The sequence below is a fragment of the Daphnia carinata genome, chromosome 5 (genome assembly GCF_022539665.2).
Source record: "Daphnia carinata strain CSIRO-1 chromosome 5, CSIRO_AGI_Dcar_HiC_V3, whole genome shotgun sequence".
Taxonomy (NCBI): Eukaryota; Metazoa; Arthropoda; class Branchiopoda; order Diplostraca; family Daphniidae; genus Daphnia; species Daphnia carinata.
The window spans coordinates 689,045-960,810 of record NC_081335.1 but is presented as its reverse complement, the minus strand read 5'-3'; the positions used below and the strand labels follow the sequence as shown (position 1 = coordinate 960,810).

The 271,766-nt window shown below is 40.9% G+C and overlaps 32 protein-coding genes and 5 long non-coding RNA genes across 48 annotated transcripts in view; 17 read left to right on the top strand and 20 right to left on the bottom strand.

Annotated features, from left to right (window-relative positions):
• LOC130696302 (glutamate-gated chloride channel-like) overlaps positions 1-21,596 on the bottom strand; it is a 33,000-nt gene extending 11,404 nt beyond the window's left edge. Inside the window, exons 1-3 of the mRNA XM_059495413.1 lie at positions 21,009-21,596; positions 20,483-20,706; positions 149-243 (exon numbers count right to left, since the gene is read on the bottom strand). Coding sequence (XP_059351396.1) covers positions 149-234 — 86 coding nt within the window. The 5' untranslated portion in view covers positions 235-243; positions 20,483-20,706; positions 21,009-21,596. The remainder of the gene's footprint in view (positions 1-148; positions 244-20,482; positions 20,707-21,008) is intronic.
• Positions 21,597-24,771: 3,175 nt separating this feature from the next.
• On the top strand, positions 24,772-39,584 carry LOC130696304 (glutamate-gated chloride channel-like). Of its 2 annotated transcripts, none has more exons than XM_059495386.1 (12): positions 24,772-24,928; positions 27,845-28,049; positions 32,198-32,298; positions 32,606-32,736; positions 32,802-32,869; positions 33,284-33,353; positions 35,150-35,303; positions 35,703-35,785; positions 36,685-36,819; positions 37,171-37,400; positions 38,365-38,568; positions 39,083-39,584. In XM_059495386.1, exons 3-12 carry the CDS (start codon positions 32,231-32,233, stop codon positions 39,317-39,319), a joined length of 1,380 nt encoding a protein of 459 aa, XP_059351369.1. In that variant the 5' UTR covers positions 24,772-24,928; positions 27,845-28,049; positions 32,198-32,230; the 3' UTR covers positions 39,320-39,584. The 2 variants fall into 2 exon arrangements, with proteins under 2 accessions (XP_059351369.1, XP_057375379.1); XM_057519396.2 differs by lacking the exon at positions 24,772-24,928 and adding an exon at positions 25,614-25,838.
• Positions 39,585-39,620: 36 nt separating this feature from the next.
• On the bottom strand, positions 39,621-53,765 carry LOC130696243 (intermembrane lipid transfer protein Vps13-like). Of its 3 annotated transcripts, XM_057519326.2 has the most exons (24): positions 53,601-53,765; positions 53,410-53,533; positions 53,236-53,322; positions 52,985-53,179; positions 52,073-52,923; positions 51,537-52,005; positions 51,239-51,472; positions 50,684-51,034; positions 50,508-50,616; positions 49,691-50,445; positions 46,737-49,531; positions 46,253-46,677; positions 45,803-45,932; positions 45,506-45,730; positions 45,192-45,407; positions 45,028-45,075; positions 44,852-44,905; positions 42,566-44,195; positions 42,279-42,497; positions 41,600-42,215; positions 40,605-40,719; positions 40,268-40,399; positions 39,962-40,120; positions 39,621-39,874 (listed from the first exon to the last, which is right to left on the bottom strand). In XM_057519326.2, the coding sequence occupies exons 2-24, from the start codon at positions 53,507-53,509 to the stop codon at positions 39,836-39,838; spliced, it is 9,954 nt and encodes a 3,317-aa protein (XP_057375309.1). In that variant the 5' UTR covers positions 53,510-53,533; positions 53,601-53,765; the 3' UTR covers positions 39,621-39,835. The 3 variants fall into 3 exon arrangements, with proteins under 3 accessions (XP_057375309.1, XP_059351367.1, XP_059351368.1); XM_059495384.1 differs by lacking the exon at positions 44,852-44,905 and having other exon boundaries at positions 53,601-53,764; XM_059495385.1 differs by lacking the exons at positions 44,852-44,905; positions 45,028-45,075 and having other exon boundaries at positions 53,601-53,763.
• A 425-nt stretch (positions 53,766-54,190) lies between these two features.
• LOC130696297 (uncharacterized) lies at positions 54,191-68,012 on the top strand. The gene is made up of 10 exons (XM_057519389.2): positions 54,191-54,715; positions 58,274-58,339; positions 58,404-59,796; positions 59,871-60,185; positions 60,945-61,106; positions 62,815-62,987; positions 63,271-63,459; positions 63,530-63,727; positions 63,809-66,242; positions 66,303-68,012. Exons 3-10 carry the CDS (start codon positions 58,423-58,425, stop codon positions 66,522-66,524), a joined length of 5,067 nt encoding a protein of 1,688 aa, XP_057375372.1. The 5' UTR covers positions 54,191-54,715; positions 58,274-58,339; positions 58,404-58,422; the 3' UTR covers positions 66,525-68,012.
• A 107-nt stretch (positions 68,013-68,119) lies between these two features.
• On the top strand, positions 68,120-68,980 carry LOC130696293 (uncharacterized). The gene is made up of 3 exons (XM_057519384.2): positions 68,120-68,248; positions 68,307-68,457; positions 68,532-68,980. Exons 2-3 carry the CDS (start codon positions 68,307-68,309, stop codon positions 68,816-68,818), a joined length of 438 nt encoding a protein of 145 aa, XP_057375367.1. The 5' UTR covers positions 68,120-68,248; the 3' UTR covers positions 68,819-68,980.
• Positions 68,981-69,258: 278 nt separating this feature from the next.
• On the top strand, positions 69,259-71,066 carry LOC130696285 (uncharacterized). Of its 2 annotated transcripts, XM_059495383.1 has the most exons (6): positions 69,259-69,384; positions 69,918-70,151; positions 70,271-70,407; positions 70,473-70,573; positions 70,635-70,756; positions 70,823-71,064. In XM_059495383.1, exons 2-6 carry the CDS (start codon positions 69,928-69,930, stop codon positions 70,863-70,865), a joined length of 627 nt encoding a protein of 208 aa, XP_059351366.1. In that variant the 5' UTR covers positions 69,259-69,384; positions 69,918-69,927; the 3' UTR covers positions 70,866-71,064. The 2 variants fall into 2 exon arrangements, with proteins under 2 accessions (XP_059351366.1, XP_057375359.1); XM_057519376.2 differs by lacking the exon at positions 69,259-69,384 and having other exon boundaries at positions 70,823-71,066.
• A 664-nt stretch (positions 71,067-71,730) lies between these two features.
• Positions 71,731-74,277, top strand: LOC130696281 (acidic leucine-rich nuclear phosphoprotein 32 family member A-like). The gene is made up of 8 exons (XM_057519372.2): positions 71,731-71,891; positions 72,562-72,705; positions 72,767-72,886; positions 72,946-73,058; positions 73,123-73,217; positions 73,276-73,370; positions 73,437-73,533; positions 73,597-74,277. The coding sequence occupies exons 1-8, from the start codon at positions 71,844-71,846 to the stop codon at positions 73,635-73,637; spliced, it is 753 nt and encodes a 250-aa protein (XP_057375355.1). The 5' UTR covers positions 71,731-71,843; the 3' UTR covers positions 73,638-74,277.
• Positions 74,278-74,450: 173 nt separating this feature from the next.
• Positions 74,451-76,119, top strand: LOC130696309 (uncharacterized). Its single transcript, XR_009002595.2, has 5 exons — positions 74,451-74,563; positions 74,617-74,885; positions 74,956-75,139; positions 75,202-75,548; positions 75,620-76,119. It is a non-coding gene; the product is annotated as an uncharacterized LOC130696309 (long non-coding RNA).
• Positions 76,120-78,388: 2,269 nt separating this feature from the next.
• On the bottom strand, positions 78,389-79,270 carry LOC130696310 (uncharacterized). The gene is made up of 4 exons (XR_009002596.1): positions 79,158-79,270; positions 78,836-79,104; positions 78,582-78,765; positions 78,389-78,519 (listed from the first exon to the last, which is right to left on the bottom strand). It is a non-coding gene; the product is annotated as an uncharacterized LOC130696310 (long non-coding RNA).
• Positions 79,271-80,419: 1,149 nt separating this feature from the next.
• Positions 80,420-81,992, bottom strand: LOC130696306 (uncharacterized). Its single transcript, XR_009002592.2, has 2 exons — positions 80,869-81,992; positions 80,420-80,791 (listed from the first exon to the last, which is right to left on the bottom strand). It is a non-coding gene; the product is annotated as an uncharacterized LOC130696306 (long non-coding RNA).
• A 4,414-nt stretch (positions 81,993-86,406) lies between these two features.
• LOC130696270 (uncharacterized) lies at positions 86,407-105,071 on the bottom strand. Its single transcript, XM_057519359.2, has 8 exons — positions 104,829-105,071; positions 96,421-96,552; positions 96,286-96,348; positions 94,885-95,029; positions 89,341-89,549; positions 87,803-88,062; positions 87,266-87,726; positions 86,407-86,742 (listed from the first exon to the last, which is right to left on the bottom strand). Exons 1-8 carry the CDS (start codon positions 104,997-104,999, stop codon positions 86,729-86,731), a joined length of 1,455 nt encoding a protein of 484 aa, XP_057375342.1. The 5' UTR covers positions 105,000-105,071; the 3' UTR covers positions 86,407-86,728.
• A 7,283-nt stretch (positions 105,072-112,354) lies between these two features.
• Positions 112,355-118,459, bottom strand: LOC130696256 (angiopoietin-4-like). The gene is made up of 10 exons (XM_057519345.2): positions 118,023-118,459; positions 117,836-117,949; positions 116,432-117,773; positions 115,012-115,136; positions 114,751-114,837; positions 113,379-113,505; positions 113,155-113,204; positions 112,957-112,982; positions 112,801-112,878; positions 112,355-112,730 (listed from the first exon to the last, which is right to left on the bottom strand). The coding sequence occupies exons 1-10, from the start codon at positions 118,238-118,240 to the stop codon at positions 112,603-112,605; spliced, it is 2,295 nt and encodes a 764-aa protein (XP_057375328.1). The 5' UTR covers positions 118,241-118,459; the 3' UTR covers positions 112,355-112,602.
• Positions 118,460-121,604: 3,145 nt separating this feature from the next.
• On the top strand, positions 121,605-124,440 carry LOC130696261 (sialin-like). Its single transcript, XM_057519350.2, has 11 exons — positions 121,605-121,886; positions 121,959-122,242; positions 122,428-122,552; positions 122,628-122,736; positions 122,841-123,024; positions 123,097-123,230; positions 123,296-123,445; positions 123,511-123,643; positions 123,704-123,876; positions 123,952-124,023; positions 124,091-124,440. The coding sequence occupies exons 1-11, from the start codon at positions 121,808-121,810 to the stop codon at positions 124,283-124,285; spliced, it is 1,638 nt and encodes a 545-aa protein (XP_057375333.1). The 5' UTR covers positions 121,605-121,807; the 3' UTR covers positions 124,286-124,440.
• A 1,044-nt stretch (positions 124,441-125,484) lies between these two features.
• LOC130696299 (mothers against decapentaplegic homolog 4-like) lies at positions 125,485-128,719 on the top strand. Of its 3 annotated transcripts, none has more exons than XM_059495499.1 (11): positions 125,485-125,723; positions 125,815-125,961; positions 126,024-126,128; positions 126,198-126,372; positions 126,431-126,709; positions 126,781-126,963; positions 127,034-127,321; positions 127,373-127,497; positions 127,563-127,699; positions 127,777-128,215; positions 128,277-128,719. In XM_059495499.1, the coding sequence occupies exons 2-11, from the start codon at positions 125,830-125,832 to the stop codon at positions 128,355-128,357; spliced, it is 1,944 nt and encodes a 647-aa protein (XP_059351482.1). In that variant the 5' UTR covers positions 125,485-125,723; positions 125,815-125,829; the 3' UTR covers positions 128,358-128,719. The 3 variants fall into 3 exon arrangements, with proteins under 3 accessions (XP_059351482.1, XP_057375375.1, XP_059351481.1); XM_057519392.2 differs by having other exon boundaries at positions 125,486-125,702; positions 127,382-127,497; XM_059495498.1 differs by having other exon boundaries at positions 125,486-125,702.
• A 105-nt stretch (positions 128,720-128,824) lies between these two features.
• On the top strand, positions 128,825-130,386 carry LOC130696277 (single-strand selective monofunctional uracil DNA glycosylase-like). The gene is made up of 4 exons (XM_057519366.2): positions 128,825-129,277; positions 129,438-129,701; positions 129,777-129,926; positions 129,989-130,386. Exons 1-4 carry the CDS (start codon positions 128,924-128,926, stop codon positions 130,121-130,123), a joined length of 903 nt encoding a protein of 300 aa, XP_057375349.1. The 5' UTR covers positions 128,825-128,923; the 3' UTR covers positions 130,124-130,386.
• A 1,249-nt stretch (positions 130,387-131,635) lies between these two features.
• LOC130696275 (glycerol-3-phosphate dehydrogenase [NAD(+)], cytoplasmic-like) lies at positions 131,636-134,424 on the top strand. Of its 3 annotated transcripts, XM_057519363.2 has the most exons (9): positions 131,636-131,784; positions 131,892-132,011; positions 132,335-132,515; positions 132,582-132,722; positions 132,787-133,041; positions 133,104-133,334; positions 133,448-133,554; positions 133,616-133,708; positions 134,095-134,424. In XM_057519363.2, exons 2-9 carry the CDS (start codon positions 131,968-131,970, stop codon positions 134,117-134,119), a joined length of 1,077 nt encoding a protein of 358 aa, XP_057375346.1. In that variant the 5' UTR covers positions 131,636-131,784; positions 131,892-131,967; the 3' UTR covers positions 134,120-134,424. The 3 variants fall into 3 exon arrangements, with proteins under 3 accessions (XP_057375346.1, XP_059351298.1, XP_059351297.1); XM_059495314.1 differs by lacking the exon at positions 131,636-131,784 and having other exon boundaries at positions 131,837-132,011; XM_059495315.1 differs by lacking the exons at positions 131,636-131,784; positions 133,616-133,708; positions 134,095-134,424 and having other exon boundaries at positions 131,836-132,011; positions 133,404-133,543.
• A 7-nt stretch (positions 134,425-134,431) lies between these two features.
• Positions 134,432-142,360, top strand: LOC130696259 (coronin-2B-like). Of its 2 annotated transcripts, none has more exons than XM_057519348.1 (8): positions 134,432-134,510; positions 138,417-138,471; positions 138,556-139,750; positions 139,866-139,999; positions 140,324-140,521; positions 141,303-141,407; positions 141,472-141,627; positions 141,719-142,360. In XM_057519348.1, exons 1-8 carry the CDS (start codon positions 134,437-134,439, stop codon positions 141,857-141,859), a joined length of 2,058 nt encoding a protein of 685 aa, XP_057375331.1. In that variant the 5' UTR covers positions 134,432-134,436; the 3' UTR covers positions 141,860-142,360. The 2 variants fall into 2 exon arrangements, with proteins under 2 accessions (XP_057375331.1, XP_059351296.1); XM_059495313.1 differs by lacking the exon at positions 134,432-134,510 and adding an exon at positions 136,015-136,367.
• A 1,349-nt stretch (positions 142,361-143,709) lies between these two features.
• Positions 143,710-144,744, bottom strand: LOC130696290 (adhesive plaque matrix protein-like). Of its 2 annotated transcripts, none has more exons than XM_057519382.2 (4): positions 144,591-144,744; positions 144,396-144,504; positions 144,236-144,313; positions 143,710-144,143 (listed from the first exon to the last, which is right to left on the bottom strand). In XM_057519382.2, the coding sequence occupies exons 1-4, from the start codon at positions 144,603-144,605 to the stop codon at positions 143,836-143,838; spliced, it is 510 nt and encodes a 169-aa protein (XP_057375365.1). In that variant the 5' UTR covers positions 144,606-144,744; the 3' UTR covers positions 143,710-143,835. The 2 variants fall into 2 exon arrangements, with proteins under 2 accessions (XP_057375365.1, XP_059351214.1); XM_059495231.1 differs by having other exon boundaries at positions 144,278-144,313.
• A 5,403-nt stretch (positions 144,745-150,147) lies between these two features.
• On the bottom strand, positions 150,148-151,194 carry LOC130696311 (uncharacterized). Its single transcript, XR_009002597.2, has 3 exons — positions 151,023-151,194; positions 150,615-150,960; positions 150,148-150,544 (listed from the first exon to the last, which is right to left on the bottom strand). It is a non-coding gene; the product is annotated as an uncharacterized LOC130696311 (long non-coding RNA).
• Positions 151,195-152,639: 1,445 nt separating this feature from the next.
• On the top strand, positions 152,640-153,551 carry LOC130696288 (uncharacterized). The gene is made up of 4 exons (XM_057519380.2): positions 152,640-152,885; positions 152,947-153,146; positions 153,209-153,308; positions 153,364-153,551. The coding sequence occupies exons 1-4, from the start codon at positions 152,704-152,706 to the stop codon at positions 153,434-153,436; spliced, it is 555 nt and encodes a 184-aa protein (XP_057375363.1). The 5' UTR covers positions 152,640-152,703; the 3' UTR covers positions 153,437-153,551.
• Positions 153,552-153,624: 73 nt separating this feature from the next.
• Positions 153,625-155,149, bottom strand: LOC130696276 (DDRGK domain-containing protein 1-like). Its single transcript, XM_057519364.2, has 6 exons — positions 155,047-155,149; positions 154,846-154,989; positions 154,481-154,785; positions 154,335-154,424; positions 153,967-154,072; positions 153,625-153,910 (listed from the first exon to the last, which is right to left on the bottom strand). Exons 1-6 carry the CDS (start codon positions 155,135-155,137, stop codon positions 153,720-153,722), a joined length of 927 nt encoding a protein of 308 aa, XP_057375347.1. The 5' UTR covers positions 155,138-155,149; the 3' UTR covers positions 153,625-153,719.
• Positions 155,150-155,824: 675 nt separating this feature from the next.
• LOC130696286 (deubiquitinase DESI2-like) lies at positions 155,825-156,906 on the bottom strand. Its single transcript, XM_057519378.2, has 5 exons — positions 156,643-156,906; positions 156,495-156,567; positions 156,327-156,420; positions 156,103-156,244; positions 155,825-156,030 (listed from the first exon to the last, which is right to left on the bottom strand). Exons 1-5 carry the CDS (start codon positions 156,772-156,774, stop codon positions 155,863-155,865), a joined length of 609 nt encoding a protein of 202 aa, XP_057375361.1. The 5' UTR covers positions 156,775-156,906; the 3' UTR covers positions 155,825-155,862.
• A 500-nt stretch (positions 156,907-157,406) lies between these two features.
• Positions 157,407-159,276, bottom strand: LOC130696265 (uncharacterized). Its single transcript, XM_057519353.2, has 5 exons — positions 159,121-159,276; positions 158,942-159,055; positions 157,995-158,875; positions 157,835-157,919; positions 157,407-157,756 (listed from the first exon to the last, which is right to left on the bottom strand). The coding sequence occupies exons 1-5, from the start codon at positions 159,214-159,216 to the stop codon at positions 157,451-157,453; spliced, it is 1,482 nt and encodes a 493-aa protein (XP_057375336.1). The 5' UTR covers positions 159,217-159,276; the 3' UTR covers positions 157,407-157,450.
• A 288-nt stretch (positions 159,277-159,564) lies between these two features.
• Positions 159,565-162,543, bottom strand: LOC130696258 (heat shock protein 75 kDa, mitochondrial-like). The gene is made up of 13 exons (XM_057519347.2): positions 162,296-162,543; positions 162,146-162,228; positions 161,935-162,084; positions 161,804-161,875; positions 161,568-161,737; positions 161,405-161,514; positions 161,259-161,332; positions 160,851-161,197; positions 160,642-160,789; positions 160,418-160,580; positions 160,186-160,344; positions 159,897-160,128; positions 159,565-159,813 (listed from the first exon to the last, which is right to left on the bottom strand). The coding sequence occupies exons 1-13, from the start codon at positions 162,486-162,488 to the stop codon at positions 159,639-159,641; spliced, it is 2,076 nt and encodes a 691-aa protein (XP_057375330.1). The 5' UTR covers positions 162,489-162,543; the 3' UTR covers positions 159,565-159,638.
• Positions 162,544-163,612: 1,069 nt separating this feature from the next.
• LOC130696248 (mediator of RNA polymerase II transcription subunit 12-like) lies at positions 163,613-173,313 on the bottom strand. The gene is made up of 8 exons (XM_057519334.2): positions 172,759-173,313; positions 171,071-171,541; positions 169,463-169,753; positions 167,869-169,347; positions 166,453-166,845; positions 165,938-166,388; positions 165,470-165,855; positions 163,613-165,408 (listed from the first exon to the last, which is right to left on the bottom strand). Exons 2-8 carry the CDS (start codon positions 171,401-171,403, stop codon positions 164,803-164,805), a joined length of 3,939 nt encoding a protein of 1,312 aa, XP_057375317.1. The 5' UTR covers positions 171,404-171,541; positions 172,759-173,313; the 3' UTR covers positions 163,613-164,802.
• A 1,173-nt stretch (positions 173,314-174,486) lies between these two features.
• LOC130696257 (glutamine-dependent NAD(+) synthetase-like) lies at positions 174,487-178,004 on the top strand. The gene is made up of 11 exons (XM_057519346.2): positions 174,487-174,837; positions 174,917-175,029; positions 175,099-175,183; positions 175,251-175,396; positions 175,501-175,750; positions 175,814-176,052; positions 176,123-176,407; positions 176,477-177,062; positions 177,123-177,287; positions 177,645-177,711; positions 177,837-178,004. Exons 1-11 carry the CDS (start codon positions 174,634-174,636, stop codon positions 177,863-177,865), a joined length of 2,169 nt encoding a protein of 722 aa, XP_057375329.1. The 5' UTR covers positions 174,487-174,633; the 3' UTR covers positions 177,866-178,004.
• LOC130696252 (gem-associated protein 5-like) lies at positions 177,935-181,900 on the bottom strand. Its single transcript, XM_057519340.2, has 10 exons — positions 181,580-181,900; positions 181,391-181,515; positions 181,092-181,329; positions 180,988-181,028; positions 180,636-180,920; positions 180,230-180,584; positions 179,628-180,164; positions 179,400-179,548; positions 178,659-179,332; positions 177,935-178,597 (listed from the first exon to the last, which is right to left on the bottom strand). Exons 1-10 carry the CDS (start codon positions 181,779-181,781, stop codon positions 178,018-178,020), a joined length of 3,186 nt encoding a protein of 1,061 aa, XP_057375323.1. The 5' UTR covers positions 181,782-181,900; the 3' UTR covers positions 177,935-178,017.
• A 479-nt stretch (positions 181,901-182,379) lies between these two features.
• On the top strand, positions 182,380-183,449 carry LOC130696282 (CD63 antigen-like). Its single transcript, XM_057519373.2, has 5 exons — positions 182,380-182,502; positions 182,610-182,789; positions 182,854-183,024; positions 183,083-183,208; positions 183,274-183,449. The coding sequence occupies exons 1-5, from the start codon at positions 182,437-182,439 to the stop codon at positions 183,421-183,423; spliced, it is 693 nt and encodes a 230-aa protein (XP_057375356.1). The 5' UTR covers positions 182,380-182,436; the 3' UTR covers positions 183,424-183,449.
• A 30-nt stretch (positions 183,450-183,479) lies between these two features.
• Positions 183,480-193,178, bottom strand: LOC130696245 (E3 SUMO-protein ligase RanBP2-like). The gene is made up of 13 exons (XM_057519327.2): positions 192,939-193,178; positions 190,867-192,733; positions 190,189-190,799; positions 188,898-190,100; positions 187,483-188,832; positions 186,055-187,424; positions 185,780-185,987; positions 185,670-185,715; positions 185,251-185,606; positions 184,882-185,162; positions 184,223-184,823; positions 184,039-184,164; positions 183,480-183,961 (listed from the first exon to the last, which is right to left on the bottom strand). The coding sequence occupies exons 1-13, from the start codon at positions 193,008-193,010 to the stop codon at positions 183,851-183,853; spliced, it is 8,202 nt and encodes a 2,733-aa protein (XP_057375310.1). The 5' UTR covers positions 193,011-193,178; the 3' UTR covers positions 183,480-183,850.
• Positions 193,179-193,888: 710 nt separating this feature from the next.
• On the bottom strand, positions 193,889-199,083 carry LOC130696246 (uncharacterized). The gene is made up of 6 exons (XM_057519328.2): positions 198,827-199,083; positions 198,620-198,754; positions 197,753-198,562; positions 197,260-197,691; positions 196,891-197,192; positions 193,889-196,828 (listed from the first exon to the last, which is right to left on the bottom strand). The coding sequence occupies exons 1-6, from the start codon at positions 198,983-198,985 to the stop codon at positions 193,927-193,929; spliced, it is 4,740 nt and encodes a 1,579-aa protein (XP_057375311.1). The 5' UTR covers positions 198,986-199,083; the 3' UTR covers positions 193,889-193,926.
• Positions 199,084-199,776: 693 nt separating this feature from the next.
• LOC130696307 (uncharacterized) lies at positions 199,777-200,538 on the top strand. The gene is made up of 3 exons (XR_009002593.2): positions 199,777-200,056; positions 200,123-200,220; positions 200,313-200,538. It is a non-coding gene; the product is annotated as an uncharacterized LOC130696307 (long non-coding RNA).
• A 42-nt stretch (positions 200,539-200,580) lies between these two features.
• LOC130696300 (fasciclin-1-like) lies at positions 200,581-210,926 on the bottom strand. 2 transcript variants are annotated; one of them, XM_057519393.2, is made up of 13 exons: positions 210,343-210,926; positions 207,121-207,259; positions 206,506-206,684; positions 206,077-206,207; positions 205,916-206,012; positions 205,348-205,531; positions 205,122-205,282; positions 203,166-203,420; positions 202,859-203,070; positions 202,612-202,798; positions 202,411-202,546; positions 202,288-202,311; positions 200,581-202,114 (listed from the first exon to the last, which is right to left on the bottom strand). In XM_057519393.2, exons 1-13 carry the CDS (start codon positions 210,484-210,486, stop codon positions 201,903-201,905), a joined length of 2,061 nt encoding a protein of 686 aa, XP_057375376.1. In that variant the 5' UTR covers positions 210,487-210,926; the 3' UTR covers positions 200,581-201,902. The 2 variants fall into 2 exon arrangements, with proteins under 2 accessions (XP_057375376.1, XP_059351295.1); XM_059495312.1 differs by lacking the exon at positions 202,288-202,311 and having other exon boundaries at positions 210,343-210,922.
• A 1,738-nt stretch (positions 210,927-212,664) lies between these two features.
• LOC130696868 (uncharacterized) lies at positions 212,665-214,215 on the bottom strand. Its single transcript, XM_057519995.2, has 5 exons — positions 214,107-214,215; positions 213,988-214,029; positions 213,743-213,828; positions 213,097-213,305; positions 212,665-212,962 (listed from the first exon to the last, which is right to left on the bottom strand). The coding sequence occupies exons 3-5, from the start codon at positions 213,795-213,797 to the stop codon at positions 212,885-212,887; spliced, it is 342 nt and encodes a 113-aa protein (XP_057375978.1). The 5' UTR covers positions 213,798-213,828; positions 213,988-214,029; positions 214,107-214,215; the 3' UTR covers positions 212,665-212,884.
• A 307-nt stretch (positions 214,216-214,522) lies between these two features.
• Positions 214,523-238,904, bottom strand: LOC130696369 (protein timeless homolog). Its single transcript, XM_057519456.2, has 15 exons — positions 238,722-238,904; positions 238,276-238,610; positions 238,079-238,213; positions 237,362-238,015; positions 236,719-237,278; positions 236,416-236,594; positions 227,470-227,541; positions 222,951-223,017; positions 217,755-217,965; positions 217,459-217,601; positions 217,228-217,316; positions 215,969-216,184; positions 215,506-215,904; positions 215,204-215,394; positions 214,523-215,091 (listed from the first exon to the last, which is right to left on the bottom strand). The coding sequence occupies exons 1-15, from the start codon at positions 238,816-238,818 to the stop codon at positions 214,735-214,737; spliced, it is 3,705 nt and encodes a 1,234-aa protein (XP_057375439.1). The 5' UTR covers positions 238,819-238,904; the 3' UTR covers positions 214,523-214,734.
• LOC130696373 (insulin-like growth factor-binding protein complex acid labile subunit) lies at positions 229,057-236,677 on the top strand. The gene is made up of 7 exons (XM_057519460.2): positions 229,057-230,395; positions 230,680-230,832; positions 231,761-231,864; positions 231,992-232,125; positions 234,043-234,373; positions 235,314-235,506; positions 235,598-236,677. The coding sequence occupies exons 1-7, from the start codon at positions 229,865-229,867 to the stop codon at positions 236,048-236,050; spliced, it is 1,899 nt and encodes a 632-aa protein (XP_057375443.1). The 5' UTR covers positions 229,057-229,864; the 3' UTR covers positions 236,051-236,677.
• Positions 238,905-245,244: 6,340 nt separating the features above from the next.
• On the top strand, positions 245,245-247,011 carry LOC130696376 (tRNA modification GTPase GTPBP3, mitochondrial-like). Its single transcript, XM_057519463.2, has 5 exons — positions 245,245-245,390; positions 245,448-245,747; positions 245,807-246,193; positions 246,254-246,541; positions 246,601-247,011. The coding sequence occupies exons 1-5, from the start codon at positions 245,273-245,275 to the stop codon at positions 246,996-246,998; spliced, it is 1,491 nt and encodes a 496-aa protein (XP_057375446.1). The 5' UTR covers positions 245,245-245,272; the 3' UTR covers positions 246,999-247,011.
• Positions 246,967-271,485, bottom strand: LOC130696372 (semaphorin-2A-like). Its single transcript, XM_057519459.2, has 13 exons — positions 271,344-271,485; positions 261,067-261,154; positions 259,242-259,293; positions 258,228-258,290; positions 256,266-256,373; positions 251,156-251,426; positions 250,840-251,070; positions 249,951-250,364; positions 249,737-249,864; positions 249,485-249,636; positions 249,122-249,313; positions 248,805-249,048; positions 246,967-248,718 (listed from the first exon to the last, which is right to left on the bottom strand). Exons 1-13 carry the CDS (start codon positions 271,444-271,446, stop codon positions 248,629-248,631), a joined length of 2,136 nt encoding a protein of 711 aa, XP_057375442.1. The 5' UTR covers positions 271,447-271,485; the 3' UTR covers positions 246,967-248,628.
• Positions 271,486-271,766: the final 281 nt, after the last annotated feature.

The following is a 271,766-nucleotide window of genomic DNA, read 5'->3' as shown; positions in this document are numbered from 1 at the left end:
TCCTTTCTTCGCTATTGATCAGAACTTCGTCGTTTCCGCGCGGTGCGTCGTGCGGCCGGATGGGAAAACGAGAAGGGATCAGCAAAAGAAGGAAAAGAAAAAAAAAAAAAATTCCCCCCCCCCCCCCTCCTGTTTCTTTGATACTTACACAGTCGACAAGGACAGGAAGAGGATGATGATCCAGAGCAGAAGCGGAGGCGATGAAGAAACTGGATGGTACGATGCTGTTCCCATGGTAGTTGCCTACAGCCAATAAACAATTGGCCGATCATAAAAGAAAGAAAAAAAAAAGAGAGAGCTAAAGAAAAAAAAAGAATCCCGGATGGAATCAATGATACATCACAAGGTAAAAAGAAAAGAAACGAATAGAGACGAGATGGCAGCAGTGATGCGGAAGAAGAAAACTAAAAACGAAAGAATACGGAAAAAAAGGGATGATAGAAAGCGGAGGCAATAGGAAGCGATTAGAGATAAATCAGCGAGATGATCCGGATCCAACGAGCCCGTTACACACAAAAAAGAAGGAGGGGAGAAACCCACGAGTGGTAGACTCCTATAAACACGCACAATATGCCGTGTGTGGATTCTTATAGTTTTGCGAGTAGCAGCTTTAAATCATCCTTTTTCGCTATGCCATCCGCTTGTGGGGATGATGGCGTATAAGGAGGACTCTTAACATCGTTTCGCTCTCGACTGGAACAGCTGGTGCGTCCGTACAAAGCGCCGGCTGTATTTTAGAGAAATGGCATATGTGCAACATTTGTACTGTACAATCTATGCACGAAAGACAATAACGCGGTGGCAGCGGTAAACAATGTTTTGTTTGCTCTGTCGTTTGAACTTTGAATCGCGTCCCTTACGTTTGCGAACCTTTCATGTTTGATTGGATGCGCAAAGCTAATGCATAGATTGCTTTCTTTTTAAAAGGTAATGGCTCCGATCCCATGGATCCAATGCGCGGGCGTAGCACTTTGTCATCGTTCAGGTTTTTAAAGCGAACTTTTCGCACGTGATTCAAGAACAACGGTAACAAGATTTTCTAGGCTTCCATCGTTGCCAGTTTTGAACTGATTGCAAAAAAAAATGAAATGAAGGGAAGCCAACGCCTTTCTATCGCTGGCGGAAATCGAAATGTCAATGAAGCACAAACTCCATTTCCCGTTTGGAAATTGAAAGTCAATTGACCTATCCTTTTTTTTTCCTTCGCCAAAGTGGCAAACGACTATCAACATTTTACTTGATAAACTTGTCCGGTTCACACTTGAAGTGTGCAGTAAGAGGTACGCATTGTGTGTTAATGATAGGGGGGGTTGGAGGGCGTTAGGAGAAGATCAATACACGGTTCTTGAATATATATAGTCGGATTGAAACAAGAGGATGGTTTAAGATGGGGCCTCAATATGGTTGACAGTCTATACGTTGAGTTGTGTGTGTGTAACAAATCTCGAAGAGGCAAGCGGATGGGTTTTGTCTGCAACTGTGTGAATTATATTGGCCAGCTTGTTGATGGTCATGGAATGGGGGGGCGGATTGAATCCATTTTCTCTTGCGAAGTGGGCGCGGCCGACGACAGCATAGAGGAGGAGTAAGAAAATGGTGAAAAGCTGATGTCAGACTTTTCAAACTTAATTCCAAAGAATCATCGAGAAAACCTCTAAAAGACTTTTGCCATTCTGCTTGAAAAAAAAAAAAATAATAATAAGAAACTAAAGGCATTTATGAGCAAAGATCTTCTTTCTTGTCTCAATTCTTTTTTTTTTTTTTGTTCTCAAAGAAGAAAATCTCCGTCGAGTTTGAACAGTCGTCGGTGCAGAGTTTAATTGGCGCGGGACCCGACTCCAGCCGTCTGCTTTCGCTTTGCCAGCTATTTCTCTCGCGGGGTGTATCTCTTACGCATCCATCGCTGCGTAACGAGACGTGGGATTTTCACTCTGTCGAGGGCCAACTTTACTCCGCACAAAACTTCTGTTGCCACCGTCTTCGTCTCTCTCGACAGGGATGAGGCATTTTCAATGAAATGTTTTTTTTTCTCCTTTTTTTTTTTTTTTGTTCCGTCCTCCATTTGAAAAAATCGTGAATTCCGAGCGCATTCTACTTGCCCTTGAAAATCTGCGCGTGGGAAAATCTAATTGAAATTCAACGAGTGTGAAAATCCGTTTGATTACGTGTGTAGTAGTCACAGTCGTTGCAGTTCGTTTTCTTTTTTGTTTCCCTGCTCCAATTTGAAAGGTTTACTTCAACGACAGTGACCGCACGCAAGCGAACGTTTTAAGTCGCCTAACTGAAATAATATATCGCGTTGTAGATCTTTTCTTCGTAGAGCTAAGCCATTTATAACGGCGTGAGATGCTACGGAATCGAATATCTTCTAGAAAAAAGAAAAAAAAAGGCCTACGGTTAGATCCGTTGAACCACTGCCCGCGTTCGGAATACGTAATGAACTAACGGCTATACCGGAGAGGCCACGTAGCTTCTCACTTAGAGTTTCGGCTAGCCTTGTTACCGTGCTCTACGAATTGTTAACTTCAGTCTCCGTTTTCCTAAATGCCGCTAATATATGGAAAGATAAAGACTCTGTGATTGAATCGGATAAAAAACCAAAGTTTATCAAACAAACCTTCAATTCAGTTGTATGCGCTGGGTATTGCGCGTACGTAATGCACGTTGTAGCCGTTCTTATTTCACTATGATGTCAATTCCATAAGAAAATAAAGGCCATTCATGCATAATGCCCTGTACGTATGGCTCGATGGGGGATGAACTTTCGAACGGCCAATTGGGCGTTACGATATAGCCGCAGCCTTTCGATTTCTTATGCCAACAATCAAGTAAAATACCCAGCATCGTACAATCAACTTATTACTCGCGTAATTTACGATACCTCTTTCCCAACCCCACATTCATTTGTTATGAGAAGCAATCTTTATTCTATTGATTTATTTCTCCACCCTTTCAAGGGAGCCTTTAGAAAAAGGGTAAAAATAAGAACGAAGGATAAGAAAAAAAAAATGCTTCTCTGTATATAACATGGAGGGGCTATATATTAAAACAGAAATGGGACCTATGCCATCGGATCACCTTCAGCGCGCTCCGTCGAGCTTCTCCCTTATTTCACGTTATGTATGCTTCAACGGCCGCGTTTCTCATTTTGCGATACGAATAGAATAGAAAAAAGAAAGGGAAAGAGAAATGGAGAGCACGAGTTGTTTTGATATATTAAAAAAAAAACAGCCGAAGGGGGGTCACAGCTGAAGGAAAAGAATAATATTTTTTTTCTTTTTTTTTTTTTTAAGAGATATGATGACGGATATATATATGTATATATAACGACGACAATAATTAGACGTGAAAGCTTTCAGGGAATTAGCCGGACGTAGTACACGATGCAAGGAAATCTGCAGTTCATGCGAATTGATAATAACGACGTTCTTGCGCGTCGATACACTCATTTGATTTGGTCATGTCGCTGTGCACACATTTATCCTCTGAAATTGTTGCAATAATAATTATTGCTTGAAAAAAAAACAACTAAACAAACAGAGAGTAGCCGGAACAATGTCGTAAATTCGTTTCCCTTTCATTTGTCATTTAAAGCGAAGCCACACACACACAACCCAAAGTGGATAAGAAGCTAGAAACAGAGTCCTTCGGATGGCCAAACGTTCCATCCAGTTGATTAGGTATGGCCTATACATAGAATCCCTCAGTCCATCTCTGTCTTACTATTGTGTGATATTAACGTGATTGGATGCGATGGCCAGCAACAAAAAAAAATTCTATTGCAGCGGTTTTGCCACAAAGAAAGAACACGAGATTTAAAGACAGCAAAGCTGGCTAAGCATCAGCGGAGTAGCTCATGCTAACAATAGAGAAAAATAGCATCATCATTATTCTTTTGTTGAATCGCTTGTAAGGTATCCTACCAAAAAGATTTTGGGGGTAAAACAACATCGTTTGTGTGCTGGACTTAGCCATGCGGGCAAAGTACACACAAGCTACCGCTGCCGCACTTGCCAATCTATTTGTCTAGACTTGTCTGAATTCGAATGTGGTCGGAACGCTGCAACGCTGCATTCGAGTTTTGCACGAATGCCGTGTTATAAATGCATGAGCTGGCAAAGTAAACTAGACGAGCTAATGCTGTCTCCCAACTTGGGATTTCATTAATTGCACAGAAAACTTGGGCAACATTTTTTTTTATTGCTTTACATTGACTCTGTGGAAAGTCGGTCGCACGTTTTTTTCAAACGTAACGGGGTCACAAAAATTCGGCATCAACTTTGTTTTTTGACGTGAAAATGTATGCAAAGGTTTTTTTTTTTACAGTTTTGAATGACGCATTTACGTTTTGTGAACGAACAAAGAGCTCCGACAAAGTCCACAGCTAGTTTGGGGATGTTGAATCGGGGCCAATTTGAGTCGTGATATACGGTGGTCGTGATTGCAGATAACAAGAAGCCGTTCGTGTCTGGGTATTAAGGTAAAAGAGCGAATTGGGACACAGGCCCGGTTCCTGCTAATTTGGGACAAAAAACATACATTTCGTCGCATCACGAATGGTATACTGATAGGGGTTCTATTGGGACATCTTATAGGCGAATTATAAACTAAAAGGGGGGTTACGCAATTTATCAAAAGGGCAAAATTTAAAACATAACAATATTCGAGAAAACGGTAATTGAAATCTGTGCGTTTTGCTTGCGGGCGAAAAACCTAAACAGCGTACGATTTGTTAGCTGACACCTGGACGGCACAGGAAATTTCTAAGGTAAAATTGAAGAAACCCATTAAATAATTATATCAAACAGTAGAGCAAGTTAAGTTCTACAGATTAAGTACAAGTCTGTCCCATTAAATGCTAGTATTATTCTAATATTACAAACCAGAAAAAACCCCCATTCCTGCTAATTTGGGACAGCCGACGCTAATTTAGGACACAGATATTTTCGAAAAAAAAAAAAAAACTTTTTTTCAATATTTTTACATCAATCGACGCAGAATTCAAAAATAAATCGATTGATGTAGGATATTTATCCGTTTTTTGAATCATTTTCATAGAAATAACGCAAAAATACTTTAGGGACTTAGAATCTAGTCTGGGTTCATCCACGCAGCTTTTTTAAAAAATTAATTTACATTCTTTCACTTTTTTTTTCGTAACTTCAAAGCCAATAAACTTTTTATATTTTTAAAGGTAATTCCGTATTTTTTATTTCATTTTACCAGTGACTAAACGAGAAATTTTTCGGAAACTGTTGTCCCTTATTGGGACACAAGTTTATTTGTAGTTTTTTTCAGAAATTTCAGTGGTTTTTCACGCTTTTCATGTTCCTTTTACTTGTCGTAGAAGAAATTTGTTAATAAGTCATTGGTTTTAAGTAAAAATAAAAAAAAACTGTTTTGTTGTTCTCGTCATAGTCCCATTTGATTGTGCTTTAAGCGAAAGCGCTAATTCTGGACACTGTTTTCGAAGGGCGTGGGGTGGCGGTAATTTTCATATTTTATCTTACGACATGGCACAGTGGATGAATGCCTGGATGGTGAGACGGAGGTCTGAGGTTCAATTCTCAGCAGCTCAAATATAATCTTGTGTTTAATTAATACATTCGATGTATTTATAGGGACGATAGACGATATCTGCCTATCATGTCAAATAAAATCCCCAAAAAGTAATATTTTTGTCTGCATTTTGGGGTAACATTTAAATAGTATTTATAAATAGAAGTTTTATCATCAGAAGTTTGGTAGCTCAGAGGTAAAGCATTAGACTCATGATAATAAGGACTGCAGTTCAATGCCAGATAGAAGTTAAAACTGAATAGCTATTTTGCAGAACGCTAGGAAACTATCATACAGCAGTAAACATATAGTGACGAAGTAAAAAATTCTTAATGAGTTTTCTTTTTTCTGCAATTTTTCTTACAAACTGCGATTCAACAATATCGCACGAAATGTGAAAAAATCAAGAATGATGTAAAACAACAACGAAAAACAACAACAGCCATGTAGGGAAAATTTATATGAATCTATTAATCGCAATGTTTGTTGATATTGCGTTAGTTGAATATGTCTTTAGTGATTTCAAAATATCTCACACATAGGGAAAAATTGCAAATCGATTTAATTGAACTTTGCATGTTGTGCACTGTCGGTATAGAACCATACCATTTGGTGTTAGCAATCCAACGTCTTACCACTACGCCATGGCTAATAAATTTTTTTGAAAAGCATAATATGTCACTTAGTATGTAGTCTGCTGTCCCAAATTAGCGTCACGGGGGCTTATGTAAAAAACATAAGAATTGCAATGACTAATTAGATTAATATTATCACATGATTTTCATGATAAATTCAACTGCCATGTAGAGGAAAGCTTATCGATTCTATCGATACCAGTGTTTGTTGATATTGCGTTAGCTCAAGGCGTCATTGAAGATTTAAAAGAATCTCACAAAATGTGATAAAAAGTGAAAAATTTAGGCAAAAGTAAATTTTGATTTTCTACAACTGGAGTTGAACCATGATTCTTCAGGTTGGCAATCCAACGTCTTACGACTATGCCACCCTTGACATATTGTAACAGAAAACTATAATAAGTCATTTAGTATGTAGTGTGCTGTCCCAAATTAGCGTCATGGGAGCTTATGCAAAAAACACAAGACTTGCAATCACCGATTAGATGAATATTATAACATGATTTTCACAAAATATTCGACAACCATGGAGAGAAAACTTCAACGAATCCATTGATCCTAATATTTTTATATTGTGTTAGTGTAAGGTATCTTAAGTGATTTAAAAATATCTCACAAAAAATGGGAAAATTCAAAAAATGAAATAGTAGTGACTGGTCAGTATAGAACCACGATCCTATTGGTTAGCAATCCAACGTCTTACGACTATGCCATCTTGAATTAAACATTTTTCAAAAGCATAATATGTCATCTAGTATGTAGTCTGCTGTCCGAAATTAGCGTCACGGGAGCTTATGTAAAACACATAAGAATTGCAATCATCGATTAGATGCATATTTTTACATGATTTTCATATGACATTCAATAGCCATGTAGAGAAAACTTAAACGAATCAATCGATCCTAATATTGTTGATATTGCAGTGGTGTAAGGTATCTTAAGTAATTTTAAAAAATCTAACAAGAACGGGGAAAATGAGGAAAGGAGGATTAAAAAATTTAAAACAATGACTTGACAGTATAGAACCATTAACCTTTTGGTCTGGCAATCGAACGTCTTACGACTATGCCATGGTTCACACAAAGAAGTTCAAAAGCATAACATGTCTTTCTGTATGTAGGCTGCTGTCCCAAATTAGCGTCACGGGAGCTTATGGAAAATAGATAAGAATTACAATCAGCCATTAGATAAGTATTCTCACATGATTTTCATAAAATATTTAACAGCCATGTAAAGGAAACTTAAACGAATCTATTGATACCAGTATTGATGATATTGCTTTAGTATAAGGTGTACTAAGTGATTTCAAAATATCTCACCAAATGGCAAAAAATTCAAAAATAAAGAAAAAAAAACTTATATATAGTTCCCATAGAGTATAGATCCTTCAGCCTTTATGTTGGCAATCCAACATCGTACGATTATGCCATACTGAATAAAAATATCTTGAAAAGCATAACATGTGTCTTAAAACGTAGTCTGCTGTCCCAAATTAGTGTCATGGGAGCTTATGTAAAAAACATAAGAATTGCGATCACTGATTAGATAAATATTGTGACATGATTTTCACAAAATATTCAACAGCCATGCAGAGAAAACTAAAACAAATCAATTGGCACCAATATTATTGATATATCTTTAGTTTAAGGTGTTCTTAGTGATTTCAAAAATATCTCACCAAATAGGAAAATTTCAAAAACGAGAATAAAAAAATTAAATGTGGTGCCAATGCGGTATAGATCCATCAACCTTTATGTCAGTAACCCACCGTCGTACAGCTAAGCCATGGTTAACACAACTTGACAGAAAAGCCTAGCATGTCATTTAGTATGTAGTCTGCTGTCCCAAATTAGCGTCATGGGGGCTTATGTGAAAACATAAAAATTGCAATTACCGACTAGATGCATATTTTCACATGATTTTCATAAAATATTCAACAGCCTTGTAGAGAAAACTTAAACGAATCTATTGATCCTAATTTTATTGATATTGAAGTAGTGTGAGATATCTTTAGTGATTTCAAAATATCTCACAAAAAAAGGAAAAATAAGGTAATGAGGAAGACGAAAATTGAAAATAGTGTGTTGCCAGTATAGAACCATTGTGCTTCAGGGTGGCAACCGAACGTCTTACGACTACGGTATGGTTAACAAAATGTAGTTAAAAAGCATAAAATATCTTTTTGTATGTAGTCTGCTGTCCCAAATTAGCGTCATGGGGCCTTATGTGAACAACATAAAAATTGCAATCACCGATTAGATGGATATTTCCATATGATTTCTATAAAATATTCAATAGCCATGTAGAGAAAACTTAAACGAATCTATTGATCCTAATATTATTGATATTGTAGAGGTGTGAGGTATCTTTAGTGATTTTAAAAAAATCTCGCAAAAAAAGGAAAATGAGCAATTAGGAAAACGAAACTTAAAAATAGTGCGTGACAGTATCGAACCACTAACCTTTGGAATCGCAATCGAACGTCTTACGACTATGCCACGGTTAACAAAGTATTATTAAAAAGTATAACATGTGTTTTTGTATGTAGTCTGCTGTCCCAAATTAGCGTCATGGGGCCTTATGGGAAAAATATAAAAATTGCAATTACCAATTAGATGCATATTTTCACATGATTTTCATAAAATATTCAACAGCCATGTAGAGAAAACTTAAACGTATCTAATGATTATAATATTATTGATATTTTTGTAGTGCGATGTATCGTTAGTGACTTTTAAAATATCTCAAAAAAAAGGAAAAATGAGGAAAATGAAACTTAAAAATAGTTTGTGGACAGCATAGAACCATTATCCTTCAGAGTGGCAATCGAACGTCTTACGACTATGCCACGGTTAACAAGTATAATCAAAAAGCATAACGTGTCGTTTTGTTTGTAGTCTGCTGTCCCAAATTAGCGTCATGGGGCCTTATGTGAAAAACATAAAAATTGCAAATACCGATTAGATGCATATTTTCACATGATTTTCATAAAATATTTAACAGCCATGTAGAGAAAGCTTAAACGTATCTATTGATCCTAATATTATTGATATTGTAGTAGTGTGAGGTATTTTTAGTGATTTCAAAATATCTCACAAAAAAGGGAAAAATGAGGAAATGGGGAAAACGAAACTTACAAATAGTGCCTTGACTGTATAGAACCACTAACCTTAACGGTGGCAATCGAACATCTTACGACTCTGCCATGGTTCACAGAAAATAACTAAAATGCTTAACATGTCTTTTTTTATGTAGTCTGCTGTCCCAAATTAGCGTCACGGGAGCTTACGTAAAAAATATAAGAATTAAAATCACCCATTATATAAATATTTTCATATGATTTTCATAAAATATTTAACAGCCATGTAGAGGAAACTTAAACGAATCTATTTATACCAGTATTGATGATATTGCTTTAGTTTAAGATGTTCTTATTGATTTTAAAATATCTCATCAAATACGAAAAAATTCAAAAATAAGAAAATACAAGTTGTTGTATAGTTTCCATACGGTATAGAACCATTAGCCTTTTGGTTGGCAATTCAACATCTTACGATTATGCCATGGTTAGTATAAAACTATTGAAAAGCATAACATGTCTACTTGTATGTAGTCTACTGTCCCAAATTAGCGTCACGGGGGCTTATGTAAAAAATATAAGAATTTAAATCATTGGTTAGATGAATATTGTCATATGATTTTCATAAAATATTTAACAGCCCTGTGGAGAACATTTAAACGAATCTATTAATACCAAGATTTGTTGATATTGCGTTTGTTTAAAGTGTCTTTGGCGATTGTATAAAATCTCACAAAATAAGATTAAAAATTACAAGTAATAAAAAAACATTTGCACAAGAGCCCCAACTGGTATTGAACCACCAACCTTCGAGTTGGTGTTCCAACACCGTACGACTAAGCCACTGTTGATTGATAATAGAAACACAACCTACCAACGTTATTTAGTTTATTGTCTGATGTCCCAAATTAGTGCCATGGGAGCTTATGTAAAAAATATGAAAATTGCAATCACAGGTTAGATGAATATTGTAAGCTGGCTAAGGTGATGAAGTTTCTGATTTATAACCGGAATTTAGGCGAACCCAGGGAAGTAATAATAATTGGAAAAATGTTAGCTTTGGATGATTAAAATGAATTAACAATCTCTCTTGAAAAAAAAAATTTCGTATGGTTAAAAAGAGTGAGCTGAAATATATAAGCAAAGAAATACAATCAGTCACTATGTAGGGTTGAACCACCGACTTTCAAACTTGCACGCCAAAGCCTTATGACTGTGCTATGAACGTTTTGTAATTTTTGGTATACAACTTATACAAATCAATATAGTCTGCTGTCCAGATTTAGCGTCATGGGAACTTATGGGAAAATAGACTAAAATCAGTCAGCAATTAAATGAATAGTATATGTCTACGTTAGTAACAAATTTTAACGCATTGTTACGAAACAGTCGACGAACATTCTTACGGCGATATTTGGTAGGATAGGGCAAGTTAAAAACAATTTTTTTCGGTTTAAAATTTCGGACATTACGGCGTGTTTACGGGAAGTGCTTATGCTTTTTTCTCGAAAATTTGAATCACATTTATTTTTTCGTTTTTACCGTGGAACCTATAACCTATTGGCTACTTAAAGAGCGAAGTGTTTAATACAATTTTAAAAATCCATATTTTATGTTTTTGGGGTGAATTTCAATTGCAAGTTACCAGGCCTGAAAAATGAAGTCTCGTTTTGACAGCTCATTGTTTTGGTTGTTGAAACATAAATTTCGCAATATTTTTCTATTGCACCCCCTTCGGTGTCTTAAGCTATTCGATTCAGAATTAAAAACTGAATCGAATGAATAAATTAGTTTTTAAAAATAAGACTGTCCAGAATTAGTAGAAATGTCCAATGAATTAGGGTTTTTGTCCGAAATTAGCAGATCGGCTTTACACGCATTCCCCATAAGAAAGGCTGTTAGCCCAAACGCTGTCCCAATTCGCTCTTTTACCTTACGAATTTAAATGACCAAATGTTCATGTTGTCCTTTTACCCCAACAGACCCTCGAGAATTGTATAATCTTCCTCTTTTGCGAGTCTGTCACGACGTTGCGTGATGGTTCCCTTTTGTTTTTAACGACCGAATTGAAAGTGTGATTGGCCTATCTTGTAAATAACAACGGCACAACGTCTACATCTCCAATTTTATTATGTTTCATGTGGATACAGGAACTATTAGATGTCTTTTGGATGATAGGGCCCTGTGGCACAAGGGCCCTTGGCTACTTGTTGTTTCGTCCCATTACGTCAAATTTCGAGGGGCCTAATGACTGTGTCGTTTGTGTACATACGCGTATTCCTGCATCGTCTATTCGTTAATGGTTTCGTAACTTGCTCGCAATGCTAAACACGAGGCTCTAACAACACATTGAATGTGTTGCTTCGAATGGGAAACAGAACAGGGAAAAAAAACGGGCCGGAACGTAAGCTTCCGTTATAGCGTCTAGTAAGGCTTTACGAGGTGACAACATAAGACGGGTTTTTATTCATTTTTACTTCTTTTTTTTTAAATTAATTAATCTACTTTTTTTTTTTTTTTGCTTTGTTTTCTTTGATGAATATAGAACTGCCGGCTGTTTGACTTGACGTCCAACGGGTTTCCCAATCTGCTCCATCTTGAGTTTCTTTTAATATTGTCTTTGTCGGATGACTGTCTGAATGTTGTGTATCCTCTTATTATTATTTAGCATTTATTAATTATTATTAATACACATTTTCTTTTTACTTAAATGCTTTTATTTTTTTTAAGTATCAGCCTAGCGTGTCAGGCCATTGCTTTTTTGACGTTCCGTGCGTAGTTTATGTGTGCGTCGTGCGAATACATTGGCGCCTCGGATCGTGTCTTCTCCCGCCTTTCTCTGTATCCATCTGCCTATGTTTTTTTCCCCTCTTTTTCTTGATTGCCTTGTCAGCCCTCGTGAAACTCGCCTCGCACGGAATCACGTTACACTCCTTCTCTCTTTTTCCTTTTTTTCTGTCCTTTGATTTATTGATGTACATTTCCGCCGCTTGTTCGTCCCTGGACTGATCTTCGCAGTTGAGAATCCTTGCCCACTTCTCGCGCGCCCTGTTTGTGTATGTAGCCATCGTGACCGGTCGTGGAAAACGGGCCGAGGACATAGAAGAAGAGGATAAGAGAGAGAAATGTGACACGCACGAACGATTGAAAGGCGCTGGCCAATTTGAAAACGTTTCCATTTTTTTCTCTCTTTTTTTTTGGCACAAATGGCGATTGGGTCTTCTTTTTTTAACGGCGTCGTTATGGCCGTGTCACGCGGGAAATTGGCGAAAGAGTTTGACTGGCTGAAGGAGATTGAAAAATAAAATCATCAGTCATTTAATGTCTGTTTTTTTTTTTTTTTTTTATAGTCAAATTAAATTTTTTTATGGAGTGATGTGTGTATACAAAATCAATGTCATCTTCTAATATGAGCCAGCTGTCTGAGTCACGAAGGAATAAAATGGGCATTCAAGTTATATTTATTTTTTTGTATCTAGCTATCTTAATTTGTGAGTGAGAAGAGATGTCTTCTAAAATGTGAGCTACATAAAGTTTTGCTACTCAGTTTCACATGGCTAATCAAAATATAAAAATTGCTTATTTTCCTAATCAACACTGTGTCTCAGTTCTCGTATTCAAATACCATTTTAAATAGATTTTGTTTTTCATATTTAAATTTCTGTAGCTTTTGTAAGAAAAAAAAAAGGAGGAAAAAAAAAGCGGGAATGGAAACGTTTTTATACGCAAAAAAAAAGAAGGAGCTCATTATAATAGGAAACTAAAACACTTGGGTGCAAAACATGTAAATCGAAAAATATGTAAATTCCGTCTGCGTTTTTCACCTTGAACTGATCTTTTTCTTACAGAGGGAGGCGAACGATTTGAAACGAGAAAAATATTCAAATGTCAAACAAAAAAAAAAAGGAAAAACGAAAAACAAAACGTTTTACCTTACCCACCCCCCCCCTGTCCCAATTTGCATGGTTTAATAAGTTAGAGCATGCAGCAGCAAAAGCAATCGCCCCTACCCCCTTTTTTTTTTCCTTACCCTGCCCCTACTTTTGACGATCTTTTCTCGGCACGTGTTGGCCTTCAAAAGAAAAATCATGAAAAAAAAAAAAAAAAAAAAAAAAGTAAAATAAAACAAACAAAAAAAGGTCAATGCATTTCGCGTCTTTTGTGTCTGCTGATTCAGCCAAGCGCACAGAACCGTGAACAGAAACAAAATCAAGCCTTCGGGAGGAAACAGTAATCGTAATCATAACTGCATTCTAGATCGTCCTTTTTCTAGTGCAATTCTCGATGCGAATTCGGATGAGCTTTCTCCCTCACGTTTTCCCTTTTTCGTCGTGAATTTCTTCCTCTTCTTTGTCTGTGTGTGCTCCATCCATTTGGGCCTTTTCCTTTTTTCGCAGATCTTGTACAGTTTGTTTATTTTTTACGCAGCCATGACGACCTTGCATGGGGATCATCATCAATGTTGGCACGCGTTTTCATCGAGTGTGTCTCGATACGTAAAATTTATTCTTTGAATATGCGGTGGGGAGGGATTCAGTGTTTGGGAAAACGACGTGGGATTTGGCCCATCATTAGATTTTCGTTAGTAATCCTTTCGGATAACGATGGTTGTAGCGGAACAAAAATGAAGGAAATTAAACGCAGCGGCAGCCGAGACAAATGGCAGACAAAAGGATTTACTGGAAATGGGTACAACTTTTTTGTTTGGTTTTTTGTGTCTTGCACGCAGTCTTAGAATAGCTATTAATCGCACCAGATTGCACAATGCGTTTTTTTTTTGTTTTTTCTTTATCAAAATATCCATCGGAATGGATACTCCCATTTTTCCAGCCCCCCTTTCCTTCTAATAACATAGGCCTATTCTTTCCCCGTTTCTATACTTTCATTCTGCCTCGTTAGCCGAGCCAAGAACACACACACAAGAAGTTCCGGTTAGATCTACCCCCCCCCATCGTGTCTTGCACGCAACTCTTTATAGAACTTTCCACATATATATATATATATATATATATATATATATTGTCCTGATTTATTATTGTTTTTCGTCCGATCCATTCTTGTACAAAGGCACATCCTGGGATATGCGCCATTGTCGCGTGGAATTGTGTGACACACACACGCAGACGGATGCGGGATTGCGCACAAAACTTGGCGACGGCGATACGTTACACTCTATAGACTAACCCTATACATCTCAATCCATCGGTTGAAGAGGATGGAGAGCTGGACAGGCAATCGTTCCACCTTATCAGCAAAGGACCAAGTCATCAAAATATTGTGTGCGTGCGCACTGAAAGGCGTGCAGTAAATAGCGATATGTTAGGATAGACGTCTAGAAAAATGGGAAGAATGAAAAAAATCCCCTTTTTTTCTTATGGACCCCTATATTACTTATTCGCTGCTTTTTGAATTCCGATGGATGGACGGGTCGCAGTTATCGATTTCTTTTGAAGGTCGATAATATATATATTTTTGTTTCTACGGGGGATTGCAAAACGCTGAGGCAAGAAGAGACTTTAGAACTTGTGAAACTGGCCGGCGGTACGAAAGAGGATGGACATTTTCGCTCCGCCATCTGACAACACAATGGCAATAATCCAATCAAAGTCCGGATGAGATGCTACGGCACACACCCACGCCGAGCTGACGATCGATGCCAATGATGGCGATAACCACAAAGGGAAATCCATCTTCCATGTTTGCTTTCGTTTAATGTAAGTGAAGGAAAATCGCAGTGTGGGGAAGCTGTTGCTTCCCGCAATTTTCGAACGCACAAACATTTCGCGTTAACAGCGAAATACGTTGGGCGTGGGTGAACGGTGAAAAACAGAAAATGATGGGCACGCTCAACAGAGACGACGTCAATCGATGACTGTAGATGTTGCAGCTCTTTCCTGAAGATGTATCGATCACCTTGTTGCTCTCCTTCGCAGAGTGACGAGAACGATTGGGGATGGGATAAAAGAGCAAATGTGTTGGCCATAATCTAAAGTAGAAAATAACTGTACTGATGTTAAATGAAATTTTTTGAGCTTCTTTCTTCTTTTCACGGAAATGGCCTCGCCCCTTTTTCTATTGCCGTTGATGAGGCTATTTGATTCTCAGCTTTGTACGTTGTGAATGTTGAAGATGTTGAGTCTCCCTCTTTGCGCACTTGTGCACACCAGCCTGTGTTGATATGACACACAATTGGAAGTTTCTACTACACACGTCTACTGAAGATTTAAAAAAAAAAAACGCGTTCAGGTATCGATTCTTCAATTTTTTTTTTTTAATCTTGGCTTTCTACTCAGATTCCGCCGGCGGTGGATTGAAAAAAAAAAAAAGAAAAGTTAATAGATATCCTATGGAAATAACAATTCCGGCCACCAGAGCACCAGCAGTTGAATATTACATCAACGCTCTGGCTACTGCCAATGGGTTGATGGCATAAACATCATTTTTTATATACAGTTCTAAATGTTGTATATGCCCAGCTCTCTCTCTCCAATAGTTTGCCACCACCCCTTTGATGGCATTGAATCCGGATTTAGAGGCAGACGAAGTAGTTCTCTATATACGCCCGGATTTGAATCATTTATTTGGCCGCCTCTCCGTTTGTGTTAAATATTAAAAAATAAATCACGAAAAAGAGAGAGACAGAGAGAGAGAGAGAGAGAGAGGCAAGAGTGGTGTTTGCAGAACTACGGCCAGTTGTATTACAAAGGTCGCGGCTGCTGGGAATGCCAGCAATCAAAATAAAAAAGAAAGAATACGGGGGAAAATAAGGCGAAAGAGCAAAGTTTTCTCGGCGGGCCACTGCGGGACATCGTTCACCATTTGCTGAGTAATCTACCGCCCGACACTCTTTCCTACATCTATTTTGTGTTTGGCTTCTTGGATTCGCTCTCAACATCGAAAAACTTCTTCTCTGTATTACAACTGTCTATATACAAGATGATATAGCGTAGCCCCCCCCCCCCCCATTTATAGTTGTGTGCAGCAGTACTGCAGTATCAACGCGCACGATACACACACACTGTGCGGTACTGTACAACACACACAGACAGACAATCTTTCATCATTTCACGCAAGTTTTTTTTTTGTGTCGTCGTTGATTGTCTCTCTTATTCCTCTTTTTCTTTTTTTTTGGGGGGCTGGGATAGAGTTTGTCTCGTGTTTCTCTTGTGCTGTTTGCATTTGTTTATCGTTGGAGGGCCAGTTGAAAAGTGGCCTTTCATGTTAACAAGAGACTTGATGCAGGAAAAACTAGCTTAACAAAAAGGAGGGCTTCTAGAGTGTACTCTTATAATGTAGGCTATCCACCCATGTAAAGCCCAAAATAAATGAAATGCGTCCTAGTGGGAGGCTAGCCAACCGGATCAAGTGCATATAGAATGATTGCCATCGAGACGTTCCACACGTTGATAGTTTATCAATAAAAAAAAAATGACGAGAGAGAGAGAGTATGCATTTGAAACAATTCTGAATGTTTACAACATTTTTTGAATCGAGCTTCGTTCAAACTTGGGCAAATGGAATGGCCGTTTCACGTTCACACGACATCGATCCGATGGATCATTTGTTGTGTGGCGGATATAAGTAAGGATTGGAGCAAGCAAAAATGTCCTCGTTTTCCGTTGATGTTTGGCCCGTTTTTCTATTTCATTCCGATTTCTCAGGCAACCGCCATTGGCTAGAAATTTCTTTTTGCGTGTCCATCGCAGTTTTGTTAGGTGTTATTGACTATTCATGTTTGCTCTATAGTCATGTTGGGTATAGCGTTCAGAACACGAAAGGCCATTGCAATGACAAAATAAAAAAAAAACAGAAGAGGAAATACTCAGCCGAGCAAGTAGTTGACGTTTCTGACGTATTCCATATCATATCCAAAGTGCTATAAAAACCCGAGGAGATGGGCTCTGTTTCACGTTTGAATTCCTCGATTACGTATTGACTTATTGCCGACTATGTACTTTTGCTTCTCAAAAAAAAAAAAAAAATAATAAAACCTCTCGTCTACTTTTGCTTTTCATTGTCCTCGTCCCAATAGCCTTTCTGCGTTCTCTCAACATTATTTTTTTTTCTCTACTCTTTTCACAAAACTCAACATGGAAATCAGCTTTCTATTTACCATATAATAAAGCTCTACTTCGGCACTCGCGAGTGTGCACGTAATGTCGACAAAAAAAAAAAAAAATCCATATACGTCTTTCGTCATTTGGGACGACTGGCACACGGAGAAGCTTTTACACGCCGTAAGTTTCCCCTATTGCCCCCTCCCCCCTTTTATTTATATAAATATATGGCACTGCTAGTTGGTAATTAAAACGGATTGAAAGAGAGAGAGAGAGTTGGCTGAGCAACCGACGACCTTTTGTGAAGTTTAAAGCAATAAAGGAAGCGACGGATGAACAAACGGCCAAAGTCAAGAGAAAGTGATGATAAAAGGGACCCGAGAGAGAAAAAGACTGGCACTGAAAAGGACGTAATGATGAGCTCAGAGAAGCTTCTATAATTCGATATTGAACTGGTAAAACGCGGGGCTTCATTTTCAGTCGCTTGCTCACATGCGCTCGTCACGGGCTCTAATACAAGGGACGGCCAAGAAAAAAAAAAGGCAAGTGACAAGAACAAAAACACACTCGACAAAAGGACAAGAACAAAAACACACTCGACAAAAGGACAAGAAACCAATTACCGAGTTCGAAAATGAATTTTGTCGAGAGAAGAACGAACACGGAAGTTCGATTGACATGTTTTCAAACATAGTCCAAGAACAAAATACGTTTTTCTTTTTTCTTAACACCAGGAACGTGAGTTTCATATTCAAATTGATAGAACACGTGGCTGTTTCATTAACCAGTTAATTGAAATGAGGACGTTCATTTTTACGACGTCCTCAGCAGATGTTATTTTGAAAAAAAAAAAAATAAATAAAAAAAAAGGCTATGTCTAGACATACCTATTCTTTTCGGCAGATAAAAATTCGATCGTAAAAACTAATATCGTCTAAAGGAGGGGGGGGGGCGGCCGTGAGTTCCCTGTCCAAGTTGTAAAAAGTGGGCTCATGCGACACAACTTCATTCTTCCCCCGCAATGAAAGCTTTATAAGAGCGGGTGCAATTTAAATCAGTGGACTTTGTCCTACATAAAATATATACTTTCGATCGAGCGCCGAGAGCAGCGGGAGATGAGTTTTTAAAAAACAAGAGACCCACTCTTGTCCTCACGTTATCAGGACGCCAGACGGAAAAAAAACAAAAAAACAATAATGCGGGATCCGACAGCAAGACAGAGAGAGCGGGAGTGCGGCGAAGATGCACGGGAGTAATAACGCGATGTTCACTTCACGCACGGGTAAGGGGGAAAAAGCGGGCAAACATAGAAAGAGACGCAGTGCATGAGGCAGTCATAAAAAGTAAAGTCACGAGACTTGTTCATCCGTACTGCTCACACTTTTGTTACACACAAGATAGATATTAGGTTTTATTGTTTGGCTTTTCCCGCGGCCGACTTTTCCCTCCCCACAAAACTTCTCAGTTATTATTGAAATGTGGCGCTTTGTTGTTATTCACTTTGTTTGTTGTACTCTTGATTTATTTATTTTGTTTTGTTGTTTTTTTTTTGGTAACATTTCATGAAAGGATTCCTGACCTAGATCATCACCTTTTTCTTTCCTTCCCTTTGGCTTTGTGATTTTTGTTTTTCCTTATTTCATGTCCCGCATTGTCTCCGTTTGTTTGTTGTCGTTCGCACCGATTGCCCAATGCGTTCTCAAATTGATTTTGTTCCGTTCGATTTCAAACGAATCATTTGAATTTTTTAGATTGACGCAAGCTCAAACAAGGGGAATCGCTATTGCTCTTTTATTTCTTGCGTTCGACTATTTATAATTACGTATCGCTGGGAAGATCAAACAGAACGTTATTGTTTGTTTGTCTCGGTATTGTTTCCGGTCGTATTTCTTGCCAATCCCGCACAGCGTCTCGTATAACCCCCCGTGGCACTTTGTCCGCGTCGGGGCAGAAACCCGTGGCTCGGCTTCGATGATTGCTTTGCTGCACTTATTCTCACCTTGCCGCCGGCGCACACACACACACACAATACAACGCCCACCTGAATTGTTAAAATAGGTGGTGTACACAGTGACTCGTCCCTTCTCTTTATTAATTCTCACGTTTCTCTCTCTCTCTCTCTCTCCGTCTCTCTGCAGCCGTTGATTGTGAACGAGGTAATCTCAATTTTCTCTTACACGCGCGTTCATTCTAGCGGGACAATACATTGACAAAGTTCCTGTCCTCCCCTATAATCGTAGACGTCTGTTATTATATCTTCTTTATGCCTACACTTTTTTTTTCCTTCATTTTTCTGCCTGCCTCTGTCTTACACTATTTCCCCTCATTTTTTCTGGGGGGGGGTTTCTTAGAACAGCCGTTCGTAATGGCAAGTCACGCGTGCCTCTTTCGTGACTTGGAGTAGGCGGAAAAGACGGGCAGACAGTATAAAGGCTTGCATTATTCATGAATTTTTTTTTTGTCTTTTTTTTTGCGCTCTTCTCTTTAGGCCTTTCATTTCCCGAGCGTTTAGCATTATTTATCAAGAGTTAAACAATAAGGCAACTGTAGAAAAAGCAGGGACAGTTATTACGTACGCATTCAAGGCAGTACGTTTTGAAAGAGCAAAACGTGGTTACGTAACAGCAGTTTTTTTTTTGTGCTTTCTTTTTAATCGGCTCGGTTACCGAGGCTTTTATTGTACACACACACGACCTGTGCTTTCAATGTGATCAGAAGTAATGAATAATCTCTTTTCTCAAATCTCTTTTTTCTCGTTTGTTTCGAATTTCGTGACTGGCCATAAAAAAGCGAATTTTGAATGTAGCGATCGCCACACGTGCAGATTTTGATTGGGGAAAACAAAAGATTTTCTGAATCGCCAACGGTTGATGATCGAATTGAACAGAACTGGGTTGTGCAAAAGTGGGCATTGCGCTCGTTGCATAATGCTGAGGACAGAGGTATAAAATCTCAGAGTTTCGCAGGAGCTGCGCTATCAATCCAAGCGTAACAAATATCTAGCACTCGATTCGATTCAGCACCGGAGGGCATTAAAACAAAATAACATTTCCCTCTTCCTCCCCCGCCATCAGAAAGAAAAAAAAACAAAACAAATGAAAGGCGTGAAAAAAAAAAATAAATAAAAATGAGAAAAAGTTTCAAGTACTTACCGGTAGGTTTGGTGAAAGAGAGAATGATGAAGAGAAAGATTGAAGATTGACGAGATGAGGAGCCCAAGTTGACCGTACCCAAACGAATGACGTGCACCTCGCCCGTCACGAAGAATCGGCACGTCTGTAAATCAATTTCCCACAACTTTTTTTTTTTTTTTGTATTCTATTTTTGTCGGTTTGTTGCCAAGTCAATGCGGAAAGAAAAGAAACTCTATACGAGACTGGAATAAAAAAAAAAAAAAGAAAAAGAACCCCGGTTGGATGTAGATTCAAATGCGGGCATAGACGCTCGCGTTTTTGGTTACATCAAACCCAAAAGTAGATGAACCCTAAGGGGAACTACTATATCGAATAATAACAACAACACGCACGAGCAGTTATACAAGTGAGAGAGCCCCCCCCCCAAAAAAAAAAGGAAAGCAACAATAGAAGCAAAGGTCGATGACTTTATCAAAGCCAAAGAACTTTTTTTTTCTACGTGATTGGTGTGTGTGTGTGTGTGTGTGCGGATGTATATACTAACGTCAGTGATTCAGGTGAAGGCGTAGGGCATGTCGTTTTCTTTTTTCACTTTTTCCGGAGAGAGTTGGGCTTGCCAAGTTAGGGTGCGCACCACTAGTGGCAGGTTCAATACTACTCTTCTTTGCTGCAATGTAGGTGATGAGCGCGTACACGCGTTTTGCGACGATAACAAGCACGGGCAAAGTTATACGAGTTCTCGCATTGATTGTGCTGCTAGAAGCACATCGCCTGATCGAAAGTCAAACTTTACCTCGGCCTTTGCACGAAACTTGTCTCTGATTTTTGTTTGTTTTTTTCCCCGAATGTGAACAGCACAAACGCGTCTCGAAGAGACCCCCACAATTCTCTTCTTTGGCAGGTAGAACAAATGAGATGGACTGTCATCTGTTTCATCCGTTCCTCTGTCGTCAAAACAAGCAGGAAATGCACACCCAGATTTTGTATTGTTCCTTTTTTCTTGCCAGTTGTAGATAACGCGTGTGTCTTTTTTAACGTCAACGCGTATCGTTGTTGCGAAATTTGGCGCAGGTGGTCGCGCACGCGTCTGCTACGATATTCAACAAAAAAGAAGAAAAAAAAAATAACCCCCTAATAAATAATTGGATAGAAAAAAGCACTAGCTCAGACGCGGTACGTCCGCATCGAGCTCCGGCTACTGTCAGTATGTCCGTTGACCGGCGTTCGTCGTGTCGTCGTCACGGGGACCAGGGGAGGGAGGAGATTGCTTGGGTTCTCCTGCGTTGCTTTGAACAGAGAGGGAGGCAGCTTCTTGGACGGCGACGCCGCGCTACGTTCTCCCCCTCTTCTTTTTTTTTTGGCTTCATGCTGCGTCGACTGCGCCCTGGCAAACATGTAAACGTAGACGACGAAGAAAGATACTGCGCTCGGTCTTTTCCTTCTCAATTCACTCCGTTCCCCCCTACAATCTTCTGTTCTTGTCCTTTTCTATTTTCTCTCGAGCGGGAGGGGGGGGGGAGGGATCGATCATTTTTCAACCAACAAACGCCCGTCGGTTATAACACAGACAGGCTGCCGGAGAAGTGGCGCATCTTTGCCAAAGAGAGAACGGAAAACTATTAAAGGGCAATCGTAACAATGATGCCTTATTGTTTTCAGCACTTTGTGTGTGTATGTGTGTGTTCAACGTATTTGCTTGTTTTTGTTTTTTACTCTAACCGGCACTCGATTGGAGTGAAAAGAAAATGAACAGATTGAAATGATATTTAATTGGACGTCTGAACGGATGAAGTTTCGTGTTGATGGAATCACCGTCACTCTCACGTCGCATTTTTATTTTTTCTTGTTTTTTTTTTTTTTTGGAAGGGAGGGGGTTGCTGGTTTGACACTTGCGCCTCCTACCCAATGACGGCCGCCTCTGGCTAATCTAGTTTCTCGTCATTTTTTTTTTTTTAGAAAATACGGAGAGGGAAAAAAAAATCAACGACGATGACAACATCATCGCTGATGGCTTTTGTGGCTTTCACTGTCCCATTTTTCTTATTTTTTTTTTTTTCGATTTGTTTCCAGCCGTGTTTTTTGTGTGGCATCGCCAATGTAACATCTTCGTATAGATAGACAACCAGCACCGCGTTGAATCCCCCCCCCAAACCATTTTTTCGTATATAAATGATGCTCTTTTACGCGCTTCATTATATATCCCTGCGACGTCCCGACGCCCTCACGGCGACGCTGTGGCTCTTGTGTCGGCTTTTATTGATCTGATGTTGTGATGAGTCGATAAGATGCGAACCGACCTTTAGCAATAACACTTTTACAATTCACCTTCGTCTCTTTCTCAACTATCCCCGCCTTGCAAAAACAAACCTGCAATGCTTTATAGTGGTTGGAGGTGATGGTGAATGGCGTCGCCAATAAGATTTTACTTGGTGTTATTGGCAATTTGTGGGCCTATTTTTGCAGTCGTCCCAGCCTCGTTTTATTAAATATCCATGGCAAATTGAATATCTGGCCGATGCAATAAGCATTTCTCTTTCAGGCTTTTTCGATTTGTGCGTTACTAGTTGGCGAAGGCTTTTTTTTTTTTACATTCGCCACATCCGCAGACAGATCGACGAGCGAAAGGAAAATGAGATTTCTTCGTCTTGTCGATTTCCCTTTTTAGACGACCCGCTTGTTTACTCAGCCGCCGGCCAAAAGAAAAATGATTCGGGTCGAACGCAATTGAACTAGAAAGGTGCCAATGGTGTAAGAAAAAAAAAGGATAGAGAGAGGGACGCAAACGAGGAACGTATTAAGCCCCCCCCTATCCTTGACAACCCATGCCTTCCAATTTCTTATTCTCCCCCCCCCCCCATCTCATCATGTGATGATTTTGATCGAAAATATGGCGCAGAATCGTGCCGACAGCTTTTATAGATGGAAAGGAGAAAAGATTGCAGTCAGCATGATAGGAATAAACAAAAAAAAAAAAAAAAAAGAAAATGTCAAAGAAAAATATTGTATCTCGAACGACTACATAGAGCCATGACGACGGGCGGCGAGTTGCCAGCAGCGACCGATGACGACGACAGAGCTTCATCATTGCTAATATTATAACGACGCTTTTCTTGTCGGGTCGATTGCCGTGTGTTGTGAAGGGGGTGAGGGGGAGACACCCGTACCGTAGACGCACGCACATTTTTATTTTATTTTATTTTTTTGCCATCTAAGGAACACACACACACACACACACACACATGTAGTCGTGTGTTAATAGGGGTTGGGCTGATTGTAATTAGCTTTCATCTCTTCAACTTGCCCTTGACATTTAGGTCGTTACGTAAATGGTACCTTGTTTTCAGGGGAGTGGGTTTCGCTTTTCGTTTGATCCACATAATGAATGAATCATGTCTAGGGCATATAAGGTATATAGGTATATAACACCAGAGTTATTCATTTATTTGATTTATTTATTTTTTTTTTACAGGTTATATAGATGGCAATAAAATCGCTGACCGAAGCTGCTGATGTTGTTCCGTGTTGACGATTTGATTAGCGCGTTTGTGCGGATTCCGTATGTTGCCATCAGATCCATTGCACGTTTTTTTTTTCTCAAGGCTATTTTCCTCTTTTTTCTATTATGGTGCAATAGGCTCTATTCTATACAATTCCCGAACGATCGCTGCAGCAGCTATTCGACTCACGTTTGCAATACCAAATAACAACAACAACAACAAAAAAAAAGGGAGGAACAACAAAGAAACTGTACTATGTTACATAAATATAGATATTTTTCAAGGAATATGGGCCAGAAAAAATTCAATCTCAATGTAGCTTATTGATTTTTAGGATTGGGGAAAAGATATTTTCCAGACATCTTTGGAACGTGATGCCAATTGAAGAATAGATATCCCCCCCTGTAGCTTTCACGGCCTCACGTCCCTTGCTGCACTTTTTCTTTCCCACACATCTATTCTTCCACTTTATTTTCCTGCCTTTGTGTGTTTACCCGTGGTTATTGTTCCCGTTCGGGGCCGATGGGTAATGTACATGGTACTAGTCGTGACATCTATCGATGTCTACTGACTGTAGTCAATGTTGCAATCAGGCAATGTTGCACATCTAATTGTTTTTAGTTTTGCCGCGCACTTTGTAGACACTGAAACAATGCAAGCCCATACACAAACGGATAAGGTCAGTTTAGTCTTTTTGTTGGCAAGAGCCAGAGAGCACAACTGTGTACTCGTCTTACATTTTTACTTGTACGTTAAAGAAACAGATGGTTAAAAAAAAAAGAACAAAAAATGTGAACTGATCTTTGATGAACTAAACTTCGGCATGAATAGACAATTTCCCTGGTACAATTGCTTTCCAGCTTTGTTTTGTGTCGCATATCATTCTGGCCCAAACCTGTGACTCCAATGGCCGCCGTTTTCTTCCATACACTTGGTGACCAGTGTCCATGCCGCTACATCCTTCTCGGTAAATCTTTTTTACTTTTTAGTGTACCGATTTGTATCTTGTGTATACCAAAATGCCGAGGGCAATTTTTTAGAGAAACATTTTTGTTACATTATGTGGCATTTGGATTTTTGTGGTTTTCGTTGTATTAGATACGTTCTAGCTACTGAAACCAACTATTTTATTGTGCATTTTTTTTTTTACTTTTGGATCGAAAACTTCTGTCTGGTATTGATTTTTACGTGGTTTGAACAACCACGTGTCTGCCATTCTGTTGAGAGAGGTAGGGCAACATTTTTTTTTGTTACTTTTCTTTCTTTTTTCCTACAAGCTGTTGAACGTTTTCTGCCAATGGCGCTTCGACGAAACGACTGGGAAATATAAATTCATGTCAACCTTTTCAGTTCGTCCCAGAGTCAATTCTAGAATTCTCGTGCAAAGGGAAGCCAATACGAAAACGTTTGAACATGCCTTAATCCTAATTGTAAAAGGGCGCATTTACGGCTGTAAATTTTGTTGGTAGTTACGTTTTCGACCGCCAGATGGCTTAATCGCTACCAAAACCAACCACAGGAAGGTCAAAAAAAGGGGGGGAATGGAAAAAAGAGAGGCAATCACGACTGCGCCGGATCAGGATATAGCTTTGGCTGAGAGTTAGCTGGATCATTCCGCCGACAGGGGGAAGAGTTTTTGCTCGGCTATGAACTTTACGGAAAGAAATACGAAGAGATAGAGTTGAAAGCAGGACGAAGGTGGCTGTTTTCTTGCTTCACTGTTGGGTGACATCAGATTCGACTATCCTTTGATTTTTTATTTAGCCTCGTGCGGACTAACGGTTGACCACAGCAACAACGGCAGTGTCGCATAGACGGACGGTAGATCAAAAACAACTAGCGCTTTAGTGTCGGCGGACATTGCGACAATCTGTCAGGTAAATTTCTCGTTGGTTTGTTGAAAAAAAAAAAAAAATTCGCGTTCCCGTGACTCGCGACTGTTAGAAGCCGGCTGTTGATCTCTCTTTTTTTTTTTTTTTTTTTTTTTTGCCCAACCGATGCGGATTACAAAACTGACGCAGCGTAATGTGATATTAAACGTAATAGGATCTCGAAGAGAACTTGAAACTATATAGCCTTCGTGTTTGGTTTTTTTTTTTTTCGTGCAAATCGAACGCGTGTTATACGTCTGTATCTTGCATCTTCATGCATATCTCATGATCGATCCGTCCGTATGTCAGCAGTCAAATCCTTTTTTTTTTTCTCCTTTTTACAATGCTCAACAGCTTGCGGCTTTTCTACAGTTCTGGACATTCTTCCTGAAACGCCCCTACTGAATTCTGTCACCAGATTTACTAGCTAACTTATTATTACGAGTCCATCTTGATGTTGAGCTTCATCGACATTACGCTGACAGCTTCTTTAAAGGCTAAGCACGATTTTTTGGGGCGGGGTGGCAAATCAACAAGGAACGTTGATTCGTAGGGCTGACTACGTGTTTGGTTTTCTTTTTCTTTTTTCTGATTTTTGTATCTCTTTGCCTTTCTACACATTGATCTTCTTCCGTAAGCCTCGTTTTTTTATTATTATCCGGTGCAGATATAGTAGAACTCATGAAAGAGAAAGTAGAATGAGCCCAAAGTATTTTTTATTTCTAGGATCGATGCGAGAATAGAGAGCGAAAAAAAGAAAGAAGGGTAGGAATCAAAGTTCGGGGAGCTGCGCGGACAAGGAAAGCTCCCAGACAGGAGCTGTTAAAAAAAAGTTTGAAATGCACTAAAGCAAACCTAACGTGACTACTCGTTTTCACTCCACGTAGACACACTTCGCCAACAAAGATTGGGGGGGGGGGGGGGGGGGTGATGTACTAAACAGAAACTTTCTCTAACTGCAAATAGTGGTTTAAAAAAACAAAAACAAAAATGTTTGATGGATATTAAGTTGATACCGACCGACTCTGTTAGTGCCAAACATGTGCCACGAGTACGTACTTTTTTAATAGATTTTGTCAGGATTCTGTCGCTTGGTATTTTATAAATGTCATTCTCTCTTTCCATTTTCCATCAAGTGAGGAAGAAAAAAACTCGATAAAGAATGGAGTGGGATGAGGAGAAATGGAAATGATCCAATAGAAAGATTCCGACATGTTGAAAAGGGAAAAGTTGTAGACCGCGCTTCTTTTTTTTTTTTTTTTTTTTGTAGATAAAAGATATTGCTTTATAGGAGACAACATGTTTTTTTCTTGTTTCCGCTTAACGTAGTAAATATATTTTGCGCTTTTCTTTTTTTGTTTATATTTGTTATTCTTTCATGTAGTTTAATACTCTATTCGATTGTGTCCCACATACGCCGCGTCGCATCCTTTTGAATCCGGTGTCTTATTCAGCTGGGCAAAGAGGGAAAAAGGAGGAGCTATATATTGACGTAGAGGATATGAGATGTTGGGTACGCGCTAGAAATGGAATATGGTTACGGTGATAATAACACACACACACACACAGCTATCATATGGTTTAAATCCGAAAGCCTCTTTGTATTACTATGTAGTTATATACAGCATTAGTTTCTGCGGACGGGAGTTATGGCGTGAAAGGGAAAAGAAGAACTTGCGGACAAACATTTCTCTTTTGGGTCTCATTTTCGCGCTACATGTTGTGTGTTTATTCTTCGCGCTCTCTGAGTGTACACACACATTACATCTAGAACGACAAAAGCATTGTCCCTTGCTTGCTACCACGTCAGTCTTGCGAGCAAACTCGTTCTTCGATAGATTTGGAGAAATAAGAAACATATGAAGGAAAGAAGCATAAAAGAAATAATAGCCGCACGCCAGTAAAAGAGAAAATAAATATGTCTTCTTTTTTTTTTTTTTTATTATTATTATGTGTATAGTACGTGGATGCCTATGTATTTCCTACCTAATGTTGAAATGTTGTTCTATCAGCTGTTTCACAGAATCTTTCGGGACTGCGGAGCGCAGACGCGCAGCTCCCTTTTGATCCTGTGGCTTGCCTTCGTCTTCCCCGGCGAAATCTATACAGCACTCGGTTGTTCATCTCTGACAAGACGGTCGATCGGCACAAGTCCCAGCGCAGCATATCCAAACAGCCCATCTAACATATCGTCAACGACCATTGGCGCCTTCTAAGGTAGGACTGTGTTTTTAAAGATCGTGAATAAGACAAAGTATCAGTTCACATAGTCGAATAGACATTGCGCATCACGAACGGAATATTTTTCAGTGCGCGCATCAGTTATTCCTCCATGGAAAACTTCAAAGGATATTTTGCCTCGTAGGATTCAGTTGTTTATATCGAACAAAAAAAATTGCCGGCTCTTTCAATCATTTTTCTTATTGCTTTTTGCACTACCCACACACAATGCGCATCACAGCAGAATTTTTTTTTTTTTTTTTTTTACCCTCAATCTCTGCGTCCTATTGCACGGAGCTTATAGTCAATCTGAGTGACAGCGTCGGTGATGATAGCCTGCGATGGAATCCAGCCAACGAGTACGAACGAATTCTCCAGTACACGCGCCAAAAGAAGGCAAAATGCGGACTTGTTTGACCTTTTTGGTGCGTCTACTAATCTTATTCCAACTGCAGACACTCGCGACCAATCAACTGCTTTCAATGAAGACCATTGCTGAAAAGAAAAAACGTGTGATACGTTTTGGACATCTCATCTGCTTTTTCCTTTTTTTATTTTCGTTTTTCGTAATGGAGGGACGGCCACACTGTCATCAACCGATTAAAAACAAAAAGAAATCCTTTCCCTCTGAAAAGTTAATGATATTCTGCAAAGGGCGGCACGTAAACACGTATTGCTAGTGCAAAAAAGAAAGGCTTTGATCAAAGCCAAAAAAATTTGTTTTCGTCGTTTGCGGGTCTCGTTTGCCCGTGTTGAGTCTCTACCCAAATCTGGGCGATGATCATCGACGCGTCACGAGTTTTTGGATTCTCTCCACTTTCACTTTAATCTACCTCTTCTAATCTTTGGGTCGAGTAAAGTGCGAGAGAGTGTTAACAGTTGCATCGTCTCATCTTTTATTGTCTGACGTCCCCGTCTTTTTCAGAAGCGCGTCTCTTAAGAAAATTCGATGTCGATTGGGAGGTCGTCAACGATCATACCAAACTGGCATCATGAGGTTTCTGTGATTTTTTGGGGCTCCACTGCTTTTTTTTTTTTTTTATAACTTTGCCACCGTACTTAACGGAAGTGGTCGTATTCGGCTCTTTTCCTTCTTCTCGCTGATGACAATTTAGATGGCAGAGTTTTTTTGTTTGTTTTTTTATACCGGCGGGAGGGTTTTCCCGGCACAAGGATGTGCAAGCATCACAGGGACCTTGGGTATCGCGATCGATGTTTCAAAGTCGACCAATAAAGCGGATTTATGCTGCCACTTTCATCCGCTTCCGTAGCCAGTCAATCCGAATACTAGCGTTCTATCCCTATATATAGAGAGTATTCTATTTTTTTTAGGGGGGGGGGGGGATGTTTTTATTATCATCGAAGGACCTTATCCTAACGAGTTTTTTGGCTGTCACGCTGCGGTGGTTGATCTTTTCGTGATGTTGCTGACTTCGCAATTCGTCCTAGATATAGACGAGAGATAACAGTCCGTTTTTTTAATGTTGAAGGATGATGCCATATTATCCTGAGTGGGCTGGCCGTTGATCAATCAAAAGAAAATGAAAGAATTTTTGTGTCAAAGTGATTTGCTATGCCAGCGTTATGGAAAATGCCAATTTCGCTTTACGGGCTGACTACTAGATGACAACGAAATGTAATAATCTAGATAATGCTAATCTATATTTTGGGTTCGTTCGTCTAGGCTTATATTCAAAAGGATAAATGTCATTTTGATTTAACAGATCCCCCGTGTTCTTTGATTACATAATAATAATAAAAAAATTGCTGGGGGAAATGGAATTCGCTCGGTAAATTGTAAGGATCCTGAATTCTTGAAGTCGGTACAAAAATTTTTTATTCGCATTTTGTTTGCGTGGAATTTCAATGTAAAAAAAATCGATTCGAGCGTACCGTTTTGCATATTGTCAAAAGCTCTGCATTGAACACAAAAATGACATTCAATCGGTTTTACATTGCCCCAATTCGCTTTCGTGTGGTCGATATATCCAACTCTGTCCAACGACTGGCTTCCCCAGCATTTTTCTTTTCGTCCGGCTTCTTCATTATTCCTTTTTTTTTTTTTTTTTTTTACAAAGATGACGCCAACCAGGAACCTTTTTGTTCTGGCTGCTAAAGAACCAATCGGTTGAAGTAAAGGATGAACATACACACAAAAAAAAAAGTTGTTTTTGTTCTTTTCGTCAACTTCTTTTTTCAATGTACACGTAACGGTCGGCTAGAAATGAATGGACATCAATTTTTTCTTTTATCGTTGGACGGTTTTTTCATCGACTTTTGTAATGGCGATCGATGTTCGTTGATTGGGGTGCGTGAGCTATGAACCCGCTGCTCACGATACTGTCGAAACTTTTTATTGCATCGGAAGCACGCTCTGCACCAACAATCAATTCCGGGCGTACAGTAGAGACGCTGTCGGCGCTATCAGTAAACCACCATCATTTCAAATTGAAAAGTATGAAGCAGAAAAAAAAAAAAAAAAATGTACATTTACGTCGTTTCCAATCGAGAACAATCAGTCGAAATGGCGGCAAATGCCCGTAGACCATCACGAACGCTGGCCTTTTGATGATGGTGTTGTGTAACGAAGCCGCCCTCCACGGATCAACTTTCTGTCTAGCTTGCAACATCAGTAGCAGAATCTCCATTAGTGTCGACAGGCTTTATATATATAAAAAAAAAAAAAAAAAAAGAAAGGACAAAAAAATAAATTTATCTGGTAGCACTGACCTGGAACACAGTGTTGGCAAGGTGCCAAGGGCATGCTCTCTCCGTTTTTTTCGGTATTACTATACACATATACTTTTCTCGATAGCATTTTTTATTTCTTTTCCGGCCTTCTTTTTGCATCATGCAATCGGTTCCTCCTTTTCACTTCGTCTAGCAGATCCCTCCCCCTTCTCTTTCAAGTGAGGCGCGCATGGACCATTTTCAATTCTCTTGAATCTCTCAGTAGATTCCTTCCGGTTGACGGATGGCTTTTTTTCGGCAGCGCTTTTTATTATTTGCCCCGATATTATTCAATTGCTGCGTGTGTATCGCATCTCTATATACACTGCAGTGTATATTTTACATAAACATTTTCGGCTGTCGTCTACACACAAAATGACACATATCACTACTAGGGGGGGGGGGGGCTTCACACTTGGCTGTTTCTTTTATTCACTTGTATTTGTTTTCTGTAGGCAAATTTTTGATTCATTGCTTAGCGACTTTGAAGAAAAATAGCCTTTAAAAAAAAATGTTTTTCAAGAGTAAAATTGTATAAACAAACAAGTAAATGCAAACTGAACATCCTCACGTTCGCCTGCGTGGCCTCGCTGTGTTTGTATCGTGATAAAAGAAAATCGATTATTCCTTCGGGCACACACACACACACAGAAAGACAATTCAACTGTTCTTTTTTTTTTCCTCCTTATTTTTCGTTCTTTTGTTGTTTCTTGTAACGTTTTCTTCCCTATTCCCCCCCCCCCCTTTTTTCTGATGACGATGGCTGTCAACTTCCCGGAACGTCGACCAAGTTTCATCTCTTGCACGCCAATGACGTATACTTCCGCGGATGCGGAAACCAATGTTATCATTGAGCTCTGTGTTTTCTTCTTTGAATTTCTCTGGGGTTTTTTCTTTATTGTTTTTATGGGATTTGTTTATTTTTCCCTGTTTGTTCTGCGCTTGCCGCGTTGTTTTAGCTCAATTTTGCCTTGTTTTTTTTTTTCAAAGCCCCGCGTTTCTTTTAACGAATTTTCTTTATTCGTGAAGACTTAAATCGTTTAAAAGGACCATTCGCTAATTGTTTTTGACTTTTCGATAAAACGATTAACGGACTCTATTTATCCGGGTCAAGTTTTTAAGACAAAGTTTTCAAGGACTGTTGCGTTCAGCGAATCAATCTCGAGTCGATATACACTTCCGTATATCGCAAAAACTTTTGAAACTCGTAACGAGTCCTCGTTTCTTCTTGAAAAGTTTGCCTTCAAAAGAAAAGAGATCCGCCATTTCAATCTTTCTTTCGCAATTTTGCGGGATCTGTGTACGTCGTGTGAGTGGGTTGAACTTTTCTTGTACCATTTCTTTATCTAGCTGGACTTTGTGAGAAAGTTTCGATCAATGGCTGTGACGTGCTTGTTTTTAATCATGATTTCCAGGAAGAGGTGCCATAACGGCTCAGCAACGCAATAATGACAACGACAGCCTATATCCTGGCCTTGCTAGCCGTCTTGTCAACTTGTTCCTTACGACAGTCAGGGTAAGCAAATTTTCGTTTATGTTTATAGAGGTACGACCGACCTCTGAAACAATGCCGCCAAAAGCAAAGGGATCCTCCCCCTTTTTTTTTTTTTTGATTTAAAAAAAATATATTGCCCTGCAGGCCAGTAGGTCTCGGTTGTGAAAATGAAATGCCATTCACGGTTGAAAGCATTTTTCAGTTGATGTCGAGAAGGGTAGAACTCGGATCGATGATTCCATTTCCTTTTGCTTCGTTCTCTATTTCCTTTCCATCTTTTTTTTTTTTTTTTTTATATATAACTTGATGTGCGGCCTGTGGCGTGCAGAGCCAACCAACAGCAGAATGGAGCCAACAAGAAAGTCAATTTTCGTGAAAAGGAGAAACAGATTCTCGACAAAATTTTGGGGCCGGCTCACTACGATCGTCGAATTCGGCCTTCAGCTGCCAACGGCACAGGTTATTCAACACATTTCTAGATACGTCGTTATCATTCGCTTTTACATTTGCCGTTCGTTAAATAGATGGACCCACCATAGTCGACATCAACCTCATGTTTCGTGGCATATCAGACATCAGCGACAATAAAATGGTAATCCTTTTTTTTTTTTCTTATCGAACAAGACAGTTTTGATTTGTTGGGGGTCTGTAAGTTTGAAAGTACGTATCGGTTGTATTCGAATCACTTTGGCTTATTGTCTCGTGCCAGACAGCTGATGGATCTTTGGGCTCTTGAGGCCAATCGGAAAAAGAAGGCAAATTCTTTTATCCGGAAGGGATACAAGTATTTACTATCCCCATCCATTTAATTGTATCCGACGGCGTAAACACGTAAACAACAACCATTGTTTTTGTGGTCGATAATCTGACGGGCATTTTTGTTTTTCCTAAATTTATGTCCGCACCTTTTATGGTTTGACTTTGCGACTAACGGACATTAACGTCCATCTTTTTACAACTGCATCAAATCCTATTATTCTACATCATTATTTTTATTTTTCAACAGCAATTCAGTGTTATCCTGACTTTCCGAGAAGAGTGGCTCGACGACCGCCTCAAGTTTGACAATATGCAAGGTAACATAAATCTCATATTTCTATTTTATGTTGCTCGTCTAGCAATCTAAGACGCGCGCTAATGACGTCCCTAAAAAAAAAAAAAGTTGCTTTATGGAAGTGTACCTTCCGTTGCGGATGTGTTTCTCGAATCGGTGTAGTCTAGTTTCCGTTTTAATGCAGCGGGATCCTAGTCTCGAGTGAGTGGACAAGTGCCCCTCGTTCCCCTCTTTACAACAACGGGGGCCTGTGTACGCGAGGGCATATATTCCAGGTGGATCGTTCTCGATGAGGGGTGGGTAGTGCCAAATCTACCACCTTATATCGGATGCCCTATGCAGGTCTACTGCCTACCGCACATATCTGCTAGTCGAGTATTGATTAGACAAGAGAACAATTGAATCTTCTCTGCAGCAGCTCGCCCGCGGGCGGACCGTTTTCCAACGCATTTGGCCGCAGACGTTTCTTCCCCCCTCAACGAATAGTCGATGAGACGGAAAAAACGAACACGGCTCCTATTCTTTTTCATCCCCGTTAACATGTCCCTATTAGTGAGCTTTGTTGTTGGGCTTTTATAGTGCGTTTAGGCTATTTCACGGGCCGTGTTAAGCTCGTTCTCGACCTAATCCGTAAAACAAGGGAAAGATTTTCCAGCAGCTCGTGGCAGATTCTCAAATGAAATTTTTTTTTTTTTTTTCGACATCGTTAAATTTGTTTAGATTAAATTTCCTTTCGTCTGTTGTATGGTGGGCCCTTGTTTTAACCTATTTCGCTTCATTTCTTAACAATGTTTGGTGTATCTTTAGACTCCTCTTAGTTTCACTGCTGAACGCATTGTGAGATTTCAAAATATAACAAGCCGCTAGGATCCATCGATCGATAGGTCCCCAAGTTGTTGTATTTCGTAGTGTATAAACAGTGGCTTGATAACCAAACCAACTACGAAATAGGACTTGTTTTCATCATCAATCATCTCGAGTTCATCATAATTTTTTTCCCCTCCATTTCTTTCTTTTTCTGCGAGTCTCTTCATAAAGTTTGCATCGCGCCAGTACGCGAGTGTATTTACTCGTGCAATAGATTAATTAGTTTCCACCATCAAAGTTGCTTATTCAGTGAGGGAGTGCAGCGAACGCGGTAGAGTAACGCGCAGTTGAGAACAATTGAGGATAAACGTATAGACCCTGTCTGACCCCTCTCCACTTTGAAATGCTGTCCTAACTTACATTATAAATGCGAAATGTATACGGAAAAAAAAAAAAAAAGAAAAAAAGAATAGAGACAAAAGAGCAAGGAAATCCGCTGGAATTGAAACGATGGAAGTTGTTGCTCTTATTTCGTTATTCAGCGGGAAATTTATTATAAACGACCCTTCACATTAATTGTTTCGTATAGCGCAACGTTGTTTCTTTTTTTTTTCTTGATGTCTCCATATCCGCCCAAATCGTCATTCTTCAACAGGCTGTGTAAATCTGTGTGGGGTGGGGTTAGATTTATTATCGTGATTATTACGACGGACTCGGTTGTAGGATGATCTTGGGTCATAATTTAGCCTATGAATTGTTGTTTTTCTCCCCTCTCTACCGTGTTTACGTTTAGCTTATAATTCACGAGTCCGCCAAAGCGGAAAAATCTGTGGCAATGAAGTGGTTGGGGTTGGGATCACGCATTTGGAAAGGGGAATTGCAATAGACATATTAGATTCTATTCGCATTTGATTTTGAAATAAAAATTGAATAATGACGTTTATAAAAGCGATGCGATTGTTTTCTTTGCTGTAGAGTGTGTTAAACAATTGTTTTTTCGTTTGTCTTCAGGTCGGATGAAGTACCTCACACTCAACGATCCGAGCAAAGTCTGGATGCCCGACTTGTTTTTCTCCAACGAACGCGAAGGACACTTCCACAACATCATCGTGCCCAATGTCTACGTGAGAATCTTCCCACATGGATGGGTCTTGTACAGCATCCGGTAAAATGTTTGTTTCTATTAACGATTTATCCTCGGTACATTCGACTGGAAATTGCATTTAGATTTTGCGAGGGGTGCATTATGATGTGTGAAACATGAATGTGATTATATGTTTAAGACGGGCAGAAATTCGCGTGGATTCTTGACAGTTGGCAACAGAGTCTTGTTAAAATGGCTGACTGATGTATGTGATTCGCAATGTCATTGTAGAAAAATAGCTCTTTGAAATGTGTGTCATCAAATCAGAGGGGGTAAAAGAAAAATCGATACGCAAGGGCGATAAATCTAGTTGAGCACAATTCAACGGTGGGACTCCAAAAAGAAAGTGTCTAAAAGATGAACTGTTTTTCTAGTAATGGATGTTCTTTTCTAAATTTCTTGGACATTTTGTTTTCACAGAATTTCTCTGACTCTGTCGTGTCCGATGAATCTCAAACTCTTCCCGCTCGATCGGCAAACTTGTTCACTCTCTATGGGCAGCTGTAAGTTATTCATTTTCTACTTATTTATCTCGTCCGTATATGTCCTCGCAGTTATTGATTTCAACGTTATTTTCGCTAGTCTTAAGTTTTAATCTTTTCTATACTTATTCACACGAGAAGATGAACTCTTTGTTTGAATTTGTGATTACTTTTTCTAACTAGAAGAGCAACGTCTTTTTATTGCTTTTTTCGGTCCTCTCTTTTGTCTCCTTTCGCGTGAGTTCAAGTGGACAAATACGAGAAGAATGACGAAAAAAAAAAATGTAAGGGGGGAAGGTGCATGGTCTAAGACATTTCAGTTACTCTGTCACGTAGAACAGCTCAAGGGACTAGCATCATCACGTCGCAAGATAGTCTATCGTTGACTTTTTTTTTTCCCCTTCGTATCTCTGTGTGACGAAGATTGTGTTGAAACTTTTCCTTCATCTTCTCTTTTATCCTGTGTTTCCATTGTCGCATTTACGTTAGTATAAAAAGACGTTACACACACAGGGTCAATAAGTACCAAGTCTGGATATCGATTTCGGGTTAACCATTATGCCGACATTTCTTTTCGATGGTAGAATGCGGCTGGGAAGAGGCCATGGACATATTATACGATATTGCCTCTTCTTTTTCCCGTTTGCTTTGTAGCGCTTGCTCTGAATTTTTTTGGTGTTGTCTGTTAACTGGCGCTCCATTTTATTTTGCCTTATTCCATTTCCATCCTATTACTTATACAGCTGGGCACCCCAACGGGGGAATGCCTTATATAAAATTCATCCAGCCAAATGGAATAATTTTATTTTTTCATTTCTCATGTCTGAGTTTTTGCGTTCCGCTCGCAACGCATCACGTTATTCATTTAGATTGTCCCTATTTCGTTTCCTTTATCAAATCTAATTTTTGATTCTTGACAGATGGATGGACAACAGAAGATTTGGTTTTTCTGTGGCGAGCCGGCGATCCTGTGCAAGTCACCAAGAATCTTCAGCTGCCGCGGTTCGCGCTGGAGAAATTCAAAACGGACTCGTGCAACAGCAAGACCAATACAGGTTAGAAACGAATATCTAAAAACTTATCTAAAAAAGACGCAATAGACTAGTCGAATGACGTCAATGCTGTTCAACAATCTCATCGATTTGAGGGTGTTTCATCTCAGCTTCCAATCGCCTCCTCCAACTGGAGGGCAAATATTAATATCGATCGTCCCATCTTGTGGCAGTCTCATTAGCGAGTGATATTGCCCCATCCGGCATGTTGTCTGTTGTTTCTATTCGGGGACGGCTAGATATCTTTTCACAAGAGATCTACGAATCTTGAGAATATATAAACACAAATGTTGGCCCACTAGCAAAGATAGTAGCAAATCAGATTATATATGTTTTCTGTATAAATTATTACAGGGGAGTACTCGTGCCTGAAAGTGGATCTCCTGTTCAGAAGAGAATTCTCCTACTACTTGATCACCATCTACATCCCCTGCTGCATGTTAGTCATCGTTTCGTGGGTTTCCTTTTGGCTGGATGCCAACGCCGTCCCAGCACGCGTCTCCCTCGGAGTCACCACTCTTTTGACTATGGCCACCCAAACTACGGGTATCAACAACTCACTTCCGCCCGTCTCCTACACCAAAGTACGTATCGTTCATTTTCATTTGCGCAGCCTTTTTTTTTTTATTATTTACGTTCCGAAATTGTTTCATTGCGCTAGCAAAATAGGCTAGCTTTAAGACTTTATTAATGGCAAAATCCGAGAAAAAAAGATTTTCAGATAGTGTAGCTTATTGTACGAAACATGGTTTCATTCAAGCAAGATCGATGCCCTGTTTTTGTACCGCAGCTGGAGGTAGTGTTGAACCTATTGTTATCAACGAAACAACGAGATGTTTCCATCTTGTTCAGTGGGATGCTTCGGGGCACAGAGTGCAATACCGACATGAAATCCATCATTTGTCTTTGCTGAGGATTGTTCACATTAAGTAGAACGGCGCTAAAAAAATTCTAAACGGGTTTCCATGACGACCGCACACGACGCCATTTCAAGCGAAAATTTTGTGAGTTTCCGCCTCGAAAAACTCGAGAAACTTTGATACAACTCATTTTACGTCTCCTTTTCGTGTTTCTCAGCTTCACATTTCTCAGTTTTTGTGTATGCATAATTTTTTTTTTTTTTTTTTTTTTTACGTCGTCGTGATGTTGGTAGACAATAGAACTAAAAGCAATATTATAGCAATTATTTTGCAGGCGGCCCCAACTTGGTGGAATATAACGCTCGTAGGCTAATAATCTCGATAACAACTTTTGCGTTCTGTAACTTATTAATTTCCAAAACTCACTGCCCGTCTCTGCAAAACTTGTTTTTAAACGATTCGCAGTAGTTTCTGCGTTTTAATCAGCTGCGAGGGGAGAGATCGTTCCGGGAACTGATCACGCGTGTCAGTATAGTTCAATGAAAACGAACACAATTGGTACATCGCAGTAGACGGAATTTTCAATTCCGGCCTGTATGACAGAGACGCTACGCCGGATTTAGAATGCTGATATGATCGATTCGGAAATTGAATTTTTGATTGATTGATTTTTTTCTTTTTTGTGCAGGCCATTGACGTGTGGACCGGTGTTTGTTTGACATTCGTCTTCGGAGCGCTGCTGGAATTCGCCCTGGTCAACTACGCTTCGCGATCAGATGCACATCGGGAAAAGATGAAAAAGCAGCGCAAGCAGTGGGAGATGGAACACCAAGCGGCTCTGGATGCCATGGCAGCCGACGGTCTTCTTGACGATCGCAACTCTTTCGCTATGGTAAGTCCGCCTTTTTCATAAAACTTTGAGGCTGCACAGTCGTTCGTAGGCGTAATGCACTTGGATAATGCGTTAAATCTTGAGGCTTAAACTACAAAATGGAGGTTGTTTTTAAAGGCTACAGAACTTTGAGCTGTGTGTGCAAGTATTTTAGGGCCTAGCTCGTGGATGTTTCTCACTAGTCAAAAGGATTTACGGGCATTTCTTTTTTAAACATTTGAAACGTTCATCTGCAGGCAGTCGATCAGTAAAAAAACGTCAACCGTGTACGTGTCTGGAAACGATCGAGGTCTATCGTATTTGAATGCGTTTAATCAAACAACTTGGGAGCTGTAGCAATTCGCGTGAGGTTGCGTTCAAAAAGAATTGCCTAGGAAGGGCAAAGGTTGCGATCGTTTCGTCATTAAACTGGGCTCAGAAGGTTGTTTCGGATTCGTTTGAAAGAGAAACAGTTTAATTAAAAACCGATGTAAAGGTATTTTTAATTAACTTGGTTTTTCTTGTTGGTTCACAGAAACCCCTAGTCCCTGCCAGTACCGAAATCATCTTCATGGAAGATGGCCGTGATCGTGGCCAACAAAGGAACGACGGGATGCCAACAGAGACGTGTTGCCGTACCTGGATAGGTACTTACACGTTGCGCTCGAAACGAATTGACGTCGTCTCCCGCATTATCTTCCCTCTGGTGTTCGCCGTGTTTAACCTGGCTTACTGGAGCACGTATCTCAATCAAGAAGATGATAAAATATAACAACTTCCGATCCTTTTTCTTTCGCCCTTCTATCCAAAAAGAAGAAAACAACAAATTATACCAAAATTTCATGTCCCGTTTTTTTTTTTGCGCAATAACAACTGTCATTGCACGTGACGTTATTTACTTGTACACGTAACTTAAAGCAGTTTTTTTTATATATATAACTGTAGTAAATTTTACGCCCTTTTTAACTGTGATTTGTATACAGTTGATTAGTAAATATTTCATTTCCCCCATTTTTTCTGTTGATAACGACATTTTGAACAATAGCCTAGTGCAAATCATTTTTAGACGTTGATTGATATAATTGATATTATATTAAACTGAAGCTCACGGTAGTTGAAACGATTTGAGAGGGTCAAAAGTAATGTGTTAGCCCGAGAAAGCAAATATTGAAATCAAATGACAAAAAAACAAACAAAAAAATCGCGATTTTTTAACAGGCAGATGTGTAAAATTGCGCTCGTGTCCAACGTTTTTTTTTTTTATTTTCGCAATTCATCTTCCGCGTAGTTACGATTTCATCAATTTCTCAACTTTCTTTCGTATCATCTGTTAATCGATTAAAGACGAATACTGTTAGATACATTCAATCGTACAAACTTCGTGTGGTTCGATTGTGCGGGTCTTCTTTATTACCTCGCATTTCTCTTGAGACGGAATGCTAACCAACTTGCCACTTTCGCTGCTCGTGAACAGACCCAACACTTTCTTGTTGTTGCGCAAAGGGATGTAAAGTCCATTGGGGTTCGATTGTGGAGGTTCTGTTAGCTCTTCCCATGGATGGCTCCATTCGACCTACGATCCAAGTTCAAATCAATGCTCGCAGTTAACTGAAAGAACGTCTTGAAAGCGCCCCAATAAAACGCGTCCGTCGTGCAACACTCAATTTTCTTCAAGCGTATAAAAAAGGGCGGAAGAAAAGAAAATCGTAATCCAACTAACCTGCCATTGGCCGAAAAGATCGTGGGACATGAGCACAAGGCGACGATCTGTTACTAAAAGAGTCATCTTATTGTCCGTCACTGCGTGATCTACGTAATAGTCCGTCTTGGAGAAACGTCCTTTATCCAGAATCTGCAGTGAATAGATCAATTAATATTAGACAGTATTCTTAACCCTTTTCCTTAAGATCAAATGTCTACGACACACCGCGGCTTTTTTTTTTTTTATTAAATAAGAAAACGGATTGCGAGTTATTGCAACTGACGTAGAGGTGCGACAATCGATAGATAAATTCCCTCACGCCCCAACAGCAAAAATTCTCAGAGGAAAAACTTACCTTTAGTAAACAATCACCGTCAGCTTGGTAACGGATGTAAGGCCTGACTATTCCATCCGGGTGTAGGAAGCGTGGCGGACGTAGGCGTGACAGCTCCTCATTGACATCTGCAGCCCTAGACACACATACACGGACATTTTTTTTTTTTTTAAGGTTGACACAGAAATATGCAATAGACGGCCATTATTCAAATAGTCTGTTCCGAGTATTTAAATAAAGGGCGCCTATCCGCATATATCAAGAAAAATGGGGTTAGACTTGCCAGTTTCCACGACTAGTAAAGACATAAATAAAACGCAACGTTTCCTTGCTCCCTTAAGAGCTCCATGGAAAGATAAAGTCAAAAGAATTTTCGCTGGCCATGAATCTACTTGACCGACCAATTTTGTTTTACTTCTGGAATTTCAAATGGGAAACGTCACTACAAGAACCGGATAGCACTTAATCAAAAGCTCCAAGAATAATGAGATTTGCGAACAACCTCAAACATTAATGAACGATTGAACGAAAGCTACGACTTGAAACAAGTAAAAAGATCGAATGAAATCAACGGATGGCATTTCACAGTCCATTGCCAGGCTGAATGAAACGACACGGAACGCTAGTCTTGTTTTACGTCATTGACGCCCCCATAAAGACACGAGCCAATAATTAACGTTTCTTTTCCCTGCCGGCTTTCGTGCACTCATTTGCTGCACCACACAAGAAATTGGAACTTTCCCTCTATTGATTTCCTACAGCACTCAAACATGCAACTAAGTATCAAAGATTATCGCACGATTGACCTTAAAGTTTCAAACAATCCCGCCTATTTAATGATGCCCAAATGTTTGTTTTCTTTCGCTTCTTGCGGTTTACGTCTTCAACCGCGATGATGTAAAGCGTCCCTTTTTGTGCTACAAGAATAACCTGGGCCGAAAAGAAAAGGTACTGGCTCTTGCCCACTAATGGACAGCGCCGGCAGGAGGAAAAACAAAAACGTATCGTCGACTTACTTTTTCATGGCATCCAGTGATCCGCTGGCAAAGTCGGCGATGGCAGCAGTCGGCCGTGTTACGAGCCCTACCACGCCTTTCCCGATACCAGCAAAGAAACCGCCTACTCCTTGCTGTTGGGCTCCCTCGATCGGACGCATTACAACTCCAGATACGCCTTCCACGACGCCCATCAAGAGGCCTTTGCCTCCTAGGGCTAAATTCTCGCCAATGTCGTTGGGCCGACGCAGCAAAGTTTCACGTCGGTTCTTCTGGTAGTCCTCGTCGAATGTTAGGTAAGAGAGACCTTTGCCTAGGGTGCCAGCGATCCTTGACGCCGCTCCAGCCACACCACCGACCGTATGCCCAATCAGGCTACGAGCACCCAGAGCCAACCCTTCTACGAACTCTCCAGGCCCTTGAATCGCGCCTTGGAACGGCTCGTAAAAGAGCTGCTCGACTCCTTGCGAGATGCCCAGAGCCAGACCGAAAGGATTGCCGATGACGTCCAATCCAAAAACGAGGACGTAAAACTGTTTGACGGCCTGGCCGGTATAGTGCCATTGTAGGTCGCGGGCCAGTTGTTGCCAACTCAGGAAAATGTCGCTCCGTTCGAAGAATCCCAAGCGGAAGACAACTGTGGAATGACAATGGCCGGCATTTAAACTGGATGTTTTTGAAATATCGTTTGTGATCTTACCATCTTGCACTTCCGTCAAACTGACGCCGACGCTCTGCATCAGCAAATTAAGCAACTGACTCGCGGGATTATTGCTGGTCTGTTGCTGGGAAGAGCTAACTGCACTTACGCTGCCAGTATTAGAGAAACTCAAATGGATCTTCAGTGGAGACAAGTGTAACATCTTGAAATAATTTTCTGGAGCTTTATCGTTAAGCAAACGAGTCCTCTCGTGCAATCCTTCACAATTTCAACAAAAAGAAATTACATTCACGTACTTCTGAACGGCGGAAAATAGAAAGGTATACCTTGTTTCGCTAATTCAATGTCCATTTCAACATTTTTCTTATGTTCCAGTTCGGACACGAGCTCATTTTCATTGACAAACAATGACCCCACTCCGTTGACGAGTGACATATCGACGCGAAAGTGACACTCTTGCACCAACAGCTTGAAGTATTCATATTGTTGGACGTCCGTCTGTTGACCTAGCAACTCGACGATGCTGATTTCGACAAACGGATGCGGGATAGATTCCGTGGCGATGCTACGAGGCGGAGGAACGGGAGCAAACACGATGGGAAAGACGCAGTCTTCCAGCTGATTATCGATCTGCAGTTTGTTGAGACGGGCATGAACAAGTCGACGGTTGCAGTACGTTTCAAGAAGCAACTCCAGTCCGGATCGGTAGCTACGTCGAAGTAATCGTTCTTTCGGCTTGTACACTTTCAATTCTTTAAAATCGGCTAGGAGGCGGCCGCCATCCAATTCACGCCGACTGCCCGTGTCAACACCGGCTGCCAAATTGCGTGTATACTGTTGGTAGGCCTCTTCGAGCATCATGTTATGGCGGATGCTCATGGCACGGTATATCGGCCGAATCATCCGCATTTTGGCCGTTTCCCAGATGACACCCGAGCTCGTGATTCCGGCGTACAGAATTTCCCGTCGGTGGGTGTTGTCCACTAACGAGATGCCGAGTCCGTGAAGCGACACGGTGACGCTCTGCTCGACCGGCTCTGTTGTGCTAACGCTGCGCTGCTGGAAGGCCAGCATTTTATCGTCGGTGAAGAGCAGGACCCGCTGTCTTCCGTGCAAGAACGAAATCCACTCGAGGGAGCCGGCGGGACTATCGAAACTGCCACTGGCGCTCCGCGTGACGTCCCGTCCACTAAACTCGCGTTTGAAACCACAAGTACCCCACGTCAAGTTCCTCGCTCCGTTGGGTTGCATCCAAGTATAGTAGGTAGCGTGATGGGGCGCGAGTTCCATCGATGTCGATCCATCATTCGATTCGCTTATGCTCACAGAGATTTGAGAATGGTTGACCAGCAGAAGAGGAGCTCGGCCGTCTTCGTACGGGTGGCAGACGATGATGACTGACGACTCTGAAACCTGGAAGTCGATGAAGAGTCCACCGTATCCGTTGTTCAGCCGCAACAGCGTGGGTTGGGGCTTATCCAGCGATAAGGCGAGCGTTTCTTCCATGGTGCCTGTGATTCGGAAAATTAACCACTTTTGCGGAAAGCGTGGCCAAAACGGGACGGATTGGCTGGCTCCAATGGGAAACCAATCGCGACTTGGGGCGGGAGTCGATGATCGAGGACCCACTTCGCGTACTTCGAACACGTCGACGTCAAACGGAGCCAAATTGGAGAGAATGTAGTAAGGTGTGAAAATGACTTGTTTCGTCAAGCCTCCGTGGCTTAGTTGCACCGTGACTCCCAATTGGTAACACGAGGGATTATCACCGTCTTCTGTTTTGCAAGTCACAAGTCCCGAACTGCCAGCCACGTCGAGCGAGAATCGATCCGACCAATTTGAATCCTCCACACGTATCATTGCCGTCTTCTTTTCAAAGAAGGATTTTGCACGGAAGGAAAACAAAACAGGATCAGACATATTCTCCGGATGATAGATGCAGTTGTCCTCTTCGCCCTATTGAGTAGGCAATCACAAAACATGAATTGAGTGATGGATCAAATCAGAAACAAGTGTTGCAATTTTGAATAAGAAAACATATAAAGCACGGGCCCAAAAAAAAAAAAACGACACGAAGCGCAAAGTTAAAAGCGAAGCAATCACCATAGTCGCAGAATAGGATCATAAAACTAAACGAAAACAACTACATCTATACTATTGTGTTGGACAACATGACGTTTGCACAAAATTTCCTCGCATTCTATCGGTTTTGGCAAAGTTAGCGCCCAAGTTAATTGCGAAACATGTGAAAAATCAAAGCCAACGACGATGGTAACCTCCGCAAATTGTTGAAGACGTTATTTTAACCAGCGGACAGAAGCCACACACGAAGAGAGGAAACTCACATTACTTTATGTGATTAGGAAACAACATTCTTTAGCATTCCGGCGTTCCCTTTCCGATTCTCCCCATTTCCACTCCACCCTGATGCCCGATTCTTTATCGTGGTCAAGTCAATCAAGTTAGTGATGAGCAAATCATTGAGAGAGAAAGAGAAAAATAAATAAAATAAATAAAAACAAACCGCTGGATGGAAGGCTATGCAATAAGGATTCACAATCATTACGGACAGGAGAAAAAAAAGAATGGGGGGAGTTGAGTCGTTAACTCACCGAAAATGCCGCCAACGAGGCGACGGAGTTTAAAGAAACCGTGGAAGCCCAGCGCTGTTTCATAAATACCCAACGCCAAAAAACAAAAGAAAAAAAATATGGTTCTGAAAGAACTCAAATAGGAGAGGAGACCGAAGCGGATCTAAGCTTAAGTTTTGATGACCTGGGTTATTTACCTTCAATGATTTGCGCACCTTCGCCTTTTTAGACGACTTGCCGGAATGCTGGAATGTACAGAGAGAACACACACGCTAAAGATAAGGCTTATTCTCCACATGGCACATTGAGAAGGCGTCGATTTTTCTCCGTCCTGTTAATATAAATGGGGAAGTCATCTTACCTTATATGCCAACAAAAGGCCAGTGTTATTGATCATCCAGAATGGGCAGTAGACAGTCATGTGGAGCGTGTGATCTTTGACGGTAGAAAAGACGCCCAAATCTAACGTTGCCTTCGCTGAACCGTCGTACGAGATCAGACTCCACACCGATAACTCTGCTGGAATTGGACGAATTTCTTCTTTGCATGCCCAGTCACGTTCCAAATAGTTTTTCAGCTAAAAAAGGTAACATGGAAAGATTTTAAGCTTCAATCACTTCACATTGAACGTCTTCTTGTCTGGTGAATCATTTTTTTTCAGGACCGGTCCATTACCTTCAGTACCACATAGGCCGCTCCGGGCTCGACACAGGAGAGATAACTATTACCCCCCGGTGGCACAATCAGTTCGTTCATGGCACCGCACGTAAGAATATAAAGCGGCACCGGCAACGAATTATGCAAAATGACTGTCGGACGCAGATGGATCGCATAACAAAAGCTGTTCAACGTTTTCTTTCGGGTGTCTTCCAGATAGATGTGCTCAACATTGCCTGTCACCTGTGGTTAAGTAAAAAAACAAAACAAAAATAGAATTATTTTTTAACTAATGTTTACTCTTTTAATCGTTACCTGCATGAAGAAAGGGTCTTCATTGTTAGAAGTCCTGGAAGATTGTCGGGAACTGCACTGCAACACTTTGCTGATTTGATTCTGTCGTTGAAGATCTCGCCACACAAAGGGTACAATCGAGACGCCATATCTAGAGAATTTAAAAAAGATTACGATCCAGACGTCAACAGCCAACTCATAAGCATTCGCGACACGTGTTTCCAGCGCAGATTACATTAAACTTGTAAACGGCTATTAAATGCTACGCGCTTGCCCGACAACGCTGTAAACGAATCGGACAGACAAGGAATACGTAATTCCATCGATATGTCATTTCCGTTTGTCGGCGATAGACTTAACTTGCCTCCGGTATCTGACGGTGTCAAGTTACACATGGACAACTTATTAATAGGAGATGTTTAGGTACAAAAAAAAAACACGGGAGAGGCATATGACCTTAATAGGACTTACCCAAGAGGACTGAAGAAAAGTTCACCCGTTGGCGTGTACAAGGCGAAGAGGGGGACATTGAGAACGCCGCACTCTTCCACTCGGCCGACACCATTGACCTCGTTGCCCGTCTTGGTCATGTAATACACGTCAATGGGTTGTGGAAAATGATTGTGGATTTGAACGAGGCCCCGGAATGTAATGGAGCGGAAACCAAAATCGTTGACAATATCCGCTACAATTCCGATATTCTCATCCCTTTCTGATTTGCCAGCCGGCAAATAACGACGGCTGGAACGACTCACGGGGATGCCCCCGTTTTGGTATGAAAGCTCTGGAATTTTGACTTTCAACATCCGTTCGTTTTCAGTCTCTTCACTCAAAACAGAACGTGTACGAATCTTCGGTTTCAATTTTAATCCAATTTTCGATCCGGATTCAAGAATCTACATAAATATTTGAACGTGTTTATATTCAAGAAGTAAGTTTAACATACTAATATTACCAGCTCTTTAGCGTCTGCTATTGAGGCATCGTCAACGATGAAATCTGAATCCTGTAGAATAATAACCACATTCTTGTCCAGCTGATTGTTGACCACGTAAAGCGAAGGCGGGAGCAGATCGCGTTTGAAAAACTTTTGATTAACTGCGTCGCTAAAAGCTTTCCCGAGCAAAGAAACAACATCAAGAAAGCTGCGGGTAACAGTTAATTCCATTGTGTCTGCTGATTCAAATTTGATTTCCATTTTAGATGACGGACGGCTTTCAAATTCAAATCCATCCCAATCATCGACAACCTTCTGCATCTTCATCGTCAACTCCCATGGTCTCAGCCGGACTGGACCTAACCGGGTGCAGTCCACTGGTTCCAGTAGAGGTTCCCATATGGCCAATCTACTATTGTAATAGCCAGCCTGAAGATTAAGACTTGCTGTCAATTCTAGAAGTGAACTCCAATTCCTGACGTTGGCACTCATGCGACTCTCGAGCAAAACTAAAGGCGATGTTCGATTTCCTTGGCCCGTTTCGATCATCATTTCAAAATGATTGAAAACGACAATCATCTGCTCGCTGCGTACTCGTTTTTTGGGCGGAACTAAGGCCATGTTATCATCTACAAATTCGTGTGCTTCTTCACCAATTTCAGTTTCGAGAAATGGGAAGTTAAAGAAAGCTAAATGTTTCATTTCCCATAGGTCTGTCCATGAAGCAAAGGAAACTTCTTCTTTATCCTTGTCTTCTTCCTCTTCTCCGAGTGCCTCGTCATCACTGCCTGTCAGAGCCATGCTCTTGCTCACGCTCGTGAGCAACGCGATTGTTCCTGGCGAGACACTTAGTGTCATGTCACCTATGTTTATGTCTACTTGAGAAGCTTGCTCATCTTCGCACAATTTGGCTTTGACAGCTAACCCGCACGGACTGAGGACTGTCCCCATTGTTCCCTGACGATGATGGGGATTGAAGAGACAAGAATAAATGTGGAGCTTAGACACATCTCCTGAAATGTCCATTGCTTGAGGAAGTATTAAGAGATTCAACTTCATTTCGAAATTGAGAACGAGAGCATTGGTATCCAAGCAATCGATTCGATCCACAAGAAATATGTCGGGCTTGTCCACACGTACAGTGACGGACATCAACGATATCGATTGAGGTTTCTTGCTACGAACTGGTGCGACGTGTGACGAATTCGTCGGTCTAGTTGGTTTAACTGGCGGAGCAGCTTTAGGCTTAGGCAGTCCAGCTGTGAAGAAATTCAAGAGTCGCAACAAGTAACTTGGACAGAGAATCAACGTGAATCCGCACAGATGTACGTCAACTTTCGAGTCTTGCTGCTTTTCCTGCAGGAAATCAATCAACAACATTTGCTGCTGTGGATTGCTGCTAGATTCCGTCGGATAGAGGAGCCGATTGATTGGTCTTTCCACCAAGCGTTTCAATGACGAGCTCGGAGTGCCCGGAGTAGTCGGAGATGAAATACCAGATTGCAACAATGGTCTTGTGTCTTCAATCAAAAGCGAGTGCAGTGTAACCTTTGATTGGATCGACAAATCAGACATCAATTGGCCAGAGACAACGAATCCTTGCATAGCCAATTTTGATAAAGGCCTTTCCAGTTTTGCAGAGAATGTCATTTCTTTCTTGGGGACAACGTTCGTAAACAGTTCCATTTTTATTTCTGCCAATTTAACCGAAAATGCCATCGAGACTCGCGTCGGTCCGTAGCGCTGCAAGATACTATCGGCCGAAAGTTCAGACGATTGCGATGATAAAAGCGGACTCTCCGAAGATGTTGCTTTTCCTTGAAGAGTGCTTGTTGGTCGGCTAGATTCCCGATCTCTTATTTCTGCATGTTCCAGTTCAAGCAATTGGTTTTGTCCTTCTTCCAAATTGTCGAAGACGATCTGCATCAATTTGCGATAAACGAATTCGCTAACAACAATGCTGACCTTGCCTAATTCAACGTCCACTCTGAGGTCTGGTTCATCGCTGTACCAAGTGCTTGTTAAATTCCTCACCAAGTCGAGGTTGAAGGTCAACGGCTCGATGAGTTCTCTTTCTGATTTGACCTTCATGCCATCGACAACGGCCAAAAAGATGCGCAGCTCTTGCAGATTTAAACTGATTGCATCCATGATAGCCGGAGAACCGATCTCATTGCGAGTGTTCCTCAAGTCAAATCGATTCTTTAGTGTAAAGTGTCCAAGATCGATAATGAGAGCGTCCGTGCTGTTGGATCTCTGAGGGAAAATGATGTATGGCGCCTGGAATTCAATATCCAGTAAGATGCGTGTTGCCTGGACGTAAACCTTCTGCATGTTTTCCTTGGCAGCCGTAGCGGCGGCCGAAGACGCTTGGATAAGGGCCTCTTTAGCTGCCTGGAAATGATTAATGAAGGCCAGCAAATCCCTCACAAAGCTGCTCAAGTAAACCGCTTTCATGCGACTCATCTTCAAGTGGATGGCCAGGTCAACTTTCTTCATGTCGATGATATTCACGTCCTCTGTTGCGTTATTAAAAATCTTCACGTTTAACTGGATGGCTCGCCCGTCCACGACTAAAGCAATTTCACGATAAAGCGAGTCACCATTAGGATTGGCAATTCGGAATTCGTTGAGTCCAGCTTCGAAAACTATATGTGAAGCGCGTACGCTTGTTTCCATCTCCAATCCACTGATTGTAATTTCAGTCAGACGTAACTTCCGTGTCAGCATGTTTACTCGAAAGTGATGGAACTGCGCCTTCAACTGGAAGTCCACGATTTCATCGGAGATGTCACGTCGTTTCCTTTCTTTATCTAGTTCACAATTCATATTTGTCAGTCACACGACAGAAAAATGTTTTTCAACAGACTAAGCTACAAATTAAAAACTTACCTCTCCACTTGGCAGCTTAAAGAATCAAATTCATTCATTCAATAAGGAAATGGAAAAGAGGTAGATCAAATTAAACTAACCTTCAGCAGCCAGAAGTTTAACAGGCTGATTTCTAATGAAATTTTCGGTATCAGTTGAAGTGATACCAGTCGCACGCTGAACAGAACTGCTCCTATCGATCTGAGAGTTGATGTCATTACTAAGTTGGAGAAGGTCGATGACAGCTTCTTGGTGGAAATCACAATCCAATGATGAGATGACTACTTCCAGCTTTCTTGCGACCGATTTGTGTCTGGCATGGAATTCAGGAGATTGCTTGTTGACGTCCACGAAGCGAACAGAAAGCAATTCTTTGGAAGAATCGTGGCTATTGATCATTTTGACACTTCTGTGGCTCTCATCTTTCGCCATATGGTCGACGAAATTGAGGCTTAAATCTTTCAAAGTGAGATCAATGACAGTTTCAAAGACTTTCTTTGTGAACACCATCGCCAAGCTCTCCATTCCAAAAGAGAGAACAGGTTTCGAGGCTTGATCATTTAGGCCGACTGACAAACTTAATCGGACGTCTTGGAACTCGAACCGCAGCATCAAGTCGGTAGGTTGAACAAGTTCGTCGTTGCTTAATTGGACTTCTTTATTGTTTGACAGCTGTTGGCCATCTTCATTGTTTGCGACTTTGAAAACGTTTTCCAAATGTTCTAAGGCACTATCATCACTGCTAATTCGAGCTGGCAGCTCCGACCTTGGAGCAACCGCGTCCACAAATTCATTTGAAGTGTTGTCTGCAGCAGGTGAGGGAATGCTTTTCAGTACAGCAGCAAAGTTCACCAACCTGAAAATATGATGAGAACGTCTCAAACTTTTCTAATTTCATAAAGTAAATGTGATATTTACCTCGTGTCTATAACATCTATATGAATCGATGGAAGTTGTCCGGAAACTTTCAACTTGGGGAGACGAGGGTCGTCAAGCAGGAGACATTTTTCTACGATTAACTCGATACCTACACACAGCAGAATGTTATAACGTCTTCAGTAATGAAATTTAACCAGGTATGAAAAATTACTCACTCATCGGTTTTAGTATGAAATGATCTGTTTTGGTTCGTTTGACTAGATTGGTCCAATCTTCATTGGGTAGCACGGAGATAATCTGGACGTCACGAAGGCCCAGGGAGAATTTATCGTAGCTATTTTTCAGCATTTCCTCCATGATGTCTTGCTCTGTACTTCCAACGCGCATCAGTTGATTCACTAGTGACACTTCGCTACGTTTTTTGGCATCCACACTCTTGAAGGAAAAATTTCCCATATTGCATAGAATTTTGCCACCATTATTCTTAAGGCATCCTCCAGACGGTAAGATTAGATAGGATCCTTTTATATTGACATCCACGTCCACGACTGCGTGGTTCTGAATGGCTGCAAATCATAAAGTAAAATACCATGTTTAATACTAAATGTTATTTACAAGTAGTCTGAACATCTAGGTTAGCAAAGTTTGACATCTACTAGATCCCTTTGAAGGACCTAAACTTCAACATTTATCCTCAGGGAAGATGATGCAAACAGTTACGTTCGGCTTTGGTAACTTAGATGTTACCCATAAGACGATAAAAATATTACCATATTCCAAACCCAGGGCGGATGTTTTCTTCAAATCTTCCAGCTTCTGTCTGGCAGCGGCCGTAAGTTGCGTAAGCTGCGAAGCCTCTTTTGACTCGAACATGGCACTTACTTTTTCAAGTGTTTTCACATCGTAAGTAATTTGCAATGGTTCCGTCGCTAACCGTACCCTCTGGTCACAACTCTCATCCAGCGGGTTTGTTTCGTAGACTAGACTTAGGATTTCTCTGTTGGCTAAATAACGAAAACAGACAGGTAAAGACAAAACGTAAATACTCCAATTCTGATTTCAAGTTACTTTCTAATGGACGAACGAGGCTAGGTTTATCGCCATTTTGTGGGGTTCCATCTATGACAAAGTCCCCAACTTTGACAGTGGCCTGAAGAGCTTGGGCAACCGGCCGTTGCTCTACAGTGGCTTCGACTCCACTAAGACTAGAAAGCAAGATAACTGGCTGCTTGGTATCCATGTTATCATGTAACAGTATGACGAGTTTCTTGAGAAAAAACTCGAAACGATTTTCGACAAATGTTTTGGGGAAAATAGCAGGGACAGCATTTTCTTCGTAGCCAATAGCACTGTAAAGCTTGGCTTTTTCAGCAGGTGTCATCTCAGCTTGCAAACTTTTAACGACACTTTCTGTATCAGGGCTAATGGTTGTAGATGAGGCTCCAGATCCGAACCAACCGCTAAACCAACCTTTGCTTTTTTGCTGCGCTTCGGCTTCGTCTTTAATTTTCTGTTCACTGGCCCGCATTCGTTCCACCTACATTGCAAATCCATAATTGCTGAAAAAAATGACCCAATTCAATATTCATGAGCAATTGCTTTACCTGTACTTCGGCCTGTCGCCTAGCCAAGGTAATATTAAATACGTCGAGGTGGTCTTCGAGTTCTTCCAAGTTCTTTTTTAGCCGCAAATCTTCTTTCTTTTGCCCAAGTTTTGTTTTGTATAGCTCGATGTACCGTCGTACCAAAGTTCTATGTTCCCGCATATAAGACCATCGCCAGTTTCTTCTCCTACGGCGAACATTTTCTTCCAAAACGCACTGGTAAGCAAAAAGCCACCAGTACTTGGCATACTTCTTGTAGCCACTAATGACGGGTCGATACTTGCGGTAGGGTGAGCCTCGGTTCAACCTTTCGACGTTGCCTAAGAAGCCAACAATGTCCTTGTACTGATTCGGTGTCAGCGCCATTGATATTTCTTCCATTGTTAGATTGAGGAAGATTTTAGGGATCGTGTAGTTTGAGCCATCCAATTCTGGTCGAGTGTTGATTCGTAATTTGGCGTACGATGTTATAGGACCCGCAATGTAGGAATTTTCGTATGGTCTCGCATGGGCGTTGGCTATCCCCTTACGAAAATATTCCACTTGGCTTTGGCTATTCATTTTGCTTAGAAGGTTGGTCGTGTTACTGAGCCAGTATATAGACAGACATTCCAGACTTAAAAGCTTGAAGAACTGCTTAGACGGCTCAGAAATGAGAGTCGGGTTCCATGAGCTATCCGTGCTTTCAAGGGCCAGTTTTTTTAAAGTTACACCAAACGCAAACGGACGACTGGGATCCGTAATGTTGTCCTCAAATCTAATGTGAACATCTTCAACTGTCACGAGTAGATTTTGGAGAATTTGAGCTGCTAATTTAGCTACGAAACCATCGCTTTCTTGTGAACTGTCGACTGAAATTAAATGATGGATATGAAGCTTCTCCGGTGAACATTTCGCGAAATTGTTTCTTACCTGCCGTTTCCCGGGCTTTGGCTTCCTCAATCAAGGCTAACTGCCTCTCTTTTGCCTCTTTGGTGGCAATTCTTTCTTTATCTGCATCAAAGGCAACAGCCTGATTGGGAATGGCCAATAAGTAGAGACCTTTAATACAAACTTGTGTCCTAGAAGCATAAATATTTGTCCAGGGTATTTTCAGTACAAGCTCATCTAAAAGAAGAAAACAATAAAATAAATGTATGTTTAAAAAAAAAGCAGCATTTCACCTATATGACCAGCCACAGTTTTCACGGGCAGGTCTAAATCATCAAGGGCACTCTGCTTCAAGACAAGTCGGTTTAGCACAACATCACCTACATAAAAGCACGAGTTATATTGATATTGAAAAAATCCCAAGAATATTTTTGGCAAGCAATTGGGATTAGGTAAAAAAAACTCACCACCCAGAAGTCCCAGTTTCAGTTGGGAACTATTAAGATTTTCGATATAGGCACCGAGAAACTTATTCAGTTGACTTGACACCACCGTTTCGAACACCATTTTTGTATTCGAGTAAGTAATTTACTATATGTAGAATAATACATTTTTTGATTTTTTTTTTACTGTGAAATTTTTTTATTATTGGACTTACGAAACGTATACGGTTTACCATCGAATACCTTCGTACGTAGACCACGTCTACGTTCAACAAACAACTGATAATGCGTTCAGAGCTTTTTTTATTTTTCTCAGTACAGATCTACAAATATAACACAGCAGAGTACCAAAGTTTACATGTGACTAAGGAACACTTTGTTGATTACTCAGCAGCAGAGTTTTTAAGCAGACGAAAAGCCAGCTCTGTTGTCAGATCATGGGGGTTGGATGTCGTAGAAAAAGTGTCCTTATGGATAAGCTGCGTCGCATCTCGCATCATCGTTTTGCGTCATCCTACCTTGTTATGCAATTTCAATTCTCGAATTTGTCATCCGTTTAATAGTGAATTTGCAATTTCGTTCCTAAGGTTTTCAGTAAGGGAGTCACCCAACTTCTTTAGCTTGTCCATTATTTATCAACTCTAGCCAAAATGGATTGGCATGTATACCTTTAGCCGAGACCAAGAATGCGACACTGACGTCAGCCATCAATTCCGCCATTTCCGATCGGCTGCTGCAATTATTTACCCAAAACAATTGAAAAATATACCAAAAAAGATGTTGAATCTACCAGTAGATGGCGTTGATAATCAGTTTAGAGCCTAAAGGCGGGAAGCGGAGGAGGTCACTGCAAGAGAGAAAAAAGGAGGGAACTATTTAGAAAGCGCGTAGCGTCCACGTTTCGAGTTCCATTTATTATTCCATTCCTTCAGTTACCTGCTGTGCCCACGGCGCATACCTTGGCCCTCGCCAGAGTCGAGTTGTGTGTGTGTGTGCTGCTGCTGTGAGATGCGGGTGAACGGTTGAGTTTTTTTTTTTTTCTGGTCGGTGCTGTTCTTTTTCAACTCATCTATTCATGTCGCCATCGACTCAAAAAGACGACATCTCCAACAGAAAAAGGACCAGAAATCAACACGTGGCATTTCATCAAAACGAAGAAAAAGTGTACGAGTGTGGTGATTCGAGTGCAGCCAGCAGAAAAAGTGGTTCATTGGACGGCCATTCTCCTCGTGTGTCTTAATCGCCATCGTTGTGTTTTTGCGATATTCGTTTGTGTCGTTGAGAATTTTTACGGTACATTGGAAAAACCAACGCCCCAGTTGAATGACAGGTAAAAGGGACTAGAAATCTCCATACAAGTTAACCTTGACAAATCTATACACACACGTAACAATTTCAAGATCGTCTTGTTACGTGCCTGTGAAATTCTGCGTTTTTTTTTCATTTATCTAGTCCCTGGAATGTATAACTGGGATCGTGACTGTATGTAGATTCATATCACAAAATCTGTTTTTTTTTTATTCTCCCGAAAACTTCCCCCCTCCAAAAAACTAGCAGAGATATGTACAAAAGATCAGGCAACAGGTCAGACCCACGAGGAATATCACCTTCGAAGCGATTTGAACGCACGGCATTCCAGTCGTCCATCTTGTTGTGTGTGTGTGTTTATTTGGCTCCCACACGGGCGAGTTTTCTTCTTTCTTTTTTTCTTTTAAGCTTAACTCTCTTATCTTTTCTTCAAAAAAACAAAAAAACAAATAGAGAGAAAAAACTGGGCTGACAACAAAAGTTATGAGCATCCGGCTGCTTTATAGATGCACACGGAAGAATTATAAGCATTTTCTCTTGCTTTTTTAGCTATTGCTGCTGCTGCCTTTTTCTCGAAACAATCGCCGGGCGTTTTTGAATTGGCGCTGGCCATAAAAATTCCACTGTGAGCTGCTAGCCAACCCCTCCATGTTTGGGATTCTTCTTTTCTTTCGTTTTTTTTTTTTCTTTCTTACCGAATGTGTCTAAAGCAGCAAAACTTAAGCAAAAGCTCTTTTGTTGTGCACGCTTGCCGAGGATGAAAAAAAGAGAGAACTAGCCTTCCAGCTAGGTATTAGTAGCAAGTAGGAGGTATCGTAAGAAGTAGAGAGATTCCTTTTTTTTTTGACACAAAACAGCCTCGATGACAACACAGAAATCGTTCGACTCTATTTATTTCGAGATTCAAACGGGAAAAATGTCTTTTGGTGTAATTGATGTTACGCTAAAAAAAAAAAAAAATTCTTGGATCCAAGACGTGATTTATTTTTTCCCTAATCGTATGCAAACGACCGGCCTCGGAATAATATTTCCTCAAAGTCGTAAAAAGACCCCCGAATATACCTACCACAACGTAGTCTTGTGTCTGTTTGTGTACCATGTGTTTGTGTCAGATACGCTTCGATCTGGCCCTTTTTTTTTTTTTTTTCGAATCCTCCCCTTGACACAAACACAGCAAAAGTTTCAAAAAGAAATTCTTTCGTTGTTATTGTATGCCGGCGGGAAATGAAAATGGCGGCCATTGCTGTCCGTTTATCTTTTTTGATAGCAGCGCCAAAGTCCTCCTGCCGATACGAGAAAAAATTTCGGGGAGGGATCTGTTTTTGTTGCAACTCTCAAAAATATATAGCCAGGGTGAGTTATGTGGTCATTACTAAATTTGTCGGCATCCCGTTAATAATGGTGAAGCAACTTCGTTTTTTTCCCGGCATATCTTGAGCTCCTTTTTTTTTACGATTTCATACCGTACCTTCATAAACCGTACACATACGCCAAGTACTTCCAACAGAGAATAGTGCAGCATCCGGCGTCTATGTATCATTATTTAAATGAGCCTCTTTTCTATCCATTTCAACCACAGAATTTTTTTTTTTTTTTTTTTTTTTTTTTTGTAAACTATCGTTGTTATCTAAATCGTTTTCTTTTTTCGGTGGGCTAAAAAATAGACGATGAAATGGACGTTGTCCTCTAGACAAGGTCGTCTTTGTCGTGAAATTCGTCGCCTGGAACACGAAGGGCGGGCGTATAGTGGACAACAAGTCTTTGACATGGCATTGGCTCGTAAATTCACCTGAAAATAGGGTTGTTTTTTTTTCTTTTCTCTTGTTTGTAGTAGAGAGTTCTCTTTCTTAAATAGTAGTAGTAATAGTAACCTCCCTTTCCTTCCGTGTTTTGTCGGTCGTAGTGAATGATGACGTGGGAGTGGTCCTCCTCTTGTCTCTGTGGCCTGAACGGCCAATCAAGTAATGAACCGATTGATTGATAATGGGCAAGGCCGTAGGTTCAACTAATGGACGTTGAATGAGTGATCTTGTGCTATGATCTTCTTCAACAGTTCTTCTTTTTTTCTCATCACAGAAAGGTATCTCATATACGCTAAGCTAAAGGCCATTTTGAAGGTCGTGTACTATAGTATAGACGTTAGTAGTAAAGCAAAACACTGGCCCTCACTTGAAGCAACTGGAATGTGTAAAAGACGTATACCCACACCTGACGACTTGTTCTTTTTTTTTTTTTCTTTCATTTTTTTTTTTTTAAAGAAAAATATATCCATCTATAAAAGAAGAATAGGAATTCCGCCTGAAGAGAGAGGGGTCCCTCAGTCAGAGAGAGAGAGAGAGAATAGAAGATAAAGAGCGAGGAATGTTGAGGCGAGGAGCTAAAGGAAGATGACGAAGGCCCTTCTTGCCTGCCGGGGCTTTGGATTTTTTTTTTCTTATATATATTCTGTTTTGGCCGTTGTATTAGTTACCTGGCTCTTGTCACCTGGGCAAAGAAGAACGAAAAATCTCTCCTTTTTTTTTCAACTGAGAAAATGTCAATGGCATTTTTGCGTGTTTTTTTTCATTAATCGAATTACTATCACTGAAATGCTCGACAGCAATCTTTCTCTTTTTGGTTAAAAGACCTTCGCGTATTTCTTTCATTTTTGGGGGTCTGTCTTCCTTTTGCGGCTGGCATTTTTTTTTTTTTTTTTTTCGTGACTGAATAAGGGGAGGGGTATGATAACAATTCAAGAGCATCGAGCACACAGCCGCTTCACAGAGTGTCTTGTCTTGTTTGGCGAATTTTCTCTTGCATTTGAGTAGACACTAGAACAGACGGTGCTGATAAGCCGAATTGAAAGAACAAGGTAAATCCAAGTGGAAAGAAAAGAGTTAAGGGTGTGTATTTTTTAATTAAGAATTCGATTGACAGACAAGCAAGTCATGCGCTTCGTGCGGAATATTTTCTTTTTTTGTTATTCTTATCAGAATGAAATAACGATTTCATTTGTTTATACATTTTTTTTTTCTTTTTCCTGTTTAATCGGGTCGCCATACATAACAGCCATTAGATAGCCAACGGATAGATAGGAAGGAAAAAAGAGAAAACCAGTTTGAAAAGAAAAGAAAATAGAGGAAGAAAAATGAGGAGCGATGAACAGCAATTTATAAGAATGGAGTGAAAGTTTTTTTTTTTCTTTTATATTTATTTCCCCTCCGCCGAGAGTCGCCGTCGGGACGATGTCAGATTATATACGCAGCACGAGTGGAAGTTTTACATACGAAGAGGGGCCTCCATTGCCTTTTTTAGGGCTCCAGCCGCTGCTGCGTATCGCCAGTAGCCAAAATGAATTCCCCCCCAAAGACTTTAAAGAAAGCCCCTATATAGCAGTGGTACTAGTAGGGCTACATAAATATATATATATATATATATTTTTTCTTTTAGTCCCCCCCCTACACACCTGTAACATGAAAGAAGATTTTTACCGAAGAATTTTTTTTTTTCCTCTTTCCCCCTCCATTTAAAATTATTTATGCGTACATTTTCAAAATGATAAAAACAAATGTTCTTTTTTTCTTTCTTTGGCCAACAACAGGTGGTACAACAATAACTGAAAATATTCCAGTCTGATTCATTCGGTTGACTGATCCCATCGAATCAGGTGATGAGTCTAGCGAAACTCGTCTTTTTGTTCTTTTTTTATTAATCAAATAAATATGTTCCAGGCGAATTTGATGTGATTATATGAAGCCCCATGTGCGTTATGGCCATACACCACACTCGACGGCTAGTGGCGGGGGCGGGGCTGGATCTTCGTCCGTTGCTGCCGGACGTAGCCATCAACTGTACCGGCGGCCTGGCGGAGGTGATGACGATGACTCCTCGATGATTGAAGAATACAAACTGGAGGAGCAATTGGCGCCGTTCTACGAGACGACCTCCTCCTCGTTGTCGGAACGCAACGAACGAACATCCTCCTCCTCTGCGCAACAACAATCGGCCCGATGTTTCCTGCCGTCGGCCTCCCAATCGCCCGGCGTCAAACCGGCTCTCAGGACCATCTCCATCATGGAGACGCTTAGCGAGCTGACCAATTCCCAATCAGCTCGCGCTAGCGGGGCCGATGGAGCCACCAGTCGGATACGACGCCCACCGGAAGAGACTTCATCTTCGTCCTCTTCTGGTGGCACGCAATCTAAACCTCATCCGGCCGCGTCTCACACGGCCCAACAAATCGGCATCCAGCGACGGATGAAGAAAGGAGACAACAACAATGGGAACTCTATGACGGCCATGGCCAGCTTGTTAGACATTCCCCAGTGGTATCCTACTACGAAAGGGAGAGTTGCATCCGGTCGGACGGATGTAATGGGCCCAAGTGTCAGCAGTGAAAGAGTGTGGGACGTTTCTCATTTCGCCATTGGAAGACCGTCCACCAACAAACATCAGGGGAACAACAACAATTTGACGGCCCACCGGAATAAAGCGCGCAGTGTCCAGGATATGTTGCTTCTTCACAGTCCGTCCAAATCGATCCAGTCTCACAAGAACAACGTGACATCCAGCTCGTCAGGTGTCGTTGTGTCGTCGGCCACCAGTGCGCACGGTTACGGCTCCCTGGAACGGAGGCGAAGACGACGGCCGGGCACCAGAGCCGGAACAGCGGGATTCGGTGTTGGCGTGTCCGCCCGTCGCGGCGAAACGGATTGGGAACGCGAAGCGGACGAGGAAGATGACGACGAAGAAAATGTCCGCGTCTACGGCGCTGGTTTGTGCGTTGTTGATGGAAGGCATGACACTGAACCGATGTACCCCATGCAAAGTGCTGTGCCCCTCTTCCGGCAACAACCATCGAAAAATCACGGACGGAATAACAAGAACGATCCTGTTGCGGAGGTGACTCGTCACAACTACAAACCGCCGGCCGAATGGTTCAAAGAGAAACGACCTTCTCCATCACATGGCCAGCAAACCAACAGAATGCTCAAGGTTGGTGGTGGTACGTCAGCGCCGGAACAACAACAACAACAGATGTTGCTTAATAAGGAACGTGGACAAACGCCGGATTGGATTCACAAAATCTTTGACGTTGCTCGTCGTGGCCATTTGTTAAAATTGGTAATTTATTCATCTCCTTTTTTTTGGGGGGGTGTTGGTTTCACTTTTTTGTTCTCGTTTTTATTGTCACGCAGCAACGAGTAGTGACCGGGATGGAGCCAACATTGGTTAGAAACCTGTCGGATCATCGAGGCAACAACCTGCTGCACGTCCTCGCCGGATCGGGCAACGCTGACGCATTGGCCTGGCTCTGCTCCTCGTTCGGTCCGGAGATGCAGGACGCTCTGCTGGACGAAAACAAGCGCGGATTGACGCCCGTCGTCGCCGCCATCCAAGCCGGCCGGTTGGAAGCGCTCCAATTTCTGGTGGATCACACATCGGCGCGTGAACGATTGGCTCCAGTCGATGGCGACCGTTCCCTCTTGCACATAGCCGCCAAATACGGCAAGGTGCGTCCCAATCATTTTTACACGCCTTACAGCAGTTTGATTGCGATTTGCTATTTTTTGCTTGTGACATTTGAAAACGGGTTTTCTTGTTTAAAAAAAAAAAACGATACATTCCAAAGAACCTGTTGGGCCCAAACAGGGAAGACCTACCCCCCCCCCCCCTATAACCCACCCCCTGATGCTGGAACATTCATCGACATGTAGCAAGAGGGGGGAATAGGAAAAAAAAAACAGCGGTACTGTACGCGGTGTCATTAATTCTCATAGCGTACAGACACAGCTTGACGTCTGGACAATCTTAAGAAGAACATTAGCTAGGCATAAATCATCCTCCCCCCCCCATCTTTTTGCATATTATTGTAATTTTTCTTTCCTCTTCTCTTGATAAGGGCATGTACGTTAGACCCTTGTCGAAGAAGAAGAAGAAAAAATTAGAAAATTTTTTAAAGTCATATAACAACATTTCTTTACGACGTCACAGAAGGCAAAGGAGGAGGTAAAAGAAGCGCCTCCTCCCCCCTTTATTTCTCTCATTTGGGACGAAAATGCGCCAAACACCCCCCGCCATGTCGTGATGGTCCAGTGTGACAGAGCACATTCCGCATTCCATGCGCTATTTTCTAGAAATTATATACGTTTACACGAGAAAAAAAAAAAGAGAAGAATTTTAATAACACATGCATAGCATTTATTGGGACCTGTATTTATTATTATCTCCATAAAAAACGTACCATCTTTTTTCTTCTTATTTTTTAACAGATCGACCTGGTGGCCTGGCTGGCCCAATATATGGAATCGCACGGCTTCGAGGTGGATCTGCGGGACCATTGTGGACATAGCCCGCTCCACCTGGCCGCCAGGGCCGGGCACGCATCGGCCGTTGCCATCCTGGTGGCCCATGGTGCTGACGTCACTGCCAAGGTATTCTTTTTTTAATTTTTTTTTTTTTTTTTTTTTTTTTTTTTTTTTCAATATAAAGACGAAATAAATCGTCTTTCCTTCTTCCAATCAACCACCCAGAGCTCGTACCGTTTTTAATTTTATTCAATTATTCAGGACAGCGTTTTGTTTATTTATTTTCTGTTTGACATTATATCCTCTTTTTTTTTTCTCCCCCCTTTAAAAAAAAATTCTGCCGACGTTGGGGGGTGGGGAGGGATGTATTCAGAATTTGTATTTATATTTTTAACTTTTTTAAATAACCCCAAACATTTCATGGGGATTTCATTCAAAGTTATACCCGATGACCCCTTTTTTTCTGAATAAGCCCATTGCACGGCTTCTCTCTCCTCCTCCCTAAACCCCTCTTTGGGGCATAACCCGTAATTAGTTAACAGTTTCGGGATAGGAAAGGAGAAAATAAATAAAAAAAAAAAAAAAAAAGGATGAAGGAATGAAATGGAATGCGTGACCTCACTCTCTCTCTGGTCGTGCATTTGAAATAAGAAAGAAAACGTGCTCAGCGTCTTGGTACTATAATGAAACCTTCCATCATTATCAAAGGCGATCCAGATTCTTGATTTTTTTTTTTTTTAATTCGTTTTTAAAGAAAAATTCATTCATTACAAAAAAAAATCTTTTTATTACATTATTATGAGAAAAGAAAAAACATAAATTGCAAAAAGAAAATACAAATGAATTTTCTTTTTTTCCAAAAAATTGATAGACAAAAATATTTAGGATATAATAATAAGAGAGAGAGAGAGAGAGAGCCTAAAGCAATTTCAACCAATCCCAATAAGGACATGAAGCTGTGTTATTTTGCCTATAAAAGAAAAAAACGAAAATCGCAGAGCTAAAGCGAAAAAAAAAGGGGGACAGAGAGATCCGTCCGGCTGTTCAATATTCCATCCGCGACCTATTGATTTTTCTTTTTTTCTTAAGTGTTTACTTTCACGTGGGCGGCGGCAAAGACTTTCAAAGAAAAAACACAAATTGTGGCTGGGCATTCTTTGTCTCTTTAATAAAAACAAAACAAAAAAATCCCTCTATAAAAATTGTGATAAATGAATGGAAAAAACGAATCCGATGAGATATGATCGTTAGTATTGTTTCAAAATTTAATGGGGGTCTTGTCACTTTTTTTCTTTTAGAATTTGAAAAGCGAAAAAAAAGGGCAGTCTCCGTCACATAGATTTATAGAAGAATATTTTATTTTTTGTTTTTTTGTTTTTTTGTGACACAGCGCTCGTTATCATGTCCGGAGACAACAACAAAGTTTTTTTTTTTTTTTTTTTTGAAGTAGTTTGTTACTATCGAATATATATTTTTTGCCTATTTTCTTTTTTGATGGAGGCATTAAAAAAAAACACACCACCCTTTAGAAGAGACAGAATGTCTTTTTATTTTCGTGCCTTCTCCCCCCTCCACATGTGGAATGTTGTAACTCTACAAAAATACGCGAACTTGTTTTTTCCAATAGATCGGACACAGTCGTTTAAAGAGTGCGAGGGGAGTTTAGGTGGAACAACATTTTATGCTGATCGTCATTCGCTCGGGCTGTCGACCTTTGCCTATATATACTTTTATGTTCCTTTAAGCCAGGGGTTTTTCTCTCTCTCTCTCTATACGCACAACAATAATAATAATACTGGTGGCTCCACCTCCTTTTTTCTGTGGGTGTGTGTAGAATGACATGGGTCATCGTCCTCTGGATCTGGCCAGCGCCAACGGCCATGTGGGAGTTGCACAACTGCTCCGGCTCCATGATGCCGCTCTCTGCCTGTCGTCGGAAACACTGGAGGCCAACGAGGAATTGGACAACCTCCGCGGAGACTACGCCGAACTCAAATCCTACTTCAGGCATGAGCTTAAAATCTATGATGATGACTTGGCTCTCTCTCTCTCTCTCTCTCTCTCTCTCTCTCTCTCTCTCTCTCTCTCTCTCTTTTTCTATGAATATATTGTGTATATATGCTAGAGGAAGGGAGCAAGAGAAAAAAAAAACCTTGAGGCTCTATTGTGCTACTACGTACTTACCTGGACCTTTCTTTCTTTTTCATTTTTATGACCCCATCATTTTTCATGTTTTATTTTATTTTTTTTTTTGGGGGGGGGCCCCTCTCATTCCTTTTTGTTATTGCAGGGACGTGCTGGTGATTGGCAAGCGCTTCGCCAAGGAGCGAGATGAAATGTGCCGCCAGCTGGGCAGGCTCTACGAGGACGTCACATCCCTCCATCAGGCTTTACTCTTTGAACTGAGGACCCTACATCGAGATCTGGCTGGCGTTAGGGATCGAGTCAGCAGTTCTCGCAAAGCCGGAGAAATTGCAGAGTAACGATCAAAATTTTTTTTATACCTTCGATTGATTTATCTTTACATTTTTTTTTCTATTTTAAAACAGCCGCAATTTGGATGAAAGCGTCGCGGTCGTCGAAGCGCTGCACGATAAGTGGCAAAGCCAACAACGTAGTTGGTTCTCGAGTAATTTAGCCGACATGGAACATCGTCTGCTCATGGCCGAAGATGGCTGGAAACGATTGCGCACGTCCACCAATACCAAACACCGTACTTGTCAAATCAGACCTCACGAGCTACTCAGGTATTTTAAATGCATAAATCAGCCGAGAATTTTGCATCTAATTAAAAGAAAACACGTTTGAATTTTTGGAATTTAAAAAAGGAGTCGACTGGCAGCTGTCAACGCCCAGGCCAGCAATATCCAGTGTGACGTGACGACCCTGTCATCCGACGAAGGCTCTTTATATTCGGGTTGTTGTCAATCGGCTGGAGCCAGTTCGGATGGCGAGGAAAACGACGCCTTAGTGTCCATCGAGTCTGGCAACTACAACAATAGTGCCCATTTTTCGCCACCGGCCATCAACAGCGCTGCAGCCGGTCGAGCGGCAGAGAGTGTGGCAGTTGCGGGTTCAACGGCGGCTAACACGAGCACCACCGGCCCACCTACTTGGTACAAGAGCCCGAGGAGTTTGGCCGTTGCCTTCAAGTCACGTCAGGCTGCTAGCGGCCACGCCCGAAATGGAACGGCGGCAGCCGATTCAACAAGCGGGGCCGACAGCGTCTACGGCACGTTACACGCGGCCGTCCGCAATATGGGCCATAATCCGGCCGAGCCAGAAATCAAGGAGCAACAGCTGCTGGAGAGGAGCTACCACCGGAAGAAGCCGACGCCTTCATCATCTCGGCAAGAGCTGCGCAAGAAATTGCAAGAAGTCAAACTCACGTCGGAGTCGGGCAACGCCTCTGTCATTGAAGTCATCGAGCCATCTAGTAGCGAAGCGGATGACGACGACGTCCTCGACGGACGGACTCCCCGTGATCAGTCGACGCCGTTGCGAGGCAGCAACACGCGCTCGTTCAACGCTTCCTTCTCCGAAGAGCTGGAAAGAGCGAGGCAAAGCAAACGGATGCATAACAATCCATCGGTGGCCAATGAATCCGTTGGTGCTGGAGTGCCTGCCACAAGCGCGACGGCCAGTGCAAAAACATTAGCCGAACCTGATTTGTTGGCTGGAACTGTCCCCGTTATGGCTGGATCGTCTTCGCGTAGCTGTCACGATCTCAGTTTGGTCCAGCGACTCGTCGATCAGCAACAATTGGTAGACCACCAGCTGGCCACTGGTGATGATGCGGAGGTAACTGGCAACTCTACGCGGAGTCATTCCAGCTTGAGCAGCAGCAACAACACGGCGGTGACGTCGGTATCGGTCCCGGCTGCTGCCGGATCACGCAAAAAAAGCGGAGGATTTCTCACGAAATTTGCGTTGAAAGCGCGTTGGCCGTCGAAGCGTTCCAGCAAGTCCAGTTCGGCTGAATCGCCGTCTTTATTGACGCCGGCAACGTCACCGGTCGCGTGCGGCTCTCCGCAAACGACGGCCGAGACGGAGAGTGGGCCGTCTGATTTCAGTTTAGGCGACTCGCCATCGACTTCATCGCCGCCGCCCGTCCATCACCATCATCATCGTCAGTGCGAAGAAGAAGAAGAATCGACAGCAGGGACATCTGGCGGTGTAGTTGCCGGATTGAGTCAGATGTTTGAGGACATGTCCATGTCCGGCATGCTCAAATCGCCGTCGAAACCCAACGCCCAGCTGATGGCGGCCAGTCTAGAAAAGCGTGCGAGCCACTCGTTGGCTGGCCCAGAATCGTTGGATGGATCGCGATGTAAATCGGCAGCGGCTGGATCGACGCCGGCCGAATCTTCCAATCAACAGGTGGTGATGGATTTGCCGCCATCCACGTCGCCTCCGCCAGTACCCCTGGAGATTGAAACGTACAATTCAATGTCTCCGTCTAGTCAGAATGAAACGTCGTCCTCGTCCGTCTGCAGTTCCGGCGGTACTAACGTCGTCGGCGGAATGCAACCACCTCCGCCACCTCCGCGCTTCTCGACCAACAGCAAAGGATCGTCGGATTTATCATCGAGCAGCAGCAAAGTGAGCAGCACGTCCGGCGGAGGAGTCAGCGGTGGAGTCGGTGTAGGAGGAGCCACGCCAGGCTCATCCTCTGCATCATCGTCGACATCGGCTTCACATGGAGGTGCCGAATCGCTTAGCGTAGCCGCTTCGGAGGACTCGGGTATCGTCATGGCACGGCCGGCTTCATCCGCTTCGAAATCGGATTCATCACCTCGTCATCCGCCTTCGTCATCCTACACTTTCACGAACGCATCGACATTCAGTCCGCTACGCAAAGCAACGCTCACGGGAAGTACGTCTTCTTCGTCGACTCATCAATCCATCCAGGCAGAGGCCGAACAACAGCGGCAAGGTTTATCGTCTCCAGCACCGTCCGATTGCATTTCGAAGGCGGAATCGACAGCGAGTGGTGACCTGCTTCTCTCCAAAACGGAATCGATGCGCCACTTCCGCCAGTTGGCTCGCATCGAAGAACAAGCGGCGAGCACAACCGGTGTGGTCGCTGGGCAAATGGTTGTGGATGCGGATAGGAAACCTGTTGAGCATATGACATCAACTGCCGGCCAAGATGCCAGCGTCGAAATTGCCCACCAATCGGGCCAGATATTGACGTGGAGAGAAGCGAAATTGAAGAATCAAGTTGTGACTCCACCGCCACTTGAAGAACGACTTAATAAGGTATTATCATTTTTCAAATTCAATGTTATTACATTTATAGAATTTCACTTTTTAAAATAGACACGCGTGAGATTGGAAGAGAAGAGCATCCGGACGTTGAAGAAACGGCACCACCACGTTTCGGAACGGCCGTGGTACGACGTGTCCGACGACGAGTCAGATTTGCTGACGCCCGAACGACTCACTAAGCTCAAAACGTCCTTGTCTAGCAGCGACAGTCCCAGCAGCGACAGTAACGGTAGCCACGGCAGTAGCAGCAGTGGCGAAGAGGAAGAAGTCTGAGGTACCCCTAATTTTTAGAATAGTTAATTGATCATTTTTTTTTTTTCGAAACGTAAGAAATAATTATAATATAAGTCCATCCCCCCAGTTGCCATATATATTATACATACATATATATTAAGTATTTCAACTTACTGTCAGTCCTAGAGGAACGCATAAGACCTCGCCTTTTTTTTTTTTTTTTATTAATTTGGTTAGAACGACGAAGTGCTGCCAACAGTGTATAAATAGGTATGTTGTATAGTTAACTTTCAGAATTTCTCGTGTTGCCAAATACCTCCCTTCGTACGGCTCTACGTACACAGTTAACACCTGCTTTTTTTTTCTTGATCAAATGCCAATGCAAACATTACTGAAAAAGCTAGCTGACATGTGGGAGTGCCATATCATATTTGATTTGTGACGTAAAAATTTCTAGCGATGGGGAAAACATTTCGATGTGTGGGGTTGTCGTTTGTTGCTTTGAAAGGCCAGGCTCCACATGTTTTTGCATAAGCCTCTGTATACAGTAGCCAGTCTGGAACCCTTTAAATTTTTTTACATACTTATATACAGTATATACATTACTTATATAATATATATATACATATATATATGAGTCTTGTTGCTTAAACAATATTGTAATTGATTACGTTTTTCTTTTTGCGTGTGTTTTTATTTTGAAAAATCAGACCTTGAAAATGTTTTGCGGTTCAAGTGGATCAGGGATCTTTTTAATTCGTGTCTTCCCCGTTTTTTTTTTTTGCGCTTTCCCTCTGTTTTAGCTTAGAAAAACATAACCAAACTTAATTTGTGGTTATTCCACATCCCCATCATTTTTCAGATGTCATTTTTATATATTTCAAAAAAAACAAACATTAAAAGACAAAAAAAAAATAAAAATTTAACGCCGAGGTAACAAGAAATCACCATTGGGTCGATACGTTGCTACTGTGTTTTATTTCGTGATTTCGTATGTAAAAGAGGCAAATTTGAATTTAAGAAACTTACTAAGATTCCCTTTATCCCACCCCGCCCATTGACCCACACAGTACGGTACCTGAAAGTTGCATCATTCATAACCAGCAATCAGCTATTGGGCTAATTTCACACTTAGTTTTTTCCTTTAACCAATCACATACCCGATGGCTATATTCAATTATTTTATACTCGACTTTTATTGCATCTTAGTTTAAAAACAGAAAAAAAAAATTGAGAAAAATTCCGTCCATGGTTGTTGTTGCCGATGATGTTTTTATTCGTTAGCTATCCGCCCCATTTTGCTCAACAAAAAAAAAGTAATAATAATAAGTAAAAAGTTTGTGAGTTTGTGTGTGTTTGGTGTGTATATATCTATACAGTTTTTGATTCTGCTGTAATGTCCTTTCCCATTACGTCGTCATCACCACCACCCCCTTAATATCTTGCGTGTGTTTTCTTTTTTCCCCTTTTTATTTTGCTGATTTTGATGTCAATAAAATAAAAATAAAAGAGGAAACAATCACCTTTCATCCGCTACCTTGATTGCGTTCTACCTGTAGCCAATCATTCATTAGATAGGACTGGGAACAGTTAACAGTTCCAATCCTATCGAGTGCTTCATTACTCCCGTCCAATTACCTCAAGTAGCAACAGGTACTGTATATAAAAACGGACGACATCGAGCGGACACTGCACACGACATCAATCCGCCGGACAAGCCAAACGACCCCTAAAAAATCAGCCCACATATTCTACACAGTAAGGTATAATTTAATTTACATTAAAATGTGTTACGGTAATTAAATTTCTGCTGTTTCTCAGATGTTTGCTGTCGTGGTATCCATGCATGCAATGCTATTGGTTCTATCCGTAGCTGGCCTGCCCGCCCATCACCAAGTGGAGGCCCGTCAGAGTTCAGATGGTTGCGGACCGAATCCATTAGTGGCCGTCATCTCTTACGCTCGTGAATTCGGTAAGTTCCACTTTTCATATACGTACTCGATTTTTCAAATATTATTCACCTGGAACACGTGGAACTTTTCGCAGCCGATTTCAGTCCTTATCAATTGATGCGTTTCATTGAATCGGACACGAAGGCCGGCAGTCAACTGCGATCCTTACTCCGAACGTACGACGATTGCGTTCGAACGGGAGACGGTGCCCGATACAAGAAAAGTTCCAGTGTGGCTGAAATGATGTTTAATGACGATGTTGACTTGGTTAGCGATCCAAACACATCTGTTCCCCGGATGATTGGAGTCAATAAACAGCATTCACTCCAGCAAGCCAACCAGTCATTGTTGAGAGCTCTGGCCAGCCACAAACTGTTGTAAATGTAATGGATGTCCTTTACTGAACGAGTCGTGCCGTTTAAAATTCCTGTTGCATTTCTTCACGCAGTCACAAGTCCTCACGCAGCATTCCGTTGTAGTTACAAAAAAAAAAGTTACAAATATGTATAAATATACATCCATGTAGCATGCCACCAATGTTTCTTTCTGGCCATAAGTAACTCTGTTTGAAAGAGTTTTATCACGAGGGAAGATCATTGGACCTACGTCATCGAAATTCCTTGCCAAATTGGACGACTCAGACTCTATTTTTGTATCATTCATGGTCACTGTCTGACCTTTTTTTTTTTTCTTTTTCATTGAGAAGACATTACATTTTAAATATAGATCATCCCCATTGATAGTGCGAAGGCCCTGAAAATAGGCGAAGAAGAGAAAGTGACATTTCATTGGTGGCGGGCGCACAACGAAAAATGGACAGGTCTTCGGTCGACAGATGACGAGTAGGCGGAGCCTGTCCGTTTTCTTATAAACCACGTGAGAACCGTGGAATTATTCTTCATATTCACTGCGACATTCGCATGAGCCGGATCTTCTACATCGAACAGGTACTGTGACTCCGCTACCCTTTCACCTTTCATTTCGAAATCCGTGACCTTTCTTGTGTTCCGCATCCCCCCCCCCCCCCCCCCCCCCCCCTGTGCCCCACATACCAAAGAAAAAGGGTATCATTATGGCTTGGAGCCCCCTCCGTTGGCAATTCTTTGAAGGTTAAGAATATAAGTGGGTGGATTCCTCTTTTTTTTTTTTTTGGCATTTCGACATTATTTTCTGTTTTCTTGGGAAAAACAGTCACGTCTCGACGTGTTTCCATCGAAATTTCGCATCTTCACACAATTCCTGAGGGGTAGGAATTGGGAGAAATAGAAGTTGTAAATGTGATTATAGGCGGTTTTTTGACGTGTCGGTACAAACGTAAAAGATGGAAGCAAATGTATGCTCCGAGCATCTCGTCGCATCTTCAAGATCATTAGAATAGACTTCGTGCGTCATCACAGACCGGTTTTTTCCCCTCGTTTTTCCCACTGTTGCAACTGTAAATTACATCGATTTACGCTTGTTTTTTTGTTGTTGTGTGCAGAAAGGAAGAAATGAAGACGACGGTCGTTACAATTCCTATCATTGTGGTGCTGATGGCTGGATTGACCACGGAATTGCTAGGTCATCCTGCTCCCGACAAACGCGCCCAACATCACAATCATCGTCACCAACACACCGACCCTAATAGCGGCAGAGCTTCGCGTCTCCTTTATTCTCCGAGATCGCGTTCGCTCAGCAACAATAACGTGCCCGACATGCACACTGCCCTTCGCAGGTACCTTCTGTTATTTCTCGTTGACGGGGCAACGCGAGAAACCATCAAAATGACGGTTGTAACAGAGCCAATAAAATGTTTGGGTTTCTTTTTTTTCTTTGACTGATTGTGTCCGATAGATTGAGAGAAAGTCAACAAATGGCGGCGTTAACTGAAAGGCAAACGAACTCAGCTGGGATTGTTAACGATCAACAACCAAACGAAATGGATGGACCCCATATGAATCGAAGTGAAGAAGACGAGAATTCTCTTAAAGGTAAAAATAGTTAAGCTTTGTGTTAATTGTTGGTAAATGACAATCGTTATTTATATGGTTGTCAGAGTTGTGTCATGCCAAAATATTGCAAAAATGCGGATCGGCCGTGATTGAAGGTTTCGCCGAGAATGATTTGCCTTTGAATCAAAAGTGTCGCATCCGAGAAGTATAACTCGTACATCCAAACCGCAAGACTGATAAAGTGATAAATGTCTTGTTTAAAATAGAATTTCCTTCATTGCGTCATCAAAATGAAGAGACACACGTGTCATAAACGTACCCGAGAAGACCTACTTTTGACCGATGAATATATTCGAACTCTTCGTCAGCAGATACTCACGTTACTTTGGTATGCATAATTTATTTTTTTAAATTACATGGTTACCATATTCCAAATGTTTGTTACGTCATTCAGGTCGGCTCGTGGTTGCGTCTTGGGCATTGAAGCACCCAAGTAGCCTATTACGTCTAACGTACAGTTTATCCCATGACAAAGTCCAATTTTTTTATTCTTTATTTATCTTTACAACTTACATGCTTAATCTCATTTGATTGACGGCACTATTCCTCGCGTGGTCGTCCCATTCATGAATGTCTTTAACTGCAACATTACAATTGTTCCGATGTATCTGATTATGTTCATGTAATTGGTTCAACCTCGATTGGATGTATCGATAGGAATGCTTTTCGAAGCTCGGAAAGAACAGAGAAAAATGAAAAAGTAAGAAAAAATAACGTAGATTAGTGCCCTATTTTTCGTGTTTGGCTTTGAACCATTGTGTAATTTTCTATCAAAACATCTAGTAATTCTTTTACCGGTTTGTAATCTGCAGTAAACTCATTTTCTAATTAACTATTTGGATAGATGGCGTTGGAGGACTAGTTAGAAGAGTAACTGATAGATGGAGGCTCTAGGGAACAATTCAAATAACAAAATACAACGCGTGGTTGCCATCACAAGCAATCCTGTTTTAAAATTTTTATCGTTAACTCCTGTTTATTTTATTTTTGTTTCCCAGTGTTTTTTTTTCTAAGTACCAATTCTTCCTCCGTGGCGAACAGCTTCTAGCATATACGCTTTGATCTGCGATTTTTTTTTGTTACCAAACAATTTTCCGAACAAAAAAAGCTTTAACTGATTAAACGAACTGTTTTTTCACGGAAATTAAACTATGCTCAATGAATGTCCGGCTTTGTTTTTTATCATGTGAGAGTTATCATGATTGAGCAAATTTGCAATGTTTTTCCACGAATTTTGTCCACATCCAACGTAAACACGCCACGTAGTATTCAAATTTACCAGCAGATGGCGTTTACTGGTTAGTACCAAGCATCGCCAGCGCAGAGAAAAAAAGTGAGCTGCTCCAGTCACAGCCGGTGTGTAGAGAGTCGGTCTTATCCACATTTTTTATATTATTGCAAAAACCACTACCAAAATGGAAAAACGAATCGAGTTAGAAAAAAGAGGAAGGAATCCCGATCAGGTATTGTCAAACAATTTTTTTTGCATCGTCTCGTGGCATTACAAGAATCGATTCAACTGGATGGTATGCTCGTTTACTGACGTAGTCGTATGTAATTTCTTCTTAAATTGCAAACTGTTTGCTTCAGTACATTTGTTGGTCAAATGGCGAAGATGCGGCCACGTCGCTGTATGATTTGTTTTGTAATCTAGTCGATGAAACGAGTTGAGGAAACACTTGCTGGCGTCGCTCAAGAACATGTTGTTTAGCATGTTCGTACACTGTCCGTGAATGTGGCGTGGTTAGACAGTTATTCACAGAGTGTGTGTATGTATCAGCCTCGTGAAGGCGTCCGATAGACGCGCTGTGTGTATGTGTGTGTGTGTGGATCCACGGGGCCTCCAAAGTCGTACGCAGTACTTGGTCTTTAGGGACATTTTTCATACGTTCTGAGCCGATTCAGACTTATCTGTCGTGATGAGCTATTTTTTCCAATGATACTGTTCCACGACAACAATTCTTGAGCCATTCCAGTGCTTAGCAAAAGTTTGGAAAATGGACATAAAAAATGAACGTTACGTCTGGTTTCGAGTGCCCGCCCATTTTGGCGCCATTTTCAGTTCAAATTGCTTGTTCCCTTTTTTGTTTCTAATTCGTGAATAATAATAGAACTGCATTTTTCTCACTTCAGATCACAGAATTAAATCTGGATAATTGTCGGAGTACAACTATTGTTGGGTTGACTGATGAGTTTGTTGGTCTTGAATCTCTCAGTCTCATCAATGTTGGGCTCACCAGCCTTAAAGGATTCCCCAAGCTTCCAAATCTACGAAGGGTATGAACTGTTTCCTGTAAAAACTTGCCTAGCATCATCAATTTTTTCATTTGTTTAATAGCTGGAATTGAGTGACAACAGGATCTCTGGTGGTTTGAGTGCTCTTAGCGGCAGCACAAAACTAACATCACTTAACCTTAGTGGTAACAAAATCAAGGATCTAGATACTCTGGAGCCACTCGTAAGTTTCGTGGTGGATTGGGTGAATGGTAGATTGTAAATTTTTTTTTCAATTTGTAGAAAGAGTTCAAGATGCTACGATCCTTAGACCTGTTCAACTGCGATGTCACAACCAAAGAAGACTACAGAGAGAAAGTGTTCCAGTTTCTGCCATCACTGAAGTACCTTGATGGGTAACTAATTTAACATATTTTCATTCACCATATTGGATTTTCATATAATGTGTGATTTTCATAGTTATGACTGCGACGACAGAGAGGCAGAAGACGATGAACTCAACGGCAACGACGAAGATGAGGAAAGTGGTGAAGAAGCACCTGACAATGATGAAGGTAAATTTAACCTTAGACAATCTCATAGTATAACCCGTCACGATTAGTGCTTCTTCAGATGAAGGAGTAGAAGATGAAGGAGACGAAGGTGAGGAGGAAGATGAGGGAGAAGAGGATGTAGGCTTGGATGCCATTTACAAAGACAACTTGGATGTAAGATATACATAATTCAATGATGTGGTTCATTATAAAAAATATATGTATTCTGTACAATATTAGGAGGAAAGTGAAGGAGAAGATTATGAAGGGGCTGGAGATGACACTGATGAAGATTTAGAAGAGGAAGAAGATGATGGTGAAGAAGTAGAGGAAGAAGGTATTATTGTGAAATCGCAAAAGTCATACTTGTATGTGCAATTAACCTTTCCTCTTTGTCCAGAATCGTCAGCACGAGGGAAGAAACGAAAAATGGAAGACTGACTGGACAGATAAGCCTGCCCAACCTTTCTATTTCATTGCTGAAAAATTTTGAAAAAGTGTTAAATGCTAAACAAAAAAAAAAAGAAAAAGATAGAAAAAAAAGAAATGCCAAGAAAAGTTTGTTTGAATGTATCCACTCTTTGATTGACCACTAAAACTGGACTTGCAGAGGTTTATGTGAAGCAATTGGCATGTTAAATCTACTCGGGAGACTACGATCGTGATGCAGTACAATTAAGCGTCCTTATTCTCATGTTGTGTACACTATAAGGATTGAGCTTTCCTCTTTTTCCCTTACCCTCTCTTTCCTTGATCCTTCCCCACATCTTTTTATTCCAGGATTTTTTTTATTTTTGATAATGCGGGAAATGCTGCTGCTGCTGTTGCCATTGTTCACGTTATTTTCGGAAAGAAAAGCGCGCCACCTCCACTCTTTCCTCCGCAGTTAAGCTACAAACTCATTGCGAGTTCCACCTTGTTCACCACCAACCTCATACCCGTAAATGCGTCATCTTATTGGAACGTGTCTTCGAGAATGGTAATTCAAACTTTATGATGAATATGACTAGATGATGAACGTTTTTCTTCTGTTTCGGCAACCGAAAGTGTGGAGCATTTTCAATACATGTTTTCCCATTTACTAGAATGAAGTAATATTAATTTCAAAAGCTCTTTTGTCAGCAGATTAGAAAAGTAGTCAAAGATTTGGCGGATAACTATGGCAATCCGTTTTCCCCGAAAAAAAAAAAAAACACTCTTCTTTTTTTCCGATACGTAGCCATCTACCGCTCAGACTCGTTATTACTGGCATAGGCAATTTCAGTCCATTGGATGCCATTCGCAGTTAGTTCACTAGCGTGGATGGAGAATAACGCGTGGCTGGAGGAACAATTGAAAAATGGATAAGATAATAAAACAAAAAAATGGTAAGTATAAACATTATTATATTGGTTTTCAATTATTAATTATTGTTTATTAGATCAAATTATGAAGCTACAGGCCCAGTTATTGGAACAACACAAAATATTAGATAACAACAAAGCTAAGGGTCGTAGGCCTAATACGTAATGATTCTATTTATTTGCTTTTATTCATTCGTGTTTTTTGGCTCAAATTTTGAGTCTACAAGCTCAGCTAAGGGAAAAGAACAAATTGGAACGGAACAGTTTCCAAACAGTGAAGGAGGTTTTTCCAAACTCATCCCTAACTGAACATGAGGATGAATTGGCATTAGGCGAACACAGTCAGGTACCTAAATTTTTCAAATAAGAATTCAAAATAAGTATAGAATTTTAACAAACAATTATTTATTGTTTAGTTATTCAGTCTACCACCTGACAGTGTGTTAAAGTTAAATTCTGTTAGTGCTGCACTAAAAGAATTGTTAGTAATAAGTCCATGCAGCAAAGGAAGTGAACAATTGTGGGACCGTATTTGGGCTGAAAATGGGTGTGGTATGGAAACCCAGAAATAGCATGAGTTCAACATAAAACATGAATTAGGTACTTTTCGGTTTTTTATCTATCGAAAAAATATTTTTAATGCTATTATTTTGCATTCACAGAATTTTAGCAGGGGATCAAGTCAAGTCTGGAAGTGTTACAGGATGGAAGAGTCAGCCTAAAGTTGAAAAAACACTGAGAGTGCATTACCATTAAGGTATGAGGTAAAGTAATAGAGTATGCAAATTGTCTAATGAGAAGTACCATCTTGTGTGAATGAATCCTGTGTAACAGCAATTCTTTATAGTTCTGTCACAGCTAGAAGCCTCAAATAATTCTGCTTCTCTTGCTAAAGAACAACTTGTCCTTTATGTTCACAGTGTTGGTGAAGCTGGGTACTTAAATGGCCCTAAAGATGTTTTAATTTTGCTGCCGTTGCAGAGATGAACATCAAACATGGACTCCTTAGGTATGAAAGGAATTTTCTTCAAATAATTTTGAATTTATGACGAAGAATTTCTCTTCCTTTTTGCCAACCAGGTGTAATCTACAAAAAAAATTTTATCCAATAGGAAAGGATTTTCAGCATACTGGGAACACAACTATAAACAATGCAACATTCTATGGGTGCTATTTTATCATTCAAGAGCCTTATACAATGATTTTCATCTGCAATTTGTATGGCCTTTCCCAAGCTTCTGCCAGAAGTTGAATCTATGAGTCATGTAAGTCACATGAGCAACAATTGAGATGCTTAATGGTGTTGTTTTTCTTTTCTCAGTATAGGTTAATAGTAACATTGGATCTGAAAAGATTCTTGGTTGGGGCAAGACACTGAATAAATTGTAATGACTGAATGGATGACATGACATTTCTATACTTAATTCGGATTCCCGAGACGGTATTTTATATTTAAAAAATTGAAGTGCATATCTGGGCTCCCTTCCTTTCCGTAGCCCCGTTTCCCCTTGACTCGTAATAAGCCCGTAGGGGGTCATGCCCCTACTGTACGGTATATATAAAAACAACATATACCGAGGTTTGGAGGGCTCTGGCCGGAAAGGGGACGTGGATGTCTGCTTAGTCCGATGATGTGTTCACGGAGGGCTCTGTGGCTACCCACAAATCCGAACTAAAGGTTAATCGCTCCTGTAAAAATGTTCCAAATCTTCAGCTCTTCTTCCGGCTTCTCTTAGCCAATCACCGGGTAATCTCCCCGGTGGGTCAACAAGGCAGTGTCTCCCCCTGCCTGGGTTGACGGCAACTTTTGAAAGGGCTATTGTGCCTTTTTAAAGTTGCAAAAATAATTGTAATGTGCAGAGAATTGTCAATAAATTTTTTTTATAAAATATTTTATCCAAAACTTGTTTCTTTCATTGTCTGTGTTCGCTTTGTTCACACATTACATTTATCAATTTTTTTTTAGTTAGCTTGCTCAATTCACATATATTGTTTATGCCACCTTTGATGGTAAGCATGGTTTCCATTGGTTTATCGTTTACTATTTTTCGTTCCTATTTTCCTATTTCCTATTCGTTCTCGCATTCAATTATTATCCAGGGATCGAACACTGGATGTTCGGCATACCGCGTCGATGCTCTACCAATGAGCCATGAATCATGTAATGCCAAGTTGGCTTTTTTCTAGTCACTTGCGGACTTGCATTTACACTTTGAATAAAACTGAAATGCATTACTGCAATATTTTTTTTCCACTTAGATGTAGATCTTTATACATATAGTAAGGTTTGAACCCAGGGTAACAGTCATCGCAGCTGAATGCTCTACCACAGAGCTATGGACCTTATGAAAGCAATAGAAAGATCAACATATAGTTGTGAAAGACTGCATAAACATCCTAGACGATTACATATGATATGCGATAATAAAAAATTTAGATATATCTCGTAGCTCAAAGTTAGAGCATCGGCGTTGCACGCTGAATGTCTGGGGATCGATTCCCATGCCAGTAAAACAATATATAAATACAAAATTACTTCAGATAATATCCAGGTATTACACGTTGTTCCTTGTCTAAGTTCAAGAATTCAAGAAGTGTAATAAAAAACAAATTGAATACTAACAGATAAACGATACAACGGTGGCAAAAACAATAAAGATGAATTGAGCAAGCTAAATAAAAAAAAATTGATAAATGTAATGTGTGAACAAAGCGAACACAGACAATGAAAGAAACAAGTTTTGGATAAAATATTTTATAAAAAAAATTTATTGACAATTCTCTGCACATTACAATTATTTTTGCAACTTTAAAAAGGCACAATAGCCCTTTCAAAAGTTGCCGTCAACCCAGGCAGGGGGAGACACTGCCTTGTTGACCCACCGGGGAGATTACCCGGTGATTGGCTAAGAGAAGCCGGAAGAAGAGCTGAAGATTTGGAACATTTTTACAGGAGCGATTAACCTTTAGTTCGGATTTGTGGGTAGCCACAGAGCCCTCCGTGAACACATCATCGGACTAAGCAGACATCCACGTCCCCTTTCCGGCCAGAGCCCTCCAAACCTCGGTATATGTTGTTTTTATATATACCGTACAGTAGGGGCATGACCCCCTACGGGCTTATTACGAGTCAAGGGGAAACGGGGCTACGGAAAGGAAGGGAGCCCAGATATGCACTTCAATTTTTTAAATATAAAATACCGTCTCGGGAATCCGAATTAAGTATAGAAATGTCATGTCATCCATTCAGTCATTACAATTTATTCAGTGTCTTGCCCCAACCAAGAATCTTTTCAGATCCAATGTTACTATTAACCTATACTGAGAAAAGAAAAACAACACCATTAAGCATCTCAATTGTTGCTCATGTGACTTACATGACTCATAGATTCAACTTCTGGCAGAAGCTTGGGAAAGGCCATACAAATTGCAGATGAAAATCATTGTATAAGGCTCTTGAATGATAAAATAGCACCCATAGAATGTTGCATTGTTTATAGTTGTGTTCCCAGTATGCTGAAAATCCTTTCCTATTGGATAAAATTTTTTTTGTAGATTACACCTGGTTGGCAAAAAGGAAGAGAAATTCTTCGTCATAAATTCAAAATTATTTGAAGAAAATTCCTTTCATACCTAAGGAGTCCATGTTTGATGTTCATCTCTGCAACGGCAGCAAAATTAAAACATCTTTAGGGCCATTTAAGTACCCAGCTTCACCAACACTGTGAACATAAAGGACAAGTTGTTCTTTAGCAAGAGAAGCAGAATTATTTGAGGCTTCTAGCTGTGACAGAACTATAAAGAATTGCTGTTACACAGGATTCATTCACACAAGATGGTACTTCTCATTAGACAATTTGCATACTCTATTACTTTACCTCATACCTTAATGGTAATGCACTCTCAGTGTTTTTTCAACTTTAGGCTGACTCTTCCATCCTGTAACACTTCCAGACTTGACTTGATCCCCTGCTAAAATTCTGTGAATGCAAAATAATAGCATTAAAAATATTTTTTCGATAGATAAAAAACCGAAAAGTACCTAATTCATGTTTTATGTTGAACTCATGCTATTTCTGGGTTTCCATACCACACCCATTTTCAGCCCAAATACGGTCCCACAATTGTTCACTTCCTTTGCTGCATGGACTTATTACTAACAATTCTTTTAGTGCAGCACTAACAGAATTTAACTTTAACACACTGTCAGGTGGTAGACTGAATAACTAAACAATAAATAATTGTTTGTTAAAATTCTATACTTATTTTGAATTCTTATTTGAAAAATTTAGGTACCTGACTGTGTTCGCCTAATGCCAATTCATCCTCATGTTCAGTTAGGGATGAGTTTGGAAAAACCTCCTTCACTGTTTGGAAACTGTTCCGTTCCAATTTGTTCTTTTCCCTTAGCTGAGCTTGTAGACTCAAAATTTGAGCCAAAAAACACGAATGAATAAAAGCAAATAAATAGAATCATTACGTATTAGGCCTACGACCCTTAGCTTTGTTGTTATCTAATATTTTGTGTTGTTCCAATAACTGGGCCTGTAGCTTCATAATTTGATCTAATAAACAATAATTAATAATTGAAAACCAATATAATAATGTTTATACTTACCATTTTTTTGTTTTATTATCTTATCCATTTTTCAATTGTTCCTCCAGCCACGCGTTATTCTCCATCCACGCTAGTGAACTAACTGCGAATGGCATCCAATGGACTGAAATTGCCTATGCCAGTAATAACGAGTCTGAGCGGTAGATGGCTACGTGTCGGAAAAAAAGAAAAAAGTGTGTTTTTTTTTTTTTTTTTTGACGAAATTTTTTTTTTTTTTTTTCGGGGAAAACGGATTGCCATAGATAACAGCCAAACATGTAGTTCAAACATTTGGAAGACATCAATGGCATCAGTGAAAATCTAGCAAACATTAATCATTTTGTTGGTAGACATTTCCTACTTACTACACGCAGTATAACGGCTAAGATGTAACAGGATTACGTCATATTAACGTTGATCTGTTCTGTGTCTTCGATGAGTGCCAATATTTCCAGTTTTAAAGTGAACTTTAACTGTGGATAATACAATGATTGTAACCATCGTTCGTTTATTAAAGCTCCAACGAACCAACACCAATACACCTCAGGGGAAAGCAATACACTTTCCGCTTGTCAAAACTAACAAAAAACCGTATGTTATCTTTATTAAGTCAATCGTTTTTAAATACACCGATTATTTGAAACGCTAGTGCGCCAGTGCGCTACGGCGGAAAAAAGGGTCACTTACAGCACTTTGTTTTCTTCTGGTCGGGCTTATTTTGTTGGGCTTATTTTGTCGGTCGGGCTTAAAATTTATACCTGCATAAAACCGATATTCATTGAAATTGGGTGAAAATCACAGGGTAAACTCAAAATTGAATGCTGATTCCGGGAAAATTGTTCTTTGTTTCATTAAGTCAATCGTTTTTGAAATACACCGAATATTTGATAACGCTAGCGCGCCAGTACGCTATGGCTCAAAAAGTGTCACTATTAATACTTTGTTTTCTTTTATTTTCAAAACAGCTGAGTTAAGGAGAAAACTAATAGCTAAATCAAAATCAGAGTTTAATTTTCATTATACTGTGGGATTTTCATCGCATTCGGAGAGATTTCGATTTTTTCCGATTTTGACAAAAGTGGGAAGGCTCCTGCTTCTGCAAGAATTCAAGCATTTTTTGCATTTACGTTCTCCCCCCTTTTCTCATCTACTCGATTAGTCGAGAAGTCCCTAAACGCAAACACATAAAACGGTTGCCTTTGGAAATGTTTCGAAAAGAGCGGTAGGTAGGTTCACATCATTATATTTAAGACAAGTTTTCAATAAATAAATAAACAAGTAAAGAATTTTGTAGCAACAAACGTGCTGATAAAGTTTATTATAACATGGAGGAACGACGCTTTGAAAAAAATTTAAACAATTATTTCCTCAGTTCATTGTTTTCTTCAGGTCGAAAATAGAAATATTTGTACAGTTGATTTCGTTTCTACGTCCATTTTTTTTTTTTCAATTTGCTTACTTATCTGTTTTTGTCATATCCATAATGTGAATCTTCTGTTTGGCTCAAATTGATTTTTGAAATTTTTTTTCCCTTTTTTTTTTTTTTTGGCTTGAAGCTAATCAATCGTTTTCGGGAAAAGCATTTCACCCTTCAAGTCCCATCCGAAGGTCCCCCAGCATAAAGTAGAAAACGAATCCCCCATGAGGCTCTGAACCTGTGTTCCAACCAAAGAAACATACGACGTTAACAGTTTTATGAAAAGCATTGGAAACTCGGGAAACAAATACGCACCAAATTGTAGGTTCGCCAACTATGACGTTCGAAACGAGTTTGAACCCAGTAAGAGATGGCCAAAATACTGGCCAGTAAAGATCCAACGATAGGGTTCCACAAAATCCATAAGACGCTCAACATCTTTGCAGAATCGAAATCTGTAGAATACTCAGCGATCGTGGTACTGTTCTTGACGAACCAAATGCAACTGGCCACTGGACATAAATCTTGCATACTATTTCAACAAATATTTAGCTGAAAGGCAATGTTATTTTCGCCCTGATTTCACTTGTTTAACAACTGATCACGGAGACAGACACACTAAGCAACCCAAATAAATGAAACGAGGGCAGGAAAAGACCTAAGCCGGTTTCTGAGAGAACCGGCTTAACCACTGTGATGAAAAAGAAACCGTCTGCTAGACTATGATGTAGCGACAACAAAGATCATCGTGAAAAAACAAAAAAACAAAATGGGGCACAGAACGAGGGATATACAGTACACGTACTTTCATTATAGTAAACATGTGGCATTACTACTTTACCAGAAGTTATTGTTTTAGTAAAAGTGATTGTTGCTTTTCTGTACATACCATGATAAATAAACGCCGATGGGTTTAAGGTCAAATGAATAAACAAGCCTTAAAAAAGATGATATGTAGCACATAACGGTTTTCAATCCAACTAAGGTCTTGTGAGATGGTGCCATCTATTGATCGTTGACCTGCTTTAACCTGTCACAGATAGAACAATGATGAAAAAATCGATGGCACGTAGAATGGCGACGGGGTACATCCTTTTTCCATAATACACTATTCTGATGAGAAATCATTTCAGGATTCTTGAGAAAGGATATGCTATTTATGTCCCGCTTTCTGCACAACTAACTTTCCCACCATGTTTTCACGTTCACAGCATATCTCTGACATTTCGTCGCAAAGCCAGTCAGGGCTGTCCTCATTAAACTTCCATCACATATTCTTCGTTTGGAGTTTCGAAATCCTGCTGTTCTATTTGGATCGAAGTATACCGTTCGATTGGAATGATGCTTCCTGTCGAAATGTATAGTTTTGACTGCAAATTTTTCTTTTATTTTTGCGACAGGCAGCACGTCGTCGGTCAACAAAGGCTCATTAATTCCAACCATCAGAGCGAGAAAGAACCTGTTTTTATGCAAGGCCCTTATAGAGAACAAAAAAAAAATACAACCATATCGATATTTCGTAACGTAAGTTTAACCGGTTTTGAAAAAACAACATAGTTCTGTAAAGAATTACCTAGTCTCGCCAACGGCCATGAACAATTGGGCAAAACCTTCATGTTTTTTTTTTTTTTGTTTAACCTCTGTGTTGAAGTGAAATCGGCCAGTTTGTCTAGTGGTAGTTCAAAGCCTACCAAAACATTGGCCGATTCATTAGCAACGCATTGGATCTCAATGGATAATGAGCGTGCACGTTTCGCTCATTAGATGCGACGAGAGATGATAATGACGCTATACAATTACACGGGGCACTGGTCGGGATTGCAAGCCCATACTTCAAACAGCTGCCATATACCTAACAGGTATATCTGAATAAATAATAATACGAAATGTTAGATTTAAAAAAAGTTTCGCTAAATGTTTTGTTTACTAGACAAACCTGTTGAAATAAAAAAAAAATTAGCAATATAAAAAAATGCCTTCCGGGCTTATGTTTTTTCATTACATTCATTTACCAATAGACTGGTTAATCCGCTTTCTCCATCTAGTGATACGTTCCTGCAAGTAAGGAGGGAAAAGAATTAGCAAAATGATAACAGTGACGATGTGAAAGCTTCACCTGCCACAAGGATAATTAAATCAAATTGAATTTTTGTTTTTAAATATTGAAACTAGAGAGAATGGGGGGGGGGCTGTACCAGCGTTCACGGATCGATCCGACGACCTTCTTTGTCCATTCCGATCCTTCCAAGAAAGGATAGAGAAACAAGCACGCACACACAAAAAAAAAAAGGGAAAGTCGTTTTCGACGTACTTAAAATATCAAAAAAAAGTAAGAACAGTTTTGAAAAAAAAAAAACGCGAAGATATTCGAATTGGATGAACACGGTTTAATGATAATATTAAAGCCAAATTACAGTATAATTACGCAACTAGAAACGAAGTAAAAAGGGAGATATTTTTTAGAACAAAAAAAAAAGAAAAATGAGACCCGAAAAATTTTCATTTTCAAAAAAAAAAAAAAAAATGAAAAAGCACAAAAAACTCGAAACAGAAACGCGGACCATCGACTGCAACGACTTCAGAATTCGAAAAACAAACAAGGATTGCCACAAATGTCAGATGGGAACTATAAAGAACAATTTGAAAACCAACAAAAAAAAAAATTGCATAAAAACAAATTTCGAGGGAAACTGAACATATTGGCAATCATAGATTCAAAAAAAAAAAAAACTGTCACACATTTTTTTGTTTTTCAAATTTGAATTTTTTAACCTCAGACATAAAAGCAAAGAGAGTGCGAGAGAGAGAAAGAGAGAGAGAGAGAGAGAGAGGGAGAGTAATTGAGATACACGCGGATCCAACATTCCGTGATTATCAATCTTCTGCATTTGCGAAATACATTGCTTTTTTAGTACTGGACCCCGTTAGTTGTTGGGTGTGTTGATTGTTCTGCCCGCATAGTATTTTATTTTGTTTTGTTTTTTTAAATATTATACACGCGGGATGAATTGAGATTCTTTTGCTCCCCCCAGTACGGATAAGAAGGAAAGGTCATCAATAGTTTCCTAGTTTTGTCATTAGATAAGGCCACCACTCTCTCTATATTTATTACAAAGGTATCAACTGTCTAGCGGTTTTGTTTTATATAAATATCGAAAAATCTACACACGCAAAAAAAAAAAACAAAAAAAAAACACAAACGTGTTTACCCATGTCTTTAAAAAATCAAAAAAAAAAAAAAATTTTCTAGATTTTCTTTGTTCAATTTCCTTTTGTTTTTCTTCTTTCCCCTCTTGGCCCACTCTTTGAAAATGTTGAACTTATAAGAGGAAAAAAAAAAAAAAATAATAATAATAAAAAAGAATTAAATTGTCTTCGCTCGGTGATTGTTGGTGTAATCTCATTCATGGGATTCTGATAACGTTTTCTTTTTTTTTTTTTTTTTTTGGCTTGTTTGCCGTTGGTAGATAAAGTAATCGAGCGTGTAATAACGTTCTCTCCATGGCAAGAGAGACGAAAGATATCATCTGGTTGGATGTGGGGATGGCTGGATTCATCAGAGACTGGCCGGGGTGGGCAGACGGGAACCATCAGGCTCAAAGCTTTGAATGCGAAACGATTAAGGATTTAGAGATGGAAATAGAGAGGGGAGAGATTGTTGCAATTGTTTGACATGAACGAGGACAGGAGAGTGACACCAGCGCGAAAGCTTCAACACGAGAAATACATCACATCTTCCAGTAGGCCAAAAAAAAAAAAATAATAAAAAATTTGATGAAACAGATCAACAAAAAAGAATTTAAATTCTATCCTATTGCCATTTAGATGTGGCCTTTCTCAAACAACCAATAACAAAGGTAATCGAATGATATAGTTAGTCGACGGCCATTGAAAAAGGGAGGAGTCAGAAGATAAACGTAGAAAACTAGGACATCAAACACCTTTTTTTTTTTGTTGTTTTTGCTATTGTTGTTTTCCACGATAATTACAAACGACATTCAGGAATGGGAGAAGAGTAGAAGGGGAAAGAAAAAAAAAAACAGGTCTGACAAGAGAGAAAGAGAAAAGTATAATAATAACATTGTCGAATTTTTCAATTGTTACTAGCCATTGATACCCCCCGAAAAAAAAAAAAAAAAACAACAAGAAAAAAAAATGATTTTTTTTTTTTTTGTGTGGACGGAATCCAACAGCCCGAAACATCAACGGACTGGGTATGTATCGTATTGCAAAAAAAAAAAAAAAAAAAGGACAATTTTTCTACCGGCGTTTTACATATTACCTAACAAAACAACACGGCACACAAGGGGCAACCACACACGCAAAAAAAAAAAAAAACGAAAGAAATCGACACAAACTCGACACTCGTTTCTTAACTCTCTCTTTCTCTCTCCCACGATTTGTTTTTATTCCCCACAAAAACAAGGTAAAATAGCAAACCTCCCTCCTTTTTCTTTCTTGTGACCGCGCAGTTTGCCACGCCTCTGGACTTGTGTCCCTCCCCCATTTCACGTCGTTTTGCCTCGCACGGAGAGAGAAAAACAAAACAAAAACAAAAACAAACATAGCTAACAAGAGAATGTATAACTAGAAAGAGAATATGTCAAAGTTATAGACAAGAGTTCAAAAAAAAAAAAGAAAGAAAACACGAGGCACAACAAACTGAAATATAAGGGAAAGTAAAGAATGATATCGATATACAAGGAAGAGGTTATCTATGAATGGGGTCTAATTTTTTTTTTTTTTATTATATATAGATATATATATATATAAGAAGAGGGCCTTTACTTACGAGGGGGGGAAAAAAAAACAAATTATAGATTCACTATTGCTGATTATTACAAAAAAAAACTTGCATTCTACTTTTTATTATCATGTTTGCCCTTTTTTGCGGATGATATAAATTGATGGGCTACCGAGACTCGCATTCTCCCTATCCCCGAATATACACATTTTTTCACGTACACGCAAGCAGACGGCGTGACGTGACTCAACTTGACGTACGAAACGGCCACCGAGAAAAGAGACGCGGAGGGCGGGAGGGGAGGGGGGAGGAGAGAGTCGCTTGGGAAATCGAAAGTCCCCGTGTCGCCTTATAGACATACATATATTTAGTAAATATATCTATATATATATATATCAAATGTGATATAATATGGATGCTATACGTACCCTTTTGCTACACTCTCTCGATAAATATATCTCATTATTGCTGGATCCCAAAGTCCAAAGCTTTCGCGGTCAGAACGTTATTTTTTGTGTGATGGGGTGGGGGGGGGAGCATAACAATCAAGGACCAATCGTACAGAATTGATGGGGGCACACGAGGAAAACACAAACTTAAAAACACGTACAAAACTTTCTGTTTTTACTTGTCGACTGCAGAAAGTAAAAAAATAATAATAATAATGAATTGCCCAAAACAAATGTCTATCCCATTTTCAATTCCAAAGTATTTAAATTTCGAAAGGGACCAAAAAATCGCAAGTCAAAAAAACTAAACAAACGAATTAGATGCACGAAAAAAAAAAAAAAAAAAAGATCATAACAAAAAACGAAAAAAAAACAAAACAAGGTTTTTTTTTCTTATACAAAACTATAAGACCGAAGGGACCAGAAGAACGAAAAACGGTGGGTGGGGGAGATTGCGAACGGGGGTCGCCCAAAAATTAGAAAAAGGAACTTCTTCTTTTACACCATCAACACAAAGCAGGTGAGAAGGAAAAAGAAAAAAAAACAAAACAAAACAAACAAAACAAAATTCATCATTCACGTAAATAATTAAAGAGAACGCATGCAACAACATGTCCCTTTTATGTTGTTTCTCATGTTTTTTTTGTTTTTTTTATAGAAATGTTTAACCACCACATTGCGTCGTCAGCATCATCAGGTTGCGCAACCAGGTCGCGGCAGCATACGGGAGGGGTATCTTTTTTTTTTTTTTCTTGGGTTAGTTCATTTCGGTAAACATTTACAAAACTATCATGGACGTTAGGAGGGGTAGGTAAATATAGTGTGTGTTGCAATTAGGGGCAGCAAAAAAAAAAAAAAAAATAGCTCAGCAGTCGGTGGTGGTAATTGGTAGTCAATTTCACTATAGTTGTGTGTGCGCAGAACGTGGGCTGTTTTGAATTGCGCTCGTGAGCGCAGCGACTCGGAAAACCCCTTCGGGATGTTAATCTTGCATTCCTGCATACACACGCGCAAAAAAAAAAAAAAAAAAATTCAAAACATTTCCTTTTTTTTTTTTTTTTTCCTGCTCTTGTTTGTTTTGCGGTTCTCAGTTTATCAAAAGCCCAATTAGGACTGATTCAACGATCAAACGTGTTCATTCTTCACAGAGAGTTTTCCCCTCTCGTCTGCTATTCGACGAAAGGCAAAGGTTTTTGAAAGCCCCCCCCCCCCCCAAAAAAAAAAGGAAGTTGAACGAAAACTCTTCAGCGCAAATCTTCCCTTTGAAAAAAAAACAAACAAAAAAAACATGAATAAGACAAACCCGGCAGCGGTTTTCGGATTGGTCAAAACTTGGTAGCCGCTTTGCAGAGTGCAACGTTCAACTTTTTTTTTTTTGAAGCCCTTCCCCTCAACCGCATCATTCCCCCCCCCCCCCCCCGACCCCGCTCTCGGTCATGTACGATCAAAGCGCTGACGGCGCAATGTTGAGCTTGATTTAAAATAAAATAAAATAAAATAAAATGAATATTTCATTTACCTAGCCAGATGTGATGTCCGTAGAGACCGAGAGCGTGAAGCGGGGCACCTTGGACGGCCTGCGACAGAGCCGAATTGGCGGCGGCCGCGGCCATGGCCATGCTGGCCTGATTGCTCGACATCTTGGCCGCCTCCACCTCGGCCTGCGCGTGCTGATGATGGTGATGCACGTTGTACTTTTGCTCCTGTTGCTGCTGGCCGTTGGCCATCGACAACAGCGACGACGAGGAAGATCCGCCGGACGTGGGGCTTCCGCCGTTGTTGCTGCCGCTCCCACCGCCCGTCTCGGCCATCTTGTTGCGGGCGTACTCGATGCGGACGCCGCCGCGGTCAGACGAGAGCAGGTAAGTGCCCTGCAACGAGATCAGAGCCTGGGCCGCGCAGCGAACGTCAGCGTACTCGACGAAGGCTACAGGAGCACCACCTTTGTTGTGCATGCGCAGGCGACAATATCCAGGAAAACTAGGGGGGTGGCAGGAATGATTTTAGATTTAAAATACGAAGACATTAAAACATTTAAATGCGTGATATTTATTACCTGCCGAAAAGTTCTTTAAGTTCTTGTTCAGAGACAAACTGGCCGAGATTGGCGACGAAAAGAGTCGAGCAAGGAGCATTGGCTCCGCCTCCCATGGCCGAAGGAGTCGAAGCACCGGCCCCGGCACCAGGAGCAGCGACCGGGGAACCACCGGCGGCGGCCGCAGCGGCAGCTGCCATGTGGTGATGATGATGGTGGTGATGCGGCGTAGAGCCCATCAATTGCGTCAAATGACCACTGTGACTCATCTGCATCGATCCCTGAACAAAAACCACATAGAGAAAAGAAACAATGAAAACAAAAGAAATGAACGTCACCGCAATAATTATAATAACAACAAAACAAGATTTTAACTTTAAATGAATTCAACATTATTTTTTTTTTGGGGGGGGGGGGGAGGGGACACACAGGTGTATGGGGTCGCATCATGCAGGTAAGCAGTGCGTGTACGAGCATTTAAGAACCTCTTTGTTTGCGTAAACACAGAAGGCCTACCATCGGCATTCTCGGTTGCCTAGGCAACCGCTCTCTTTCGCCATTCTAATCCCATTCTTTTTTCTTCTGAATCGAATACGATTAAGCAATAAAAAAAAAAAAATAATAATAATCGAGCGCTAATAACGATTGCGGTCGCAACGTAAAGGTTGTCCATCGACTTACGCAAAGCCTTTCAAAAAATCAAAATCACTTTATCCCATTCATTCAGGACAAAATGGGGCAACATAATATAAAAAAAAAAAAAAAAAAAAAAAAAAAAAAACACCGACCGAGCGAACGAGACCAAAACAAACAGAGAGAGAGATCATCGTGCAGCCTGTGCAGTTCAAGAGGATTGGGGGTAGGATGTTGTTCGTGTTGTTTTTTTTTCGTGACTGCAGAAGAAAACAGAACCAAAATTTTTTTAAATCCAATTTTCCCACCCAATAAAATAAAATGTGCAGTTCTATGCAGGAAAAAACAAAACAAAAAAACTAAGACCATTAAGGAAAAAAAAAACTATTTAAAAAAAAGGGGGAGGGGGAGGGGTAGGATAAAGAAGTGCATCGGAACTGTGTGTGTGTGTTTTTTTTTTTGATCGTGTTGTGGATAACGTAATTGTGGTGGTTGGACTGCACAGGCTTGCACACCTGCTGATGATCTCCGAGCTGCGTCGGTGGTTCCGCTCGATTCGTCCGGACGTCGCGCTCTTGTTGTTGTTGTTGCTGCTGGTCGTGGTAGTTGTAGTTGGTGTAGTAACACTGCTGCTGCTGCTGTTGCCAATAACTGTAAAGGTTGAAAACGGGTTGGAATGATGGCACGAGGACGGTCTGACGATGAGATGATGTACTAGGGTGTAGGTGGGATCGAACGAAGGTAGTAGTTGTTTCGGGAGGAGGAGGAGGAGGAGGAGTAGTAGTAGTAGTAGTAGTAGGTGTAGTGGGAGTCGAAGGCGACAACACATTGACCGACCCCACGACCCCGAGTCAAGGCAACTGTTGCTGCTGTTGTTGCTGCTGCTGACTGTGCTGCAGCGCGTGTAACTGGTGAAAGAAACGTACGGGTAGCTGCGGGTGGAGGGCCGGATGGACGGCCAATGCGGCCGCATGGTGAGCGTGGGCGTGCTGGAGCGCCGCCGCTGCTCCCGGTCCCTGGCCCTGAAGTTCGGCCGCTGCGGCTGCCGCAGCTGCCGCCGCCGCCGAATACGCCAACGCCGGGTGGGTCGTCCACATGTCCGAGGCCGTCGGGAAGAAGGCGGGGCTCAAATCCTCTATCAATCCAAAAAGAGAAAAATGTCAATCCATTTTTTCATTTTTATCGCTTCAATGTGAGGTTAGGTTAAACTTTACATTCCCAAAGAAAAAAGAAAAGAAAAAATGATCTCATTGACAATGAGGAGGTGGTCGGTAGTTGTGTAACAAAAGACTTGCGTGACATTCGAGCAGAGGTCCCCCTCTTTTTGTTTTTCTTTTTCTCACGAAAAACAAGTAAATGGTCTGTACGTTATAGGGCACTGTCTTGTTTTGTTTTTTTTTGCTGGAGGACTCTGCACCTTATGTGTACTGTAAATATCGAATCGTCGTAACCCAATCATTTTCTGTCTGTTCCGCAACAAAAAAAATGTGACTGGAACATGGAAAATAGCCCGCCCACCACCACACACGATCAATAGAATACAGGCAAGATAACGTGCGTGCGTGTGTGTGTGTGTGTGTGTGTAACACGGCCCATTTTAGAAACAAATAAAAAAAAAAAAAACGACTGAGGGATGTAGAACGACATTTTCAAGCCTCATATTGTCCGCGTTCCAGTGAGGATCACTAAAGAATTAGATCCGCCCTTCTTTGTGGAAAAAAAAAAAAGGAGGAAATCCTTGTGTTATATTTTTAAAAAACAGTTAAAAGAGCGCGACTGGAACACGCACTTTTTATTTGTTACTTTGAAAATGCTGCATATATAAATACATATTTGTGGAGGGGGGAGGGGGGGGACCCAAACATTTCTTCTTGAAAAAGGGAACTAATCTCTAAGCGCGCGGTGTCTGCTGCCCGCGGGAAAAGGGCTTTCTAAATCGGGTGCCATCACGAGCTAGTTGCTGCATACAACTTCTTCTTCTTCTTCAAACAATTTAAAATAAGCGTCAACCGTGTGTGTCTGTGTTATAGCGGTGGAAAAAAGAAAAAAAAAAAAGAAAGCAAGTCCGTGTGAGATGGGAAGAAAAGAGACAAGGACGGGCTGGCATCCAAGATTTGGCCATCACATAAATCGTCTTTCTTCTCCCTCCCCCCCACTTCTAAAAAAACCTATTTCTCTTCTTCTTCTACCATTTTGCCTCATTTTCTTTTTTTTTTCCAGATCCTCTCCCGCCTCTCCATCGCCATTTATTTTCTACCTAGCGTGTGCACAGGGAGAAAAAAAGAAAAAAATACCCACGATAGAGAGAGAGAGAGAGAGAGAGAGGCTTGACATAATTACAACAACGGGACTGCTGGTTTCAGGATAGAAATGGTCCAGCACAATTCCAGGACAGGGAAAAAAAAAAAAAAAAATGAGATCATACATCGTTAACATTTCCCTCCTTTTTATCGGCCTCAATTTGTTTTTTTTTTTTTTTTTGCCTGGACTCGGAAGTTACAATTAATATTTAAATAAAAATCAAATTTCAAGACTCTCCCCCCACCCAAAAAAAAAAAAAAAAAAAAAAAAAAAAAAAACAAATTCTTAGAAAAAGAATTTATTCATTTGGGGGGGGGGGGGGTCCCCCTGTCGACGCATTCCATGCCGGAAGAGCTTTTTATAGTGGCGTCTCTTCGCATTTGCATGCGCCACTCTAGACAAATGTCGAACAAACTAAGACGTTCTTTTTTTTCTTTTCTTTTCGTTCCCACTCTTTTTTTTTTTTTTTTATTTTAAATTCTTCCACGGAAAATGTTTTAAGTTTGGAAAGGTCCTTAAAAAAAAAAAACGAAAAAACAATAAACAACTGCCCGTGTTGCTCATTGCTATTACTTGTTCTTTAGTGTCTCTATTCATAAATGATACACCAAAAAAAAAAAAAAAAAAAAACAAACAAACAGAAGAGTGCGAAGAAGATGAATGATCCAATTCTTTTGAACACCACCCCTTTAACCCAGGGCGAAAAAAATGCCGATAGAGGCGCTCGGAAGCGGAACTGCGGAAGTTCCTCTCTTTTTTTTTTTCTTCTACTTCCAACCAATTTTCTTTGTACGCCCCTTTTTTTTTTTTTTTTTATTCTTTGCAACCTCTCCACGATGTGGTCCATGTCGTCCTGGCCTATTTTTGTTCAAGACTCTCGTGCTTCCCTTTGGCCGTCAGTCTCCCCCAATAGAATGGGCAAGTGCAAGGGCCGATTAAATTACGATCGATCCTATTTTCTTTCTTTCCCGTTCGTCATTGCCTTTCCTCTTATTTTCGAAACGATTTCTTTTTTTTTTTTTTTTTTTTTTCTTCTTCTTCTTTTGCCCAAGAGCATCGAAAACGAATATTCAATTCTAGCGTCTCCGCCCTCTTTCCAATTGCTACCTTTCCTCGTACAACCTCTCTGTGCCTTACTTTCCCTGTATATAGTCTCGGAGATTGAAAGTGTGAATATTGACGGATTGAATCAGTGGGACGGAAGGAGGGAACGGAAGAACGTCCGCCTTTTTTTTTTAAAAAAGTATTTTTCTTTTTTATTATTCCTCCCGCGTTTTCGCACGAAATAAAAAAAAAGAAAAAAAGAAAAAAAAGAAGCGTCTTTTTTCATCGTCGTCGCCAACGATCCATTTCAATTAGGGACTGAAGCTCGCGGGGTACTTCTTGTTATATAGGGCAACACGAGATCGCCAGCCCACGGGCTATGCGTAGTCTTGCGGGAAAGGGGCTTGATTGGTCATTTATACGACTGCGCTCCTGGTGGTTGGTGGTGTAACGGCTAATACACTCGGTTTAAATATATATATATATATATATATGTGTGTGGGGTGCCTTTAAAATAAAAATAAAAGGGAAAGAAAGGGCGGGAAGGACGGCCGATCGATCAAGAACGGAATTCGCTTAACTGGCAGGGTTGACACGAAAACGATAATGAGCTCAACCCACCACTCACTTTGAAGAATGACTAGAGTCGTTTCTTTCCCCCTTTTTTTTTTTTTCGCAACCCCTTAAAAATAGGAAATAATAAATGGGAGGAGGCGGAGGAGGGTAGTGTGTGGCATATGTTTGCTGCATTTACACAACCCCTTTGACTACGAAGTAGCCGTTTTGCTTCCATCCGCCCAAAAATTTTTCGGATAAAAATACATCGGCCGCATCCACTATTCATCACAAGCGAGTTTTAAAAAAAAACACCTGCCAAAAAAAAAAAAAAAAAAAAGAACTCGCATCCGCCAAAAACTTGTGATCATTTCTCTTTTTTTTTTTTTTTTTTTTTTTGGTCCCGTTCGTCGGCAATACGCATCACGTTAACGCAGCATTGACAAAAGAAATTGAGCACTCCATTTGCGTCCGTGCCTCATCCATCGTGTAGTACAAAATAAAACACCCTGAACGAACGCCCCGCAGTACATGTCTAAACACATACTGGGTAAGAGATATCTCCCTACCATCATAGGAACAAATAACGTGAACCATTTTTTTTTTGTTTTTTTTTTTCAAAAATGGCCGCCCTATTTTTGGTGCTCTTTTCATAGCTACTCTCTAAAGCCATTTGCATACAGATCGGTCTCGGGAGATCCTACCCCCCTCGCTCTATAGGTAACAACCTCTATCTCTGAGCCTCGCAAAAGTCTGGAACAGCCGAGGGAAATCATCGATTGAGTCTTATTCCAATTGAGTTTGTTTTTTTGTTTTTTTTCAAGGAATGTTTCATTCGATAGAAGAAGAAAAAATAAAGGTGGCTTTTCGGATAGATTTCAAACGACGGGAAGAAAAATCAAAGGGCACGTGTAGGTGCATGTTTTCATTAAAGTTTACGTCCAACTTATGTGAGCAGACCGTCGGGAAAAATGCCTCCCAGCTAACTATAGCCCGTGCGCATTTAAATGACGGGTAAATTCGTAATGGCTTTATGTTTTTGCTCTTTCAACAAAATCCATTACGAAAATAATGGACAGCTCGTAAATTTTTATTAAAAAAAAAAAAAAAAAATACAAATGTTGTATTCCAACATTTAAAAGAAAAACTTGGGGGGGGGGAGAGGATGTCTCTCATTTTCCCCTGTAATACCCCACCCACTCACCTGTGCCCACTTAACCTCTTTAACTTGTACTCGTTTTTAATCGGTTGAGCTACTACTCTTTTTCGCTGACGGGCACGAGGCTCTCCTTAACCGTCATCATCGTTAATTCCTTCATCCCGCGTGAAACATAAACGCCGACAAAGACCCTTTTTCCTTTTAACTCTACACACAGACACACACACACACACACACAACGTTAAGTCTCTATAGATTTAATCTTGGCCCCGGCTTTTGCGCTCACCTTTCCCCCCCCCCTCCCCTCCACAAAGTCTCGTGTATCGATTGATGAGCGAGAACCGCCATCTTTCATCAACTTCATTTCACATTTCGTAAAAGACGCAAGAGGGGGGGGGGGGGGGGCAAAGGAATAAGCTGTCCAACAACAAGGTGATGGGCTCAAAAAAAAAAAAAAAAAGTTGCATCGAATAATGTAAATAAATACTTTATCAACTTGCCGTGCAATATTACTATCCCCCCCCCCGCTTTAATTCAAATAAAAAAAAAAGAGAGAGAATCTGTTGGGTGGGACGATTGATTGGATCTACCACTCCTGGAAAAGTTTCTTTTTTTTTTTCGGGTGCGTTATTATAAAAAAAAAAAAAAAGAAAAAGAAAAGAGGAGCGCTGCAACAACGAAAGCGAATAAACCATTCACTCTATTAGCGCTGCTGTCGTTCGCAGAAGCTTTACCTTTTTCTTTCTTCTTTTTGAAAATCAAGTTTTGTTTAGCTCACTGTCGCCCCTCACGTGTCAGAGTGTTCACGACTGGCGTTTGCTTTTAGAAAAATAAAATAAAAAAAATAGAAAATCGCCATTTTAGTTACTAACTGACATCGTTTTTTTTTTTTCTTTTCTTTTCGTAACCATTCCCCTTTCCTGGCGCTGTAGTTCTTTTGACACGAAACACCTGACCAGATGTTAGGCACATGTTAAAATGGATTGGCTGGTTGACAAAATATTACGTCCCTCCTGCCCTCCAGAAAGAAAAAAAAAGAAGAAGCGAATGAAAAAAAAAAAAAAAAAAAATGTCAAAACCTACTACACAGTCGTTCAATAAAACTGAAATAATAAAAAAAAAATAAATAGTTTTAAACCTTACACACACAAAAATGTGACGTAAGAGCCAATGATTGCCGTATAAAAAAAAAAAAAAAAGAAGAGTGCATCACGTAATATACACTCAATCAATCAATGGTCATGTGTCTTACGTGTGTTCCAATTGAAAATGGGCTTGTCATTGGTTGGTATGTACACACGAAAAACAAACAAACGTGATTGATGTGATGAAATTTAAAAAAAAAAAAAAAAGGGCTTTCTTTCGTTATGTTTAAAAATGAAAAATGAAAAATAAAGGTGGTGATACTCACGGCCGGTGAGAGGGTGCAGCAACGTGGGGTGAGGGGCGGCTGCAGGGGGCGAACTGTTCTGCTGTTTGGGTTTGCTGACCTTCGTGTTGCTCTTGGCAAATTCCAGCCGGATCGTCTGCGGGATGTCCGGATCGAACCGCACGCCCTTTTTTTTTTTTTCGATTTGTTTTTGTTTGTTTTGATTTTTTTTCGCGTGAAGTGGCGTGAAAAAGGTTCGTGTGTGCAGGTGAAAAGAAAAAGTAATTGGTCAAACATCTTTCTTCTTTTTGCATCTTAAAAACAATGACGACAATGACATTCCGTGTTGTGTCGTGTTGACAAATGTAAACAACGAATTTCAATGGCAAAGAGAACACGAGGCGAATCACGGTAAGTACCAGCACCTGTTCACGAAACGCGTGAAACAATTGACCGACATTCCGAACGTTTCAAAGCCTGTCGCTTGTTTTGTTTTTATGATTGCATGGCATTTTATCTCTTTTCACGATATTTTTTTTGAGTTTTTCAAACAACAAGAGGCGAAAAAAAAACATGACCCGTGAAAAATGTACAAGAGCTACTACACCTCCGCCCCCTCCGCCAGTTGTGTATAAATACAGACTTGCTCGGCCCTTTTGGTCCGTTTGGATCTTTTTTTTTTTTTTTCTCCAGCCCTCCTTTTTGGCGCTATTTTCGGGATATACGTGATTCAATTCCGGCTCCTCGTCTCTTCCCACCTCCCCCCACCAAAAAGAAAGTTTCATCTATCCCTTTTTTTTTTTTTCCCCCTCCCAACCCAACACCCGACATCCAAATGTGCATGTCGACGACGCACTTTCGTTCCAGGGAGAAGCCACGTTTTTTTTTGTTTTTTTTTTAAAGAAAAAAGGAATCGGGAACACACGTTCCACCTCCTCCACCCCCCCAATCGTCGCTCTATTGTGTCCAATTTTTTTTTTTTTTGTCCCGAAAATTTATTTTTGTAGTTTGAAGGTTGCGGCGATGATTAAACCGATGACGACGTATTTTCATTACTTTCCTATTCATTCGAACCCCGAAGGATAAAACGTTTCTCCGATAATTTGTTTGTGGAACACCATTTTTTTTTTTTTTTTTTATTACGTCTTGGACGAATCCGTACCTAAGAGCAAATCATCACGTTTCACTGGCAAAGGGGCTTATCTGGCGAATGCGATCCTTAAACAAGCAGCGACGCTGTTGGCCGATATCGATGGGATTGGGGGCAGATGTGGCGAAAAGAGAAGACAAGAAACTTGGACAACAAAGAGGAACCCCCCCCCCCCCCTTTCATCTTTAAGCGGCTTGAATAGGCGCGCACACGACGACGCACTGCCATCGCCATCACAGTTAATGAATTTCTTTACGCCACGAAAATTAGATCATTAAAAAATTATGTTTTACCTGCAAGTCTTGCTTGGCTCCTTCGGCGCTTGCTCGCGTCGCGAACGTCACAAATCCCACCGGCTGTTTTTGCGAAGAAAACTAATTCAATTAATCAATTTAAAATGTAATATTGAGCATCATCGCAAATTTTACCGAAGTTGTTTTCCCGTTTTTGCTCGTCACTTTCAACTGTGAGTTTTCGTAGCCGTCGTAAGCGCGGAAGAGCAGGTACAGTTCGCGCGGTTTGGCGTCCATCGGCAGGCCGCTAACAAACAAAGTCCTCACCTAATCACAAAGAACAAAACACACGTCAAATAAATAAAATAAATTAGAAAAAAAAAAAAAATCAATAAAATAAAAAAAAAAAAGGAAGAAGAAAATAAATCTATGCCCAGGAGTCTAACGTCCCTGGACATCAGAGTGATGGAGCTTTCTTCTTTCGCTTTCCTACCCTCAATTTCATTCTTCTTTTTTTTTTTCCCCCTTTTTTATTGCGCTGATAACCCCTCCCCTTCTTCGTTTGGCTACTCTGGTCACGCCAGCACACACACACACACACAACGGCCAGCAAAAGGGATAGGTCGTCGTACTTTGCGCTCGTTGCAGAGCTCGGCGTGCGTTTGGTCGATTTAATCCCGATCGTTAACAACCTGCCCTTTACCAAATACATAGGCAAAAAATGTGCAGTTCCTCCACTTCTTTTGTTTTGCTGGCCCCCCACCCCATCCCCCTCAAAAATAACCCAGGTAACAAAACTTAAACGCTTTTTACCCCTATTTTTAGAACGCTATCCATTCGATACCACCCCCCCCCCCAAAAGGGAATGATTTACAATTAGATTATAAAAATGCAAAGATAATTACGATACAAATGGGCTGTTAATTTAGATTGGAAAAAACACGGTATTCTTAAAAAAACAAACAAAAAAAAAACATCGATTGTGGTCATTAACAAGCCTAACACGCGTTCGCACTAGATGGCCGTGTATATATTTACACGAATGTTTAGCGCTCTGTCCAAACTGGCGGCTAAACACGGCGCACAAATGTCAATATAGAAACACTGAGCCAAAATAAAAACGATCGCTACGTTTTTTTTTTTTTTTAGTTAAGGAACTGGCTCTTCTCTTCAACTAAACAAGATCCTTCACACACACACACACACACGGTGTGTGTAGGAAAGAAAATGTGTGTACCTTCGGATATAAAAACGGGTAAGAAGAAGAAAGGACAAACACAGACAGATGTGAAGTACCACATTCTTTTGTATGGTATTACGGCTAGTGTCATAGTTAGTTGGCCCGGGCAATAACACGCCAAGCTCGACCGCGTCATTGATCAAACCCCGGAGGTTGCCAGAAAATCCTTAAAAGGTGAGTCAATCTTCAAACCGATGCATTATAATCACATTTTAGCTTTGAAATACGATGCCAAATCATCAAGAATAAAATGAAATGCATTTTTGGATTCTGAGACTTAAAAAAAAAAACAAAAAAAAACGAATGGAGCAAACTCGACCTGGTCTTTCAAACAAAACAGACGCAATGCAGATTGTCAACAAAAAGTCGATTGTTTTAGCGGAAATTTAAAAACAAAAAAACTGTTATTTCTTCTCTTTTGTAAATCTTTTGAAAGGCACAAAAACTTGCCAAACGCTAAGCGATTTTTGTTTCTTCTTCGTCCTCGTAGATCTTAAACAAAAGATGCTCATCCGCACACCGCAAGAAATGTGTACACGTAAAAAATAAATAGTGTTCCACTATAGATACTTTGGCAACGATGCCAAACTTTTAAAAAGGAAACAGGTGCTGGCGCGTATCGAACACTTCCCAGCCGCACCTGTCTTTTACTGGCATCGGTTTTTTTTTTTTTTTTTTTTTTTTTTTTCAAAAGACGGATGCAAAACAATTTGTCAACATGTTTCCGTCGCGCGTTCATTCAAAAATTTCAGTTTCTTTTCTCGAGACATCATCCCACGCATCTCATTTCAAATTAAAAAAAAAAAAAAAACATTTTTCTAACCAACCAATCGCCACACGGCGTGTGCGATCCTCATCAAGAGGACAAACATACCAACAAAAAGCTTTGATCCTTTTTTTTTCATGTTTTTTCAACCCGTCCCCGTCCTTTTTCCCGCAGCGTGATAGGGATGGAGCAAAAAGTCGGTGTTGTTGCTGATCCACTATGATCCTTTTAGCAACAATTTTTCTTTGCTCGAGGGCGATAACGATAGCGATCCTTACTCCAGCTCTCCCTCCCCCCTCCTCCTCCCCAAAAGGAGCATCAAGAGTCATCTTCTTCCTCCGTCCAATAAAACTAACAAAAAAAAAAAAAAGAAAAAGAAAAGTTGGATGTCGTCGTTGGAGCATTTTGGATGGATGGCGCTGGAACATGCCGGAGCGCTCAGGGGACCTCCGTACTACACCGAGAGAGCAAAGTCAAGAGTGTGTCTGTGTGTTTTAGGTATTCCCAGCACACACACACAGCCACAACCTTTACGTTTATCGAGGTGGAGGGAAACATCGGGGAGGAGTCCCCTCTATTGATCCAAACCTCCCCCCCCCCCCCCCATCATCCAACTTGTGTGTTCTCGTTCCAGCAGTAGAGAGCAACCGACGGATGTGCGCTATAACTTTTACCTCTCTCTTCTCGGCTTCTTTTGAGTGTCAGTCGCTCTGCGCGGAGGTCTTCTTCCTGTGCGCTCAAAGTCCCTATTACGCGATTAGGTTAAGGGGCTTGAGAGAGAGAGAGAAAGGGTGGGCGAACTCTAAATTTTGAAGAAAATAAATACGCAAGAGAGTTGATTTATCAAAAAAAAAAAAAAAAAAAAAAAGAAGGATGACTAGCAGCAAAGAAAGGTCGAAATTGAGACACAAGTAGATTCAGGTATTGCCTCTATTTATTTTTTTTTTGTGTGTGTGCGTGTCTCGCACGACCTCGCATCGCTCCATCCTTTTTAGCAAATGAATAAATAGACACTAGACACACGTCTAAGCAAGCCATCAAACACCAGCACTCTACTCTAGATGATTGGATTGGAGTACGGCGTGTCTGTACACGGATCCGATACTAGTAGAAAAGAACCTTGTCTGCGAATAAGAAAAAAAAAAAAAAAAAATACGCTCGATATCTTGATCAAAGACCCGATTGGTCCTAGGTAGGACTCTATGGACCAATTCAAAAAGGGAAAGAAACTCAACGACATAGTCAAATGTGTTTCTTTTGATTTCTAAAGTAGAACGACGAGTCTTATCATCCCCTCCTTTACTTTCAATAGAACGAAGACCCTCTTTAATTTTCTTTAAAAAAAAAATCGTACCAACTTGAGCACGTCCTTGTTTTTGTTTGGGGTGAATATGTGGACGGGAGTCAAATGATGGTTAACCTCGATACTTTGCCTAAAAACAGCTTCTTCTTTATAAATTTTAATGATTTTTCACAGGTCGGAGAGAAGTGAACAGTGCCAAAAAAAAAATATTTTCATTTAAAAAGAAAAACTATCAAAGACATTTGTGAGGTGCGGGAACGAGCAAAAGATTGCGCACGAAAATAGCCGCCGCCATCATCATCTGGAGCGCGCGCGCGCGCGTGTTTTTTTTTGTTTTTTTTGAAACAAGAAAAGGTTTTACGCTTTAAAAAAGAAAAGAAATATTAGAGCCGAGAAGCACATCAAATAGACTGTGGGGTGGTTGGGGGAAAAAGAAAAAGGAGGGCTTGCAAACGTGACCAGAAGACGCAAAATGTAACCCCAAAGACCATTCACGATGCTGGCAGGATGGAGAAAAGAGAGAGGGAGAGCTAATGGGCTTTTCCTTCTCTCTCTCTCTCTCTCTCGTCGTTCGTCTCTTTTGATTATCAGAGCAAATTTCCTCGTCTTGTTGCCTTTTTTCCTACCCAATTTCGTAGGCCAATCAGCTACAAGTTGGATCGCTCCCCGTCAGTTCACTCAACTTTTTCCTCACCACCCCCCCTCCCCCCCACACATCTTTTCCCATCGAAAGCAAATGGGATGTAGGAAATGATTACGATGCCAACCCACCCCCTTCAAATGCATGAAAAAATCTAAGATAAGATAACGTTTATTTGCATTTATCGATCGGGGAAAACTAAAACTATATTGCTCGAGGCGGTAAAAGAGAAAAAAAAAAAAAAGTTTTGATGAAAACATAACGAGCAATGACGGAGTATGGCGCTGAAATGGTAATCAATGGCGAACGGACTAAAAGAAAACAGACGGGCCATGTCTTTCCTTATTGGTTCGTTCAGAAAAAGAAACCGGAAATGGCTGTATATCGAAAAAAAAAATAGAGTGGACTGTATCGAATTTGGTGGTGAGTTACGCGTCTGACGTTGCTATGCCAACTTCCCCTGATAACACGTAAAACTATTTCCGAAACACACACACACAGCAGAGATTGTCAGATATAAAAAAAAAAAAAATAAAATAAGACAAAGGAAATTCGCTGGCCGTGTGATGACCCCCCGACTCTCCGGCAGTTAAACCCAAACGATGATGATGATGTCCCTTTTTTTTTTTTTTTTTTTATCAATTCCCTTTAGGCTGTACATCCCTTGATTTCGGTCGAAAATCCCGCACGCTTCTATCATAAGAAAACCGGGGGCTAAAAAAAACCAGTAGCTCACACATGGTATAGCTTTGTCATCATCATCGCATGGATGTATAGTCGTAATAAAGAGCAGCGAACTATTACTCCCGCGCACATAATAATATCAAAAACACAATTCAATTTTCGATGCTTTGCTGCGTTTCCTTTCCCCCCCCCCCCCGCCCTACCTTCACACCGTCTTATATAGATCCATCAACGCTGTTCCACCTTGTGCGAAGTTTCCCACACGCTGGCCAACAAAAAAAAAAAGGATGTGAGCCAAGGAGCTGCACACATTTTGAAATGATAAATCCAAAGCTGCCGATGTCATCATCATAAAAATGAAAACACGGCCGTGGTGGGAAGGAAATCAAATACTTTTTTTTTTTTTTTTTTTCAAATCACAACGCAAGTCGCTGAGAAAAGGAAGTTTTGTGCCCGTGATCTCAAAGTCAATTGAGAGAAGAAGCAAGTAACGAGGCTCTTTCTTGTCCGTCCACAGCAGACGGCCACACGAAAAGAAGCGTATAAATTGTGCGTGTGTGTGTGTGTATCTGTAGAGTGCAAAGGACGACGCCAGCAGAAAAAAAGAAAAGGGGAGGACAGAAGGCGTAGGTGATTGAGATAGCGAGCGATGCTGTAGTGAAAGAAGAATGACAGGATATGCTTGGATGGGTGGTTACATTCACCTTTGACTCGGTATTGATTGCTCGCCAACGAATTTTCCAAAAAAAAAGGAAGCTTTTCACACAATAAAAATCCTCATAAATGAGATAGAACATGTCGCGGATATCCAATCAGCATACACGATCATTTGCATTTTCATTGTATAGTGGGGGGGGGGGGAATATATTTTTTTTAGAAAGCCTAAAAGTTGCACGTCAGTTGCTCTCCCGACTTGTGTACACACATCACTCTAGAGATCTATACGTGAAAACGTCAACTTGACAAGCTTGTTATAAATATAAATAAATGTACCCCCGGCCCCCGAGTAAAAAGTTTACGGCTGTCGATAATTTGAGCGACAGAGGAAGCTGCAAAACTTACTCTTTTTTCTTCTTCTTTTTTACCTGAAGTTGTGCAACGTGAATCATCGTCTACGAATAAAGCAAACAAAAAAACAACGAAGAGGGGGGTGGGCGGACTTTCGACTCTTACTGAGAGAATAAAAAAAAAAAGGGAAGCTGGTTCATCATTAACGACCTCGGGAGAGAACGCGATGCACAGCCAGTGCATCAACTATGAAACAGGCCGAACGTTACCATGGCAACGCCAAAGGGTGTGACGAAGGGTGCAAGGCAAATATTGAAAAGGTAAACACTTCAATGAAAACTCGATCCGATTTCAAACAAAAAAAAAAAAAATTTTTTTTAATCCGATAAAGTCATCATCATCGAAATAGCAAGAAAATGACAGCTGGAAAATGCATCGACGGACTAACCAAAAAAAAAAAAAAAAAAAAAAATGGCTGTTCCAGCTCGTACTGGACACATGGAGCCGAAACGTGTTGTAGCGCGACTGTAACGCCCCATCAAACTTTCGGTAGTTCTCCTTTTTTTTTAATTTGATTACGTTTCAAACCAATCCAGTCATTAGACATGTGGTGATACGAACACTCCTCGTACGGTCCTTCCCATGTCTTTCCCCTCTTCAACAACATGGTATGACAAGGAAGAATGGCATCAGTGTGCCAGTGCCGACAGCCGAAAATGTTGCGCAGCTCAACACGACAAGCGTCGAGTGGTGACGGACCGTGCCCGTAATATTCGTCTTACCACGGTGCGCCGCGCGTCAAAGTTATGTAGCTATACCTTCAAACCAAAGAGGAAAGAAAAAACACGCATCCGGATTGGTGGGTGCTGAATGACAGGGTCGTTTATCTACCACGTAGAGTGGATGGGGAGGGGGGGAATAAAGATTGTACCGCAGAACTCGGAATTCCCGTAGAGAGAAAATGTCGTTACCTGCCGCTGTGTTTCTTAGACGTTTGGGGGGGGGGGGGGGGGGGGGTTGTGTTATATTATTGATCCAACCCCAAAGACTCTTGACAACACACTAAAAGAGAAGGGGGGCTGGTTAAAAAGAAAAAAGGTGAGCAGGGAGTAAAATCAAAACAAAAAAGAAAAAGGGATTCGAAAAGTGCGCACACGCCGCCGCACAAACTTCAAAACAAGAGCATTTCTTTTTTTTTTATTTAGAAAATTGCGGAAAGGGACGGCGCTCGTTAATGAGACTCGGGTTGATTCAAATGATATGTTATTACTTTAAAACAAAAAAAAAAAAAGAAAAAAAAATTATTTAGTGTGTGGAGGAGGGCGTTGGTGTCCTCATTTGCGACATTCTGGGGTGGACGTTCTTAATGTTTTGTCCTGCTGTCTCATGTTCAATCCATTAGCAACATCTAGGCAGGGGATTAGAAGAACAAGTTAATGAACGCGGAAAAAAAATAAGAGGGGTGTCCGTCTTAACGACTTGCAGAGAGAAAACCGCTATGCAAACAAAACGATGGCAGATCGATTACGCACACGGTCCGCGCACGACGCTAACAAAAGGCCCTTCCAACAATTTTCGAAATGTTTACTTTCAATTTTGTCGGCCGACAATCAAAAAGGGGCGCGTTCCAGTACGTACAACAACTTCCAAAAAATAACAATTGAAAAAAAAAAAAACAAAAAGGATATTTTTCTTTTTTTTTTTTTTAAAGCCTTACGGTTAAAAGAAAGGCACCAAGCCGAAATGTTTATTGACCCCCGGTAGGAAGAGTGTATATATATATATATTTACTAAGTATATGTATATATCGACATCTTGTTGGAGGGAGGAAAAACAAAAAGAAAAAGAAAAACGACGGGTGTATGAGGGACACGCCGGATGCGGACCAAAGAATTTTTGGTTGGCCGTTCGGTCGAAAGCGTACGGCAGGTGTGAACAAGCCGCTTCATAGCCAAAGAGCAGCAGCCGGACGCGGCCAACCGTTTCAACAGAGAAAAAAAAACAAACTATTTTTTCTTTTTTTTTATTTCTGCGCTTTACAAGAACCAAAAGACCCGAGCGTCTAAAAATGAACTGTGTTTTCATAACAAACAAAAAAAAAAAAAAAAAAAGGGTTCAGCAACTTTTTTTTCTCTCTCTCTCTCTCCTAACTTTTCCAGAAAAAAAAAAAAAAAACTTTTGTTTGTCCATTGCAATCGCTTAATATACCGACGACTGCCAACGCTGTTCCAAAACAAACACGGGACTCGGGACAAGAGACACCAGCGCGCGGATTGAAAAACGTCAGCACCCGTGACGTCGCCAGGGTTAAACACTCTCCGCTTTTTTTTTAGTATTCAGCGCACAAAGTTTTTACACAGAGGTTATATTTGCGGCCATTTTTTTTTTTTCGTTCAAAAAAAAAAAAAAAATGTTGGGATTGTATAAAAAAAAAAAAAGGGTGTGGCCAAAAAGTTTTGGATCGGTTAACAGCGGAAGTTGAATTTAGAAAAAAAAAGGGGAGAACGAAGCAAAGACCCTGGGACTCGGGTATAAAAAAAAATATTAGAGAGCTAATCTCTTTTGCCTCTATCAAAAGTCATTAAATTAAAAAGACGATTAGAAATTCCCATGTGTCTGAAACATCAAAACATCCGGAGTTGATCATCATCTCGATCCGAAAAAAAAAATATTTACAAACAAGAAATCTTTGTTCAAATAATGTTTCTACAGTAGCAAAGCAGCTACTGTAAAAATCTTTCCCCCCTTTTTTTTTATACAAGAAAATTAAACGCTTTTTCCTAAATATAAAAGAAAAAAAAATCAGCCAGTTGTGACGGGGCAGACAGTGGAAACGACAAAACGAACGAAAGAATTTTCGTTGTGTTTTTTTATTTAAAAAAAAAGGTCGGCGGCCCCGGAGGAGATTCGGTGTTGAATTTCAGATGATGACAGGTAAAAAAATAGAAAAAGAAATCGTTACCTCTTCTTCAGCGGCGACCGTGTTGACCGAATCCATACTCTGACTCAGAGTTCCGTCCATTCTGTTAGCACCTCCGTTGATGACAATTATGCCGCTAGTGCTATTATTGCTGCTGTTCGAACTGCTAGAACTGCTCCCGTTGCTTAATTGCATCAATCCCGAGCTCGGCATACTACGTCCCGCAAATCACCAATCACGATTTTTTGGGAGGGGTTTAAACACACTTAACGTTTTTTTTTGCCCTCTCTCTCTCTCTCTGTAATTTAAATAAAAAATTCATATTAGATCATTTTTTGTTTTGTATAAAATGAAATCTCATCAAGTGCTAAAATAACAGCAAATTGAAATTATAAAAAAAAAAAAAAGATGGGGCTGTGGCAGGATGCTTCGGGCGTCAACGTGAACCCCACCCTATACAGAAAAGCGTTAATGGCTGTGGCCCATCATTATCGACTCGTTTCCCAACACTTTGGACGAAATCCTTTGACAGAATATTTTTTTGGAACACTGTCAAGTGTCGTCAAAGATCAAGAGGATCCTCGTTGTCGTTAGACGCTTCGTCTCATTTTTTTTTTTCTTTAAATTCATTTTTATCTTTCTTCTTTAAATTAATTATAAAAAAAAAAGGGAGACGCACATGGGGTTGTAAGTTATCCGCCTAGTGGCAGCACAGGTTGTTTGTGCTGCTTGACGACACAGCTGTCTACACAGGTGAAACGGTAGAACAGGTGACGGAAAAAATAAGAGAAGCAGCGATTGTCCTCGCCCAACACGATATCGTTCACATGTTTTTTTGTTTTTTTTCTGGAAAACGCATCGATTGGCCTTACTTTTTTTTTTTTTGATAACGTTACAATTTGCTTTCATGTGTACAACGACGTGCGTGACTAGTTTCCAATCGTCTCTTCGATTCGCATGTCTCCAATGAAACTTTTCTAGTTTTTATTTTTTTTTTCTATCCTCAAATGTTTCCGAGCTCGTCCGCCATGTTTTTTTTTACGATCAAAGATTACACACACACACACACGAGTGAAGAAGGAAAAAGAAAAACCTCCAGTTTTCCACAATCAAATTTTCACGAATCGAAATTTGAGATAGAGCACGTTGCCACTTCTTGTACGCTTTCCACTCATCATCAAAAATAAGAAAATCTTTTTTAGTAGAAATTAATGAAGCTGCCTGATACGAACGTCGACCACGTGGCCGCCGGAGCCTCCCCAACCCCCCCTCTCCCAATCCTCGTCTCCATTTTTTTTTTGCAGCTGCCATATCGGACGTGTCGTCTCTTTGAGAGAACGAAAATTCATGTTCTCGTTATTAATAATATCAAGACATCTGAACCTCTTTTGTTTAGAAAGCACTTTTGAGAAACACAACAAAAAGGGCTGTCTCAAGTTTCTCTCAACAGACGACACGTCCCAATGGAAAACAATATGGAAGACACGACATGAGTTTCAATAATTACCGAATTGTTGGTGAAACACACCGATGATCGAAAGTATCTTTGTTCACACACGCACACAAAAACGGCACATAAACGCACACACAAATTTTTTTTTCGAGAACACGTCACCCAAGTCACTTAAACAACGCACTTATCTCATTCAAATGAAATCAACTACACGAATTTTGTTGGAGAAGAACAAAAAAAAAAATGGACGTCCGTCCCGTCGATCGGCTGAGAGAGTAATGGCGAATTGAATAAGGTAAAACAAAAAAAAAAAACAAATGAAAATCACCTTAGGACTCGAGGGGGTGGGAAGGAAAATGGAGGGAAAAGACCGCACCAGAAATTGGACGTCACGGAGTAGTTAGTACAAGTACGCGGAGGGTTATTCGGCTATAGAAATTTCTCCTTTCTTTTGTTTTTTTTTCTTTTCCCTTTCTCTAGTCTCTTGATGAACTTTGGCTGTGTGACGGGGAGCGCAAAAAGGATCGGAAATTTATCAGAGAGGAGATGCGAAGGAGAGTCCACCGTTGGTGGTATGCACACAACCGAACAGTTGGCCACCGACTGAACTGAGCGTGAACGAGAGCACCGGCAAATGAAGGAACGGGAGAAGGGGGGAGGCAGTCAGGCGGCACACGCAGTTCTGTATACACACCACGGGGGAATGGAGAGGGAGGGAGGGATAAAGGGGAAAGACAGGGAAGAAGAAAAAAAAAGAGAGAAAAGTTTTTTTTTTGTTTTTTTTTTTTCTTCCTGGGCTCCCCTTCATCCTGCAGAGTGTGACGAGGACGACGACGGCCAACGTCGACAGACGTCCTTTAGAATGAAGCCGGGAAAAGAAAAAAAAAGAAAAAAAAGAAAGAAGGAATGCTGCTATCGTTCATGCCAGTATGAGCGTTTGTTTATTTTCAACTATCAATTATGTAAATGTAATTTCGAGATTCGTCATAAACATCCGATAGTGTCGCTACTGACTAAACATTCCAACAGATGGAGAAATGTGCGGAGCGAATTCTATTTCGTCTGCTAATATTTTTTAAATTGCCATTTTTAATTTGATGTTTTCTTTAGGATGAACAGAAATAACAAATAAATGATCAAATTTTAAAAGTCCTTGTTGTTTTTAAAGCAAAAAAAAAAAACAAAAAACAAAAAAGAGCATAGAAGAGTGTACCAGTCTGCGGTCGGGTCGTGTATACGGGATTCACGCTTGGCTAAGCTACCTGGCCTTCCTTTTTTTTTTTTTTTCTTTCCCCCTTTTCTCTCTCTCTCTCTTGCTCTCCTGTTTTGGCTAGTTATACTTGAAGTTGTTCTCCTCTTATTGTTGTACAATATTTCCCAGTTTTCGTTTCAATTGTATTTCATCTTTTTCTTTCGTCATTTTAATCTCTTTTTTTGATCTTTTTCATTCGTGTTTTACTGAAAGTTCTAGTTCGTTCCCTAGTAGCAGATATTTTAAAGCATCCTCCGATCTTTTCTGCATATTTAAATGACAATCAAATATTCAAAAGAGCCATTCTGTGTAGAGTTTTGACGAGGAAAAAAAAAAACGTGAAACTAAATTAACGAAAGAGACTAGTCAGAACTGGTAGAAATAGAAAAGACGTATAACGTATAGATATTTAAATTTACACACGCAACAATAGAGGAAAGTGTAAAGCAAAAAGGGAGAGGAAAAAGTCCAGGGAAACAGACAGAGAAAAATGTTTTTCTTTTTCTTTCCAAAATGATCATTTGATTTTTGTTTTCTAGCTTGGGCGTACCGAATATTTGTGCCGATCATTGACATTTCAGAGGAAAGCGGAAACCGGAAACGAATACAATGTCACAGAAGGAACAGAATATAATTATTTTTCAAAAACAAAAACAAAAAATGACCATGTCAATCTGTTGGCAGTTAACTACAACCTCCCCCTTTAATTCCATTCCAATATACGTGGACTCTACTTTTCAAAAATTAAAAACTTGAAACTTTAGCGATGAAGATCATTGGCTATGATGATATATGTCATTAGATGTTATATAGCTGCATGTTCCCAAACTTGTGCTTGTTATTTTATATGTACTCCTCCCTGCTACTATTGTAGAACACATACATGGCGGGTCGCAGGTATAAACAACGCAAAGCTTCTCTTTTTTTTTCTTTTCTATTTTTCGTCGCATGTACTGAAACTGGGGTGGAGGTCTATACAGAAAGGGAAGTATAGGTCTCGTTTGACTTTTTTTTTTATTTTATTTCGGTGTGTGTGTTCGTGCGGATGTCCTGTCCCGGTCTATCTGTGTAAAAAAAGGCGGACGAATCGCGTGGTATGTTCGCTGTCGTTGTAACACGCGACTTGATCATCGCACCAAAAGACGAAAGGAAATTTTCAAAAAGAAGACTAGAATCATTCGTGACAGTCGAATTTTTTTTTATTATTATTTTCTTCTTAGTTTCACTCACGAGATCCCTCTCCTTGATTTTCTTAACTCTTGCCTTTGTATAATATAAATACGATGTCTATTATTAGCTCCAAATGTACAGCGAACAAGAATATTCCTTGTAAAGGATCGATTTCAACAACTTTCGAGAACACATGAAACAAGAAAGATGATGACCTGACATGAAATCTATCAAAATAAGTTTTTCTTCTATTATTATTATTTTCTGTATGACTTTTGAAGGATGTCTGAAAAAAACAAACAATGTCCACCATTGCCAAAATGTTCGATTGCGCCTCTTCCTGTACACCTTTGAATGTTCGTGCGTGTTATGCCTATGCAAGTCTGTAAAAACAAAACAAAAAAAGGGCAATCAACGATTCATCGACGTAAGACTGAAAAAGATGTTACACAGGGCGTGTACATGTCCCCACCGAAAAACGGAAGTGGCTGCTGACTGCTCCCTATAGGTTGTTTGTTGCGCACACACCGTGCGAATTATTCTACTCTCCCTCTCCCGCTCACCGTGTACGGGTGTCGTCCTCTCTACCCGACAGAGCGTAACCTCAACGGCTTAGGTTTCTCTTCTTCTTCTTTTTTTTATTTGCCGGGACTTTTTTTTTTTTCATGGACTAAAATTTCATCGTAACGGTGAAGTTTTATTTTTATTTTTTACCTGATTGTCTTATACTGTTTTTTTTTTTTCTTTATTAAAACGAAAAAGCTTTAGTCGATACAGTTCGATATCGTTCACTGAACACCAAATAATTACGGGACAACGTAAAGCAGCCAGTTTTCTTTCTTTCAGGCGTGACTCTTAATGTTCTCCCCGCTGGACAAAAAAAAAAAAATAATCGGGAAAAATATATAAAATGGCGGGGGCGTTATGATGAACCGCTCCCGATGATTAGACGAACCAACCTCAAAAGAACGGAAGACGTTAGGCTACGATCAATGTCCTCAACCGAAAAATAGAGTCATCCCATTTCCTGTGTCTGACGTCTCTTGTTTCACTCTTCTTTCTCTGTTTAAAACTTGCGCTGACCTTCATCAGTTTTCAAATTTTTGAAAAAAAAAAAAAAAATTGGTGCGTGCAAGAGTCATCGTAACAACAAAAATAAAATCATTGTATTGTAGATAGACGTCCGACTGGCGGACGAAGGCCACCAACAACATCCGCGCGGGTGATAAAAAGTTTAGACAAACCCAGAAAATGACAAGAACACAACAATGAGCGGAAGTGACTTGTGATCGGGGTTGGGCTTTTTCCAAAATACAGCCATGTGTGTAATATAACAATCCCTCTACAAACACACTATGTAAAGGGGGGGGGGGGAATCAAAAGGAGCCAGTTCAAAGGATCTACTGTGGAGATGTCAATTGAAAAAAGGGCGTGGCTGTCATTTGCTCCGGTTGACGTAATACCCCCGCACAATTTCTTTTTTTTTTTTACAACATTAAAAAATAAATATCTTAAATTTTACGAGAAAATAATTTGAATAAAATATAAAACGGCAATAACATCGAGATGGAATAACAATTAAAGAGCTGGTTGTTCGTTTTTGGCGTGATGAATAATAACCTGTCAGGTTAGATTATTATAAGTATGTAGTCACCTGGAGGGTAGGTTCTTGCGAGTCAAAGAGGGAGGGCGATGTACAGATGTACGAGCCACACCAACGTGACACAGACACTAATTTACCATAGAACCCCAGCAGGTAACCAAGCGATCGGATGAGCGATGTCCTGCGTGTTCGTGCCTGAAAACAAGTTTTCCCAACCCCATAATCAGTGAAATAAAATTCAAATCAATCTATTATAGACACCTATTTTTTTTGTGTGTGTTACTGAAATCAGAAGAAGTTCGTGAAGAATTGTCTTTATCTGTGTGCCGTTCGTGCGCACGAAGAAAAGACGTGGAACATCAAAAGCTGAAATTGTATTTGCAGATAGGGTGACATTGTCCTGCTAAACAAGAGAACACGCTGGAATCAACCCCAAGAGTGATCCACAATCCGTGAGATTCCGGGAAGACGGAAATCGATCCAAGTCAAGGTGTATATGTATATTTAAAAAAAGAAAAATGGATACCAATCGCAACGTAAAGTATGAAACAAAAACAGCTGCATCGGAATGGATGCCATAGATCAGATGTTATTGTACATAAAATATTTATCGTGAAACGGAGCGTGTACGCTTATGCAACGCAAGAAAAGGCAGCACCAGTTAAAAGACTCCTACGTCTATGAGGTCGTCTCAAAGATCGATACAAGAACCCGAGTAAAAAAAAAAAAATACTCACAAGATACTCCAAAGGGTAGCCGAGGCCCCATCCGCCCTCCACGTATACACCAGGTGTGTGCATAATTTATCTTGCAGTAGCAGGGGGGGGGGAGTAGCTAACCCACCATTGCTGTACCACCACATTTATATACGGATCGATAAGAAACACAATGGCAACAAGGGCTAGTGTAGAAACAACAATAAAGAAAAGTGTTTAACTTGCAATCATTTGATAGACAATTAAAATTAAAAGAATATACCTGAGGCAATGGAAAGGTGTGGATGATGTCGCTGTGTGTGCGCATTTAGTTATTAAACGCAGCTTTCAGTATGTAGTGTGTCAGTGGTCATAGTTATGGAATTGAATTCCGATTAAGTTGATTTTTATCAAAGCTATTCTTCTTCGATTTAGTTTTATTGATTTATCATCGTCCAGCAATTACTTTCGTAGAAAATTCAACCTGCACGTAAATTTTGAAAAAAAATCTTTCGTCTGTTTGACTGGCTATTGTAGAGCAATCGTAACCAATAGGAAAGGCGGATGTACTGTCCCCAAGCGAATAATAACTTTCTTCCCTGCCCCATATACTTCGCGTGAGTTTTTTGTTTTTTGTTTTTTGTTAGTCCCCGGGATTGGCTGCTTCAGTTGCATTTCCCTTTTTTTTCTGTTATGTTTTTGTTTTCTTTTTGCCAAATGCTGCCTTTTCTACGTGAGCCAATCCAGAGGGGCCGCTACGGCCACGAGCTAGAGTCTATAACTTATGCATTGGAAGTCTTCGATTGCGTGAGTGACTAGAAATCCATATAGACACACACACACACACCAAACAGCTCGGCACGAAACATACGCGTGCTGTGCAAGTGAGTGACCTTTTCTCCTTTATTCTTTTCTTTCCCACTTTTATTTTTTTTTCTCGTTCCTATTTTACTATATAGCGATGACGAAAACACGCACATACAAGACGTTGTTATGGCAACCCACTTCATTTAACATGTATACACAACAAACAATAAGACAGAAGCTTTTCAGTATCCTCAATCATCGAGGGGGGGAATTACCTCCATGAAGAGAATCAGCACAGCTCACCTGTTCTGTGATCTATTAAATAAATAGGGCATTGATTAGACGTGATCGAAATCATCGAGACTTCTCCTATGGAAACTCAGTGATCGACGGGGTCGAAATCTGATGAATACTTAAAGCGATGAGTATAGAATGACGTCCATCGCGACGTCACGAAACGTACACCACGAAAATCGAATTGTGAATTATTAAGAAAAGTGGGGCGAGTCTGGACATGGTAGCGACTGCTTTTGTTATGCATTTCGATTCGAGTTATTTCAAAAATACATGCTGCCAATATCAAGGTAGTGTAATCAAATAAAGAGTGAATGTATTTCAAATGTGTGTGCATTAATAAAATATCATCTTTTCGATAGCTGAAATAGAGATAAATCTAGAATGTGGTATAGAGGGCAAATGTTTAAAGATAAAAGATGGGGTATTATGCGGTATATAAAGAGGGGTGGGGTAAAATGTCGATGAGTATATTAAAAAAAAGGGGAGAAAAATGAGCGGGGGAGGGGGGGAGACTAAAGCTTAGTGTGCTGTTGTTGTTGTTAAGGATCTTCGGGAATGATGTCGTCGGCACTTAGGTAAGGCGGAAAGGGTGTGGCCGCCGTGGTAGTGGTTACCTGAGGCAGCATCCTCGGAAAATCGTGAGGTCTTATCTTCAATTCGACCGCACCTAAACGAAAATCGTACAATCAATATAATGAAATGTGTTTTGTCAGGTGTTTAGCGGTAAAATGAATTACGAAGGGAATAATCGCCTCGCCACAATTCCCAGATAATTCCACGGAAGTAATCGTTTTCGATTGGATTCAAATGATATTCTAGTTAAAGAAATAAAGATCATTTTTAACGAGGTATTTAAAAAACAAAAACAAATGAAATTGATTGAAATTTCAAACCTCCATTAAGATTGGCTTCAAAGCAACTATTGCCCGTTTGATGATCACCAACCAAATGATGATTCCAAAGACCAAAGTACCAAACAAATGAAATCAGAATTACTCGTATTGAATTTTATAAACAAACAGCCATCCAAAATAAATTTATAAATTTAAAAAAAAAAGGGAAAGCTAATGTTATGAATTTATATTTTTTACCTGTAAAACCACCAACCGCCTCCGTAGGCCGGAGCGCAGGGACAGCAGGGCTATCCGGGATTCAGATGAAAATAATTAAACAGCCAAACAAAAAGAAGGAAAAAAAAGAAATCAATTAATCAATGCATCCGTGCAATAAACATTTCCATCGCAACAACATCCTGTGTTAGTCCCAGTTTCGAACGGAAATAGTCACAGCTTTAAAAAAAAAAAGACACACTCACAGGAGCCTCGTCATTGTCCCGATCGAAAGTGCTGAAAGCGTAGCCGTTGTGAGAGCCTAGAGAATCGGTGGCGTTGCCTTGGTAGCCTTCGACCCACAGTCGATAAAGGTCCTCTTCGCTGTCCACCCTATTGTTTTGTTTTCAATGTGTGGGTGTTTGGAGTTGAAATTCGATGCAGAGATCCGGTACATCAAATAATAATTAAAAAAAACAAAACAATTAATTTAATAAAAAAAAAGGGAATGTTAATGACGAGGAAATCAAGAGCCCAGTTCAAAATGGTGCGCACATTACGAATTAACATACGGTGTGCGAACAGAGTTAAGATTATCGACTTATTATTTAAAGTCAAGAAATACACCTGCGAAAAAAATGACAATGTACGATGGATTTAGTATCTCCACCTACGACCGTGTAGTTAACGACCCAGTTCGCTCGAGCCACACGTAACAAGAGGAAAAGTTGGATATGGAGGGGGGAGGAAAAGTGGATAAAAAAAAACATGAGGATAACAGAGGTAAGCAACAGAGAAGGAAAAAGGAAGTCGAGAAAAAAAAATAATAATAACACTAACATACACGACCCGGAACGGATGATGGCGTCGCCAATAGCATCACGGCGTTCAGGTAATTCTTGAGTTTAGTGTTTCACGTACCGTATATAAAGTAAATATATATATGCATGCTTTATAAAGAGAAACATATTGTATCAATATTTTCTCTCCATTACATGACGGTTCTGTACATAGCAATTTGCATGTTTACCTAACTTTCAAAAACTATTTGTTTTTGATCCAGTTGAAACGTTCCCTTTTCTTTTAAGGGGGGGTACCAACCACCTAGCGGAAGATATACGAAACTATCGAACGGTAAGTCAGGCTAACAAAAAGAGCCTGGGAGAATTTTTACAAGAAAACCAAAAAACAAAAGGAAAAAAAATAAAATGTCAGACAGTCAAAACAAGCGACGAAACGGAACGGAGAATTGGAATCCGTCGTCACGGAATCAAAAGACTTTGTTGTTTCCTTCGTGATCAGTTATACATCGGAGCCTATCTATTCTTCGTACAGTTTGGACGTGTCTGTACCTGCGATCCATAACCTCGGTGCTACACCATTCCTCTTGTTTTTTTCTCATTTACATTTTTTTCTTTCCCACTCCAGTAAATCAAAATTGAAATGGAAAAGAACAACAACACCCCTCTACGTGGAAGCTATTGTTAAGAGAAATGTTTTTTGTTTGAGGATGTTGTATGACGAACGCAATTCTTTTTTCTCTTTTTGCAACGGAAAAATAGCGGGAGGTGGAGTGAGCTATCCGAAATCAATCGCCGGAGGGGGGTAAAACGAAGAGAGGCCATTTTCTTTTTGTACCTGAACGATTCGTAATCGGCGTAGACATGGCCGTCCTCAAAGTCCCAGAGTTCCACGCGAAGTACCACGTCGTGTTCGTTTGTTAATCTACCACACAAAACGAGAAAATCATGAGACCTTAGAAAAAGAGAAAATTAAAAAAGAAAAATTATTCTTGTCATCGTAGAGTTTCGTTTGACCGGCTTGCGTATCTCGCTGATGATTGAAGTTGATCAACATTTGTAACGTGCGAAAAGTGACATCTACTAATGAAAAAGAAACCTGTGGATAAAGTCGTTGCCGAACCAAAACTCGCGATCCAACTGTCCAAATCCCAGTTTATAGTCACGCCAATTGACTGAGAAATTCTCCCTGGGCAGACCGTAATCTCCTCGCCGCTGGATCACCTATAACAATGTTGGTATCCGTTTTCTCATTTTAAAAAAGAATGCATTTACACATGTTACAGCAATATCAGCAAGCCATCAATCTAAAAAGAACACAAAGGGACAAGGCTTTCGCTCCTAATATGTATATAGGCCTAATATAACATGTCGGGGTATATTGTCTAGTCCTACTAATATACTGCTGGCACCAGCACACACTACATAAAAATACAGAGGGGGGGGGGGATTGCAGGTATATATGGAGGCGATTCACGCACGAACGCAATTCCCTCCTTTTTATTCAATTTGATTTTCTTCTCCGATGTTGGATTTTCAACGACTTACATGTATGAATTGGACAGGTGATCGCTTCTTCTGCGGATTTAAAACTTTCAACTCCCATGTGAAAAGATATAAAAGACCAAAAATCCCCCCCCCCCTCTTCGATTTTTGTTTCCCCTACTCCCTTTTATATACTCGATGAAACAGAGAAGGGTAAGAGATGAGTCACGCTATAAACGTATACAAAGCGGGACCGGGGGCTCTTGTTTCTCGACGTACAATCACATTAAAGTTGACACGATTTTCCCTTATCGCTGCCATGTAGATAGCCTAATAGTTGAGTATCTACAATGGTTTCTATAGGACATCGCATGACCCTGCGTGAAATGAAATTCACATGGCAATAACGACGATCATGCGACATTTTACCTGTCAACGACGTATACGAAATGATGGCAAATTTCGACTGCATTAACTAAGAGTTTAGGGCACATGGTCAGGCCTATTAGCAGTGCACTTAGCGAAGCTTATCGTTGCCCATTACGAATGATGGCGAACGGCGTAACGATTCAAGTTCTCGGTTTATAGGAAGGCCTTTCCAATTAGTTGGTGTCGGATAGACGGGCCAGGTAAAAAAGAAATATACCTGGTAGTTATCCTACACGTCGACTAATTGAAATCAGACCAATCTGAAAGAATGAAAAGATCGAATAGCCTTGTGTGCATATTATGCTATTTTTTCCCCTTCCTTTTTTTGTTTTTTTAATATATAAAGGCTAATAATAGATGAGCTACAGCTCGGTTATTAATTCGTGTCGCATTACGGTCGCTTCCGGCTGCTATCGTTTCTCCTGTACCTATCCACTGGAAGCCGTTCTAATTAGGGTAATGCGACTACATGGAAACCTAGGCGACCTAACGTCATTGTTTCCTATTCCGGAAGAGATCCTTTTTCTGGATTTTTTTTTTTTACGATTCACTTCCAGGAATGAAAGGTACGAAATCAAATAAACGAGTAGAGAACTTTGTGTTACCGTCCATCCACCGCCATCTGTTGTCATGTCGCAGAACCTCGTGTTGTAATCGCGACCGCCTTCGTTCAATTCTTTGCCCGACGCCAGCGAATAAACGCGCGTTTCCGTCTCACCGGCCAGTCGTAAATCGTGACAACCACGAACTCCGATTTTTCCGCTTTGACCAATGTGGGCTGATACGGAAGGCAGAGACTGCGGAATCATTTTGCCACCGCTGCTCGATACGTTACGCATCGTGTCGCGTTTACCCGTGTCGGGCCCGACAGGCGTGGCTTGTCCTTGCGACGCTATGGCGCCTTCGGTCGTCGACTCTTCGTCGCTGACAACATTCGTGCCGTTGGAGCTGTTGTGGATTGCCAACGATTTCTTCCGCTGACCAATGCAAGTCTGACGGATGCGTTCCACTCCTGATGTCATCTGCTCTTTGAACGAGTCACCCATCTGGCGGATGAGTTCGGATTGAGTGTGCTTTAATCTAGTCTGTAGATCAGCTTCGCTCACGCACTGATTCTCATCCGTTTGGCCAGCTTTAACTGCTTCGCCTAAGGCTTCGACGCTTCTAGTTAATCCTCGCAGTCCGACGTCGTTGCCTCGACAGCATTCCAACAGCGCTGCCACGTCGTCTTTGAGTTGCCTGATTTCCACGTCGCGCCGGATCACCATCGAACTGGCGTTGGCTATCTTGTCCAGCTGGCCAAACACTTTGTCTAAAGAATTGAATCGTTGATTGGCCCGTCGCACGGGCTGAAGCATCCGACGCCATTGTTTGACGAAAGCTCGTTCCGCCTGATTGATTCCGGATGACGGTCCTGCCCCGCCATTGTCACCAGCAGCAGATCCAGACGGATAATCCGAGTCTCCATCATCGTAAACGTCTTCCGAATTATCGTCCATCGATTGGGCCATCTGTTGCTTGCCGCCATTTTGCCTTTTACCCGTAGGCATTTTGTCCAGGATAAAATCGACTTTGCCCGCCACATCGTTGACCACGTCGAACGTTTTCTTCTGCAGTTCCAGCTCCTCTCTTCGGCCACTGATCAAGACGGATCGCTCTTGATTAGTTCCAGGTGAATGATCTGATGTGGCGATTTTATTCACTTTGATTTCAATGTCTTTCAATGCGCTGAGGACCCCGCGGCTCGTGTATTCAGAGAACAGCGGCGCTTCACCGACACCCGAAGTCGATAGGCCTCCGTTCGCTCCAGGGGTGTTGATCTTCCGCTGGATTTCGGCCACCCTGGCATCCGTTTCTTCTAGTTTTATCATCAGCTTGGTCAATCGATCATCTAACGGCATCAGAGTAGCCATTTTCTCGTCCAGGATCTCCCATTTTTCAGCTCCCCTAGCCCATGCGAAGATTAGATTCAAGTGTCCTATTAATATTCAATCGTTTACATAACAGACCTGCTGAGGATGTCCAGTTTCTTGTCGACAGACTTGATCTGCTCGTTCCAGGCGGAGACGTGCAGCTGGAACGTGTCCCAGACATGGGCCCTCTCCTGCAAATTCTTGACGTTGCTATAAGGCCGAACCGGAGAAACAATGGAAATTAATCATTGAAAACTTATATAATTGAAACGAAAGACTTTACCTGTCAATGTGAGCAAGAGAAGTGGCGCTGCTTAACAAACGCGTCTCTAACTTGTTCAGGTACAGGTCGTTGAAGCGTTCCATTCGCTCACCCACTGTTTCCATCATAACTTTAATCCGAGAGATGTCGTCTCTCATGACCGTCATAGGGTCCAGGAGGGCCGCCTGACTCAGGTCCACCAACAAAGTGGCCAAAACAATCACTAACATTGCCAGCATGACGATAGATCGTCTGCCCTTCTTCTCGGGCTTTATTCTTTTCTAGTTAACTACCCGTCGCGTGTCCTCCTCGGAAGAGCGTGAAAACGTTAAACTATCCCGAAAATCAATTGAATTTCCCGCGTGAAGGTTCGATTCTCCCTCTTTGGCTTTTTTCGTCGATGCCGTTCCAGACATTCACGACAACGTGAACCGCTTGAGTTGCTGACAGAGCCTTTTCTTCGTATCCCCTTTCCCCCACCCCCCCAACCCCCCCACCCCCTATAACAGCTGAGCACGACTCGTTGCTACTCGTTCACTTTCTCACGCTGTCCGTATTTTTGCTGCTGCTGCTCCAGTTACGATAACAGACGATAAGAAATCCAAAAAATTCCTTGCGCTCCTCTTCGTCCTTCAGCCAACTTTGCTGCACTCACAATCGAATCAACGTTTAAGGGAAATGATTTTGACTAAAACTGGACAAAAAGACCACACACACACCACAGATACACAGACACACACTAGCGATTCACAGAACTTGAACTAGTGTCCAGGGATAAAGAATACTGACCGTTGGGGTGATGAATACGTTTCCGAAAATAAATAATAATAACAATAAAAATAAAAAAAAAAGGGGGGGAGGAAGAAGAACTGAAACTGGTGTGTGACTTGCAAGTGAAAAGCGCGCGTTGACGAGTTACGAAAGAAGCACTAGCACTAACGAGGATCTCTTTCTCGACTGACTTTGCCTACTGCAGGGTTGTTTGGAACTTCAAACTTTGAACTGTTCCCAAAACTTGTTTCTCCCTCTCTTCATCGCCCGCCCACCCTCTCTTTTTCAGATTTTCTTTGTTTATTTATTTTTTCTTCTCATTTCTTCTTATTTTCGTTCGCACACACTAAGCCAAGAAGAAATACAGAAAAAAGCCACAACAAAACAAATAAGGAAAAAAAAGGGGGGAATAAACAACGTTTGTGTGTTGATGGTTTACACACACAAATACAAACGAGATGAACGTTCTCATCATCCGGCACACACATGGAAGATTAAACGGATTCATCGACACACACAGACGCTTAATCGTTAAAGGCTAAAATGGCACACATCATTCGCTGTCATTAACAATTTTTTTTTTTAAGAATTAAATTTAGTTCGTCCCGTTTTGCCAACAATTAAACGCAATAGCGATATGCGCAACAATTCCGCATCCGGAATATGCATCAGTCATTGACCTACTCTCTTTGCAAAGGGCGATGACACTAACAAGCACATTAGCTGATTCGTTCTGCAGCAATCGCGAAAATCAAAGAGCAAATGTGTAGTAACCGAAACTCCCACTATTCTTAATTTAAAAAGATGACGGCCGACTTTTTCTTAAAATTTAATCTACGTATATTAATTTAAAGCTTTGCCGCAAGCTTTTTGATTACTGTGTGTGTGTTCATCTAATTAGAGCGAGCCTTGCTGGCTGTAACATTGACGATCTGCAACGCCCAATGCTTAAATCTAAATGAAGTTTAGAAAACTGGCCTCTTTCTTTGATAAATAATGTCGCCTCTATAGGCTGGCCGAAAGTGATGGGCTGTTTTTACCGTGATCCACACTTCATGAGGATGGATGGTTGCGGCCATTCATCTTAATGGTGCACAGGGCCCGCCATCTTCTTTTGTTTAACGCTGCTTTTCTATACTTTCATTTTCCCGCTCTCGAGTAATGTGTTTTATAGCTAAAAGGGAGGTGGAGATGATGTGATAAAAGAGCACGTACATATACGAGCTTGCAGGTTTAAACAAAACAAAAAAATAATACCATCTACGTCGGCCCCAGTGGAGGTTTTTCGAATGAATCACGCCTTCTCGCGTTCTTCATCTGTGTTCACTACGTGTATATATTAACAGCAACAGTCTGTCCACGAGTTTATGGCTTTACGTATAACGTCATTCATGAATGGAACACGATTTCTTTTACATGGCAACGCTGAAAGGAAAACTCTTTAATCAAATGAAAAAGAAAAGCAAGATGGAGTTTAAGAGAGGAGGAGAAAGTGTTTTCTGCTGGGTGGCTCTCCGTTGGCCCTAGTCCTTCGTGACGTTGCAATGTAGGACGCGTGCAAGCACGTACGTGAACACACTAAGGGCAAAAGCCCACATCTTCTTCTGTTTGTATCCATCAGACACTTTCACCATGACCCCATATAGTCGTGAACGAAAACCTAAACTCTCTCGTTCCTCTTCAACTATAAAACAACAACATAAAAAACCATAAAGCGTCCAAGTCTAGGCATCTGGCACATTACTAACTGTTCTACTAGTACTAACAGTAACAGTCTTTATTACCAAAACTGGGCTGGCTTCTCAAGTCAAACGCATTTTCATATAGTGTCCCGTTTCTTGCCCATGTGTGTGTGTTTCGTTGAAATGTGGGCCAAGATCGCGCGACGATGGAATTATCTAGACCAAACACATCTCACATTTGAGCCAGCATGTGTTTGCTTCCAATATGAAGGCCAGCTTTCAATCTGGTTATCCTTTAGAAATTTTAACACTGCAATAAAGGATTTCCCGATTTGAGAAAGCATTTGAAAGTCGGGTAAATGTAAGTCCCTCCGCCCATAGGTGTTGGCGAACGTAAATTGGTGTGAAGCAACACTTTTTTCGTAAAGTGTAATTGCACATTATGCCTTAGTTAAACTAAAAGTGGAAATGGGAAAGAATTATCTAGAAAAAATTCTAGACTAAGCTAGGATTCGAACCCCTACCCCGAACATTCCAGCCGAGCAGAATGTGAGTGTCCCCTTTATTAATTGTAGTTGATTAACCTTCGAATTAACTTTTATGGCTCCTTTTTAATGATGTTAAAATTTGCATATTGTTTTGCCTTTTGCATTTGTGTACCCTACCTCTTGTCTTGAGTTTTCCAGAAAATCATTTCCCTTGGGTTTTTTTTGCAGTAGATTGACGTTTTACAACGTATTCCCCCAGGAATATTTTGCATAAAATTTGTTACCCCTCTCCCTTCAAACTTTGTCATGATCTTGGGTGACTCATTTATTTCTTACCCTTCCCTCTTCTGATTCCAACCTAGGGACTACACGTGTTGGATTTCATCATACTCTAGGGACACGTGAACAAAAAATGTGATAAAAACCCAACAAAACACACAGTTAAATGAGGTGTATTAGTCAACAGCAAAAAATGTTTAGTGGGAAACCATTTTTAAATTTCAATAGTTTATTGACTTCAGAATTCCATCCAGATTCCAGATCCAGATCAGCCTTGGCGGCCATTGACGTTGACAGTTCAGAGAATTTCATGCCTTTTATACGTGTTTGGTTATAACCCAGCCTTTGCACGATTTCTACGAGAGAGGGGGTAGGACAGGTAATGCAACAGACATTGTAGTTGCTTCTACCCAATCATTGCTGGGCCAACTTCCAACAACGCAAGGTGCGTAATCTTCCCAGTGCAGACGTTAACAGCCCCGTTTACGCACATTGTCATTTGTACATCGTCGAAGAATTTTATTCCAGTTTACACTACTATTTATACGAGGTTTTGTTCAAGCACAAAAACTTTTATACTAACAACATGGCCATCGACGAAGACATGGAGGCCTTACGCAAGATTTCGACTGCTAGCAGCTGTCCGACTGAATCGTCATTGGCACGTAATTGAATTTTTATCATCGAATTTACAGTTCAAATTGATTTCAATCGACTGTTTTGACATTGCTTTGCAGCGTTACGTAGACGCCGCGCTAGACTATGGCTAAGTTGTCGCCTAAACCTCGCATTAATGTGTTTGGCAGCCACATTTACCTTTTTCCTAATGCGTCTCAACCTGAGTTTTGCTCTGGTGTGTATGGTACGTGAACTCCGTTATGTTAACGATACGACCGTTGTCGCTATTAGCAACGACAGCTTTCGCGATGACATCACCACTTCGTTCGTTTCCAGTCCTGGCTACGACTCGGCAGAGCAAAAAGATTTTTTTGATGATGACCTGCGGCAAATTTTCGACGAGGTGAGCATCTTAAGAAAACAGTATTTTTATTGTATTGCTATAGCTGGCGTATTCGCCTTCGGCTATTTATTGCTTACGTATTTTTGCGGTTTTTGAGTCAAATACGACGATGACCGACATTGCAGCAGAATGCTGTTCTATGTTTGTTAATACTTTTTCTTTTGTTTCGTATTTGGCGTACGTAGGAAGAAGGTCTCGATTGGAACAAAGAAGTACAAGGCAGCATGCTGAGCGCTTTTTACTATGGATTTTGGGTTACACAAGTCTTCGGTGGATGGCTAAGCGATCGAATGGCTGGTAGCAAAGCCATGTAGGAATCTGTATTATCATTTAAATGGATAATGTTTCTCTTCTGAAGATTAATTTTATTGTCTATTCGTTTTAGCCTGATTTTAGCAATGTCGATCATGAGCGTTATTAGTCTGCTATCTCCATTTGTGGCGCAATGGAGTCGATTATTTTTCTTTTTGAGACTCACTCTTGGCTTAGCATCGGTAAATATGAATCTATCGCATTAGTTTTCTACTTGCCTTTGTACCCCATTTTCTGTTATTTGAAAATGAACTTATGAAATTGATTTTTTGTTTAAAAAAAAAAGGGTCTTGCTTTGCCGACCATCCAGCCACTCTTTTCTCGGTGGTCAGCACCCGACGAACGAGGAACGTTGATAGGTCTGGCGTTCGCTGGTTTTACGTTAGGCAGTTCCATCACCTTTCCACTGTCAGGCTTCCTATGTGAATACGGTTTCGCTGGTGGATGGCCTTCCATCTTCTACCTGTCTGGTTTGTTATTTGTTATATCACTAAAATGTCTACGTCCACATTTTCTCAAGTTAATCGATTCTTGAACATAAGGTTTGCTGGGAGTTATTTGGGTCGTGGGGGCCATTTTCCTGGTTCATGACTCGCCAGAGACTCATCCGCGTATAACCAACGATGAGCTCACCTTCTTGGAGCCATATTGCCTGAAGAAACAACCTGGCAAAAAGGTACATTATGCCTGTTTGTCGTTCTATTTTCCAGCCAGTTAATGGAACATTTTATCGAAATACAGTACAACAGCATCCCTTGGAAATGCATTCTCAGCTCCGTGCCCGTACACACCATTAATGTCTGCCAATTTTGTCTCAACTGGGGCTTCTACACTCTCATCTCCGGCCTGCCCATCTTCATGAAAGAAGCTCTCAAGTTCGACATCACGCAAGTAATGGACATATTGGTTCCAATTAGCTACTTGAAATGTTTTTAATGCAACTTATTTGTCCCTAGAACGGACTACTGTCGTCGATGCCATATGCTGCTGCTCTGGTCGTCCATCTCGTAGCTGGAAAGTTCTTCGATTGGTGTCGTGGAAAACAGCTATGTTCACTAACGTGGCTGAGAAAAATCTTCAACACGATTGGTTTGTTTTGCAATAAAGCATTGGCAAACATTTACTGAATGATTTTTTGGTATGGAACAGGCTTCCTTTTGCCGGCTTGCAGTTTCTTTATCATATGCCAATTGACATTCGAATGGCGTTATATCGCCGTTTTCTTGCTAGCCCTGAGCCAGGCAGGCAGTGAAATAGCGATTATGGGTGGTTTTATGTTCTCCAATATTGATCTAGCCCCTCAATATTCCGGAGTTCTGCAGGTAACATAGAACCACTACTCATTGATTACGCTAAAAATATCAGAAATGATAGAATGTTGATTACCATCATTTAAGGGCATCGCCAGCACGATAGGAACTGTTCCAGGCTTCGTTTCTCCTGTTGTCATTGCTTATCTGACACCATCGGTAAAATGGATGTAGTTCATATTTCAAATTTTCAAATTGTCATGAGTACTTTTATCTCTCAATGAAGGGATCAGCAAGTGAATGGGCTAAAGTTTTCTACATCAGTTGTTCTCTCTATATATTTGGAGCTCTGATTTATCTTATTTTCGGATCGAGCGAACGGCAAAAATGGGCCCTTCCACTTGGTGCTGATATCCAAGAAAAAGATACGCGATTGATTCAACCACCCGTCTCTAACAGAACTGATACCTTTGAGTCGTGAAAATCTTCATGCCGGTCTTCTCGTTTATTCTGCCATCCATACTTGTTGGTTTTTATTAGAGCATATATTTAAGACAAACCTTTAAATTGAAAATTTATTCTTTTTGTGGGTTTAATTGGAACCCAAACGAAATATAATTCTTTTATTGATTTGTTCATGCAACACAATTATCAAACTAATTATTTTATCCTACATGAATCATGTCACTTACTGTCACTAGAAAATATGGTGTTTTTTTAAACAGCTTTATCCGCATTATGGCAACCACCGATAATATCAAGTAGTTCAACGTAACAGTAAGGTAAACAAAAACATTGGTATCGAAGAGGGTCACATATCCCGATGATAAGCTGCCTGCATCCATGAACCTAGTGGCCATGGGGAGGCTTACCAACAACCTACAGACTACGTTTACCTCATCTCTACCTCAGTTGTGTGAGTCGATCTTGAACGTGTAGTGTACAGATCGACAATGATGTACAACGGTACTACAGATCGTTTTTTTTTGTGCCATTTTAAGCCCCTTTATAGTAGGCATGGCTCTTCTTTCTTATTCTTTCTTTTTATTCTTTTCTTCTCTTCTTCTTTTCTTTTTTTATTTTTCTTCTTTCTTGAGCGTTGTAGTGAGGATGTAGAAACTTGCGATGAGATGAATCTTGAGAATCCGTTGTAATGAAGATGCTGAAAGTTCCGTATTCCGATGAAGAATCTTGCGAATCCGAAGTTGATTCTTGAACGGTGACATGGAGGGGTGGGAGGGAGGAGAAGGTGGTGGAGGAGGAGAGCATGGAGGGAAATTGGCGGTGGCGGGATTTGAACCCGGGGACAACAGAATACAAAGCGAGGGCGATAACCATTGTGCCAGGACCGCACATCCTAACCAAATTTTGATGTGGGTGTCACCCATTTAAATAAGCAGCCTATATGTATATATAGTAAATGTAGCATGGCGCTATGGCACAGTTAGTGACTGCCATGCTGATTTCACGGGTTCGAATCTTTGTTGTTATACTATAAATTTTTTTTTTGCGTTTAGCAACGCACTAGTAACTTTCCTTTTGTGATAACAAATAGAATAAAAAAAGAAATAAATAGAATAGACTACTCAGGAAAGTGGAAGCGGGGAGACACAAGACCGCCTCGAGGCTTTTTAGAAAATTTTTGATTTTTGTTTGGCGCCAGGCAGGCGCCAAAAATCTGTCAACGCCGTGGCTATGCAATGGAGGCGTAAAGGCGTGTGTTGACGTGTGTAGACGTTTTAAGGCCGTTCGAAAAGTATTATGTGATTATTGTGCAATATAACACTTCGAGTTTGGATTGTTGAAGTCTGTATCGCCAGACTGCGCTTGTTTGATTCGTCTTTGTTTTGAAATTCGTACGTGGGCGAGGTGGCAGGATTGTAGAATCCGCCCTGCAGGTAAAATTTCAAAAATTCAATGTGCGTAACAATCCCATAACGTTATGTCAACCCCCTCTGGCGATTATGCAACACTTACAAATATATGTGTTGGTGAATCCTTTCCATTCAGACAAGTGAGTCTAAGATGACAAGCAGTAGTCCAACCAGTGCAGATGCCTGCCTCAGTATCGTTCACAGTTTAATGTGCCATCGACAAGGAGGGGAAAGTGAGAGTTTCTCAAAGCGGGCCATTGAGAGCCTTGTCAAAAAGTTAAAGGTACAATTTTTTTTATTAGTTTGTCTTGAACAGTGTAAATTGATTTTCCGATCTTCTTTCAGGAAAAGAGGGATGAACTTGACAGTTTGATTACTGCCATTACAACCAACGGAGCTCATCCAAGCAAGTGTGTCACTATTCAGAGGACACTAGATGGAAGACTTCAGGTCATTAATAGAATACCCTTCATTACTAGAATTCATTAATGACATACTAAATAATCTAACTAAATTTAGGTGGCTGGAAGAAAAGGTTTTCCACATGTCATATATGCCAGAATTTGGAGATGGCCTGATTTGCATAAAAATGAGCTGAAACATGTCAAGTTTTGTCAATTTGCATTTGACTTGAAGTGTGATTCAGTTTGTGTGAACCCATATCATTATGAAAGGGTTGTTTCACCTGGAATTGGTAAGCTATTTAAACATTTTGAGACTGGTAGTTTTATTGCCTTCTTTTTTGTTTTTAGATCTCTCAAGCCTCAGTTTACAGCCATCTGGAGGAGCCTCTTCATCTGGTGCCATGGTGAAGGATGAATATCTTTCCCGAAGCATGGATGTTGATGGCAGTGGAGGTGGTCAGTCTCAGATGGGTATGGGGATGTCGACACCTGGTGTGTCAGGAGTTGTCCCACAAATGCCTCCTACAATGCAACAACAACCTCCACAAACTATACAGCATCATGGTCCTCCACCTACACCGACCTTCACTTCCATGATGCCACATCCTTCTCAGAATCAGGGGCAATGTAATGAACTTTTATTATGCAACTTCTGTTGATATGGTAATCGAAAGACATAACGGCCTTTTTTCTTATAGTGCCGCCTAGTAGTCCTACTAGCCCACCGCATAATATGCAGCAGCAGGTGCAACAACAACAGCAACAACAGCAGCAGCAGCAGCAGCAGCAACAACAACAACACAGTATCCCGACTCCCACACCTCAAGGAGCTTCTTCGTCGAGCAGTGGACAGGTCTTTTTTGGCAATGACATGCCATCAAGTCAGTATTTTCTTCGTCGGTGAATTAAAAAATAAACTTGTATTAATTTGTCGGTGAATATTTTTGTTAGGCTCTGCGGGCTTGATCCCTATGTCACCGCATAACCTCCAGAATGGATTTCAACCACTCACTCCTCAAAATACGGTTGGCCAGCAGCAGAATTATGCTCCTCCGCAAGGTGGACCCCCACCTATGGCCGTTGCCATGAACAATCAGCCGGTCGTCGGGTCAGGCTCGGTATCGTGTCCTCCTACCGGGGCCGGTGTAAGTGGACAGGGTACATGGACTGGTAATAGCACGTTAACCTACACGCAAACTATGCAACCTCCCGATCCAAGAAATCATCACCCGAGCTACTGTATGTCATGAATAACCCATTGCACTTATGATAACGTAAATTAAACTTCAGCTTCAATAGGGCCTCATCAAACTCCTACCGTGCAGCAACATGATTTAGGAGTACAAACCGCTCTGTCGTCGCAACCAGTACCAGAATTCTGGTGCTCGGTTGCATATTTTGAGTTAGACACTCAGGTTGGTAAAGGAAACACACTATTGCGATCTTGATTACGGTGTAAATTATAATTTGCCTTATTAAGGTGGGAGAAACTTTCAAAGTACCATCGTCCTGTCCGACAGTCACTGTCGATGGCTATGTCGATCCATCAGGAGGTGATCGGTTTTGCCTGGGTGCCCTTAGCAACGTCCATCGCACTGATCAGAGCGAGAGGGCAAGGTAGATTTTAGGACTCCATGTCAAATTTTCACTCGTCTCTATGTTTATTGAGAATCTTCGTTTTATTTTTGCCTCAGGTTGCATATTGGTAAAGGAGTCCAGTTGGATTTGCGAGGAGAAGGAGACGTTTGGCTGCGCTGCTTGTCTGATCACAGCGTCTTCGTTCAGAGTTACTACCTGGACCGAGAAGCAGGCCGAGCTCCTGGAGATGCGGTCCATAAGATCTATCCATCGGCCTACATCAAAGTTTTTGACTTGAGACAGTGTCACGGACAAATGCAACAGCAAGCGGCTACTGCTCAGGCTGCTGCCGCTGCTCAAGCCGCCGCTGTAGCTGGACACATGCCCGGCTCGAACAATGTTCCCGGAATGCCGCCTCCAATCAGTTTGACGGCCGCTGCAGGCATCGGAGTAGATGATTTAAGGAGGCTATGTATTCTCCGACTTTCTTTTGTCAAAGGATGGGGTCCAGACTATCCACGAAACTCTATTAAAGAGACCCCCTGCTGGATTGAGGTACCTAATTTATATTGTTTTCAATTTAGAATATTCATCATGTATTCTTTTGGCTATCCAGGTTCATTTACATCGCGCACTACAGTTACTTGACGAGGTATTACATACTATGCCAATTGATGGGCCAAGACCTCATGAATAAAAGTAGCCAAACTCAAAAAATGGCACTGGAACTTCCCATTTTTACATTGAAGCTGGAAACGTCAATCAATTAAAAATTGGACGAGCCACATTTGTGCAATAGCATTCGAATTCTTTTGGGTTTCCCATTGTATCATGCATGTCCTGGACATTCTACGAAACTTAGCTGACGTCTCTCTTGTCTATTTTTTTTGGTTAACAGAGAGTGCTTCTTCTCTGATGTTTGACACTATATCATATTGTTAATGATGCTTGGTGTGTCTCGTGAGAACTCCAATATTGCATGCTGTCTTTTGTTTACCATGTTACTTTTACATTTGGTTACTCAGTCTGTCGATTAAAAGAAAAAAAGATTGCCCAGAACTTGTCTTGCTTTATTCCATTTATTTATTGTATCCGTCTAGATTTGTGGTTTCATCTTGCTTTCCACTACGCCTTTGTGGGCACAAGTAGTCGATCTCCTTGTGACTAGATGGCGTTGACAGTGGTTATCCAAAAGACAAAACAAACAAATGCAAGTTTTTTTACTTTTGCCACGACTGAACTTATCTCTTTCAATTTAACCCAATGGATTTGTTTAATGTGACACCAAGTACAGCAAGTAGTTCAACATTGACTGTTCCTACTTATGTAGATGCATCCACTGGAATGACACCCAACGAAGTTAAACATGGAGTAGATGAAACTCAAGGCCAACTTAACACCACGGCATCGATTGCTGTACAAATTCTGAATATCGAAAGCAGGCTAAGCAATGAACTAAATCGGCTGTTGTTTAGTCCTCCTGTGGCATATGTGTATAATCCATTGAATTATGCCTGGGAAACACATGGACTATTTGTTACCAAATATGGAAACAGCAAAAAACAAATTCTTTTTGTTGGGATGAATCCTGGTCCTTGGGGCATGGTTCAAACTGGGGTGATTACTGTTTTATTATTACAGTTCTATTTGTAAGTATCATTTGATGATTACCTCATTCTATCATACGGAATTCAACTGTAGTTGCATTTATCAATTTACATTCTCTATTATTTAGCCTGAGACTAGTAACTATATTGCTATTGTATTTCATGTTCAGATTCCATTTGGAGCTGCAAGATTGGTTCAAGATTGGCTTGGAATTGTCGGAACGGTTGGTCATCCGCCTGTAGAGCATCCCCAACGGAAGGTCCAAGGCTTTCAGTGTCCACGTACCGAGGTTAGCGGCCAGCGCTTTTGGGGTTTCTTCCGAGACATCTGCTTTACTCCAGAAAACATGTTCAAAAACTGTTTTGTTTACAGCTACTGTCCACTGAGCTTCATGCACACGAGTGGCCGCAATATCACTCCTCCTGAACTGAAAGTACTATAATCATTACATTAGCACGCACCTGTGGGTATTGAATTGCTACATTTATGGTTTTTGAAAATTTACAAGTCATCGGACCGCCAAGCAATCATGGAATTATGTGACACATCACTTGGCGAGATTATCACTGTTCTGAAAGTGGACATCGTTATTGGTATCGGGAAGTTTGCTGAGTATCGTGTACGGGAGACAGTTAAGAAGCACTCCCTAAACGTAACGGTATGAAAAATTAACCTGTGAAAGAACAATGCCAAAAGATAATGATAAACGTTTATAAATAGATCGGCTGCATACTACATCCTAGTCCGATTAATCCATCTGCCAACAAAGGTTGGAAAGAAGCTGTATTGAAATCCATGCAAGAAATGAACATTCTTCATATTGTTCGCGGAGATCAGCAGCATCAGTGTACCTAATCTATGAACTTAACCCCAAGTCAACTGTTACAAACCTATTTGACAAGGTGCAGTATTTTTGTGAATTTTTAAAATTCTAAAGAACTCAAAAGCCATTTTTTAAAACTTTGCTAAAAAGCTAAATAACCAAGCCATCAAGATATTCGTCAAAGAATTTTGTTCTATTGTTATTATGTCATTTAACATTGTAAAAGTTAACATTTCTAATTTCTTTACATTTTTGATCTCAGTGTGGAAATGAATATACATCTCAACTGATACGCAATCACAACCTGCTGCCACTCTAGAAACTCATTGAGATGTAAGACAATCCTCGGACAAAGTGGTTCGGTCTCACAAGTCTCGTTTCGCGAATTTCCTTTGCATTTTTACGTCAGCAGTCGACTAGAATTTTGGGCAATCTAACTTTATTTCTATCCTTAGGAATATGCAAAGTACTATGTAGCACTTACGGATGGAGTCAGGCTATTGCACAACGAAAGCCGTACAAAAGATTAATCTTACTTTTACTGACGCTCTGACGAGGAGAACAATAGAAACCAAAATAATGTTAATTTCCGCTGCCCCACAAAAATTAAGCTTTTCGGTCAGCGAACATTTAAAAATAATAGTATGGTGTCTGATTGTTCATCACCTAGTGTAACCAACTGCATAACAACACCTAGTGTAAATCAACTGCAATGGCAATTCAAAGTTCAAAGAAAAGGAAGAAAAAGAAAGTAGTTTGTTCAATTGAATACCCAATTCCAGTATGAGCTAGCAAAGCTTTTCCCCCTTTACTCGAAGCCCATTCTATCGTACTTTACTGTCTGGGCATTGCCTGACGTTCAATTTACAGTTTGATGAAGAAAAACCAGACTAAAAATAACGACAGCAACGGAGGAAGCCATTTCTAGTTTTAACCGCCATATTCTTTCGACTCTCTCCCTCGTTATTGCGCTTTTTCAAATGTCTTCGAAGCTGTTCTTCCTAACATTTAGGGTAATGTTTTGTTGGGATTATTTGAAGGTTGCCCTTATCAAAGGATTTAGAACTGGCAAGAGGATATTTTCACAGGCTACAGTTTCAAGTCCGAAAGAGGAGTGAGGTCAGAAACGTCAAAACACACATGTATATCCCTTGATAAGATGACTCCTTATTTCCTGAAAATACAAGCGGTTTCAATTAACAGGCCGAATCTATATTCCCATCGACTCAAAATACGCGATGAAAATATCCTGAACTTTTTGCTATTGTAATATTAGGAATATCAGCCAAATTCCGAGTGGACAAACATAGACAGCAATCTTTGGATGGTATGCTTATTTGCTTGAGATACGACACAGTCAAGCCTAAATAAAACGTTGGATTTTTTTTATTACGTCATATTTTAGCGCATCAAAATTCTAACAGTCACCCATCAAGTCACCGTGCACTTTCACTTATTATAAATTCAAATGAAGTTTCCTGGAATTTCAGCGGAAAAACTTGACAACCAGTCGTAGTGCTAGCCTCCCTCGTTCGTCTCTCAGTCCACTCTCCCTTCCTCGAACAGTCGGGAGAAACAATTTCGCTTCCATATATATGGACTAGGGGGACAGCTGTTTAGCTCGCAGTATCAAAACTTTCTTCGTGTGGAGCGTACCAGCAGACGAGCCAGTTAGCGCACAAATAAGCAAAAGGTTTCACATAGTTATACTTATACGTTAACACAGATATTTTATATTTTTCATGTATCATGTTATGTAACTAGCACTTTGGGTATGTTTTTTCGATTACATTTGTTTAGATCAATTCGCTGTTTTTTGTCATCTAGCTTTTACCGCCCTAGTGCAGTGTGTTTTTGCTATTCGTCGCGTGACAACATGAGCCTGAAGAAGAAAGTCTGTGTTGTGGGATCAGGAAATTGGTATTTCATTTTTTTTTACTATTTAAAGTTTGTAACACATTTCTTTTATTTATTGTAAAAATTTCATTTTATTTTTATATGTATGCTAAAATAAAATTTCACTGGTTTATAAGTTTTGTCTCAACAGCAAACATAGGTCAGCTGTTTCTTGATATAAAAATAGATCATAATTTAGAAAGCACATTGGCTGAAGGTGACCCCTAGCCTACATTTCCTTTGTTGTTTTCCTTTTACAATCTTTGAAACAATATTTTACTATCTGACCAAAAATAGTGTTATTTGACTTGCCTATCTAAAACTCTGGCTTAATATTTTCTTTGTAGGGGATCAACCATTGCAAAGATCATTGGTCACAATGTTGTGAAACACAGCGCCCAGTTTGAAAGCCAAGTGTCCATGTGGGTCTTTGAGGAAATGATCGATGGACGAAAGCTAACTGAAATTATCAATGAAACCCATGAAAATGTGAAATACTTGCCCAACCATAAACTACCTGAGAATGTTGTAAGGTCATTATAAGTGTACAACATTTGTGAAGAAAGTTATAGATATTCTGTTTCTATTCCTTAGATTGCAATCCCTGATGTAGTTGAAGCAGCTAAAGATGCTGATATTTTGATCTTTGTTATCCCTCATCAATTCATCACAAGAATTTGTGATCAACTAGAAGGGAAGATCAAGGCTAATGCTTTTGGACTATCCCTAATCAAAGTAAACTTATTTGCACATGTACTAATTAGAAGTAAACAAAACAAAATTTTCCTTTTAACCTTAGGGTTTCTTGCCAGTACCAGGAGGTGGCATTGAGTTGATTTCACATGCCATCAATGCAAAGCTTAACATCCCAATATCTGTTTTAATGGGCGCCAATCTTGCCCCAGAAGTAGCAGACGAAAAGTTTTGCGAGACAACCATTGGAGCCGCATCGCAAGAGGAGGGAAATGTTTTGCGCGACATCATTCAAACTCACTACTTCAGAGTGGTGGTTGTGAATGACGTTGAAGCTGTGGAAATGTGCGGTGCTTTGAAGGTAACACATTGCAATGAAAAGTATGGTTGGTTAGTATTTTAAATTCCAATTGTGATCTTCAGAACATCGTGGCTTGTGGTGCCGGATTCGTTGATGGTTTGGGCTACGGCGACAACACGAAGGCAGCGGTCATCCGTTTGGGTTTGATGGAGATGATAAAATTTGCGGAGCTTTTCTACCCAGGTTCCAAACTATCAACGTTCTTTGAAAGCTGTGGAGTCGCAGATTTGATTACAACTTGTTACGGTGGACGTAACCGACGTGTTTCAGAGGCATTTGTAAAGTCCAAGAAGGTAGCTGAGTTTCACCGAACGGAAGTCTAGATATTCTTAGACATTGCATCTGCATTTACGTCATTTAAGTGAAATGGAATTAAGACAATTAAGCCGATGTTATGACTATTCAGAGCATAGCTGAGTTGGAGAAAGAAATGCTCAATGGACAACAACTTCAGGGACCCGCGACTGCCGAGGAGGTGAACTTTATGCTGAAAAATAAAGGCATTGAGGACAAGTATGCAAACGATTCAAATACCTTGGCAAGCAAATAACTAAATAGTTGATTTTGTTCGCAGATTCCCTCTCTTCACCGCGATTCATCGAATTTGTTTGGGCGAACTTGCTCCGGAGCAGATGATCGATTGCATTCGCAACCATCCAGAGCACATGTGAGTGGTGGAATGCAATTGCGTGTTCGGATCGGTCTGCACAATGTGGTTGTCATTGAATGTAGCACAAGATTCTTTCTCTGCCAGTGGATCATAATTGTATACAGGGAATTCCTTTTCCCCTAGCTAGTGTTTGTTGACTAACCTTCTTTTTCAAGTGCTTCTTAAGCAGTAGTCCACGTTATTTTCCACCTGCTTATTCGTGGCGTCTTGCCAGTGTAAAAAGGGGTTGTGTGGTACATTTCGCACACTGTTTGCTGCTCCAGTAATCAGTCTGCATAGTAGTATGATTAGAACTAAAAGTCTTTAACAAAAAGCGAATGTAGTACTAGCTTGACACTTTTACAACGAAAACGTCTTGATTTTCAATCTTTTTATGTCGACAGGGCTGATTCGCGAGCCAAGCTTTAAGCCATCTCCCACTCCACAACCCTCTCCCACCCGTCACTTTTCCGGTCTTTTCTTTGATTCTAGCCACATTGTATTTTCTCTCGCGTGTGCCTGATTTCTCACTCCAACTTACCAAAGTTTCTACACCTCCTAGCACCGTGAAAAATTCTACCGTTTACGGAGCTGGGAATAAAACTATTGAAATATGTATCGGGGTTTGTTAAGTAGGCTACCGTATGGTGCGTTACTATGGTTTGTAATTTTTGTTGTCTATCGTTGTTGATTAATTTGTTGCCAACTTTGGAAATACATTACTTGGCAATGCAGCTTGTGTGTTCATGGCGTCGGCTGCAATTCAAGTGTCAAATGTTCCCGGTGAAACTCAATTTCCTCATTCAACTAACAGCGAAACGTAAGCTAATTGCTTGATTGTTTTATAACTGAAAAATTCTACTAACGTGTTGCAAATGAAATTTTAGCAATTGCGTGATATATTTATTGATTACGAAAAACTAACCAAGACATCCCCCACGTCAAGCGTTAAAACCACATTTTCCTTGAAACAAATAGTGTTACTTGTGAAAATGAATCAACACCCTTGTAATTTGCTCAAGTCCAGCTGTGAAAATCGATAGAGTGCATTATGGAAATGTTACCCTGGCCTGGATGGTTAGTTGGGTGTAAGGGAGACCTTGCCCCCGTTTGGGGTGTCACATGCTGGAATGCTGGTACCACTTGTTAACCAGCTTTTCAATGTCAATCAGCTTGAGAAGATAATATTGTAATTATTATCTTTGGAAACATGTGGTTTAGATGTTAAACCAACAGAGTGTGAATGAACACCTTTTAGTTATTTTAACCATAGGTGCTCATTCGTTTGACAGAAGGCGTAAATTAAAATTAAAAGAAAAAAGATATTTACTCTAGTGGTAAGAATTTCCTAAACCCCTGGTTTTCAAAGTAAAATCAAAATAGTTGAATTCTCGTTGTCCAAAATTTAAAGTACAAAAAAATACTACTTTTCATTTATTAAATAGTTTTCCCACGTTGTGTTCCGTAGGGTATCGGTTATCAACGTTTCGTTTTAAGTCCTCCCGACCTTGTTTAGCTGAATGAGAGTAAACGCGACGTGAACTAATGCGATAACAGCCCATAATGACGTATTGTTTGTTTGCATGCCTTTCCGTTTTTGTAGAAAGTTTTTTTTTATTAGTTGAGAAAAAAAATTTTAAGCGAAATCGGGCGTGAGATGGAACAGGTACCGGCGAATCAGAAGCCGGTCAGATTTCTCTCTCTAGTGCATATGAAGATGGATGGTGGATTTGATTGAGCCAATGGTTTAAGTGGAGACAGCTGTGAGAGTAGTAGAAAAAGTGTGCCTGTGGGATTTGTTTGTTGTCGGAAGCATTGTGAAGAAAATATGTTGGCCAATCTCATCACGACCATCTGGCGTTGTCTAGCCGACCTATATTCTTACAATCAAGCGTCTTGTTCTTGTTGTTGGGCGGTCGCAGTGTTATGAACGAGTTGCTCTCATATTGCCAGCAAAAGGCAACAGACCGCAACAGATGCTTCTTCCTAGTTCCCCTCGGCATAATAATGGAAAGCTAACGCGCAAGATGTTGACTTGACTCGCTTTTAAATTTACGATCAGATGCTGCCGGCCTGTTCTCGGTTCATTCGTCGAAACGTTTATGCAACAAACACGCATCTCCATACGTATGTAAACTAAGACTTTCCAAAGATCGTGTATCGGCCCGTTATCTCTGGCACGCACGTCTCACAATTCCTTTACGTACTGGTGTCATATCAGCTGAGCAGTGGCGAACGGAAGAAGAGGGGGGAGGGGGACATAGTTTATTCTTGCACCATAACTGTGAAAATGGCTTCCAATTTTGAAGAACAACAGATATTTTGAGGTAAACAGTTTGGATGGGTAGATGATACCAACCCCTGCATTTTTGTAAAGCAATCTTGTTTGTATTCATGACACTCCGTATTGAACGTAGAGAAAAGGGCGTTTTTAAAAATCCACCTTTTGGTTTTTTGGGCGTTTAGACTGTATAGCATACTACTATATTAGCTACAGTGGTAGCAGCAATCCCCGTCAGTTGGCTCTGCGCCTCCACCGTTCACTGGTCTACAGTTTTGAGCTCCGTCCCTGTTTTTAGTTTTATTTTGTTATCGTGCTGGGATATTTATCAAGTTGTACGTGACTGAGAAGCAAAAACAATAGGCGCTTGATGTAATGTTAATTGAAAGCTGAAAGGTACGTTCATCATCCCTTCTTTTACAAATTCCACGTCGTTGGTTTCGATGGGTGTGTGCCTGTGAATGGATGTAAATAATACTTATTCGGGGCGAGGTCTTCCGGATGCTGCGCATTAGGATCCATTGGAAAAGATTGACGAGTTCCGGGGAGCCGTTCGTTGGATTTAATGAAAAGGGTTCTGCCAAATGAATGGCGACGTTTTACACCCCACTCCACCTTGCATTATTAGTGTCAAAGTGCCAAAAAAAATATTGTTCATAGCTTGCATAGTCATCCTGTTGGTTTTGGTTAGTCCGATTTGTTGGGTACGATTCCGGGATCGCAGATGCTCGCGTCAAAGCGCCGTTGCAGTTTTGTTCACATACATTTGGCTTTTTGCATTTATGTCCTGGGTCATCGACGCCATCTGGACGCCACGGCTGACTAACCTACATAGCTCTGAAACTATGCAGTAATGTTGATGTCTAATACGCACACAGTGCCTTTATTTGCTAATTTCTCCGTTGTTGCCCGGTAGCGGAGAAAAGTCAGTCACCCCCTTGGCGTCGTTTTGTTCTATCCTTTCCTTGCCCGTCTATTTTTAAAAAATTTCTCTGTACCGGTACTGGAAAGCGCAATGCGGGGGGAAAGAAAAAAAAGCTAATGAAACGAAATTTCAGACGGAAAAGGAAATTGATTTACCGTTACGCGTTTTAATGTGAATTCATCTGATGGCATTTGGCAATGCCATGCATTTTGGGAAAATTCTGTCGCGATAAAAAAGAAAATAAAAAAGAAACCAATGAGGCGTAAACATTCCGTGTTTGTGCATTAGCGAGATAGCGGGGGCCTGGTCTGCAATCGCGTGGACCTTGATTTTCAAAATGTAGTCCACAGAGTCCACTCGCCTTGATTTCGAGGTCCCTTCGTTATCCCATGCAAAACGATAGATCTATTGAAACGCCCAATTTTTTAATTGTTTAAAGCCCCCAAGTAGAGACAATCTCATTCCGTTTCGCCGTTGAGAGGTTGCCTGAAAGCGGAGGAGTCACCGTGAGAGCGGGCCGTCAAGCAAAGCGCGGACAGTGAACCCGCTGTAGCGTTTTGCGTTTCTTGATTCTTTTTTTTTTCTCCCGTTTCTTTTTTTTCGTGAACGTCCTTCACGAGAGGAAGCCAGGCGTTGCAAGAGTCACGCCCTTTATACTCAGTGTTTTTTGTTTTTTTTTAACTTTAGTCATTCGCGTGGTTCGCGTGGCGCCGCTATAAACAATAATTGAATACGTGTTCCAACATTAAAATTTACGTGGACAATCCTTTCCGCTACCATGCACCACGCCAGGACCCTACTTCTACCTTTTTACCGCCTAAAATTTTTTTGTTGTTGCCGTCAATCCATTCTTGATGACGATAGCCTTTTTTTGTTTTATGTTTATATATACCGGGTACCGCAGGAAGACTTGTGATGTGGTGCGTCCGGCAGAGCGCACGCGTGCTTAGCCGCAGGTATAGAATGGATCATTAGCATGTTTGATGATTACGTCCTTGGGACTGTCTAGCCCGCCGATGGCCATAACTTAGCCTATCCTCGTTATTGTGGAAAGGGATTGCATTGAAGCGGAAATTGTTTCAATTTTCAACAATACAGAAACCGAACTAGTTCGCTACAATAACGATTTTTTACGTCGGCAAAAAATAACGAGTTCGACATCTTCCACGTTATTTTCTCTCTCTTTCTCCGTTTTCTCTCTTTTATCTCACTCCCACCCGCTTTGAACAGCAATCATAAAAAAAAATACCGTGGACACGTCTGACAAGGAGAAGTTGTACGTGCGTACTTTAAAAATAAAAAAGTGTCGAAGAATTTCGTTTCCTTTGAAAGCCACCCGGGGAAGCTTTATTTATTCCACTTGGTTAGCTGTGTTAACTCAAGCGGAGAATCTCATTACGATGTAGGTCTCGGTCGAGCATCGACATAAACCAGTTACAGTTGTTGGAACCTCATTTTCTGGTTCCCGAGAAGCGGTTTGTTTTCTGTTTCTAATCAATCTTTTTGTTTCTATCCAACAGGAGATCCGCCATTATCAGTCAAGTCGTCGACGAAGCCATGACGAATACATCGCAGGTGAGTTGAAGAAAACTATTGAACTAGAACATGTGGCAATGATGAATCGGGTGTTTTTTTTTTTTTGCTTTTTCGAATCAACAGCTGTCGTTCCGGGGTGTTAGGGCTTCCAAATTTCGCCACGTCTATGGTCAAACTGCGCGTAAAGACAAGTGTTATGAGAACGTGAAAATCACCAAAGACGCCCACGATTCCAATTGCTGTGCCGCTAATCCGAAATTCTTGGCCATTATTACGGAAGTGGCCGGAGGTGGAGCCTTTATCGTTTTGCCGCTAGAAAAAACGGGCCGCTTGGATCTTAACGTTGGCAAGGTGACGGGTCATGCCGGACCTGTCCTCGACATCAAGTGGAATCCGTTTAACGACAATGTTATCGCTTCGGCTTCTGAAGATTGTACCGTCAAGCTGTGGCACATACCCGATGGTGGATGTACGGAAAACGTCCAGCAATGGCTAGTGGAACTCCGCGGTCACAAACGACGCTGTACCTACATCGAATGGCATCCAACTGCCGATAATGTGCTTCTCAGCGCTGGTTCGGATCACCTCATTTTCGTCTGGAATATCGGGACTGGGACACCTATCAACATAATCGAATGTCACCCGGATGTCATCTATTCCATGTCGTTCAACCGCGACGGCTCTCTACTGGCCACAACCTGCAAAGACAAGCAGTTGCGGATCGTGGAGCCGAGGACGGGCCGAGTGATCAAGGAGGGCACTTGTCATGTTGGCAGCAAAGCCAGCAAAGTGGTCTACTTGGGTGACACGGGCCGGCTTTTCACAACTGGCTTTTCTCGCCAATCAGATCGCCAGTACGCCTTGTGGTCGCAAGAGGATCTGAGTACGCCCCTGCGCTGTGAAATGATCGATTCTTCATCGGGTATTTTGATCCCTTATTATGATGCGGATACTCGGATGATATACGTGGCCGGGAAAGGCGACGGTAACATCCGCTACTATGAGATAGTGGATGAGGAACCGTGGATCCATTACTTGACACAGTACTTGTCCGGCTCCCCACAACGCGGTCTTGGCTACATGCCAAAACGAGGAGTTCAGACGCAAGTCTGCGAGACTTTCCGCTTCTACAAGTTGCACGCTACCCGGGGATTGTGCGAGCCCATCAGTATGATTGTGCCCCGAAAGAGCGAAACCTACCAAGACGATCTTTACCCGGACACGGCAGCACCTACTCCAGCCCTTACGGCCGAAGAATGGATCAAATGCATCAATCGCGACCCGGTTCTCATGTCTATGAAAACAGGATCGGTCCTACGTAAGTTTACTGTAGAACAAAACAAACAGAAAAGAGAAAGACGGAGAAAGTATGCATGACGGTGGTACTGGCTATTTTCTACAACATTTTTTATACTTGTATGTGTCGTGAATAGCACACGCAGTCAGGACATTCAAACCCGTCCGCTACGACCCGGTGGAGCGCAAACTGCTGACTTCTGACAAGAATAACGACAAAAAGTTTGCTTTCATCACGCAGGAGACTGTCGTCGATTATCGACCGGTAGAGGTAAGTTATCTTGTTTTATCGAGCTTGATAGCGTGATTTGCTCTAATTCGTAGGTTTCCGCCTACGAATTTCTCCTCTCCTAAATCCTTTTTTTTTTATTTGCTTAGTTTTGTTTTGAATCATAGTTATTAGTATTATACCCTTTTTTTTTTCTTTTGGATGATTCATTTCGTTCCTTATTCGCGTCCATCCACTGCTATAGACATGCAGGCCTCACGTGAAATAACATTGACATTTTCTTTGACTTTGACTGATATATTTTTACAAAAACACCCGTCCTCTTTATCTCTGTGTGCCACCACCAAAAAACAAACAAAAACAAAGCGCGCAGAATCTGGCTTCCACGACATGAGCCCGTCGACGGACGAGGACGAAACAGCCTCGTCCGATTCGCACGAACATGACGACGAGGACGAGGACGATAGCGATCCCACGGCCCAACGAGAAAGGATCCGTCGAAATCACGTCTGGGCCATCATCAGTTTGCTGGAAGAACAGGCCAAAGGACCTTATCATTTGATGGTATCTGCCCGCAGTGAAAATGATTGGGGAAGCGTCCGCGGTGTTGGCAAAATAAAACAAACCAAAAAAAAAAAAACCTTATCCGGTGGCGTCACGCACAACCTTTTAACTCGTTATTGGATTTGTTTTGTCAAGGGTGTGACGAGCGGGGTTTCAATGAACATTGTTTTCCCATAACCTCAAATCCTACACACGGCTTCTCAACATGCCCCCCTCCACTGAAAGTTTTCTTTCACAGCCTCTTTATTTTCCTTAATGCCTCACAAACATTCCTGACTCCCCCTTCGTTCGTTCCTTAATCAGTGAAATAATACGGTCAGGTGCTTACGAGTCTCCAGATTGGGGTTTTATTTTTTTCTTAACGAAAGAAAAGAAAACTCGCACCGTTGAATCTTTGAAGTGCATATTTCATTTAAAACCATGAAATATCTGGACCGTATGCATGACGAGTTATCCTATCTGGAGCCACTCATCACGTCCCGTCTGCTGTTGCTGCTGTTTCTCTTGTTGCTTATGTTGAAACATGTGCGTGGGTCGTTTCGGTTAAGTTGGGAAACACGGAGGGTGAGTTGTTATTTCACTCTCCGAGAAAATGGCTCTCCCTTGACTTGCGGTTTATTTTTAAAAGTTCTGTCTCTTTTTTCTGTCTCTCTTCCCCTGGCTACGGTTTTTTTTTTTCACCCTCCGCAAAGACGCATGAAAGCATCCTATTTTTAGGAAAATGGTTTTATGAGTAAAACAAAAAAGCCAGAAATTCATTCGACTCTTCTGTTGTGTACAGATGAGAGCGGCCGACGCCAAGGCGGCAAAGACTTCGACCAATCTGGGCACAAAGTTCCAGCAGACGCAACAAATGTGGTCTCGTCCTACGCGTTCCATGACTCAGGTAATTGAACTTAATTTAATGTAATTGATGAAATTTTTAAAGAAAATGTTTCTTGTCGGTTCAGTTGAACATGGTCTCGCCCACTAATGGAATCCACAAAGCCAATAGCATCGGTATTGGGAGCATTGGGGCGACGAACCAGCGTGCTATTTCCGGAAGTGCTTTCATAACATCGGAGAAAGCTATCGAAATCATCGACGCCCCTGTTAAAGGAACTGAGGTTTTTATTATTTTTTTTTCTTTTATTTTTTTTTGTCGATTTGTAAAGTTTGCAGAAGAATAATGATATACAACTTTTCAATAAAAAACAGTTAAGGCGGGCTTACGATGCCCAAGGAGAAGAAATCCGGCGCTTGAAGCAGCAACTGGTACTCAAAGACCGTCGCATACACGAGCTTGAGGAGCAACTCCAGCGTTTCAAAATGTCTTTTATCACCGATTCAACAGCGTGATTGCAGCTGGCAAGCATCACGTCCTTGCCCTACGAATTGCGGAAGAACCCGACTGATAGAAACAAAAAAGTCCCATCACTTCTTTGTGATCGATGTAAATATTAATAGGAAGACTGTCGGCAGACGTTTTATTTTCGCTTAAAAAACTCGTGTTTTTGACCATTGGCGATAATGCTTCACTTGTGAAGAGAGCGATGAGACTGGTTCAGCTGGCCAGTGTCTCGCTTATCCATTCTATCTAGAAGTGTTTGTTGGTCGAATGCCAGTTCGTGCGTTTGCTGCTTTCCCTTCTTTTTTTTTTTATAATTTTATTTTTTCTATGAGTATATTTTTGATGTTCTGCCTCACCGGAATTGACTCGGAACTTTTTCGTTTGCCCGAAACCGTTAAAGAAGTCTTTTTTCTTTTCCTCCATTTTGTTCTCGATTTGCTCTGCCTCGCCTGTGTAAAAAAAATGTTTTTTTTTCTTTTCTTATAAATATATACATATGACAACTTAAATCATTCTATTGGCTTAGAATGACGACTCGCCTCCTAGGAATTTCTCAACCAATTTTTTAGGGCATCCTTCCAAAATTCCGAATTTTTACAGACTGTTCGTCAAGCTGTCAGTAGTGTTTAGTTGGTTGTTTCTGATGTGACTTCGTGAGATTTCAAGAAGCTACATTTTTTTTTTAAATTGCTGGTTGCCGACTTTCATCCCATTGCGCTGATTATATAACGCATGCTGCTTCATGCTTTATTCTTATCCGTTTGGGCATGCGGCTGTGCTTTTGGATGCGGTTACGTCCGTTATTCTAGAAAGGACGTGACTTTGTAGCCTTTAAATGGCACTTAGATACAGGTATTGGCGATACAAATCACATCAGCTTTTCAGTTCCCACATGGTACAATGCGTACCCACATCGATTGATAAGCACGAAAATCATTTTTGTCTATTTATTGAGAGGTTAACTACCCGCCCCGACATGCACAAGTAACACGACAGTATAAAAAACGATCGCTGCTTAACCATTATTAATATTTGATTTAACCTTGTCTTCTACAGCACGTTTGCATTAGAAAGTTTACAGAATTCATGGGCAATTAATTTTTAAAAAAGGGGAAAAAAGATATGGAAATTTTGCGCTACATGATCTGTGTGGAATCATTCCGGGCATTTGCCTATCTTGTAAACTTATTGCCGTTTTGTTACTATCGACATTCTCGGTGATTGCCAAAACTTTCCATAGGCCAAATATGTATACCTTGTCCCCATTTGACCACCTTTTTTTAAACCGTGTATTGATGGATAGCATGAGTCTAAGCACGGAGAAATGGTTTCTTTATTTCTTTAACTATTCCAGATATTTGTGCCCGTTCCCCCCAGCCGTAGATTCATGCTACCCATTTACAACAGGGACAACGATAACGATAATCAAACTGTTACGCTATGTCCAGTGAAAAGAAGCTGTGGGCGTTTCAGAACAAAAAATTGAGGTGGTCAAAAGGCATAATAGTAACCCATTGCTTTTATCTCTCAGTACGCTAGATGCAACTCTGTTCAATGGTATATAGAAAATTGTTTCAAAAATAATTTTGTTATTTTTTAAGTACCAGTATTCATTCCAGTAAACGTTTTAGATTTACTTTTTCACTCGCTTTTAGTTGTATCAATTAATTTCCCTAGTTATTTTGAAAATTTGGCAACTCTAGGTATTCTGCTAATTGACGTCTGCCTGAAATGGTAAGTGGTAAAAGTTTTCGTGGTTACTAGAAACTTTTAGGATTTGCCAAAAGGTTATCTAATTTATATGATTTTTTTCATGTGCATGTCAAAGTTATTCATGAAATAGAGAAAAACAATTAGCTACGCTGGCTGTGGGTATTTATTATTTTTTAAAGTTGAAACTCATCACATGGTAGATGTTGGACATACGAGCATTAGTTAAATAGAAACACCTTTAATGATCATATGTTTTGTTGACGACAATGGCCTAGTATCCGTAGTGAGAGGAGGATCCGTAGGATGTTGACTGATGGTAGGATGGTTGATAAGATTGTTGGTAGGCTGGTTGGTAGGAGACTTGGTAGGCTGGTTGGTAAGATGGCTGGTAGGCTGGTTGGTAAGATGGCTGGTAGGCTGGTACGTAGGATGGCTGGTGGTATGATGGGTATGCTGGTTGGTAAGATGGCTGGTAAGATGGTTGATAAGTTGGTTGGTAAGATGGTTGATACGATGGTTGGTATGTTTGGCGGTATCCAGATTGACCGTATCCACCGTGTCCGTATCCGCTGCTATAACCTGGAATTGCAGGGAAACAAAAAGCCAATATTCGGCTGTTAGATGTTTCACCTTCTAAGGAGCTATAAATGTGTGAGCAAAACGATTTGTACCTCCATAACTGGCCGGTTGGTAATACGATTGGGCATATCTGCCTTGGCCGTATCCACTGCTGTATCCACCGCTATAACCTGGGATAACGAGATAATATTTCGTTAATCACTGTCTTTTTTTGGTAATGCTCACGTATTTTTCTATTAGGCATTTGTATACCTCCATAGCCGCCATAGCCCCGCTTCTTCGACTCCGAGACGTCCAAGTCCACGTTGGAAGCTTCTTCGGCGTATGCCACAACGACCATGGCTACAAGGATCAAAGCGATCTAACGAATCACCACAATGATTGGGAAGAATGTTTGTAAGTTAAACTTCATTTGAAAATATTAGAAAAGAATATATTTAATGTTACTTTAAAGGAATCCATTGTTGTTACTCGGGCTGGCTGAACTTGGTGGTGTACAATAAGACAGGTCTTCCAGGGTTGGCGTGTCGAAGTGTTGTGAATCGGATCTCTTCACAAGTCCTTTATATACAAGAGTTTTCGCCCATATGTTTTCTATGTAAGAAAATGATATGAAACTTTTTTCTTATACAAAAACTTTTGAGGACAAGTGAAAGGATATTTTTTTTGCCTCAAATTGCACACATTCTAGTAACTAACTCTTCTGGGCTGCTTTGGAGGTTTCAGTCAAATTCCGCAAAAATGGCTTTCGCTACAGTTGGTTTTTACAGTATATCGTACAATAGAATTAGGACTATGGGTTGCGGCTGGTACGAACCGCCGCGGCCAATGACTTTCGTTTATTGCACAGCCTCATTATTCATCGTGAACAAGAAATTGTGGCTCAACTGCCCTCGCAACATAACAATCAGAACAGTTATACTGACTAGGCAATGAAGGCTGTGGTTCTCTGGCTTTTTTGACCACTAGTCATTCAAGGCAGAGAATAGTATAAACATTTCATAACACTGTTCCACTTTTATTTTTTCAATAACACATGTCCTCAAATTAAGCTAATGAAATTAAACGAAATGGTGAAGTAGGGGGCAAAGAAACTAGGCACACAGAATAAATGATTTTTTTTCCATTGGAATGTTACGTGACGCAGGCTTTTGTACGTTGAACGCAATCACCAAAGGCGTTTACTGCAATTTTTTTACGGCCTTCCATAGGTTTTGGTATTGTGTCACCAGCGTACCATTCTTCGAATTCTATGTCACCATTTAGTGTTTCAGTGTGGACCCTTTCGGCATAGTTATTAAGGCGCCTTTCACACGTATACCAGTGACGCTTTATTTTTTGCACTATAGCGTACTGGCGTGCTAATAAATTACGTTTATTTCACAAACGGCTAATTTGTCGAGAAAACAAACGAATTTACTGAATCAGTGTTAAAATTGGTTTTGCCGTCTTTGAATAAAACAGTAAAAATTGGGTTAAAAAAATAAGCCCGACCAAATATTTAAGCCCGACTTTTTCGTTTTAAAAGTATATGACGATTATTTCAATAACGGCTTACTTGAGAATAAAAAACAAATAGCTTTTTCTGAATAAGCGTTAAAATTAGATTATAGTGTGTAATTTTCATCGCATTCCAAGAGATTTTGATTTTTTCAGATTTTGACAAAAGTGGGAAGGCTTCTCACTTTTTCAATTTTTTCAAAATTTTAGATTTCGCTTTAAATGCATGTTTTCGCTGCAGAATTGAACGGGCATCACGAACATGAGGCTTGTTTTCTCGTGGGACTCATAGTTTTTGAATAAAACGCAAAAAACGGTCAAAGTTGGGTTTTTAAAAATAAGCCCGACTTTATCTTTAAATGACGATTATTTCAAAAACGGCTTATTTCACAACAAAACAAATGGCTTTTTCTGAATCAGCGTTAAAATTGGGTTATACTGTGGGATTTTTATCGCATTCCGAGAGATTTCGATTTTTCCCGATTTTGGCAAAAGTGGGAAGGCTATAGCCTTCCTACTTTTTCAATTTTTACAAAATTTTAGATTTCGCTTTAAATACATGGTTTCGATGCAGAATTGAACGGGCATCACGAATAAGAGGGTTGTTTTCTCATGAGACTCATAGCTTTTAAATAAAACGTAAAAAACGGTGAGGTTGGGTTAAAAATAAGGCCGGGCTTATATCGTCGGGCTTAAAATTTTTACCTATTAAAAAATAATAGCATTAAATCTAGATAACTTTAGACGATTCTCTTTCAATTAACCAAGGAACACGAAAATGGAATTCGTTTTTACGTAGAGTTTATAGTTTTGGAGTAATCTAAAATGTAAAGTTAGTGTGTGTGCGAAGCGAAACCATTACTAGCACGCCAGTACGCTACAGCGCTAGCATGACACATCAAACTTCTTTGATTATTCAAGAAGCATAAGCTCTATGTAAAAACCAATGCCATTTTCGTGTTCCTTGTTCAATTTAGAATCAGAATCAAACATAGTAATGAATATTTAATGATATTATTTTTTAATAGGAAAAAATTTTAAGCCCGGCAAAATAAGCCCAACAAAATAAGCCCGACTTTTTGTTTTTTACGGTTAATCAAAAAAAACTAGAAGCCTAATATAAAAATATACCCCATTTTCTTGATCAGCGATCAATTTCGAATCGAAATAATGTAACGGAAATCCGTTTTACACCAAAAAAAAAAAAGTTCGCCAAAAAAAAAAAAAAAAAAATCATACTTTTTTCTTTTTTTCCGACACGTAGCCATCTACCGCTCAGACTCGTTATTACTGGCGTAGGCAATTTCAGTCCATTGGATGCCATTCGCAGTTAGTTCAGTAGCGTGGATGGAGAATAACGCGTGGTTGGAGGAACAATTGCGTGGTTGGCGGAACAATTGAAAAATGGATAAGATAATACAACAAAAGGATGGTAAGTATAAACATTATTATATTGGTTTTCAATTATTAGTTATTGTTTATTAGATCAAATTATGAAGCTGCAGGCCCAATTATTGGAACAACACAAAATATTAGAGAACAGCAAAGCTAAGGATGGTAAAGCCTAATACGTAATGATTCTATTTATTTGCTTTTATTCATTCGTGTTTTGTAGCTCAAATTTTGAGTCTACAAGCTCAGCTAGGGGAAAAGAACAAATTGGAACGGAACTGTTCCCAAACAGTGAAGGAGGTTTTTCAAAACTCATCCCTAACTGAACATGAGGATAAATTGGCATTAGGCAAACACAGCCAGGTACCTAAACTTTTCAAATAAGAATTCAAAATAATTATAGAATTTTAACAAACAATTATTTATTGTTTAGTTATTCAGTCTACCACCTGACAGTGTGTTAAAGTTAAATTCTGTTAGTGCTGCACTAAAAGAATTGTTAGTAATAAGTCCATGCAGCGAAGGAAGTGAACAATTGTGGGACTGTATTTGGGCTGAAAATGGGTGTGGTACGGAAACCCAGAAATAGCACGAGTTCAACATGAAACATGGATTAGGTACTTTTCGGTTTTTTGTCTATCGAAAAAGTATTTTTAATGCTATTATTTTGCATTCACAGAATTTTAGTGGGGGATCAAGTCAAGTCTGGAAGTGTTACAGGACGGAAAAGTCAGCCTACAGTTGAAAAACACTGAAAGTGCATTACCATTAAGGTATGAGGTAAAGTAATAGAGTATGCAAATTGTCTAATGAGAAGTACCATCTTGTGTGAATGAATCCTGTGTAACAGCAATCCTTTATAGTTCTGTTATAGTTAGAAGCCTCAAATAATTCTGCATCTCTTGCTAAAGAACAACTTGTCCTTTACACTCAGAGTGTTGGTGAAGCTGGGTACTTAAATGGCCCTAAAGATGTTTCACTTCACTGGCATTGCAGCGATGAACATCATACATGGACTCTTTAGGTATGAAAGGAATTTTCTTGAAAAATTTTTGAATTTATGATGAAGCTTTTCTCCTCCTTTTTGCCAACCATGTCTAATCTACCAAAAAAAATTTATCCAATAGGAAAGGACTTTCAGCATACTGGGAACACAACTATCAACAATGCAACATTCTAGGGGTGTTATTTTATCCTTCAAGAGCCCTATACAATGATTTTCATCTACAATTTGTATGGCCTTTCCCGAGCTTCTGCCAGAAGTTGAATCTATGAGTCATGTAAGTCACATGAGCAACAATTGAGATGCTTAATGGTGTTGTTTTTCTTTTCTCAGTGTAGGTTAATAGTAACATTGGATCTGAAAAAATTCTTGGTTGGGGCATGACACTGATTAAATTGTATTGATTGGATGGATGACATGACATTTCTATACCTAATTCGGATTCCCCAGACGGTATTTGATATTAAAAAAATTGAAGTGCATATCTGGGCTCCCTTCTTTTCTGAAGCCCCGTTTCCCCTTGACTCGTAATAAGCCCGTAGGGGGTCATGCCCCTACTGTACGGTATATATAAAAACAACATATACCGAGGTTTGGAGGGCTCTGGCCGGAAAGGGGACGTGGGGTGCCGCTTAGTCCGATGATGTGTTCACGGAGGGCGATGTGGCTACCCACAAATCCGAACTAAAGGTTAATCGCTCCTGTAAAAATGTTCCAAATCTTCAGCTCTTTTTCCGGCTTCTCTTAGCCAATCACCGGGTAATCTCCCCGGTGGGTCAACAAGGCAGTGTCTCCCCCTGCCTGGGTTGACGGCAACTTTTGAAAGGGCTATTGTGCCTTTTTAAAGTTGCAAAAATAATTGTAATGTGCAGAGAATTGTCAATAAAATTTTTTTTATAAAATTTTTTTGCAAAATTCGTTTCTTTCATTGTCTGTATTCGCTGTGTTCACACGTTACATTTTTTATATTTAGCTTGCTTAATTCACCTTTATTGTTTTTGTCACCTTTGATGGTAAGCATTGTTTCCATTGGTTTATCGTTTATCTGTAACTATTATTTATTACACTCTTTGAATTCTTCAACTTAGATTCAAGGAACAATCTGGATATTTTATGAAGTAATTTTGTATTTTGTTTTACTCGTATGGGAACCGATCCCCAGACATTCAGCGTGCAACGCCGATGCTCTAACATTGAGCCACGAGATATATTTAAATTTTTAATTATCGCATATCATATGTTATCGTCTAGGATGTTTATGCAGTCTTTCACAACTATATGTTTATCTTTCTATTACAGCCATAAGGTTCTTAGCTCTATGGTAGAGCTTTTATCTGCGATACCTGTTACCCTGGGTTCAAACCTCAGTAGATGTGTAAAAATGAAATAGAATAATGTAGAAGAGTATATTGCAGAATTGCATTTCAGTTTTATTCTAAGTGTAAATGCAAGTCCACAAGTGACTAGAAAAAAAGCCAACTTAAAATCATATGATTCGTGGCTCATTGGTAGAGCATCGGCGAGGTATGCCGAACATCCAGGGTTCGATCCCTGGATGATAATAGAATGCTTACAGATAAACGATAAACCAATACCCGTCACCTTACCATCAAATGTGACAAAAACAAATAAAGCAAATGCAATGTGTGAACAAAGCTAACACAGACAATGAAAGAAACGAATTTTGCAAAAAATATTTTATAAAAAAAATTTTATTGACAATTCTCTGCACATTACAATTATTTTTGCAACTTTAAAAAGGCACAATAGCCCTTTCAAAAGTTGCCGTCAACCCAGGCAGGGGGAGACACTGCCTTGTTGACCCACCGGGGAGATTACCCGGTGATTGGCTAAGAGAAGCCGGAAGAAGAGCTGAAGATTTGGAACATTTTTACAGGAGCGATTAACCTTTAGTTCGGATTTGTGGGCAGCCACGTCACCCTCCGTGAACACATCATCGGACGAAGCGGCACCCCACGTCCCCTTTCCGGCCAGAGCCCTCCAAACCTCGGTATATGTTGTTTTTATATATACCGTACAGTAGGGGCATGACCCCCTACGGGCTTATTATGAGTCAAGGGGAAACGGGGCTTCAGAAAAGAAGGGAGCCCAGATATGCACTTCAATTTTTTTAATATCAAATACCGTCTGGGGAATCCGAATTAAGTATAGCAATGTCATGTCATCCATCCAATCAATACAATTTATTCAGTGTCTTGCCCCAACCAAAAATCTTTTCAGATCCAATGTTACTATTAACCTACATTGAGAAAAGAAAAACAACACCGTTAAACACATCAATTGTTGATCATGGAACTTACATGACTCAGAGATTCAACTTCTGGTGGAAGCTTGGGAAAGGACATACAAATTGCAGATTAACTTCATTGTATAAGGCTCTTGAATGATAAACTAGCACCTGTAGAATGTTGCATTGTTGATAGTTGTTTTCCCAGTACATGAAAATCCTTTCCTATTGGATAAAATTTTTTTTGGTAGATAAGACCTGGTTGGCAAAAGGAGGAGAAATTCTTCGTCATAAATTCAAAATTATTTGAAGAAAAATCCTTTCATACCTAAAGAGTCCATGTATGATGTTCATCTCTGCAATAGCAGCAAAATTAAAACATCTTTAGGGCCATTTAAGTACCCAGTTTCCCCAACACTCTGAACATAAAGGACAAGTTGTTCTTTAGACAGAGAAGCAGAATTATTTGAGGCTTCTAGCTGTGACAGAACTATAAAGGATTGCTGTTGTACTGGATTCATTAACACAAGATGGTACTTCTCATTAGGCATTTTGCATACTCTATTACTTTACCTCATACCTTAATGGTAATGCACTTTCAGTGTTTTTCAACTGTAGGCTCACTCTTCCATCCTGTAACACTTCTAGACTTGACTTGATTCCCCACTAGAATTCTGTGAATGCAAAATAATAGCATTAAAAATACTGTTTCGATAGACAAAAAACCGAAAAGTACCTAATTCATGTTTTATGTTGAACTCGTGCTATTTCTGGGTTTCCGTACCACACCCATTTTCAGCCCAAATACGATCCCACAATTGTTCAGTTCCTTCACTGCATGAGCTTATTACTAACGATTCTTTTAGTGCAGCACTAACAGAATTTAAATTTAACACACTGTCATGTGGTGGACTGAATAACTTAGCAATAAATAATTGTTTTTTTAAAATTCTATACTTATTTTGAATTCTTTTTTGAAAACTTTAGGTACCTGGCTGTGTTTGCCTAATGCCAACTCATCCTCACGTTCAGTTAGAGATGAGTTTTGAAAAACCTCCTTCACTGTTTGGAAACTGTTCCGTTCCAATTTGTTCTTTTCCCCTAGCTGAGCTTGAAGACTCAAAATTTGAGCTACAAAACAAGAATGAATAAAAGCAAATAAATAGAATCATTACGTGTTAGGCCTACGATCCTTAGCTTTGTTATCTAATATTTTGTGTTGTTCCAATAACTGGGCCTGCAGCTTCATAATTTGATCTAATAAACAATAATTAATAATTGAAAACCAATATAATAATGTTTATACTTACCATTTTTTTGTTTTATTATCTTATCCATTTTTCAATTGTTCCTCCAGCCACGCGTTGTTCTCCAGCCACGCTACTCAATTAACTGCTAATGGGATACAATTAACTCAAATTGCTTACATGCCTGTAATAACGAAACCGACTGATAGATGGCTACGGGTAGAAAAAAGAGAAAAAAGTGCGATTTTTTTTTTTCCGCCATTTTTTTTTTTTTTTTTATGTAAAACGGATTGCCATATAAGAGGGTTTTTTTTCTCGTGGGACTCATAGTTTTTGAAAAAAAAAAACGCCGAAAAAATAGCCTTCTCATTTTTGTCAAAATCGGCCAAAGACGCCATCTCTTGGAATTCGATGGAAACCACATGGTACTATCAGAATTGAACGCCGATTCCGGTTATGTGATTGGTTTTCTTGTTAAATACAGTTTTTAAAATAAACTAAATTGACGCGTTGTTAAACCATGGTGTATTAGTAATGGTGGGACAACTCTTCGTTATAACGGCCTATCTCGGCTGAAGCCTATTTGTGGTTCAGGTTACCTATAGTCAGAGACACTTACTGGTCGATGTTGAAGTAAACGGTAAGGGCTGCACGTACTAAAAAAATTTTCTAAGTCCAACATAGCGCCGCGCGTGGCCAGTTTACGTTAGGAAAGGAGAAAAAAGAAAGATTTGTACTGGGTTCGAACTCGAGTCTCCCGTACTGCAATCGAGTGTTCTATCCACTAGACCACCGTATTTGTAATTAGTTCCCCACCGCGCCACACCAGTAGATCTCCTCATTTGCCATTCGGTGGTTGGCGAATGATCTAGTTCCTAAGTAGTTCCGATGGTGGCGTTGGCTATAAGTCTCCTCAATTAGGCCACACCCACCTCCTCTGAAAACAGGCTTCATTCGAGATAGGCCTAAAAATGGAGAGTTGTCCCACCATTACTAATACACCATGGTTAAACCACTAATTTTTTTACCGTGCAACAATGCAAAAGAGGGAGGGCATTCGCGAATATTACCATAAATAACGCCACCTATTGCATAAACAGGAGGTCTATCTCTCAAATGGGCGTTTAACTTTTTAAAGAATATGAAGACGCATTGTAATCTTTATATAAAATGCGGGTGCACGTAAAAAAGAATCTCCTTATAAGATTAATCATTTCTTTACTGGTTATTTACGTTCTTTTTCGATCTAAATGGAACTCGGCCAGCTTCAGCACTTCAGTTTCAGAAAATCCTCATCAAATCTGGGAATTTGTATCTGATCTCAATAACGCTAAAAAACTCAATCCATCTATGTAAGATTTTGCCATTCTATGAATATGATTCAAATTAATAATTCCAATTCCATTCGACAAGCTTTGAGTTTTACATCACTGACCATGATAAAGGAAACTATGAACACTGGGAATATGGAGCAGTAATTTACGAAACAATGTCATTCATTCCTCTCCTGACAAATGTCAACTATGCTGATTTCACCCTTAAAACATCACCCAACAAAGATCACTACAAAATTCTAAGCACTTATAAAACATGCTTCTTCAGCTATGCCTGCTGTACTAGTCTGCATGATTCATAGAAAGTAATCGCCTTAACCATTTTCTTCTTAAATTGATAGTGCACAGCAAATCAGAAATGACATTTTCTTATGATGCTGCCAATGGTGGAACCAAAGTTCGGGAACTCATTGATTATCAATGTCCATTCATCTTTTCTTGGTAAAAGCATTATGTTTTAGATAACATTGAAAATAACAGTTTGAATTTGTTATAGGTTATGTTCAAAAGAACTAACAAACCAAAGGAATGAATGGATGGAGCGCTTAAAAAACATTTACCAACACTGAAAACCAAGTGCAACACAGGAAATTAGGGTATTTTGTGATATTACTCCTGTTCCCAATTCGTCACTCACTCCAGGTGCTAATCAATGAAATAAACATTTTTTAACAGCAAAAAAAAGCTTCATCATAAAATTTTCTCATTTAGAATTTAGTAAATTATTAAAGTCATCTTTTTAATTACCAATACACCATTATTATCAACAAATGGTTGGTATATTGATTCCACAATAAAAATAAAATTTTGAATTACCATAATCCAATAGGCGAAAACTTTCTTCAGTTTCGATTACAGCATCAGTTTACTATCACTGGGATTCACGTGCGTAGGCTGCATTTGTGGTCCCAATTGGATTAGTTGGTTGCTGCTTTCTGCTAAATCTGATAGAGAAACTCTTCCTCTTTGACGAATGAATTTTGCGACAGCCTCCATTTCTTCACGGGAGATATAAATGAATTTGCCGCGATCGTCAATCACACCTAAAAAAAAAAAGGGAATAAAGTATCAGTGCTATTATGAAATTAGCATATCTCACCTGTCAATGAGCCATCTTGAACAAGTTTTTGCAACCTATCAATGGCCTCTTGGGTTTTTAACTGGAAATGGGCAGCCAATTCTTCCAGCAAAACAATTTTAGTCTCCTAAACAAAATTTGGTTTACTTTATAGATCTTTGATACATTCGATTCCAAACATGTGAATGAGTTGCCTTTGGTTGCACGAGAAAAAAGTACTATTATTTGCGGGGATATAAAGCCGGTGATACTGAACCGACAGAGGCACTATAGTAAACTGAAAGGATGTTTTGAATTGTACACCGTCCAACTTAGTAATTTTTCTGATGTAAGCCAACCAGTACCTTGCGCATTTTTTTAGAAATTGTTACTGCTAACTATTAACTTACTCTGACATAGTCAACAAACTTTTGAAGAAGATTCTCTTCTGCAGACTCTTCTTCAGCATCAAAACCTTGCTCTTCCACTGTGAAAGCAGCCTGGAAAATGCATATTGAAAAAATTTAAATGTAAATACAATTTAGTTTATCATTACCTTCATTTTTAAATATTCCTCATGCTCTCTTCTGATTTTTTCCTCTGCTTCCCTCTTAATTTGTTCTTCCTTTTCTTTCTCAGCCAACTCTTCGAGTTCTTCTAATCTTTTTCGTTCTTTCTCTTTCTCGAGCTCAAGGGCTTTTCTCTCTTCCCTTTCTTTTTCTTCAGCTTCTCTAGCTGCCTTACGTTCTGCTTTAGCCTCCAATTTTGCAAGCTTTTTTTTCCCAACTTTCATATCACCCAAATCAAGCAATGATGTTGATGTTTCATCATTAGAATCCTCTCCGGTACCACCGTGATTTCCTTTATTTTAGACAACCAAATAAAAAAATTGGAATCATGATAAGTGACAATGTTTCCAACCTGCATTCCCTTGTTCATCTTGTGCTTGTTGTCTCTGCCCTCTATTTCTCAAACCTATCCTATTTCGTGCAGCAACTGCTCTTCTTATTCCGCCAACAGCTGCGATTTCTTCTTGCACTTCAGGTTGTTCATCATTATCAGCATCTACAGAAAACGGAGATTTATAAAAGAATGTCTGATGTTATAACTTTCTTTACTTACTGGAGGTAAACTGTTTCCGCAAAAATGTTAAAAGTATGATTATTAGAAACAAAACAACAGCAGCAGCTGTTAATGCCACCGTGTTGTCCATTTTTTTCAGACGGCCTTAGAATTTACGCCGCGTAGCGGTGATTGCAAGAAGTTATCCCGAAAATTTAAATATTTTTTAGGTTGGAAGATTTTATAAATTAAACAATATGATACAATCCTTTGCTTGTTTTTATTTTCGCAGCTCCGTATAACACGATCAGATTTTTTTAAAAGAAAAAACAAAGCATTAAAACTTTTAGACGGTTTTATTTGCGGTTTTCCGTTCCACTTGATGAGGATTCTCCAACGAAGAAGCAACCAGGAAAACAGAAGTTAACTTTCCGCAGGAACTTGGCGAACAGATGTATAGGCAATAAAAGGCCCATGAAGTCAATATCATAACACAAAACACACCAACGTAAAATCAGGTAAGATACTTTGTGTGTATTTCATCAATTTCATTGAATTGCGCTATAATGTGTGGAACGAGTGAGTCTATGGTACGATGGTTTTTTAGACAAGTGTGGCAGTTGAGAGAAACTGGGTCCGAAAGAAAAGAGATAAGTTATAGCATGGAAGTGGAATCCCTTGGCAATAAGATGGATCGACGCGTAATAATCTGACAACTGATGATCTAGAAGTGCAAGTTTTCTAGATCGTACATTATCCATTTGACTTGATGATGATGGTTTCAAAAGAAAGCAAATAGGAAAGACTAGTACGATGAACAATAGAGAACGATGGGGGGAAAATATTTAGGGGCGACATACGTGAGATTGTTGACTCCTATTTCGGTTGAAGTTCACCACCGTTTTCATTTCGTTGGTTTATGGTCTGTTGCAGAGCAACAGGGGTTAACCATTCCTGTGGCAAACATCTCTCCAAAAAGGGTATACATGTGCTCCAGTATGCAAGCCTGTTTATCCATGATGGAACTTCTTTTCCACACAAGATCTGGAACAATATGCAACAAATGGTTAGTAAAAGCCTGCAAGAAATATTTGTATGAATAAGTCATTTTAATACTCCTGTTAATGCGCTTGAAAAATGGTTACAGTTTCTGTTCATTAAGTGGTATTTGTCTCCCCTAAACTCTTTTCCCAATTCTGTTACAATACGCTGAACATCCACTTCAGTGAAATCTGTGTAACCTAGGTGAATTACTTGCCTATAAAAGAATTAGTCACCACAAATAGTTTAAAAATTAACACTTAAAAAAGAAATTTCATCATTATAGGAACTGGCTATACTTGAATTTAAACTGTTCTCCCAGTTCTTCTGCATCTCTGGGAGTGATTTCAAATATGCCTGAAAACGGGTATGGGTGGCCACCATATGCGTATTCTGAAGATTGGAACCAAATCAGTTTTAAACATGAATAATATTGGTTCAACTCCTCATCAGAGGCAAAAAAATACCTGTTCCATAGATTTCAATTCCTGAATGAAACACCCCTATACCGAGTGAAGATGTATAACCATTGATCCAATACTGCAATTATAAGATACAAAACCTACAGTTAGCCATGAAAGGACAAACAAGTAGGCAGCTTTTGAAATGATTCACCATATCATAGACATTTATAATGACAGGTTCTCTGGCCATTGTATCGTTCAGAATAACTTGGTCTTCATCAAACCAACGCTGTTGGCCTAAACAATCAAATATTCGAAAGTTACAAGAATCAAATTTTGACATTCACTGATGAAGGTTAATAGTAAACCCAAAAACTATACAACAATGGCGAGGAATTGAATAAAAAAACGTAAAGTAAATCACAAGACAAGCATTCGACTTCGTACCCCGCAGCGAATTGAACGACAATGGCATGAGACATTTACAGATGCACTAAACGACGAAAAATACATAAGCAGAATTTTGCGTCTTGTTCTTGTAGGTCATTCTTACGAAATATGAACCACATGCGATTGATGCGAATAATCATCGTTATATCTTACTTAATGTAACCATGAAGTTTTTTTATACCTTACTACCTTTACCTTTTTACCTTAACCTTACTTTGTAATGAATCTTAATATATTTTTTAAGACTGTTAACCAAATTCCGACGTGTTTTGTTACACTATTCCTTCAGAAGTACATGGAAGGGTGACAACTTAATTTATAGGGAAAAAATGTATAAAATAAAACCGTATAAAAAAGTACCAAAAAAGTATCACGGCGAATAAAGGTTAAACACAAAAATAAAATATTTACGCGTTCTATAATGGCGTTTTTTTGTTTTGTTTTGTTTTCTTTGATTTTTTTTTTCTTTAATTCTTTTTTTTTCAAATTGGTAAATGATATGGATCAAATACATAACAAACTGTGCGTCAAAGGAATTGGTAAGGGCTACCAAATAAAATCCCTAGCCCTCACTCCAGCCCCGCTGCGCATACGACAATATGATCTTTTTCATAATCCATGTGGCTAATGGCATCACAGACAGCCAAACCATCGCAGACGTAACCAAAGACGGTTGAAGTTCTATGGTTAACTTTTTCATCGTCAAGGTGAATAGTGAAATCGGTCGATACGATGCAGCATTTAACCAAGGAGTAGTCACGTTTCAGTTGGAAAGATATAGCGCCTCGCGTCTTTTTCAATGGAGACTCATCCGCCATGTACAACGAGTCCTGCCCCCGACTTTTTCTGCCCATTATTAATGTTTTCGGTTTTACCTAAAAACACAATACAAAACAAAAATTTCAAGATTAAAGGACTTTTCAAAAACAAAGTGATATAGCTTTTTTAATTACGTGATAGATTACGGTTCCTTGGTACGATAGCCCTTCCGTAGATGAACAGCATTGAATGAATTTTTCGCACATAACAGGTGCCACGCTGAATGAAATAAACAAAAAAGAAAATCATAATGTTTCGATTGCTCCCTTTGAATTTCATCAATACAGGACTCACTCTGGTCGAATTTCAAAGATGACCTTTCCGTACTGTTTCCCATTTACTGCTATAGCCAAAAATGCCTTTTTGTTATGCAACTGTTTGAACGGCCTCTCTGGTGGAGTGTTAAAAACAGTAGGTGGCAAGTTTGGTGGTGGCACGGTTGCATAAAACGCGTTTTGCTGTGGTGGGGCTAATAGGGGGATAAAATTTCCTGTTTTACTTGGATGATTTACATGCGGTTTCCTTTGATCAGTCGGTTTGTTAGAACCGAAAACTGGTGCAGCCTTGTCTGTTTTCCACGTTTGCTTCTCGTTAGGAGCTTTCGGGCGGGCTCCTTTACCACCCTTAATGGTTTGTTCTGTGGGTGTCTTTAATTCGGATTCTTTTCCACCCGCAAATTTTGGTTTCGATTCCCCTGAAGTTTTGCCCATGCTCTCTCCGATTTTAGCTTTTTCGTTCTTGTTTTTCCCAAAATTTTTATCTTGATTATCTTCTTTTGAAGCGACTTCTGCCTTTGTTTGGTTCTTGGGCGTCTTGTCCGGTTCGGATGGAGTAACAGCCATAGACATATTCCAGTGCTCCTTCTTCGTGGCCGAAAGAATCAAAAATGACAAAGACGTTAAAAGTTTTGTATCCTGTTCGCTTGGCCCTTCAGAGGGAAAATTAAGAAGTGCCGCATCAAACAAGGGAATGGCCAGCTTTTTTCCATCGGAAGTCTTTACGTCCATTGACACGACAGCGTTGCGGATGGATCCAAACGTCACCAATTGCTCCGACGTTTTCTTGGCATTGATTTTGGAATAGGTTAATAGCTTATTGTACTTTTGGAACAACTTTTCCCTTTCATCTGAAGACCGCTTCTCTTCTGACGACACACTCAAATGGCCTTCTACTTCCTGTTGAAATTAGAAATACCTTATAGCAGATTATTTCTGGTTGTCTGCAATTTCAGTTGAAAGAACCTTCAATTGTTTTTGCAGTATCTTTGTTTGTTTTTCATTCTCTTTACAACAACTGCTAACTTGTTGCAGAAGACCTTGAAGGGCATTTTCAATAGCTTTCCATGTTAGTTCAACCTGTTAAGAGATTGCTCTTAATTGCATAGAAACTACGATAGGACGCGTTTATTGATTTTCCGTACCTCTCTCTGCTTACTCAGGTCTCCGTGCAACTGACTCTTACAGGTGACGAAAAGCTTTTTCAGACCAATTTCAGCCAATTCGTCACTACCCTCCATTTTCTTTCTTCTTTCTTTTTTTTTCCTTGTTTGGAGTCCAGGTTGACAAGTTCTTTAAAACAACTTTTTTAAAACCAGATATTACTTATTTTATAAAGTTAACGTAGAAAAAAAAAAACTTATTTGATAAACCGAAATTACCACAAGGAGATAGCCGCCGTAAACCTTTTCTTTCGCTGTCCTATACGAACAAACTTCCAATAGATAGAAAAGGTTTTTTTTTACTGTGCGTCGCAATTTCGTACTTCACCCCGCGGCTTATCAACGTTCTACAACATGACGCGATAGACGCAGACTATTGCAAAACTATTTGGGACTGCACCAGTAAAGGTCTAAATTACTGAAAAATTTTACAAGACGAATGACTTATTTATTAAGTAGTTAACTAGGAAGAACATTTGCTATAGGATGGATAATTTTTTTTAGCATTTTTCTAATGCTAATGTTAATAATTCGTTCATATTGGCAACGACTGGCCGAGCATCGTCCAATAATCCTGCTGACACCATGGCATTGGCAAAGAGCTGATTCGCCAGCAAAGTAGCCAAACCAGGGTTCTCATCTTTCAGTTTATGCATTTTCGTGATAATTGGATGCCTAGATCAAATTATTAAGCCAACATGATAACCAAATTATGATGTTTAACAAATATCTGATGAAAACAGATAAAATGATCATACTTTGGATTGATTTCCAGTTGAGGTTGAAGTAACTTATAGCGTTGCTCTTCAGGTACCGATTGTGATTGGGTACGGACGAAATGCCTCGCAGCTCCCATTTCTTCAACAGTTACGACGCAAGGATGTGATTCTAACTTTCGTGTTACTTTTACCTTTGCGGCTCGACCGGACAACGTAGCCGACAACCAGGTAATGAGATCCTCAGTCGCTTTGCTATCCAAGCCGGTGGTGCCTAAAAAAGATCGGCTCATAAGAACTGCTACACAAAATTGATTTCACAAAGTTTTACCAGTTTCGGAATCAGTTGATTGATCTGCAGCAGACTCTTGTCGCATCTCTTTTTCGACGGACGTCAAATGTTTGCGATCAAATTCGCGCAACTGGAGGAGGACAAGCTCATCATACGGCTCAAAGCAGAACAGAACTTCTACATCTCGTTTCTTCAGAGCTGTAAATAATTTGGAACATGTCTTGTGAAAATAAATGAATAATAATAATTAAAAAAAAATAATAATAAATACCCTCAAAGTAGGCTGATGACTCGGCTAACTCGCGACTAGGGGCGGCTAAGTAATAAATATCCCTCTGTCCTGGCCGCATTCGGTTGCAATACTCGGCAATGCTGACCTTTTCTCCAGGGGCTAGTTGAGATGATTCGTACCTCAACAATTTAGAAATCTCTTCCTAGAAATACAAGGCAATTTCAGTCACCGCATTTGTTTCATATAATAGCCATATCACATACTTTTTCTAGTTGTTCATTAGAAGACAAAATGCCTTCTTTAAGGAATATGCCATAATCACGGTAAAAACGTTCGTATTCATCCTTGGCCTTTTGTGACTTGTCATGTAGGAAACGAAGTATTCTGTTAGTCAACACTGTCCGCAGTTTTCTATCAAATGAATACAATTTGTTAAGTCAGTCGAATAACGATTAAACAAATAGGTGCTCACCGGATAAGGGCGCCTTCCTGAAGTAATTCACGACTAAGATTAAGCGGAATGTCTTCCGAATCGACCACTCCTTTGCAGAAACGAAGCCATTTAGGGAGAAGGTTCTCGGCCTTGTTTTTTATCAAGACTCGCCGGCAGTACAGTGCTAATCCAGCGTCGGATTCTCGACTCATTTCAAATAATCCAGGCTTGCCCTCTGGAAAGTATATTAAAGCACGAACATTCAGTGGAACATCAGTTTTGTAGTGAAGGACGAAACGTGGACGATCATACGAGTCGGAAATGAAACGGTAGAATTCGTCATGCTGAACAGCCGTCACTTCTTTGGGATCCATCAACCACAACGGCTAAGATCAAAGAGAGGTGAAAATACAATTATAACAATTGGTAACAAATGTGGATCAATACCTGAACTGTATTAACCACTGTTCCATTGACAGAAACCGGGCTGCCCACAAAATTGCTATATCGTTGGATAATGTCTGCATACCAGAACATGAAAGGCTTATATTTGTTTAAATGAATTTTGTAAATGATTATGGACAGTCACTTACCTTTGATGGTGTCCTCCTGAGAAAAATTGGTGCAATCACTCTTGAGGTGAATAATGATTTTGGTTCCAAGTTTAGCCGTTTCGTCTTCAGACAATTCGTAGGTTCCCGTCCTGCACAATGAACATATAGGGAAGGCAAACTATGTATAATATGAAGGACTAACCCATCTGAGCTCCAGTGCAATCCAACACTGCCGGGCAAGGATGATTTGGTAAAGACATCAACCTTTTCTGCTACCATGAATGCTGAATAAAAGCCAACACCAAACTGACCGATAATATTCGATACAGAGTCTGGTGCTCCTCCTTTGCTTTTCAGTTGCTCTATGTATGCCTGTGGCAATAGTTTTACATGCTGAACTCTTTTGCTTTCAGGAGTGTTTAATGGCTAATAACTTACTTTTGAACCTGATCTAGCAATTGTTCCCAAGTTGTTAATAATTTCTTCCTTGTTCATTCCTATGCCACTATCCTGAAAGTTACTTAATTTAAAACACTATGTAGCAGTGAATTGGATGGATTTATCAATACCTCAATAGTTAACGTTTTAGCCTCCTTTTCAGCAGTAATTTTGATTTCCAATGGTCTTTGACTGTTTTCCAAAGCTGTTCCAGTAAGAGACAGATATCGGAACTTCTCTAATGCATCAGAGGCATTGGAAATGAGTTCCCGAACAAAAACCTATTAAGCCAAAAGGGAATGAAAATGAAGGCTAACACTTTGTTAATGTGAAATGGCAAACCTCTTTTTCAGAGTACAATGATTTTGCCACAATATCAAGAAGCATTCTGGTTTCTGCCTGGAATTCTCGTTTTTCTGGTGCAGCTGATAAACATTAAAAATAGACGGTTAATTGAGATATTTCCTGAAAACGAAATTAGTTAAAAGTTACTTTTTGCATTGCTTTGCTGTTCATTCCTCACTAACGATGTTGTGGACACAAAACGATTTAAATATTGATCCGTGTTTAATGCCGGATTTTTTAAAAGTAACGTGGAAGTTGAAGATTGTGGAATTCGTCGGAAATTATCCGCCCGGCGTAAAAGTAAAGTAACTGCACGTGACAATCTCATGGAAGCCGCCATTTTTCCCAATCTTTTATGTTTTAAACTAACAACATAAGATCTGAGGGTGTCTACTATACAGAATCTTTTGAATGTAGGCTGATGAAATATTCGAATTAAGTTTCAAGACTTTCGACCCCAATCAAATTAATGACTATTTATCTTTGGATAATTCCCACTGTAAGCAAACGTGTTCATTTCATGAATGATATCCTTCAAATTCAAGAAACAAAAATGAATCATCCTTAATGTGTTGGTTCTCGGTTGTTTGAAGTGTTGTTTCGACTGTCTAGTGCAAGGGAACTTGACAGGACTTTGGGTTGTTGTTATGATAAGTTACATCTTTCAAAAAAAGTAGCAAAAGAAAAAAACAAAAGCTACATGATGGAACGTGAGACGTGAGGGCGATCATGTTAAGTGACCGCCAAGTGCGCTCGGCAACAACGAAAATAAAAAATTTAAAAATATTCGTTATATGTTTTGAATTTCACTCTGCCAATAACTAATAAGGACATGTAATAAGACGACCTCCTATACACATAGCTGGGCAGTAGAAGAAGCAGCAGCGAATAGAGTGAGAAAGAGAGACGGATGATAACGAAGGGGAAAAGAGAGTGGTTTTGTCCAGACAGAGGGGCCAAAAAATTATTGTCCTTTATGGTTCAAGGTTGTTATTCGATTCCTGGACGATGTTACTCTCTGCAAGTGTACATACACACATATACATGCCCGTGGCCTTTTTATTTCAAGGATTTCCCCACCCTTCTTTTCTTATGCACGCATACAAAAATTGAAAAATGAAAACAAAAACCCCATTTTCTACGAAAAAAGTCTCGCTTTATCTACACAGCGCAGCTACTAGAATTCCAGAACGTCATGGTCGGACAATTCTGTTGCTGGTTTTTGCCAACTTATTACACCGCAGGTCCGTCACACGAGTTGATTTGGTGTGACATCAACAGCACGTCTATCAATAGAATAATAATCTCACAGTTATACACATATAAGCAATTTTCAAATAAATGCACAAGAAGAAATTGAGGCCAGTTGACGAAAGATGGCAGTGCCACCTGGTAGTATCCCAATATAGCACGGAGCTAAAATAAAACTTACTAAAAATAAAACACTCGCAACTCGCTCCGCAATTGGTCATTTAACATAGTATATTGCATAATTCAGAACAACATTATTTTTGTTTTGGCGCGAGAGTATAAAAAATATACACACAGCTCGTTCGATCATCGAAAAAAAACAGGGGGGGAATTATGTAAATCGGTTTCGGGAGAGTTTATTCGAAAAAGGAGGTGGAAATTCCGGTAAGAATGTCGGTGGAGGAGGAAGGCGTTGTTGTGAAAAAGTTGTCTGTAGGAGAAGTCGGAAGAGAAAAAAAAAAAAGGAGATATACTGGCACTGTTTTGATCATTTTCTGCAGTGATTTTCGACTTGAGAATTTGTGTGCGCGACAAACCGAATTTGTTTAAAGAAAATATGGGGCGAATAGGAAAGAATTGAAGATTTTGGTTTCATATTTTTTTTCGGGAGCGCAGGAGTAAAAAGGACATGAGGAAATTGAGAAGAACATCGTCAATTCCCATCAAAAACCCCACAAAGTCGTACTTTCGCTTGAAAAGAAAAAACTAATGTTTAAAAAAAAAAAGATAAACAACAACGCACAGTTTGATTTGATTGGTTTCAGGGGGCGGGGTTCTAGGGGGGGAATATATAAATCAAGAGCGAGGGGAAAATGAAGAAAAACACGGTAGTAGTATCAAATTCAATTCAAAACGAGGAGAGAGAGAAAGACAAAATTATAATATGTTTATCGTCAGTCGTCTTGTAGTCGACTCTTCGAGCCAAATTTGAGAATGGAGGAAAAACAAAATTCGAATTTTTTTTGAGTTGAGAAAAATTAATTATAAAATTCCTCTTCTCTCTCTCTCCCCCAAAATACAATATAGTGTGTATATCATCAGCGTGAAAAAAAAAGGTATTCTTTTGGCTCTCTTTTGAGGAAAACCGAAATAAAGGAACTTGCCATACATTTTGTCTTTATGGATATGAGATGAGAGCGGATCAACACGAGAGTATAAAGTCAACGAGGAGAGAAAGAGAGGCTAATATGCTACGTCACCGAGCTTTTCAACACACGCACACACGCAGTCACAACACACACTTTCGTCGTATAAATTGTGTTTTTCATTTGGTTGAAGTCTTTTAGGTGGTTCGCGCGCGTAACACCACCAATTTTTGAATTGTCAATAGGAAGAAGTAAAAATCATGGACGGGCAGGTGGTCGCGTGCACACACACACAACGGAAGAAATAACAACCTCCTTTTATAACGTGTCCAACAAGCTGAAACCCACTCCGGTGTCAAAGGAATTGAGCAGCTCCTGAGCGTCGCTACCAAACTGGCCGCCATTGTCGCCGGATATATTATCCAAAAATTCCAAACTGAAGTCACTGTTGTTACTAGAACTGACACCGACAGCACTATTGTTGGCGGCTTGTTGAGGATTGTTAAATTGCTGCTGTTGTTGAGGTTGTTGCGGTTGTTGAGGTGTCTGCATAGTTGCCTGCTGGCCCATACCGCCGGCCTGGGACTGTTGATTAAACTGTTGCTGCTGCTGGGCTGCTGCAAACTGTTGTTGAGATTGACTGGCAAATTGTTGTTGTTGCTGGCCCGTATTGTTAAAATGCTGTTGCTGCTGCTGAGCAAATTGCTGTTGTTGTTGGTTGGGATTGAATTGCTGCTGCTGAGCAAACTGCTGTGCTTGGCTAAACTGCTGCTGTTGTTGAGATACTCGCATGTGTTGTTGCATGCCTCCCTGTTGCTGCATTTGCATACTTGTCATTTGCATTTTCTGCTGCATCATGGCGTTGCCCATGTTTTGTGAATGGAGCATTTGCTGCTGCTGCTGCTGTTGCATAGTCAAAGTCACCTGTACAACAGCAAAATGAGTCAAAACAATTGACAACGGGCACTATTTTCAATCAACAAACCTGCTGCTGTTGTATGTTTTGTCCCTGATTTCCAGCATGCATGTACGACGTCTGTTGTTGCATATACGTTTGCTGCTGCATTCGAATGTTGTTGGGGTTGTTGGCAGCAGCTTGCTGTTGTTGCTGAAAACGTGCCATTTGCTGAGCTTGCTGAGGCTGTTGAACTTGTTGTTGAACCTGCTGCTGCTGTTGGACTTGCTGCTGCTGCTGCTGTTGTTGCATAGCCGCCATTTGTTGCTGCCTCCAAGCATTCATACCGTCCGGCCCGACAGTGACGTTGGGTGGCCTTTGAGCCCGCACCATCGGATTGCCACCATTGTTGTACTGCGGTCGGTTCATCATCATGTTGTTGCCGCCGCCACCGTAACCTCCCATGTTGTTCATACCTAGACAACCGGAATAACAACATTTTTTTATTTAGAAAAACGACATTTCAATATGACGTCATCGTGAAATAAAAATCTTTACCCATCATGCCCTGCGGTTGTTGCTGTTGCTGAACCTGCTGTTGAGGATAGTTCATCATGGGTCGTTGCTGCTGTTGCATCTGTTGCTGTTGCAGCATCGGGGACGTATTTCCATTGGGAGACGGACGTCCAACCGCTACCGCCTGAGCGGCCACCATCGGTCGGATACCTGGCCGGATGGCCGGTGGATATCCTCCTCCTACTACCCCTTGCTGTTGCTGTTGATTGCCAGCAGCCATCATACCCATATGTTGTTGGCCCATCATCACATTGGGTTGTTGTTGTTGCTGTTGTTGGTTGGGTACCACTGCTGCGGCCACAACTCCACCGGGTGTCGAAATTCCACCGGCCATCATCGGCGTTTTGTAATCGGGCGGTGGCGGGCGAGTCATTCCCTGTTGCTGCTGTTGCTGATGTTGTTGCTGTTGCTGCATCATCTGCATCCGCATCATCTGTGGATTTTAAGATAGACGTTAATTACGTGACTTGTTTTAAAGGGGCAGTGTTGCAATTTACCTGTTGCTGTTGCTGGGCTTGCTGTTGTTGCATGGCTTGTTGTTGCTGCTGGGCCGCCTGTTGTTGGACGCTGAGTGACGCCGGCATTCGCGTATTGGCTCTCAAATGTTGCTGAGTGAAATTGATGGTTTGCGTTTGGCTGGCCGAATACGTGTACGAGTTCTCCATTCCTGGTTGTTGTTGCTGCGCTTGTTGTTGTTGCACAACTTGCGCTTGAGGTTGTTGCTGCGCTCCAGACGGCTGTTGAACGGTTGCAGACGCCGTTTGATTTTGATAAAACATCGATTGCTGTTGCTGTTGTACCATCTGCTGTTGCTGTCTCATTTGCATGTTGTTCATACCGGCGTTGACTTTGACATCCGCTGACATTTGCATGTGATGAGACGCCGCCATCTGGAGCAAACGAATAAAAAATGTCGGTTAGTTTTATTATTTTCTTTTTAAAATCGAAAATGAACTACTTGACAAACCGGCCACTAGATGGCACAATAAGCTCATTTAGAATTAACTAAATAACAAGGCATATTTGTATGTTGGTACGTGAGTTCTTAGAAAAACACAGTATAGCATACATATATATATATATATATATCTATTTCCAAGGGAGGGGTATAGTGGGAGGGAGAGCCCTGAAGGGGGAAAATGTCCAATGACCGAAAAGAGGCCACTCAACCTGTGTTTTTTCCATGGCCCTCTTTTTTTTTCTCTCTCATTTCTTTCATTCTTCACTTCTTCTTCTACCGTTTCGTATATGCTCTCCCTCGTTCCCCTTTTGTGGGCGATAACAACATTCAAGAATTGAAACTGAACTTTTCTCTCGTCACACACAAAATGAATGGAAACAACAACAACACACAACTTTGGGGTCGTGCGTACATATGTACGCACACTCAATAATGCGCACATATTTTTTTCCTTCTAAAATATTAAAGAGGCCACCATCTCGTTACAACTCCTTTTCAAAAACTCGCTAAAAACAAGTCACATTCTTTAATTTTCGTGTTGTTGTCGCGTTTCCTTCTGTCCCCAACTTCCGCTCGAGTGATTATGCGGATGAATGTGGAATGTTAAGGGAAGAGAGAGACAGAAAAAGAGAGAGAGAAGGAATGAAAGAATTAAAAAAGAGGGGCGACACATCCGGCGACGTTTTGTGCTGCCTCCGTATGTTAGTTGGGTAAAGTTAGACGCTGCGGGCCATTTTTTTTGTTAAAAACTCGGGTCTTTTTCTTCTTGTGCTCCGGCCGAGTGAGTGAGCGCGCGCGCTTTGCTCTCTACCACTGACCTTGAGGGTTATAATATCCCATGCCACGAATACCTCCTACTCCCTGGCTTGCTACTTACTACACCGGACCTCTTTTCTATTGTCATGAGGAATTGAGGGCATATCTCCCCACAAGAAAAAAAAAATGTTTTTACCTGGATTTGTTGTCCGTTGTTGTTGCCACCGCTGCTCATGTGCATCTGTTGCTGTTGAGTTTGGCTAAATTGAACGCTGGCCGGAGCAGCAGCCGATGGTGGAGGTGTCCTAGTACTACTCGTATTGCTACTTGTAGTTGTACTCGTCGGTGTAGGCGCTTTGCGAGCGTTAAATTGCTGTTGTTGTTGCTGCATTTGCTGAGGAGTAGGTGGTCCCATCGGGCTCGTCTGACTCATTGGAACAGGTGATGATTTGGCACCTGGGACTTGATGCTGGCCACCAGGCATACCTTGCTGATGCTGTTGTACTGGCCGTCCAGGTCCAGGGCTGTTTCCTCCCAGCGGTGAATTGGCAAAGTAGGGCATTTCCTTCTTAATCATCGGACTGTTGGGACCATAACCACCTTGACCGGTGTAGGGTGCTCGATTCATAAACTGATTGCCTTGCTGTTGTTGTTGTTGCTGAGTTGGACCTTGTGCGGGCGCATTATTGTACTGCTGAGGCTGATGTTGTTGCTCTTGAAAGTTGCCCCGCATCCGCATGTTATTAACGACAGGCGGATGATGAGGAGGAACTAAAGGTGCACCTTGATTGGCCATCGTTGGAGGAGCCGAAAGACCCGTCGAGGCCTGGTTCATCGATGCAGGAGTCATGCCCATTTGGGCTTTGTGTTGATGCTGCTCCGCCATCTGCTTCAACGTCAATGCAGCCGGACTCAATTCCGGACCTCCGGAATTGACACCAAACGGTTGCGGCATTTGCCTATTATTCATGGCGCTGGCGGCGCCATTATTGTTGTCGACCGTCCTTTGCTGTTGTTGGTGTTGTTGAGCGATGGGCGGGGTGTTGTTGCTTTTCGTCGAATCAACAAACGATCCAGCTGGCGCGCCAATCGTGTTGTTATTAAACGCTCCCGTTGTCGACGATAGCGTGGCCGTACTGCAACTCGATGTTGTTATACTCGCCGTCAAGATGGATGACGACGTGTTGTTGTTGCTACTGCAACTACTCGAACTGTTCGTACTCGACTGGGCGTTCATGCTCATGGACTTGCCAATATCCAGCATGGCGGCCTGGATTTCCCGATCGGCCGCTTCGACTTCCTCCTGTTTGAGTCGCGAAACGATCGAGTCGACGGTGCGCGATCCATCGCTTATCATAGGAGCGCCAAACGGATCGGACAGCAGCCCTGCTACACCTACACCGCTCTTGATATTCGTGTCTGTCGTGTCGAAATCGAACTCCTCCATGAATTCGGGTGGAAGATCGTGTATCTCCGAGATCAGATCTTTGAATGTGTCGGCGTTAATGATGCCGTCGGACGTGTCCTCCGAAATGAACCGTTCGAGATTGGCCAAATCGGCGGCAGTTTCGTCGGAATCGCCGTTCAATTCGGCCATGAAATCGGGCGTATCGCAGCGTTTCTCCTTTTTCATTTCGGGCGGACCGCCATCTCCGTTGGATGGCGACACCTGAGTCTGTTTTTTTCATTAAAAAAATTCAGTTTTAAATTAAATTAAATTTAAAAAACGCTAGCGCAAACGATAATGACCGGAAGAGAATCATTGATAATCATCGTAATTTAAAACTCACCTCGCTCTTGACGGATGTGTTGGTGAGCGTCTTGACGGAGACGCTGGTAGCGCCAGAGGCGCTAGCGGTGAACTCGAGCTGCTGGACGATTTCCACCGAGAATTTGGCCGGGCCGCCGCCAGAGGCCGTGGCCGAGGAGCTGGCCGTCGTCGTCGTCGTGCACTGGATCTTTGCGGCCGGTGGACCATCCGACGAGGAGGAGTGCTGTTGTTGCTGTTGGGATCCGTTCATCCCGGGCTCACTCCCTCCTCCATCGCCGCTCTCGTCCAGCGGACGCTTCCCGTACTTGTTCTGATATAAAACAAAATCGTCAGATTTTTCTTTATTGATTGATTGATTTCCCTCCAAATATGTTTGAAATGTGTTGCAAAGGGAGAAGGGGAATAAAGGACACACAAAAAAAGAAGAGGAAGAGAAAATGGTTGCCGGGTCGATAATCGAATGTCGGTGTAGGAAGAAGGAAAAAAAAAAAAGAGAGTCAAAGCCCCCCTCCCCTCACTTCACTCTTCTTTTTTTGGCGGAGTAGGAGGCGGACAGTCAAGGAGAGTTAGGGAAGGGTGGTATAGGAGAGACTACTAGTCCTCTTTTTTATCCACAGCCAAAAAGGGGATCAATAGTTCGCGGCGGAGTAGGAGGAGGAGGTGGGCCAAGTCCTTAACACACACCACCACCGGGATATCTCACAGAGTGTGTGACTCGGTCCCTCCCGATTGGCTACCTGGGCCACCCCGTGACCGGGGGCCCACCCCCCTTTACTACCCCCTGCACACACACACACACACACACACACACACACACACACACACACACAGACATACTGGTGTAGTAGTACTCTATCAGTGATGGCTCGCATCAACGCCGCTGATTGGTCCGACACGATGACGAACAAGAAGTTGAAGAGAAATGAGAGAGCGCGACAGTTCTCTCTTCTTCGCTTTTCTTCTTCTTCCTCTCATTCTGCCCCGAGGTTCAATACCTTTCCTTTCTTTCTTCCCCTCTACGGTCAAAGAACCTTGTGTGTTCCTCTACGGCCATTCCTCTACATCTAACATCCTCCGCGCGATGGCAAAATACAGGACAATGAGGTCACCGACACAAGCCGCTTGACCCGATCATCATTGCCATCACGATATCCTCCCCAACTCCTTGAAATTAATCTGCACGGAGAAACATTGCAACATTTGGCTGTTGCAATGTATCTATTACTTCGGCAATGTGTGCTAAGCAACACACAAAATTGCGGAATAAAAAAGAAGGTTCGTTTGCGCTGGTTTCGCTACCGGTGATGGTGGTGAACGACCTCTTTTGATCGCATCTGTTTAACGGTTTTTTTCTTCTTCTGCGGTGCAGTTATAATCTTTTTGCGTTACTCTCTCACGCACAAGTCCATCACATTCTTTTAATTGAATCTTTTTTTCTTCCAACAAATAGGGAAGGAGGAGTGCGGAAGGGGTAGCAGGAATCAATGATTCAGCCAGTGGGCACACACACACATATAGAAAGAGACAAAGAGCAACTCCCCCCTTTCCACCCAGCGTCGCAAAGAGTCAAGGGGATCGATGTGGTGTAGAATATAAAAAAAGAGGAGGTTGTATTATTTTTTCTTACCGACTGCGTGTTGCCGGCGTGAGTCTCCGTAGCCGGTTTACGTTCGGCGCTGGACGCACCACCACCGCTACTGATACTAGTAGTACTACTAGTAGAGTTGTTATTATTGCCGCCGCTGCTTTTATTACTTTTGCTGCTACTCGTCTTTTTCGCTTTGGGGTCCAGATACTTTTGTTTCAATGCGAACGACTCTTGCATTTGCTGTTCGCACAAGGCCGGTCCGATCCGCTCATAGTGCATAAATCGATCTTGATGATCCTTGGTGTAGACTTCGACTCGCCTCCGCAGTCGATCCACGGCCGCCTGACGTTTCGGAGGCAGCACCTCCGACATTACTCCGCACGCAACCAATAATCTTATTGGCTGCCCGCGCTTAGCTCCACATCCGTTGAGGCTCCTGCTCCGGTCGAACCGATTGCCTGCTGCTCAATCTTTTGTCAACATCTTTTTTCATGCTGTATTCAGATCAACCTGTAACAACAGAAAGATGCACTTTTTTTAGTATTTGGTTACTACTTTGAATACGTAAGCAAAAAAGACAATATCTTTAATGGGTCAATCAAACATTTTGTTTTCAAGTATACAAAACATTGGATGTACCAAAACAACACACAAGGTCGGGGATAAAGCGCTACAAAACAAGACAACCTTGGACTCTTTCGAACACACTTGGATACGGTGGCAGTAGTGTTGTGTACATTAAAAAACACACACAATTTGTTTTTTTCTTGTCGTAATATCTCACTCTCTCTCTATGGAAATTCATATTACAACAATGAAACGAAAATAATCATCACACCAAACGTGTCATATATCTTTGCAATGCCCAGCAGTAGAAAACACTGGAGAGAGAAAACAATGTAAAAGAAGAAATAATAAAAAAAAGGGCCACTTGTGTAATGAGACGATGGGTTTCCAAATGATGGCCTTGTCTTGTCTACTGCTTTCCCTACCCCTCCCAATCTCCTCTCTTTCCCCTTCCTTCCCGATTTTCCTTCTCTATTTCGAAAGGGAGTTTCTCGCGCGCTTGTCAAACAACACCACCTAGCGAGCTGGTTGTCAACCACTTGACGCGTCACTAACTGGAAATGCTGTAAGAGAATAGATAGGAAGAAAAAAAAATAGGAGGAAGGGGGAGACAAAATATTTTCTCTCTCCCCACACCCCGCGCTTCCCAAAACTAACCCCTGGTAGGTTCCAAATATGCTGAGGCTTTTTACACACACTCCCCTCCCTGTAGAAAAGAATAAAAGCCTTAACCATTCAAATTTCTGTGTTAAGAGGTCTGTTCAATGAACAAAACCAAAAATGGAAGAAACCAGAAAAAAACAAAAAAAACCTTTCGATTGCAACCGGCAATCAATCCAAAACAGAACGCCGAGCTATATAAATTAACACGTTTTGACCTCCCAATCCGATGCGCCTTCACATAGATACACACACAGTGAAATATTGATTGCAATCTCACACTGGTGTTGTGTGCTACGCGAATGGAAGATACCCCCTACCTCTCAACTGATTTGAAAAAGGAAGAAAACAACCGGCACGATGAATTATTAGACCTAATCAATTGCCTATTATATGACTAAACAATTACTTACTCAACAGGTTATAACACAATGCTAATGCAATATTCATCGAGCACATGTCATAACGCCATTTTTTTTTTAAATGATATGATTGCATACCTGCATGCCAAGTTCAAAACGATCCACACAAATGATGGCGGCTGAGTAATAGACCGGGCTGTGTAGTAAGTATTTGTAGTGAAGTGGTAAGTCTTAAATTGTGCAATAATCCCAAGACACGAGACTCGGCTTGCTTTTGGCCAGATTCCAGTCGACACAGAGACACACACTGCAACACCATAGACACACACACACACACCAACACATACACACGTCCAACACGTAACACACTCGTTAGATATGTCCCCACAAAGTTTATGCTTGCGCCAAAAAAATTAAAGCAAGGAGACACACTCGACACAGACACCACACTGAGAAATTATTCAATTTGAAAAAAGAAAGCCAATCGATTGAGTCACTTGAACGTTTCGGATGTGTGTAACGGCGATGTTGGTCTAATTATTCGTTGAAATAGAGAAACACATAGAGATCGATTTCGTCGGGATTTCGTGTGTGTGAGTGTGTGTGTGTCTGTGATTGAAGACGAAAAATTTTTGTTCGGAGAAGTTTCTGAGAGACGGCTCTCGATCAGCAGCAAGTTCGACACTGAACACAATGCCACATTGGAGCTTGAGTCTCCCTGCCTCCCCTTCCCCCTTTCCACCCCACCCACATCACCCCTTATACGTCTCTCCTCCCTTTTCGCTCTCCTCTCTTCTCTCTCTCTCTCTCTCTTCTTATTCTGGGGAGGGAGGGGGGGGGGCGCGCTTGAGCTTTAGCCGTCGGCACCTTGACCTACACTCGGCGTCAGGCTTAAATTCAAACGGCTATTGCTGCGTCGGCTGCTGGTTTGTACTGGGGAGGTAGACCGAGGAAAAAATGCGTCTATATGTGTGTAGATGTATGGGGGATATATGGGGTAATTTTTTTCATTTGGATTGGCTGTGGCGCTACGACGGAAGGCCACGTAATTCAAACGTTGAACAAAATTCGAATGAATTTCGATATAAATATCTAAAATATGAAGAAGAAGATTTTACAGAGAGAAAGCTGAACGATGACGTTTTCGTGTATTAACAGGAGAGAGACGGACTTGACCACATTTCACTTCAAAACCCAACGGAAAGCCAAGCGAAAAAAAAAAAGAAAAAAAGAGAGAGGGAACTCGCTCTTCTCTCGCATGCAGCGCCACAGCGGCCGTTGTTGCAGACGTCACCCGTTTTTCCTCTCTCTTTCGCCTCTTCTATCTCTCCTTTCATCCCGATTTCCTCCCTTCCCTCCGCTTTCGTTTACAGTTTCGGCCACGGCGCGTCTTACTTGAAAATTGTTTTTTTTTTCTTCTCTCTTTCTGGATTTTTCTTGCGGTGGATTTCATTTATTGAGACACATTTTTTTTTGTTTCTTTACGGTTTTTTGTTTGACCTCTCAACTGTCATCTAGCGGCCAATATTGTCGACGACCAGTCATGTTATGGAAAAGTCATGTTTAATGTTGCCTGAATGAATACTTCATTATTGTTACGTCAACTAGGGGAAACATTTTATTCTGACATAATATGCAAAATACTACGTGAAACGCACGAACGAGAAGCATTACGGTTGTGCCATTAACTGATGACAATCTAGTCATAAAATGCTAGGCTTAATAATAAATCATCCAAGGCCGCAGTGCAGGTCGCACGGATGACTAACGGTCGTCGACAGCTAGCCAGGAAAAAAAAAAAAAAAAAAAAAAAGCGAGAAAACCATTTTGAGCAGAATGGCAACGCTGTGAATGTTTACCTCTTGGAACCAAAAGAAAACAAAAATTCGTCCCGCTGGTTTGTCGATTTGACAGTTGCTCCGGTAACGTATTAAAGGCAATAAAAACTTGTTGGATCAATTGGTATCTCAGACTGTAAAAAGAAATAGTATTAAATCAGTCGACAAGCGAAAAATGGGGCGCAAAGTTGTCGTGGCCGTTTGCTGCCTGAATCAGTGGGCTTTAGATTTCGACGGTAATTTGTCGCGCATCATTGCCAGCATCCAGGAAGCAAAAGTGCAAGGCGCTAGTTACCGCACCGGACCCGAGTTGGAAGTCACCGGATATAGCTGCGAAGATCATTTTTATGAAGCCGATACTCTTCTTCACAGCTGGGAGGTCGGTTTGCTTTTCCTATTGCTTTTCAGTGTGTTTTCATTCTAGGAAACCTGGTAATCAATCTTTGATCCTTGAGCAGGTTTTGGCTGAACTATTGGCCAGTCCGGTTTGCAAAAATATTCTAGTTGATGTTGGCATGCCAGTGATGCACAAGAGTGTCACTTACAATTGCAGAGTCTCTTTTTTCAATGGGTATGCAGTTCTTTATTGGTGTTTACAAACAAAGATCTCCTTACGTCAGTGGTGTCATCCCTTTTTCAGGAAACTCTTGCTTATTCGCCCCAAATTGAGATTATGTGATGATGGCAACTACAGAGAGTCAAGATGGTTTACAGCGTGGACCAAAGTATTTAATTTAAAATGTCGCTTATCGTTTGCTTTGAATGTGGATTGACAATGACAATTGGCAACAGGTTTTCCAAACAGAAGATTACATACTTCCAGAGTTTATAAGAGAGCTTACAGGGCAGAAATCAGTAGTTTTTGGTGATGCAGTATTGGAAACATTAGATACCACAATAGGCTATGAGATTTGTGAGGAATTGTGGAACCCCTACAGGTAGAATTTCCTTTGTTTTTCTTTTTGTCTAGTTTTCTGTTACGTTTTGTCCTTTCTCTATTTTGCTTTGCCGCCATCAAAATCTTAAACATACCGTTTGGCAGTACTCACATTTCTCTTGGATTGGACGGCATTGAGTTTATCGTCAACGGTTCGGGTTCCTACTTTGAGTTGCGCAAGGCCAACGTAGCGGTCGATCTTGTTTTGGGGGCCACGAGAAAGTCCGGCGGTTGCTACTTATTCTCGAATTTAAGAGGCTGCGATGGACAGCGTATCATGTTTAATGGCGGGTCGTGTATCGCACTTAACGGACAAACTATCGCAAGAACTCGTCAATTCTCATTAGAAGAAGTGGTAATTACATCTTGGTGTGTCGGGAAATTTGTTTTTCGAGATGTCTGATCCTCTACTTTGTAGGAAGTTGCTGTTGCCACCGTCGACTTGGATGACATAAAAACTTACCGCAATTTAGTCCGTTCTCGGAATACTGCCGCTGCACAGAATCCGTCCTATCGCCGTATCCCGGTCGATTTCAGCCTTAGTGAGTCTTCCTGCTACGCAATGAGAGCTTCAACTACCCCATTCAAATGGCAGTACCACAGTCCAGAAGAGGAGATTGCTTACGGTCCAGCTGGCTGGCTCTGGGACTATCTGAGGTTTGGTTGGTTTCGTTTCGTGTTGATGAAAATCAAACAGAAATTATATTCTAACAAATTATCCAACAAGACGGTCTGGTCAAGGTGGATTTTTCTTGCCCCTAAGCGGAGGCGTCGATTCAAGTTCCTCAGCAGTATTAGTCTACTCCATGTGTCGAATGGTAGTAACGTCTGTGCAGAATGGCGATAGTCACGTCATTGACGATGTTCGGCGTATCGTCGGCGATCCTAGCTACATCCCGGACGATCCACGTGAATTGTGCAATCGAATATTCATTACCTGTTATATGGGCAGTGCGAATTCATCGGCAGAAACACGGCAACGAGCCAAAGATTTGTCTGATCAGCTTGGCAGGTAATGGTGTTTTTTCCAATCACCAAAATCAACATCACAATAACTGGTACGGCTTTCTTTCCTTACCAGTTATCATCTGACGCTGGCCATCGACGCTGTAGTATCAGCCGCCCTCAACATTTTCACCGTTGTCACGGGGTTGGTACCAAAGTTCAGGGTTGATGGCGGTAGTCTGCGGGAGAATCTAGCATTGCAGAACGTCCAGGCGCGAATGCGGATGGTGTTGAGCTACTTGCTTGCTCAGCTAATGCTGTGGGCTCGCGGAAGATCTGGCGGTTTGTTGGTTCTCGGCTCTGCCAATGTTGACGAATCCCTGCGCGGTTACCTCACCAAGTACGATTGCTCCAGCGCCGACGTCAACCCTATCGGTGGCATTTCAAAAGCGGATTTGAAACGTTTCTTGGCATACGCACGCCTCGAATATGGTTTTACGTCGTTGGATGGTATTCTAGCAGCTCCTCCGACTGCCGAATTAGAACCTTTACAAGAAGGCCGCTTAGTGCAAACGGATGAAGAAGACATGGGTTTAACTTACAACGAGCTGGGCGACTTGGGTCGACTTCGCAAACAGGCCGCCTGTGGACCGTACACCACATTCTGCCGGCTAATTCATAGCTGGAGAGGGGCGCATACACCAGCTGAAATCGCACACAAAGTATATGATCTCTTTATAAAATGTAAAATGAAAAGTATACTTATCGTATTATTTATCAAGGTCAAACATTTTTACCGCTGTTACGCCATTAACCGACATAAGATGACGGTGATAACGCCTTCCGTTCACGCCGAAACCTACAGTCCTGATGACAACCGATTCGACCATAGGCCGTTCCTGTATAACGCAAAATGGGGTTGGCAGTTTCGCGCTATTGACGCTCATGTAAGTCTATCGAGCCGTTTCGTGCTCAACTACTGTGTAAGCTTGTGAATTATTCATTTAGGCTTTTAATGGAATTACCATGTAGAATGTTGAGGAATCCCGATTCTACTCGCTTCCCGAGATTCTTTATCTTTTCCTTTTTTTCTTTGTATACTGCTATCAGTATCAAGGGGGGGGGGGGGGAGAAGGGCTAAGGGGGACGGTTTACATGCGAAAGGCTATACCGGTGTTTGATCTGTGAAAACTAGAAGAGATGCCGGCCGTATTGATCGGTCCGAAAAGCCTGGCTTACGCATGTCATTTTTAGATATGTTCCATCTTATTTTCTTTTTTGTCTTTTTTTTTTCTCTCTACTAGTTGGAGCACGTCAACAAGATGGTCGACACCGACGATCGGAAACTCGATAATGCGCATATGCAATCAGGTAACTCTATTGCATTTTAGTTGGTGGCAAAAAGGAAAAAAAAAAGAATAATTAGAAAAAAACACTTAAAGAAAAGAAAAATTAAATATCAACTCACACAAGCTCATAAACTGCTGATTGTGCAGGTCGACGGAGCTCCGGCGTGGCCGTCTAAAGTTAATTTAGTAAAATAAAAAAATATGCCTTTAGATTAGATTGAGAGTTTCGCATAACACAGGCTCAATACAGCCGTCCACGTATGTAATTAAGAAAGGCCGTAATAATACCGTCAGACAATACACACAGACACATCATTCAGTCCTTCTATTATGTTGAAATGTCATCGTAATTTATTGTCTCCTCCTTTATTGCTCCTGCGAGAACTTCTTGGTTCTTGTTCGCTTGATCGATACTTTCAGATACTTCCGCAAAGGCCGCATCGCCATTCGTCGGTGTAGCGAGAGAACTAGGGTTGTCAGTAGTCGCAGTAGTAGTCTGCGCAATGTCCGCAGCTTGTTGTAAGTAGGCCGCAGCCAATTGATCCAGTCCAGCGTTCGTCGCCAGGTCAGCGGACAAAACCAAAGACAACGGATCTGATCGTCGCGCCAGGGTACGTGCCGCTTCAGCTACCTCGCCATTGGCCAGGAAACATTTCACTGCCAATTCCAGATTACCATCTATAACTGCTTTCCGAGACCAGCGGGAGAGCGACTCTTGAACTTGAGAACTTTCATCGGGGTACTGACAACGTGTAAGAGCTACAGCTTCGCGATGTAACTGCTGACTGGAAAACATTTCAATCGCCTGACTCTTCTCGCCGGAAATGATCGTATAAGACACGGCTTTTCTGACATCCCCCTCTGCCATCAGCTGCTGAGCGTACAGATGGGCCATTTCCCTCCAAAACCTATTGGATCAATACTAATTAATGACGAAGTTCATCTTATAATAAAAAAATTGCCAATTACTCCAACGAGACTTGAGGGGCCAAGCTAACGAGCCAATCATTGAGCTGCCTCTTCTTCACAGCTTCTCTTAACATGGGTTCGACATCCCCTTGCCAGATTCTCAAATGAGCTGCCAGATCAAAATTGGAACCTTCTTGATGATGGTCTATCTCCTCTTGTAGCATCTGAATGGTGGATTCTCGATTAACGAAGAAACCCAGATGAGCCAATTCCGCATCTCCAAAATCAGATATGGGAAAGGTGTACGATTCTGGGTCTTCGTCCACGATGGAATGTTTAAGCGATACTCCCTTTAAAGTGGCCAATATTTTGCAGTCCTTTAAGCCCTCAAGCCGTCCACGACCTTCTAACGTGGCGCTTACTGGAAATAGCGATTTCAGTTTACTCGGCGCTTTCTTTTTACCAGCAGTACTTGAAGTTGTATGTCGGCCAGTAACGGATGAAGACGTAGGCGGTTTGAAGGGTGTCTTCTTCCTCTCTTTCACCGTTTTCACTGCCATGGATTCGGACGGAGTCTTGTGAACTTGATCCTTAATTTTCCACATTTGAACTGTCATATCATCACTTCCTGTAACCGCTGTATCTTGGTCCAGGGCATTCCATTCGCAACAAAGCAATCTTCCAGCGTGACCACCGAAATTCGCCAAAGGCTCTTTATTGATCACGTCCCAAACCTGCAATAAGGGCGTTACGTAAACAAATAAAAGAGAATAGTCATTTGAAACATCGCATTTAATTTACCTGTGCAGTTCCATCGTAACTTGCAGAGAGAAGCTTTCCATCTTCGTGCGGACTCCACGCAACGGATACCACACGCTCTTTATGACCGCTAAGAGTGGCCGCAAGAGTGGATGTTGCTGGCTCGTCTTTGTTGGCAACTACACTGAAAACTGGAACGAACGCAAAAAGTCTTCAGTCAATAAAACAAAAATGGGTTAAAGGAGTTAATAAAATTTACAGTTGTAGTACCTTTGATGGTAACGTCATTTGAAGCCACTGCCAGCCAGCTATCAAATTTAGAAGGTTCCGCACTTTGGAAAGTGAATGGCGGGTGCCATTTAAGGCATTGAATAAGTTTTTTATGTGCAACGATAATCATCAGCAAACATAAATCACTGCCCTTGTAGATTTCCACAGAACCATCTTCGTTGCCCACAGCTAAAAGAGAAAAATCCACTTTCCATTGGAATTCAGTTCTTGAAGGGAATTTTTGATTCTTTTCTCCTTTGCTAACAATTAAATTATTGAAATTTTTTGCGTCTAGATCCAACGCAGATGGATCGTGAACCATTATATGATTTCCACCACAGGAATACAGGGACAACCCATCTTTGTTGGGCAAAGTGGCCCAAGCTAAATTGTAGACTGTGCCTTTATGATAGGTGCGACTTAAAATAGGGGGCTTCGATGGCGCGAGCGTATCGAATATTCCAACTCGTCCTTCATCTGTTCCAAAAGCTAGCCGACCCTCTACCGTGGGATGCCACGATAATGCGCTGACTTTCCCTGCATAATGTTTGAAATAAGCATATTTTTTATCGTTTTATAAATAAAAGCCATAATTAAATCACCTTTAATTCCATTCCATAACATCGTCATATCGGGCTTTGCAGCAGCCATATTCCATAGTCTGATGGAGCAGTCTCCCAGTCCAAGCGCCATTTGAGACGAGTCGATTGGATTGACGTTCAAGACGTAGACGAAACCACCCATTGTTGACAAGCAAAGATGAGGGTTTTCCATTTCTTGAATACCTAAAACTTCTTTCGGTACATGGCCTTCTACTATGGGCCAGAGAATAACATTGCGATCTTGTGCTGAAGTCCAGACCATTTCCTGGTTATCTTCTGTCACGTAGGAAGAAATATTAAAGAGCCCACGCGTATGAAGTTTATGGACGATCTTCCAGGACAGTTTTGGTCCAACCTAAAAGAAACCAATAAAGATTTGGCTATTTAAAAAATTTCAGGCATTTACCTCCCACATAATAAGCTCTCCACTAAGTCCACTGCTCAAAATATGCCGTTCGTTTAGCCAATGTAATGCAACCCAAGTTGACCGCTTGTCATCTTGGGCAGGTCGGGGGCGATGGACTCCAGTGTTTCCAGGAAGTTTTGATTGAGCTACGCATTTCCCTTCATTAGTGGCCCATAATTTGATGGTTTTATCTCGACCAGTGGTCGCCAAGAAAGTTTCCTTTGCTTGATTTTCATGAATAAATGCGTTTCCTTTCACAGGGCACCATGCGATATTGTGTAGATCCTGTGACATTTGTAAGAGGATTTATTATTGAAATATGCCTACGGGTTAAAATTGCTGAATATTTTACATCTTCATGGGCTCGAAGTTTATAAATAATACCGCGATTTTCTAAACAACATTAGAGAAGTGTCAAACAAGTTGCTTGTGTTCACTGCATTAATTTAGCTATACCTCTGATGTCACAAATGTACAATAAACCACCTTTGCACCCTATTGCAAGGTGCCATGCAATGTGAGGATTGAACGACAATATCAAGGGATTCATTTTCCCATAGTTTAGTTTCCTAGTGATGCAACTTTCATAGCTCAACAGTAACTCTGTGATTATTACAGTGCCGTCTTCACTTGATGAAGCCAAAATCTTCTTTTCCAGTAACGGAGACCAGCTAAGACAGGACATTTTTTGTTCCTAAACAAAATGGATTTGATAAAAATTTGCAGGTTTCATGCTTACATTTAGGACAAAGTACTTTGTGTGCATCTTGTTCAAACACCAGACTCAAGTCATTGGCATTCCATATACAAACAGACCCATCTTCTCCTGCACTACTTAGTAATAAATTGTCATTTGCTGAGGGCTGATACCATGATACACCTTAATCGTGAAACCAAAAAGGAACATTATAAAGATTCAGCTAACAAACAAATCCTATACTCACAGGTAATTTTGCCCCTATGAGCATCCGGGATGACACGTGTGATAGGAAAACCGAAGTTATCGCCAACATTACGAGATTTCAAAAACACGAGACATCTCGAAGCAGCATAAACTAAGACTCCAGACTTTCTATGACATTCAAAAACACTGCTTAGATACCAATTGGGAGATGGGGGAATTACTATCTCTTTAGTAGATTCCATTACGTTAACAACTGACCGCAAATCCCTAATCAAACTACTATTTCTGTTCTAGGAGAGGGGTATTTTACGTATGCGCAGCATGTGCGCACATTCAAAACGACGGGATTTTAGCAGACGAGAAAATAAAGTGGTTAAGGCTAAACACCAACCACTACCACTTTTTTACATGAACCCGTTTAAAAAAAATTAAATTTAACTTTAGTTTTGTCTTGTTTTTCTGCCCAAATAGTCTTTATAGAATCAATGAAAGAGCAGAGAAGAATTATGCTAACCGTGCATCATTATATGTTAAACTTCGTTTGCAAAAGAGAAGATATATGACTGTCAAATTGTTGGTTTATCCAGAACTGATGGAGACATTTCTTTCTAACGTTTTGACACTGTAAATGTTCCACCAATAAATGTTCTACTTGAAACGTTCATTTAGGTGGGAACCAAGAATCAGAAGATAAAATAAATATACTTATTTGCATTATTCGTTTTTTTTTTTGCCAGACGAATATGAAAGCATTTCGAAGACTCGAACAGTTGACCTTTGGTTATTTGCGCGCCAAAAGAAACCTTTCGGCTGTTCTGAGAACAGGCTTACGGCTAAAAAACGTCTACAGACATTAAGACTATTATTCACAAGATTGCCATAGCTCAAGCAATCAACATGGAGCCTGGAAGGTGCACATTGTGTTGTGCAATTTTACATTTGTTTATAAATGTGTTGCTACTGGTAAACATTTAAAATTCGCCCACCTGTCTGTGTAAACTAGTGGCAGTATTCTCATAATGAGAACAATTGCTATGACAGAAATTATGATTAAAACGTATTTGTGACAGATTCTTGGAATGTGCCTACTTGGATTTGGACTAGCTGAAGAAACCACCCAACTCAGCGCGTTAATATCGGAAGAAGCGAGAATTGGGAGTGTTGCTGTTGTCATCGGAGTCATCCTCATCGTTGTGACAACGCTTAACTGCTGTTTTGCCATTGATGGAAGTTCCATTTTTTATTACATTGTGAGTTTTAAAAAACATTTTCAACTTCACCATGTTGTGTGAATCGTATTTAAAATGATTCCAGTATGCATGTTTCCTGGTATTGCTGTTCACTGCCATGGTAGCCCTTCTGATCAAATACGGCCTTGATTGTGGCACTAAAGTACGAAGTGACATTCGAACATCGATGCGCCAAATGATGCATTACGATCCTGATAGCCCCGGAGAAACCGGAATGGATTTCATTCAACAGATGGTAAAAAAAAAATAATTTCATAAAGCGAAAAAATTAATAATTTAAACTGCTGTAATAGTTCCAATGTTGCGGCATTGATAGCTACAGAGACTGGTACAACGTGACGGAGAACCCTTACATACCTGAATCATGTTGCATTCTACCTGAATGTGATACTTTTAATCTACAGAATATACATCGTGAGGTAATTTATAAAACATAACAATATTTTAATACTTACTTTTTCTTACCGAGATTTGCGTTCCAAAGGATTGTGTGACAAACATGATGAAATCCGTCAATTCACTTTTCGTAAGAATTACAGCAATCGGAATTACAATTACCATATTTTTACCTATTCAAATTGCCATCGTCATTTTTATAAAACGCTGCGTGAAGTACGATCCTGTTTTTCATTAGTTGCTAAAAATAAAAATTAGCTTCAGAATAAACATTTCATTGTGAAAAAAGACACCTTTTTTCAGGTCATCGCAGTTTTTTATTACGAATAAATCACACTGTGGAAAGGCCCGCAAAAGTACATAATCGAGGGTGAAAAAAAAGAGAGAAGTTCAATCATTGGCAACTGAAAGATACGCCATATCAGGAGGGGAAATCCACCCCGGCCCTACCAAAAACAAGGTAAGGAAGCATCAATTCAAGTCATTTAAAATATCTGATAGAGCCTGGGCTAATTTGGGATCACAAGCACGAACATTTATCTTCGGCTTGAAAGACGTGACGGCTCCTTCAGATGGCATGGATTGACCTGCAAGAAGCTTAGGTGCTTAAGCTCTCTCGAACATGTAATTAACGATGAAAAATTTCTATTTCCTCCTTCCCGTTGTTAAAACTTGCCTTCGACATAGTCGCCGTGGTCGTCGTTGCTATGGTCGTATCCGACGGCATGTAAGTCCGGTTCGTCATGCACGTCTGATTTTTCGGCGTACTGCTTCCCCTGCAGCAAAAAAAAAAGGGGGGGCGTTAAGATAACCATAGGGGAAAAAATCGCTAGTTCTTATCTCTCGGACTTACTTCAACAAACATCGATTGGAACTCGAGCGCAGCGTCTGTAGAACTGAATTGTGCACGGAATGTCCGATGCACAGAATGTTCTGACGAATAATCTATCGCTGACCAAACACATTCTTTCCCATCAACCTAATAAGGAGAAATGGAAATTAAAAATAAATTCTGAGCAGATTTCATCGTTCAATACCTTCAGCTCAGTCTCAATAGCTATGACGTTATCACAGAGCAGAGTCTCGTTGCCATCTTCAACAACGATACGCGCGCAGAGCATCTCGTCGTCGTACACAATTTTTAGATTACCAGTGCCCAAAAGTACCCACTTTTTATCGGCTTGTCCACCCTCCAAAGACGAGAGAGTGCAGCGCTTTTCAAACATAATTGACTCTTCAAGATCTTCATATTCTTCTTCGTCTACCGTTTCTTCTTCTTCTTCTTCTTCTTCTTTACCTTCATCTTCTTCCTCAGGCTCAGACTCCTCTGAATGTGATGTCGGGGCTGCCGTGGCGGCTGGAGCTGCAGCACTGACTGGAGTTATTTCTGATTCAGCCACTGTTGGTTTTGCCGCAGGTGTGCCCCTTCTTAAGGCTGCTTGACACTCTTCGAACTTCGTTTTAAACAGGTTTGCCTGATCTTCAGTTTTGAATCGTACTGCAAACGATTCGGACACTAATTCGCCCTGCGAAAAGTCCATTGCGAACCACGTCCAAGCAGTTGTAGAAGTAGACATTGGCTTCAAAGTCATTTCATCGGTAAGCCAGTGATTACAGGCAAGTTTGTGAATTTGATCCCTACAACAAATCGAACACACATTAGCTTCGTTCGCCAATAAATATGAGATGGAAATACCTTCTCAGCAGGACACGGTAGGTATTTTTGTCCTTGTTGTAAAGAATTTTCATATCTCCAACTCCTTTTTCTTTCCATTCTTTTGTTTCTGACACATATCGGTACAACTTAGCACGATGGGAGAAAATGACCTCCTCGTCCTCCTCACCCGTTTTTACTTCAACCAAAGCTGGCAAAGGAATAATGGGCTCAAAATGAGGATCGTTGCTTTCCGGAACTTCATCATTATCTTCCTCGCCTTCATGGGTTTTTGTATTTTGCTGCGTTGCTGGACTGCCCGCCTTTACATACCAGATTGAAGAAGAAGAAATATAAATTTACGTCACACAATTTCTCTAATAAATAGTTTTAAATCGTTGCTTTTCTCACCCCAAATATAGGTTGACCAGTTCCTGACCATGAAAACGCTGCCGGTTTGTTAAAGCCACTACCAGCTGAAGAGACTAGAGACGAGAAGGACAGCTGAGAAGCCGAAGCATCAACCATTTTGCTAAACGAGATGACATTGGAGGGAGTGGGAGTTTCAGCTTTACTGACAGCATTGACTTTAGGAACGACATCAGGCTTCGTGACTACCGCATCGTCTTCACGTTCGCAGCCTCGACAACCTGGACAAGGTGGAGCGTCTTCATAGAGGAAGAAGTTGAGCGGAAGCTTGAGTTCCATAGCTTTCCGTTTCTGCTCCGCCGTGGCCTCTTTAGCGTACACAAGTTGAACGTCGTCAGCTGTAAATTAATATTCATTAACACAAGGACAGTAAGGAAAGCAAAAGTTTTAAGTGAACATACCATTTCCAGCTGAGATAACATTGTTCGTTCCAGTAACAGTAGGAATCTAGCAATCCGACGAATTATTAGATTTCTATTTTCTATACCTCCTTAAAAAAGGATTAATTTACCATATTTTCCTTAACGGCATCCATAAATGCTTTACTCGTTTCCGCGTCCCGGAATCTAATCACGAAGGTTTCCGTTTTACCATCGCCTTCAGTGAAGTCTTGAACTGCCCAAAGCCATGATTTCTCATCTTTGGGTTTGAAAATTAGATCAGGCGTAATGGCGTGATTCAAGCATATCTTTAGAATTTGTTCTCGTCGCATTAAAAGCCTTGAAGTCGTTCAAGAAAAAAACAAATAAGTTAATACATTAGGATTGCAATAGAGCAATTGCTTACCTGGCTTTGCCTGTGGTCTTTTGTTTCAGAACTTTAACATCACCAAGACCTCGTTCCTTCCACTCGCCATCAACAAGGCGGTAGAGTTTAGCACGATGGCAATAAACGACTTCCTCGTCTTCTTCTCCTGTTTTGACTTGTATTTTTTCTGGCAATGGAATGATCGGTTCAAAGTGAATATTGTCATTTTCACCTTCTTCATAGTACTCGTTGTCACTACTGACGGATACGTTTGGTGACCGTGCAGATGAAGCCATTGGTCGAGGTGGACTTGTCACGGTAGGTGTACGCATAGAGAAATTAAATCCATTGCCGAATGAAACTCCTGTGCTTGCTGGGGCAGGTGCACTTGCGCCGAACGATGGTACACTACTAGAAGCAAGTGTTCCAAACTTAAATCCCCCATCCGAGCCAAACTTGAACGGAGTTCCTTGGGAGGTTGGCGCTGTTAAGCTAGGCGTAGCAGCAGGAGCTGGGGCACCAGGTTTCATTGTTTCACAACAAGGGCATTTCATAACAGCCGCATCGTTGCGGGAAAAACACCCTTGACACTCCCAAGAGCCTTCCTTGGGCTTGAACTTGTCACCAAAAGATGTGGCTGGCGGCTGTTGAACACTGGCAGAAGGTTGCTGAGGCTTGTTGGAAGGTTGTTCGGTTTTCGTTGGTTCTCCCGGTTTAATGGTTTCACATGATGGACATTTGACTACGCTAGGATCATTGCGTAAGAAACATCCCTGGCATTCCCATGATCCTTCTTTGGGTTTGAACTTCTCTCCAAACGATTTCGAGGAAGACTCCTGACTCTTTGTTTCTTTCAATTCTTCAGGCTTGTCAGAACTTAAATTCGCTGATTTTTTTTGGGCCTCATCAAAAACACTCTTGAATTTGTCAGCTTGGTCCTTCGTTTTGAACTTGAGCGCAAACGTTTCCTGAACTAATTCTCCTTCTGAAAAGTCTTGTGCAGACCATGTCCATGTACGATCTGATGTTTGTAAATGCTTCAATGACAGTTGAGGAGTAACAAAGTGATTGCAGCATATCTTAAGAACTTGCTCCCGCCGCATCAGCAAGCGGATTCGTCCCGTGGTTTTATGTTCCAATATCTTCATATCGCCTCTTCCTTTCTCCTTCCATTCTTTCGTTTCAGGTACATAGCGATAGAGGAAAGCTCGATCACTAAACAACAGATTCTCTTCTTCTTCGCCAGTCGAGACTTCGATCAATGCAGGCAATGGGACTACTGGCTCGAATGCAACATTGGGTTCATATTCTTCGCCTTCGGCATCTTCTCCTTCTTCTTGTTCGTTACTCTTTTTCTTGTCGCTTGGAGTTGTTGAACCGAACAGTGGTGCTCCTGCTCCAGGGAACTCCTATATTAAAGAATACACATGATATCACTGAAGAAGTTTACAGATAATTACTATTTACCTTGTTCGGAGCGATGGTAAAACCTGTCGAAGGTTGTTGCTGGGCCAACAAAGAAAACAACATTCCCGGCTCCGACTTCTTTTCTCCTGTTTCTTTCGTAAGCGATCCACCAACACCTCCTCCAAATGCGAAGCCAGAGAATGGGCTAGCCTTTTCTTCCGATTTCTTCTCAACTGCAGGAGTCTTTTCTGGGACTGCGGCAACAGGAGTCAAAGTATTACCGAACGAAAAACCAGCAAAAGGACTCGGTTTAACTTCCGGTTTTTTCTCCTCCTTTGGTTTTTCTGCCTTTCCTATGTTGGCCATGGGACTGGTAAAGGAGAACCCACCAAAAACTGATTTGGTTTCACCTGTTGATTTCGGTGTCCCAAAAACTGAACTAGGAAAAATTGAAGATGTAGTAGCCGCTCCAGCTGTGGTAGATGGCGTCGGCTTGGTTGTAACATCTGACTGTCCATTAGCTTGAGGAGTGGTAGTGGCTGCAGCCAATTTCGGAGGTGAGAAGGAAAACGGAGCCTTAGAAACAGTCTGCTCAGTGGTGGATGGAAGACTGAACGAGAAAGCAGGTTTGGACGCTCCAAAAGATAATCCGGATGTAGTCGTTACTGTTGAGCTTGGCGTTGTAGTTGTTCCAAAAGCAATAGGTGTTATGGTTGTTGACGATGTAGTGGTAGACGAACTTGCCGGTGTGGAAACGGCAGTGGAAGCGGTTAAAGTTGAAAAGGTAAAAGCAGGTGCCGTTGAACTCGTTGCAGTTGAAGACGTTGGAACTCCGAACTTCATGCCACTAAAAGGAGTTGCTCCAGTTGAAGGCGTAGAAGCAAATGAAAATCCTGTGCTAGTGGGGGCCGTTGTTACAGCGGAGGTCATTGTGAACCCGGTTGTTGGGGTCGTGGCGACAGATGTTGCAGACGGCATGCCGAATTTCATTTGGGAGAACGGCGTAGCAGCCGGGGCTGGAGCTTGTGTTCCTGGTTTCGGTGTCTCGCACGCGGCACATTTGATCAAATCCGGTGAGTTATTGACATAGCAAATCGAGCAAGCCCATGATCCACTTTTAGGAGCAAATTTATCGCCAAATCCTTTGACAGGAGCCTCGCTCTCTTTCTTACTTGTTGTAACCTCGGCATCTGGCTTAATCTTGACCACATCGGCCGCTTTCGCTTTCTCAAATGCTTGTTTAAATTCAGTCGAAATTTCAGCAGTCTTGAATTTAGCGGCAAATTTCTCCAGTTTTGCTTCACCATCAGCAAAATCCATTGCTGCCCAGATCCATGAATTGGCCGAAGTATTCATTTCGGATAGCTTGATATCGGCCGTTACATAGTGATTGGCGCAGATCTTGAATACCTAAATAGCAATTAAATAATGGTACAATTTTTGTAAAGATAGAAGATGAAAATAAGCAATTTTACCTGATCACGGCGCATTAGAAGCCGAACTTTCTTTGTTGTAGGATCTTGCAAAAGTTTTAGTTGGCCAATTCCACGCTCTTTCCACTGGCTATCGGCAAAACGGAATAGTTTTGCTCGTTGATCAAACAGAACATCTTCTCCTTCCTCGCCAGTCTTCACTTCAACTTCTTCCGGTAACGGAATAATAGGTTTAAAGTCTGGATAATTGTCTATTTCCTCTTCTGGAGCATAGCTGGCATCAGAACAAGAAGAAGCTTTGCGGTCACGAGTTGCTTTCAGTGACTTATCTGGAGTAGTTACAGATGAAAATTCAGGGACTGGGATATTTTTAAGCAAGCTACTAGTTGAAAGCTGAATGGCAGGAGCTAATGTTGTATCAACAACTTTCTCTGGTGTTGTCTGAGCAGGAAGATTAATTTGGTAAGCATGAGGAGCTGGGGCAGTGGAAGATGCTGAATAACCAGCTGCCGCTTTACGGAGGGCATCGGAGGCCGATTGTACATCGTTGATGGGAGTCGGTACGCTTGGCATTACAGAAGGCTGCTGCAAAGTCGCTGCAAGCAAAGAAGTGTCCTTTGTCCCTAATCTAGAGAACACAGAGGATGCCGGTGGCTGTGCAGGAAGTTGTTGTGGAAGAGGAGCTGGGAGACTGCCACCAGGGGGCATATAAGCAGAAGAACCCGGTGATGGGGTTGTAACTTGTTCCATTCCCCAGTGCGGAAATCCTGGGGGATATCCGTAAGTTGGAGTAACGGGGAAATGACCTGTAGCGCCAGGAACTCCTCCATACGGAAAACTAGGATATTGCTGATAAGCAGAAGGATGAAATGGGGCTCCATAGGCAGGCGGATATCCATAAGACGGTCTTGTTGCAGGGGCAAATGGAGGAGCATACAAAGGCATATTCATCTGGGGGGCAGAGGGCCCACTGGTTTTCAACTTGCCTTGTAATTTGACCAAATTATCCAGGTCAGTTTCCTCCTCCTCTTCATGCTCTTCCCAATCTTCGACATCACCATCTTCGTACGCTCTTTCATCGTAGGTATCGGAAACTTTTTCTGCTGATTTTTTTCTAACGTCCTTTACTTCTTGTTTAGCCTGCAACTCGAGGTGCGATTCCAGTTTTTGTATCAATGTTTTGATATCAACAACTTCCGCTCTTATTTGCTTTAGTTCGTTGGAGATGGCTTGGTTGAATTCCTCCTAAACATGGAAATAAATAACGTATTATAAAAAAGAATTATATGATAATAAAGAACGTATATATAAAGAATTGTTGCGTTGAACTTGCCTGTCGATGAACCATTTGCCTAAGCTGGGCATCTAACCGTTCTGGACTGGGTCTTGCCTCACCCCGTGCGCTAGTTTCAAGCCGGTTGCCAAGACTCGTTCCATTACGCATTGAAGTCATGTTCATAACGCTTCTACGATGCGGAGTGCTAGTAACTTGTTGAGGCGTCACAAATTCCCTCTCTTCCGATTCTTCATCTTCCTCAGTGCTATGGCCATTAGCGACGGACAAATTGGTAAGGCTACCCAATTTGGTCTCGACCTTTTCAATGACTTCGGCCAATTTTTGGTCTAATGGGTGGAAACGCTCCATACCGGGACTGCGAAGTCGGTCTAATGTGATGTAAAATGCGTCTCTGGATTTGTTTAGTAGTACGTTGGCGGCAGATCTTGACTCGTACACAGTGATTCCCTTTCGAAGTTCTTCTTCCGCCATTTCTCTGAAAAGAAGACCTTGATAATAGGAAGCGTAGGGATCGGAAATTGATTGAAGAAGACGTTGTGCTTCTTCGCGTCGGCCACCGCGCCATAACTGATATCCAGTGAAAAGTTTGGCTTCTGTTATCAACCCGTCAATATCTGCGTCTGTTGTGCGATATTCGAAAAGACGGCCTAGATAAAACGATAAAAAATAAAAGCACGCAATTTAGATAACAAAAGAATTGCGTTGATAACATACCCGTCAAGGGCGGAGTGTATCGATTTCCAGTATTGGCCATTTCGAGAAAGATCTTCCAATAACGAGTGGCTTGACTTTCAAGTGCTTCAGTTTGTTCGACAGAAAGAACATCGGTGGAAATAGGTGCAGGTACATCGATAGCAGGGAATGCGCGACTTTTTCCAGCCCTTCCCATAAAGGTTCGTGCTAGCTTTGCCACTAGTTCTAGCGGGATCCCATGATGGTTGCCAGACAGACGAATGACCTCCAAACCTCGTTGAAGTGTACGGCGCAGCTCACTGAGATTTTCTTTAGCTGTTCCCGAGATAAGTTTGATGGCAGATTGCCACCAAGCCGATTGCTGATCTGTGCACAGAAATTTGGTCAATGCAGCGGGCACAGTTCCAAACACCTTCGAATCGTTTTCCTCCAACGAGACGGTACTGTAAATCGAGGCGTACACGAAGGCCTCCATATCTAGCGCAGAAAGCGTTTCAGGTGCACAGGAGTTCCACGATGCTGCAGCGAAAGGGATGTCACGCATAAACCGTGAAGATGACAAAATTTGACTCAGATCCGATGCAAAGTCAGTTTCATCCAGTCGACGGTGCATGGTAAAGTACCGCAAACCCAACCAAACTACTGGATGCAAGTCGCTTGAGCTGAGCAGGATCGCTGTTTTATCCAGTTCTAGCAAATCCACGAAGGATGGCAATTCAAGATTTTCTTTTGGAAACTGGAATTTTTCTCCGAAATAAGGGCGAGACGATGCACCGTTAAAAACAGTTTCAAACATCCTTCGTCGTCCGTCGGGATTGTCCCATTTTTTGACCGTGTCAACCACCCATTTGCGACCTTCTCTGCTTTCCCAAGCGACGATGCAATGGCCACATTGACTCTGGCGGTATCTGGCAGACATGACGGTTGATTCGACGATTTTTTTATCCCCAAATTGATTGGAAATTCCGGTTGAGCCCTGGTTGTAGGCGATGGTAAAGAGAGTGGCAGCGTAGCTAAGAGTTAAATGTTCATCTTCAAGGCCTGCTAGGGCTTTCAGCAAAACAATCAAACCAACTTGAAAGTACAGCTGACATGTAAAGTGTATCAGAACATCTCGCTGAACACCGTTTTCTTTTGCTAATTGAAGAGTGACGTCCAATGACTGCAAAGTAGGGAGAACCTCGGCTATGGACAGTGCGGATTTATGGCCTTTCCCAACACGAGAAATTTTGAGAAAGGATAATCGGTCCATAACGTTTAGATAGTAGAGGTAAAAATCAGGGCCTACTTTGTGATCTAACAGCTTCTTGTAGGCTTCAAGGACATTGAGGGCACAATTGTACCAGTCAAGCTCTTGACTAAACACTTGAAGGGATTCAATCTTGAGCATATGTTCATAAGCTTCCTTCACTCGATTGGAATCGAGATACAATTTGAGAAGATGGATGCGAAGCTTCATGTCAGCTGGCTTACTCAACATTTCATTTTTTAGTTGATCTTCCACTACACCTTTTGTCTGTGAATCAGATGAGAGCATTAATCTCTGTCTTAGTTCAAAGACAACACTATGCTGTGGCTGCAGAGCTTCAGCTCTCTCCAACCAGCATCGTTGAAGATCTCTATTTGCTGGGCTTGCAGGTAGTTCACAAATTAAACTACAGATTTTGAAAACCAAATCTCGTTGACTGCTATCAAGGTCATAAGATCTTCTGTATGATCTGACAGCTGCTTCTTTATCTCCTAAAACTTCAGCAATTTGACCAGCCAACCGATGGCCTGGAGCCGAACACTCTTTAACTGCAAGATATGCAGCTAAATGCTGCTTTGCCAGCTTGTGTTCTCCTATTTGATGATAGGATTTGGCAAAATTGAAACCAAGGAGTTTCCTCTGAAAAAAAAAGTAATTTGTTTATATAACTATGAGAATATGAATTAAAAGACATGGCCGAAAAATTATTCATTCACCAACTGACAACAAAGAATAACTATTGAGAAACCATTACAAAAATGGAAACCTAAAACGAAATAGCTACGTGGCCACACGAGTACCGGCTTCTGTTTCTGTAGTGAATTAAGTTGGAAACGATGCTCACCTCATTTTCGTTGTTCACTTTCTTTAGTAGATCCTGTACATGTTTGTCGACGTCTCGTTTCGAACGAAGCATTTTTGTTTTTAGAAAAGAATAGCTTTGTTCATCACACAACTCGAGTTACTCAAACGGCCACTTGACAATTTACTGATTTCCGAGTGAATATGGTGGCGCAATAGCTCAAACGTCGGACTTGGCTCGCTCTAGACGGCTACTTTTCCCTCGTGTGGTAGGCTGGCTCCAGTGTTGTCAAGTCGACTTTTACTTAATGCATCTCCGATTCCCTCCGAATCTATTCAAATGCTTTTCATTGCCAGATCGTTTTAATTTACAAAAGCTTCTACGCGGGAGTTTTGCCTGCCCCAATCAAGCCCCAAACCTCAATTCTCCACCATTTTGCTTCTTTATATACCCAGGTATTCGTAATAGTTTTCATTATCAACAAAGGAAGAAATTGCATTAAATGAAGACTTGTAAAAACGAACGAAATGAAATCTGGCAGCTACTTTGGAGGCGCAAATATGTTTATTTTTTATCAAAAGTGAAAATTACTAAAAACCCTTTCGAAACAAATACAGTTCAGTGAAGTAGGGAGGCGGGGCGGATTTGCTATGTCAATGTGAGTGAGAAGAGAAGCAGAAGACCCTTCTTTCCCAGGCATTTGGAAAGATGCCGGAATACCGTGATAATGACGGTTTTAGTTTTCTTGTTCTTTGTTTGTTTTATTCCATTTTTTTTTGGTCAAATATCAATGACTTGGCAAATGAATTCATTGCAATTGGGCTTGACTCACCCGTTTTAGTCAGATGGCTAGAGCACGTAAATCAGCTTTCTTGAATATTGATTGATTTGGTATTTCGTGGACATTTTCGGACCAAACCAAGACTAGCAATAACTTTATTTCACAACAATTTTCTCTAATGCCATTGGATAATGAGAAACAAAGAATCTGCTATAATCTGCGCATTATATTAAACAACAATAAAAACCATTATACATCGATTAGTTTTTGCAAATTGAGGCATAAGCTTTGAAACTTGGTGGGATCTTTTTTAATGACTAACGGATTCCTCTGAAACCAGGCTCCTGTCATCGCACGTATGTCGCTTTTGACACGTTGATTGTTCGACGCCAAAGAAATCAAGGCGGTGACGGCCATTGTAGACGACGTAACATCGTCCATGGCTGCCTTGCTCGTTAAGAGGCGTACGAAGAGCGGGAGAACATTGCTGGTTGACAGCAAAGGCGTTTTGTAGTTGTGGTGGAAAGCCATGTTGCGTAAAATGGAAAGTGCGTGCTTTTCGGCACCGTATGGTTGGGATATCACATCTACAAGAGTTTCAGCAACCTTGCTGTCCATTAAATCGGGCAAGGCAGGTTCCGGGAAGACTGTCAGGGCAGACAGGAGACGAGCTCGAAGACGAATTAGCGACGTTAGTGAACCGTGCTGTTGTCGGTTGATGATGCGCTTGAGGTATACTGGATGCCAAGTTTGAGCTAAGCTGTTCCAGCATTTGTATTTTGCAAGTATACGGCGACACTCAAGAGACGAAACAGATGCTAGAAGTAACTCGTGGATGGCTTCGATCAGGTTCCAATCTTCCTCCCCAACTGGCATCGATTGGCGAGCAACCACGGTTTCTTTTTCTTCTACATATTCCATCATCAATTTAAGCAATGACCTAACCTCTTTTAAAGTCTCCTTTCCAACTAGGATTTTTTCAAAGTTAACCATGTAGAGTAATACTGATGCATTCGTTTCACGATTACTCCTCGTCTTCCAAATTTCTATAATCGGAGGGAAAATGCCACTCTTGAGTAATTCCTGCTCCGCTTCAGGGTGTCGTAATACAAAATTGTGGGCTAAACTGAGCAAGGCAGTTATGTACTTGTCACTACTGCGAGACAGGCACAACTGTAATTCTTTAATAATGAATTCCGAAATTAAACTAATTGTTTCTTTTGTCGGAGTAGAGCAACAAAGCAGTAGCAATCCCAGAGCTTGAAGCACACTCTGACGAAGAGAATTGTCAATTTTGGCGGGAAGATGTGGTAGCAGCCATTGACAACAGTGCTGCACATAAGCTGGATCCAGCTGCAAATTCCGATTAGACTTCACTGCAACTGTCAACACAGTTTGGATGAAAAGCAAGACTCGTCGGGCGGCTGGATTAGAAAGGGTGCGATCGCTTAAAAAGAAAAACAGATCCCACAATTGCGGCACAGAATGAAAAACAACTTGAAACACTTTGTTGGATGCTTCTCCTTCAGTTTGCATTGAAAACGTGATGAAGAGAGCTGCTTCACCCACTAAATTTTCGTTGTTGGTGAATAATGATTGGACGGCTGTTGTGACGCACTCCAATTCGTTCAGAAGCCAAACAGCTACTTTAGGCTGTAAGAGAGCTATCCGATATAAAAGACATAGAACTGCGGCTTTGACGTCTGGAATGGTGCCTTCGTTATTTAATAATGATGGAAGAACTGGAAGGAGATCATTGACGATTGCTGTGACGTGAGCGGAAGCGGCTTGAACGTGAGTGCAGTTGATGAGAAGTTGAAGAAGGGCTCGCAACAACGGTTGGTTTAAACCAATGCGGGAAGATGAGGCCATTAAGACAACCTGGCGGACGGCCTGGTCTGTCATCCGTGAGGCATGTTGGGATAGCAAAAGACACGCCTGCTCCACAACACTGCAGTTTTCGTCAGCATTGAAAAGAAATGACAGGACAGTTTCGGCAACATCATCCGTGATGTGTACGTTACGCGAAAGCTGCGTGCAAGTGTTGATACCCGCTGTTTTGACAGTTGGATCTGCATGCCGGAGTAGAACTATTAACCAGTCGAGATCAGACAAATGAACACAGCTGCTGCTGCAGTATTGACTTAGAGCAATCAACAAGTTAATCAGCTGTGAACAGCATTGAATAACACTTCGTCCTTTGTTGCTGTGAGTTTTACTACTGAATGACACCAAAGTGGCCGTGGCGTGTTTGAATAAACTAGCGATAACAGCTTGATCCATAGTCGTCGGTTTCCATTTCAAAATAGCGGCCGCAGTATGTACTGTGCACTCGAGGATAAGCTTCAGTGAATTCAATTGATAGACTTGGGATTGATTGTCCTGTTCAAATGTTTGGCAAAGGATTTTCAGAACGTGCGCCAAAGATCCTGATGGTGTTTGTGAACCAATCAACCGCACAGTGGCCGATACGAAGCGGAGAAGGAAAGGTAACAGATGGCTGCAATTGTCAGCTTTATTGAATTGGTGACAGCGGTCTTGGAAAAGGATCCAGAAGACGTGCTTCTCGTCAACCATCATAGAACGTAACCAGTTGAACAAGACGAATTCTTCCACGTTTTCCAGCTGTTCCAATTGAGCCAAAGAAAGCATCAACATTTCGAGAATGGATGCAAAGACTTGTTCATCACTAGTCGATTCCGGATGAACGATGAAAAAAGTTTCGAGGCTCTCTTGCCACTCGAGGTCGAAGACTTCTGGCAGCAGATTGATGCGTTGTAAAACTTCACGGAGAAGCGTTAGAGCCTCACTTACGTCGTGATGGCCTTCTGCGTTACATATTCGGCTCAAAGCTTGTTCAACCAAAGCGCAGTCGTTGGCAGACATCCCAACTTCCATCTCGGCTGGGCTCAATTTTAGGAAAGGCGGTACACTTGGTACCGAAGGCGGATTGGACAATTCCGCGTTAAAAATGAACTTGGCTGACCACCTGACAACAGCTTTAGACCACATTTCATACCAACCAGCAGAATCAATAGATTCTTCGATGACAGGTTCCGGTGGTGGAGGATTTTCCTCAATGGCGAGCAATCGCAAAAGCGCCACACAATGTCGACGGGCAATGAGATCCTGTCGTGTCATTATTGTGGCTCTGTAAGAAATTCCACATCTGTCATACAATTTTTTAATATGCTATGATCAGGGAGCTATTACCTTAACAAGTCCATCATGAAATTATTATCCCAAGCCAGAGCGTTCTTCGCTGCGGGATTCGCGTGGGCAACGAATAGGAAGGTTTTGACGATGGCTGACATGATTGAAAGAAACGGCTCGTTTTCCGACACAAGCAGAGATTTGTGAAGAAAATCAACAAGTATGGGTATTCCTCCGCTGTCGAGAAACATTTGATGGAGGTCCTTGTCTTCAAGGATGATTGCCAGTTTGGTTAGGTGGGTCCATCCCATTACTAAATCAGCACCTGTTAAGGCTTGCATCGTTTCCGTCAAATTGGAAACCTGTGAGAGCAAAGCGAATGTAATCAACATGAATTGCCACAACAAGAAAGAGCGCGTTAGTAATTACCCCAAATTTGGCTGTACTTTCAATAACAACAGTCAATTCGCCTGAAAATATTTCGGATAGAGAGGAAGGATCCAGGGCGGATATTCGCGGGCGAAGTAGATGAGCTTCTGGTTGCTGGCATAAGATAGATATAAGACTCAGACTGGACTTATCACGCAAGATATCTTGGTTTGACATATTCCGAATTAGAAATCTTAAAACGAAGTTGAGATCAAGGTGAGGACAGCCATCAGTTTCGTCGGAAGTAGAATGCGATTGATTTATCAGTTCCCATAACAGTGGCCGTAGGATTTTAAAGTGTTGCATCTTTGATTCAATATCTAAAACCAACTTCGGAATTATGGTAGTCACCAAAGTCTGCCATTGCTGATCATTCATCCACACTCGGCCTTTGAGTATTAACGCCAGAATTTTCTCCGCAATTGGTGCAATCTTAATAAAATCCGTGAATATTATTACCTTTGAACGAAATAATATTAGAAAATAAAGTTACCTGAGCGCTCTCGGAGCACATTCCTTTACCAATGGCTCTCACAACGGCTTCATCGACAAACAAATCACCAATGTGAGGCCCAATGTTGATAGACTTCATGGGTGATGCTATTTCGGCCAAAAGCTGATAAATTTGGCCTAGTATAGGCTCTTTCTGTGAGAGCAATAACAGCGTCATAGTTATGGCAGGTTTTCCTCCAAATTCTTTCAAATGTTTGAAGACCCAGGGAAGCAACGATTCTGTTAACCCATCATCCAATTTGAGTAGGTTAATTATGGGAACCAAATCATATTCCTGGTCGCTGTTTTTGAGGAATTTTGCTAGATTCTGGAAGGCCACATAGAGGTTGGAGATTTTTTCATATTTGTCATGAAGGGGTCGGTTTTCTTCAAGAATGGTTAAACACTTTTCCAGCAACTCTGGATGATAATGTGTTATGGAAGCATCTAGGAAACCATTGTATATCTCATATACAACATCACTGCTCAACGAAGAAGCTGGACAGCTCTGAATCGAGTTCACCAACAGTAGAAGAAAGGTTGCAAAGTTTTGCCTTGAAGATGCTCGCAAAGCAGCAGATATACTTGTCAGTATCTGGTAGAATTCCATGTTTTCTGTGGTTGATGTGCTAGTTCCAGAAAGTGCTGATGCAGTATTTAATAGCTTCAAAATATGATCAAATGGTTTTGATGATCTCATGAGCATTTGATGGCATGCCTTTGCTATCATTATAGCAAGATTTGACACTGTCAATAGACTGTTTTCAATTCCATCGCCAGGACCTCTTTCTGAACTGCTTTCAGTGATAAGCTAAAGTTGTGGTAGATATAGATATCTAGTTTTAAAGACATTTGCTTTCAGAACTACCTTCACAACAGTCATCCAAGAAGGGTTTTCCTTTCTTTTAAATTGTGCAACTATCCTTTTGCAGATGGAATCAAAACAGCTACACGCTGCATCTGCAATGGCTGGGTCAAGATCCTGACACAACTTTAGAAGACACTGCAATCGGAAATGATAGAAAATAAAATGCTAAAAATTGCTGAAAACGTTGGTTTGCAAGAGAACACTTACGACGAGCAACTCTCGCTGCTGAAGAAATGCTTCAGCAGGGAAATCATAGATCACAACGGTTTCTAGGAACTCGCAGGTGGATGAGATCAAATCAACATCTGATGACCTTAAGGAGTCCACAATGTTATTCAAAAGGAGTGCGTCGACATTTCGCTCCATTTTTGTCTAAAAACGATTATCGAAAACCAAGCATTGTTTTCGTTTTCAATGAGTAGTGGCAGATTCAAATAGAACCTCAGCGACGTTGCCAGTAAATCTAAATTGAAACTGCTCTCACCTGAATGGCTGTTTATGGATGGACCATGACCCATGAGTCCATGACACTCCTTTACTCCTATTCCTATGACTCCCACCTTCTATGAGCTATGAACATGCTGTCTGCTGTCTAGCTTCATGTCCGCATGAATGTATTTGAATCCACCGACGTTAAAAATGTGCAGTCATTGCACTCAACTGCAATCTGGATCCTCAAATGGGTCAATAGAACTGCGTGGGTCATCAATGTTAAATAACAGAAAGTTACCCGCTGACGGAGAAAGTATCTTTTTGAATGCCCAACTGGCCAACTACCCCACTAATGAGTGTTTTAGTAGAGCACAGATCATGACCTCCTAGGACATTTTGTTGTCAAGTGTTTTCCTCCATGAAATCTCAGATGTAGCGATAGCAACAACGGCTCTGTCGACGAAACCCCACATGAACTTGGAAAGCATTCTCATTTTCCTACTCAGTATGACAAACTAGGACAGTTTTGTGTCCCATTACCATTACTTTAGATTGGCGTACGTGTGTACGTACCTTGTGAAAAAAGAATACAACCAACAAAGGGTACAATTCTGCTCGTCACAGACACCTTGTGGGGGGTTCCGGAAGCTGCCATTAATCGTAATATGCCATCCTTTGTACTGTAAACATTTTTTCCCTTTGACTCTTGGTTACTGAACGTGGACTACTATTGAGCAATGGTTTCAACTATGTAAAAAGAAGTGGGTCAAATGGTTTGACAACCTACTGGATTTGCTGTAAGCGTTTTGTGCTGCGCATCGGCAACGATATCTGCACCGACGCTACACGGCATAAATACTCGATTATGCTAAAGAGTGGCAGTCAGTTTTCACAAAGCAGTTCAACGTTTCATCATGTTCAAGAGAATCTGGAAATCCTTGGCTAGAATGTGCCGGAATAGAGGCAATAACAAGAAATCGTATAACTATCAATCAGCACAAGCCGGTGAGTCGGTATATTACCTGAAGCGTGTATTTCACTTTAACCCATTCGCTCGTTACTGGTATGCAGACTATCTAACAATCCGTCATCGCAGCAAAGCGGAAATTAATCTAGTTAGCCTTGATGATGGACGAACAGAATTTCGAACGCCATTCACTACTCGATTGGTATGTATCACCATGGCAATGGCCGTGTTCAGACTGCGTCTTTTGTCTCGAAAGTAATTGTAAATTAAAACCCGCTTCAACGACATCTATAGGGGCGAAAGGTCATCCACCTTCGTAAATAATGCAGACGTGTTTTGCTGCGGGTCGTATGACGCCTAGCTGAAAAGCAACCTGGAATGTGATATCGTGTGACTTTTTGGTGTGGGAATCGAATTTTGGGTGCCTTGTTTGGTTTGCGGACACAACATTAACTATTTGTGCATAAATCTATTTACAAACTATTCTATTTCCTACCCGTTTAAATCAAAACTATGAAATACTACCGCCATCTGTGTGAAATAAAAACGTTATTTAACAACATTTACATGTCCCATTCATTTTATTGATTTCTTTATTTCTAAAGCAGAGAACTCTACCATGAACACTCAACGCAATCATCAGGAGATATTACTATGTTTTCAGTTAGATTTTCTTGTTAACTTTTTCTTCTTCTTTAAACTTTCCCCGGAGTAAAGGGTGGGATGGAAGGGATGAGACAAAGAGAGATGGGATTATGGTATGATTCACGGCAGCATTTGTGACTGGGTTGGCTGAACGCAACACAAGTGGATCTCAAAAAAAAAAAAAAAAATGAAAAGGCAAATGAGTGAAGGAAAAATAAACAAAATATTGGAATGTCACTCAGTGCATCTAAAATCCAGTTTGACAATCAGACATGCATAGAATCGTGACCATGTTATTGATCAAAAATAAAAAAAAGAGACCGTAATGTTGTATTGATCAACGTCGTAGTGAAAAAAAAAACTAAAAAAAAAAAAAAAAACTGACGAACCAAATACAAGGAAAACAAAAAATAAAACTGGATGTTCCGGTCGTGTGTGTATCTTTGTAAAGGGAAAAAAATGTAGCCTGAAACTGACAATGTAAATGTCGCTGTAAAGGAGCGCGGGCATGCAGTTCCGGAATACGAAAGAATTCAAATTTGAAAAAAAAAAATAAAAATAAAAATAAAATAAATGGGGTCTTTTACACGCTCCAGACGAAGGGCGTACCAATTCAACATTAAATCCCTGTCTGAAAAATTGCAAGTGAAGCCACGTGGGATAAAACGAAATCAGCGTTCACGCCTCACACTAAAAAAAGATAGAAAGTTAGAAAGAAACAACATACGTTTCTTATTTCGTCTCTCCTGATGTTAGACATAGAAAATTTTCAGATTTTAATTCGTTCAAAGACGTCAAAAATTCAAACGAGTATTTTTTTTTCTTCCAACTAAGAATAGAAAAAAGGCAGAAAACAAAGGAAATTTGTACTCTTGTACAACTCAGAAAAAAAAACGACAATGAATCAGCCAAACAAAATCAAAAATTAAAGAAAAAAAAAATTGAAAAATGGTCTATTCTTCGCTTCTAAATGTTCTTTTCATCATACTTTAAATGGTGAGATTCTATCTTCTAATTTATGGCGTCAATTTAAAATGAAGAAATGATGAACACGCCGAATAAAATATACACGCTTGATATATGGTTTTAAAAAATTAAAATATAAAATCATATGCTAAAAAAAAAAAAAAAAAGATATTCAAATTAAATGTGATGGATGAAGGGTTAGGGAAGTAGGGAAGGAAAAAAAAAAAAAAAAACTTGAAAAAAACAGTTCGCACTGCTTTTTAAGGGAGCCCATCAATGTTGAAGTGCTCGGGTGTTCCAGAACATGGCCGTTAGAGTGATGGCCAACAAGAGCAGGGCATTGACGGTGAACCGTCCCGAACCGGATACGGAGATCTCACGGCGCTGCACCAGGACGTGATCGAGGACGTGGATTACGCCATCAATGCACTGGACATCCGGGCGGACCACTCGGGCACGAATGTTCTCCCATTCAGCGTAGTACTCTGAATTTTTCAAACGCAGTTAATAAATGTTTACCTCGCAGCATTAAAAGTCCGAGATAAAACTACATTTTTTTTTTTTTTAAAGATTATTTGCCCGTAGTGACTAATGAAAGCACATTACAATATTATAGCCGAGCCTAAATAGAATTCTTTGCGTTGTTTCAAGTTGTTACCTCGCGTTGGCTCCCCTCCATTCTCTTTGTTAGCAACGGATAAATTGACAAGATCGTCAATATAATTGATTTGCGAACGGGCTCATTTGTGCCGAAATCCAAACTGAATAAAATTGAATTTACCTCCACCACTTTCGACGAAGACGATCTTCACTTTGCCGCGGATCGTTTGTAGGTAATTATCACGGCCTTGGCTCGTTAGATTGCTGATGCTCAATTCTTGTCCGACGACCAAATGGCGTTCCAAAATTTGACGCACCTGTTCATTTTAAAAATATTTAAATCCCCTCCTTAATAAAAAAAAATTCATTTTGAATAACTTACATTGTAGGAATATTCGCCCATAAAGAGTTTTTTAAAGGCCGAGCCCATCGTGCGATGGATAGTCTCCCAGGCTTCATCACTGGGCACCAACATGGTGAACTTTTGCTGAATCCTTGGATTGTACGGATCTCTGTACGCTTGCATGCGACCAAGGAAATCATCTTGGATGGCCAGCGCGTGTGTTTTGCTAAACAAATTGCAAACTCACGTAAAACAGATAAAGATAAAAAAAAATTAAATGAAATACCTCATGATGGAATCTGATCGGAGTTTCTCAATAACGGTCATGGTTGGAACACCGAGAACGCGATCGATGATGTGAACGATTCCGTTAAGGGCGCCAATATCCGGCTGGATGATGGTGGCATTGACGCCGCCGCCTTCGACAGAGACGGTAATGTTGTCATCTGGACCGTAGGCGGAGAAGTAGAGCCGTCGGTGTCGGTCTGCCGATTCGACCTTAAAAAAAAAAAAAGAAATGATGGATGATGGGGGGCGAACATTGGTTAACTATCTGCTGATGGCTAATGTATCATAAGCATAAAGGGAATTACGTGAGAGAAGAGCGGATTCTGGATAATTTCGTCGGAGGAGAGCCGCCTGCGGATGACGTGTAGCTGCAGGATTTCCGTCAGTTTTTGTTGATTGGCCAACAATGCGTTAAGGTTCTTCTCTCCGAGCCTGCGGAAAGCCTCGTTAGACGGGGCCAGCAGGGTCAACTCTCCGGCACCCGTGATGCCCTCCATAAAGTTAGTCGCGAAATCCTTCATGATGCGATAGAACTCGTAGAGGATCCCGTTACGTTGTTCCTACCCAAAAAGAAGAAAGAAAAAAAAAAAACGATCAATCGATTTGCAAAGAATAAAGAAAGCCTTGCGAAACCATGACAACCCTATCGATCGCTGCAATTCTATAGCGTCACTAGCATTACACGTCTAGAACGGCTGCAAAAGAGAAACCCAATATAGACAAGATACATCAGGTTTTATAGAGCTCGAGAATTTCCAGACAGGAAAAAACAAAAAAGAATTACGACCAAAATGTAAGATGTAAGAGAGAGAATGACGATAGAATTGTTCACATATGAGACAATAGCGCGGGTAAAAAGAGATATGCAGTATATACGCAATGAAAAGAAGAAAAAAAAAAAAAAAAAAAAGAGAAAACGATATATAGATTGTTATATACTTACAAAGACCTTCAGGTCGGAGCCAGCATGCACCGGAAGGCATGCACAAATCAAATTATTCGATTAGATTATCTTTTGTTTTCTGTGTCTCGCATAGAAATAGATTTCTTGTGTGTCTGTGTGTATAGCTCGATTTAACTTTCTTTTTTTTTTAAAAGATTGTTGCGTGTGTTTTCTTTTTCGTGTTTAGATAGCGAATAAATGCGTGATGAGTCTACAGCGGACTACACCGTACGTTATATAAGATACATCAAAGATGTACCTTATATACCATAGGTTCCAAGAGTTCGTACTGATGGGCCAGATTTTCTGCTCTAATTCCAACATCTTTTTATCCATTTCAAAATAAATTATACGGATAGGAAAATTAAAAATTTTATAGTTGGCTGGCTGGTAGATAATCTATAAGAGACATACCCAACTACGCTAAATGTCTCGAAATAGTTGGCAGAGAGAAAACCGGTTCATTAAGACGAACTTTTTTAGCGCATTGGGGAGGATTTAAAAAAAAAAAAAAAAAAAAAAGTTAAAAAAAAAGCCATGCATTTTGAATGATGAGCCTACATTTTTGAAGCAATGCCGGATTGGCATTGCCTATTGCTCATCATTGTTTAAAATTACATTTGTCATCATCGTCTTTTTTTTTTTTTTTTTTTTTTTTTTTTTACGGACTACCGCGCAAAACGGATGAGACGTTTCATTACGTGGCAGTGATATGTGATTTATAGGCACAAATGTGTTTTTTTTTCGTTTCTTTTACGGTGATGGTAAGTGAAAATAAATTTTTTTTTTCTTTTAAAGGAAATTGAGAGACACCCGTTTACCTTAAAGGACTGCAGCATGCCGAAGGGAAAACCATGTAAGCGCAAGACACCGTAAGTATAAAAAGTAAAAAAAAAAAAACAAAAAGAAAAAAAAAAAGAAAAACAGATAGAGAAAGAGAATAGAGTGAGGAGAAAAGTTCAGATATATAGTTAGAAACAGTGAAAAATAAATCAATAAATAATAATGAAAAAAAAAAAAAACATTACGACGATATGAAGATTCCCTGGATGGTAGAAAACATCACCCAAAGAAACTCGTGACACAAAGACTATTGGTCATGAAAAAAAAATTTGACAATCAAGTGTCTATTATTATTAAATTTGACGTTATGGGCATTGCATTCTCTCTTTTTTTTTGTGTGTTAAGATTTACGTTTTTGAGACTGATGCTACATTGCCATAATTCTCTATTAAAAAACAACATCATTTTCAATTGGAAAATAGAAATCCCAACTAGTCCAGCAAAATTTTCAAAAATCGAAATGTCGCTTCGTTACCTTGAGAAAGTTGACAATGTCGATATCGATGACAATAAGAGGCTTGTCGATAAGGTGGACGACGCCGTTGCGGACGGGGATGTTGGCTTTGACCACCTGGGCCACGACCACGCCCCTGGGATGGTGGAAATCGCCTACCAGGGTGTTGGATTGCACGTAGACTGTTCATTCGAAAAATAGAATGTGTTACGTGTAGAAACTCCAAAATCGAGTAAAAGAAAAATACTTTGCGATCCGGTTTCTTGCGACGGCAGTGACTCGTTGCTGAAGGAAACGGTGACTTTGAGGTTGTCGGAGAAGGCCAACGTCTGGACCGGGCGGCCTCGGATGGCCGGACGGGTGAACAACGCCACATTGGGTACGATGTGTCCGTCAATCACTTTAGGGTCGATCTTGTCACGTGACACGGCCTACGTTGGTCGGGGAAGAAACAGCAATGAGGAATTTATGAAACCTTGTACGTTTGAAAACGGATATCTTTTTTCTATCTCCATTTCAAAAAGCAATAAAACAATAAAATTATTTGAATATTGTCTCCCCCCCCCCTCCGGTTGTTATGCGGGGCACACAAAATGTAAACCGTCGACATAATTACAAGTGAAGCGACTTGAGAAGCCTTGCAACTGCCCGTTGTAACGATTCAGGGGGGGGAGAGAGCCCAGTCGCAGATTGTTTGATCGATGGTTACTGGCGGACCGTTATCAAGAGACAGACTTGCCACTCGAATGGGCACGGCACGCTGTTCACCAAAGCTGAAATTCCAGCCCACACAAGAACAAAAAGAGATCAATCACCTCGAATCCGCGATTGATCGGAATCAGGAAAGTGTGGCGGCCGGGCGTGGCGAAAACGGAGAGTTTCTTGTGCGACGAGACTTGCTGGACAAAGTCGCTGCGTTCAAGCAAAATGAATTTACAAAAAAATTGTATTGTAATAATGTTTAATGTATTCATACCTGATTTGATACGGTCCCAAATTGAAACTTCCGGCTCTTTCGAGGAGACGAGCTGCGTCGGGATTGGAGAGTTGCGGATCGCGAGCCGAAGTCATGATTGGCTCTAGGACTTTATCGATGACGTGCAGTACCTATTCAAATGTTATATCCATTTCGATTGTTATTCCAACGTTCTCACAAAAAACAAGGAGATGATGATCGTCTTTCGTGGCGTGGCTTTACACGACAAAAGCAATTTCATGGGAAGGAAATGGGAAATGGACGAAAAAAGGCATTCCATGTTGAAATTGTCTCAAATGGACTTGATGGAAAAGGAAATGGTCATTTTGGAGGACGGCCATATTGCCGTTGGGGTCACACACAAAAGGAATCAAGGAAAAAATATCTATATATTTTTTTTTTTATTTTGATAATAATGGTTAAACGTACTTGTTCGTCTTGTCTGGTGGACATGGCTTTGATATCGCCACGGATGACACGAGCATCGTTGATGTAGAGATCGTACTGGTAGGAACTGGCGTCGCGACGGGCGATCCATAGCGGCGGATTGCCAGGCAGTTCGCTGGAAACCGATTGGTCCAATTTGTCCGTCGTCAGAGCCACGTTAGCTGTTTAGTTTTCCATCAACAGCATTTCAACAATTTAAATGAAAATCTCTTTCACATTTCTCGTTTTTTTTTTAACGATCAATTATCGTTAAACGGCGGTTGAAGGAGGGAGGAAAGGCTCTCGAGTTTGAAAAATTATTGATTGCTACTTAACTGCTTATATAATATACACAACCCACCCACCCCTAGAAAAAAAAAAAGGCCGATCTTTTTAAAATGTCTGGGCTTCATGTTTTCTCACCCTCATCAGTCTCGACACACACAGGCCGTTTCTGTTTGTTTAAACAAACGAAAGACACGACTGTTTTTCCAGATCTTTTTTTAAATGGCTATCTGGCCGAGTTAGGTTTACACGTTTCACCCTCTTGTACTTGCAATTTGTTAATAAGGATTCGAAAAAAGAAGAGAGAAAATGATTTTGTTTTTCACAACGCACCGAGATGGTAGAGCAGCAAGTCTTGGTCCTTTTGTCCGGTATAAGCTCTCATGGCCGCATTGTTGGGCGCAAAGACGGTGGCCTGCCGGAACTTGAGCAGCGTCGGCACCAGTTCGTTCCGTGAAATCAAGTTGAAAAACTACGTAAATTCAAAAATAAATGAAATGAGTCAACCAGTATTGATTTTCGGCTTCATTCTAAAAATGAAAAACATCAATCAATGTCTCCCCTCTTTCTTTCATCTATTCGGAACAGTTGGTAGTCCCCCCCATGTTGGCCTTTTATATCAAAATTGGCAGGACTAAATGAGTCACTAATAGCCATCTGTAAAAAAGAGTTGCTGACAATCGAATCGTGCGATCGAAGCATTGGGGGAAACCATCAGGAAAGGCAACATTCAGACTAGATGCTTATTAAAGACGAGTGAGAGCGGCGGGAGTCGGGGAAAATGAGAAGGGGGAGAGAGAAATTTTAGTAGAACTTATTGATTTCAGTGGAACAGCGAAGGGGGGGGGGCCTGTCGTGGTAGGATTTTGGCCGACTGCCACGCAGTGGAAAGGAGGTGGCGATTTCGTTCGAGCGTGATGATGCCCTCCACGACGTCACGCACTAGATCGTTTCACCTTTTGTTTTTGTTTTCAGTCATCAAGATTTATATGAGCACCTCCTCCCCTGCATACCCCCCGAAAAAGGAGGATCCAAGTTTTCATTTTGTTATCTATATGATTATTACATAAATTATAATGCAGTCCCTTCCCGAAGTTTTGAAAACTCGAAGTCACGCCCATTCGATAATTTTAGGTGGGGGGACGCTTTTGACTGGGTATATCCAACAACAAAACATAACGACCCTAAAAAACAAAACACAGAATGGGAGTAAGTTACCGAATAAGTCGATGGGTCGCAGACGTGCGTGAATAAAATGTCGTGTCTCTTTTTTTAGTGTGCCCCCCCCCCCTATTCTTGATCCTTTCGTTCTCTATATTCCACCCTACTGGGTGGAAAACACATAACCACGTCACGATGTACTTTTCTCCCTGTCGCATCAGAGATAATTGGATGTCTGTGTGTGTATGTACTCCCGAACATTATTGCAAAGGCTTCCGTTCGTTTTCTTCTTTTCTGTATATTTACACAAACTGAAAAAAAAAAGAAGAATGTTTTTGACGGGACGACGAGATAGATCCGGACGCCGGCATTTTGTACGCGCCGGAAGAAAAAAAAAATAATAAAGGGAAGACGCTGCTGGCGCAAACTTGGGCCCGAAGGATGCGGGAGGAAGAGACTACAAGTTTATTTTCAGATGTTGTCTTGCCGACTATCTGCGCTTGATTTTATATTTTCAAAGGCGGAAGAGAGGGGGTGCGTATTTTCATTTCTTAAACAAATCATAAAATGAACCCCGGCTGCGGGAACTCTTCCCCCTTTAGTGAAAGCAATCAATTGAAATTGAATAACAAAAGAAAAGTCGTTGGATTACCCAGTCCAACTCGTTAACGATTTTTCTTTTAAAATCAATTGAATTTTCTTTTATTAGAACGTCGGTAAATTGGTGGAGGAACTTGGCCCTTGTAAGTGAAACAAGAGATTCTTATGCCTTTAAGAAAATTGACGTTAGGGAAAACCCCCTGTTCATTTGGAAAGGGGAAACAGACAAAAAAAAAAGGACTTTTGGTAAACGGATACACCGCAGATGTAATCAGTGATAGCGAGCTCTTGTAACCGCTGTTCGTGGCGTGATGCATCGTATCGAATTGAGGGTGTTTTCCCTGTCTCGGATGACAAAAGAACCCCCCTTTTGGTTAAACTGAAAAGCATAGACGATTTGAGACATCCTTCCACGTCAAATCAGCTGTCATATCGCACAACCAATGCAGAAATGAATAATAGGCTTGGCGCGTCATCAAAAAATCGAGTCATTATCAAATAAGGGACATATATTTGAGAAACGAAAATCGCTTGTTAAAAGGAACTGTGTTCGTACAATGTTGGCCCTCTTCTTTTATTATTTCCTTCCCCTAGACATCACAAAAAAAGATCCAATTTTCTTATTCCCTAATACCCAACCCCCTCTAGTCACATCATTGGATAACACAACGTGCGGGCTTCCGTTGACGATGTGCTTACAGCCGACGAGTGAGGCGAATAAAAGGGGGGAGAAAACGGACAACACGAAACAAAAATGGGAGGTAAAAAAAAAAAAAATGCTGATTGCTACGCGACTCTCAGTCTCGTAGGCCCCCGTAAGTTCGCATGAGAGGGGGGGGGGTTCGCCCTATGGGTTTCCTTTCATTGATCGCAGAGAACGGCACAGAGACGACGGGTGCCATTGCTAGATCGATAACTCAGCAGCGTAGCTCACTCTAGTTCCCTTTTCTTGTTGTTGGATTCATCCGCAAAAGAGTGGGAGGAGCTTAGTATTCTTTTCGTTTCACAGACGTGTCGCCAAAAATCCGAAGGTAAAACCCAATGGAACTAAAAAAGGAGGAACTGAGAAGTGTAGCCTTTTATTCCGGAGAGGGGCAGCTGCGTCACGCGGGCATTCATCTTTTGGGAACTGGAGGGGGGGAATAAAAAAAAAAAAAAAAAGTAACCACCACCCCTCATAGAGGCACCGGATCTCACGAGGAAAACGAGACAAAAATCCACTAGGGTGGAACTAGTCATTCTATTTCTCCCCCTCCCCTCGTCTTTTTTTTTTACACGCAAAATAGGGTCATTGGGACCAGGAGAATCAAACAGAAAGTACCAAATTGACACTACAATGTAACACGTTGGTTAAGTGGCGAAGGGTGAGGATGGGGGGGGGGGGGTTGATAATAACACTAAGAAAGAAAATTTTCTTTTTTTAATCTCCTACTCTCGTTCACACTCTATTTCATTTCAATTGAATCAATGTTTGACCATCTGCAGCTGTCGTCGAAATGTCACATCCATTATGTTTTCATTTGAGAGAGAAAAAAATACGAGTAAAATAACAGTAAAGCGGATTTTTCCCAAATTCTCTTTGATCTTCCTTGCATCAAACTTCCCCCTTTTTTTAAAGCTTTTAGAAGCGTACCACTCCATCGCATTAAAGCAGAAAAGCACACACATGAAAAGCATTATTGATTCACTAACAACATTTCACGTCCAACAAAGAAAGGGGGGATATACGAAAGGGGGGGGGGGGTGCAATGATATTATCATTAATAATTGAAAATGAAATTTAGAAATACGTACCTCTGAGAGATCGGGATCATTTTGAATGAGGTCGAAGATGGTCGGTTGTTGGTTCATAACCGGGCCGACAGCAGACGCCAAAGCCAGCCATGAAGACATGGCAAACAGTGACAAGGTCACCAACGAATAAGAATGAGTAAACATTTTCTCAAAAAGTTTAAACTGTTAGATCGTTGTGTTTTTTGATCGATTTTTTTTTTCCAACTTCGTTTCCAGAAAACTAGTACACACACTCACAGATCACAAAACACTGCACTTTTGCACACAACAGCCATACACTTTTTTTGATTTCTCTCGAGACACGAGAAACACGTTGTGTGCGTTACAAAAGGCTGGGCGCCAATGATGTCAGTAAACTTCCTTCTTCGTTCGATTGAAGGTCTCGATAAGCCCAGGTGCAACGAAAAGGAAATGAAAAACTTAATTGAATACGAACTGGCGATTTCGTTTGGTTTTTCAGACGAGGCCAAACAGTTTTCGGTGAAAAAGAGAGAAGAACAATGGGGATACAAACCAAGAGTTCGTGAAATAAAAACGAACTGATGAAGAAAAGGATGAGGAGAGTTCAATTTGCGTGTCTGGACTGGCGCGCACTGTCAGCTCTACTAGACTGTCAGCGGCCCAACTCGGCAGTAAGGCGAACTGAAAGCGGTCACAAACATGACGTAGGAAAGGTGTCTTATGTGTTTCTCCCCTAGTTGAAGGCCGTGGCCGCCTGGTGGCGTCCAAGCCAAATGTTTCTAGCTATCGATACGCAACGATCTAACCTTGACTATCGTGATAGCTAAATAAAAAAAGGAATTAAAAATAAAAAGGAAATGATTTTCATTTCTAAAACAAGATGCCCCGAAGCTTTAAGAAGATCGAAAGCTTCGTCGTCTATTACCTGTTTCCTTTTTTTTGGTTTTAATTTGTGGGTTTTTTCCTTTCAATTCCCGTAAGGGGTGAAGCATTCTTGACTTTGCAGACGCTTCTGGACAATCGAAAAGTCACGCTAAGCGAGTTCTGTTTTTGTTTTTTTTTTCTTTTTAGTTCTCGTTTCTAGCCTCTGGCTTCACGTCCGGGAATCTTTAAAAAAAATAAAAATTTTAGGTTGGCAATAAATACATGGGATTCTTGTTTCTGTTTTCGTTTGTTTCTTGTTTGCGTGCCCTTTTCCCTAACTCGAACTTTGAAACGAAAATAGAAACGAGCGCGCCCCGTGGACAATAAACTTAAAACAACCAGTCAAACAAAAACCTAAAAAAAACACGAAACTTGTAACGAAACAAAAAAAAAAAAAAAAAAAGAAGAAAAAGGAGAATCCAATACACTGGTATTATTGATCTATTTATTCGATCGTGAGAAAACGATCCCGAACTGCTGACGTTTTTCTCTCCTTAAAAACAGAAAAAAAGAAAAAGGGTTGAAATATTGAAATATGATGACGTGTGTAGGAATAGCACCGTGCAAGATAACTCTACATGTGGCGGTTTCTGGAAGAGTGCTATAGTATATAACCCACTCGAGATAAGAGGCTAGTGAGAATTTATCTCTCTTCAAAACTAAAAAATTCATAGCAAATATTCCTTTTTTTTTTTTAAATATTATCTTCTCTTCATTTTGTAAGAGAGTCAATTCCAATTCCATTTTTCCACTTTGTATTCGAAGCCTTGCACGTCTGAGAATAACGCCTGCTGTCAAGCTTGTGCTGAAGTGTATTTTGCCCCATCGACCCGTTCTCGTACGACCAATAGCGATGTTGCAAAATCAACAATATTTGTTGTGCACAGCGAGAAAATATGCACTACATGTTTTTGTCAAGTAATAATAGCAGTGGTAAATACACGGCTTAAGGAAAAATGGGCCGAGACACACCTAAAGACAAAAATGGAGGGAAAGTGAGAGAGGATACAGGTAAACAGCCTCGAGGGGGTAAACGAAAAGAAACCCGCAGGTATGCCTTGTAGTAGTCGTAGTAATAGTACAGCATTTTTCGGAGAAGGCGGGATAAAAAAAAAAAAAAAAGGAGGAAAAGAATGAAAGGTTGGATGAAGATAAAAGAGTAAAGGGAAGAGCGAGAGCTAATGCTGTGTTACATCAACAGGAAATGCCGGGTTCACCCAAAAAAAAAAAAAAAAAGAAAATGGCCGCCCAATTGTTCCTAGACCAATACAAAAAAAAATTCCTTACAGCAGCAAAGGATAAAAAAAGAAAGTAAATAATAAAATCGCTTCAAAGTTTATTTTGGTGGGTGATGTTATAAGCAAAAGAAATGACCTTCAACCGTAATGTCAGGTGTTTTCAACATTTCCCCTCCCTACCCTTTCTCCTCACCACCTGGTCATTGTGTCCGTTTTCTTTTTTTTCTCCATAACTTTCTCGTACTGACAAGTTTGCCGGTCGATTAACGCCCGTTATGACCGATCGACCCTGTGCATTTCTCTCTTAGTTTTGCTTCCTTACAATGACCTTTACAACGGAAAAACATGGTTGACTGGATTTCTTTGGAGAAGGGGGGAGCGAGAAAGGTGTCGGCCAAAATGAAAAAAGGCGATCCGGATCAGTTATAATCTTCTTGGCTCAAATACCTGGAATGTTCAGCGCCTCGTGGGATGTCATTGAATACCAAAACCGATTCCTGGTTAACAATAACAGCCGGAAGTTTTTCAATGTGACGTGAAAATCCGTCATTGAAATAAACATGTTTCAAAAAAAAAAAAAGGGGGGAGAAATTATTTCATAGGAATAAAAGAATTTTTTTTGCTGTCATACCAGTTCTAAAGCTTGAAGCGGTTTCGTGTTTAATCGCTCTTGAATGGGAGTTACAGCTCCAGATGATGCGAGCTGTCCAACAGCATTAGGCCAAATTCGAGTGGACGGATCGTCGATGATTGGTTTCAAATCGACAGCTCGTTTGCCATGTCCACCGAGACATGAATGTCCAAAGACGCCACAACCAGCGTCTCCTCTCATTCTGGCTCCTGTGTTCAACGAAATTAAAGAAAAAAAAATGATTTCTTTTCAATTTGGTGAATGAGAGTCTCACTTCCGCATTACGACAAATAGGAGTGAGAAAAAAAAGGAGGAACAGGAATTTAAAATATCTATTTCCAGCAGCTTTTCATATTTTTTTTTTTTCCCTCGGTCCCTCTTCTACAGGGTGGGATAAAAATAAAACCGGACAGAGTCACTCTCCGCTTTCTAAGCTGTCAAAAACTGAATGAGATTTCCCTTGGCCGTCAGTCGATTTCACACCACTACTACTGTATTCCCCCACCCCCTTCCTTAGTTTGAATTGTGATGATGTTGGGTTACAAAGTTTGGGCTGCCCATTTTTATGTGTGTGATTTGATAGACCTATTTTTTTAGGGGGGCAAAAGAAAATGAAGAGGGATGACAGTTAAATATGACGGATCACCTGAAACGATGGCCAGCATTGTCGTCACGTAGATCATGTAGAAGAAGAGATGCATTGTGAAAATTGCGTTGTAAAAATCCTTTCCCCTACAAAGCGGAAATGTTTAATTGGAAAAGCGTCTAAAGTCAAAAGGGGGGGGGGGGTGGGAGTAAAGAAAAGTCACATGGAAATCATAATAATAAATAGAGGAAAAACGTGGATGTCAACTTGTAAAACTGTGGAATACACGTCGTAGCGCAACTTACTCGATCCGGAAGTCCTTCCGCTGGAACAACTGTTAACGATATCTAAGACACAAAATCAAAAACCAAATTAATATCAACTTTAAAAAATCGAAAAGAAATTACGAAAATGTTTTACTCACAATGCTGAATATTTTTATCCTTGATATCTTCCGGAATATATTCGATATCAACGAAAAATATCGCTACCTTGAAAGCAAAAATCAAAAATGTCCAAACAAAAATTCGGAAATGCCAACGCTTTTCGATTGACCGCAAAATCTCACTTCCTTGCCTCCTCTATATATATGCAGGGCAAAAAGCGAAGTCGGAACGTAGCGCAGGCGTGACGTAAACATTCTATTAGCCCTTGCTTCTGCTGTAATGAGCTGTGGAAAATAACAACACACATCTTCCTTTCGAAATTGAAAAAAAAAAGTGTCATGGGGGAGGTGTGTTAGCAAACTAACTGAAACGAATGCCGTTTAACGTGTCAATAGGGGGAAGCAAAGTTGATGCTACGATACGGCCAGCTTGCCTTCCTTGATTAAAGCCAGTGTATTTGGCAAACGCAAAACAAACTTTTTGAATAGCGGCTGACGTACGTAAGAAAAGTTTCGAAAAAAAATAAATGCGAAACGCAAACAAAAGGCGGTTGACTCTTGCTGTCAACACGCAACTTTGCGTTTTGTTTCCAAACCCACCTATTGCGAAAGTGCTCTGTTTGTCGGTGAAAAAAAATAAATAATAGGAGGAGCCCCCGAATGATTTTCATTCAGAGTCGCTGCTGGTGTCGAGCACAGCCAATCGTTTGCGACTTGTTGTTGACGCAGCTGTTGACGAAGTTTCAACAACAACAGCCGCATCTGCAACGTCTTGTTGTTCAACATCTTGCGGCTCGTCGTCGCTGCTCGACGACTCGGAATTGACGATGCGGCGACGTTTATGCGCGCCCAACGCAATCGCTTCATCAGCCAACCGTTTGTTGCCGCTCGTGTTGCCAGAGATGTCTGTCCGTTCGTCCGGCTCGCTCTTCGCGTCCTCCGAAACGCACGCTCCTTTTAAAAAATCGATCCTGGAACGCAAATCAGCCGCCATGAGGTTAGACGGAATGCGCCAGTATTGCTCCTACAATGGAAAAAATAGAGTTGGAATTCATTTCCAAAGATGTTCCAGACATTTTCGATTTTTTTATAAAAGAAAAAAAAAACAAAAAAAACAAAAAAAACAAAAAACAAACCTGTTCGTTAGCCGGTGGAGCCAATCCCATTTTGGCAATAAATTTCAAAAAGGTGTGGTCCTCCATCGAAGCAATAGCCGTCTCCGTCAGCGGAACTAGAGGGATGGCCTCATCGCCCCCGCCATCTTCTTCACGGTCCTCCAGGGTTTCACTAAGGCACTCGGCCAACCAGGCTAATCCTTCTTTACGGCCTGCATGTAGTAGGAAGGGGGAAGGAAACCAGTCAAGTGTTGCTAACGTATGGCTATGTTTTGAAAAAAAAAAAAAAATAAAAAAAAAAAAAAATAAATAAAATTACGGACCATCGTCGACCAGTTGCCGGAGTTGTGCCGCTAACATTTCAGGGCTAAAATAATCAGTTTTCTTCATAGCGAATCCGTACTGTTTGGGCCGTTTCGACTTGCTTTCTTTACGTTTCATATTCTTTAAAGCTTCACCTTCGCTCTCGTCATCTTCTTCGTCGCTTTCGCTTTCCTCTTCGTCTGATTCGGAATCGTTCAGTCTGGCAGGACCTTCTCTGGGAGCCTCGTCGTCCGACTGATCGCCTTTGGATTCTTTCCTTCCGGCTGATTTGGCCGAACGGACTTTTTTCTTGCGCAATTCCTTGACGTCTTCGACCAGACCGAGTTCCACGATCTTGTCTCGGACGCGACTTTTGCCGCGGGGAATGGGCAGTCGATCAATCAGCAAACCCAACGGATCTGTCAAACGGGAAGCCTTTCAAATGCGAACGGTTTGGGCATAAAAAAAAATCAAATGAAATACCGGATGAACCGCGGACTTCTTCGAAAATGCGGCGCAATTCCACGATCTCGTGATCGCCCCATTCCTTGGGTGGACGGATTTTTACGGATCGTTTCGTTTTGGCCAAGCCCTTGGCGTCCATGATGAGACCCATGTCCTTCATTTTCTTGATTACGGCGCGTCGATTGCGGTTCTGATTAATCAGGTTGGCCAAAATTCGATCCACCACATCTCCCTCTGCACGGAACAAAAAAAAAAAAAAAAAAAAAAAAAAAAAAAAAAAAAATCGTTCAAAATGAAGAACAAAATTGAAGATCAAAACGTACGCGAGGATTAAGAAAACGTCCGGAATTTAATAAACGGGCTAAAAGGGTAACATATGCCCATGTTGTAATAAGGTTGAGCGCGCAACGGAAACCATTGAAATGTAGTAAGTTTCAAAATTTCATCACACGGCAGTCGGCCACGCCTCATATATGCAAAACTTCCCATCACTGAAAATGATAATCCCATCGTCACGACGATACGTATAATCCCTTTTTCTTGAAATCGATTCCCGGCCGATGGGTTCGTGGGCCCATCAGGGAAAATCGGGAAGGCAGGGGGGGAACGAAATAAAAAAATTCTGTCGAAACGGAACGTGGAAAATGCGTGTGCAGCGCATCTAAGCATTTGAATGCTGTCACGATTAAATAAGAAGAAGTTAAGATACATCGTAGACGAACGGAAAAGAAATGTTTGGGGGGGAACCGAGGGAAAAAGGGCGGGTCCCATTTGTTAGACATCCGTGCGGAATGTACGCGCAACTATTTCATCTGACTGTCGAGTCGGCCTCCGTTTCACGTTTTCAACACATTCGTAAGATTTTATTCTTCCGTTGTTTTCCCTCGACTTGTTCTCCCTCCCCCTCTTCTTTTCGACTTATTTATTTTATTTTATTTTTTTTTGGCTAATTTTGGATGCCTTCCGGAAGGCCTACGGTTAGAAAAATCCCACGGCACACTTTTGGTTACGTCGAGGATTCTCTGCGTTCACGCCCTTTGAACACTTTGATCCCGAAGCGACACGCCATCTCGCACACGTTCAGTGAGAAGGAAAAACTACAAAAGACTTTCTTTCTTAAATCAAAAAGCTACGAAACAAAAAAGAAAATGTCCGCAAGGTTTTCCACGAATGCTTGCGGATATAGAAGACGGACACGAATGTCCAACGAAATAAATGAAACGCTAAGCAAAAAAAAAAAAAAAAAAAAAATGAAGAAGAAGAATGCGTGTGCTTACCACCATCTTGGACGTCTCTGAATTCGTGATAGAGTCTCTCTAATTCATCTTCTTCCTCTTCGTTCCAGACGGAAGGCGAATAGCTCGAGCTTCAGACGTCCGCATGGAAACGAAAACAGAAAAGAGGGGAAAATGCGATGAGCGAAAGGCGGGTAAAGATCAAAGACATTTTAATTAAAGCTAGTCGACATTAGCTCAATGATAAGTGAGTCCTTTTTGTTTTGTGCTTACTCTTTGACGTTGCCGTAACCGGCTTCAATTTCGACCGCCTCGCTGGCAGTCTTCCAAAACAGCAGTTCCACGAAGATTTTCGGGTTGACTTCCGCCGTTTCGGCAAATTTCCTCACGATGTAAATAGCAAATTTGTACAGCTCCTAATGCCCAATGTGAAGAGATGCCAAAAAATTAGGGAAAGTCAAAGCATGGAACGCGACAGCCATCCATCAATGTCAAAACAAAACAAAAAAATGTGATTGCTAAATGCAAATGCAAATAGAACGAACTGGCAAATAAAAACTAGTTCTCACTTTGACGGTGGAGTCGGTCTTGGCGCGCGGATCGTCCATAATCATTTGAAATGTCTTGAACAGCGAGAGCTGGTACAGCATGGCGGGCATTTTACAGTCCCAGGCGACGCGGTGGAGCATCTTGACGATGCAGTGGTTCGTCAGCGTCGTGTTGGTGGCGTAGCGCCTCAGCAGATGGCAGTAGCTTCGAACAACATTTTTATGTGCAAACCTGTCAACAGATGGCGTAGACATATCAAAATAAACGTATACACACACAAATCGTCGACTTTAAAACAAAACCAAACAAAAAAAGAACCGAGTCAAAAATGAGAAATATCAGAGGAAACAATTAACGGAGACGGAAGGAAAAAGTACCCAAACATCTGCCATGCTGTACTGGAAAGGATTTTCTCCATGAATTTTCGGATGCGGAGCAAAAGGATGCCGGAGCGCGCAATTTTCGTTGCGAGTTTTCCTACTCCCTCCTTTGGAATTCAAAACACGCAATTTCGAAGAAATAAAACCAACGACGCCGCTCGATATCTGTTTTTTTCTTCTTCTTTTTCTCCCTCCACTTACGTTTCATCTATTATTTGAAATCCCGCGCGCAATAACTATTGCAGAGTTCCATCAAGTTTCATTCCTACATTTAAAACCCTTACTTTTTTTTTTTTTTTTTTTTTTTTGCTCTTCTTTTGCTCATCTTTTCCTTCTTTCCTTATTGATTGCGCTTAATGTTACACGACACGGCGTAGAGAGAGTGCCTCGTAGGACCACTGGGTTCGTTTTCGGCGTTCATTCCCAAACTGTTTTTTTTTTTTTGTTTGTTTTTTTCGCCAGTCGTGGCAAATTAGGATCACCTGTAAACTCATTTCGCTAACTGCTAAAATACGTAAAAGGGCATGGACCCTTAAGATTCGCTTTCGCCCATCTTTACACCACTTAGTTAACGCAGGCAAAAACAAAAAACAAAAAACAAAAAAAATATTGAAAGAAATGAAAATGAATCTGATTTAAGCGGAGAGTATGATAACCTGCGTGATACGTTAAAACGATATACTTTTTAATGCCCAATTTCACGCTGTGGCTGTCAGCGCGGGACAGCCTTCCCATCACCCAAATTGGATGAATGCGTGATTGGCTCTGTCGCCAGCGATTTTCGTTTGAATTTCATCGCCCCTTTAATGTACTCCATTTAATTTTGTAACGCAAGGGCGAAAAGAGAAACGGGGGATTTTAGTGTCACGAATCCGAACGTAAGTGTTTTGCGCTGATCAAAAGACAAAAATGGGATGCACATTTTCCATGTAACGTTGGGCCACGCGTAAGGTAGTCTACGTCGATAACGTCAAAAGTTAACAATTCTCTTCGGCAAGGAGACGGGGGCAAATAAAAGCTCGTTCTTTCTCGATCTACTTTACTCTGCCATTTCCTCTTTTTTTCTGGAACAAGAAGACGAAGGTAATGTAATGCCATATTTATTGGTTCAAGTCTGGAGAGCCCAACTTTTTTTTTTTGGGGGGGGGGGGATGCAGCCGAATGGAAAAGTTCTTTATTTTTCTGTCGTTAATGTCAATAAAAGCATCCGCTGATATCGTGACTCGTGTTAAGAGGACACACACACACACAAACACGGTGGCCTCATTTCGACGTAAGGTCTAAACCCCACCCCTTGTTATGTTATTTATTTTAGTTTCCCACTCAGTTGGATAACGACGCGGCCCATCTAAAGAATAACACGTGGCTCTGTGTGTGTGTGTGTGTGTGTGTTGAATAGATTTTGTTTGTTTTCCCCTTATTATCGATCGACTGCCATTGTCACCGTCCCGCAGTAGATTTTCTATTTTAATACGCAATCCCCAAAAATAATTTCTCATTTTTAAAGGGCCGATTCAAATTTCAAAATCCATACGAAGGACGTGGGAGAAAAACGAAACAAAAGTATTCAGCAATCGAATGAAGAAAAGAGACGTCGTGAAAGACAGTGGAAAAAAAAAAGAAAAAAAGAAACGTTTCATCTAGTTAAAAAATGACATGCAAAAAGAAGGATAAGAAGAGAGAAACAGACTTAAGTAGCTCTTCTCTCTTTCCCCGTCCGTCTGATCGAGTTCACTCGCCTAAACTCATCACGTCTCTTTTGTCTGCCGCTATAAAACTCTTTTTTTTTTTTTTTTTTTTTTGACATGCACAATTACACGAACGAATGAAATGGCAACGTTGAATGAAGGAGAGCAAAATGAAAAAAAAAAAAAAAAAAAAAAAAAAAAAAAATTTTTATTAAAAAAAAAAAAAAAAAAAAAAAAAACAAATGCGATAGCTCTTTGAAAATGGAACATTTTAAAGAAGATGAGAGGGTCCATCCAACATTGCCTCATTTCCGTTTTGATCCTTGGCGGTAGTCGACAACCGTGAAATTGAATAACACATGTCCTTTAAACATCTTCTTTTCTTTTCTTTTTTTTTTTGCGTTTAGATTATTATTTTTTTTTAAATACAGAAAGTCATATCCCCTCGCTTAAAAAAAGGAAAAATACTTCAGCTGCTTTTACAAGTGCAACGTCAACGGGTAGCAAGAAACCGAGATTTGATTCCCAAAAAAAAAAAAAAAAAAAAAAAAAAAAAAAACATGTTTCCAGTGAATCGTACGTGACAGTTGTGCAACGACATTGAAAGCTCGGCCCCCCCCCCCCCCCCCCTGGAAAAACAAAAAAAAAATGAGATTTCCAGCCATCGAATCGAAATAGAACAAACCTGCGACTGATCTTTGCCTTGACTTATTTCTTTTCTAGCCGGCCAGAGGGTAAGGACAACAGCTCGGCAAACAGGAGAAAAAGTTAGAGAAACGCTTTTGTTTGTGGTTGAACTAAGTGCCATTGTTTGTTTTGGCTCAACCGTTTGATAATGAAAAAAAAAAAAAAAAAAAAAAAAAACACACGAAAAGTATTAGATATAGAGAATATATATCGTACGTATTATTACTTTACTCGCCCAACTAAATGTATAGAATCAGAGAAGCTCTCCGTCCCGGAGATTAAGGGACTGGCCAAAAAGTACGCAGACACAACTGCGGTCATCCCAACCCCCTCTCTCTCAGATAAGCCAAATCGCATATACTCCTACTTGTGTACTGATGGTTTATTTACTAAAGTTGAACGAGGCGCATCCTTTATTCTCGTAATCCACTAAACTTATAATAAAAAAGGAAAAGAAAAAGAGGAGAAAAAACGGTCAGCAAAGTGACACTGTTGGTTTAGCCATCCCTCCCCCACGCAAAAAACGTTCAAGAAAAAAGACGGGAATTGTAATGACGAGCTCTTTTTTTTTTTTTTTTTTTTTTTTTTACGAACTCGCAAGTCGTTCAGGGAAGAAGTGGCCACGTACTTTTTGTGCGCGGCCAATCTCCGTGAAATCCCTTACTAATAACAACTTTGGTTTTGGGCGGAGGGGGAGAGTTGGCGGGAATGGGAAAGCAATTGCATTGATGCTAAAACTGGTCATCAAAGACAAGGTCACATTGATCCCCATTGACTGTGTGTGTCTTTCCATTTTTCCAATGGCGAGATAAACAAAAAAAAATAAATAAATAATAATAATTCGCCCCCTTTTTCTTTTTTCCGTGCACGTCGGCGTCCCTGGCACGATGATGTGCCGCCCTCTGCATCGGTCAACGCTATTTGATTTGCAAAGCAACAGATCAATAACGATGCACACGTCACACACACACACACAAAAAAAAAGGAATTCTCCATCTTTATTTTTTATTTTTTTTGCGCTGCTGAGGAGCGAGAAAATAAAAAAAAACGTCTCGTATCATCGGCAGATGAAGAAAGCAAAAGAAAAAGGGGGGGGGGACTCTACGACGTCAAAGAATATCAAAGGGGTGTCGTTAAGTGCAGGCTGTCATAGATATATAAATATGTACCACACTTTTGCTCTTCGCTGACATTGCACGAGTCAGAAAGGCTCAGATTATCTTCGCAGCCAAAAAAAGAAAAAGGGGGGGGGGGGAAGAAACGTCGGGAACGATGGAGAAAGAGAGAGGGGGGGGGACTCCCGCACGGGATTATTTCTTTTCTCTTCCACCCCCCCCCTTCATCTTTGCTATAAACATTTCACACGACACCTTGCAATTGATTCACTTAATAGAGGTACACACTGTCAGACGAGGGTTTTTTTTTTTTTAACAGTAGATTGGATGTTATAGATTTGCGAGGGCCGGCCGCTACGCCAATAGTGGCGCTGTTGATTGAATTACAAGAAAAAACAAAAAGACAAAATTCGTTTGATTTGTTTGTTTGTTTGTTTTTTTTTTCCCTTAGTAGGATAACCAATTTCACGGGGGAAAATTATCAGCCATTTTGGCCGTCGTACATCTTTTCTTAAGCTGCCGGCGGGACAGCGGGACGACGCTATAATATCTTAAGTGTTCATCTCAGAGTAACGGCATTGAAGACGCTACCGGGCCAAAGGCAATCTACAGCTTCGACATTGATGGCTGTTATGGACGACGGACCGATAAGACACACACAAACGGGCCACCATACAATCGTACAGTCGTATAGGAAGGACCATCGACCTCAAAGGTAATGGAGCACCTCGAAACCTTTTTGCGGAATTGCCTTAAAGGTACGATCGAGTCAGCCGCACTTCCGAGCAACGACTTTGATTTTATTTCGACGAACCCTCCCCACCCCTCAACTTTATCACGTGTGCGTACGACCCTGCGTGAAAGGCCAAAAGCTCTACATCAATTTATTGTTAAGGGCAACCAGGAATCAGATCGCGGGGGGGGGGGGGGGGGGGGGGGGGGGACGCAGCAACGCTGTAATTAGCGCGTGAGGGTTACGAGTTCAGCGGTTTTTTTTTTTTTTTTTTAACATGGGATTCGAACATCCCGCCTTTTCACTTGGTCACGGTGAACCAACAAATGAGAGAGAGAGAGAGAGAGAGAGAGAGAGAGAGAGAGAGAGAGAGAGAGAGAGAGAGAGAGACAGAGAGAGAGAGAGAGAGAGAGAGAGAGAGAGAGAGAGAGAGAGAGAGAGAGAGAGAGAGAGAGAGAGAGAGAGAGAGAGAGAGAGAGAGAGAGAGAGAGAGAGAGAGAGAGAGAGAGAGAGAGAGAGAGAGAGAGAGAGAGAGACAGAGAGAGAGAGAGAGAGAGAGAGAGAGAGAGAGAGAGAGAGAGAGAGAGAAGAGAGCAATTGTTTTGGGTTTTACCTGCGAATGAATTCCTCGAAGTGGAGCTCCTTTTCGCTCCTCCTCTCCGCTGCCAATTCTTCTTCCTCTGATTTCCATGAAAAACAAATCAAAACAAAAACAAATTAATTAGGGGTAAAAAAAACAACAAAACAAAACAAAACAAAACAAAAAACATAGAAATGCACTCAACAGTCGGCTCATTCAATCTCTCTTATCAAAATAAAAAAAGAAAAATAGAAGGGCTAATGATTGCTATTCAATTTGCTTGCGCTCTCTTTTGTTTCTGCTCGCAAACGTTCCTCACTCTCGTCCCTACGCGTTTCCGCAACGCATTCGATACGATGGATTCTTGTAAACGTAAAAAGATATGCAATTCACGATCGTAGCTGATGCTCCTGATCTCTTGGGAGATTCCCGCCCTCCCCCCCGTGAAACTTTGTTCTGCTCCCGTTACCTCCATTTTTTTTTCTCCATCTTCCTTTGGTTTTTTTTTTTTTTTTTTTTTTTTTTTTCCCGTGTGTTCCTTTTCACACCCGAATTGAAGTGACGCGATGATCGATAGCCACACGGATGGCCAACTTTTTTCCCCGATGATATTTCTCACCGGATTCCACGAGTCTCGCGTGACAAAAGAAAAACACCGTCTCTCTCTCTTTCTCTCTCTCTCTCTCATCAGATCCACGAACAAAAGGGACACCAGCTGTGCGCTGGCCAAAAAAAAAAAAAAAAATGAATACACGAAGAGGAGAAGTACATTTAGGTTTTACTTCACATCTTCAAAGGGAAATGTCTCATTAATGTATTTTTTTTTTTTTCATTTTTGCTTTTCAATTTTCCAGTTGACTTTCCAAAGATATCAACATTTGCCTGATGTTTTTTTCCCCCTCTCTTTGTTGATTTAAAAAAAGAAAAAAAACTAGAAGCTTTCGCATTTTGAAATTTCATCCGTTTGCATACGACGTTTCTCATTTGGTGGCAAATAGGCCAAAAGAGCTGTCGACTTGCGGGGATGGATCTCTTCAGCACACGAAACGTTTGGGCTTGGAAATATCGAGAGAGCAACAGCCTTAGCTTGTAGAGAGTGAAGTGTTTCGCTCAGGCCCAGGCAGAAGACGTCACAGTTCGATGAAAGTATAAAAAAAAAAAATACAAAACAAATGTCTTCCGTCCAAACTTTCGTTCGTTCGCATATTGAAATGGCGGGAGATAAAGGATTGCCTCGAGTTTTTTTTTTTTTTTTTTAGAGAGAAACGAAAAGCCATGAAAAGTCGGAAGGTTCCTCACTCTCATTAGAAGAAAACGCGTCAAGAAGAAGAGGAAGATGTGTGTACACAGACGAAGTAAGAAGGGAGCCCTCTTCAAACCGTGATTGGTTCCCTACCAGGAGGACACCCTCCCTCCTCCGCCCTCGTGACGCTGATGGATCCGTTCTCAACGTCACCCCTCTCCCGCCAAGCTGACGGGGTCGCAGTGACACAAAAAAAAAAAAAAAAAAAGGGGGGGAACTTTCTCTTCCATCATTAGTCACCTCCTCTCTTACACACATTCGAAAAAGGGGGAAGGGGGGGGGGATTGCATTGATATCCGGGGTTAGAGGTGGGGGGAACTTGGACAACATTCAAGTCACTTCCTTATGGGACAAAAATAATCACAAGCGGCTAGATATGATTACAATCAAAGCCCCCAAGATTACGCCATTGTCTCTTTCTTCCACGCTTTAAATCCTGGCAAAGAAATCAAATGCATTTCTAATATTTGAAAGGAATTGTCTTTTTCGTTCGCTAGCGACGACGCAAAACTGGAACACGGCATGCGAATTTTTTTTTTTTTTTTTTTTTTGTTGAAGTTGTGCGGGAGTCGACGGGGCTCCTCGAAACAACACAATAACATATGGCAACAGTCTGGATTTATCACGGCGCATAAAGAAACGTAATAAGACAAAAAAAAGGGGAGGGAGGGAGAAGTATAATAATAATACAAAAAAAAAAAATGGGTCGGCGTGAGTGCGTGAATGCTATTATGTAGAGCAATCCATCATCTTAATATCGCGGCGCACACACACACACTCCGTATAAATGTACACACGTCATCCTCAAGAGTTCTCCTCACTATCTCCCAGCCCCATTTTCAAATGCTCATATCATGCCCGCATTGTTTGCTAAGGCGTGGGGTACTTGTCTATTCAAACGCAGAATAGGATCCCGATCGCCATGAATCAATTGATTCGAAAAAAAAACAAAAAAAAACGTTATGATTGCTTTGTTTTTAAATAAAAAAACAAAAAGAAGAAGACTCTTCTCTATAACCTCAACACAGGAGGACAGAAAAAAAAAATGAATTGACATCAACCCGCGTATCCAAAAAGACAAACGGAAGACGGATGGCCTACGTGGGCGAAGTTTCCTCGTATTGTGTTTTTACATTTTTCTATAACCTGATTGGTCCCCCCACCTCCACAAGAAGACGACAGATTGCGAGTCGAGAAAATGTCTGGCCGGGTTAGGGAGGAGGAAGAAAAAGGTAGGAAGGGGGGGAGGGGGGGTGTTATTTGAGCGGCTCGATCGCTAAAGAAGATGGGATCCAATCCAAACAGCTTTGATGGAGAACGAATGTAAGGGGTGGTGGTGGTGGATGGAAACACAAGAGATGGGGTTACATACGAGAGACAAACAGAGTTGGCGGAGGGAGGGGGGGGGAGGAGGAGAGGAGGTCGGGCGAGAGAGTATTGATGTGTCTCATCTGGAACGCGAGATATTACAGAGTCCTGGTTTTGTAAAGCGCCAAGCAGCCGCCTGCTGCTGTTTATATAATACACACAAATGCTTACCCCCCCCCCCCCAATAACCCGCACACAGACCTCACCCCTCACGTTTTTGTCTCTTCTCCCAACAACCCCCCCCTTCCGTCTTTTTTAATGCTACATCGCCGTTACATCGGGAAATGACCTCGTATTATTCACGCGTTGCACCAGAGGGGTGGGGTTGGCGTGTCTTCAGGGGGTGGTAAAGGAGGGGAGTGTGCGGAATCGTCATTGACGTGCAATGTGCCCTCCTCTTCTTTCCTTTTTTTTTTTTTTTTTTTTTTGCCGGTGTGGGTGGGATGATGGCCGTTGGGGTGGCAAAAAGCACAAGGTAATTGAATCGTATTCCGAGCACGTTACACACACACACACACTGGCTGGTTTTTTTTTTTTCTCTTTTGTCAAAAGACTGTGCTGATGGAATACGCACACACACACACACACAGACAGAACACGTAGAAGAAGAGGATGAGGTAATTCCTAGAATATCAATCAAGTTAATCAGTCGAGCGTGATAGTCTCGAATGGGGTATTTATATAATATGAAAAAAATAAATAAAAAAATAAATAAAAAATAAAAATAAAGCGGCCACGAAGAGAAATGGACAACACTATCATCAATAAATAATTTCATCTTGTCGGTATGAGATGATGTAAGATATAAAAAAAAAAAAAAAAAAAACACCCACGTAACTCATGGCCCTATTTACCGCGTTAGCTGTTCGTTGAATAATAACGAATGAGACAAATGGCCCTGGGATTTTTTTTAAAAACTCTTTCCGGAAATAAAACTCTGCCAGGTCCGAGTCTCTGCTTCCGGTTTGATATGTATATATAATTGCCACATCTTAAAAGTGTGGCGACAAAAAAGAAAAAGAAAAAATGCGCAGTGTACTCGCCCACCCTGAAAATGGGGTTTGATACATCAACTATGTACACGTGCGGGAGTCTCTCTCTTTTCGTGGACGCACAGTTTCCCCTTCCTGCCGTCGCTCATTCCCAGCCCAAGAAATAAAAAAAAACAAAAAAAACAAAAGATGCAAAAATGGGAAAATGGTTTGGCCGGATTTGCGCGTCTGACAAGGCGAAATGGAAATGCGAAACTTTGAAAAAGTCCAACGCGCACACACACACACACAACCCAAATAAAAAAAAAATACAAAAAAAAAAAAAAAAAACTGCCGGTGGATGTGACTTTTTCCTTTTAAATAAAAAAAGGGGTAGGCGATCATAACAACAGACGGAAAAAGTAGGAAGTTGGTGCTCTTTACGGGTTGCCTTAAAACGTGTATATCTTTGTGTATCGATCACCTTTGACTGGTGGGGAGAGGGGAAAGGTTATGCGGAGAGGGGATGCGCGCACAATCCGTTCAATTTTCATCTTCATCCTAGTTCCATCTGTAAGGATCTCCTCCCCCCCCCCATCCTCTACTGTGTAAAAAAAAAAAAAAATATAAAGTCTGTCGTATTTTGTTTGACGAGATCGTTCCGCATGTGCAACGCAATCTTTTCCACCGATGTTATTGTTGCCGCTCTCTTTCGCCATAGCGCCATAGTTTTTTGGAACGCAAAATATCCTCCACATTTGGGAGTTTGTTCGAGCCCCAAAGGGAAAAAAAAAAAAAAAAGGACAGACATATTATGACCTACTTTCCGCCTCGTCTTACATACTATAAAAAAAAAACTAACAAATGAAATTTCGAAGACAAAAGAAGATAACATCAAAATTGTAATTACCAATGTCTTTGGCGTCAGAGTCTTCGGCTGCATCACTATCCTCTCTGTTTGTTGGCTCGTGCCCAGCAATACCTAAACAATAAACAAGCAAAAACAAACAAAAAACAAACAAAAAAAATGAGTTTCACAACATATTCGAAAATTGGGCGAAAAAAAAAAAAAAAAGTTCAAACAGAAAAGGAAGAGAATGGAAGCGTGAAGAACGTCGAGGAGCGGGAAGACGTTATCGGGAGCACGACAAAATTTGTAGCTAGGCGACAAAGTTCAGCAGACCGTGACAAACTAAGGACAAGTCGAGTGTATACAAAGACAAAAGCTTGAGTTTCTCAGCCAGCTCACAGACACACGCATAAAAGCGTAACCTTCCCCCCCCCCCAAAATCTTCTTCATATATATACTCATTATAAATTCAGGATTGAAGAACGAGTTGATGAGACGGAAAAGCGAACGAGAAAGAGACGAACCCCCACCCTAGGAAAAAAAACAAACTACGCAACGCAAATAAATGAAAACGGGCTGCAAAGAGATACGTACACATGTAATATACGACCTCAGCTTGACGTTGAAAGAATAAGACATGATAAAGATGAGCATATCATTCCACTCTCTTCGTCTCCTTAACACAGGGCCATTCTTCTTTCTTAAGCCATCGTCTTTTCTCTTTGGCCGAAGAAGAAGGAAAAGAAAGAAAAAAAAAAAACAAACGAGAAGTTATAACACGCCCCACTGAATCCTGAAGCCACATCACAGTTCTAAGCAGTGTATATATATATATATATATAAGAGTCGGATGATAGGATATTGTATTATATGCGAAGACGACCAAACGGACGGAGGCGAACGGTGGGAGATAAAAGAAATGGCCACGTTCATTTGCAATTTAAATTCTTACTCCTCCCTTAGCCAAAAGGGGAAGTTAAGCTCTGCCCCCCCCCCTTTTTTTTTTTATTGCATTTCACAATCTTGGCCAAAAAAAAAAAACGGACGTCCTTTCCTTATGAATAATAACAACAAAAGAAACGTAAGAGGTCAACTGGCCAAGTACTGGGCAGCTAACAAAAAAAAAAAACAAAAAAAAAGGACAAGTAAATCAGAATCATTTCTATACGAACTTTAACGATATGTGGCTATCAAAGCAAATGGGAGATAATCAGAGAGTCGTAACAACTTACATCGAGACATTTGCAGGGGCTTATATTTTTTTTTTTTTTTTTTGCGATGCTTTTGTTTGAATGTTTGTTCACCTTTCCCTTCTTTTCTTTGCCTTCCTTTAATAGCCATTGATGAGGGGGGGATCGAGGTCTATCATCCAAACGGATGGCAAAGTTAAGAACCTTACAAAAGCAAAAGAAGAAAGTCTTTGGGTCTCTATTTCTTTCTTTTTTTTTTCTAGCGTTGCAAAGGCACTGACTTTTTCAGGGGCAAAAAAAAAAAAAAGAAAAGGGGAAAATCTTTTTTTTTTTCGTGAACGAGCTCTGCGCAGATGTGCGATCCTACCACTGCGACCACTACATCGCCACCTTTTTTTTTTTTTGTTTTAAAAGGATCGTCACAGGCCGCCAACTTGCCAGTAGCGGCTTGTCTGCTAACGCGAACGGGTCTACAAAAATAAGCGGTCCCTTGTTTTTCACCTTCCACTACACAGACACAAGTTCCCTCATCTCTCTTTCGCGACGAATCATTTCAAATTGTAATGAAGCATATTGATTGAATTCGAGCCGTAACAGTAGAACATTGCCTGGCATCGGCAATACTACTCATCAACCCCTCGGGCCTTTTTTTCGTCTGCTCTTGTTTTCCAAACTGCAATCAGACGTTCTATTCATCTTGTTCAAGTTGTGTGTGTGTGTCTCTATGTGTGTGTGTGTGTGTGTGTGTGTGGCACGCGTCCGCTTTTGCCGTTGATTAGTCGACTACAACTGCTACTTTCGGGGCTGTACACGACCTTACTATTAGTCCCTTGTGTGTGTAATAACAACAAAAAAAAACACAAACAAAAAAAAAAAACAAAAACAAGGAGCCTCGTACCGTGAATGATCTGCGAGGAGCCAAAAGAATAGCGGCCAAGACCATGGAAGAGCCGGAATGGTGTACCCACTACTCCCATTCCAGTTCATCTCTCTTTCAAGTGATTGATGACAAACAGCATCTCTTCTAACATACCCGCGTGTGTTCACATTCTTCTACGCACTTCACAACAGTTCAAAAAAAAAAAAAAAAAAAAAAAAGGAAAAGAAAAGAAAAGAGACCAAAAAACATTCATCAGCCGAATGACAGTGGATCATCCGGTCGTTGGAAACAGCCGCATTCCATTTCTATCGAGATATTAAGCAAAAAAAAAAAAAAAAAAGGGCGGGGGAAAGAACAAATAAAACAAAACAAAACAAAAAACGTGATGAGACGAGGTAGTACATTGTGGGCTCGATTGGAACGTGAAATTCCGTCGGTCAACATAATGAAATCGCTGGTAGTGTGCGCTTTCGTCGTATGGACGGCGGTATCGTCGTGTTGCGTGTCGGCGAGCAACACGACCGAGGCCAACGACGTTCGTGCAGCTGACGCTGAATTGTTGCACGACGCAATCCAATATTGCCCGTTGACGTGTTTCTGCGATTTCGAATCGTCGATCGTCAGTTGCGCCGCAACAGACGACGAGGAAACGGGTTTCGGCAACCGCACGGCCGCGACGACGGCCGTGTCCGACCGCGTTTGGTCCGTCGTGGCCAACGCCGGCGTTCAGAGATTGGACGTGCGTGATTTGGTCCTAGAACGGCTGGACGAGACGCTCATTAACGGGACGGAAGGCCTCAACGAGTTGAGTCTCGTCGCTTGCGGCCTAGCCTTCATCGCTAACGCGACGTTCAATTACCATTCCAATTTGGAGCGGCTTGATTTGAGTCAGAACCAGCTGACAGTTCTTTCACAGGTAAAAAAAAAAAAAAAATGAACATTCAATTATTGGCCTTTCTTTTTGTCTACTACTTCCGATGGCATTGATAGCTCCTGTAATTGAATTGCCATTGCAAGAAAAACGTTGCGAGTCTCATTATTTCTTGTCAAGTCTTTTCATTTTTGTGAATCGATACAAGTGTGAAAAAAAAAGAAAGAAAATATGCCAGTCTGGTTTTTTTTTTTTTCGATTTTATAATATGGGATGTTTGTTTGTCTTGCACGAATGTGTGGCCGCGTTCTATTGGCGGGATGACGCAGGACATGTTGACAGGTTTAATCCGACTGAGGAGTTTGGACCTGTCGTCCAACAAGCTGACGCTGATCGACGGCGCTCTGGAGACCCTGATCACCCTGGAGCAACTCAACTTGCGCGGCAACGCCCTAGTCGCTCTTGGACCTGACATTTTCAAAGTAAAAAAAAATCTACGGCCCTTCTTCTTCCTTTCTTTCTTTTCGATTCCCCACCCCCACCCCCTTTTATGTGTGCACTGTTTGAAGAGCGACAAGCCAAAAATGATGATTCGACGCTTGGCAAAAGCGGAAGCCCAAACTTTTCTCGTGAAAATCGTCGCTAAGATGTGCGCTTCTACCTTGTCTTACTTTCCACGTTTAAAAAAGACTTGTGTGTGTTTTTTTCTGGAGCCTTCAGAAAACCATCAGATCGATTGAGAAAATGAAATGATGAATTGACTCGCAACGAGATCCTCATAAGCGGAACTGTCTCTCTCTCTCTCTTTTTATACGTAGCCCTCTCCCCCCCCCTCTCCATCTTTTCTTTGCCCTTGTATACGTTAAAATCAGAACGTTCTTTTCAGAAAAAAAAAGAGACTTTTTTCGATAGAGAGAAAAAAAAAAGAAAGTTTCGTAAACATGTACACATGCTGTATAAATAGAAGAGCAAGCAGCCGGTCTCTCTCTCTTTTTTTTTTTTTTTTTTTATAACAAACTGATTGAAGACTCGAGCGATTGAATAGGCGCCATCAAAAAAGCTGAGCTTTGCGCATTCGTATAAATAGAGAGAAGCGCGCCCTCTCGTAATGAGTTTTTTTTTTTTCTCTATCAATGTCGGCATAGAAGATAGATCGGAAATAGTCTACGTATACATTCAACTCCGGATGCACATCCAAGCACTTTTTTTTTTTTTTTAAATATATATATATATATATACAGAATTCAACGGAGTGCATCAACTTTTGGCCCTGAAGGAGCGGAATCTAAAGATTCTTTTAAATAAATAAAAAAATGTTGTATATCCAATGACAATTTTTTTTTTCTCCTTCCTCGCTCCTTTTTTTTTTTTTGTGACCTTTTAAATTGGATTTTTTACTCTTCGTCGCAGGGTTTGAATCGCTTACAGTTCCTAAATGTTGACGGCAACCGAATCGGCGCCATTGCGGAGAGTGCCTTTCAAGGATTGGGCCAGCTGGCCCACCTGGTCTTAAGGTAATAAATCTTGATGTTGAAGTATCTAAATCTTCCCGCTCCCCCGACTTCACATTTCTTTCTTTTCTTTTTTTTTTTTTTTTTTTCCTCCTCCCGCATCACTACGACACACGCTTGGCTCACGCAGTTCTAATCCACTGGATGAAATACAACACGTCGATCTCTTTGCTGCTCGTCCGGCCTACGTCGACCTGAGCTCGGCCGGTCTGCAGAGTGTGCCCAGTCTCATAGCTCGTTACGTCAGGGATCTCCGACTGTCAGGTAAGAAAGAAATACGCAAGTCCTTTTTTTTTTTTTCTCTTCCATCTATCTAGATTTTTTTTTTTTTTTCTCCCCATCTGTTTTGCTTGAGTGTACACGAAAATGGGGGGGGGGGGGGGGGGAGGAAAAAGAGATCGATAATATCGAGTCTCTCACACTAGAGTATCACGTTCGACTTCTTTGGCGTAGATATCGAGTATCCAAGCATTTCATCATTAATAGCCAACGAACGGTATCGTCGAAACAACGATAAAAAAAAAATAGAAAAAAAAAAAAGACACACAAACTTTCGGTCTGATATCGATCGACTTGGTGCCAACTTCCTTAATGGCAAGTAGCGCAACAGTGCCACCGTCCCTCCATTTGAAGCAGCCCATAGGGATGTAAAGGAAAAGCAACGGAGCGAAATACAATCAGTCCCACCCTTTTTTACACGACGTTACTCGACAATATTGAATCACGCCATAGAGCGGGGGGAAAACAAGGGAGGAAACAAAAACAAGATTTGCCCATCCTTAAAAAGGCATTAGAAACAAAACGTATAGACGTTACATAGCTACACACGTATACGTCCCAGAACAAAAACCCATAAGCCTTATAGACAATCATTCCCGGCATAGTATTAAAGACGAATTTTCTTTTCACGAGCCCATCCAAACTGATAGAAACCAAAATTTTTAAATTGCTTTCGTATTGTGTCACTCGTCCTTCTCGCTAGACCACCTCCCCCCCCCCCCTAACAAAAAATAAGCGGTTTGAATTCCTACATTTCGAAAAAAAAAATAAAAATAAAAACGGGAATGATGGGGGACTGCCTGTCGTGAAACAATAATAATCGGATGTGGAAAAGGAAATATTACTTTCAATTTCGGTTGAATTGTTTTCGTTGTTGTTTCGTCAAGCTGTGCGGAAAATAATACGAAACATCACAAAATATAAAAATGAGAAGGACCTCTTCTCTCATTTTTTTTATTTTATTTTTTATAATCTTTTTATCCCCCTACCGCGAATCGACGTGACATCTTATATTTCCTTCATTTTTTTTCCCCCTCCCCCCCCCCCAACTTCCCCACCTCAAGGAAAGAGGGAGGTATCATCCTAGATTTGCCAAACAAAATGGTGGGAAGGAGATACACGCAAGAAGCTTTTCCGATACAGTTGGGAACGATCCCTTTTTTTTATTTTTTCTTCGTGGTAGACACAACCTCTCCTCCCCCCCCCCCGCCGTCTATCGGATTTTGACTTGGTTGTCTATATTGTTATATGCAAATAATATTTCTCTCCATAAAAAAAAAAAGAAAAAAGAAAAAAGGCCTATAGTGATTTCCGCTTTAGTTGGAGACGCTCTCTTTGGAAAGCATTAGACCCCCCGCCAGTTACACGATCCCGTCCCTTTCTTACGAGCCACTTACGGGACCATGGGTCCATCATTCATATTGAATTATATGAAGATGAAAGTAAACACCATCCCCACGTCCTTTCAAGTTCGATACACGCATTAGAAAAAAAAAAAAAAAGAAAAGAAAAGCGCGGGTGGCCCTGTACCTAGGAACGTGTAACGTGCATGTAACAAGACGATGCGAATCAATATAGAGAGAGAGTAGAATGTTTCGGTCAGCACGGCCCCATGCTTCCCCCCCAACAACTTCCAAGGAAACTGCGGGAACTCTTCTCAAGAGATACGCTGCAAATCGATACCTCTTCCCCTCTGCATTTCCTTTCTCTCTCCCTTATTTTTTACGTAACAAAAAAAAACAACCGGCGATGGGCCGGGAGGGTAATAAAAGAATTCCGATGAAGAACAAGAAACGCGACTTGGCTAATCCAATTTTGGACGGTGAAAAACAAACAGCGTCCAATTGATTGAATATTTGTGTTACTCATTTTTCTTTGGGGGGGTGGGGGACGGGTATATAGGTAACAATTTCAGCCGACTGCACCGAGGGGACTTTGAGAGCGTTCCGCAAGTGCGGCTCCTCGTCCTGGACGACAGCCACATCCAAGAGATCGAGGAAGACGCGCTGGGCAGGATGGACCTGCTGGAGCAGCTCTCACTCAACGGCAACCAACTGGCCAGCATCCCAGCCAGCCTACCGTCTACCTCGCTCTCAGCCCTGCACTTGGAGGCCAATCGAATTACGGCCCTGCAGGCGGGGGATTTCGTCGGTCTCCGTCGATTGGATCAGCTTCATTTGGCGCGCAACGTTATTGTCTCGATCGCGACGGGGACTTTCGATCAACTGACGAGGTTAGTCGTCCTCCCCTTCTCTCCCTTCTTCTCCTGCCGTGATTTTTGGCCTATTCTTAAAAATGAAGCTTTCATCTAAACTAATAAAGGAAACCAGTAAAATTTTGCTCCTCATCTATGCGACGCATTTAGATGGCGTGTGACGTCTTCTCCAACCCCCCCCCCCCCCCCGCCAAAAAGAAAAGCCTTTAATTTCTACTATTCATGGGCCATGATGCAAGCCAAAATACGGGCCTTTTCTGCTCGTGATTAAACCTCGTTAGAGTAGCCCACCCCTCGTTGCGAAAGGCAATTAGTAATTAACTAAATCCCTCCTCCTCCCCACCACCAAAAAAAGCTTTTAACGGAGCACATGCTGCGCATCGCCTTCGTAGATCCTAATGCGACACAGCCGATGGGCTGCGGCCACAAATTTCGCAATTGTCGTGTGTGTGTGTGTGGGGGGGGAGTTAACATGAAAGAACAAAAAAGATACGACTCATCACGTGATGAATATCAAAAGCAAATGAGACGTCCGAGACAAAGAAGATTAAAGGCCCATTCTCATTTGACAATGGCAATCCCAATGAAAATTGCCAGAGGTACAGTTAAAGCGATGGGCCGAAAATAGGAGATGGCTACCAGCGCAAAGTATCCAATAAAAAAGAAAAAAAGAAACGAGTAAAACAAGGACGATCCAATAACAAAAGTAAAATAAAAGTGCGATTCCATCGGGACTTTTTCAGCAGATAAAAAGAAAAAAGAAAACTTTTTTTTTTTTAGGATGTTGTTGACGGTAGGTCGTAACCGTACCGAAAGCACGAGCAAAACATCAGCAATATAAATTTGTAGCTAATCCTATTCAATCTCTTTAAAAAAAAAAAAAAAATTTTTGTGCTGACCTCATACATGAAACCATAAAAAAAATTTTTATTTCAATTATTTGTTTTCCCTCTTTTAGTTTGACTCGACTGGACTTGCGAAGTAATAGGCTGAGCCACGTCAGCACCAAGGTATTCGGCAGTTTAGTACGATTGCGTTTTCTCGATCTGTCGGACAATCCGCTAGTCATCCCCGGAGCGGATGCCGAAAGGCTACGACACTTGACCGCAGTAGTCAAGGTTATCGTCGCTACCGATCCCGATCAACAAAAGGTAAACAAAAGGAAAAAAAATAGCCTCATCGTTTTGTTTTTTGTTTTTTTTGTCTTCATTTTCTACGTCTATAATCGTCGCCCAATTTTAGACGGACGGCCAATCGATGGTTGCCATGGCAACCGATGTATTGGATGGTGCAGAGACATCAACGAGTATGATTCCAGACAGCGCGATGAGGCTCTCGCACAATGGCGCTAATGAAGCGTTGGATGAAGCGAGTGAGAAAGAGGTGACACAATCCGCCAAACAGGCGTTGGCTTTGGTGGGGGCGTTGCTCAGCCTGTCAATCCTCATCGTCGTCCTATTCATCATTGCCGGCCGCTTCATGAAGCGATCGCACTGGAACCGCACCAAGACGACGGCGCTATGGAAACGACGCGGCGTCGCCGGAGTTGAAGACGCGTCGGCTCAACTGCCGCAAAAAGATTTCGTCAAACTCGGGTGGATTCCGGCAGAAGATTTCGATCATTGGAGCACGGTGCTCATACAAAACGATACGGAGCACGAGCGTCTCCTATTGGCCGTTTCGCCACACCATTAAATACAATTTGAAAAATAAAATAAAAAAAAATAAACCCCTAGAAAAAAAAAAAAAAAATAAAACTTGTCGACGCTGTTTCACATCGACCAAATGACTCGCACAGGCCGGAATCAAATCAAAAACGGGGATCCGGTCACATTCATACCTCGAGGCACAAACGGAAAAGTGGGAATGATGGGGTCTGCAGCCATCGATTTCCCTCGCGTCTCCCCCCCCCCCCCCCCCCACATCTCATTCTCGTTCCTATCCTGAAAAATTCGAACGCAAAGCAGCCAGGGGCGACACAGTAATAGCGGGGGTTTTTTAAAAAGAGACAGAGAGAAAGAAGGAAGGAAAAAAAAAAAAAAATGGCTGTGTTCACTTACTCGGTAAATCGGCGTAAAAGAGTTCGCGTAAAAGGAGCAGCTCCTCCTCAGGTCCTACTTCAAGAGCGCCAAAGACTTCTCCTTCGGGCCAAACGTCGCGGGAAGCACGCAGAAGAGCCACGGCCACATGGATCTTCGCCTCTTTCAGCAGTTTCTGAATCTTGCCCATGGCTAAAACCCTAAATAACGATGGAAATTGAAATTTATTTAAAAAATAATAATTGATGATATCTTGAAATGTGAAAATAAATAAAAAAAAAATCGTGTCAACAATTGGTTTGCGATTCAATCGAATTCACTTACTTTTGATCATCCATCGGAAGATCGGAGGCAGCGTCGTATGGCGCAACGTCGTCGGTTAGAGTCGGTTGCTCTTGTAGGGCGGAGCTGATCTCAACGGCAATTTCATCGAATGTTGGCGGGGGCGTAGATGTTTCCTCGCCCTCCAATTTCTTTTTCTTGGCCTTCTTCCGCTTTTGAGGCGCTCTCGATTTGCTTTGGACGATGAGGTGCCGTTTGCCTTTGCTAAACTGTTCGAATAATTTGAGGAAAATGTGATTGGTCTCGACCAAATCTTTCAGGTAGTCGAGCGAGTGTTGCGTTTCCTTGTAGTTCAGCAGCAAAACGAGGCACATTTCACGGTACTCCGGGACGTAGAAGACGTTGCTTTTTAGGACCTCGGACGACTTGCGGACGGACTCAGTGCCACATTTATCCATGGCGTTCAGAGTCATCAATAACTCTTGGTAAGCGCGCAGGGCAACGTGAAGGCGACGGGACCATACAGCCGCTTTCTTTTTGTCCACAGTAATGGATTCAGAGTACGTTTGAACCTGCGTCTGAATGTAATGAAAGAGCCCGACCTATAAAAAAAACAAACAGAAAAACCGTTACCCTTTTTTACTGGTTTCTGGTGGGGGAGGCTGAAAACAGTTGCATTTCTTACCGACATGGTCTCGCTGACCAGCTCGACTCGGAATTTCCCCGTATGACGGTTGAATTCCATGAAAAACTTTAGGGCCCATAAGTAATATGTCTCATCGTGATCCTGGGTTTTCAAGCGAATCAGGCAATCTTTGACGATGTGCATTAGAGAATTGTAGGCTCCATTGAGCAGCTGGAGACAGAATTCTTTCAGCATGAGGCGGATGGAGAGAGTCGACTTGCGAGTCACGTCGCAGTTCGGTAATGGCATGCGATTTTTGGCCTTTCTTTTAGCCACCTTCTTCTGATTGAAGTCGATAGGTTTACCATCGGTCAACGTACGGTGAACGATTAGGTCTTTGTCGCTGATCGACTTGACGTCTTTGACGCAGAAAGTTCCGCGGAAAATGGAACTCCTAGAGGCCGTCATCTTCTTATAGCGAGCTTCCCGTTCGCTGCTTTCTTTTTGCACCATGGCGACCAATTCTTCCGTGTCTTTCTGCTTTTCGGCAAGCGAACGCTGTGCGGCTGCTTGGGCAAGCGTGGCCGGATTTTGCTCGCGAAGCATGAGAGATATAATTTCCATCACATGCATACAGAAGTGACGTTCGTTTTCATTGGATGCAAGGTAAATGATCACGTCTTCCATCCCAGACAGATGCATGGACCACAGCACCTGTACAATCAATTATGTATTGAATACAAACTGTGAAATGAATTTTTATCAAGTCATCAATACCTGATCATGAACGCTCGCGTCATCGTCTGTTCGTTTCTCATCTTCTGGCGTTATAGGGATATCTAAAATGTTTCGTATCAGAATCAGGATTCTCTCTGTTAGCAATTTGTCATCCTCCAATCGATCTTCTGGTTCCTTAATTGGATGGGACAATTTAAGATTGATTCTGCATGCCTTATAATTCAAGTACTACTTACTTTGACTAAGAGTAGTTTCAGTTTATCTGTTAAAACCATCCAGAATTTATCAGATGCCAAATTTGGTTTGTAGCTCTGTAAGTGACTGACATGCTGGAGATAATAGTTTCTTGCAACTTTCTCAGTGGGCAGCTCTTCGTTAAAAAGTAACAAGGAAGGATTTGTTAAATTGACAAGAAGACGAAGTACAACATCGAATAAGGTTTCATCACTGTGATGTTCACAAATAATTGGAATCAGATTTGTTTGAACAAGTTTCATCTGCCCAAGTTCCCTTCTGATTCCCAGAGTATCATCGTCTCTACGAAGATAACGAATCAAATCCTTTAGAGCCTCTGTAATATGAAAAAATTTGTCATATGTGAAATTATTAAAGAAATAGGACCGTCGACAACGTGGTGAAGGAAAATGGCACGTGAATCAACAGTTTTTTTTCAACTAATTACCTAGACAATATTGATCTTTGAAGTATTTATTGCCTTCTGCATAACCCAAACTAGTAACTGCTGCAGTTAATTCTGCTTTCATAAACGGCGTTACCATTTTTCACTATTAAAACAAAGGTTTTACGAACAATAAAAATGGTCCAAGACTTCGTGCATATTAGCCACCAGCCCGCCAAAACTGGAAGTAATAGTCGTCTGCTTGACGTACGCAAACATTGCCAAATTCTATAAAATAGGAAACAGTAATACTTGTATTCGCTCTAAAATGGGCATTTTTTTTTTTTTCACTATTCACCTCGTTTTGACAAAAAGAAACAAAAAAAAAAAACACTGGGATAACCAGGCAGGTAAGCAATAAGTGAATAAAAAAAACCTAATCATATTAGAAACAAAAGAAACGGCGCTAGCAGACGCTCCTTGGGAATGAGATTTGCGACAGTGTTTGTCTCCATTGCTATTATTTTATTCTTCTTTTGGCTATACGTAACTATATTTATACAACTTTTACGGTATCTCCTCTTTCTTACGAGTATACTAGACTTATCGCAAGAATAAGATAAATTGAATAGTAGCCGAGAAGGTATATCATGTGCAAGAGACGTTGGTGGGCTTGGCCTGACGCCAGAATGACAATGTTCAAGCAACAGAACGCGCATTGAAGGGTAATAGAGGTGGATTAATCTTCTTTTTCCCATTCGTCCTACATTTTTTTTATGTCAGTATATTATGTTTCTGTATCTTTCCTGCAGTCTCTATTTTTTCTATTGTTTGGCTGAATTGAAACGTCTCCTCTTTGTAGTCCTGTATCGGGTTGAACGTATGAAAAAAGAAGAACAGGAAGAAAGATCTTTCTGGTTCCTTTTCCGACGTTTCTGCATTTCGGTTGCTGCTGTTGGCGTGAGGGTAACGTGTGTGCGTAATGGAATGCAGACTACCAAATGATATGGTAATGTCCAGCACAGTATATAAGAAGATCGATGCAATTGTGTGAACCCGTCGCCCTAAAGGGGTAGTCAGTCTGTACTGACTCGGGGCGGAGGAGTCGAGTTGCACGCATGGAAGATTATTCAAGATTGTGACCCGCCAACCAAATCTATTCTTTTTCATTTTATTATTTCCCCGTTTCGAGGGAACCCTTAGTTGAGAGTTCGTTTTATATTGGGTAGTATATATTTTATCGTAGTCTCCAACTGGGGAAACTGTCCTCATATTTTTCTGCAAAGCAAAAAGAAGTATTTGGAAAATTTGATTTTGTGATCAATGGATTTCTTTTCTTGGCTCTTCCTATAGAAAAAAAAAAAAAGAAACGAAACACTTGAGAATTGACATTCAATTGCGAGAGTAGAGAATCAATCGACTTGTGTGGCCATCCGTTTTCTCTGAAACTCTACTCTCTCTTCCTTGATATAGCCAATTTTTCACTTCTATCTCAAAAAAAAAAAAAAAAAAGGGACTCGATCTTTTCTTAATCGATATCAAACAACTTGAGATGGGCGACCAGACGTGCCGCACCAATCTTTGCCCACTGATGGGCAATTTGCGGACCTACTTTTTTTTTCTTCTTCATATAGAAATGGAAAGGGGCAAAAAGATGATTGCGGGAAAGCCCATCTCGATAGTGACGATGCCACTGGAATAACATTCGAGAAAAAGTGGGGATAAAAAACTTGGCCCTGTGAGCTTTGGTAATCTGTCGGAACAACGGCCCAGGCCAGCTGTTTAGTTTCTTCTTTATGAGGTGGCAACCGGCTTTTACTTCCATTGTTCTAACATCAACTTTCCCCGATTTTCCCCTCTTTTCTGCATACATGCTCTTATAGCGTATTTTGTCCTTTCCCGTTTATACACGGCCGACTAACGCCCAGTAGGCTTCTAGAGCCCATGTTCTGTCGTATAGCTGTCGAAAAACAGCGAGAGCGTCATTTATAGGAGAGCACTCAACACAAAAGAGGGGGGGGGGCCTAAGTTGGCCGCTTATTACGCCCTGCGAAGAGTATGTAAATGTCCTCCGACTCGGTCGATCAATTGACGATTCACCCCCAGCCAATAGCTTATGAATGGGCTCATTTTGGTAGTCGGTTATAGTTTTACATGAATCAGTTTTTACGACGCTATTAAACAAGAATTCTGTGGAGGTTTGGCTGCCTTTAGAAAAAAACAAAAAAACAAAATTAATAATAAAAGCTAGCGGGATTTTTCCCACATCCTGTGACGTGCCTGCTTCTCATCTGAGAGCGTTTGCCGAATAAACAAACAGCAATCAACGACTTGATCCCTACTCTCTTTAGACGAGCATCTATATATGTGCACCCACTTGGCCCTCGTCATCATCGACACTAATCTTCAATTTCCTCGGCTCACGATTTCACCCATAGGCGGCAAGAAGAGTGGAGGACGAGTGAAATTCGCTGAAAATCCCTGAAACTCTTTATTTTTTTCTTAAAAGAGCCGACTTGAAAAGCTTCTGTAACACAAGAACAACTGCTGAGACATCGATATATATATATATATCTTTTTTCTTCTTCTTATATTCATCTATAGCTTCGCAGAATGATTTTTTTCCCTTTTATGAGAAACTATAGCTATACACAAGCTTTACTTTCTGTCTGTGTGCTCAGGATCAGTTTCTCTTCGGCTCAATGAACACTATCCCCCCCTTTCTTTTTTTTTCCTCTGCGTTTCCGGCGCTATGTCTAATACAAACTCACCATAGATCCTCTTCTTTCGTCAATGTGTGTGAAAAAAAAAAAAAAAGTCAATGTTTTCTTTAAAAAAAAAGAAAGATTAGATATCCCTATGATCGTAAATGATACTTTTGGCTACAAATGTCGAAGGAAATATTCGTTTGGAATGAACGTATAAAGAGTAGATGACGGGGGAAAGAGTCAGGATATATGAATATTTATGTTTAGGGACTGTGGGAATTTTTGGGTGGTGTGACGGAAGAAGATCCGCACGCGAATTGTTCCATCCGTCAAAAAAAAAAAAAAACAATACCGGTGTATCTATACTGAACGTGGCATTGTGAGAAAGCTTTTCAAGAGTCTCGTTTACTGTGGCATTCTATTGACACACGTCATGTCCGAATAGATCTTCGATCTCTTATTGTGCACCCGTCAGATCTCTGGATCCTATAGACACTCGGACATTCACGCACTATGAGAAAAAAAAAACTGAATAAATGTATACGTTTACTTCTGTATAGGTCAGCAAATTGTGCCCTTTTTGCCGATGTTTTCATATTACCAGGGTTGTGAATAACGCTAAAGGGGGGAACAAAAAAAAAATGGCTTTGTGCTACGGATCTATTGGAGTCTGTGCCAATATTGATGATGAAAAAGTGATGGATCTTTTTCCTGATGAGATGTTTGTAGTGTATTGGATGTGAGCTTAGTACTCAGTCCATCATAAGGTCCCAGTTTTGGATGTATACTTACTCTCTCATTGGGATGTCATCTCACGTTCGCTCAACGAGCTCTTTTGATTGTCCTCTTTTTACTTTCTGACTCGTATTGTTGGAGATGATGAACCTATAGAGAAGACGCAGACCCACTCAGCTTCTCACTCGGGAATTCATTTGAATGTAATGCGTCTTGTTGATGAGACCCGGTGAACAATGCTTCGGGCATTATCAACCATTCGACATGACCGACGTGAACGGGGGCTGATGAACCTGCTCCCTATTTATATATATATCTAGCCCTTTGACACGATCGCATTTTCAAAATACCCTTCCTCCTATTGGCTGTGCAACAGACAAATAGAGACGCAAGAAACCGGATTTGACTGAACGTTCTGTCTCACTCCAATTCGAACGGCAATGACATTAGCGAGTGCATGTGTCATGGGAAAGATGAAAAGCGGGGCGTGCTTGTGTACAAATGGGAGCAAATCTACTAATCAAGGCACTCGAACGGCCGAACCCAAGTATGCATAGACTCTAGAGATCTTGATTCATTCAATTAGTAGGACGAGAATTGGGGGGACGTGTTGTCGATCAAATTGAACCTATTACCTATAAAAGATTACGCCTTGCTTTTTCTTGTTTCTACATGCGTCTCGTTCTCTTCATTTTTCTCGCGGTTCGTCGATCATCAGCCCTTGTTTGCTTTTCTTTTAAAAGGGGAGCTACAGCAAAAATAAACTTCCTCTTGTTATTTCTCGTGGCTAGACACAAAAAATTTTTTTTTAACGTTTTCTTTCTGATGAAATCGATAAAAGTTGATCTTGTTTACAACGTGTGTAACAGAACGATATGATCCTGCGCTTCTATGCAGGGAGACATTCCTTATAAGAGTCTTTATGAATTATGCATCAACCATCAATTACAATGCTATGGATATACCATTGTAATATACAGCGCATAATAGATTTCTTTTTTTTTCTAGACGAAAAAAAAAACGATAGGTCATTAGTTAAAGGTCTGAAAGATCGTCGACAATGCATAGGATGGAGAGACTTATCCCTTAAAAAAGTTCAGAGCTTCTATTGTAAGGCATTCCTCTTGATTCTAATATTGATGATGTTGCTCATGATTTTCAGTCAGCCTACTTTCGTCTGATAACTGACACATAATATTCAAAGAGTTTTCTTCGGCGTATGTGCGGGCTTCTAATGAATTATAGTCGAGAAACTCTAGACGAAAAGAATCCTGAACATTGAAACATGTCGGCATCTTCTAATTAACATTGTCGCGCATAGACAATATCGGGGGAGATGCCTTCGGATGCATCTCCGATAAAAAAAAAAAAAAAGGGAATTTTTTTTTTGTTTATAAAGAAATCAATGATCTACTCACGGAATAACGACGACGACACTAGAGCTGGAAGAAAGAAAACCCCATCTTCTTCCTTATGGAGACACGGTCCGCGTGCGCTGTCTTCCGTTGTTCCTCCTCCCGATCCACTCCAATTAACTGCACGCAACTCTCTTCCACTACACTATTCTCCTTCATGGCGAAAAAACACGAAAGGGGAAAAAAAGAAAACCTGGTGCGATATATTACATCGCCCAACCTCTCCTAGTAGTCGATAACGAAATCCCATCAAAAGGGGAGAGAAAAGGATCTTTTTTTCACATTTGGTTCTTTTTTATTTTTTCTTAGTTTCTCTTTCTTAATTGCGTCAAGACAATCGTTATTTTACCTGGGGATATTAAGACAAAGAGAAAAAAGGAAACTCTTCCCCGCAATCTGTCCGTCCCCTTCCCCAAACGAAGATCCGCTTTTCCATCCAATTAGTCCAACTTTTTCTCTCTCTCTCTCTCTCTCCCTTCCTTTGCTTTTATCTCATCAAGGACAGACACCCGGCCTACACACGTGGCCGGGCAAAGTCAAGGCAACTTTGTGCGTCCAAAAAACTTTTTTTCGCTCACGTACAATTATTTTTTTTATTTTTTAGCGAATTTAAAGCAGCTATAAAGGAGAAACTTCGTCACGGATCGTTATTGGTCTTGGTCTTTGTTCTTAATGACGTCAAAAGGAATATCAGCTTTCGGCAGCTCAAATTCGAATGGGAAGAAAGAGAGGCTAATGATATGACGAGGTCGACATCCTGCACGGGATTTTCGGGAGAAAAAAAAAGATTTAGATCCCGCTGTTGTTTTTTTTTTTCAAATATAAAGAGCTGAGCTGATGCTCTTGTGGACTTATTGGTTTTCTGTTTGTTGTTTTCCCTCCGTTCATACACACATGCTGGAGATGGGATAATCTTGGCTAGGTTAATAAAGACTTGATTGTCTCCAACGTCACTCTTCTTTTGTTTGACCAGTCGGCACCAGACAATTGTAGGGAGAATAGGAGCTCCCGCGGTATAATAACCTCCACCCGGACGAACCCAATTGGACCTGTCGGGAACAGTTGTCTACACTACACGCACCCGTGCCATTCACACGCCATCCTATTTCGTTTTGTTTTGACTATTTTTTATTCGTGGCCTCCCCGAAACGTTGGCTTCAATTACACAATTGCTTCCAAACTGTGTCCCAACTGTTTTCTGTAGCTAATGTCGAAAAACGCTTCTAGGAAAAATCGAAAAGCTTCGTGATACTTAAGGTGGCTTCGTTGAAGTTTTGGTTAGTGATTACCTGACGGTAATGTGTGTTGTTAGTTACCTAGGAAGTGCAGATTCCATCTCAACGTTAAAGATGATCTACATGACGCATGGGGACTAATTGAATGATTTATTAGCTCAATGTCTGTCTTCCGTGAAGTTCGGCAACGGGGACAGTAGCGAACTGTACATCCCTATAGAAACGTATAGTTAAGCTATACGCTAAACGCTAAGTTTGCACGCCGAACTTGGGACCAACAAAAATAAATCTTAAATCTCACCTTAGAAATCCCCGATTGCATATGATGGCTTTCGTTTTCTCCGAACGGTCCGCGCCCTGCCGTACAGCACATATCCATCAAGAACTCGAAGATAGATTTCCAGATAAAACCGTATTCATGCTGTCGCTTATGGCCAATAGATGGCAGAGCTTTTTGTAAACAAATGCTGTCGTCTGCCAATATAAAATAAAATAATAAATTTATTTAGTAAATACATAACATGTTAAACGTAGTGAAGTCAAACAGATTTTTCTATAATAGTTCATTCGTTTTATACTTACCGCGTTTAAGAAGGTACACATCAACCCGCCGATCAACCATTTTTGCATTATCATCAGGTTGACATGCCATTCATGTGTTTGCCATTACATTTTTAAACAGAAAACTTAAAACAGGTACGAGTCGAAGTGCAATTTCTGTAATAAGAATATCTGGACCAAGCAGCGTAGACGTCATCTGTAAGATGACGAAACTGAACAAAGAAAAAATTATTCCAAGGAAAGCATCGCTACGAAAAATAGTAGATCCAAACAATGGGGAACTGTTGGATAATGGTCTTGTGCTCTGGTTCCCCCAGCCACATAGTTTTACAGGAGAAGATTCTGTAGAGCTACATGTTCATGGTGGCATTGCTGTTGTATCGTCTATAATCAATGCGCTACAGAAATTACCTGGATTCCGAATTGCTGAGGCAGGTACCCATTAATACTTTTCCCCTCATTAATTAGGTGACTATTTACCTCTTTATTTGCAGGAGAGTTTACAAAAAGAGCATATCTAGCAGGAAAACTTGATGCAACAGAAGTAGAAGGCCTGGCAGATTTGTTACGGGCTGAGACTGAAACACAGAGGCGCCAAGCCATAAGACAGGCTACGGGAGAGCTAGCAGGGTTGTATAATGAATGGAGGACTTGCATTCTCTCTTGTATGGCACATTTGGAAGCTTATGTTGATTTTGGAGAGGATCAGGATATTGGACATGAAGTACTAAGCTCCCTTCAGCATTCAATCCAATCTTTGAAATCTGAGGTGAGCAGCCATTTGAATGACAACAGAAGGGGAGAGAGACTACGAAACGGAGTAAGGGTAGCAATTATCGGTGAACCTAACGTCGGAAAATCATCTTTAATCAATATACTGAGTTAATTCAGTCACAGATCCTGTGTCTAGAAAATGCCATATTAAACAGGGTATTTGTTAGGTCGAAGGAATGTTGCCATCGTATCTCCATACGCCGGGACCACGCGTGACATTCTAGAAATTTCATTAGACATAGGCGGCTTCCCGATCGTTTTGTGCGATACAGCCGGGTTGAGGCATTCAACTGATCCTGTGGAAAACGAAGGACTAAAACGAGCAAGAGAGGCAGCTTCTACGGCCGATTTGGTGATTATTGTTATGGATGCTTCCAGAGGACCAGCCAAACTATTGCAGCTGTCAACTAAAGAAATGGCCCGTCTCGAATGTGAACGTCTCAACCTATCATTCAGTAAGAGCCACAATCATAAAAAATACTTCCTTAATTGAAAATGTTGTTCTACACCTTAGATGCCGAAGGGAATTACCTCGTCCTGTTAAATAAACTCGATCTCACTTCATCCAGCGTGTCAATCATCCAGTCAGGTGTGCCAGCTATTTCGTGCAAGACTGAACAGGGTCTCGAAGAATTCCTAGCCGATTTGGAAAGAAAATTAGCCGAACTGTGCGCCAATCCGATGCAGGAAGCTCCACTGATCACAAGTTCCAGGCAACGCCATCACGTCCAAGTCGCGTTTAAACATTTAGAGAAATTCCTGGACATTGTCGAGCAGCAAGGCGATCTTGCGCTGGCCGGCGAACAGCTGCGCCGATCGGCCAGACAGATAGGCGCCATCACGGCACGAGGCAAGATAGACACGGAAGAAATGCTGGACGTACTCTTTCGATCGTTTTGTATTGGAAAGTAGCTGCACAAGAACATGAGAGGGGCGATTGGATGATAAGATCAAAATAAAATAGATCATTTCTTTTTTTTTTCCACGAGCACATTTGTTTTGTTTTTCCTCTCCAAAATCAGTTTCGTAGGGAGTGAAATTATTCAGTAGGAAAAACACATTCCCTTCCAAACAAAAACACGCAAGTCAAAGAAAAAAAAAAAAATTCTTAAATTAAAACAGAGAAAAAAAGTGATGAGAAAAGAAACGGAAAAGCATATCATTTCGTCACACATTTTCAAACCAAAATGGAGGGGAGGGCAGATGTGATAATATTATTTGATCGACAGCTAAATAAAATCAAAAGGGAGAAAAAAAAAAAAGAGGCATTTGATGTGGTCAGTAATGCAAGTGAGGTTTGGGGGGTGGGGCAGCCAGACAATTGTGAAAGTAGACGTAACACATCCTTCAGTAGGAAAGGAGGAAATAAACGTACAAAATGCTGAATTATAATCACATTCAAGCGAATCAAAACGAAAAAGAAAAAGAAAAAAAATCTGAAAAGAATGGCGTAGCAGATGATATGAAAGAATCAGCAGGGCTTTTGTCTTTTCCGAAGGATCGAAGACGCCAAACGAGAGGACCTCTCGAAATAAAACAAGCTGACGGGGTGGGTTTGGAGGAGGGGCAGGAATTTAAACGGCAAGAAGTGGAATGTCGGAACATCTTGGCAAAGAAAAAAAAAAAAAAAAAAATCATTGTACATGTACACACACACATAGAAAGGGGTGAGAGATTCAAAAGGATTGGAGGAGGCCACTTGAAAGAGACACGAGTGAATCGATGGAGGAGAGCAGAAGGTCGGATGTTTCAATTTAAAAAAAAAAATTGTTTTTTGTTTTTTTTGGGGTAAAGACCAAAACACGAATTCCGTTTGTTCCGCACACAAAAAATGCCAAATAAAGAATACTGGTTCGACTCTGGCACGAGTCTAACGACGACGATTTCAACTAACGGCTTTCCAAAATGTTCGTTTTGTGATACCACCGTTACACACCATGTCTCTTCGTTTCAATTGATATTTACATGATTGGTTGGATAGTCTTTTTTTTTTTTTAGAGGATTGTTTCTTCTTCTTACTCCTCATTGTCTAGAATGTGAAACAAGTAGGGGACCTACTTCAAAAAAAAAGAAATGGGGGGCAAAAAAAAATCAAAACTAAGAAGAGATTCAGTAAACAGTGAGTCAAGAAACATTAGCATTTCTTTCGATTGTTTTGTCCATCTGTGAAATAGTGAGAAATCAAAAAAAAAGGGGGAGAGAATTCTAAATAGGATGAGTGATAATCAGATTTTTTAAAAAGAGATAGAAAAAAAAGAACATTCATTTAAAAATCACACACACAAGAGACGTAAAGAGATAGAAAGGAAACACTCGATGTGGTTCCCACAATATTTTTGTTTCGTTTTCAATACATCATCATTAGATGTATTTTTTTTTTTTTTTTTTTTTTTTTTTGCTGTGTGTTGAAGAGGAAGCCATTGAGCCAACTTGTGCACGTCAACCGGACGCGCGCGCCTTTTTTTTTTTTTTTAAAGATTCACATCAATTCCCAATTCAGATCCTTCTCTTTTTTTTTTTCTCTTCTTTCATTGGAACTTGTTCAGACCAAAGGACTCCGTGGATAGATCTCGTTGGGATGAGCATTCTGATTGCTGCTGGCGGTATCGTTCGTTTGCCGACTGTTACATTGCTACAATATTTTCAAAAAAACAAAAACAAAAAACAAATAGAAACAGTTTACAGGATGAAATGTTGAAATGAAAATTGCTTTCATACCAGCTGCCTTCTCTCCCACGTCTTCATGGCCATTTTGTATTTCTCAAATTCGTGACACCAGTCAGAGTAGACTTTCTGGTAGTCGTGCGATTTGCTAGGCGCCGCGCAGCGCTGCGTATCGACCGTAATGTTGTAGCTGCATAACGTGTCCGGTCCGAGACGGCAGTCATAGCGACCGGCCTCCTGTTCTGTCACGCCCATAATCACCATGCCTTGTTCGGCCGTCTGAATGTACTTGTCGGGCCTGTAAAAGTTTGTCAAAATGATGAAAAAAAAAAGAAAAAAAAAATCATTTTGATTCAATAAAAACAAATTACCTGAACGACAGTTGGTATTGGCCCTTCTCGCGGCTGTAATAATACCAAGTGACTGGCATCGAAGACATGGGCTCGGGTAATTTGATAGCGCAAGACAAATGAACGGCCTGGCCCCAAGTCACTAACAGTCGCTTCTTGGCGATACAAGCGTCGCAAATACCGGGCGAGGAACTCGAGACGTCTTGCAGCAAACTATCGATTCTGTTTTGTTTTTTTGTTTTTTTTTTTTTTTTTTTTTTTTTTTTTTTTTTTTTTTCAAATAAAAAAAAAAAAAAGAGAGAGAACAAAACGTGAAACGGATGTCTCAAATGGGGGGGGGGGGGCCACACGGCGTCCGACATTTTCAGTTCAAATTCAATTTACCCAGGAGCGTAGGGTTTACAAGAGTTGGACTCTTTATCCCAGCCGCAGTAAGGATCACGGACGCATCGCAGGCAATTGTCGTAACGTCCGTTACACATGACCACGTTGACTTGGCGAATTCGATGGTCCGAAGTGGCGTAAATCGATTTGTGCTGGATCAAGGACGAAAAAAAAAAAAAAAAAAAAAAAAAAAAAATGAGCAATGAAAATACAAAAAACCATTCGAGCGAACAAAGCCAAATATGAAAATACTTTTGGTGAAATTTCCATCATGCGGATGGGTTCGGGTGATGTGACTTCAAAGATATCCAGCAGCTCAGATTTGCCCTGTCGAGTGGATTTGTCGAACCATTGAACGACTTTGTACACTTTGCCATCGACTATTTAAAAAAAAAAAAATCATCAATTTAATTTAATTTATTTATTTTTTTGTTTTTGTTTTTTGAAATCCACTTGAATGACGTACTTGTTCCAGCATAATAGACGGTGTAGTGTTTGTCGTCGGGGAATCCCTGAATTTTGAGCCGCTCCACCACCAGAGATGAGAACGCCACATCGCCCTTGTAGAAGACGGGCACTCCGCTTTCGTGCGAAACGGCCTCGTCCATCAGCGGATGGTTACGGATGAAATTCAACACGGTATCTGGTAGAGTTTGAGTGTCGTTGACGCACTGGCCCGGTCTCGGCTCTGGCACTTTAGATGAAAGGACGGGCAACCAGGCCGAGCTGGAAGATGCCTGCTCTTTGAACTTGCCCAAAAAGGCCGTGTGGACGTCGGCCGTGGTGAAAACACAAATGGCCGAACCAGTCAGTCCGTTCTGGCATGTCGTGAAGACGGCGTAAAAACGCGTGTCGTCGCCGGGCACCTTGTAAACGCTCTCTGTGGTAATATAAACACACACAAACAACATGATCAATAACAGTCACGATAAAGAAAGGGGCGGCAAAACGCCCCAAACATTTCTTTTCTTTTTTTTTTTTTTTTTTTTTTTCGAATCAAATTAGGGGCAAAAGAATAAAAAAAAAAAAAAAAAAAAAAAACAAGGTCCCCATGTGAAACGCATTCCAACACGACCCCCTTAATGAAGAAATGCCTTTACTATCGATGAAACTCCTCCCCCACCCCCCGGTCCACAAAAGAGCCATCTAAATATATTTTTATTAAAAGACTAAAAAAAAATAAAAAAAAAAGGAAAAAGGTTTTCCATAGCCGAAATCGATTGGCTCATTTCCATGGAAACAAGTCGGAACGATTTCCCAAACTTCAGTCACGGAACACATGCCCAATACACTAAACTAAAAGAAAGGGCGGCAAGTTAAAAGTGAAAGAAAAAAAAACAAATGCAATCACGTACGGATTTCGTTGAAGTAGAAGGGGAATTCTCCCGGGATGGAGCAATTGAGACGGGCTTTGAGGAAGGTGGCCCAGTTTTGCGACAGAATGTTCTTGCCGCCGTTGTCCTTCTTGCAGACGCGGGCGACGCGCGAGTAGACGTTCTTGCCGCAATTGATGTACTCGACGGCCGTTTCGCGGAAGAAGAAGTAGACGTAGTCTCCGATGTCGTACGATCCCACAAAGTTGGGCTCTTTGTTTTTTTTTTTTGTTTTGTTTTTCAATGAAAACAATCATCACATATTAAAATCACATTAAATAAACGCAAAAGGTCTTACTGTCGAGCCACTTTGAATCGTATTTCAGCGTCCGTTTGAAGGTGAATTCGCGACGGCCCGTCGTGTAATTGTACAAATCGGTGCGGAAGATGACGGCGTCGGCCTTGGTGAATTCGGCGTTGGTGCCGGAATAGAGAGCGGGCAAATCGCCCGGATTGCCTCTCTCGACCCAGACGGCCGTCGAGTTGTCGCTGGGGTCAAACGGACACTTGGCGATGCCCATGCCGACACCGGGGACGTACTCATTGCGACCCAGATGAGTCAAGTTGGCCTGGATAAATACAATCAAAAAAAAAAAAAAAATAAATAAATCATAAAGAAATTTGAACCTCACGTTTTTTGGATTGCGACCCCGCTCTAGGAGGAAGGGGCGGGGGGGGGGGGGCAGAACGGAACTGAATAAAACATTCGGCTTGTGCCGCATCGTACCAAGCTCTTTCCGTGTTTATCACGAAGAGCCTGCAATCATCAACGAGGATATTGAAACGCCCTCGCACGCGCACACATTCCTCTATGTAACATTGACTTTGACCGACTAAACTTTCCAATCCACTTCCCACGCTCTTTAAAAAAAAATTTTAAAAATGTTTTTTTTTTTTTTTTTTATTTTTCGGCGCCTTCTAAAAAGAGTCCCGAAAACCCCTCCCCCCGTGGCTTCCTAGCGTTCGTTCTCATCGTTCATCATTGATCAGCTTTGTGTCCTTTTTTTTTTTTTTTTTTGTTTTTTTCAAAAACGGGCCCGCGCTTTATTTTTCTTTTCCTTTCGAAAGAACATCAGCCCGAGACGTGTAAGTATAAAAAAAAAAAAAAAAAATGAAAAAATAAAACACATTGATTTTGAAAAGGCCTCTCAGCGTAGACATCATCAAAACGTCGCGCCTCTTGATGCTATCGTTCCATCGCCTTCGTCGCTGCTCGCAGCCGGATTTCAATGAGACTCTTCTTTTTCTTTTGATCGAGTGTCGTAACCCTCATCTTTTCCTAGTCCAAAGAGATTTGAGCTTCCAATTCACCAATGTATCATCCAACGCCAATCAATGATAACGGCTATATCTCAAAGCTTTCTTCATTTCGCGTACCTCCCTTAAATTCGTTCAGTCTTTTTGGCGGTTAAAAATGAGAAATTTAAAAACAATTCAATTTCCTTTTTTTTTTTTTTTTTTTTTTGTTTTTTGGAAGTGGGGAAATGCAAGGCTGCCATGATAGGCCTCAAGGAAAAGAAAGAGCAGCCCAATCTCCGGTCTTAAAGAGAAATACGTCAGCGTTCAGACACGCACGAACGAAAGAAATAAGGAGAAAAAAAGAAAAAAAAAAAAATGTATTCCCGTTGATCCCTTTTCTCCACGAACGGGGGATAACAATCAAATGAAAGAGGAAGCAAAAAAAAAAAAAAAAAAAAAAAAAAGAATCACTTTCACAGACATACACATCCGAAAATGGGGGGGGGGGGGGGGGAGAAAAAAAAAATGGAAAATCGATATCAAATCAAGCGATATTCAATTTTCGGCTTTTCACCTAGTACCCTGGATATAAAGAAAAGAGATCGATCGATTGAATAGCGGCTGCGGTGTCGGACGGCTGACACGCCCTTCTATTCGCAATTTAATTATCTAGCAAAAGGGAGGGTGGTCGGGTTGGAAGGCCCTCCGGGACAAATATATATATATAAAATGGCTTCCCAATAAGATTGCTTTACAATAAAAAAAAAAAAAATAATAATAAATTTATTGAATACTCTAAATAAAAAAAAATATCAGAACGCCGACATTGGAATTTTATTTGAAGATAAAAGGAAAGAGACGAAACGTTTAAAGCGGTCGAGGGTCGGCACGCTGACGAAACTAAACAGCGTGCATTTTCGGCCTTATTTTCCTATTGTTCTTCTCCTATTTTTCGGTTTGCTTTACTTGTCAACGTGCAAGTAGGAATCGTGACGATGCGTCACGAAGAAAAAAAACAAAATAAATAGACCGGAGGGGTGAAGGATCTTTTCTAGCCGCGTCAAACACCAACCAGGAAATAAGCCTCATGGCCGTGTCTCATTTTTTTTTTTAAAGCCATATACTGAAAAGAAGAAGGCCAGAGTCTCTTTGCACATCTCCTGAAAGAGATGAGTTAGAAGGCGTGGTTGACATTACACAACATGCGGCCATTCAAAAAAAAAAAAAAATAAATAAATAATAATAATAATATAAGAATGGGAAATCCTATGCCCCCTTCTCCTTTCAACAATAAATATTTTTTGAATCCTGAAAAGAAAATTCTTATCTGTGCCACTGGTAATGACGGTTATCGGCTCTTTCCAAATGGCCAGGGAGGGATCGTTTCGTCATATTTGAAGCTCACCAAAATTTTGTGGAAAGGATGTGGCAGGACCACCCAAGAACTTTCTTTACATGTAGCGTACGCATCTTGATCCCTTTAACGTCTACCTCTCATTCTCTCCTTTAAATCTACGCCACGAAAACAAACAATTTATGTTGAATATATATATATATATATATATGCAGAAAAAAACGAAACAAAAAAGAAACGGGGCCATCGACCACATCCACCAGGTAAATAATGCAAGACTTCCGCTTCTTTTCTAACTGCCCTCGAGGCTGCAATTCTTTAATGGCTCTACTCAACGAGTGAAAACAAAAAACAAAACAAAACAAAAAAAAAAAGTGCAGGCTATTAGATTACATCCGGCAGTATGTTGGCCATTGGGGTGTGTGTGTGTGTGTGTGTGTTGTCTAACACGAAAAAAAAAAAAAAAAGAAGGGCCATCCACTTACATCGACCAACCTCTTTTCTTTTTCTCTCTCTCTCTCTTTTGATGTTCAAATAAGTTTTTATGGCTCAATATATCTGCGGTTTATATATATATGTACACATCGGAGCTGTTTGTCAGAGGTGCGCTATTGCACCGATCGTTAAAAAAAAAAAGAAGGGCCATCATGTCCTGTCACAACATCAATTTTCCAAATCCCCCCCCCCCTCCATTAAACTTTCCCTCTGTAACTCTAAAACATTCCACACTTTTTTTTTTTTTTTTTAAACCAACCAGCCAATTTCCCATTTCTTTTTTTTTTTTTTTTTTGAATAACCAAAATTACAGGGTAATGCCAATGTGCAAACTCATTTGTTTTGTTTTTTTTCTTACGTAATCAAACGCTTTTTTTTTCCCCCCTCTGTGATTTATTGCCGTGTCGGTGGCCTCTCTTTGTTCAACTAAGGTATGTTGTTGTCACGGGGGCAAAAAAAAAAAAAAAAAAAAAAAAAGACGATAAGATCAACCCCCCTCCCGTTCGTTCCAGTGTGTGTATGCCTTTTTCGCTTGTACACGTGTCGGCAGCAATTTTTCCCTGCCCAGCAACTTCGTTTTTTTCTTATCGGCCCGGGATAAACGTTCGAGACGCATCAACGGTGTCACGTTTATTTATTGGATTCCTCTCTCTCTCTCTCTCTCAAACTACTGAGGAATGCAACACGAAAAAAAAAAAAAAAAAAAAAAAGAATCTTCTTCTCATTTGGTGGTCGCACTTCTCTCTCCAAAAGAAAAAAGGGAAAGAGACAAAGACAAAGTGTTAGATAGTTGTTGTTGTTGTTGTTGTTGTAGTAGTCGGAATAAAGGGGGAAGAAATGTAAAGGGAAACATGGAGGAGGGATGCCCATCTTCCTATAAGAAGCGCCTGCCAAAAAAACAAAAAACAAACGACCGAGCCCCCGTGAAAGAGGTTGTTTGTTCCATGTCAACCCGTCACTGTGTGTCTCTGTGTGTAATGTTGTTTCGTGTCGATTATTGTTGCCCCGACTCGCTTCTCTCTTTCTTTTTCATCAATAAAAAGATCAGAATCAATCCATTAGATTCCAATCGCTTTTTCACGATGAAACGCGACATTTCGTGTGACTTTTGCACGTCGAATTCTTTTTGTTTTTGTTTTTTTAAACACCTTTAAAAAAAAAAAAAAACAAAAAAAAACAAAAGACAAATGTCTTTCCATGTTCGGCAAGTTTCTCCAAAGGGCAAGAATAAAAAGAAAAAGAGACCAGGAAGTCAGGGGGCAACCACCTGGACGCGTGTTTTCCTTTTTTTTTTTTTATTATTATTTTGATGGCCCCTATTGGGCGACATCGGGCACGATATGCAAATTCGCCTGTGCACTTCATTTCGCGTGTCTAATAACTGACTAATCAAACAATCTTAGCTCGAGGCCAATACCAAGTCGCTGATTGGCACCGATAAAAACGCTATCATTTTCTTCTTCTTTTACATATTAGGAAATCCCTTTAAGGGAAAAAGAAGAGGGAGGGCATCTCATTTGCCTGATCAAGGAAAGACGGATCCACAAAGTTTACGTTGGAGAACAAACGGTTATGGTTACGTACGACAATGACGACAGGTGTTTAAGCTCCCGTTGGCATGGCTCGCGCTTCTCTGTCGCCTATTCATTTGATTTTTTTTTTTTTTTTTTTTCAGAAAATAAATAAATAAGATAAATCGATTCCACCCGAGCGTGAAAGTAGACGAGTTGACGTGAAAAGTTTTTTTTTTTTTTTTAAATCTTTACTTACGACAAAAAAACAATGAGATGAAAATGGAATAACAAATGGAGGGCAAAGGGGATGGTGTCGGTACCCAAAAAAAAAAAGGGCGTGGCCGTGTCGTGAGGGAAAAACAAGAGCGGAAGACGTGGGCGGAGATCGGCATCCAAAGTCAGAAGAAAACAACGAAATAAAAAAAAAAAAAAAAAGGAGCCCACCGGGATGCAGGACGGATCATTAGCCATTTTTGCTTATATAGACTTTGGAACGTACACCCCTGCCCATCTGGTGCGCATATTCACTAGACACACCGACCGACTTTGTGTGCAATGCCAGAATGTCTGCTGCCAAAACAACCCCCCACCCCCCTATCTTCCTTGTTCAACTTAACGGTTAGCAGATCGTTGCCTGTTATTCCCCTCCTCCGCACTTCCGCATACAACTTCCTCCATCCGGAAGTCTCTCTCTCTCTCTCTCTCTCTCTCTCTCTCTCTCTCCGACACAGACATCCACTTCCAGCACATTTTTTTTTTTTTTCAGTTTAAAAAAGAGAAAGAATGCGTTTGAAGTGTGTACTCACATTGATGACCCAGTCCTTTGGATTGTGAGCGTTGGTACCGCAGACGTAGAGCCGGGATCCGTCGCCCATGGGCTGGATGACGCGGACGTGATTGCGACAATCGTAAAACTGCATCGAAGAAAAAAAAAAAAAAAGAAAAACCACATGACAAATGATGGCCAAGATAACGGAGGATATATATATATAAAAAAAAAATGCTAAGGTTACCATGGAAACATTGTACCATTTCGCTAAAGCGTCAAAAGCAATCGACCCTTTTTTTATTTATTTCCCTTCTATGTCTTTCTCAGTAGGGAGTCACAAAAAGAAAAAAAGAACGAGATCAAAAGGGACGCAAGGCAAAAAAAAAAAAAAAAAAAAAAAAAAGAGTCCGGTCACGCTGTGCTTTAAAGAAAGAAACACACCGCCGCCTAGACAACGGGAGGAAAAGAAGGACGTAACAAAGGCAACGTTTCGCCTTCCTTCCTACCAATATGGAAAATAATAATAATTTTAAATACATTCGTTTCGCTCCTGGTGACATTTTTTTAGAGAGAAAAAAAATAAAAAAATAAAAAATAAAAGGACACGCGTTTATTCCGACTTCTTACAGGTTCTCAGGTGGTCCATAACTCGTGACGTTTCAACATTTACACGGTCGTACGGTGCGAGAGAGGGGGGAGGCAGTTACACGAGACAAGAGCAACAAATAAAATGAAAATCCCCCACCTCCCCATCTAACGTCAAATTCAATGGCTTACGACCCTCCCTGAAAAAAAAAAAAAATGTCTCTTCATCTTTTTACGTTTACTTCGCCCACCCCCCCCCCCCCTTTAAGTTTTTAACGATCCATTTCTTCTCTTTCTCAATGTTTTTGTGTTCATAAAAGAAAAAGAGAAACGAAGAGGGGCGTTTAGAAATCGATTTCAAATGCCAGTAGCCCCAACATCTTCTCTCCCTCTTCACATGTTTGATTAAATTTGTGAATATTTCCAAAAATAAAAATAAGTCGGCCCGACGAGGTGTTCACGGCGTAAAAGAAAAAAGCTCTTTTCCTATCGATCGAAAAGGGAGGGATGTGTGCGAGCACAGGTTTCCATGGTGAACGAACTGCTGAATGGCCAACACGAAAGAAAGAAAGAAAGAAAAAAAAAAAACAGTTTGAGGAACGCGCGCGAGCAGAATGTTGAAACTTGTGCAAAAGGAGGGGGACCTTTCTCGTCGGTCGTATACGTTAAAAAGTACGACCAGATTTAATTGAGAAAAAAAAAACTAAAAAAAAACTTAGGAAGGCCGGTTAAGTCTCTGCACGAACGAAGCCCAAGAGGTTCGAATTATAAAAAAAAAAAAAAAAAAAGGACAAAACTTTTCTTAGGACACATTCGTCATTGACATGGTCGGCTCTTGTTTTAAAAGAAAGGGACTAAAGTTTTGCGATGCTTTAAATGAAGCAAATAAAAAGTTTTTTTTTTTTTTTTTTTTTTTTTTTTTTTACGGCTTTTGATTGCATAACGAGCGCTACGATCACAACTGTGCGAGCGAAGCCACGCCGCCATGCGACGGCCAATCGAAACAGAGGTTGAACTTGCTTCATTTCTTTTTAAATTTATTAGTCAACGGCGAAAACATATTGGATTTGGAAAGAAACGTGTCGGATCGAGTTTCACCAGACGGGCCTCCTCTTCTTGACACTTCACAGATACGCGCACAAAAGACATTTGAGCCGCTTAATATTTAAAAAAAAAAAAGAAAAGAAAAGAAAAGGTTTCTGAGAAAAACGAAACGAAAACGTCTTTGAAAGCTATGAATATTGAACGCGTGAAGACCCACCAGATCAGATGGCACATTTCTATTTCAAAAGTGTTGGCCCCTTCTATCGCCCCTTGTTCTTTTTCTTCAGTGAAAAAGAAGAGGCTCTGTTCACCTGTGAATGATTTATCGAACGTGGAACGAGCGAAGGAAAGAGCAATAGATCGAACTTACCTCACTCTTGCCCTTTGAGATGCAGTTGGTTACGTGCGAGGGGTCCAAGGTTAACGAATCCGTCTGTGACGAAAAAAAAAAACAAACAAGAAAATCAAATTAACATTTTTCATCTACGATATTTAAATTAAAAAAAAAAAAAAACGAAAGTGTAACCGGACTTGGAAAAAAAAAAAAAGACAAATGAAGAATGGCTGTCATTGTTAGTTTGATAAGAAATGAAGACACTTGAAAATGACACGCTCCAAAAACTGGAACTCTGATCGAAAAAGAAGAATAGGGAAAAACAAAAAAAAAACAAAAAAAAATAGAAGGACGGCCATAAAAAAAAAAAAAAAATGTGAAGGCCAAAAGAATGTCGTCCTTTGGCGTTTGACCAACTGATTCGCCAACACATTTTCTTTTTTGCCCGCCCCAGCTTTCGTATCTGCTGGCCGGCAGTTTGAAACCCGTCCCTTTGGCCGGGCATCGAGTCGAATAGAAAGATAAAAAAAAATTCTTTTTTGAACGCGATCGAGTCTTCTTTTTTATTTTCTAAGCTACTACGGAACTTGTACTAAGCACGGGGAGATTCTTGATTAGCCTAGCTGCTATTCCCGTCACGTTCACGGAACGTGACCGGTTTTGCGCCCAACCCTCATCACTCAAACCCATTCCCCATCTAAAAAAGATTTTTCTTTTTTTTTTTTTTTCTCCCTTCCGCGTCTTCTTCTTCTTTTTTGAACAGCAGCAATTCATACAATTTTGTTTTGTTTGTTTTTTTTTTTTATGAAAAAAAAAAAAAAAAAAAATTTAATACAAAATCGTGCGTGAATCCGCCGTTCGGGAGCTTTTGTGTTTGTTCATCCAATCCGCTTTTTTTTTTTTCAAGTCTGTCGACACGCTTCGTGAACTCGTGTTTAAGACATTTTAATTCCCCTTCCCCTGTTTTTTTTTTTCAATCAATGGCCCCCCCCCCCCCAAAAAAAAGAAACAGTTTGAAGAAATGAAATTTAAATATTCAAATTTGGGTACCTCGCAGTTGGTGTCGCTGACGTTGTGTAGATTGATGCGGATGACGCGATCCCTGAATCACAAAAAACAAAACAAAAAAGAAATGTCCAGTTAACGGCCAGTTAAACAACATCGGTTAACTTCTAAAGACCAAAAACAAAATAGGGGAGGAGAAAGAAAAAAAAAAAAAAACGAAATGATTTTCGTGTACAATTTCATTTCTCTCTTCATCGTGGTGGCAAAGAAAGAAAAATGCGTGCGTCACTGTTGATGAGACAACACCCGCTGCGTTCCAGCACTGCAGAAAACGTCCCCCCCCCCTTTTTTTCGTGTCCATTTTTTTTTCCCCTTTTCAAATTGAATTTTCTTTTCTGACTCCCCCCCCCCCCCCCCGTGAGTTGACACATTCTTACGCACTCCGTCACGGACAAAAGACGTTGAAAAAAAAAAAAAAAAAAGAGGCCTGAAAATTCTAAAAGAGGTGAGACAGCAGATGACACTACGATAGACTCCAAAAAAAAAAAAAAAGAACAACTTTGTGTGTGAGCTACGCTCGTTTATTTGATGAGCCACTGATGACTTTCAAGTGTGTGTGTGTGTGTGTCTCTTTCAAATCTCATTTTCCCATGCAAACGTTGCCCTCCTCCTTAGTTTTTTAGCCTTAACGAGCGACAGAAGAAAAGACATGAAAGATCCATTTGCCATCGATTGCGAGTGTGACACGACTATCCAATAAGGTACCGGCCGCTTTGATTCTTTTCACCGGCCATTTTTGTTTGTGTTTCCCAGGACCCCACCTGACTATCGTTTTTTTTCGGGACCTGATAGGCCATGGTCATTTTCATTTAAACGAAACGGGATGGTGTTGAGTGTTCAAAAAGATCTAAACCTTCCCTCCCAGTTGATCAAGTCATCCTAATTCAAAAAATAAAATCAAATAAAATAAAATGAGCTCACGTCCAGATGCCCTCATTTTCACACGCAGACCCATTTTTTTTTTTTTTTTTTTTTTAAAGGGCCAAACAACAAACTCCCTCTAAAAATATAATTCTCATTTTTCTTCTTCTTCTTTTTTTTTTTTTTTGTTCTTGCGGTCGGCACACAAGAACGGAGTAAAAAAAAAAAAAAAAAAAAAAATAATAATATTTATTAGTCGGCATGAAAGGGAGAGAGAGAGAGATCGGAACGTGACGGCGGCGCAAACATTCCTGGCCGTCGCCATCTTGCCACTATTACAACGGGCCTTGTTTATGATTATGACTCGCGACTGTCCATCGCAAGAAACGCAAATAAATAACGCCGTGCCGTTTGTTTTTTTTTTTACATAAGTACGCGCACATCAAAAATAATAAATTTGGCACAAATGGAAGAGAAAACTGGACGAGGTCATAAAAATAAAAAAAAAAAACTGATTTCAAACTGGCCCCACGTCATCAATCGAACTAGACACGGGAGGGATAACAAGCTTCGTTGCTATTTCCGTTACGCCACAATGTTCCAGCACACACAAAAGACATTCATTTTGACTCTCTAAGAAAAACGCTAATAAATTTAAAAAAAACCCCAAAAAATGATTGGTGTCGATGACGATGTTAGTCCTAAAAAAAAAAAAGAAGGTTCCGTGTGACTGGAACCTTCAACGCGTCCTGCTTTCCAAATAGCGGCATACAACACCCCTAACGGTAGCATCTGGCTTTTCTCCGCGTGATACCCCCGGTACAAACGTCTATCGCATTACTATGCGTCAAGTCGTTCAGGGAAATAAATCAAAACAGAAATAGAATTTTTTTTTTTTTTTTTTTTTTGAAATACAAAATAAATAAAAAAAGGGGGTGGCGAAACTTACATGGCGCCGACGTAGAGAACATCTCGTTTCGCGTCCAGGTATGACGTGCGGTAGTAGAGTTTGCCGCATGTGAAGCTCTTGATGTGATCTGCCAAAAAAAAAAAAAAATAAAATACAAATATTATTCATTTTTAAAAATTTAATTTAACCAAATAATAATAATAATAATAATAATAATAAAAAAAAAACAGCTGAGATTCGACGTTGCCAGTTCGCGTCCTCGTGTGTTCGCAGTCATTTACGGTTACGCAATGATGATGGATAGGTTCGTTGTTTGATTTACGACAACATTTTCCTGTTGTTTTTTTTTTTTTTAAAGCCTAATCATCAATTCTCTTCTTCTTCTTCTTCTCTTTTTCCCGAAAAGAACAAACAAAAAAGAAAAAGAGCGGGTTTCAAGTGTCTGTAAGATGAGCGTGATTGTGGGCGGGAGTTTGTTGGCACAGTCGTCCGTGTCATCTCTCGTTTTGTTGACATGTCCCTTTTTTCTTTTCTTTTTTTTTTTCACGCTAGTCGGAGCACACGCCCCTCAAGAACAAGAAGAAGAAAAGAAAAAAAAACTACTCTGCCGTTTTCACGGACGCTTTGATGAGGTCAGACAGGCGCGCACTTCTCCTCGTCATTTCACACAGACTGACGAAAAGACGCACAAGACTATTAAACAGATGAAACAACTTTGAAGTGTGTGTGTCTCTCGAGTGGATTGGAAAAAAAATAAAAAAAAAACGAGCGTGACCAGATCTTTTTTTTTTTTTTTTTTTTTTCGAGGTTTGACCACGTGAAAACGAGTATTTATCGCGCATCTGTTACGCCACAATGACGAGCAAAGTGAAAGCTGAGAAATGTCATTTGTTTGTCCTCGTTTGGTGGGGGGGGGGGAGGAGGAGGGATGACTTTGAGTTAGCATCTAACGAAGAGAAGGTCGAGAATGTTTTTTTTTTGTTTTTTAAAACAAACACCCAGATGTGATTGGTCGTATGGTAGATTCCCAATTAGACTAATGGAAGGGGCTCTCGTTTAGGTGCAACGTGTCAATGAAGTCCAGCCCCTTTGATGGACTTTGTTGGTGGAGGAACAGTTGAAAATGTGCTCCTACCCTTAGTTCCACATGATCCGCTTATCTCCCTCCCCCCCCCAAACTCTTTTTGTTTTCTTCTTGAACGGATGGACATTGTTCGAGTGGCCAGAAAAAAAAAAAAAGAGGCTCAAAACATGTCCAGCTGTGCGTTAGTCTCGCTATTTGTCCAGCTCCTTTTCCTCCCCTTTGCTCTTTTCGAATTATTTAAAAAGAGGAAAACAAAACAAAAAAAAAAATGTGCGCATCAGTGACGAGAATAGGCGGATTACTTCCCCTCCCCATATCCACACGTACGCAGACATTCAATCCGCAATTTGGAAATTCAAGGACCCAAATGGGATGGAAGGGGGGACGGCCTTTAACTTGCACTCCAGACCCTTTTATTTTTTAAATTTTTTTTTTTTTTTTTTCTTCAAAACCGCCCATTTGTGTGTGTCGGTAAAGTGTTATTGACGTCCCCACCTGCTTTCTCAACTTTCGCGTCCTCCATTCGTATAACAGCTGGCCGGCCAATTTCAGCTCACCTTTCTCCCTTTGCCAAAGGAATCAAAACAAGAATTGTCATTCCCCCTCAAATATTTGATCTTGAACATTTCCCCCTCTTTTTTTTTTTTTTTTTTTTTTCTCAATCGTAAATCAATAGATTCAAATTATACACGAAAATATTTTCTCTTTTTCTCAATAAATTTCCGTAAAACCCATTTGAAAAAAAAAAAGAAATGTCGAAGAAAAACATGTTTTATGATCGCACTTCTTCCTCCATGAAAGAGGAGGGATGACCAAGAGCGAGAGAGACATCATTCAATCTCTCCGGCCTTATCTATCTAGTTTGGTAGTATATAGATAGTTGTTTCTGAGGGGCCCCGCGTCTCTCTCTCTCTCTCTTTTCCCTATTGTGGGGCCTTGTCTGCTTCTTTCTTGTTCATGGGCTATAAAGATGAGTATCGACGGGACGGCATGAATCACTAGGCACCTTATATTTCACATTTTTTTTTTTTTTTTTTTTTACCTTCGTCTTTTCTTATTTAAATTTCTCTCCTCGCAAGCATCCGCACCCCCCCCCCCCACTCGAAAAAATCTTTTTTTTTTCTTCTTCTTTAAAAAAAAAAATTAAACATTTCGAGAGGTGATTGTAGTACAAACGAAGTATTAAAAAAAAAAAACGGGCGATATAAAAACGGGTTTCTTAAATGTGTTAGAGACGCAATTTTTTTTTTTTTCGCTATAAACATTAAACTCAATCAAGCGAATCAGCGAATTCGCAGCTGCCACCATCTTCGTACCAGTCAAAAGCTACTCTTTTTTTTTTCATATTCAAATAGCTCAGCGTGCAAAAAAAAAAAAAAAATGTATGCAAAGCGCTCCGGCCAGTTGGAAAAATGCTTTTCGTTTTTTTTAAACGATCAAACGACTAATAAAAAGAAATGAAAAAAAAAAAAAAGAACACATAGCCAAAGGGATGTGTAATAAAAGGCAACTTACACAGGGGGGAGAAAAAAGACTCACGAAACATCGTCATCAATAGATTATGAAGGCATCGTCTCAGCCCTCCCTAAAGGTGGGGGGGGGGGGACGCCCCACAGTTCCAGTAGAATTTAAATGCCTCACAAAAAAATAGTTAGGCCAAATGGCTCGTTTCGTTCTCTTTAAACTAACGAAAGCTTCAAACATTTAAAGAGAGGGGGTTCCATCGACTCGAATTTTCCTAAGAACTCTATTGGTTACACACACACACACACACACACACACAAGAAATATCGGTTTGTTAAAAAAAAAAAAATAAAATAAAATAAAATGCAAAAATTCGTTTGAAATGACTCTCGCCGGTTTTCAACGACTTTTGCCAAGTTTATTAATATCGTTTTTTAAGCGAGACAAGTTGAAGAAGATAGCCAACCTTTTCTTCTTCTTTTTTCTTTTTTGCTTTAACTTATCTGCTATCCCGAATTTAAAAAGAGAGGGTTGACAGGACTCCGCTTGGCTAGTGTGAGTAATAAAAAATAAATAACTTCTTCAATTTCCTTTTTGTTTTGTTTTGTTTTGTTTTTTTTCAAAGAAAAAAAGAAAACAAAAATTCTTCTTAAATAGCAGAGGATGAAACTGTTTAAAAAGGCGAAACTCTTTTGAATGATGGCCGTCTTTTTCTCCTCCTCCTCCTCCACCCAACTGAATGATCAAGTTAAATAAGAAAAAGCTTCTACATCTTTTTTTGTTGATTATTTATTCACGCAGGGCGTCAATGGAGGTAAAGAAACGGTCCTCGACCAAACATGGCGGCGCTTTTTTGCGTCGTGTTACAATCCTCTTGTTTCTCTAACACGTTCAAGATGATTCAAAAAGCAGTTAAAGGGAGGAGTAAAGAATTAACGTTTCGGTAAGGAGAAAAATGAACGTGCACTTTATCGTTTTAACACCCCGCCACAAAAAAAAAAAAAAAAAAAAAAAAAAAAAAAAAACAAGAAATTAATAGACGAAATAAACAAATCGTACGAGTCCATCCGTCTTTTCAACAGCGGGAAACACAAAACTCTAGGGGAGGGGAACGACGACGACGATGATCGTGTACGGGTTTTGTGCGATCGATTGAGTCACGAAAAAACGTGCATCAAACATTTCAAAGCCAACGTCGGCCGACGATAAGAATTTCTCTAGTCACTTTGATTTCTTACGTTCGTCATCACTTTGTTCGCCTACTGATTAGTTAAGATATCAAACCTCGGGCCGGATTTCGATTGTTTCCGCCAAACAAAAATCATTTTAAAAAAAAAAACGGTCTGTTTTAACCGCCCAACTATCTTGCCTGTGCGTCGGTCGTGCACGTTTTGGCGAGAGATCGATTCTTATAGGCCGTGCCCACCTTTCCAGTCTACCTTGTTTCCGCCAACGGCTTTGTAGCCAATCAGAGACGATCAAAAACAAAAGGGCAACACGAAACGAAACAAAACAAAACAAAACAAAAATAAATTCAAATAAAAATACAAACAAAAAGAAGAAAATCGATTGACGTATGGCAGTTTCAACTCTGCAATGCGTCGCTTCATCACGATTTCTTCCTAAAACCAGATGGCCTTCCCCTCGCCAACCCTTCCCTCAAAAACTCAGCCCATCTGTTCGTTGAACATGTTGACGATTAGGAACAGGGACTCGGAATATGAAAAAAAAAAAAAGGGGCCCAGGGTCAGAGGTTGTGATCCAGTCGAAACGATTAGGTTGACGGCCGCATATGAGGAGAGTCGCCCAAAGAGCTACACGCTCCCGACCGCTGAGGCACGCGAGAACTCTATTAAAGCATGGCCGAAAAACTTTGGATCGATTCGAGCCCTCCAGTCAGTTTAATAAACGTATCAAAGGGGGGCCAGTTCTCGTTCTTTCATTTTCCCCTCACATCTTTCCTCATTGCTCACAAGTTTTCATCACATGCATCGTCCCTCTTTTTTTTTTTTTTTTCTTTCTATTTGGCCGGCAGACAAGAAAGAAACACGTGTTGTGTACAGAACAAAACACTAACGTCCTGCCCATTAAACATCAAAACTGATGAGCTTATTCAAATCTCCCGTGGCCATTTTTTTTTTGTATATATATATATACATGACGGACATCCCCCCCCCCCCCCCACCGAAAAGAAAAAAGCCTCATCATAATAATACCTTTATGATGAGCTGATCTGTGGGTACAGCAATCAGAGTCGACATCAGATGCTGGTGGTGCGCCGACGGCCGGAAGTTGATCGCTGCCACTGACCCAACTCGAAAAGAGCAACGGTAGCGACAACAACAACAACAGTGGCATGTTGTTGGCCCGCATCATTTGCACGAAAAGCCAATCAAAAAACGATAGCACGTCAACGCACTCCCTTTTTTGCGTGTGTGTGTGTTAAATATTTCGCCCAAAATGATTTGAATTTTGATTTCCCCTATCCGATGCACTTAAATCAAAACAGACGTTGTCACTGGTCGCATCCAGGCAATAGACTGGAGTAGCTGCCGACCGATGCTGCTCGTCTTATATGCACACAACAGCCTCGACAAACCGCAACACACACACGGGCACACCTCGGGAAAAAGGGGGGGGGAGAGAGAGAGAAAAGTGGGCGGTAACTTAACCTTCCTGAAAGAAAAGAGCCAAAACACATTTCCGTACGGGTGATATGTGTGTGTGTGTGTGTGTGTGTATGCTGGCGCGCGCGTTTATATATCCCGAATAGACACGTACATCAATATCAACAACACGTCCAATCTTCTAGACTACTCCCCTCCATCTTTTTTTTTTTAATTTTATTTTAAACTTCCATTAATGTAAACCGTCCTATGCTATACACACACACACACACACACACCTGGCGGTTATTTATCCAGCATTTTTATTTTAAAACAAAGAGAGAGAGAAAAAAAAAAGAGGGGCCCATCGTTTCTCGGATTTCATCTTATCTGACATCAGAAACACGTGATGCTAAAAAAAAAGAGGACCAATCAACTGCGTTTTACCCTCCTTTGTTTTTTTTGTTTCTTCATGTGGGACATCATTTATACATGTGCCAGTCTGCCATCGACAACGAGGCACGTGATTACATGTGTACAACCATCGCCTGTGTGTTTTGTTTTCTCTCTCCGATTGATGTCCCTGTCCGAACCCGAGACAAAAATCAACAACATGGAAGAAGAAAACAACACAATAATTGTTGGGTTCTTCTTGTTTGCACACACGCCACGACGGATATTGACTTAACGGCTCACGATGATAATTACACGCAGCAAGAAAGAAAACAAACAAATGAACACTTTCTAAACAGCCATCACAACTGATTTTTTTTTTTTTTTTTACACCGGTGCAATCCATCGTGAATCGATCACAGATGTTGTTTCGGTTAATAACCCCCCACCGCCCAAAGAAATCAGGAGATTGCGTAAAAAAAAAATAAAAATAAATAAATAATAATAAAATCTTCCTACGCACAAACGGCCAAATCCATCATCATTTAGAGGCGATAGACCAGCAGGATCTTGAAGGATTCGGATCCCATTAACTCTGTTGGTTGATTTACCTATTGCTATGCCCTTCCCCCCCCGACAGCAAACTCACGATTTCTTTAAACAACACATTTTTTTTTCCTTAAGTTTTGGAGTGGTGACTCATTAAGAAAAAAAAAAAAAATCGAAAATGTTCTGAATCTCAAGTGTTTAAAAATCCTTGGCTGGTATTATCAAAACAAAGGCCAATCGTATTCAATGATAATAACACGGACCAACGTAACAACGCGGAAATAAAAAAAAACAATTCCCTTGATTTCTTTAGTCCCCTTCAAAAATTCTTATTTCTTTATTTTTCAACAAATAAGAATTTAAGATGGAGGAAATTTTCCAAGTACCGTAAAAACAGGGGACCCTCTTAAAACAAAAACTGATACAAAGCAGATCTCCTATTATTCAATCATTTCGAAATATGCCCGATTTCTTTAAAAACATCGAACGCAACATTAAAAAAAAACCGGTCTTTTTTAGAACTAAAGGGGGCGTGAGTTCTCTTGGACGGACAACATCGAAAGATTAGAAAAGCCGATTGAATTCAGAGGAAATTTCTTTTAAAAAATAAAACAATGAAGAAGCGTTCATTTAAATGTGCTTGGCTGTTTATTTCGTTAGTAACTCGACTCACTGCAGTAATCTACTCCATTGGGGCTTTTGCCTTTAAAGCGCATCTTATCTCTCTACCCCCCCCCCCCTCCCCAAAAGCCCCGTCGGCGTTTTCCCGTCAAAGCGTGAATTCACGCTCAACGTGACCGCTTCTCTCCGGAAAAATCTCTTTCGACCGAAAAAGCACTCAAACAAGTCACCCCCCCCCCACCGCCCTTCCCAATCCCAACTGCAAGCAGAAGCTTCTTCTGTCTTCGTTCAGAGTCGACACAATCAGGAAAGAAAAAAAAAACAACTAAAAATCACGGAATTAGAGAAACGGAAAAAGATCCTGACGGCCCTCATTTAAAGAGAAAAAGAAAAGAGAGTGTCTCATAAACTAATCGGATGCATTAGCAAAGCGGCTGGTAGGAGGGGAGGATTGCAGTGGTGAGTGGCAAAGGAACAAGGCGCATTCAACAGTTCTACGACTGCTTTTTAATTTCAAACGGACCGCGTGCATTTTTTTTTTTTTTTTTTTTTGGGAAAAAAATAACACCAGCGCCCCGTAAAGTTGTGTTCTTAACCAAATCATTAACTCGACAGGGCAGAGAGAGACAGAGAGGTATGTATGTAAAACTAATTTTAGAACGAAGCCGCTTGGCCTTTTCTTTTTTAATATACAAACAAGTCGCACTATATTGCACACACAAACACGTTGAATTTTAAAAGCTTTTTTTTTTTGAAAACGACGTCGTCGTCTAACAGTTTCTAAACAAAAACAAACAGTTGGTGTTGAAACGTCTCTCTGTCTTTGTCTGTCGTCGCCCGTCTTTTTTTTTTTTTTCAAAATGGAAGGTACAAAAACTAACGACAAACAACACCGACAAAAAAAAAAAAAAAAAAAATATGCCCTCCCACGTATGAGACCCGGGAGCAATTCATTCCGGACAACTGGTTCGAATTTAGACTAAAATTCAAATGACATTTAAAAATTGTTTGGGGAGGAATTTTTGGCAATAACGTGTTGACGTGTTGTCTATTTTCGTTGAAAATAAAAATAAACGATCATTAAAAAAAAATGAAGATTTCTTTAACAACTTCATAAAAAAAAAAAAGAGAGAGAGAAACGAATTATCTTGTAACTATATAGTACCCAATAAAGAAAATGGGGCGGAGGAAGAAGGAAATGTCAGATCTGCGTAATGTCTTCCTTCTCGATTGCTTTTCCTCCTCGACGAGAGTGGACCAGATTCTTTGTGTCCCTCTTATCTACACAACTGTGAGCCATTGAAACATATTCTTTTTCCTCTCTCTCGCAAAGCTAATGGATCTCTCTCTCTCTCTCTCCCAACCGAACAACCGACTTTTCCTCTTCGTACCGTCAGACGGGACAACCAATACGCAGATAAAATACAAGATCCATCATTTTTTTTTCTTCCCTCTTTCTCCCTTCTCATCGAATGATGGCGGATAAAAAAGAAAATGAGGTTGAAAATAATCATAATAATAAAAAAAAAAAAAAAAGAAGATCCAGTGTTGCCTTATGGCTATTGTTTGTTTTGTTTGTTTCCCGAAAGAACCGCAACAGAGCCGAGAGGAAAGATGACTGGGCAACAAATGGCCCGAGACCTTGGCTGCGGATGATGGAATGCCTCGCGGACAAATTAAAAAGACGGCCAGTTCTTCTTGCAAAGGCGAAATAAAAAAAAAAAAAAAAAAAACGATGACTATCACCGTATTGTAACAACGAGAAAGAAAAGGAATCCACTCGTGTGGAGCAAAACAGTGCCAATGACAGTCCCGACTGAGAGGGCCGTCTCTTATGGTTGAGCAAGTTTCGTTTGAAAAAATTTAAAGAGAAAAAAAAAACCAGTTGCTGTAAAAAAAAAAAAAAAAAATGGTCTTCCATTTAAGGTGTAATGCTATAAAAGGGAACGCGATTGAAGAAAATGATTTTGAAATTTCAACCAAAAATAAAAAAAAGGCCGCCCTCAAACTGATGAAATGCCGCCGCCCAATGTCCAGTCATTTGCGTAACCCAAAACTCAATCTCCCTATTTTATTTTTCTTTTCGAGTGTAACATCCAATGATGTCGGTCGTGTTTTGTGTGGCGCAAAAATAAAAAAATAAATTTCCAAAAAGAGGAAACACAACTCGATTATTGCCACTCCTTTCATGTTCTTCATTGACCGATGCCACCTGCTGTGCACCATCGATATAATGAGGCCCGGACACTGCGTTCCTCCCGCTACCGCCGCCTTTTGTTTCATTTTCTGTGTGATCATTTACGTCCCTAGTTGCGCAACATTTCTTTTTTTCTTTTGTTTTTACATTGAAAATATTTTCTTTTTCCTTGGCTCATTTTCTAGTCGTAAACACCCGAACTGAAATAGTTTTCTTTCCAAGCCAATTAAGTCATTTTCGTTTTCTTCAATTTTTTAATAGCGAAATATAATTATGCAAAAAATAAGGAGTCAGGTTCAACTGAGGTATCACACACACACACACACAAATCTCGCCATACCGGGAGCGCTCTATTTAAAGAAATAAAACAGTGTTGCTCTTTTTCTCTTTCTCTCTCATTAGCCTTGCAAATCATTTTCGGACGTATAAATACATACGCAAGCATCTGTTGGAATTATTTTAAAAACCCTCCCCTCCCTCTTACGCAATAAAAGCCGACACCACACACACACACACACCGATCACGAAGCCTCTTCTGCGTGAGCGCGGGCGGTAATTGACTCTTTGCAAGAAGGGAAAGAAAAAAAAATCTAAAAAAAAAAAGGGACGACCACAGACTTTTTTTTTTTTTTTCTTTTCTCAATTGGTTGGGGGTTAGACGGAAAACGGCCCGGACACGAAATGGGCGTCATGGGTTACATCTCTATGTTGTTGCTCTAAAAAAAAAAAAGAAAAATAGCAGAAAGAGAGAGAGCCGAACAAAGAAGAAATGTTGCGTTTATAGTACGGACAAGAAGAAGAGAGAGAGAGAGGGGGGGGGAGAAGAAAGAAACATTTCGTGATGAGTCTATTTTATACAGAAACAACAACCTAAGGCCCCGGCGTTTACAGCTACAGGCAATGAGTTCATGGTTCTTCCTACTCCGCCTCTCTTAGGGCTGTTCGAGAACTGGCATCGCCTATTGCTTAGCCCCCATCGCCGACATCTCAATTCTTTTTTGGCTCTACCCAAGTCTCTCTCTCTCTCTGAACTGTTCATCAAGAACGAAAAAGAAAAAAAAAAAAAAAAAAAAAAAGAGAGAAAGAACCTGATGTGTATAGCCTCAAGGGCTGCAGACTCTTCCACTAAACCCCGTAGACCTTTTTTAGTTTCTTTAGAAAATATATAAATAATGTCTTCTTTTTCTTTTCCTATTCACTCATTCTTTACACACACACACACACACACACGCACGAAAGAAATGTTTTTCACCTGGAAGCCAATAGAACACATTTTGCACCTGGCGGTGGGCACAGACGGTGAAACAAGGGCAAGTAGATGGCGGAAGGTGAAAAAAAAAAAAGGATCCCCCTTTTCATTGGAATTAAGATGACTACGAATGTAAGCAGAGAACACACATACCTGCGTTTAATTGTTCCATAGCGGAAATGAGATGTACGGCAGCCACCATCAAAAGCCAGCAGAGCATTACCGGTCGGCACGACCACCTTCGAGTTCCGGCCATCGTCCCTCTCTTTATCCTCGCCCTTTTTTTATTCTGTTCCTCTTCTAGTTCTAAAATAAATTAAAAAAAAAAAAAAAATGCTGATGGTTAGAGTGAGAGTGAAGGTTTCACATTACCGGATAAATAAACAAAAACAAAAGTTACAAGCATCAAAAACATATTAAAAAGGACATGCGATCGAATGTCGCTTTCTTTTTCCTCCCCTTTTTATTTTTCCCAAACAGAAATGAGAAAATTCCGGGAATGTCGAACAAGCCCTCAGGTACGTTTTCGATGATGAAACAAAAAGAAAAAGGTATGCATAATTGTATACGGAGGGA

What these genes read in the sequence shown, in the direction of transcription:
- LOC130696304 (XM_059495386.1), top strand. Translation starts at nt 32,231, where the DNA reads ATGACAACGACAGCCTATATCCTGGCCTTGCTAGCCGTCTTGTCAACT. An exon ending in TGTTCCTTACGACAGTCAGG is followed by an intron (nt 32,299 to 32,605) that starts GTAAGCAAATTT and finishes TGTGGCGTGCAG; the next exon opens with AGCCAACCAACAGCAGAATG. An exon ending in ACATCAGCGACAATAAAATG is followed by an intron (nt 32,870 to 33,283) that starts GTAATCCTTTTT and finishes ATTTTTCAACAG; the next exon opens with CAATTCAGTGTTATCCTGAC.
- LOC130696243 (XM_057519326.2), bottom strand. Translation starts at nt 53,509, where the DNA reads ATGGTGTTCGAAACGGTGGTGTCAAGTCAACTGAATAAGTTTCTCGGT. An exon ending in AACTGTGGCTGGTCATATAG is followed by an intron (nt 53,180 to 53,235) that starts GTGAAATGCTGC and finishes TTCTTCTTTTAG; the next exon opens with ATGAGCTTGTACTGAAAATA. An exon ending in TCACTGGATGCCATGAAAAA is followed by an intron (nt 40,720 to 41,599) that starts GTAAGTCGACGA and finishes ATGTGTGTCTAG; the next exon opens with GGCTGCAGATGTCAATGAGG.
- LOC130696297 (XM_057519389.2), top strand. Translation starts at nt 58,423, where the DNA reads ATGAAGCCCCATGTGCGTTATGGCCATACACCACACTCGACGGCTAGT. An exon ending in GTGGCCATTTGTTAAAATTG is followed by an intron (nt 59,797 to 59,870) that starts GTAATTTATTCA and finishes ATTGTCACGCAG; the next exon opens with CAACGAGTAGTGACCGGGAT. An exon ending in TTGAAGAACGACTTAATAAG is followed by an intron (nt 66,243 to 66,302) that starts GTATTATCATTT and finishes TTTTTAAAATAG; the next exon opens with ACACGCGTGAGATTGGAAGA.
- LOC130696293 (XM_057519384.2), top strand. Translation starts at nt 68,307, where the DNA reads ATGTTTGCTGTCGTGGTATCCATGCATGCAATGCTATTGGTTCTATCC. An exon ending in CTCTTACGCTCGTGAATTCG is followed by an intron (nt 68,458 to 68,531) that starts GTAAGTTCCACT and finishes AACTTTTCGCAG; the next exon opens with CCGATTTCAGTCCTTATCAA.
- LOC130696285 (XM_057519376.2), top strand. Translation starts at nt 69,928, where the DNA reads ATGAAGACGACGGTCGTTACAATTCCTATCATTGTGGTGCTGATGGCT. An exon ending in ATGCACACTGCCCTTCGCAG is followed by an intron (nt 70,152 to 70,270) that starts GTACCTTCTGTT and finishes TGTGTCCGATAG; the next exon opens with ATTGAGAGAAAGTCAACAAA. An exon ending in CAGATACTCACGTTACTTTG is followed by an intron (nt 70,757 to 70,822) that starts GTATGCATAATT and finishes TACGTCATTCAG; the next exon opens with GTCGGCTCGTGGTTGCGTCT.
- LOC130696281 (XM_057519372.2), top strand. Translation starts at nt 71,844, where the DNA reads ATGGAAAAACGAATCGAGTTAGAAAAAAGAGGAAGGAATCCCGATCAG. An exon ending in TAGATACTCTGGAGCCACTC is followed by an intron (nt 72,887 to 72,945) that starts GTAAGTTTCGTG and finishes TTCAATTTGTAG; the next exon opens with AAAGAGTTCAAGATGCTACG. An exon ending in TGAAGAAGTAGAGGAAGAAG is followed by an intron (nt 73,534 to 73,596) that starts GTATTATTGTGA and finishes CTCTTTGTCCAG; the next exon opens with AATCGTCAGCACGAGGGAAG.
- LOC130696270 (XM_057519359.2), bottom strand. Translation starts at nt 104,999, where the DNA reads ATGCCGAGCTCGGGATTGATGCAATTAAGCAACGGGAGCAGTTCTAGC. An exon ending in GAGCCAAGCAAGACTTGCAG is followed by an intron (nt 95,030 to 96,285) that starts GTAAAACATAAT and finishes AAAAAAAAAAAG; the next exon opens with GGCGTGCGGTTCGATCCGGA. An exon ending in CTTAAAGAACTTTTCGGCAG is followed by an intron (nt 87,727 to 87,802) that starts GTAATAAATATC and finishes CCACCCCCCTAG; the next exon opens with TTTTCCTGGATATTGTCGCC.
- LOC130696256 (XM_057519345.2), bottom strand. Translation starts at nt 118,240, where the DNA reads ATGCTGGCAATGTTAGTGATTGTTTTGGCCACTTTGTTGGTGGACCTG. An exon ending in GCCGATTACGAATCGTTCAG is followed by an intron (nt 113,506 to 114,750) that starts GTACAAAAAGAA and finishes ACAAAACAATAG; the next exon opens with GGTGGACAGCGAAGAGGACC. An exon ending in GGGACAATGACGAGGCTCCT is followed by an intron (nt 113,205 to 113,378) that starts GTGAGTGTGTCT and finishes AATCCCGGATAG; the next exon opens with CCCTGCTGTCCCTGCGCTCC.
- LOC130696261 (XM_057519350.2), top strand. Translation starts at nt 121,808, where the DNA reads ATGGCCATCGACGAAGACATGGAGGCCTTACGCAAGATTTCGACTGCT. An exon ending in TTCCATCTTCTACCTGTCTG is followed by an intron (nt 123,025 to 123,096) that starts GTTTGTTATTTG and finishes CTTGAACATAAG; the next exon opens with GTTTGCTGGGAGTTATTTGG. An exon ending in AGAAACAACCTGGCAAAAAG is followed by an intron (nt 123,231 to 123,295) that starts GTACATTATGCC and finishes ATCGAAATACAG; the next exon opens with TACAACAGCATCCCTTGGAA.
- LOC130696299 (XM_059495499.1), top strand. Translation starts at nt 125,830, where the DNA reads ATGACAAGCAGTAGTCCAACCAGTGCAGATGCCTGCCTCAGTATCGTT. An exon ending in GGTTGTTTCACCTGGAATTG is followed by an intron (nt 126,373 to 126,430) that starts GTAAGCTATTTA and finishes TTTTGTTTTTAG; the next exon opens with ATCTCTCAAGCCTCAGTTTA. An exon ending in TTCTCAGAATCAGGGGCAAT is followed by an intron (nt 126,710 to 126,780) that starts GTAATGAACTTT and finishes TTTTTCTTATAG; the next exon opens with TGCCGCCTAGTAGTCCTACT.
- LOC130696277 (XM_057519366.2), top strand. Translation starts at nt 128,924, where the DNA reads ATGGATTTGTTTAATGTGACACCAAGTACAGCAAGTAGTTCAACATTG. An exon ending in GGGGCATGGTTCAAACTGGG is followed by an intron (nt 129,278 to 129,437) that starts GTGATTACTGTT and finishes TTTCATGTTCAG; the next exon opens with ATTCCATTTGGAGCTGCAAG. An exon ending in AGCACTCCCTAAACGTAACG is followed by an intron (nt 129,927 to 129,988) that starts GTATGAAAAATT and finishes GTTTATAAATAG; the next exon opens with ATCGGCTGCATACTACATCC.
- LOC130696275 (XM_059495314.1), top strand. Translation starts at nt 131,866, where the DNA reads ATGTTTTTTCGATTACATTTGTTTAGATCAATTCGCTGTTTTTTGTCA. An exon ending in CATTTGTAAAGTCCAAGAAG is followed by an intron (nt 133,335 to 133,447) that starts GTAGCTGAGTTT and finishes ATGACTATTCAG; the next exon opens with AGCATAGCTGAGTTGGAGAA. An exon ending in CGCAACCATCCAGAGCACAT is followed by an intron (nt 133,709 to 134,094) that starts GTGAGTGGTGGA and finishes TTATGTCGACAG; the next exon opens with GGCTGATTCGCGAGCCAAGC.
- LOC130696259 (XM_057519348.1), top strand. Translation starts at nt 134,437, where the DNA reads ATGGCGTCGGCTGCAATTCAAGTGTCAAATGTTCCCGGTGAAACTCAA. An exon ending in TCGATTATCGACCGGTAGAG is followed by an intron (nt 140,000 to 140,323) that starts GTAAGTTATCTT and finishes ACAAAAACAAAG; the next exon opens with CGCGCAGAATCTGGCTTCCA. An exon ending in AAGGACCTTATCATTTGATG is followed by an intron (nt 140,522 to 141,302) that starts GTATCTGCCCGC and finishes TGTTGTGTACAG; the next exon opens with ATGAGAGCGGCCGACGCCAA.
- LOC130696290 (XM_057519382.2), bottom strand. An exon ending in GGGCTATGGCGGCTATGGAG is followed by an intron (nt 144,314 to 144,395) that starts GTATACAAATGC and finishes TCGTTATCCCAG; the next exon opens with GTTATAGCGGTGGATACAGC. An exon ending in CCAACCGGCCAGTTATGGAG is followed by an intron (nt 144,144 to 144,235) that starts GTACAAATCGTT and finishes CTGCAATTCCAG; the next exon opens with GTTATAGCAGCGGATACGGA.
- LOC130696288 (XM_057519380.2), top strand. Translation starts at nt 152,704, where the DNA reads ATGCGGGTGCACGTAAAAAAGAATCTCCTTATAAGATTAATCATTTCT. An exon ending in CTTCTTCAGCTATGCCTGCT is followed by an intron (nt 153,147 to 153,208) that starts GTACTAGTCTGC and finishes TTAAATTGATAG; the next exon opens with TGCACAGCAAATCAGAAATG. An exon ending in TGTCCATTCATCTTTTCTTG is followed by an intron (nt 153,309 to 153,363) that starts GTAAAAGCATTA and finishes AATTTGTTATAG; the next exon opens with GTTATGTTCAAAAGAACTAA.
- LOC130696276 (XM_057519364.2), bottom strand. Translation starts at nt 155,137, where the DNA reads ATGGACAACACGGTGGCATTAACAGCTGCTGCTGTTGTTTTGTTTCTA. An exon ending in AGTTTGTTGACTATGTCAGA is followed by an intron (nt 154,073 to 154,334) that starts GTAAGTTAATAG and finishes AATTTTGTTTAG; the next exon opens with GAGACTAAAATTGTTTTGCT. An exon ending in TCAAGATGGCTCATTGACAG is followed by an intron (nt 153,911 to 153,966) that starts GTGAGATATGCT and finishes TTTTTTTTTTAG; the next exon opens with GTGTGATTGACGATCGCGGC.
- LOC130696286 (XM_057519378.2), bottom strand. Translation starts at nt 156,774, where the DNA reads ATGTCAAAATTTGATTCTTGTAACTTTCGAATATTTGATTGTTTAGGC. An exon ending in TTATAAATGTCTATGATATG is followed by an intron (nt 156,568 to 156,642) that starts GTGAATCATTTC and finishes TTATAATTGCAG; the next exon opens with TATTGGATCAATGGTTATAC. An exon ending in TTTCAAGCGCATTAACAGGA is followed by an intron (nt 156,031 to 156,102) that starts GTATTAAAATGA and finishes ATATTGTTCCAG; the next exon opens with ATCTTGTGTGGAAAAGAAGT.
- LOC130696265 (XM_057519353.2), bottom strand. Translation starts at nt 159,216, where the DNA reads ATGGAGGGTAGTGACGAATTGGCTGAAATTGGTCTGAAAAAGCTTTTC. An exon ending in TACTGCAAAAACAATTGAAG is followed by an intron (nt 158,876 to 158,941) that starts GTTCTTTCAACT and finishes TAATTTCAACAG; the next exon opens with GAAGTAGAAGGCCATTTGAG. An exon ending in ATCTTTGAAATTCGACCAGA is followed by an intron (nt 157,920 to 157,994) that starts GTGAGTCCTGTA and finishes TATTTCATTCAG; the next exon opens with CGTGGCACCTGTTATGTGCG.
- LOC130696258 (XM_057519347.2), bottom strand. Translation starts at nt 162,488, where the DNA reads ATGGCGGCTTCCATGAGATTGTCACGTGCAGTTACTTTACTTTTACGC. An exon ending in ACAGCAAAGCAATGCAAAAA is followed by an intron (nt 162,229 to 162,295) that starts GTAACTTTTAAC and finishes AATGTTTATCAG; the next exon opens with CTGCACCAGAAAAACGAGAA. An exon ending in CTAATGAACAACTAGAAAAA is followed by an intron (nt 160,581 to 160,641) that starts GTATGTGATATG and finishes TTGTATTTCTAG; the next exon opens with GAAGAGATTTCTAAATTGTT.
- LOC130696248 (XM_057519334.2), bottom strand. Translation starts at nt 171,403, where the DNA reads ATGTCGGAGGTGCTGCCTCCGAAACGTCAGGCGGCCGTGGATCGACTG. An exon ending in ACGCCGGCAACACGCAGTCG is followed by an intron (nt 169,754 to 171,070) that starts GTAAGAAAAAAT and finishes GTTTTATATCAG; the next exon opens with AACAAGTACGGGAAGCGTCC. An exon ending in ACAACCGCAGGGCATGATGG is followed by an intron (nt 165,856 to 165,937) that starts GTAAAGATTTTT and finishes CCGGTTGTCTAG; the next exon opens with GTATGAACAACATGGGAGGT.
- LOC130696257 (XM_057519346.2), top strand. Translation starts at nt 174,634, where the DNA reads ATGGGGCGCAAAGTTGTCGTGGCCGTTTGCTGCCTGAATCAGTGGGCT. An exon ending in CTCTTCTTCACAGCTGGGAG is followed by an intron (nt 174,838 to 174,916) that starts GTCGGTTTGCTT and finishes ATCCTTGAGCAG; the next exon opens with GTTTTGGCTGAACTATTGGC. An exon ending in TGGCTCTGGGACTATCTGAG is followed by an intron (nt 176,053 to 176,122) that starts GTTTGGTTGGTT and finishes TTATCCAACAAG; the next exon opens with ACGGTCTGGTCAAGGTGGAT.
- LOC130696252 (XM_057519340.2), bottom strand. Translation starts at nt 181,781, where the DNA reads ATGGAATCTACTAAAGAGATAGTAATTCCCCCATCTCCCAATTGGTAT. An exon ending in TTGAACAAGATGCACACAAA is followed by an intron (nt 181,330 to 181,390) that starts GTACTTTGTCCT and finishes CATTTTGTTTAG; the next exon opens with GAACAAAAAATGTCCTGTCT. An exon ending in AACTTCGAGCCCATGAAGAT is followed by an intron (nt 180,921 to 180,987) that starts GTAAAATATTCA and finishes CAAATGTCACAG; the next exon opens with GATCTACACAATATCGCATG.
- LOC130696282 (XM_057519373.2), top strand. Translation starts at nt 182,437, where the DNA reads ATGGAGCCTGGAAGGTGCACATTGTGTTGTGCAATTTTACATTTGTTT. An exon ending in TGGATTTCATTCAACAGATG is followed by an intron (nt 183,025 to 183,082) that starts GTAAAAAAAAAA and finishes CTGCTGTAATAG; the next exon opens with TTCCAATGTTGCGGCATTGA. An exon ending in TACAGAATATACATCGTGAG is followed by an intron (nt 183,209 to 183,273) that starts GTAATTTATAAA and finishes TGCGTTCCAAAG; the next exon opens with GATTGTGTGACAAACATGAT.
- LOC130696245 (XM_057519327.2), bottom strand. Translation starts at nt 193,010, where the DNA reads ATGCTTCGTTCGAAACGAGACGTCGACAAACATGTACAGGATCTACTA. An exon ending in TTACCATCGCTCCGAACAAG is followed by an intron (nt 187,425 to 187,482) that starts GTAAATAGTAAT and finishes TCTTTAATATAG; the next exon opens with GAGTTCCCTGGAGCAGGAGC. An exon ending in TCCAATCGATGTTTGTTGAA is followed by an intron (nt 183,962 to 184,038) that starts GTAAGTCCGAGA and finishes TTTTTGCTGCAG; the next exon opens with GGGAAGCAGTACGCCGAAAA.
- LOC130696246 (XM_057519328.2), bottom strand. Translation starts at nt 198,985, where the DNA reads ATGGAGCGAAATGTCGACGCACTCCTTTTGAATAACATTGTGGACTCC. An exon ending in AGCAGCGAGAGTTGCTCGTC is followed by an intron (nt 198,755 to 198,826) that starts GTAAGTGTTCTC and finishes TTCCGATTGCAG; the next exon opens with TGTCTTCTAAAGTTGTGTCA. An exon ending in CTTGGATGACTGTTGTGAAG is followed by an intron (nt 198,563 to 198,619) that starts GTAGTTCTGAAA and finishes CCACAACTTTAG; the next exon opens with CTTATCACTGAAAGCAGTTC.
- LOC130696300 (XM_057519393.2), bottom strand. Translation starts at nt 210,486, where the DNA reads ATGTTTACTCATTCTTATTCGTTGGTGACCTTGTCACTGTTTGCCATG. An exon ending in CTTGCTGCTCTACCATCTCG is followed by an intron (nt 206,685 to 207,120) that starts GTGCGTTGTGAA and finishes AAAACTAAACAG; the next exon opens with CTAACGTGGCTCTGACGACG. An exon ending in CCACCAGACAAGACGAACAA is followed by an intron (nt 206,208 to 206,505) that starts GTACGTTTAACC and finishes ACATTTGAATAG; the next exon opens with GTACTGCACGTCATCGATAA.
- LOC130696868 (XM_057519995.2), bottom strand. Translation starts at nt 213,797, where the DNA reads ATGCATCTCTTCTTCTACATGATCTACGTGACGACAATGCTGGCCATC. An exon ending in AATGCTGGCCATCGTTTCAG is followed by an intron (nt 213,306 to 213,742) that starts GTGATCCGTCAT and finishes CGTTGAACACAG; the next exon opens with GAGCCAGAATGAGAGGAGAC. An exon ending in CGCTTCAAGCTTTAGAACTG is followed by an intron (nt 212,963 to 213,096) that starts GTATGACAGCAA and finishes ATTGTTAACCAG; the next exon opens with GAATCGGTTTTGGTATTCAA.
- LOC130696373 (XM_057519460.2), top strand. Translation starts at nt 229,865, where the DNA reads ATGAGACGAGGTAGTACATTGTGGGCTCGATTGGAACGTGAAATTCCG. An exon ending in CAGGGATCTCCGACTGTCAG is followed by an intron (nt 232,126 to 234,042) that starts GTAAGAAAGAAA and finishes ACGGGTATATAG; the next exon opens with GTAACAATTTCAGCCGACTG. An exon ending in CCGATCCCGATCAACAAAAG is followed by an intron (nt 235,507 to 235,597) that starts GTAAACAAAAGG and finishes GCCCAATTTTAG; the next exon opens with ACGGACGGCCAATCGATGGT.
- LOC130696369 (XM_057519456.2), bottom strand. Translation starts at nt 238,818, where the DNA reads ATGGTAACGCCGTTTATGAAAGCAGAATTAACTGCAGCAGTTACTAGT. An exon ending in CTTTTACGCCGATTTACCGA is followed by an intron (nt 227,542 to 236,415) that starts GTAAGTGAACAC and finishes TTTATTGTTTAG; the next exon opens with GTATTGCTGGGCACGAGCCA. An exon ending in CAGAGACGTCCAAGATGGTG is followed by an intron (nt 216,185 to 217,227) that starts GTAAGCACACGC and finishes TGTTCCGTGCAG; the next exon opens with AGGGAGATGTGGTGGATCGA.
- LOC130696376 (XM_057519463.2), top strand. Translation starts at nt 245,273, where the DNA reads ATGTTAAACGTAGTGAAGTCAAACAGATTTTTCTATAATAGTTCATTC. An exon ending in ATTCCGAATTGCTGAGGCAG is followed by an intron (nt 245,748 to 245,806) that starts GTACCCATTAAT and finishes CTTTATTTGCAG; the next exon opens with GAGAGTTTACAAAAAGAGCA. An exon ending in ACGTCTCAACCTATCATTCA is followed by an intron (nt 246,542 to 246,600) that starts GTAAGAGCCACA and finishes TCTACACCTTAG; the next exon opens with ATGCCGAAGGGAATTACCTC.
- LOC130696372 (XM_057519459.2), bottom strand. Translation starts at nt 271,446, where the DNA reads ATGGCCGGAACTCGAAGGTGGTCGTGCCGACCGGTAATGCTCTGCTGG. An exon ending in TATGGAACAATTAAACGCAG is followed by an intron (nt 261,155 to 271,343) that starts GTATGTGTGTTC and finishes TTTTTTTGGCAG; the next exon opens with ATCACATCAAGAGCTTCACA. An exon ending in TGTAAACCCTACGCTCCTGG is followed by an intron (nt 249,314 to 249,484) that starts GTAAATTGAATT and finishes CAGAATCGATAG; the next exon opens with TTTGCTGCAAGACGTCTCGA.